This window comes from Nipponia nippon, unplaced genomic scaffold (genome assembly GCF_047370975.1).
Source record: "Nipponia nippon isolate SJK-2023a ecotype South Korea unplaced genomic scaffold, ASM4737097v1 scaffold_31, whole genome shotgun sequence".
NCBI classification, from domain to species: Eukaryota; Metazoa; Chordata; class Aves; order Pelecaniformes; family Threskiornithidae; genus Nipponia; species Nipponia nippon.
Window position 1 is genome coordinate 5,932,965 of NW_028262349.1, and position 275,170 is coordinate 6,208,134.

At 50.5% G+C, this 275,170-nt stretch overlaps 13 protein-coding genes and 2 long non-coding RNA genes across 51 annotated transcripts; 9 read left to right on the forward strand and 6 right to left on the reverse strand.

Annotated features, from left to right (window-relative positions):
* Nucleotides 1-2,538: 2,538 nt before the first annotated feature.
* ANGPTL4 (angiopoietin like 4) lies at nt 2,539-12,011 on the forward strand. Its single transcript, XM_087769241.1, has 7 exons — nt 2,539-3,077; nt 3,707-3,817; nt 4,313-4,445; nt 8,963-9,076; nt 9,163-9,258; nt 9,566-9,841; nt 10,400-12,011. Exons 1-7 carry the CDS (start codon nt 2,553-2,555, stop codon nt 10,579-10,581), a joined length of 1,437 nt encoding a protein of 478 aa, XP_087625367.1. The 5' UTR covers nt 2,539-2,552; the 3' UTR covers nt 10,582-12,011.
* Nucleotides 12,012-18,603: 6,592 nt separating this feature from the next.
* Nucleotides 18,604-39,963, forward strand: RAB11B (RAB11B, member RAS oncogene family). 2 transcript variants are annotated; one of them, XM_087769038.1, is made up of 5 exons: nt 18,604-18,760; nt 25,285-25,480; nt 28,843-29,036; nt 30,622-30,702; nt 35,014-39,963. In XM_087769038.1, exons 1-5 carry the CDS (start codon nt 18,721-18,723, stop codon nt 35,157-35,159), a joined length of 657 nt encoding a protein of 218 aa, XP_087625164.1. In that variant the 5' UTR covers nt 18,604-18,720; the 3' UTR covers nt 35,160-39,963. The 2 variants fall into 2 exon arrangements, 1 of the variants encoding a protein (XP_087625164.1); XR_015707277.1 differs by lacking the exons at nt 18,604-18,760; nt 25,285-25,480; nt 30,622-30,702; nt 35,014-39,963 and adding an exon at nt 25,500-28,219.
* An 838-nt stretch (nt 39,964-40,801) lies between these two features.
* Nucleotides 40,802-79,610, forward strand: MARCHF2 (membrane associated ring-CH-type finger 2). Of its 8 annotated transcripts, XR_015707381.1 has the most exons (7): nt 49,582-49,604; nt 55,296-55,502; nt 59,907-60,102; nt 73,890-74,099; nt 77,210-77,635; nt 78,112-78,152; nt 78,243-79,610. XR_015707381.1 is itself a non-coding variant. In XM_087769715.1 (6 exons), the coding sequence occupies exons 3-6, from the start codon at nt 55,327-55,329 to the stop codon at nt 77,366-77,368; spliced, it is 741 nt and encodes a 246-aa protein (XP_087625841.1). In that variant the 5' UTR covers nt 40,812-40,889; nt 48,587-48,802; nt 55,296-55,326; the 3' UTR covers nt 77,369-79,610. The 8 variants fall into 8 exon arrangements, 5 of the variants coding, with proteins under 5 accessions (XP_087625843.1, XP_087625841.1, XP_087625842.1 ...); XM_087769715.1 differs by lacking the exon at nt 49,582-49,604 and adding exons at nt 40,812-40,889; nt 48,587-48,802 and having other exon boundaries at nt 77,210-79,610; XM_087769716.1 differs by lacking the exon at nt 49,582-49,604 and adding exons at nt 41,395-41,849; nt 48,587-48,802 and having other exon boundaries at nt 77,210-79,610.
* Nucleotides 62,398-73,887, reverse strand: LOC148054369 (uncharacterized). Of its 2 annotated transcripts, none has more exons than XR_015707386.1 (3): nt 73,769-73,887; nt 68,766-72,998; nt 62,398-67,296 (listed from the first exon to the last, which is right to left on the reverse strand). It is a non-coding gene; the product is annotated as an uncharacterized LOC148054369 (long non-coding RNA). The 2 variants fall into 2 exon arrangements; XR_015707385.1 differs by having other exon boundaries at nt 62,398-67,370.
* A 2,746-nt stretch (nt 79,611-82,356) lies between the features above and the next one.
* On the forward strand, nt 82,357-91,081 carry LOC104019640 (zinc finger protein RFP). 2 transcript variants are annotated; one of them, XM_087769711.1, is made up of 7 exons: nt 82,357-84,791; nt 86,003-86,098; nt 86,333-86,557; nt 86,767-86,789; nt 87,419-87,534; nt 88,463-88,522; nt 88,775-91,081. In XM_087769711.1, exons 1-7 carry the CDS (start codon nt 84,537-84,539, stop codon nt 89,296-89,298), a joined length of 1,299 nt encoding a protein of 432 aa, XP_087625837.1. In that variant the 5' UTR covers nt 82,357-84,536; the 3' UTR covers nt 89,299-91,081. The 2 variants fall into 2 exon arrangements, with proteins under 2 accessions (XP_087625837.1, XP_087625839.1); XM_087769713.1 differs by lacking the exon at nt 86,767-86,789 and having other exon boundaries at nt 87,419-88,847.
* Nucleotides 88,938-109,149, forward strand: LOC104022918 (butyrophilin subfamily 1 member A1). 7 transcript variants are annotated; one of them, XM_087769705.1, is made up of 12 exons: nt 88,938-88,956; nt 96,901-96,997; nt 97,671-97,775; nt 98,869-99,216; nt 103,401-103,682; nt 104,721-104,825; nt 105,423-105,443; nt 106,108-106,128; nt 106,744-106,764; nt 107,240-107,260; nt 107,735-107,767; nt 108,235-109,149. In XM_087769705.1, the coding sequence occupies exons 3-12, from the start codon at nt 97,691-97,693 to the stop codon at nt 108,750-108,752; spliced, it is 1,455 nt and encodes a 484-aa protein (XP_087625831.1). In that variant the 5' UTR covers nt 88,938-88,956; nt 96,901-96,997; nt 97,671-97,690; the 3' UTR covers nt 108,753-109,149. The 7 variants fall into 7 exon arrangements, with proteins under 7 accessions (XP_087625831.1, XP_087625832.1, XP_087625836.1 ...); XM_087769706.1 differs by lacking the exon at nt 88,938-88,956 and adding an exon at nt 94,325-94,343; XM_087769704.1 differs by lacking the exon at nt 88,938-88,956 and having other exon boundaries at nt 96,573-96,997.
* LOC104019641 (E3 ubiquitin-protein ligase TRIM7) lies at nt 91,947-94,213 on the reverse strand. Its single transcript, XM_087769719.1, has 3 exons — nt 93,750-94,213; nt 93,529-93,638; nt 91,947-92,902 (listed from the first exon to the last, which is right to left on the reverse strand). Exons 2-3 carry the CDS (start codon nt 93,599-93,601, stop codon nt 92,382-92,384), a joined length of 594 nt encoding a protein of 197 aa, XP_087625845.1. The 5' UTR covers nt 93,602-93,638; nt 93,750-94,213; the 3' UTR covers nt 91,947-92,381.
* Nucleotides 109,150-109,295: 146 nt separating the features above from the next.
* Nucleotides 109,296-115,481, forward strand: GP1BA (glycoprotein Ib platelet subunit alpha). 3 transcript variants are annotated; one of them, XM_087769698.1, is made up of 3 exons: nt 109,296-110,736; nt 111,820-111,901; nt 112,998-115,481. In XM_087769698.1, the coding sequence occupies exons 1-3, from the start codon at nt 110,684-110,686 to the stop codon at nt 115,134-115,136; spliced, it is 2,274 nt and encodes a 757-aa protein (XP_087625824.1). In that variant the 5' UTR covers nt 109,296-110,683; the 3' UTR covers nt 115,137-115,481. The 3 variants fall into 3 exon arrangements, with proteins under 3 accessions (XP_087625824.1, XP_009474947.2, XP_087625823.1); XM_009476672.2 differs by lacking the exon at nt 109,296-110,736 and having other exon boundaries at nt 110,817-111,901; XM_087769697.1 differs by lacking the exons at nt 109,296-110,736; nt 111,820-111,901 and adding an exon at nt 111,912-112,398.
* Nucleotides 115,482-117,771: 2,290 nt separating this feature from the next.
* On the reverse strand, nt 117,772-128,126 carry KLHL33 (kelch like family member 33). 4 transcript variants are annotated; one of them, XM_087769696.1, is made up of 5 exons: nt 127,985-128,126; nt 120,989-121,516; nt 119,817-120,750; nt 119,233-119,403; nt 117,772-118,651 (listed from the first exon to the last, which is right to left on the reverse strand). In XM_087769696.1, the coding sequence occupies exons 2-5, from the start codon at nt 121,509-121,511 to the stop codon at nt 118,075-118,077; spliced, it is 2,205 nt and encodes a 734-aa protein (XP_087625822.1). In that variant the 5' UTR covers nt 121,512-121,516; nt 127,985-128,126; the 3' UTR covers nt 117,772-118,074. The 4 variants fall into 4 exon arrangements, with proteins under 4 accessions (XP_087625822.1, XP_087625821.1, XP_087625820.1 ...); XM_087769695.1 differs by lacking the exon at nt 127,985-128,126 and adding an exon at nt 122,407-123,042; XM_087769694.1 differs by lacking the exon at nt 127,985-128,126 and adding an exon at nt 122,037-122,400.
* On the reverse strand, nt 124,140-128,770 carry NDUFA11 (NADH:ubiquinone oxidoreductase subunit A11). The gene is made up of 4 exons (XM_087769721.1): nt 128,611-128,770; nt 128,340-128,432; nt 125,182-125,304; nt 124,140-124,333 (listed from the first exon to the last, which is right to left on the reverse strand). The coding sequence occupies exons 1-4, from the start codon at nt 128,690-128,692 to the stop codon at nt 124,221-124,223; spliced, it is 411 nt and encodes a 136-aa protein (XP_087625847.1). The 5' UTR covers nt 128,693-128,770; the 3' UTR covers nt 124,140-124,220.
* A 141-nt stretch (nt 128,771-128,911) lies between these two features.
* Nucleotides 128,912-136,062, forward strand: LOC148054371 (uncharacterized). Of its 3 annotated transcripts, XR_015707384.1 has the most exons (3): nt 128,912-129,045; nt 129,665-131,197; nt 131,378-136,062. It is a non-coding gene; the product is annotated as an uncharacterized LOC148054371 (long non-coding RNA). The 3 variants fall into 3 exon arrangements; XR_015707382.1 differs by having other exon boundaries at nt 128,912-131,197; XR_015707383.1 differs by having other exon boundaries at nt 128,912-131,023.
* RANBP3 (RAN binding protein 3) lies at nt 133,991-188,958 on the reverse strand. 4 transcript variants are annotated; one of them, XM_087769700.1, is made up of 18 exons: nt 188,821-188,958; nt 177,780-177,835; nt 168,138-168,341; nt 162,500-162,536; nt 162,324-162,410; nt 159,549-159,620; nt 156,728-156,793; nt 155,142-155,234; nt 153,917-154,020; nt 147,448-147,567; nt 146,692-146,795; nt 144,249-144,327; nt 143,241-143,343; nt 142,220-142,329; nt 140,131-140,251; nt 139,327-139,469; nt 137,168-137,348; nt 133,991-136,232 (listed from the first exon to the last, which is right to left on the reverse strand). In XM_087769700.1, exons 1-18 carry the CDS (start codon nt 188,840-188,842, stop codon nt 136,189-136,191), a joined length of 1,746 nt encoding a protein of 581 aa, XP_087625826.1. In that variant the 5' UTR covers nt 188,843-188,958; the 3' UTR covers nt 133,991-136,188. The 4 variants fall into 4 exon arrangements, with proteins under 4 accessions (XP_087625826.1, XP_087625825.1, XP_087625829.1 ...); XM_087769699.1 differs by having other exon boundaries at nt 142,220-142,344; XM_087769703.1 differs by lacking the exon at nt 168,138-168,341.
* Nucleotides 188,959-201,064: 12,106 nt separating this feature from the next.
* On the forward strand, nt 201,065-242,123 carry SLC1A6 (solute carrier family 1 member 6). Of its 9 annotated transcripts, XM_087769786.1 has the most exons (13): nt 201,067-201,403; nt 212,747-212,911; nt 227,672-227,929; nt 228,768-228,905; nt 230,805-231,009; nt 231,855-231,897; nt 232,503-232,843; nt 235,141-235,374; nt 236,439-236,633; nt 237,088-237,222; nt 238,653-238,756; nt 241,105-241,132; nt 241,797-242,123. In XM_087769786.1, the coding sequence occupies exons 3-12, from the start codon at nt 227,716-227,718 to the stop codon at nt 241,107-241,109; spliced, it is 1,614 nt and encodes a 537-aa protein (XP_087625912.1). In that variant the 5' UTR covers nt 201,067-201,403; nt 212,747-212,911; nt 227,672-227,715; the 3' UTR covers nt 241,110-241,132; nt 241,797-242,123. The 9 variants fall into 9 exon arrangements, with proteins under 9 accessions (XP_087625905.1, XP_087625911.1, XP_087625903.1 ...); XM_087769785.1 differs by lacking the exon at nt 241,105-241,132 and having other exon boundaries at nt 201,066-201,403; XM_087769779.1 differs by lacking the exons at nt 241,105-241,132; nt 241,797-242,123 and having other exon boundaries at nt 201,065-201,403; nt 227,677-227,929; nt 238,653-239,304.
* Nucleotides 242,124-245,914: 3,791 nt separating this feature from the next.
* LONP1 (lon peptidase 1, mitochondrial) lies at nt 245,915-270,238 on the forward strand. Of its 3 annotated transcripts, XM_087769774.1 has the most exons (18): nt 245,916-246,319; nt 248,362-248,450; nt 248,869-248,988; nt 252,180-252,408; nt 252,979-253,040; nt 253,632-253,761; nt 254,160-254,243; nt 255,938-256,158; nt 257,755-257,893; nt 260,010-260,188; nt 261,752-261,839; nt 263,265-263,387; nt 264,159-264,275; nt 264,562-264,702; nt 264,788-264,953; nt 265,947-266,155; nt 268,176-268,340; nt 269,857-270,238. In XM_087769774.1, exons 1-18 carry the CDS (start codon nt 245,939-245,941, stop codon nt 270,019-270,021), a joined length of 2,808 nt encoding a protein of 935 aa, XP_087625900.1. In that variant the 5' UTR covers nt 245,916-245,938; the 3' UTR covers nt 270,022-270,238. The 3 variants fall into 3 exon arrangements, with proteins under 3 accessions (XP_087625901.1, XP_087625900.1, XP_087625902.1); XM_087769775.1 differs by lacking the exon at nt 268,176-268,340 and having other exon boundaries at nt 245,915-246,319; XM_087769776.1 differs by lacking the exon at nt 248,362-248,450 and having other exon boundaries at nt 246,178-246,319.
* Nucleotides 270,239-271,395: 1,157 nt separating this feature from the next.
* On the reverse strand, nt 271,396-273,704 carry RPL36 (ribosomal protein L36). The gene is made up of 3 exons (XM_087769787.1): nt 273,507-273,704; nt 272,126-272,260; nt 271,396-271,530 (listed from the first exon to the last, which is right to left on the reverse strand). Exons 1-3 carry the CDS (start codon nt 273,597-273,599, stop codon nt 271,441-271,443), a joined length of 318 nt encoding a protein of 105 aa, XP_087625913.1. The 5' UTR covers nt 273,600-273,704; the 3' UTR covers nt 271,396-271,440.
* Between the last annotated feature and the right edge of the window lie 1,466 nt (nt 273,705-275,170).

A 275,170-nucleotide genomic window follows, 5' to 3' on the forward strand; every position in this document is an offset into this window, starting at 1 on the left:
TGGAAAAAGCAAAGAGCACAATTCACAGTTTTTTGTTGTTTCTTTTTCCCCTGCAGTGTTTCCTACCTAGATTTTTTTCCTTCTTTTTCTTTTTCCTCACTTGAAAAATTCCTTCTGACCATGAAATAAAGGCGAAAGCACCCGCTGGCGGGGGGGCCCAGGGGCTCTCTGGACTCTGCCTGCTGAGATTTCCCAAATTCCTCCTTCCCCAGCTCCTACCTCTGTGACTCCTCCCTGCGCCGTTGCTGCTGGGTGCTTGCCCTGAGGCCTCTCACTCACCCTTTCCACGAGCAGCAGCCTGGGAAATGCTTGGAGACGGCTCAGGGCCAGAAGAACAAGAAACTGGCGGCTGCTATTGATTCCTGCAGGAGCCTCCTACACCTCGGTACATAAACACCCCTCCACCAGCGAGGTGCTTCGCTCCCAACAACGAGGAGTTTGTCCCCACTAAGGGAAAAGATGGGAAACCCTGAATATTAGTTGCCTGCTTGGGCACAGGAAAATAAGTTTGGCTGATGGAAGTCTTGGGCGCACACGTCGTCGCTTCGGCAAGGCTGAGTGCCACAGGAGAGGCTGGGCTTAAAAGGCAGCTCTGCAAAACCGCAGTTAAATGGAGTGGCAGATCTCAAATGCAGCAAAAAAATCCTCAGGGGAGAGGTGTGCAGGGCGGGAAAGCTGCTCCCGATGGCCACTGCCGTGGGCAAGCTCCCGTGCCACCACCCTGCCTGCACCCCAGGTGACACGGAGACTCCTGGAAGGGGAAATCCTGCTGCCGGGAGGTTTTGGACAAGACGAGAAGGCTTCTCCCCCGGGAGCGGCGGCAGTGGCAGCGCTGGGGTGGAGGCAGAAGCTGGGGGCTTCTGTGGGGCTGAGCAGAGGGGAGCTCGGCACGAGCCCCCGCTGCGGCCCTAGTACCACCGGGCCTCACCACCAGCCCGACGCACGGGCAGCGTCCAGCAAGTGGGGGGAAGTGGGGATTCAGCCCCTAAAGACAGCGCGGCTGGGAACGCAGCTCCCTGCTCGGGGATGCGCTTTGTAGAGGAGGGACCGAGCGCTGGGCGGCGGGAGGAAACCCCCGGCGGGGCGGGGGCGGAGGGGCTCCATCTGCTCCGATCTGAGAAGAGCCCAGAGTGGCTCCATCACAGAGTGTGAAATCCTTCATGGGGAGGAAAAGCAGAGACTGGAAATACCTTTAAGCCAGCAGAAAAAGGCGGGACAAGAGGGAAGAGCCGGTAACCGGAGTCCGAGACACTCGCAAATGAAATAAGATGCACATTTTTCACAGGGGGATGACTGAAGCCTTAGAGGGGGGAGGAATTCATCCCTGGCACTCTCGGAGACCAGAGCATTTAGAGGAGAGGACGTCCTGCTCCCCCAGGTGTGCAGAGGAGCTGACCCCAAGGCGCACCCTCCCCAGGGCTGGCAGCACCCCGTGGGGCATCGCCCGGGAGCCCTGCACCTGCAGCGGGCACCCGCGCCAGGACCAGAGCCACCTGGCAGAGCCCTGCACCCACGGCGGGCACCCATTCTGGGGCCCCCAGCACCCATTAGGGCATGGCCTGGGAGCCCTGCACCTGCGGCATGCACCCACCCCGAGGCCAGCAGCTCCCAGCGGGGCAGGGCCTGGGGAGAGGACACGGGTGCAGGCGCATGGGGGGGCAGCACCCATGGCTGGGGGCTCCGCGGGGCAGGGCTTGGTGGGGACGGGGCTCCACAGGGCAGGGTGAGGGGCAGGGCAGCCAGCAGGGATGGGATGGGATGGGATGGGACGGGATGGGACAGGATGCGGACGGGATGGGATGGGACGGGACGGGATGGGGACGGGAATGGGATGGGAATGGGGATGGGGATGGAATGGAATGGAATGGAATGGAATGGAATGGGATGGAATGGGATGGAATGGGATGGAATGGGATGGGGACGGGGATGAGGATGGGGACAGGGATGGAATGGGATGGGGACGGGGATGGGGACAGGGATGGGATGGGATGGGATGGGAATGGCGATGGGGATGGGGTTGGGATGGGATGGAAGGAGATGGGATGGCATGGGATGGGATGGGACAGGATGGGGACAGGAATGGGATGGGATGGGAATGGGGACGGGGATGGGGACAGGGATGGGATGGGGATGGGGATGGGGATGGGATGGGATGGGATGGGATGGGATGGGATGGGATGGGATGGGATGGGAATGGGGATGGGGACGGGATGGGATGGGGATGGGGATGGGGTGGGATGGGATGGGATGGGGACAGGGATGGGCTGGGGCTGGGGCCAGGGTGCGAGGAGGGGTGTGGGCAGGGCTCAGCGGCGAGGGACCGAGGCAGCCCCGGGCGGGGGGGGGCGGCCAGGGCTGGGAGCCGGGGCTGCCGCGGGCGGCGGGTGCGGGGCGGCCCGGGCCCGGGGCGGGCGGGGAGGGCGAACAAAGCGGCGGGGCCGGGCGGGCGGGGAGGGGCCGGGCCCGGGGCCCTCCCCGCCGCGGTGCGCGGGCGGCCATAAAACCGGGGGCGCGGCGACGGCGGGGCGAGCGCTGGGAGGCAGCTGGGAGCCATGCAGCTCGCCGGGGCAGCGATGCTGCTGTGCGCCACCGCGGTGGCCGCGGGACCCGGACCCGCACCCGGAGCGGGGCGGCCCGGGGCCGAGCGGCGGGCGGTGGCGGGGGGCGGCAAGGAGCGGCGGGCGCAGTTCGCCTCCTGGGACGAGGTGAACGTGATCGCCCACGGGCTACTACAGCTCGGCCACGGCCTGAAGGAGCACGTGGACCGCACCAAGGGGCAGATGCGGGAGCTCGGCAGCCGCCTGAGCGCCCACAACAGCTCCATGGGGCGGCTGCTGCGGCAGGCGCGGGAGGCGCAGGAGCGGGGCGAGCGGCTGCGGGCCAGCGTGCGGGAGCTGGAGGGCCGCGGCCGGCAGCTCCTCAACCTCTCCGAGGCTCTGCGGCAGCGCCTGGAGGAGGTGGCGGCCGACAAAGCCGAGATCCAGGGGCGGCTGGAGCAGCTGGAGGGGCGCGTTCGGCAGGCGCTGCAGGCGCGGCCGGCCGGGAACCAGAGCGCCAGGGACCTGGGAGCGCTGCAGGTGAGCAGCGCCCGGGGGGAGCCGCCCCGGTACCGGCAGCGCCCGGGGGGGAGCCGACCCGCCCGGGGGTACCGGGAGCCGCCTGGGGGGAGGCGGGAGGGGTCCCCGCCTTCCCGGGAGCGGCCGCGGGGAGGGCGCTGAACGTCCCGCTCCCCCCGGGGGTGCGGAGGAGCGGGCCCCAAGCGCGCACCCTCCCCGGGGCCGGCAGCACCCTGCGGGGCATCGCCCGGGAGCCGCTGGGGGGAGGCGGGAGGGGTCCCCGCCTTCCCGGGAGCGGCCGCGGGGAGGGCGATGGGGACCGCGACCCTCCCGGGGCAACGGGAGCGGCTGGAGGGGGTAGCTGTGGGGAGCAGCGCTCCCGGGACACGGGGGGCAGCGCGGAGGGGTGGGGGGGGGCCGACCCTCCCGGGACACGGGGAGCAGCGGGTGGGGATCGGCCTCAGGAGAGCGGGGGGGACGGACCTGGTGGTCCTGGGGGCACCGGGAGCAGCCGTGGGGACCTGAAGGCACCGGGAGCAGCCGTGGGGACAGCCCCGCCGGGGGACTGGCCCACCTGGCTCCGTGGGGTACGTGCAGCACAGCCGGATCTCCCCGGAGCCGCGGGGTTCACCTGGCTCTTCCCCCTGCAGTCCCTGATGGATGCGCAGAACTTGCGGATCGAGGAGCTCTTGCAGAAGATCAAGCAGCAGCAGTACAAGCTGGACAAGCAGAATCTGCAGATTAAAAGCCTGCAGAGCAAGGTGAGCCCCCATCCCGCTCTGCGGCCAGGGGACCGCAGCCCGGCCCTGCACACTGCAGGGACCCCGGCAGCCCGGCTGGCACAGCGCTGTGGTGACAGGGGTGTCACCGTGCCTGTGCCACTGCTCCCTGGCTTTTGAGACCCTACTGAGGCCCCGGTCCTTGTGCTGCAGGGCTGGTGCAAGGGTAGCAAACTGCAAGCTTCCCGAGGATTCGCACGGAGCAGTAAGAGGAATTGGTGTGTGGATGCAGAGCCTCTCTGGGCCCTTCCTTTGAGTTTATCTGCACAATAAATTTGTTAGCATGGGTACAAAACCCCACAATTGTTTCTGGCTTTGCCAGCCTCGGGTATCTCTTGTTCCTCAATGTTTCTGGGCAAGTTCAGCCCCAGCGCTGTCACAGGGGAGCGGCTGGCGCCTCGGCTGATCAGCTCCCCCGAGTCCTAGTGTTGAAAATGAGCTGAGATAAAATCATTCTGACTTGTGCCTTTCTTTTAGGTCAATCTACTGATCCCCTTACACCTGAAGGACAACAAAACGCAGTCTCCAAAGTGGAAGATGAACCTGAAGAAGAGCCTCAGCCTCACCAACCAGAGCCAGAACACTAGCGGGGAGCCCGTGCTGACGCAGAGTGAGTATCCGCCTGTGCCGCCCCATTCCTCCGCGCCGGAGCAAACCTGCCGCAGTTGCAACTGTTTGGAAACAAAAGGTTCGGTTGTCCTGAGTCAGGATGTGAGATTTGCTTGTAAAACCAGAGCTTGGGAGTTTGGCCAGACTGGGGGGATCTGGAGCACGGGCAGGATCCTAGCGTTCTGGATCGGTATTAGCCCAGCAGGAATTTAAGGATTTAAGAGGAATTTTTCTGCCTGATATTAAGAGTACATCAGGGAGAGGAGAAATGCCGCTAGCAGGTATTTGTCAAAGAGGATTGGGGGGGTGTGTGTGAATGCAGGCAGGAACGGAGGATCTCTGCTCCTCACAGTTAACTCTTGGTCCCCCTGCTCTCCCTTTGCCAGGCAGGGTCTGCTTCTCCGCCTGTCTGCTGGTGGAGGGGAGCTTAGAGAGCCCTGGACCATGAGAGGAGAGCTGGATCTGTGTGCGTCCGTCTCCCTTGGCTCGTATTTAGGGCTCATATATGAAAGATAAATGCCTCAGCTAGCGCTATCCTTAGTGGAAGGCGCTGAGCTGCAGCGAACACCCAGGCAGTGAAAGCACTGGCCACGCAGCCCTGGAAGCGTGTACCGGAGCCGGCAAGGGGATGCTGCATCCAGAGCTCCTGGCTCTGCCTGGGGCATCCTCTCTGCCGGCACGGGGGCCGGAGGAGCTCCGGCAGAGCGAAGGGCAGCAGGGCAGGCGTCCCCAGCTGCGCTGCGTCCTGCAGCCTCTCTCCCGGAGAGGAACCGGTGTCCCTGCAGGGTTTGGCCAGGAGCAGCTGCTCTCGTGTTGTCAGCTAAATCACGGTGCTGGCTCCGTCCCTGCAGCTGTCTGGGGATGGCCAGGGTGAGCCAAAGAGAAAGCAGGCAGGGCGAGGATGCACGGGGAAATCCTGCCCAGGGCTTAACACAGGGATAGCTATAGGAAAACACACGGTAAGTTGTATGTGGAACCCGAAGCTGGCACCGGTGCGCCTGAAAGCTGGGTGGGCAGAACAAAGAGCCGCGGAATCGACACGGACGAGGAGAGAGATGGGATGCAGGGCTCCAAACTCCTCGGGGTGCTCGGCGCGGTGGGGCTACGTGAGGTCTCCCTAGGTCAGAGCAGCACAGAAAACTGTCTCAAAACCTCTTTCCCCCCTGTGTTTTCCCAGCTCCGCTTGGTGACTTGCCCTCAGTAGTGGGTGTCACGGAGTCCTGGAATTGTTTGGGTTGGAAGGGACCTTTACAGGTCACCTGGTCCAACCAACCGGTCCGACCACCCGGCTCCGTGCTCAGGTTATGCTGATAGGGGCGTGCAGGGAGATGGGTTCGGGTCTTTGCCACTTACCGGTGGCAGAGGTGGGCTGTGCTGGCGGCTCTGCGCTGGCCGATGGGTGCTGGGTGCAGCAGCCCTTGTGGAGCACGGTGGGAGACAGCGAGGGCCCGCAGCCCCCAGAGGTGCGAGAGCTCAGCACCTTCTTGTGCCACACTCTCCCCAATGGGGAGACCCTGGGCATCCCGATGCCCTCCACCCAGCCCAGCTGCGAGCTCCCCCTTCTCGCCTAATCCCTGATGTTGATACCACTGACAGAAAACAAATTGGCTTCCTCTCATTAGCAAGTCGAGTGAGTTTTCTGGCAAATCTCAAAGCACACAATATCTGGCAGGCCAGCCCCATGCCCTCTGCCTGGGGAGGCTTGTGGCTGCTGTTAGAGCAGGCAAGCGTCGGGAAGGCTTGTGCCGGCGGCTCCCTGCCTATTGTCAGGCAGAGCCGCAGTGCCGGCACGGCCCTGGGGAACAGCGATGCACTCCACCAGCAGCCCTTTCAGAAAGACCCTTTTATTTGCATCCAGCGAGGGTGAGGTTTTTTCAGACCAGAGATGGCACGGGGCCAAGCATGTGAAAGTTGAAGGCTTGAAGCAGCCTGGAGAGGGAAAGGTTTAATCGCTTGCAGAAAGAGGATCATGTCTTTAGGCAGAGCCTGCGCTCCCTGGCAGCCGGCCGAGTAGGGGAAAGGTAGAGCCCCGCTCGCTCCCTCCCCGCGGCGCTGGGACTCCAAAATAATCGGGTTGGGTTGGGGAGGGTGAGGGGGAGGCGATGCAAACAGCTCCAGGCATGCCTTGCCATCTGCAAGAAAGGGTGTTTATCCCAGGTTGGTGACCTCCTGTCATGCCTGGAGATCCTGGGGGGTAAATAGGGTGCCATGCCCGGGGCGGCTCCAGCCAGCCTTGTGGATTCTTCTGTCTTGTTTGGCTAAATAAAGAGGGAGGGAAAGGAAAACATCCAGAGCAGCCAGGAGGTCTTGTTGTTCTGCTGGTGCCATACGGATGTGCAACATGAACTGGAACTAACGAGCGTGTTCCTCAAACAAAAAGACTGAGCTGAGGCTGTTCAAGCAGCTGCCTCTCATTCAGCTGCGTGGAAGTCCCCGTTGCACCAGGAAAACAGGAGAGATGCGACTGCAGCGAGTGTGGCCAGGGCCCAGGAAAAAAATCAGACAGGGATAGAGTTGACTTTGGCGTACTGGGGCCGCTGAGCATCCCCCGGGCACCGTCCTGTCGATGCTGGGAGATCTGGTGGGAGGGGAGGCAAGGAGCTCTGCGAGGCCGAGCGAGCCCAGCAGCCTCCGGCACCTCCCTGCTGCCACCCTTGTGAGCTGGGGTCCCGCGGCCGTGGGGTCAGGTTGTGGGTTTTCCTTCCCCTGAGCCTCGTTTGGCTTCCCTGGCTGCATTCGCCTAGAAAGCGGGATGCTGGGGATGCACTCGGCCTCCCCGCAGCGCTGGGCGGCTTTGTGTGGGTTTGATCTTTCGTGTAAAAAGCTTGCCCTTGATCCATGCGTGTACGGCCTTGGGGGAGGGCTCGGGGCTGCACGCTTGTCCCATGGGGGCACCGATGGGCTTGGTGGCACCAGTGTGGCGCTGGCATTGGCCTGGGGGTGCGAGGTTCGCTGCCGGCAGCGCGAGTCCAGCCGCGCTGGCTGCGGGGCTGTCCCGCTGCGGGCGGTGGGAGAGGGGCTGCCTGTGCCACGGAGGTGAAAGTTCACTGGGGGGGTCCGGTGTGGGGTGAAATGGGTGAAAGGTGGTGGCAGGTGTCACACTGCCGTCCCCTGGGTCCCCCCTCCAGTGACCTCTTCTCTAGCTGGGGCTCTGCTCTTTGCCCCAACACAACACTGGGGCTCCCCGGGCACCCAGCGAGGAGGAGGGCAGCGGGTGATGCCCCGTGGGGGCTGCTCTTGCCCTCGGCCGCTCAAAGGCCCCATTTTCCCCCTTCTGCCCCACACCAAGCCCTGTGGCCGTGGGGGAGGCCCCTCTCCCCACCGCTGCCCTGGAGCAGGGTGCCAGCCCCGACCCTGGGGGCAGCTACTGCAAGGGGGACCCCGCAGGGGGGCTGTGGGGGCGGTCAGCACCCGGGCACAGCCCGGGGCTTGTCTTTAGGTTTCTTAACCCGTCTGTCTTGGGGTCATGCTGGCAGCAGCTGTGAGCCACCACAATCCATCCCACCCTCACGTGGGGAGAACAGACCCCCTTTGTCTGGGGGTGACGGGGGCACCTGTCCCGGCTGACAAAGAGCCCCTTGACTGCACCGACAGCCCAGAGGCTGAAGTCCCCGCACATCCTCCTGCGGCCTTTTGACTCGGGTTTTGTAACAGGTTTCTCCCCCGCCTCTCTCCCCGAGCGCTGCGGGTGGTGGTTCCTGGATGGACTTTTATCGGCGCTGTTGAAACGGTGCTTTGCTGGCAGCTCTGGGCAAAGTCCCCGCAGGGGTGGAAGGAGAGGTGGGAGCCCAGCTGGCGTGAGGATGGAGGGGGGCAAGCTGGGGGGTGGCCTCACCCGGGGGAATCCACTTGTGCAATGAGCTGGGGCTCCCTGCGGTCCACCCACCCCTTCCCTGCCCCGGTCCGTGTGTCTTGGGCAAAAGGGTCGCCCCAGCCTGGCCCTGTGCCTGCTGGTGGCAGGTCGCCCAGTGGGATGTCTGGCTGGGGCCACCACGGTGGCTGGGAGCAAGAGGTCGTGTGCTGGATGCTCAGGTGCCTTCCTGATGTCAGGACTTGGGGTTTCTTTCTGCCCCTGAGGCCCTTTGAGACCACCTCACCTCGGGGTGGGACGGGGATGCTTGGCCCTGCTTTGCCTCTGGCATCACCCCACCCCAAATGGGCTGCTCCTGCCCGCCGCAGGCGCGGAGGGAGCTGGGAAGCTCCACGGGTCTCTCCTCAATGGGGAGCCGTGCTCTCCAGCCTCGGTCACCCCAGCCTGGCCCAACGCCTGGCTTCTGCCTTGGACGGAAGCCCAAGAAGCGTGTTTGGATAAATGGGAAGATACGGGGTCACAGCGTTTAAAGACGCTGAAGTCAGGGGCCATCGTCTCCAGCGCGTGTCCGGAGCTGCGGCCACCGCTGTGCACAGCTGGCTGGGCTCGTGGCCAGGGCTGCAAGTGCCGGGGCCGTGGTAGGAGCAACCTGCTGAGGAAATGGGACTCAGGGCCATCTTCTCAATGGCCGTTTCCTTCCCCCGCAGAGCTCCCGGAGGATTGCCACCAGCTCTTCCTGGCTGGGCAGCAAAGCAGCGGCGTTTTCCAGGTGCAGCCTGCAGGGTCTCAGCCCTTCAAAGTCTACTGTGACATGACCGCAGGTAAAGGAGCGGGGATGTCCTGTGGCCCTTTGCGCGGTGGTCTTGCAAATGGTAACCCCAAATGACCACGTTTTCCCGGCCCGCAGAAGGTGGCTGGACAGTGATCCAGAGGCGCACAGATGGCTCTGTGGACTTTGACCAGCTCTGGGATGCCTACAAGAATGGCTTTGGAGACCTTCGTGGTAGGTGGATGATGGCATCTGTCGTCTTATTGTGGGATAAGTGATATCTTAGCACAAGTTATTCCCCGTTGCTGACCCCTGGAGATCTCTCTGTGCTGGAGCACAGCGTTGGGCTGGGGGTGGGGGGAGGCACTTGCTTGCAGAGCAAGAGTCCTTGGTCTTCTTGACTTGTCCTGCAGGTGCCAGACAGCGATTCAAATGCTGTGGTGCCCTGGGCTGTCCCTGTTTGCTTCTGGAGCCTGTGCACGTGTCTGCTTTGCACGACATGTTTGTGTCCCTGCAGCCCATGCAATGTGTCTTGTTTCAGGTGACTTCTGGCTGGGCCTGGAGAAGATGCATCACCTTGTCCAAGAGGGAAGATATGATCTCCTGATTGAGCTGGAAGACTGGGAGGGAAATTCCCAGGTGGTTCAGTTTGTCTTCAGCCTTGGTGGTGAGAGCACAGCCTACACACTCAACCTGCTGGGACCTCTGTCTGGAGAGCTGGAAAACGCCATTGGGGACTTCAGGCAGCTGCCCTTCTCCACTCGGGATCGCGACCACGACCTCAAAGCTGACACAAACTGTGCTAAACATCTCTCAGGTCAGTACGAGCTTGTCCGTCCCAATGGCGTCCGCTTTCCCTTCAGCCCTCCGCTGTCTGGTGGCTGTGAGTGGGACAGTGACCCTGCGGGACTGGGCCCCTTCGGTGTTGAGCCTGGCTTGTCCCCTGCTTCCCCGGCAAAGCTGTGTCCTCGGGAGGAGCTGTGTAGGGAACCAGGAGGGAAGCTGAAACCGGGGGGGGTTCATGATTCAGGTCTTGGCCTGTCTCTGTAACAGCTTTGCTGGCTGCCACCTCGCTTGGAAACCTTTCAAGCAAAGCAGAGGCCAGTCCCCAGGCCTGAGATGGGGCTGCTGAAGGGTTTGAGGGGGTTTTGCATGCCAGAAAGAGCAGCAGGGATTTGCAGATGCATCCTGAAGTCACATAGGATCTGTGCGAAGGCTTCCCGGTGCGTGGGACTCCTCAAGTGTGGAGGTGGTCTTGTAACGTCCTGAAGCCCTGGAAAGTAGGGAAAAAGGGGGCAGCGGCTGCCTTGACCCTGGGTTTGTTTTCTGTCTGGAAGTGCTGTGGGTTAAAGCTGCCTCTGCGTTGCCTTGGTAGGTGGCTGGTGGTTCAGCACCTGTGGCCATGCCAACCTCAACGGGAAGTACTTCCGCTCCATCCCCCGCCAGAGGCACGAGCGCAAGCAGGGCATCTTCTGGAAGACATGGAAAGGCAGGTACTACCCGCTGAAGTCAACCACCATGAAAATTCAACCCGCAGCACTGGAAGCAGAGCCCTAAAGCTGCCACTTGAGACTTGACCTCTGCGGAGCACAGACCTGAGCTCCATCACTTGGTGTTTACAGAAAACAAACCCACCCTCCCTGGGAAGTCCCCCAAGGAACACTTCTCTTGGTTAGCAGCCCTTTAGTGGCACGGCACAGCCCCTCGCTAGGAGTAAAACAGCTCCATGTTGCTGAAATCCCTGGATGGGAGCTCCCAAACCAGAGGAGGAGCCACCAGCAGGGAGATCCACATCCAGAGCATGCACAAGGGTCTTCCAACCTGCCACGTGCTGCTGCGGCAAGTTCAAGTTGTCTGGTGCTTTCTGTCCTGTCTGAACACTTCTGTGCTGGTTTTGATGAGCTGGGGCGGGGGGAAGGGGAGCACGTGAAGGGTTTTGCTAGCTTGGACCCAAGTGTTGGGTACGGAGCCTCGCTGTGTCCTGTCTCTCACTGCTGTTCCCAAATAATGTCCTATGTACCCTCCTGTGAAAGCCTGGAGCCTCCTTCCCCGGCTGGTGCCATGGGGCAGTGAGCCTCGGGCAGCTCCATCTGCGCAGCCCCTGCTCTGGTGACTTCAGCCCACGGAGAACATGGGTTTTGATGGGAAGGCTGAAGGGCACCCTGTGCAGAAGGGGACCTCAGGCTCACTTGGCTTCCCTGGCCTGCACAGCTTCGAAGCCTGGTATTTCTGGCTGTGCTGGAATTTGCCGGGAGCTGGGGAAACGGCTTCCAGCTCCAGGAGATGATGGGTGGGATCCTGCAGGCAGTTGCACGAGGGCCAGATCCTGGAGGGCTGAGTCTTAAGCTCTGCCTGGAGCCTACCGGTGTTGCTGGGGGTGGTTAGGACAAGCACTAGGACAGCACATGTACAGAGCAGTGAGTGTCCCCAGGCAGGACCAGCCCTGCTGTCAGCTGTAAACCCCCCTGAAGGGCTGCCTTCTCCCAACAGACTCCCCGTACTTTGCAGAGCGAATAGCACCGTCCCACGTGCGTGCCCCAAAACTTGCTCTAGAGGGCCAGGGGACAACGGGGTTTCTCTGCAAGAGCTGCACCGCCCTGTTGGGTGCCTACCTTGACGTACAGCCTCTGCCTTTGGGGTGGGTGTCTGGGGAGAGGTGGGCAAACCAGGTCCCCAAAAGCTGTTACGGGCCCAGCTGCCGTCTTGGGGCTTCCCAAGCATCCCACCCTATTGAAGTCATATTGACTACTGTGCTAGAGCTCCTAGCTGCTAAACATTGTAAATAGTCGTTTGTAGGATGTTGGATCTTCCCGATGAATTCCCTGTCTTAATTTGTTTCCATATTTAAATGCGGTTTTAATAACAATGTGGTGTAATTTATAAATGTTGATATTGGGAAAAAAAAAGGCAACGGTAGCTTGTGTATTTTAAACTTTTTTTTTGTACTAAAATATCTTTTCTGAAGATGTCTTTTATTAAAAACAAGCCTGTAACTCTCTTGCCTGGATTATTTACCCAATGGTTTACCAGTGAAGGTGTGTGGGAGCTATGCGAGGGCTCTGGATTCAGAGACTTCACTTGTTGGGAGTTTGACCTGAGCACTACCCTTCCTTCTGGCCTCGGTTTTCAGCTGTAGCCTCATGGAGCTCTCCGAGAGAAACCCTTCCTGTAGCCCCCAGCGGTAGTTCTTACTCTGTCTGAAGTTTGTGGCCTTCTAAATTTCTTTTTTGCTCTGGAAATCAGGCCCTGGGGCAGCAAGTTTACAAGCGACGATGAGCTGGCTCTTCGTATTCCCTGATGGCAGACCTTTGCACCAGGAGTTATTCCTTGTGGCTGGCTGGAAAAACCTCTGCCACCTCCTTGAACAGGAGCAGAGGCTGAGGTCTGAATTATCGGGATGGATTAAAGTCAGAGCTGATCAGGACAAGCCCCGATAAGTAGTAGCCTCTTACCTGCTCATACCATACCTGCATAGCCATCTCCAAAAGCATTTATTGCAGCTTCTGGGGAGCAATTACATAGGTAGGAATGAAAGGAGCTGGGGATGGAGTGGGAGCCTTGAAGATGATGGGGATAAACTCCAAGTGTGCTCCTGATCCCAGACGTGTGGCCTGATACTGGAGCTGGAGAAAAGAGCAAGCGCTTCTTTAGCTCGCCAAGGAAGGGGGACAAAAATTGCTCATTGCGGAAGGAAGAGATGAGAGCCTGCGCTAGTCCCCTGGAGCAGCTGTATAAATACCTGATCTACCTAAACGTGGCCCCAGCTCCCGTGTCTGACCTCCTTCCCTGGGGAAAAACCTGGGGTTAATGATAGCCCCCAGCACAATTGCATAAACAGCCCATTATACCCAGCTCTGCGCTATCTGTCTGCTTACTCTTGCATTCAGAAATACATTTTTAATGTGCCATTTGCTTAATTCAAAGCTTGTTTAGTCCCTGGGTGCACCAGCGGATACTGGAGTGCTGCGTCTGGATGCTAAAGTGATTAGACTAAGGTGGGGGGTTTTACGCATTAAATAGAAACGGGTGAAGGAGCTATGCTGTATTTACCCATTGCCAGGGTTTTTTTTGGCAGATCTGGGGTTTGCTCCCTAGTGGTGCTTTTGCTCTTCAGCATCTACAGGAGGTGCCTGGAGGACAACGCCAGCCGGTACCGAACGCCGGCTGGGGGAAGGCTGAATGCCCCAAATCCTGCCTGGCCCAGGAACTACGGCTGCTGCTTTCTTTTGCATTTCGGTCTTGTCCTGTTCGGCCGTACAAATCTCCACGTCCCATCAGCATCAAAGCCACCCCATGCCCCCAGACCATAGGTCCCACACCGGAGCGTGTGGCATCTCAGGGCCCTTCTGCAGAAGAAGCCAGTCCTGGGTCTGTGTTTTCATCTGAAATCCCCCTGGAATCCTCCAGTGCCTTCATTTTTAACAACTACTTGAGCTGCAGCTTGTCGTAACATCTGGGAGCCCAATGAAGGATGGGGCAGCTCCCTCCAGCGACAGCGAGAGAAATGGTACCGAGCGCTGCCGCAGCACAAATATCCTTCGGGTTACGAAATGCCGCTGCTCCCCAGAAACAGGCCTGTGGTGCTTTCACCCCAGCCAGCAGCCAAGCCCACCCAGCCGCTCGCTCGCTCCCCCTCCCCCGTGGGATGGGGGAGAGAATCGGAAGGGTAAAAGGGAGAAAACTCGTGGGCTGAGATAAGAACAGTTTAATAATTGAAGTAAAGTAAAATAGAATAGTAGTAGTAATAATAATAATAATATGCAAAGCAAGTGATGCACAATGCACTTGCTCACCACCCACTGACCGATGCCCAGCCCATTCCCAAGCAGCGATCGCTGCCCCCCAGCCAACTCCCCCAGTTTCTATACTGGGCATGACGCCACAGGGTATGGAATAGCCCTGGGGCCAGGCGGGGGCAGCCCCCCTGGCTGTGCCCCCTCCCAGCTCCTCGGGCACCGGGCAGAGCAGGGGAAGCTGAAAAGCCCTTGACCAGTGTGAGCACTGCTCAGCAACAACTGAAACATCGGTGTGGTGTCAACATGATTCTCACCCTAAATCCAAACACAGCACCGTACCAGCTACTAGGAAGAAAATTAACTCTATCCCAGCCAAAACCAGGACAAGGCCATCGCTCCCGTCCAGGCCGTGATGTGCTGTGCCAGCCTGTGACCCCACTGCAGCTCCTGACATGATGGTCTGCCCAGGGCTTCCAGTCCTCCCAGCAAAACCTCACCGAGCAGCTGGAAAGAAGGGCTGCTGCTGGTTTTGCATGCTTGGAAGGGCTGGGCTGAAGGCAGTGATGGGGTCCGAGCTCAGCACAGGCCAGGTGGTTAAAGGCTGCGGGGTCTGGACATGGTGGGACAGGGCTTGTCGGGGCCAGAAGTGCTGTGGGACAGCCAGGGGCTGGCACATGCCTCCACGTGGAGCTCAGACTCATCAGTAGAAGCAGACTGAACCGCAACTGCTTTGGACCTGGGGGTTCTCGCAGAGCATCATTAGGTCAAGGAGCTGTTGTACATCAGGTACTGACGTCCCGACCCAGCTGCGTTTGGTGGCCCCAGAAAGCGAGGAGAGCCCCAGCCTGCTGCACGGAGCCCCCTCCAAATCCAGCCTGCGTCTGAACGGCAGAAACAACCGCCGGGAGATCCGACAGTGGGGTCTCAAGCCCTTTTTTATACAACAGCGGAATCCAAATCGCTCTTTGCAAAGTTTGGCAAAAAGGGAAGGTGTTTGTGCCTACCTAGAGCTGCCCCGGCTTGGGTGGCCGGGCTGAGACCCCTGCACTGGTGGCACCAAGACACTGGAGGGGGGAAGCCAAAGGCATCGTCCCGAGCCCCCCACCGCCAGTGTGGCCATCGCAGAGCACCGCAACAAAACAAAAAAGGCAAATTGGCAAACCCCTGCTGGAATCTGAAACCCGGTGCAAAGCCAAGAACCAGCAAATTAACACCACGAGGTGAGTTCTCCACCCAGCGACGCTCCCCAGGCACCCCCGGCCTCGCCAGCAAGGGTCACGCTTTCGAAGCGGTGCCTCGCTCCAAGTGCCTCGGGGTGCCTGGCAGACACTGGGGCATCAGGACTCTCCCAGTCCTCCCAGTAACTTCAGCTCTTCTACTGGAGCTCAGCAGCAGTGAGCACAAATTGAGTTTCCCGTGGATGTGTCTGGCGTGGCTTTGCAAGCACCTGCACCCCTACCAGGGACACCGCCCAGGCGGAGTATTCTGGGGTGGCTGCCTTCAGGGTGCTCACAGACACCCAGAGGACCAGATCCCCCTAAGAGGGTGGGAAGGGGAGCTCCTGGCTCAAGCATCCCAGGCAGGCAGCTACGCCCCAGGGCGCCGCAGGGGCTGAGGCACCCAGGTCAAGAGGCAGCATCTTGGGTGACCATGTGAGCAAGTTTTTATCATGTAAAAAAAGAAGCAGATGGCATGGGCCTGTCTGCTTTTAAGGGTGTGTGCCCCAGCGTAGTTTAGGAAAATATTTGGGGGTTGTAGGACCTCTGCTGCCTGAGGCTTGATGGCCTGCGACCAATTCGAGAACCCACGTGGGATTTCCAGAAAGGGTCTGCAAATGCACTGCCCAGTCAGCGACCAGTGACACGCGGCTGGTTTTGGTGACGCGACACCGCTTCTCCAATGCAAAACATATCACGAGCACGGGGGACTCCTGAGGCCGAACAACGTGGGGACCCTGGGCTCATGCTTCGCCCCGCATCGCCCCGGGGCAGCATCCCTCCTCTGACACCATCCTCATCTTCACCCCCCGCAGCCCGTGTGTCATTGTTTGACCCCAGCCAGCAACTGAGTCCCACCCAGCCGCTCGCTCACTGCCCGCCGCTGGGATGGGGAGAGAATCGGAAGAGTAAAAGTGAGAAAACTCGTGGGCTGAGATAAAGGCAGTTTAATAGGGAAAGGAAAAGCCGCGCACGCAAGCAAAGCAAAGCAAGGAATTCATTCCCTCCTTCCCATGGGCAGGCAGGTGCTCAGCCATCCCCAGGGAAGCAGGGCTGCATCACGCGTAACGGGGACTTGGGAAGACAAACGCCATCACCCCGAACGTCCCCCCTTCCTTCTTCTTCCCCCAGTTTCTATACTGGGCATGGCACCACAGGGTATGGAATAGCCCTGGGGCCAGGCGGGGGCAGCCCCCCTGGCTGTGCCCCCTCCCAGCTCCTCGGGCACCGGGCAGAGCAGGGGAAGCTGAAAAGCCCTTGACCAGTGTGAGCACTGCTCAGCAACAACTGAAACATCGGTGTGGTGTCAACATGATTCTCATCCTAAATCCAAACACAGCACCGTACCAGCTACTAGGAAGAAAATTAACTCTATCCCAGCCGAAACCAGGTCACCGTGTTAAAGCCAGAGGATTTCGGAGCTGGATGGCACTCATGAGAACACCTCTGTTGTATAGTGCTCTTTAAAACTTACGGCAACAATTCCCAGGCATTGGAAGAAGAAAAGAAGAAAGTGATTTCCATCCAAACTGATAAAAAAAAAAGCTTTGGGTTTTTTTTTTACCCCCCCCCCCCGCATACCCAACACTCAGTTCAGAACCAATTAAGCTACTTGCGATAATGAAAATAAGATGTTTCACTTCCACTGTGCCCATTTTAACCAGAACAAAGTGAGCGAAGCAAAGGCCTCATTTGCACGATCAGCAAGGAGCCACCCTCCTCTTCCTCCCTCCACCCAGCCGCTGCCTGCGTGCGGCATTATCAGGTGGGGGAAACTCTTCATGGGGTAATTCCCCTTCCCAGGAGATTCGGCATCCAACATGCTCCAGCCTTGCTCCTCCTGATGCTCCTTAGCTACTGATTGCCTGGATGCCTGGCATCCCTGGGCGTGCTCTGCTCAGCAGGGCCACGGACAGCAGCAACAGGAGAAAGCGCTAACGCCTTCCTGCGGACCCTGGTTGTTAAAGCTCCCTTCGGCATGGGAAGGTTTAAAAGGCCAGTGCCCACGGTGAGCACCGAAACTGCAAGGAAAAGGTGAAAAGAAAGATTTGCTCCCTGCTTCTCCAGCAATCGCTGCCTGTCGGAGAGGAGCAAGTGGCCTGCCCCATCGCTAGGTCGGAGCTGGCGTCTTCCCCAGACCCCCGGTCCTGTGAATTTTTGGCTTTCCTTCCCAGCGGCTTCCCAGTACGCAACGGGGAGGCCCAGGCGCGGTTTCCCACACGGCAGCGGGATCGCAAGGTGTTTGCAGCATGCTCTGTTTCTCACCCCCATTTTCAGAGCCTGGTTCATAAAAAGAGCGATTTTTCGCTGAGCAGGAGCTGGATGCCCCCGCCGACAGATGGCTGTTGGGGTGCTGCCTCTTCGCAGCGTCCCACACGTTTATTAGCACTTAGACTTGGGAAAAGGGAGCCCTCCGGAGCCACGATCCCGCCTGCCCAGGGTGTTCAGGTGGCTGCGGGAAGTCGAGGGCAGCTCAGCACCCGGAGGCTCCGAACCACCGTCTCCCCTTTCCCCGACCCCGCTCGCGCTGGGCATCTCCCAAGGCTGGCAAAAACAAGTCCAAAGCCATCATTTTCCTCCCAGCCTCGCTCCCGTGTGATACTGGAGGCCCACTAATCCTTTAGCCGGCTAAAGACTCCTCCGGGGAAAGTAGGGCAGCCGAGCGGCGATGAACGCAGCCCAGGAAAGCGAGAAACCCGTTTAATGAGCAGAGCGAGCTTCCCTGCGCATCACGGAGGGCGAAGGGAGGGAGCCGCCGTCTTCCCCGTCGGGGTTCGTCGCAACCACAAATCAAACGCATCAAACCAGCAGCCACGACGCCGGCGCTGGGGCACGTTGTCGCGTAGGGCGAAGGCTGGAAGGGAGGTCACCGGCGCAGCGGGGACGTCCCGGGGCTTTCCCAGCGGCTCTCGGAGGCTGGCCCGGTGGCTCGGGCCGCGCTGGCGGGACGGATTGCCGCAGCTCTGCCGTCGGGAAGGCGAAGGGCGTCCTGCTCGGAGCCAACGCAGCCGCCGGCGCTCCCTGAGTGGCAAAACGGCCTTTTGCTGTTATCGCTGACTCAGGAAATTGCCTCAAGCCGTGCCAGGAAAGAAAAGGGGAAATGTTTTCCTAGAACAAGTTGTGTCGCGGTGCGGGGCTTTTTTTGCCAGAGCAGCTTTTTCGGCTGATGTTTAGCACAGGAAGGTGAGGCCCTGAGCGCTGTGTGGGGCAGGATCCGTCCCAGCCTGGGAACAGCCTGGAGAGGAGAGCAAAGCCCGGGCGTGCAGGCTGCCCAGCGCCGCCTGGGGAGGTTTTTGGGGACCCCCCCCGCCTTCCGCCCCCCGGCTGCTCGCTGCGCCGAGGCCGGGGCCGGGCCGGGCCCCCCGCACCGGGGCGAACCCCGCCGCCGCGCCCCGAGGCCGGGCGGTGCTCGGCGCTGCGCACCCCGCCCAGGCCCCGCCCCTCCGCCAACCCCCGCCCCCCTCCCCAGGCCCCGCCCCACCCCGCGTCCCGGCCCCGCCTCGTCTCTCAGGTCCCTGCTCAGGCACCCCAGCATCGCCCCTCCCCAGCTGCCCTCCTTCGATTGGACAGCGCCGCCCGCCAGTCAGAGGCGCGCCCGCCGCCTATTGGGTGCGGTTGATGGGTCTGGCGCGCCGCCCGCCTCTTGCGGGCTCTGGCGGCCGCTGATAGGCGGCGGCGGGAGCGGCCCCCCCGGCTGGGCCGCGGTCGGTGCCTGGCAGCAGAGGGTCGGCGCCGCCATCGCCATGGGCACCCGCGACGACGAGTACGACTACCTCTTCAAAGGTACCGCCGCCGCCCGCACCGCACCGCGCCGCACCGCGCCCCCCGGCGGGGCCCCGGCGGCGCTGGGCCCGGCCCGGCCCGGCCCGTCAGACCGCGCTGCCCCGGGCCCGGGGCGGCCGCCGCGGCCTTTGTGCGCGGGGCGGCCTGGCGGGCAGCGCCCGCCGCCGCGGGGCCCGGCTGGGCCTGGCGCCGGGCTCGCTGCCGGGCTGCGGCGGGGGAGCGGCGGAGCCCCGCAGCGGGGGAGCCCCGCGGGCCTTCCCCGCCCCGCCGCGGCGCGGGCTGCGCGCTGGCAGCCGGGCGGCTGCGATCCCCGGCGGCCGCGCTGGGGTGGGGGAGAGGTTCAGGGCTTGGGCCGGGGCCCGGAGCGGGGGGGGGGGTGGGGTGGGGTGGGGTGGGGTGGGCTCCCAGCCGGGGGCTGTGCCCGGCGCGGGGGCCGCTGGGCTGGGTCGCCCGCGAGGTCGCCCCCGGTGTCGAGCCGGGGCTGAAAAAACTTGGGCTTCAGTGGAGAGCTGCTGGCCCGGCTGGCGGCTGGGCGCTGGCGGCTGGAGCCAGGGAGCTCAGCAGCGTGAATCTGGCTTTGCCCGGGGTCGTTTTAACGCTTCTGTCCCCACGCTTGTGCAATTTGGGGTTGTCCAGCAGCTGCGTGCAGGGGTTGTGTGAGAAAACAGGTAACTGCCGGGTGGGTTTAGTGCTGCTCCTCTTGTGCTGGCCCAGGGGGCTTTTATTGTCGTTGATGTCCTGTGTGTGTGTAAAGATGCTCGGGCTGACCTTTCCTCCCACAGCTCTGCCTTTGAGGCCGAAGGAGTAGCGTGGATGGGTGTAAGACATTCACCTTTGTGTTTCCCAACCTGTTTTATGCTTGGTCTCCTGCGGTGGCACAGCTGAAACCCTCCGATTCATCCGAAGAGTTCACTCTCGCCAAAGGCGAGGCCAACGTTGCCGTCCGTGGGTGCTCGGGTGGTCTGGGAGGCCGTGGGTGTGCGCTTGCTGCCATGAAAATCTCCCCGGAGTTCGATGTCGGGGCCCGCTGTACGGACCTGGCCCCGAACCAGGGCAGCAGCGACTCCGCACTTGCTCATTGATGAAAGGAAAGAGCGATTACTCATCTGTTGGAAATATTTTATGGATGTATTTGCCTGTTTGGTGTATTTGTTTTGCAGTCTTCAAGACAGTGGGGGGGGAAAACCCCTTATTTCTTCTCTGCCTATAAAGCAGAAGACTAGCCTCCAAAAATATGCTAAACTGTCTGGGTCTAAACCAGTTCCCTTCTGAAGTCATTCCACCCTCTGTTTCCCAAGTGGTTTAATAGCCAGGAACTTGAAAGCCTAAAAATTGTATTTCTTTTTTTCTTTCTGTGAATAGTCAATTAAGTAGGCAAAACTGCATTCATCTTTAAAAATACTTACGTCCCTTTGAAATGTGTTTTTAATTTTATCTGGAGTGAAACTTAACCTAAAGCTATTTGGTCACGAACCACGCTGTTGCGTTGGTACCGCACAGTAACTTGGCATACTTCGTAGTACTTCACTTAATGAAAAATCGGGGACAGAACTGTCCTTTTCTGTGCGTCCTTTGGGTAGGGGTAGTTGTGTGGATGTTTTTTTTTTTTTTAAATAAGCAAATCCACAAAAAAACCCTTCCCTATCTACTCATGTCTTCCTTCCTTCCAGGCTTTTTGGCACTAGGCAAGAAATAATGAATGTAAATGGGACCAAGGGGGATGAGGTCGCTGCTGTAGGACCAACTCCCCTTCCTTTCCCTTCTGCCCCCTCCAATAATGGAATTAAATATCAAGGGGAATTGACATAATGAAACAAATAACGTCCAGGGGTTTGATTGACTTCTGGTTTAGACCCTTCTTAGCTACACAGAATTGAGTTCAAAAGCCATCATCCATCAGGCACATGTAGTGGTCAGAGGCAGAAATAATGGTGAAGGGTTGCGGTCTGGGAAAGATTATTTTTATTAAATTTCAGGTTTGACCATTTCCCCCCCCACCTATTTCCAAAGGGAGTTTGGTTGGACTCTGATTTTAGCTTTTACAGTTGCGCTCGCTAAGAAATTTGCGTCCTTGCATTGTGGTATTATTTTGGATGACTCCAATTGAAGGCAGTGTTGCTTTAAAGTCACAATTTTTACTTTTTTATGTAGTAGAAGATCTGGAACTGCTTGTATAGGAATTTCTGTCATTTAGCATAGATTATATTAATCAGCTTTATGAAAAGTTTAAAAGGTAAAGAGCCTCATTTATCGTTAGTCTCTTTCATGTGAAATACTGCCTATAAAACAGTTGTTCAGGGGTGAAGATGGCCCAGGAGTTTGTGACAGCAGCGTCCGTGCGTAGCTGGCTCGCTGTTCGTGGTGTTCCTTCGCGCACGAGAAGGACCGCTCGCGTCGTCGGCCAGCTTGTGCTTCGGGACCGGCCATTTCAACAGGGCTGCGGGAGAGACGAGCGGTATTGGCTTATCGGGGCTAGCACGCAGTAGGCGAAAACTAATTTAAGGTTTGGTGGCACTCTGGGATGCGAGTGTGGTTATAGTCAAAGCTGCTCTGCTAAACTAGCGCCTCTTTATCTTTATTCCCAATTTCCCTTTCTTCTGCGTGCATCCCGGCAGGCAGAACTGCTTATTTTATTGATCACAACAAAATGTTGTTTGTTAACAAAATGACGGAGCCAACCTTTGGGAGAACAAGCTGAATTCTGTACGCAGCGTGCAGAATAAGGCGGCTGTGAGGACCCCGTTGTAGCTGCATTTCGGTGACGTAACCCGAGCGAAGCCAGCGGTTCAGGGCTCTGTTCCCAATTAGTTTTGTAGCTGGGATGATTAAAAAGCAGGAACTTTTCATGATGAGCTTTGAATGGGTTGGATCTGGAATTGAATTCATGACCTTTTAATAGTTGTTAAAATATTGGAAGCCTTGTACCTATTAAAATGTGATCGGCACATTAATTTTCCTCTTAAGAAGATTAGCTGTTATCAGTGTTTATTTTAAAAATTAAATCTGAGGTTGTGCAGACGTATGCTGGCTCGTGAAAAGGAAGGAAAAAACACAGGTAGAAAAAAGAGCTTTCTTTTACCTTGGTGGGAATTTAGACTGCTCTGATTAGAGCTTAAGCCTAACAAAGGCTGTGCTTATTAAAAACAAATGCGTGTCATATTAGTCATTAATATCTGGCAACCTTGTGTACTTCATATTTATAATGAACTCTGCTTATGTGGTCTCTGCTAGAGAGAGTCTTAATCTTCTTGATTGTTCAAAAGAATATATTTTTGCCAGACAATAAACTGGTGTATTTAAAATTCTATCATAAGCTTGATCTTTTTTGTTTTCTTACCAGCAACGTATTGGCCTGGATTTTTAATTCTGTCTCTCCCTTGCTTTGTATCGGGATCCTGAGGATGAAGCGGGTGTGTGGGTGGTGGGGTTGTGCTCTGTGGGGGCGGCTGTAGGTCTGAGGGTTGTGAGGGCTGACAAGACGCGGGAAGAAGAGCGATGATGGTGACCGGGATCGGAATGCTTTGCCGTTGACGGACGTGGGGAACGGTGACGCGCAGACGGGCATGGTGCGGTGGAGGAGAGAGAAAATCGGGAAAGACTGAAGGAGCGGTGCCACGACTCGGGGTGGAAACGGGGCACTGAGCATGGCTTGCTTGGGTGCTTAGGGCCATCTGGTGACGACTGGTGCTGGTTGTTAGTTCAGGTCACTTCCAAGTTCAAACCAGTGCCTCTTTCCATGACCAGTGTGGCCCTAAAGGCCGTTTAGGGAGCGTGACTTCATCAGTTCTGGTGAGATGTGTTTAGGGAGTATTCAGGCTCTTAGATCTGATTTGGAACTTTCTTTTCTACTCTGTTGAGACTTCTGCGTTTGAACGGGCAATGCTGTCTGGTGGCCTGTTCCCAAATTTAGGAGCTTTCCCAAGATCTAATCGCTTAGGCCAGAATCTTGAAGGTATCGTCTTGCTCAATTCCCATAGCAAATAAAAGTTTCTGGGTTCTGTCTGCATGTGGGCCTCCAGTCTTTGCATCTTTCTCCTGGAAGTGAAAATGCTTATTTAATGCTCGAGATTGGGTATTAACAAGAAGCACTTGGAGACTGTGAGGTAGAGAGAACATTATTCACTGAGTTGGGATCTGGTTGCCTTCCTTTGTTACTTCTGCATCCAGTAACTTCTCGAAAATGCGCTCTCACAAGCTGTGCTAGAACGTGGAGCAGCCTGGTAAAGGGGAGCCTGGTGCTTTGCTGCCAGATTGCAGCAGAGGCGAGTAACCAGCTAAAGTAGTGCAGGACCCCCTGAATTTTCTTCCCGCGACAGATGGAGTTAATGACCTGAGAGCCGTTTGCACGGTTTATGCACAAAGCTGATAATTTTAAAATGCCAGAGGACAGGAGGTGGCCAGAACCTGGGGAGACAGCTGTGCTTTCTCCAGCTGCAGATTCATGAGACGGTGACTCCCTTCGGAAACAGTTGGAAGCTTCAGGGTTTTTCGAAGCTGGTCTAGCTTGTGTGGTGGGTGTTCTTACCTCCTTCTGGTTATGGTCAGGGCTTTGCTGTAGGGTACAGCCCACTCCAAGCCAGTAGATCGCTGTGCAAGATGGGTGACCTTAGGCCTGTTCTTGGAACGCCCCGTGGAATTAGTGATGAAAAACTGTTTGTCTGGAAAAGAAAGCTAACAAAATCCTACAGTTAAAACTCGTAATATTTTTTTTTTTTTATATATCTGTTCTCAAACCCTAAAAAATGGCTTAGGCTGTTTGCCAGCGAAGGCAGAGCGCTGCGAGGAGCTGATTTAAGCTATCCCGGGTGGGGAGTTGTGGCGCCTTGCCACCATCCACTGGCTGCCTGTTCCTGCCTCTGTTGTGTTTTGACTGTTCAGCTGCGCTAGCACAATTGTCCGTCTATCTGCGCTGTCAGGCGGATGAAACGCTGGGGGGGGGGAGTCCGGAGCGTTTCAGCAATCTCCCCGTGCAGCTCGGGAGCTGTCGCAGCGGAGTAACAGAGGGCTATGGCAGAAGTTTGGGAATGTGCTAGCGGAGGTGGGGAGGTGCGCGAAGTGGAGCGGCGTGCTGCCGGAGCCGTGTCCTGACACAACGGCCTGAGCAGAGAAAAGCTGTAATAACGCTAAAAGACGAGTGCGATCCTTGGCCCTGGGAGAATGCTGGTGAGCTCATTCTGGAAGTGTGTAACGAGAAGAGTCTTGTGTAATTTGTTTGTGGAGGGGTCAGGAATGTTTTCTGCCCACGTCTGCTTTTCTATAGGAAAAACAGATCATATGAATGAGGAAGATCAACAAATCTGTACTTTGAACCGAAGTAGGAGATATTCCCAAGGTTGAAGAAGCCTCACGGAGACCGCCTTTCTTCCTTCTGCTGAAGCCAGGAGACTGTTAGCTTGAATGCCAACGTCATCTACGATACCGTACTTGCTGAGGCTAAGGGAGGATGGCTTAGTTGCTTTTATTCTCATTTCCCTTTAGGTATTTCTTGCTCCAGTCAGTTACACAGGGATTTAACAAAATGCGTGTAGTTGCATTAGCTGCATAGTGAAGAACCTCGCAGGACAGATCTTCTCTTTGGGGTCGATGATGAGAAGGTCTCGTGGAGAGCCCGGGGCGGCGCGGCTGGGTGTGAAGCAGCAGCCTGCTGGGGCAGAGCTGTGCCTCTGGATCGGCAGGGAGCTTCAGCCCCGGCGGAGGGGGAAACTCCTACTACAAGATGTACCTTTTATTTTCACAATTCCTCGCAGTAAAGCTGGGTTCTGTGTGCTAAAGATCTCTCTGCACTAACGTTTTTCTGTTAACATGGCAACACCTCGTGTGGAGGCAGAGATTTTTAGCTCATCTTTTACTCCTCATGCGATCTACTGGAACTCGTTTTGCTGGGTGAAGTTCTGCTTTGCGTTGTGTCTTGTTCGTAGTATCAAATGTCTCCTATTTTGCCCTTTTTGTGGTGAACATATTTACGAATTAAATTATGGAAATAAAACACCCTGTATGGCCCCAACAGGGACTGCAAGTAACTGTTTACTTACCATGTTGTTCTTTTTTTTAAAAAATAAAAATAGAGTAGGCTAATGCTGCACACAGGCTTTTTGTCAGGCATACAGGTAGCCTGTTGCCATGTTCTTGACCGTAGCATTTCTTAAAACGTGGGTTGCAGCCTCCCTCTACAAAAAGTCGAGGATGCAAGGGCCATATAATTACCTCTCATTACTGGCGGTGGCTTGGGGCCGCCGAAGCAACGTTTAGCTGTTGACAGTCGCTGTAGCAATTTCTCATTTCCATCTCTGAGGAACTGAGCAGCTGCTGGCAACAAAAAGGCTTGGGGCTGTTTTGGGGCTGGGGAAGCAAACTGTGAGTAGTGAAGTCTGAGGTGTTGTCGCCATGACTTTCTCCTGTGTTTCTCTGGCTGTGCAACGCCTCTGGGTCCTGCCTGCAAGGCGGCATAGCAGCCGGGTAGCACCGCTGCACCGTGTAATGCTGGTATGAAGAATTAATTGTGAAAATAATGTCTTTTCTTTCAGTTGTGTTGATTGGAGACTCTGGAGTTGGGAAGAGTAATCTTCTGTCCCGTTTCACACGCAATGAGTTCAATCTGGAGAGCAAGAGCACCATTGGGGTGGAATTTGCCACCAGGAGCATCCAGGTGGATGGGAAGACGATAAAAGCACAGATCTGGGATACCGCAGGACAGGAGCGATACCGTGCCATTACCTCAGCGTGAGTACTATGTCTTTGCTCAGGCTAACAGCAGAATTCTAGCAGAGATGGTACAGATAAATTTATGGGTAGAGAATTAGTGAAACGTCGTTGGGACACATGACAAAATCATTCTGACAGACTTCAGCGTAGATCCAAGTCATAAGATAGCAAATACCTTTGTGTTCCTTGATTAATATAATGAAAGTAATTTTTAGATTGTAATGATACTATTATAGAAAAAAATGACAGGTTAAATCAGAAGTGTGGGAAGCTCTGTTTGAGTCTTGTGATTTGGGGTTTTTGCCTGCCCTGGATGTGCTATCTTCATCCCCTGGAGCGAGTGTCATTTCTGATGGGAGCTGGGTACTGTTTGGCAGCAGGTTTTGGTCCAGGCACGGTAGCTTACCATAATGCCAGTGGCTTCTGGCCTTCATTGCCCCCTCAATCTTGAGATTGAGGGTATTTTTAGGACAGTCTGCAGCCACAAACTCCCTTGAAATCTCAATGACTTTGAGTTAGTCACAGTCCTGAAAATTAGGTCCAAGAGTGCATGCTGAGTAACCGGTAAGTAGGAAGGCAACTCCGATAATGCTGACTCTGCAGCATTAGGCACATCCCTGTTTAGAACAGTGGTGCTGAGAAGCTTTCACATATGGCACCTTGTTAATCCAGACAGTGTCTTAAGATGTTTTTAAAAAGGGTAGAAAGGAGGACCCTGGGAACTACTGACCTGTCAGCCTTACCTCTCTGCCCGGGAAGATCATGGAACAGATCCTCCTGGAATCCATGCTAAGGCCCATGGAGGACAGGGAGGTGATTTGGGACAGCCAGCACGGCTTCACCAAGGGCAAGTCCTGCCTGACCAACCTAGTGGCCTTCTGTGATGGAGTAACTACAGATGTCATCTATCTGGACTTCTGTAAGGCCTTTGGCACGATCCCCCACAATATCCTCCTCTCTAAATTGGAAGGATACAGATTTGATGGGCGGACTGTTCGGTGGATAAGGAATTGGCTGGATGGTCTCATCCAGAGGGTAACGGTCAATGGCTTGGTGTCCCGATGGAGACCAGTGACGAGCGGTGTCCCTCAGGGGTCCGTACTGGGGCCAGTGCTGTTCAATATCTTCATCAGCGACACAGCCAGCGGGATCGAGTGCACCCTCAGCAAGTTTGCAGATGACACCAGGCTGAGGGGTGCAGCAGACACGCCCGAGGGACGGGATGGCATCCAGAGGGACCTGGGCAGGCTGGAGAGGGGGGCCCGTGTGAACCTCAGGGGGTTCAACAAGGCCAAGGGCAGGGTCCTGCACCTGGGTGGGGGCGATCCCCGGTGTCAGCACAGGCTGGGGGATGGAGGGGTGGAGAGCAGCCCTGAGGAGAGGGACTTGGGGGTGCTGGGGGATGAAAAGCCGGCCATGAGCCGGCAACGTGCGCTCACAGCCCAGAAAGCCAAGCGTCTCCTGGGCCGCATCCCCCGCAGCGTGGGCAGCAGGGTGAGGGAGGGGATTCTGCCCCTCTGCCCCGCTCTGGGGAGACCCCCTGGAGCCCTGCGTCCAGCTCGGGGGTCCTCAGCACGGGAAGGACATGGAGCTGTTGGAGCGGGGCCAGGGGAGGCCACCAAAATGGTCAGAGGCTGGAACAGCTCTGCTGTGGGGACAGGCTGAGAGCTGGGGGTGCTCAGCCTGGAGAGGAGGAGGCTGCGGGGAGACCTGATTGCGGCCTTTCAGTACTTAAAGGGGGCCTACAGGAAAGATGGGGACAGACTTTTTAGCAGGGCCAGTAGTGACAGGACAAGGGGTGATGGTTTTAAACTAAAGGAGGGTATTTTTAGACTGAACACAAGGAAGAAATTTTTCACGATGAGGGTGGTGAAACACTGGAAGGGGTTGCCCGGAGAGGTGGTAGATGCCCCATCCTTGGAAACACTCAAGGCCAGGCTGGATGGGGCTCTGAGCCACCTGGTCTGGTTGAAGATGTCCCTGCCCGTGGGAGGGGGTTGGACTGGATGGGCTTTAAAGGTCCCTTCCATCCCAAAGCGTTCTGTGATCCTATGTAACCTCTGGGTGTATCTGTTTCTATGCAGGTAGTAAGCAAAAGTGTCTTTCAGAGGAAAAAAAAGAAAACCCTATTGGCAGGCCTAGTCATCCAGGGCATATTCTGATCAGCGAGTTGGAAGTTTTTAGTGTTACAGACGTATATCAGTTTTTAAAGGTACAAACTTGCTTCTGAATCATGCACAGATCGAGCCATTTGTATTAAACTCAAGGTAAGGGGAATTTTTTTCATTGAGGTGAAATAGGGTAGTGCAGAATAGATGGGACAAAACTAGAAGAGCATGGAGCCCAAAGGGAATAATCTATAGGGAAGGAACGCAAAACCAAAGTAATGCAGAAGCAGATGTAAATGGCGATTTCAAATTGCATTTTTTCCATATTGTTAGCGTGTTTTTCAGAATTTTTTTTTTTGTGACCCATAAATTGTTCTTACCGCTGGAAAAGCGTAGCAGAAAAACTGCTGGCTGAGTCTGGTTCCACCACAGACGTGGCTGATGGGAATCCGTGCATCTGTAGTCCTGTGATCCTGCCTCTCCTCTGTGCTGGCATCAGCTCTGGCCTGACAGATCGCTAGGCCAGTTCAGCTTGCTAAGCCAGCAGAACGCCAACCAGCAGTAAAAAGTGAATGTTTTCTGCTGACTTGGTGCCCTGAATCAGTGCAACGACGTGTCGGACCGGTGCTGGTGGAGCAGAGGAGAAATGGTAGGGCTGTCTGGAAGAGATACGGACGTTACAGTATTGCTGATGTAGGTGGGCTTGCGCTGTCCTGAGCCCTTGGCTTGAGTTGAAATGGGCCCGAAGCTGCACTGAGGCAGCAAACTCCGCTCTCGGATTACGGGCTTCTGAGTACGTGTCAATATAGCCCAGAGTCCCCCTCTTTAATTTTTAAGAGGGACAGGAGGTATTTGAAAGATCAGCAAGAAATACTGACCTTTTACTAAGGACTATTTTCCGGGTAGAAAGATAAGTTACAACTTCACAAAAACCACCGAGCAGTACTGATTCTGAAATGCGTTGTGAGTTTTCTTGCACTGTTTTAGCAGACTAAAAATGTCACGGCTTCCGCAGCCTCTTCAGCATTTTGTTACATACATTGGAATTTTTTAGGAATGCCATTAAAAAAACCCAGCATTTGGAACTTGGTTTTAGGCTTTAAAAAAAAAAAAAAAACCAACAACAGGATTTGCATCAGTGCAACTTTTTCCAAAGGGGGGGGGAATGTTTTTAACTTTTTAGCAGTAATGAGTACAGAAGAGCGGGATACCAGCTTCGTTGGTGTAACTCGGACAGAGCTCTCCGTAAAGGAATGTGCCTTATGGTTTCAGATATTACCGCGGTGCTGTTGGGGCTCTTCTCGTCTATGACATTGCCAAACATCTCACCTATGAGAATGTGGAGCGCTGGCTAAAGGAGCTTCGAGATCACGCAGACAACAATATCGTCATCATGCTGGTGGGTAACAAGAGCGACCTCCGTCATCTGAGAGCTGTGCCCACTGACGAGGCCCGGGCTTTTGCAGGTTTGTAGACTGGGGTGGCTGCTTTCCGAACTTGATGGTGTTGGTGCAAGCTGTAATCATGCTATTGTTGTCTAGTACTGAACTTTCACTTCAAGTTTTATTTTTGACCTTAAAAAAGGCATTTAAGGTTGTTTTTTTTAAGGTGAAAATATCTCGGCTTATTAAATAGTGTGTGTGGTTGGTTTGTTGTTGTGTTTTTTGTTTTTTTTTTTTTTTTTTTAAATCTAGTGGTAGTACCTGTTTTTGAAACACTGTCCTTGAGCTGCCTGATAGCTGAAGATTAAACACTTCCTCTAGCAAGGCTAGAAACAGTCAGCAACCTTTAGATGGGAAAATGTCACGATATAAATATAAAATATCACAACAGAAAATGTCTTTCCTTCCTTCCTAGAGGCCTGGTTCTACTGAGTATGTATCAACACGGACAGCTGCAAATGAATGCCGAACCTTCTCTTAGATGGTGCAGTTTCTGCTCCAGAGCACTGATGCATATAGGAGTGCCGTCTAGTTTCGTTTAAATGCAGGGATCATCAGACTTGGAGATTATCAATTGTTGGGAGGAATCAAGTGGGTTACGAGGGCTGCTGCCACTGCATGAGCTCTCTCTGTGCCTTACCTTGCAGAGCCCCGGTCAAATACGCTTTTGCCCTTATAGGCCCAGGGACATTCAGCTTAGTTTTGTGTGGCTATCAAGCTTGGAGGTGGAATTGGAATGTATAGCCTTTAAAATCCTTCTAGGACTATTACTAGGGCTTGCATAAATGCGTTTTCTGAAGTTTGCTAGTAAGCAAGTACCCTGTGGTTAGTAAAACCACTTCAAATTTTCAGATGGATGAGAAGTGAAGCCGATAAAAGAGAAGCAAAACAAATTAGCAGGCAGCGTAGATAGTGCATTACTTGTTTACTTGGTTCAGTGTCTTATTTTTGCCCCTGACTTCCTACAAAGGCTGTTTTAAATAGCTAGTGATGGTACAGCTGGTGCCATTTAAGCTCTATGACTAAAATTTGCCTATTTCTGGGCAGGTGGTACAGTACCGTTCTATAGGTGTGATGTTTGGGTGTTAATCACAATCTTGTTGTTGTTGTTGTTTTTTAATAAAAAACCATATCTTTTGCATTGTAAGAGGAAAGAAGAAAATAGACTGTATTACTAGGGGTTTTATTGTACTTTGGAGGTGGGGTCTGATGAGGAAAATTCACCTTTTTGGGGTTGCAGAGGAGAATTGTGACTCCTGTTGCAGCTGACATGCTTTTGCCTGAGCTCTTGCTCAAGGTGAGCTCTTGCTCCTTGCCAGGAGTGAGCTGGAGCCAGATGAGAATAATACTGTATTGCTTGACCGAACAAGGGCTGCAGTGAGGAAAATACTCTCACGCTATGGAAAGGCCATGGTCAAAGGTGATGCTGCTGAAACGCTAGCAGCTAAATAAATGGTGCACCAAGTTGTTCCTAGTGTAACGGGAAAAAAAAATAAAACAGACTGTGCCCTGGCTGCTTTGGCCTAAAAATAAAGGTGAAAACCTCAAAGTAAAGGTGAAATAAAGTGCTGTTAAAGTTTTTAACTGAACCACTTGTTATTTATTACAGAAAAAAATAACTTATCTTTTATTGAAACTTCTGCTCTGGATTCAACAAATGTAGAAGAAGCCTTCAAGAACATCCTCACAGGTATGGTTTGTTGTGGCTTCAGGGGACCTCCCGAGGTAGCAGATCTTCTGCATGGGCATGTTTTGCAGTTACCTAGAATGTTTGGGAAATGAATGCTGGGAACGATGGTTAGTTTGCAGGCCTTCTACTCTTACCTTTTTGTTCTGCCTCCCACCCCACACATACCTTTCTGCCCAAGAATCTGGAGGTTTCTAGTTTCCTGATGTTCCATAAATTCACGCTATTGCAATAGCACTGTTATAAGGGCACGAGTAGTTCTGTGCCTGCACAAAATCTAGGTAGTGAAGCCACAACCATGCTAGGAAGTTAAATGTTCCAGTGTGTTCTCTTGCACCAAAGCAGACTGGTACGTCAGATTTTTGTCCAGACTGCAGAGATCTTGTTCTCAGCTGATGGCAGGGGTTGTAGGCGACTGCGCCAACGGCGTAGCTGCAGGCAGGCTGCCTTCTGGGAACGGCCCTGAAGAGTCCCAGGAATTGTCTAAGCACGTGGTAGTGGTCACAGGCCAAAATGGGGCCAGGGCTTATGATTTCCACTGCCCAAGAATGTTCCTCAACATGTGTAACTGCTGTAGATGTGGCTACTGAGTGCACAGTGTCCAGTTGCAGCTTCAGACTTGCTGTATGTGTGGGAATGCTGCGTGGCTCAGGCAGTAGGTCCACTGCATGTGGTATCAGGGCTGTTCCGGGTAGTAGTACTCTACTTGCTTTTTTCCTCTTTCAGACTGGGGCTTAGAATTTCCATTCCTTAAGATCAAGCTGTTGCCTGCATGTGTTTTCTTGGTCCCGGAGTAAGGGAGCTCCCTACTGCACATGAGGCCTAGGGTTCACCAGTAAAGCTTTATTGCTGTAGGTACACCAGCACGTCCTCCTTACTGTGCTAAGCCATGGCCAGAGCACGTTTGTTGGTAGGCTCACAGGGATTTCCAGCTGGCGTTTTGCAAATTTGAGCTTGAGTGCTCATTTGGCCTCTGGAAGAGTGCAGCTCTGTCCTAGGCTACATGCAGCACATGGGGAACTTGCTGATTTCCTTCAAAGTGAGGTTGGCTGAGAAGTGTGAGGTGTACGGTCATGAGGTAGGAGAAGGAGGACGAACAGGGTTGAGGTGGTAGGGATATGTGCTGGGAGATACGTAGCCTACAGGCAGCAGAAGTGAGAAGCACACGGAGCAAGGGACGTGCTTAAAATAAGCGCTGCTCATCTCTGTGTTGTTACTTCAGTTGCGGTGGGTAACTTTTCCCGAACTTGGGATTTGGCCTAACCTTACTCTAATTCTAGTTAGACTTTAGTGTGTACAAGTGTGTCAGCACTCTGTGCTTTAGCACTTTGTGTTCCAGAGGATGTGTTATTCTGGCACCAGTCTGAGGTGACTCTGCATTTGGGTAGCTCTGTGCCCGAGCTAATCCTCGGAAGCAGAGTCCTGGGGAGCACGGTGCTGTCACAGCCGAGGGTGTCTGCAGGAAACCAGCACGGGCCTGTAGGACTGCTGAACTGGAGCTAACAAACCCTGATAAACTCGAGCATCTCTGCTTTCAGAGACTCTGCCTTCCACTCGGTGTTCTGCAGTCGTCATACCTCAAAATACTGTTTGAGGTGACAGGGAAGTTAATATTTCAAAGCATAGTCTCCCACTCATAAAATGAAGTAATTGGTAGTTGGCAAAGAACCCTTAAGAATCCTATCTAAATAGGAAGAGGGCTGTCAAACAGGTATTGGATTACTGTTCTACCTCTGGCTGCCGCATGAGATCTGAATCTTGTCCTAAAGAGGGGAAAATGCCATATAATTGTCAGTGTGTGTGTTCTGTCTCTTGAAAAGTTCTTTAAGATCCATGCCGTGAACACAAAGAATTGGCAAGATCCAATTCCTGACTATTGCTTACCATAGCTGAATTCTAGACCGATAAACCGTCGCTACAGTCTCACCCCTGTATGCTGTTCTGTGAAGTTGTGCCTGATTTACACGTCCCACAGCATCTCAAGATGAGCATTTTCTGAGCTTTATTGTGACCAGATACTGATTTCAGTTAAACAAGAACGGGCCTTTGTTCTGGTTCTACTTGATTATCAGGATGTCTGGTGTGTGTTGCTTATGGGATGTTGATCAAAGAATTGGCTTTGTATTATTGTTTCTTGATTATATATGAAGGAGAGCCTATTACTAGGAAAAAAGCCAAATTTTAATATGGTGAATTCTGTAAGGCAGGCTTTTTTAGGTTTCTTTTGCAGAGGTGTGCAGGGAAGCAGTACGAAGTGTTGGGATCGCTAGGTCTGGTGCTGACCAACCCTGTTGGTACCAGAAATGTGTTACAATTAGAGGAAGATGACCAAAAAGAGGCAGGCAGGAGAAAAAGGATAGCCAAGCTGCTCCTGTAAGTAAAAAGCCTGACAGACTTATATTATTTGCGTTATATTTGCTGCCTAGCAAGATTTTTGTTGAGTTATTAGAGCTACTGGTGAGGCAACTGGAGAACATTGCTGTTGCGATGAAGCCGTCGAGAAGACCGCCCGGTGCCTGAGCTGGGACTGTCTCCTGCGCAGGGCAGCCTTACGGCAGATTCGCTGCTTATCTGTGACGCTTGGCTGGACCTGAGGCAACTTGCCTGGCGCTTTGAGATGGTAGCCGTGATTTTCGTGCTCTAGGCGTCACCATCCGTCCTGTCTTCCCTTGCAGTGTTGTCCTGAGACTGAGCCTTGGTGGAGAAGATGGCCTAAGGTTGCCCTAGGAGAGAGCCCCAGTACAGTCTGCTACAGCAGATAAGATGCTTAGGGAGCCAGAACTCGAGCTGAGGTCAGGCCTGGGCAAACTAAACTCAAAACACGATCTCTTTGCAGCATCCTGGGCTCCCAAAAGTGTTCAGATTGTCCAGGTACAGTGGGGATGTGGCCAGTAAGACTGGGTAGTCCTGAAAAGGCTATTCCTAATGTGATTACCTGGGGGAGAATCATCCTTCGAAGGGAGGAGGGGAAATCTGGGAAAATGTGCTGTGTCGAGCAGTGAGTTGGGAGCAACCGCAGCGGACTTGGAGGAGGGAAGAGGGTCGGAGCAGCAAGACAGGAGTCTCCTTACTGGCCACCAGTCTGAGGGATCACTAAAGACTCGGGGAGGGGGAACAACACCCCAAACAGATGCTGCCCCAAAGAAAAGAGGGCTTGGCAGTGGCTCTGAACAGCTAGTGTTGAAATACACCACTGAGCACGACCGAAGGGGGATGTGACAATCTCTGCAGAGCTCTCCTCATCCCTTTCAGCAAGAAGAGCTGAAGGTAGCCAGTGGCAAGGAGATCAGTCCTGGGTTCAAGGTTTCCATTTTGAACAATGTAAATATGTGCAGCTTCTTTTAAAACAAAACCAAACCAACCCAAAACATAAAGCCCTCCATGATTTTTAATCCTTGCTAAAGACTTTGGGTGTTGCTGCTTTGAGGCTGTGGCTGGATGAATGTGACCATAATATTTACCACAGACTTCCAGGGAGGTACTTGCCCTTTTCCTGTCTCACAATAGAGGGAAGTTGGAACAAGGGCTTATAGTCAGTGAAATAAGTAATTTAAAAATCTTTCAACTTCAATTATTTTTACTAACTGTGCACTTGAAATGGTTTGTTTCGGAAAGCTTTTAACCTGGCAGCCTCTCTTCAGCGGTTACAGCTTTGTGGATCTGTGTGCTTTCAGGCATAAATTAATTTGAGTCAAATAAGTTAATTCTCTCAGGAAAAGCATTTTCGGATCAATATGGGGCTTTATGGAACCATGTGGCTTTTTACTGTCATAGGTGGGAAAACTGATTGTTGCGGAGAGGAGGAGGCGGCATTTCTGTCATTTGGTAGTAGCAGCTTGCCAGAAGCTGAAGTGCGAACTAGATAACGGGCATTGCTGCTGCGCAATGACGTTTTGCAAGCATCCTGTTGATTGGTGTTTCTAGATTGTTGCCCATTTTTTAATCAAAAATAAGATGATTCCCTGTTTCAGAAATGAGCGTTCCTGCTCCTTTCTCATTCAAAAAGCCTTTTAATAATACCCGTGTTCACGGAGTCAAAAAGAACGTGATAGGAAGCGCTGTTGTGGAAGACAGTACGGGATCTTGTCTGAATAACTTTTCCAGGCAGAGCTGGCATATCCACACAGAGCCGGAAAGCTAGCCAGATGTTACATGCCACAGCTGGTCAGACTAGGTTCCCTTTCACAGCTCTCAAGTTAAAATCTTCTCGTTCTTGGGTTCTAGCATCTTCTTTGACAGCTTGCCCTGACATGCGCACGCGCTCTGTCGGAGGCAGCGTCCTTCTGGGCCCTAACAACTCTGTTCTCATTTCAGAAATCTACCGCATTGTTTCGCAGAAGCAGATTGCAGATCGGTCTGCACACGATGAGTCTCCTGGCAACAACGTAGTCGACATCAGTGTCCCACCAACGACCGACGGACAGAAATCCAACAAACTCCAGTGCTGTCAGAATCTGTGACCTCCTGTAGATGACTCTTGTGTCCTTCACTTCGTCTGTGCTTCATTTAGAAACTTGTGTGCACTTCTTATCTCCTGTGATTCAGTGACTCCCTCTTCCCTCCTTTACCCCGTTCCCAAGTCCTCCCTTCCGTCTTAGAGCTTTACTTGTAGGGCTAACATTCCCCTGCCTCTGAAATCCCCTTCAGTGTGGTGACTTTTGGGCTTGAAATGTAGGCATTGATCTGATAAACCTGTTTGTGTTGGAACATCTGCTGCTGGATATTACCCCATGAAACGCTCTCCTCAGATGGTTTTGGTTTTTTTTTTTTTTCTGAGAGAGAAACCATGGGGGCGTGACTATAACAGTTGAAGAAATAACTACATTTAGGTGACAAGGTTTTTTCCTCCCATAGTCAGATTTTTTTTTTTTTTCCTTGTGTTTCTGTAAACACGGGGGGGAAATTAAAAGAAAATAGCTATCCTACCAAATGCTCTGTTTTCTGTCCTGATAAAGTCTCACAGTGAGGTTTTTAGTGGCTGCACACACATAAGAAAGCTGTTGAAAATAACATGACTTATTATGTAATTACCCCTAATACAGTTAGTCTGGCTGTGTAGTTTACTGTTTCCTGCTTGGGAAATCTTTCTCTCTTCTTATTTGGGAACAATGAAGTATGTCTGCATTGCTTTCTCTGCCACCGTGAATGCCTGCGCCGCTTGTGCAGGCTTTATGAAGTGGCTTAATATTTATTCATGGCTTATGTTAATCAGTTAACATTATTGTACAGTAAGTGCCAGCATATTGATTTCAGAAACCTTTTGCAACTGTACAAGTAGGCTTATTTTGTACTGTAGGTCAGTGTCTGAAAGCAGGATCTTCTGTAGTTCCAGGATTTTTTTGCATGCTGCTTTTTCTCTAGATCTCTCCTACCCCTGTTTGAGTGAGTGAAGCAATATTTTCATGTCATGTATATACCTGCACTTGTAAGGGTTTTGGTTGTTGTAGAGAAACACAATACTTTATACATTTTGTAAAACTTCTGCAGAACCATAGCATCCTGAACTTTCTCTTCTTGATCTTTCACTATTGACCTTGTGCATAATCTTCTTGACCTCTACTAAAACGCATAATATTAAGATTTCACATAATAAGTACTAACCTGTTGGTTTCTTCTTATTCTGTTTTACTGAATTGCAGACTGTAATTCTCAAATGATTGTACTTCACCTGATGTAACAGATTGTCATCAGCAGGGCTAACTACTAGAATACTTTGTTTTGCTGAATGGGAAGAATGTTACCACAACTTCGCGTAGTCAGTCTCTTGCTAGCTTGTGAAAATCTTCTATGACGGCTTTTCAGCATTCACTAGCTCTTGCCCACTTGCATCCCCTCCGGTATACGCTGAATGCTATGATGAGGCAAATACTGGGTGAAACTGTCTCAAGGAAGAGTTGGAGACCATCTGCTGCTCTCCGAAGGCTAGTGAAGCAATTTGCAGTGAATTTTTGCTCTGTATTCTGAGACTGTACCTCACTTGATGAATCCTACCTGCCTATTAGTGAGTTGATTTTTCTTTTCTGATACAAAGCAAATATGAAACTGTGAATTGTGCTTGAAGGGGAAATCTGACATTCCAGTCTCAACTGTTCTGTCTGGTTATGTAATAAAATTAAGGGCGGTTAACTCTGATGGCTTTTCTTTTATAAGATTTCCAGACCAATGCCTTTAATTTTGTACTGTATGCACCTGGAGGGCTATAGTTCACAGCGAAGGGTGCAGGTGGTGCCTCGCACTTCCACTTTCAGCTTTGTTTAGAGGATACATTCAAGGTGAAGGGGTGCACGCTTGCAGCCTAATCCCATTGAATGAGGGTATGAATTCCTTTTTAGGCATCGCGGTGCTCTGTCCTAAGGGCGTCCCAGTTCGGGCAGCACTTTCAACACGTGGTATTTACTTTAATAGCATCCAGTTGAGAGAAGGTGCAGCCGGTGGGAACTGGAGACGTCTCCTTTTTGGTGGTCCTGGACCAGAATGTGATGCGCAGTCAGTGTTTAGAAGGCTGGCGGATGAGCGCAGCATCAGAGAGAACGGAAAATTCTGAGATACTGAAAATGTTTCATTCAAGAACGGGTAGGCACTAGTGGAGCTGGGCTCCTTAATTTTGAGCAAAACTTTTTATAAAGAAATGAGTTGAATAGCATGAGGAAGAATCATGCTGTTAAGAAGACTTGTTAGTTCAGGGTGATGTATTAACGTGTTCACGCTGCAAATCCTGTTCTTAACATGAAGTTTCTCGAATCAATCTGGCCTGGTACGAGAAGCTGAGAAGCAGTTTAGTCACTTCCTTGTCTCTTAAAAGAGATTTTCTTTAGTCTTTGACTTTGTGGAAGGCTCTAAACTTTGCCTCAGAGTCCCAACAAAAGCTTCATGTCTAGGGCTTAAGTGCTGTTATGTGGGTATTGAAGAGACCTCGTACAACTTCGTTGTGTGTTGACCGAAGCCCCCTCCGAGCCGGTGGATCGGGGACCCGTGCTGTTCATGCCAGGGGGGCTGGGTTGGTTTTGAGATCTGTTGTGTGACGTGGGAAGGCCTACCGCCTTTTGCTGCAGGACTGTTGGGTGTACCCGGGACGTGGGAAGTGTGTGCACACACACGGCTTCTGTGAGCGCTGTCCACTAAGCGGTGGCTTTATCTGCTGTGGTCGTGCAGTCCATTAGACTAGGTATGGACTCCTTCCCCGATGGCTGTGCTGCTCTCCGGGCAGTGAAGAGACGCAGCCCTTCTGTGGGTTTGAGATGCTTTTGCCTAGACTCAGCACAGGGCCATTAGTGCCAAGAGAAAAAGGACAGTGGACCAGTTCTGCCCAGTAAAACCATCTTCCTGTGCATAGACAGGAAAATGCTTTTGATTTTGAGCACCCTGGTGTCCTGCCGAAAGCAGTGTGCACTCCTCGGAAACTATAGCTACAACCCAAGCCACTGTTGGTGATGGCTACTGACATTGCAGAGGGGAAGACTTGGAGGAATCCTGGGGAAGCTTGAACCGTTGAAGAGCGCTCAGACGTTCAAGGAAGCTCCCCAGTAGGCCAGACTCCTTACCCATGCCTTCCTGATGTGAAAATAACAGTTAAATGTAACCTCACCTGGACTGCTTTCATACTGCAACTTCGCTGGCTCTGTGTCTCTCTATTACTGTCAGGAGAGTAGAAAAGGTTCCAGCTGTCTTCCGTCTGCCGTAAGAGGTTTGAGGGCAGAATTTGGCTTACGTAAAACTCCCGATGACAGGAAGGCTGCCTGTGAAGGAAGGAACACGTGCTATCCTTGCTTTACATGGATGTTGAGGATGACTTTCATTTAACTATTGAAAAATAACACTAAAAAGCACTGGGTGCTTACCACCCGGTGTCAGTAATGTAAACCGCAGTTGAAGGCTCCTGCTGATATTTAGACCAGGCCCTCCAATGCAGAATTTGACGGGAGTCTTTTCTGCTAACTACCCTGTTAATTATGGGGAGAGTAAAGGCCAAAATTCACACATAAAAGTGATTTGGTGGTGAGCACAGAAAGGGGTAATTGGTAAAATAAATTCATTGAGTAAACCGCCTCAATCTAACTTCTTTTCTTCCTCTTGAGTCAGATGCTTGCAGCCTAGGTGAGTTAAAGTCTGGGATCTCCACCAAGAGTTTGTCTGTAGCCTGCACAGGACAAGAAAGTTTGGTTCCTAGGGAAGTTTTAAAGCTCTATACTTGTACAAATGTCAAAATCCAGTTGATGAGTGACTGCTTGCTGCTTTGTTAAAAAGCGTGTGCTGCGGAGACCGTCAGAATTTGGGGGAAGGAAAAGACGCTGTGATCCCTTCTTCCCCTGTGGCTGCTTCTCAGCACTTGTGGCAGGTTAGAGGCAGCAGAAAGACTGCTGCATCCTAGAGATCCCCCCGGGCTGGGTGCTGTTCTGTTGGATCGCTTGTAGTGACCCCACAGTACGTGGAAAGGCTGGTAACAGGGCATTCTTGTGCGAACAGGGGACAGCGCTCTCAGCTGGACGTGCCAGGATGGTGAGGATTGGTCTGTGCCTTTTATTTGAGTAGGTCGCTTACCAAAAGCCGCTTGGAAAAGTGTACAGTAGGTCTTTTTGCTTCCTGATGCTTTGATTCCTGCATGCTGTACTGTTCCAGAAGTTGTGGATGTGATCTGCTTGTGGGCTGTTAGTGGCTGAGTCTTAGCTGTGCTTGGTGATCGTTTCCCTTCCAAGCATGAAGGAAGAGCTCGCTTAGAGGTTCTGGTCTCTGTAGAAGAAAAAAGATCCTAATGAAGTGACTCAGTCACTTAGGGAGGCCTTTTTCCTTCATAAAAAAACTAGGAAAAACAGTATTAAAGGTAGGGGCCTGAATTTCAAATAAGAAAAGAAAAACCAGGCGATTAGAGGTGAAGACTAACTGTCCTTCAGGTAAAATACAGTGAGTCAGGGCTGAGGTTGGAGTCTCTTGACTTGCAGACTCTTAATAGCGTCGTAATAGATAATACAGTCGGAATGGTGATTAATGGAATGATTCCATGAAATGAGTGTCTCCGGGGCCGCGCTGTTTCAATGAATAACAGTAATTCTTATTTTAAACTGGTCAGATAATGCACAGTAGTGTTGTCTGTCAGGCTTTGTAGGCTATAAATAGCACTGGACCTTTATGCAACCCAGAAGAGAGGTTCCTTTCATTTACTTTTATTCCTGGTTCCTGTGTTAAGTGCAATTCACTTTGTAAATATACGCATCACTTGATTTTTGTGCATGGTTATGATGTATTGTGGATATAAAGATTGCCAAATCACGCTGTGTGTGTAAAGTTCTGTTCCAAACACGACTGTGGAATAAGGTGGGAACGTAATTTTGGACCTCGCCGGCTCCAGCGCCGCTGTGGCTGATGCCAGCGCGGGTCCCCCTGCCAGGGCCAAGGGGGGTGTGCTGGGGGCACAGCCCCTGGGGGTGCAGCAGCCCTGAGCCAGGGGTTAGTTACCCTCGGTATCCGCCGCACCGGGGCAGGGGTTCTTGAGGGGGCTCCTCCCAGCGCTTCAGGACGCTGCGGGCGGCTCCGGAGCGGCTCCTGGCGCCCGGTCACTGCCCGCTCTGGTCACGGCTGCCGGGGAGCCACGGCCCCGGGAGGTGGATGCGCGCCCCCGTGCCCTGGGGGTCCTGGGCGGAGGAGCGCGGTCCGGGGGCTCAGCCTGCCGCTCCGTAACACCTACTCCGGGTAAGGCGGCTGTGAGGCCGGCCGAGACCCGCGGCGCGGGGCTGCGGCAGCGGAGGGAGGCCCGAGGCCGCGCCGGCTCCTCCCTTGGCGGGGGGGGGCCTTCCCGCTGCGGTGCCGCCTCCCCGCGCGCTCCCCGCCCGCTCCCCGCCGGCTCCCGCAGCCCCGGGTGGGGGCGAGGGGGCGCAGCCGCCCCTGAGGAGGGGAGGCCCTGAGGCGGCGGGGGCGGGGCGGGGCCGGGCCGGCGTGGGGCGGGGCGCGGCCGCCCTGCCGCGGCACCATTGGCCGGCGGCTGTTGCCAGCGGGGTCGCGTTGCGACGCCGGCCGGGTTCCGCGCAGCTCATTGGGTGGGCCGGCACCGGCGTCAGCGCGGTGCGGCGCGGGGATTGGCGGGCGGCGGCGCCGCCGTGAGGGCGGGCGGCTGTGGGTGGGCGGTGCCCGGCGGCCGCAGGAGCCGGCGATGGGGCGGCGCGCGCCGCGCTGAGGGGCCGCGGGCGCCGGGACCGCAGGTACCGGTACCGGGCGGGGCGGGGCGACGCCTGCGGGCGCCGGGGACAGCGGCCGCCGCCGCCGACCGGGCTCGACCCAGCGCCCCGCTCCCGGCCGGGTCGGGCCGCCCTCCGGTGCGGGGCTGCGGCGGCGGGAGCGGCGTCCCGGGCGGGCCGAGGCGGCCGGGCCGCGGTTGAGGCCGCCCCGGGGGTGGGGACCCGAGAGCCCTGACAGCCCTCCCGGTCCCCCAGCCCGCTTCGGGGCGGCGGTCCCCGCCGCGGGGGTGTCCTCAGCGCCCCGGTGCCTGGCAGCCTCCCGCCGCCCCTGCTGGGCTGCCGGAGCCGCGGGGTCCCGGGGGGACACGGCCGCGCCCGCCGCGCTCTCCGCAGCCGCCCTCCCTGGAGCAGCGGGGCCTCTCCCGCAGGAGCAGCTGGCGCCGGCCCCGCTGCCCGCTCCTGCCGGCCCCGGGCCGCTGCCGGGCGGCCGTGTGGAGCGCGGGGTCCCGGGCGAGGCTGGGAGCGGGGCCTGGCGGGGCCCCGCCGCCGGCTGCAGGCAGAGCTGCGGGCCTGCGGCCCTTGCCGGCGGACGGAGCGGGCTGGCACCCGTCCCCTGCGGGAAGAGCGGGGGGTTTGCCTAGACACTCGGCCTGGGAGGAGAATGTCGGAGGCCCGGAGGTCTGGAGCAGCAGCTTTTCTTACCTGCTCATCAGACTTTATTTCCAGGGGTATAAGTGGTTACTAGGAAAGGATTTCTTTGCGAGTGGACTCCTATGCCTGCTTTTTCTCCTCTTTTGGAGTGCTGCTGGCTCCGGTTCTCATGCATATTTGTGACCTGCTGAGCGCTGTGTGGCGTGGCAGGGAAGGCACCGGCTTGCAGAGCTCGTTACAGAGGTTTCCCAAGAGGCCGAGTTCAGTGTCACAGCAAAGCTGAAGAACTTGCTAGAGTTGTGCGCTGGAGCACCGGCTGCCTTCCTCTGTGGCGTAAGCTTCGAGTTTGTGATTGACTTTTCTTAAACTAGGACCTATAGATCTCTCTTATCTCATTTATGCCAGTTTTCTTGAGACAACTTAACTGCTAGCGACAGAGACCCAAACTGCTCGTTTGTGGGATTCATCCGAGGGGCGAGCCTGTGGCTCGCCTACAGGAAGGTGATTGTGACATTGGAGGTACTTTTCTCACAGTCTCAAACGTTTGCCCTTGTCATATGAGCGTGTTCTCTCTCTGATGGGGAGACCAAGATTAAAACCCGAAAAGCCGTGCGATGGCCTTGGACCGAGACTTCTTGCTTATCTGTGCGATTGCCTGCGCTGTTAGTACCCGCAGAAATGGTGCTCACCTAAACGTGGGGTGACGCGGCTGCGCCGTACGATGCTACTGCCCCGATGAGAGCTCGGGCTGTTGCGTGACTTGGCCTCTCGGAGGAAGCTGTGCACAGCTCGGATTTTACAAGCAGGCAGGCGGGGTGTCTCTCCAGTCAGTGTTGATGACGACTGACTGGGAATGCCAGGGTTAGCCAGAGCAGCTCTGCCTTTTCATCAGGCTTGTTTGTATTCAGCGCGCCGTCCCCGCGGTGTCCGGAGATGAGGCCGTCCTGCCCTGATGTGTGTGTGATGAAGATCTGTCGGTGGGGATGTGCTTCTCATCCCACCCCGTGCTCTTTATTTGCTCATGCAAAAGGGACTGTTCGTCTCCCCCTCTCAACCCTCCCTCTTACCAGCCCTCATTTTCCTTGGGACTCTCAATTCTCTTGCTCCACTCTCCTTCCAGCAAGCATTTATCTCTGTGTCTTTCCCTTCTGATACAGTTTCTAGTGCTTTCTCGACCTTTTTCCAGTTTCTTGTCAAGAACGCCTGTGATGCCGCTGCGGTAGGTCAGCTCCGATGGCCATGGCCAGTCATGCTCATGGGGACCGACAGCCCTGCACAGCTGCCAAGCTTGCACATGCACAGAATAATCCTTTTAACAGCTGGATGTTAGCCTTGTCTTTCCAAGGCTTAAGTGTTTGAATACTTCTTTGCATCTCCAAAGGATTATGGAGGCAGCTGCAGGGGAGAGTGTCTGGAGGGCTGGAAGAGCCCTGGTTTTCCAGGTGCATTTGAAACTGTGATGGTATGTCACCCGTCGGAAACGGAGGCTTGAAGGGAAAGGAGCTGGGACTGGAAAATCCCTTTGTCACGTGCACTGTAACAGTGAATTTAATAACTCCAGTTAAGGATGCGAGGTCTAACTCCCGCCCAAGCATGCGCAGTGGAGCATTTGGAAGGATATGGATTTGATGGGCGGACTGTTTGGTGGATAAGGAATTGGCTGGATGGTCGCATCCAGAGGGTAACGGTCAATGGCTTGGTGTCCCGATGGAGACCAGTGACGAGCGGTGTCCCTCAGGGGTCCGTACTGGGGCCAGTGCTGTTCAATATCTTCATCAGCGACACAGCCAGCGGGATCGAGTGCACCCTCAGCAAGTTTGCAGATGACACCAGGCTGAGGGGTGCAGCAGACACGCCCGAGGGACGGGATGGCATCCAGAGGGACCTGGGCAGGCTGGAGAGGGGGGCCCGTGTGAACCTCAGGGGGTTCAACAAGGCCAAGGGCAGGGTCCTGCACCTGGGTGGGGGCGATCCCCGGTGTCAGCACAGGCTGGGGGATGGAGGGGTGGAGAGCAGCCCTGAGGAGAGGGACTTGGGGGTGCTGGGGGATGAAAAGCCGGCCATGAGCCGGCAACGTGCGCTCACAGCCCAGAAAGCCAAGCGTCTCCTGGGCCGCATCCCCCGCAGCGTGGGCAGCAGGGTGAGGGAGGGGATTCTGCCCCTCTGCCCCGCTCTGGGGAGACCCCCTGGAGCCCTGCGTCCAGCTCGGGGGTCCTCAGCACGGGAAGGACATGGAGCTGTTGGAGCGGGGCCAGGGGAGGCCACCAAAATGGTCAGAGGCTGGAACAGCTCTGCTGTGGGGACAGGCTGAGAGCTGGGGGTGCTCAGCCTGGAGAGGAGGAGGCTGCGGGGAGACCTGATTGCGGCCTTTCAGTACTTAAAGGGGGCCTACAGGAAAGATGGGGACAGACTTTTTAGCAGGGCCAGTAGTGACAGGACAAGGGGTGATGGTTTTAAACTAAAGGAGGGTATTTTTAGACTGAACACAAGGAAGAAATTTTTCACGATGAGGGTGGTGAAACACTGGAAGGGGTTGCCCGGAGAGGTGGGAGATGCCCCATCCCTGGAAACACTCAAGGCCAGGCTGGATGGGGCTCTGAGGAAGCTGATCTGGTTGTAGATGTCCCTGCCCATGGCAGGGGGATGGACTGGATGGGCTTTAAAGGTCCCTTCCATCCCAAAGCGTTCTGTGATTCTGTGATTACAGGCAGCCTCCATCAGTAAGGAAGTCTTAACTCGGCCAGGCGGGGACCAGGTGGCACAGGAAAGAGCCAAGTGTGAGTGCAGTGTGTATGCCATGGACATTAAATACCGGCTGTAAAGCCTGGACTGCCTGTGTGTGGTTAGCTAATTAACACCGCTGGCAGTCTTAAGTGGAAACAGGAAAAAAAGCACTGGAATTAATGGTTTCTTGTTTCTGGTGTGTTTGCCCTTTTTTTGCTGTGGAATTGCACTGGAGCTGCAGAGTGAGGTCACCCCACGCTGGACGCCAAGGAGACCATGCAGATGAGCAGTATTACAAATGTACTAATTGTAAACAGCTTCGGACAGAGTTCCTGCCTTCATAGATGCTGGAAGAGGGGCTTTCCCATTCTCGGTTATTGATGCTGGCCTGGATCAAGCAAGTGCAGGACGTGATGTTTCCCCGGGAGGAAGTTAGCATAGATTCCTTGAAACAGCATGACCAAAATCAACCCAAAACGCATCCAGCACCAGCTGGGCAAGTTGAGGCTGGATGTGGGCTCTGAGACTCTTGTTAGCCCTGAGGGACTGCTGCAGGTCCTCAGGATGGGATTTCGTAGTAGTTCTGCAGGCAGAGATACAAAGTAAAATGTGCATTTAGGATCTTTTTTCGCTATTGTTTAAAGTATCTTGGCTTTTTACACTAAAAAGCACAGAACCTTTTCTTAGAAGAGGAAGAGAGGAATCAGGGATCCTGAACTATAAACTACAGGATGAGTTTATTTTTCCCCCACTTGACTTTGACTCAGCTTTGGATATTTGAAGATTTCAGAGTTTCCGTTTTCTAAACTGTTTTTTTTTCCCCTCCAGATTAAAGTTCATAACTCGTGCATCTTTTCTGTCCCCCAGTCTTATTTACTCTGGTTAACTTATGCTTCTGCATGCTCTTAGCTCTACCCCTTCCCATGAAAGAGGAGTGATCTCTGTTGGTCCCTTTGAAAGCACGCTAGCCACTTGTAAGTTAGTAAGAAACGGGCACACAGTCTCTGTGATGTGAAAGACAAGCCATATGAAAAATAAAGCCGTGGGTCACATTTATGTGAAGGAAATGAGGACAGCACCAAATCAACGAGAAGGGTAGGCAAGCAGTTTCCATGAAGTTTGCGTAAAATAGCTTTTTCTGGTGCTAAACCAGATTAATCTGTGCTGAGGCAGAGTTTGTGGCTCACTGAGACAGCTAATGTCATGCACGTGAACAGCAGGTTCTCCACCCCTCCGCGTCTGGTTTCGTTGTCTCCCCAGCTCCGCCTGCAGCCGTGCTGTTCCCCGGGGAGGACGCAGTCACGCTCGCTCCGTCGTCTTTACACCGTGCTTGCCGTCGTTAGACCAGGTCGGCTCTAGCTCATCAGCATCGCAGCACCAAACGCAGCTCTGCTGGGAGAGGTGGTTACCCACTTGTTGAGCGTCTGGGAGAGCGCTCGGCTGTTTATCCCGCTGTTTAAAAGCGAGGAAGGCGCTACCGGGCTTCTTACGGTTTTGGCCACCTTTCCTGGGGGTGGAATATGTCTCTATAGCTGTGACGGTTACAGGTTGTGAGAGCTCTAAGCGCCGATGGTAGAATGCAGAATAGCAAAATCCTGCAGGCATGGACGGACAAAGTGTCTCGGGGGAGGGACCGAACCCTTTGTATCCCCTCGGGAAGCGAACAGCCCGACGGGAGCCGTACGGACCTGCAGCTCTTCCTACCCGTCGGCCGTGCAAATGCATTCCCTGCCCCAGACCTCTCTAGGACAAGCAGTGTTACAGTTTGGAATCTGTAATTTGTCCCCTTTTTCAATCAAAATAGGCATCTGTAAGTTTTCTTCCAGATTTTATGTAGCAATTCTAACTAAACTTTTCAGTTCCTGATATAACACCAGATGATTATGTGTGGCTAACCTCAAGGGCAGGCACGCTGGAGCTGCTCTTGCAATTTTAATCAGTTGTGATGAAGTCAGTGATAGACTGAAGGAAACATTCTCCTGCTGTTCCCAAAAAGAGGGAACAAGGGGCAGGGAGCAGTACTGGCTTGGCAAATATGAGGACAAACAAATCAAACCTAGTTTCCAAAGCACTCCTCTGCAAGCAGGGGAATGCACCAAGCTCTTGAAGTCTTGCCTTTAACGCCTATTTCTTTGTTTGAAGCTTTGAGAGCTTTAGTCCTGTTTCAGCTGAAAGCTGGTTTTAGATTTGAGAGTGGTGGGAGGGAAAAGGCAAACTACAATTCTGGACTGTTCTCAACTTCTTTTTCCTCCCTGTTTTATTGTACTTCCCTGTAGACAAATCAGTCGAGGCCTGTGTCTCCAGAAGAACTAGAAATGCAGCCTGAGCAAAACATGGCAAACTTAATTGGGAGAGAGAGACTGGGATTTTGCAGCACTGGTATCAATTGCGAAGTTTCCCTTCAGGATTGAAGAGGGTATTTGTGGTGGTAAGGAGTGGGCAGAAGGGAGACAGCGGTGACATTGGGTAGGATCAGCTAAGCCTCCGCTTTGGCTGACCATGGAGAAGGAGGATGCGCTCAGCTGGTGCCCGCTTTGGAGCTCTTCAGATGCAGATGGGTGGTGGGGTCGAAGGCGGTGGTGGTGCTTTGCTGGAAAGCTCTTTGAAAACTGAGTGTGCTAAGGAGATTTGTACGGTGAAATAGCTAGGTTGAAAAATATAAATCGGCAAGTTAAAGTCCAGATCAAATACCTGTTCGAAGATCAGCAGGCTGCCTGGTTTTGAGCAGTGGTTGCATGCAGGCCGTGCGCTGCTCGGAGCAGTTGGAGCGAGCAGGGATGCTGCGTGCTGGCAGAAGGTTTGTTCCAGCTCCGGTTTGTCTCCCAGCAAAGCGTTATTATTTGTATAACAGTGTAAATGGTGCTTTATAAACCAAGGAGGAGAATGCTGAGGAGAATGCAAGTTCTTCCTGGCATGGGATTCCTGATCCTGAAATCATGTTTTGCATCCTTCTGAGTAATGCCCTTTGAGGGACTGACTGGTCCAACATTGTGCGGGCGCTTCTGTGTTGATCTGGTGCGTGCATTACCGCTACGCTAAAATTGTTTTGGTTTTTTTCTGATATATTACCCAGAGCTGAAAAATCCATTTGTTCTGAATAAACTGAAACTGCCTGGCAAGCGACTGCATAGGACTGGGGAGCCCCTGAGCTCTGGCATCGCTGCCTCTCTTTAAAGGGGAGCTCCTGAAGCGAGAGGGCTGGGAAGCAGAAGAATTCTTGCGTTGTTGCTGCTGTTATTTTGGTAGAGGACGCGGGTGCAAAGAGAAGCGAGAGGCCACGTGGCTCTGGTGGCTTCAGGAGGCAGCGCTGCAGGGATGTGCTTGCGGGCGGTGGGATGGTTGGTTTCCCTGCTGATGGGTAGGTAGCGCTCCTGCAAGCCTTGCTTTGTGGGCATGATAACCCATAGTTTTCACCCTGGTACATGATTTCAATAACACTTTCAAGTCTTACTAACGCATTTCTCTTTCCCTGCAGAAGGAGAGTGCTGAGAGGCAGAGGGAGGTGGGCAGAGGGTCTGTACAGTTGCGTTATGTAGTGAATTGTGTCGCTGCTCACCTCTAAAACCTGATGTCTTTTGAATACGCGGAGGAGCAGCAGGTGTTTCTCATGTCCCAGCTGGTTTTCAGTTGTCTCCTTATGAAACTTGTTATTAAAATGGCTGATTTTTGGTTGGAGATACTCTCTGCAAAGAATTTTCTCCTGATGTTGCAATTCGTTTTTCCAGATGTTGGTAATTAAAGTGCAGTGAACTTTCCTTTCATATGATCTTGGGGCAGATAACAAGTCTCAGAAGATCTGAGATAACTTTGTTCATTTTGGCACTCCAGCTGTAACGCAGGGCCTGATCTTTCCCAAGTACAGCTTGCAGCAAGAGAAAAATCATCCTTTAGGCTTCTCGGTTTTATACTGATCTTCTTCTCAACATGTAAACTTGAGCCTTTTGCTCCTTTTTGAATATTGAGTAATATATTGTTATATATTAGGCAATGCTCTTAGAAAGTTTGATTGAAAAACGGGGTGAACGACATGATATACCCCGAAATCTGGGGGAACGGGAGCCCTGCCGTGTCGCAGCTCTGCCGTGTTCGCACGAGGCCCATCCCCATGGCCTTGTTGGAAACTGAGGGGTCGCTGCCGGGGGGAGCCCACCGAGGGCCGCAGGGCGCCTGCCCCGTGGGTTTCATCCTTGCCGGTGCCGCAAGACACGGCGATGAAGTGCAGCTACTGCAGAGGTTGATCAAATATGCTGAAAGTTCTGGAGAGGAGGGATGCGTGTGGATGCAGGCTTTGGAAAACAACAGTATATTGATCACGAAGGCTCACTGCGGTGTTTTTTTACCAACAGGGAATAGAAGTCAGATCCTGGCAATGTGTCTGCTTGGAAAAAAATGAATAAATCACATTCTGTGGAAGACTCTCTCTTCATCTGTGTCTGGAAAACAAACTCATGTGCCATCAAACCATAGTCTAAATAACCAAGACTTCAGAGAGCTTCTAAAATATGCCTAAACAGTGGCTTGGTATAGAGAAGTTTTGATCATTTGCCCCCCGCAGGAGCCTGGTAAGTGAAGGCTTGCGTTACTGTCTCACTGCTGCTGAGTTGTGTTACTGGAATAGCCGAAAGGCAGCGGAGCGGAGTGCCTGGCAGTGGTAGATAATGTACAAACAGGACAAAAACAGGAGGCCAAAAAGGCTGCTTCCTGGAAGCGTCTGACCTCCTCCTGGGTGTTATGTGGTTAAACTTGGAGCATCTTATACAGGTTTGAAATTCAGCCCTAGGGATGAGGCAGGTACGCCTCTGTGGGCAGCAGTGGTGCTTCATGGTATCTCAGCCTGTATGTTTTGCTGTTAAAGGTGGAGGAGGAGGAGGTTCCTGGTGTGAAGCTTTATTAGAAGGTTCATGAGCTCCCAGGACGTTGTCCCTTGATTTTTTTTTTTTTTTTTCTGTTTTCCCCCTTGCTTTTTGGGATTTGTTTTGAGCCTAGGGTCAGGTCTGTCCCATGCTCACAGCATTGCTCCACGGGCACTGTCTGAAGAGCAAGTTAACGCTGAAGTTTTTACAGCACCTCCTTTAGCTGCGACTGTCAACCAAATGTTGCAAGCAAGGCAGGAAATTGAGAAGCTGCCTGGGGAGCAAAATGCTTTCCTGTGTGTTGTCTACCAAATTTTAAAATGCTTTAAAAGCTGTTGTGTGGCATCAGATCTTACTTCGAGTGTTGGGGTGTATGTCATAAAATGCTGTGTCCCTTTTCTCACTAGACAGGGCTCGTTGCAGCCTGACTTGCAGGACCGTTGCATTCAGAGGACTTCTGAGCATGCGACTCAAGGTTTCTTCCCAAGTCCTGGGCGATGCGAGAGTTGCGGTGAGGTCTCGGCAGAGCTCCCTCCCCTGTGCCTGAGGGCACGTCTTGTGAAGCCTTAGAGCTGTCTTCAGCTGATGGATCGAGTGTGGGCAGGCCTGTTGCTGGCTTTTCGGGTGCTTTTAGGGTGTTACGCAGCAGACCTGCAGGGTAACTTTTGGGAGTCGGATAGCTGACGTACAAAATCATGTACTTTTTTTAAACAACAAAATAATGCTGCGGTCTTCAAGCCTCAGGAGAGAGTATGTTTAAACAAACAAAACTGAAAAACGAAGCCCTGCAGCAGTTTGGGACCAGTTCTCGGTGTTTTTTTTTTGTTGTTTTTTGGTTTTTTTCTTTAGATTAAACTACTTATGAAACCTTTTACCAGTAGCAGGGAGCACTTCAGGCCACTCATCGTATCCTGCCCGTGCATATCTTTGGTGGCGGTATCTCAGGGTGCGGAATCACTGTGGGTGCGAGGGTCTGGAGGCCAGAGCTTGCCCTCCGTGATGTACGGGAGGTGGGGTACCCTGCCAGTCGCCCCGAGCACAGGTACACCAGTTAGGCACTGCAGCCACCTGCAGTAGGCAGAGCTGCGTGCTGAAAGACACGTTGCAGGCCTGGGATTGGACTTGGGCCGTGGAAAGACGTGCATTAGCTGGGTGAGACAGGGTGTGTGAGAGCAGGCGCTTGGATGTGGTGGAAGAAGCAATTCTTTTACTTGTCTCCCTCAAGAAGTTTGTGTTCAGATGATCTTAGGGCCCCAGGATTTGGGCAGTCCAGTTCTCATGGTGAAAAGGAAAGCACTGATGTTTGGAAATGCCCTTTAGCAACTGAAAACCTTCAGTTCACTGATGACGTTTGCAGGATCCTATGATTAGAAAACGCAGTGTCTGCATATCCAAGTTAGCTAAAATGGATTTGGAAAGCAGGCTGGGTGGCCTTGCTCCTGGGTGTTAAACGTCAGCGTGCGTGAGCAGCAGCTGGAGCTTTGGTGATTTGCACACAGGGAGTGGGTTACTAGCTAAATTTAGGAAAAAAAAAAAGGTGCTTACGTGCAGATGGATGGGTTATGTTGGCTACACAGCTTGGTTATCTCCTGGCAGCACTGTAGTGAGGTGCCAGGTCTTGGTTATGGTAATCAGGGAAATGGGTTGCTCAGTGAGAGGAACAGACTTAGCTGCTGGCAGCCTTGCCAGGAGGTGGGGTTTTTTTCTTGGTGGAGATGTTCCAGGGAAGCTAATCTGTACAGAAGCTGGTGCATATGAACTGCACCCAAAGAAGGTGGAGCTGGTTCTAGTTCCAGTTTGCTCTGGATCCTATCAAAGCCTCAGAATTGCTTCAGGGGTTTACGCCAGTTGAGATATTCATCATGTCAACAGGCCACGGGCAGCCCAGAGGAGCCATGACCTGCACCTGACAATTCCCCTTTACTGTGGTTATTTGGCCTGAGCCTTTCCTCTTGTTGTCTTTCTCATCTCGACTGTGGCTTTTCATTTGTGGCTTTGATCAAGGTATTCATCTGGCCTGCTGTGGTTTCTCTGTCTGGGAGAAATAACTGTCTTATCGGGCTGCAAAGTCTAAATATGCAGAACTGAGCTGGGGAACCCTTTAGCTCCTTGTCGTCTGCTTGTTCCTGCTGGGCATGTCTTCTGGATGGAGAGCAGTGGTCCAGCCTGATCTGTTCAGTCATTTGAGGGAGTTTTGAAACCCCTGTTGCCCTTTGGATGATAGAAACTGGATCACACACCTCGTTGCAATGCCTGAAGACTGACGAGGGGGATATTTTGCTGGTGTGTTTTCCATAAGCCGCGTAGCAGGCAGGATCCCGCACCAGCACCGTGGTCTCTGCCTTGGTGCAGCAAAGAAGCACTAGCTGCTGCTCGAGGAACCGGCTCGACTCGCTGCATCTGTTTGAGTTTTGGAGTCCTAGTGCATAACTCGCTCTTCTGAGCCAACTTTCCACAAACAGGATTTGTTTTTCTTCAATTTGAGTAATCTCTACAAACTCAGCCCTGTATATCCTGGGTCTGCTCAGAAGCTGAGGATACAAAATGTTGCTGAGAAGAGACTTCTGATTTATTTGCTCATGTCTAACTGCAGCAGCAGAGGGGATATTGTAATAAACCTAATGTCTCAGAGACCCTTTTTATTTTTAAATGGGGAATGTATCCCCAAGGAATGGGCTCAGAAATCACAGCTGCCCAGGAAAAAAAACCAGTGTGTGGTTCAAACCAGCTCTTTGGGTCTTGATTCCGACTCTGAGATGTTGGTGTTTCTGCTGTAACATGGGGTGTGGGTTCGAGGAGCTGCTGACAGTTGTGAGAGAAGGCTGCGTGTTGAGGAGCTGAGCCTTTAGGGAGCCAGGAAAGGGGCTGGCTTGGCTGTGCGCTGCGGTTCATGTTCAGCTAGGTATGAAATTGGAACGGGAGTGCGCTGCAGATGTTATCTTTGGATTTCAGTTACTTCCTCACTAACTGTATCCATGAAAATCTTGCTGCTTTTCCTTTGTGTTGGCTGAATGGCATGAGTCAGATATTAAAGCAGTGACTTCAGGTTCCACCCTGGGATGGACCCCGACAAGGAAACGCCAAATGACTTGTAACAGAAACCCGCGCGTCTCCTGATGGACGGCAGGGTGGCGATTCCCTTTCAGCCCTGAGTCGGGCTGCCAGGGCAGGGACACGGTGCTGCCTGTATCTGTCAGATGTGGAGCACAAAGAGCCTCAGTATAAATACTCCCAGGACACAGGGAGTGAGGGCAGTTTTATTCCAATACGCAAAATGGACCTTTTTCCTCTGGACTTAAAAATAAACAACATTTTGGCTGAACAAATGGAACCGACCTTTTTATTAAAAGCATATATCTTCTCATGCCTGGTTCAGTAAGAGGCTTTTAAAATTGAAAGAACTCTTTAACTTGCAAAACAGCTGACTTAAGTCATTCCTATCACATTTATCATCTTACTTTTTGCTCCTTAAAGTTGGAGAGCTTGTAACCTTTTTTTTTTTTTTTTAAAAAAAAAGGAGAGCAATAAGAAAAGTGGCTCCAACCTTGTGTGCTCTTTGCACAGGTGGAGAGAGCGGCTGAGTCAAGGCAAGGCTGAGCCTGTTAAGTTCATTTTTAAGTTGATGGGAAGATTCCCATTTGTTTCGATGGGGATTGACCTGCTCACAAGCTCAAGCCTATTCCTGCTCAGATGCGGAGGAAGGATTACAGATAGTTACCAAGAGCAGCTTTAATAAAGAGATTGGAAACTTTTCTACTGGAAATTAGGAAATATTCAGTCACTTGAGGGGATGCTGCCGAAGCTGGCATCTGGTGGTGAATCATAGAATCATAGAATAGAATCGTTAAGGTTGGAAAAGACCCTTAAGATCATCAAGTCCAACCATTAACCCAGCACTGCCAAGTCCATCACTATACCATGTCCTCGAGCACCACGTCTATCCATTCTTTAAATCCCTCCAGGGATGGAGACTCAACCACTTCCCTGGGCAGCCTGTGCCAATGCTTGACCACCCTTTCGGTGACGAAATTTTTCCTAATAGCCAACCTAAACCTGCCCTGGCGCCGCTTGAGGCCGTTCCCTCTCGTCCCATCGCTTGTTCCTGGGGAGAAGAGACCGACCCCCCCCCCGGCTCCAGCCTCCTTTCAGGCCGTTGCAGAGAGCGATGAGGGCTCCCCTCAGCCTCCTCTTCTCCAGACTGAGCCCCCCCAGCTCCCCCAGCCGCTCCTCCCCAGCCTTGGGCTCCAGCCCCTGCCCCAGCCTCGCTGCCCTGCTCTGGCCACGCTCCAGCCCCTCCGTGTCCTTCGTGGGGTGAGGGGCCCAGCGCTGAGCACAGTACTCGAGGTGCGGCCTCACCAGCGCCGAGTGAATGAGGCATCAGTGAAGGGCTCTCTCCCTCTTGAACACGTTCACCACCAAGGGAGCCATCCTGGCAGGTGGAGCCCTTGCTTGTGTAAGAGTTGCTTAGTTTCCAAGACACGAAAGAACACTTGTGCTTACCCAAATCAGCGTTTTCAGGGCTTCGATGATCGCCTTCTCATACTGGCTTGTTATCTTCCTCTGTAGTCTGGCCAAGCCTCCAACCAGGAACAAGCCCTTATTTTCTTTAGCTATTTTAGTTTGATTTAGGCTTAGCTGAACCTGAGGAAACTGCAGTTTCATGGGAATGTTTGACTCCTGTTGTGCACAGAGATCTCGAAACAAAAAAGCATTTCCTTGGATGGGAAGGTTTGTTTGCCTGCCTCTACCTCAGCAGACGGAGATTGAAGATTCCCCCCCACACCCCCTTAATTAAGCAAACCTCATTATTTTCATGTTTCTTCTTTGGTAAGTTTTGGGGTTGGGGTTATTTTTGGTGGTGGTTCCCCCCTTGACCTTTTATCCTTTTCATTGCTTTCATTTGAACTTCTTTTATGGGTTTGTTCCTCTCTTGAAATCCAGCCACCAGGACGAGACACCGTTCCAGCTACGATCCCAGCAGTCCTGGTGCACAGGGATTACCGTCCATGCCTTACATAAGGCGGTCCTGTTTACAGGCACCAGGATTTTGGTCTTTACCAGCAGTACAATGTTGTTGGCTTGTGTTCAGCTTGTGACTAATTGTAACCCCAGCACTTTATTTCTGCACAGCAGCCTCTTAGGGACCAGGCTAAAGGAGACTGGGAAAAATTGGATTTTTCTGACTCTGCAAAGCATGCCTGTCTTTGGGGTTGAGATAGTCCCTGCCAGGGAGGAACACGGCTGTTGCTGGCAGCTTGGCCGAGCTGCTGCCCTCCCTCAAAGGCAGAGAGCTCTCCTGTCTGCACGTGGCTCATCTGAGCTGGCTCCTGGTTTGTCACGTTAGGCTTTTTCTCTGCATCTTCTCCCCGATTCTTGCATTTGCTGCTTGTTCCTTGTGCTCTCTTTGCTGGGTAAATCGCAGAGGTGCCGAAAACATGATGGTGTGCTTTGCTCTTTGCACATGGCTGTTATAAAAATGACGATCGGTCTGAGCTGTTGAAAGGGAAAGGAGGAAAACTGGCCCGCTGCCCCTTCTGTGGAGCTCTGGGAGGATTTTCAATGCTTTTTGGGTGGTTAATACCCGCACGTTCGCAGTTGGACGTACCACATGGGATGTGGAAATGGAAGCGTGTAAAGAAATAAAAAAATGGAAAATCAGAGATGGCGGGAAGCCGTTTGAGTTTGGTGGACAGGCTTTAAAGAGCTCAGAAAGCACCTGGACGCAGCTGAGAGAAAGGCCCCCCTGAGCTGAGCCACGCGAAGTGGCTCAAGTGCTGTGTTCAGGGGAAACTTTGCAGCTTTTACATAGGGTATGAATGTAAGTTTTCAGGACGGCTCTGGCCAGAACAACACGGCCCCTGGGGCTTCTGGTTGCCTTCCCCATCTCTGCATCGGCACAGCATGTCGGGTTCGAAAGGCTTCATCGGGTTAAAGGGTGCGTACCAGGCATTCTCTCTGGGAAAGGCAAATTTGCAATTCTGACACTAAATTATGTAAGTAGGACACGTGGAGCCTTAATTTTATGGTAAGGCAGCCTCGCAAAGCCTATTAAAGGGGATAGAAGACTAGCAAAACCTGTGGTTGTTGGGGCCCTGGGGTGCTGCCAGCCCCCGTGGGGGTGGAGGAGGGTGGCGAGGGGGAGCCCGCGCCCTGGCCGGGCGGTTGGGGATACCCGGCTCTCACCGCGCTGCCGTTTCCCCAGGTCTCCGTGCCGCTGGGGGCCCGGAGCTGCCATGACGACGGGCGACTGCTGCCATCTCCCCGGCTCCCTGTGCGACTGCCCGGGAAGCGCCGCCCTCTCCAAGTCGGTGGAGGACTCCGACATCGGTCGCCCGCAGTACGTCACGCAGGTCACCGCCAAGGATGGACGGCTCCTCTCGACGGTGATCAAGGCGCTGGGCGCACAGAGGTAAGGCTGCTTCAGGGAGGGCGCTTGGGGTGACTGCATCTGGGCTTTTTTTCCCCTTTTTTTTGTGGCTCTAGGGGTAGAGGGAGACAACAAAGTCTTGTTTGTGAAGGAGTTCGCCAGGGCGCTAACATTGAGTGCGAATCCTCATTAGCCAGATGCTTCCCAGGCCTGCGCTCTCTTTGCGGGAGCTCACGCCGGTCACATGTGCTGGGGGACTGGGACTCGTGTTCCTCAAACCCCCCAGGCCTGCGGCCGCTCCAGTGCGAGGCGACCTCTTGCCAAGTCCTTGCTGAGCAGCAGCGGAGGTGGGACGCCATGCTAGCCAGGGCAGCGTGCTGTTCATCGAGATGACTGAAGGGCTGAAAATGGAGCACGGCCCCTGTTCCAAGACGGTCGCAGAGTGAAGGCGTGGTGTTGATTTGCAGCCCCAGGGAGGGGAGGGTGGTTGTGTTGCGGGAGCTGCAGTGTGCAGCTATTGCTGGGGGAACTGGTGGCAGCTTTACTTGTTCGAGCTCTTCCTGATGTGACTTCTCATCCTGTATTTTGAGCAGCTTCCAGAGCAGAGGACACTTGGCAGCACTGTTCAGTCCAGCTAGTGAGACCAGTCCCATTTTGTGTTCAGATCCTGTCTGAACAGCTGTTGTTTTTTGGGGTTTTTTTTTTTCAGTGAATTTGGCCAAACATTGATGAGGTGTGAAAGCGGTGACTGCAAACATGGGGGAGGAAAGCAGGAAAGCTAGATGAGAACTGAGGCAAACGTAATTGCTGTATCTAGTGAACTTGGAGCAGGTCAATAAAAATGCGAGGGGAACTGAGCTTGCTTTCTGACAACAGCTAGGCTGGGCGAGAAGTTGTGCAACCCCTTAAAACTTGTGGAGGTGTAAAAATTGGGTGGGGAAACTGCCTGGGATTACAGGTTAAAAAACCCCAACAGGATTCCTCATGTGAGTGTCTTCATGGGACACCAGTTTGTTCGTTGTGGTGGTGGTGGGTTTCAGTCTCTTCCTTGTCACCAGCACTTAGCAAAGTGAAGCCAGGAGCAGTGGGACTGTACTGGAGGGTTGAATTAGTGATATGGTCTCTACAGCCTGCTGGAAAACTGTGTTTGAGGGTGTATCGTGTGGGAGTGTGAGCAGGCCCCCTCCCCCTCCCGATAGGAAGGAAGGAAAATGGAGTCTGATACGAAATTTTTTTTTTTTTTTTCTCGGACTGTCAGCAAATTTTTTCCTTCTGGATTGTTTATTGGTAGCCGAGGTTATATTAATGCGCTGGAAGTATGAAACTTCTCAAACAGGAAGAGAACGGATGAAATATCTTACAGATGCTTTTCTTGGGAAATAACAGATGCATGAGAGCACTGGAGGCTTGGGGTTTTTTTTGGTCTGTCCCTGGCACTAAGGCTGTGGGAGCGGACTGTAATTTTGTCATTCTGGTACAGCACTGAGCTTTGTGGCAATAAAGGTTACGGAATCATCAAATAATTCAGATTGGAAGGGAATTCTGGAGGTCATCTTCTCCAGCCTCCTTTCAGAGCAAGGCCAACTTCAAAGTTGGATCAGACCGCTCAGAGCCTTGTCCGATGCCGTTTTCAGTGTCTCCGAGGGTGGAGTTTCCACCATGTCTCCAGACTCCCGTCGCAGGGACTGTCCTGGCTGAAAAAGTCCCCTAAATAAAAGCCACGTGAAAATGAGGAGAGAACAAGGGTCGGTGATTCACCAGTGATGTTTAGCAGAGAGAAGGGGATGGTGCAGTGGGTATACGTTGCTTCACAGCCTTAAATAAGTCCAGTTGGGATGAAACCTGCTAAATATTGAGTTGAAAGTGGTAGAGATGGCCTGTGGTGCCCCAGGAGAGGAGTCTTGCTTCTCCTTTAGTGAGGTGATGTGCACTTTCTTCCTGGCTCTTCTCTTCCCTCCACGTCCCACCAACGTTTTTCCCCGGTACGTTCCTTTTCCTTGCACTGTTTCCATGTCTTGCTCTTGCTTTCTGTTTTGTCCGGTTGTGCAAACTAATGGAAGTAGCACTACTGCTTTTGAAGATTGCAAATTGCTCGTTCTGACTGTTGTGTTGCAATCCCACAAACTTCTTTTGCAGTCAGGTGGGTTTTTTTCCAAAGTCAGAATAGCAGTGGAGTATAAACTGTGAGATGGGATCAGTGCGGCTTTTGTACTGTCAGCAATATGTGGAAAAAGGTGATAGCTGATACAGCTCACCTGGATCTCAAGAGGGCGTGCAACAGGATCTTTGAAATAAAGATATTCCTTTCTCACCCTCCCTCCCACCCCCAAATCTGTGCATCTATGGACTTAAGAGAATGGTTGCCGTGTGAAAGAAATGGCTGGTTGGAAGGTGGGGAAGAAGCGAGATACTGGCGAGTGGCTCGTTTTCGTGGTCCAGGGAGGGCAGCCCTCCCCTGGGCCTCTGCTGTCCAGCATTTTATTCCAAACTGATCTCGATGAATGGCAAACACTGAAGAGATGCACTGAATTGCTGAGAATGGCAGACTTCGGTGTCTAGAGACATTTGAGGTTTCCCAGGGAGCCCGAGCCATCCTCATTATGGGGCTGGCAGATGAGACACAGGGCCTCTAGGAAACCCGTGCCTTTGGATGCCAGCTGGGATGCTCGGACCTCAAATGGCACGAGACACCTGAGTTCAGGGAGCTGAACGTTATTGGAAATGACTGGAGGCTAAAATACTGGTTGCAGTTCAGTGTGCAGTTGGTAAAGAACAATTGCCCGGGATTTCATACGTGTTCACGGGTTTGGAGGAAGGAGATCTTGGGCATCTGGCAGTTACGTGCAGCAGTAACCAAAAGGCAAATAAGATGCTGAGATTTAGGAAAGCAACGAAGAGCAGAACACAGTCACTGCAAATATCCTTGGAGTGCCCGCATCTTGAAAACTGTAGCTCTGGTCCCTGCAGCTCTAAAAGGATGTTTTAGAAATGCAGGAGGTAGAGGGGAGCGTGGTGAAGGTGATCAGCAAGGTGGATGTGTTTCTGTCTAAGGCATGACTGAATAGGCTAGGACTCTTCTGCTCATGAGAGAGGTGACTGAGCAGGCTATGATGGAGGTCTGTAAATCGGGGGTGTGTGGAAAACATTGTCTTTTACAGGACAAGAATTAGGGGATAGTACGCAAAACAAGCAAATGAGAGGTTTCAAGTGAAAAGGACTTAGTCCTTTGTGCAGCTAGAGAAAGTCCTCGCTGTAGGAGGACGCTGGATGCTCTGACTTTACGTGGGTGCAAAAAAAAAAAAAAAGGCTTTAGTCTGTGATGGAAATTTGTTGCATGAATATCATCTGATACACCTGACCTAACGGTTGCTGGGTGTTGGAGCAGTAGCACTAATAGTCCACAGCCAGTGGCGCCAGTTAGGCGTGAGGGAACAGCTTGGGAACAAAGGGGTGGTTCGAGTGCGATGGGCAGTGCGGGCCTCCCATGGGGAAGGTCGCAAGTGTCTCCGAAAGCTTTCGATACTTCCCTTGATAAGCATCTCTGGTTCTGGGAGGTCCCAAGAGAGCACATCTTGAACATGATCAAAGAGATTTGATTCCGTAGTTGAAACTTCTAGCCAAGGAAGGGGTGAGAAGTGATTGTTGTGGAAGCACCAAGGCATTTCTGCAGCTGCTTAAAGGCCTGAACGCTGCAGAACGGTTCTCTGCGTGGCGATGTGCAGGTAGGATGCTGAGTGAGTTACTGCACTGTGATGGGCAGAGGGTTCGTATGCTGAGAACTTAGTCTGGGTGACTGCTCGCCATGAAATATGTTGTGTCCTTGGAGAGCTGAGCTTCCAGGGTCAATGCAGTTGTGTCTTTAGATACCGCTGTTCCTTACGCAGTTGCTGCTAAACCCAGGATGCAGAGCAGAGGTGGGGTGAGAGTGGGTGGGTGATCTGATAATTGCGACTGTGATTGCAAACCTCTTGAGTGGCTCCGGGCTGGGGGCATGCTGTGACTAGTGTGGATCATCCAGCTTCGCTTTGGGCTTCTGGATTTGCATCCGTGCTTCAGGGTTGGTTTCGGGTCCGGTGTCAGCCTCTCTGCCCACCGTGAGCGGAGCTGGAGACTGTGGGACACGTGTGCTGCGGTCCCTTCTGTGGCCAGCTGAGCTGACCAGCCTGCCGTGCCAGCTTCTCTTGGGTGTTGTGGTGCTCGTCAACACAGCGTCCAGATTTTACTGACCTAAAATGTCCCAGGCGCTTCCACGCACCCCTGAGACTGGTTTCTTGCTGCAGCAGGCTGCTTTGGAGAGACGCAGCGCACCGGGCATGCTCTGCCACGCACTGCCCGCTGTGTGCGCGCCCTTCTGGGGCTCGGTGGGATCGGACCCCCTTCTCCAATGTGGCTGTATCGTTCTGCCTGCTCTGACCGTGATTTCATTCTGTTTGTCTGCCTCTGTAGTGATGGTCCCATCTGTCGAATCTGTCATGAAGGTGGAAATGGGGAGGGACTGCTTTCCCCGTGTGACTGCACAGGAACACTGGGCACCGTGCACAAGAGCTGCCTGGAAAAATGGTTATCGTCCTCCAACACAAGTTACTGTGAGCTCTGCCACACAGAATTTGTTGTAGAGAGAAGACCGAGACCTTTGACAGAGGTACCGCTTTCTTCCTGCTTCACTTTTATTTCCTTACCATTTGAGAGAAAATGACTGATTTGCCCTGCTGTCCTTGTGGTTCTTGCTGTCTCCTCCTCCTCCCAGCACCTTAGCGCTCACAAAGAACAATTTGTTTAGAGAGATCAAGTCTCTTATCAGACCAAGTGACATAGTTGCAAAAACACAGCAGCGATGTTAGGGGCAACTCTTACCTGTGAACCCCCCACGCGCTACCGACCAGTGGCAGGCTGTAGGACTCCAGAAAACATTGCACTTGTAGATACACTTTAATGCCTGAGCATCAAAATGCAGAGGTCACCGCACGACCGACTGAATTACGAAACTCTCAGAAATATTCTTTTTTCCTGTTAATCTTATCCCCCAGTGTTGCATTAGTACAGCTCTCTTGCATGTGACTTCCTTGTCATGTTCTGCTCTGAAAAGTGAGATGTGGCGATTGCTGATACCATTCATAAAAGGCCCGTCCTCCCTTGACGAATATTGATGTGTGCGTCAAAGCCTTTGGGTCTTGCTCCTTCCTGCTGAGCTGTGTTCCCCCAGGCGAAGGAGGAAGCAGGACGTGGCTCAGCTGGTCCTTACGTTCGTGTTTGCCTTGACCGTAGCGGGACCAGGTTCCTGATGGGTCCATTGGCCTCCCAGAGTTGGAAGGTACAATCCAGGCTCTGGTTGCTGGATTGGTTTGGTTTGATTTGTTTGGTTTTTTTTTTATCCCAAGGCTCTCTTCATTCCCCTGTTTAGGCGGTCTGCTGCGCTCGCATTTCAGACTTCCTTTGGCCCCCAAAGTTCATAGCAGCTGCCTGTAATGGAGCCCTTTACATGTGGGGAACAAGGGCAGCTTGGGCTAGGCCGTCTTCTGACCTCAGAATTCAAGTGTACATCCCCGAAGAGGAATAAGTAAATCAGTGAGTTACAGTACAAAAGGCTGTAACAGTTTGGTTTAGAAGACAGTTTAATCTGTCTAAATATGTGAGAGTTGTGTTGGCAGGTGAGCAGGCGATGTTGGTATGGCTGCTGTTTCTGGTGGTGGTGCAGGACCACGTTGGAGGGTGTTGCTGGCACACTTGAGGTCCAACCTGGAAGATCAGCCTGGGGTTGTTTAGTCTGGAGGAGAGGAGGCTGAGGGGAGCCCTCATCGCTCTCTGCAACGGCCTGAAAGGAGGCTGGAGCCAGGGGGGGTCGGTCTCTTCTCCCCAGGAACAAGCGATGGGACGAGAGGGAACGGCCTCAAGCTGCGCCAGGGCAGCTTTGGGTTGGGTATTGGGAAAAACTTGTTCCCCGAAAGGGCTGTCAGGCCCTGGCCCAGGCTGCCCAGGGCAGGGGCTGAGTCCCCATCCCTGGGGGGATTTAAAAGCTGGGTAGACGTGGTGCTTGGGGACATGGTTTGGTGGTGGCCTTGGCAGTGCTGGGTTAGCAGTTGTACTCGATGATCTTGCAGGTCTTTTCCAACCTTAATGATTCTATGGTCAAAGCAAGGTCCTGCAGCCCTTTGCTGCCCGCACCCCATTCAGATCCCATTCACTGCCTGTGAAGTGCAGGCAGGCTCTTCCCTGTGTCAGCTTGCTGCTAGATTGAGTGTTCATTCCACACCATGCGCAACCGCAGAGGAGCATCGGTCTGCAGGTGAGGATGTACAGTTAACAGTTTTGGGAGCCCCTCCGTCCTGCAGCCGTCGGCAATGAGAGAAGTGGGAAAGCATCACCTGGAGCCGCCACTGCACATCCCCTGTCCCTGCATGGTTTTTCATCGCGTGCCTCCCTGGCTGTGTTTGGACTGTGGCCCATAGCTCTGGGTTTTGTTTCAGAAGTTACTTTTCCTGTTGATAGCCTTTCAAACCACTGCAAAGCAGTGCTGCTGCTGCTGCGCTGTCATCAGCGAGGCTGCAGAAGGGGGCCTGTGGGCTGATTCTTAACGACAGACTCGCGTTACCTGCCAGCTGTCGGAGGTTTGTCCGTGCCTGCCACCAGCAGTATATGTGTGGGGAGGCAGGGGTTAATTCTGGTTTGTAACTGCCTGCTCTTGTCTGCTCTCTCCTTCCCCTTGCTCCATCAGTTAGATTAAAACCCAGTCACAACTGGAATTCTAAGTTGCTTTTCCCACCTCTGTTTCCATTCCCATCAGTTCTAGAAGTTATTTTCTTTCCCTTCCCACCTCCCTCTGGAAACGACACCTTCCCCCTCCTCCTCCCCACATTCCCGTCTCCTCCGGGTGCCCAGCGAGCCTTGGCGGGGAAAAGAGCCCCCCAACTGGGGAAGGATTCAAGCTTCAGTTTGCAAAATTCGTATTCAATTTTAAGGATTGTTTAATTTACAACTGCCATTGACTTGTCAGCCCCAGACGGGAGAAGGCTTTAGACTACAGTGCTAAACCAAACCATGTATTTAGCAAAGCAATTTGTAGAAGAGCGTTACATCAGTGGTTAGTGCTGTCTGGGTCTTATCACTTTTCTCCCAGCTGCTAAAAGATACGAAATGGCTCTTTGACCAAAAACTCTCAAACGGTTGTTTCAGAGGCTGAAAACCACTGCTTTAAAACATTTGGGAAGGGCTGTATCTTGGCTTTGAGGACACAGTGCAGGCAAGCCCAGTAACAGGGAGCTTGCTAGGGCTTACGCAGGCCAAAATTTTGAGTGCAGGTTTCAGATGTTTTAACTTAAGAGCTAGTAAAATATTCATGCCCAGAAACAAACATGTGGAAGTGCGTTTAGCCATAGTTCACAGATGCTGTAGCACCTCGTAATAAGTACAGGCTTAGAAAACTACATACTTGAAGAAAAGCTCAAAGACCAGGGTACGCCGGAGGAGTCTCTCCTCTGACGCCGAGGTCTGTGCCTCCGGCAGGCAAGGGGGGCTCGCTGGGACAGTGCGACAGCGAAGTCTGGGCCCTCTGCGCGCCTTCGTGTCTGCGCTCCGGGGTGGGTGAGTGAGCAGCCCGGGACAATCAGATCTTAATTCCTGTTGAAATCTGTGAAGAGCCGCTCTGAACTGGGGCCTGTGAGGGTATGGTGCCCAACAAGCCATCTGCGAGCGTTGAGAGGTGGTGGGTGAGCAGCATTTAGTGAGCCTCAAACGCGAGAGAAATGCCACTGTGTTTTCAGAGAGGAGCAGACCCCTCAAGCCATTGCTGATAACTGTTAAAGGCTTTGGGATGTGAATTATTTGTTACTTCTCCTGTTTGGGGACTGTCTGAGAGCGCAGCGAAGGGGACGATCTGCCCTGCTGTGGCGTCTCCCGTGCGTGCCAGGGGAGCCGCTTGCACAAAGCGCCGTTAGTGCCTTGTGAGTTTGGAGGCCGGTGAGCACTTGATGAAAAGTCACCAGTTAGCCGCTGAGAGTGATCCCCGCTGCAGAGCAGGGTCTAACGCGCAGCTCGCCATCACCATACAGCCCGAGAGCAATTCCCTTGTCTGCAGTTCATTGGCAGCAAGCTTTTTCCCTGGCTCGAGGAGCAGCCTGTAGCCTGGTTTAATAAATGCCATGGTAGCAGCCTGCTCTTGCTCTTTCCCAGGGGCCAGCAGCGCTTCCCCGCCACGCGATGAGTGGTGCGAGGCCGGTACGAGCCGCGCTGAGCAGCGCACGTGCTGCGGCTGAGGTACGCGGGTCTGCCGCATCTCCGTACGGCGCGGTTCGTACTGCGTACCTGGCATGTTACGAGTGGGGGGCTCCTGCTAGAGCAAAATGGCTCACCTGGCTGGAATGACCGCCTGGTTTTGTTGTACTGCTTCCACCACGCTGTAAAATGCTCTGATCCCTGCCTGGAGTCTGGGCAAAACATCCTGGAATTCAGTTTCTCGTTTTCCTTGGGAATTGTTACAACCGCTCCGAGCTTCTGCACCACCGAAACCGATGCTGGTCAGAAGAGTGACAATGAGTGTGCTTCGCCGTGTGAGGTTTTCTTCGGCTTTTTGTTCACTTAGAGGCCAACTTACAGACCCCGGCCGCTCTCAGAAGCGTTCCTGCTGTTAGCAGAGGCTGTGCCCTTGGTGCAGAGCCCTTCTGAGAGAGCTGACGACCACTGCGCCAACTTGCTGGCGCTCTCCGTGAATACCCTCTGTCTGCAGTCTGGTGTAATCTCATCCCCACGCCAGACTGGGCCAAAACTCTTCACCATCTGCTTTTGGGAAGTGTCATCCCCAAGTTGTTCATCTGTTTCTGAGAAGAGGGCTGGGGAAGGAGGCTGCTTAGTCATTTAAAAATGACATGGTTCCCTCAGCCTTCTTATCTGAGAAATTCTCCGCTCCTTTGTTGCGGGGAGGGGTGGGCAGCGTTTTGAAACTTCTGGGGAAGTGATGCTCGTGTGTGAGTGTGCTGTTGAGCGGCTCTGAAAAAAATTCGCTGTTCACCAAGGAAAACTGGGAAGTCAAAATAGAAATTAGGGAGCAGAGGAGGATAAACGGGATGGAGACTAGGACTGGGGACGACGCGGGAGCATGCCTTATGGGAGCGGTGTTGATAAAAGGGTCTGTCCCGGGTGGGAAAGGCTATCCAGGCATCCTGGCTCTCTTCTGCTGTCGCGTGGCCACCGTGAAACCCATAAGAGAATTAGGTGACATGCTACCTGCTGATGTTGGTCCTCACCGGAGAACGCAGCTACCTGTTGCTGTTTGCTCTGCTGCGTCCTACCTTGCCAGGCTGGGGAGACGAGAGCTGCTCGTAGTGGCTGCGATGGTCCCCGGTCAGCACAGCCGATCTCCGTGGGAGTGGGCCATCAGCCCCACGAAAAACCAGCGCTGTCTACGTGTGTTTGAAGAGCCTTCGGAAGGAGAGGGGCTGAGAGCTGACGGGACTGGAGGAGGCGTTTTGGCGAGCGCTGTGGGGAAGCTGCATGGCCAAGTTGAAACGCTTCTGCAGAAGCTGCAGAAAGTTCTTGAAAGTCGGGAAATGCCACAACCAAAATTGCCTTAGTTTTTACTGCAGTCCTCTCCTATATCTGCATTACAGTGTGGTCTCTACGTGGTCACAGACCGCGTTTTCCAGGATCGGTGCACGGGTGAACGATGCCCAGTAGCTAACTTTGTCCCGCTGGGTTGTGTGGCTGTGTGCTCTTGCATCCCTGCTCACAAGACAAAATTATTTATTTTCCCATGGGCTTCTTCTCTGGGTACTTATGGCGGTGGTATCCGAGCGCTTCACAAACAGTAATTTAATTTTGCAGTCCCCTTTAGGGAGGGAAGACAGCAGCCTTGTTCAGCAAGAATTAAAGAGAATTTTTTAATAGAATTGGATTTTTATTTTCTTCAAGCAGCCATTTATTTATGCTGTGGTCTATTCAATGTAAAAATAGTAACAGCGTTCGCTGCCAGCGTGCCTGATCTCTGAACCGGGAGTGGGGGACTTTGTCTGAGCCCGGAGCCAGCTCTGGCAGCCACGGGCTGGCCCATGGCTGTGGGGAGGATATCTCCTGCAGTTCAGCCTAATTCAGTTATTTTTTTAACTAAGAAGCTGGTCAAAAGCTGAAAAAAACCCCACGAAAGGCTTTTGCTGACTTTTAGGCTGTGAGAGTGATGGGCTGGGTGCTTTTGTGGGGGCATGTTCACTGCAGGTGAAGGCAGAGAGCTGAGCTGCAGCCCCGGGAGCCCGGGGAGGGTCTGTAGCAGAGGCGCAGGATGCTGCCGCGCCGGTGCCTGTGCTGTGAAAGGCCAGAGCGGCTTCTGCTTGGCTCTCTGCAAGGGGCTCCAGCACAAGAGGGCTGTGGACGGAGCTCTCGAGTGAGGAGCGTGTCCCCAACAGAGAACAAGATGGCCAAGCCTTGGAGAGCGATGGTTTTCCAGTACCTGACTTTCCTACGTCAATGTTTAATGTGCATCCATATGTTTACAGGGAAGTGATCTGAATCCATGAGACTCTAGCCAGCATGGCTGGCATAGTTGAAAACTGCAAAATACGTTTCTGTGTTACCTGTAAGACTTCAGCAGCAGATATTTAGGTGAAGCGTTCAAACCACAAGTTGCAGTGCATACAGCTTTCCTGGAACAGGTAGTTTCTTCTTTGTTCCAATAACGTGAAGCACAGAAGATGCTCAGTTACTGCCTAGGATTCATCTCCAGCAAACATCCGTGTCTTTGCTGCCCAGAGCATTGTAGAAGAAGGAGCGCAGGCCTTTGGAAATGAAGCCTTTCTTCAGTCTAGGCAGCTCTTTCTCCCAGGCCACGGATGGTCACGCCGTTCTCTAGGCAGGGTTGGGTTTATTTGCCCTAACTTTTTACACCTTAAATTTGCCTCAGCCAAACCCTGTTCTTTAGAGCCCTGGAGTCTATGGAGAAAAGGAAATGCTCTTGTGATAATTAATTCCTGCCTCCTTAGAAACCTGAGTTAGGATGGGCCAACTTGTCTGGAGGTGCCTGCCTTTTTCTGGCTGTAGGAGACCCAAGGTAAGCGCTGCTACAGGCAGCTCGTTGTACGAGCCTAAATATCCCCCCCTCTTCGTGGTCTCCCTTCCACGTAAGCTCCTTTCTTTGGTCTGCGGCTAAATCCATCACAAACCTATTTTCTCTTACAAAGTGCTCTCCCTGCTGAAGATGCTTTGTCCTCTGGGATTTCCAGCAAAACTGCATGGCTTGAGACATTTGGTGCCGCCCTGGATGCGTCGTGCATTTCTGAAAGCGTTATCGAGGGTGATGCTGGGGCTTTGCTTCTACAGCCACAAGCAAGCACGGCCCTTCTGCACGGCTCCTGGTCTCCTCCCTGGCTGCAGCCCGCTGCCCGCAAAGTGGGGTGGGAGCACGGGTCAGTCCGCGTTTTCTGTGCCTGAGCCCGCTCCTGCCCGTTTGCCCTCTCGGCTTTCCCAGGTTACCCGCAAAAGTATCTCCTTTCCATGGCCGCCTTGTTTTGTGTGTTTTGCTGTGGCCCTCACCCTCTCACTTCTCTTTTCGATTCATTAACTGCTTGTAAAGTGTTTTAACTTTAACCTGTTGTTAATTTTGTCCCGAGTGTTTCTAAATGGGAAACGCCACCTCCACCCCCCAGAGGCTCCCGTTCCGGGCCATTTGCCTGTGCTGCGCGGCAGCTTTGGTTTCCCATCTCCTTCGGCCTGCCCTGCCCATCGGACAGGCGCTGCCTGCTCGGCCTGGCGCAATCCTGGCGTTGGGCAATCGGCACCGCCGGTCCCCGCCGAGCAGCCGAGGTCTCTGCGCGGAAATGTCCTGGGCTGGCAGCTCGGGCGGGCGTCAGAGCGGCAGCTGTTTAATCCCAGCGAAATGTCAGTCCGTGTTAAAGAGGAAGGATGTGTTTTTGTCCGCACATCATGTAAATCCTAGAGAGAGGAACCTAGGGGTTACAGCACTCAGCTCTGAGAGTGGGCTTGAATTTCTGGTGCCGAGGCCAAGGCTCTGGCTTTGCTAAAATTACCAGGATATCGAAAGCCAACGTATCCTGGTGGTAAACGCTAATGAGCGTTATGCACGACTTGTTCGTAATGCTTCCCTAAGCATTTAATACCTTTGCTAAAGCAAACCTCATTTGAGACAGCTCACTAATTCCAAACCAGATTTCTCTGGTGAATCAGTCACCGCTGGAGCCCTTTAGCCACACCCTTTGTTCCCGTTTTTCTGTCCTGGCAAGCAGGTCTCATGATGGAGCCCCAAGAAAACTCTTGCTTCCGTGCCTTCGCTGCTGGGGCTTTCCTGCAATATGTGTGTTAACCTGCTTTGTTTAGAAATGGCAGCTTTAGTAATAGCGGCATGTCCCTATGCCTCTGCAAAACGGCTCCTTCCACCGGCCGTATGCAGCACAGGAGACTGCCGGTTTTTTGCTCCTACTGTTTTTCTTTGTGTTTTATTACGCAATTTTGATTAAAAGATGGGTTTTTTCCACTGACTGCTAATACCTTTGGTTCACTGAAGCTGGATATTTTCTATAGGTCAGTGTTTTGGTTTTTTGTTTTGTTTTGTTTTGTTTTTTGTCTCATAAGAGAAGTACGACTTCCAAACACAACTGCCACCTGCAGCAAAGCGCGTTTGAAATTCTCGGAGGTGTTTGCCTGGCTGTTTGGGTCTGGAGCACGGGAGGGCTCCTGTGGGTCTGCCACGTGCCGTCTTTCTGCCCCGGCTCACTAGTCTCCCGTACCTCCGTAGCTGCGGGAGGTGCTGCTGGGGTGTCTCCGGTACGAGCAAAGTGAGGTTTGCAGGGAGCAATACTGATATTGTTATTACTCCTGCTTATGTTATTAGGAAAAGAAATTTTGCCTCTGGGCGCAGCACCGGGTGCAGCGATTGCTGCCTCCCCTCTGGTTGAGAGAACTGAGCCGTGACGTAAACTCTCCCCACCCTTCCTCCAGCCTCATCTTCCTTGCAGCCAGCCTTTTGCCTTTGCTTTCCTTGAACTCTTCTGCTGAACTCACTGCACCGTTCTCTGTCTCCTCTACCCCCATCCCCGGCTTCTCGCTCTCCTTCCTCAGTGCAAGCCTATGTTAGGCTCCTGCGTCTAGTGAAAACCAAATCGCTCTTGGCTCCAGCTGAGTCCCATGCCTCCCTCATCTTTTCCTTTCTGTCTTTGCTTGCATTTGCTGTCTGGAGATGTTCTTCTCAGATCCCACCCTGGATCCTCGTGGTATCTCTCTGTGCAGTCCTTGGCACTGCTCTGCAAACCTGGAACGGCCTCTTTGGGGCCAAAACTAGAACTACTTCATCCCCACATCCTTGGCACTTACCAGTGCTAGTCTCTTCCTTACATGTCCATCTTCACCACTTTGTCCAGCCTTGTCTGTGCCCTGAGGAGCTGGAGGACCTGCTGCCAGGGGGGTTTCTCTGGGGTGCAGCTGCTGGTGGTGCCGTGATCTCATATATATGTGCATGTGGTGGCACGGCATTTCCCGTGGTGACACCAACCACAGAAGCACCTGCTGCTGTGTAGGAAAGCGTCCTGGTGACCTGCAGCGCTGCTTGGGTCGGTTCCTCTCCTGTCCACCATTTCTAGCGCTCCTGCAGCTCTTGCTCTCCTTGGTCAGCCTGGTGCCCTGTGCTTCCCAGTGGCTGGAGCTGGGCTGAGTGCATCGGGAAGGTGCTTGTGCCCCTACAAGGAGAGATTCAGCTTGTTGAGGTTTGTGGAGCATCGATGGCAGGCAGTTGTGCAGTGGGGAAAGGAGGATGGGATGGGGCAACTGTGCTCTGCAGCATTTAACTACTCTACTTGCAGGGCTAGGGGCATTTCTGGGTCTTGGCTTCCTGAACTCTGGGTGCTCCGTCAGAAAACATCCCTCCCCACCTTGGTAAAGGAAACAGGACTGTCCTGCTGGGGCTGCCCATGGAGCTCGGTGGCCTGCAAGGAGGTTTTGGTGGATGCCCAGAGAAGGGATGGGACAGTCCCTCTTTTGAAGCTGCGTTTTTTGATTCGAGATGTTTCTCAGGGCAGGGACAGGGCTAACTGTGGTGCTGTGAATCAAGGTCATGTTTTTCTTTCTGGCTTACATAGCCAGGCACCAGGTCAGCAGCGAAAAGAAAATCAACAGGCGCCTGAGCAGCCACAGACTACCTATTTGGTGGACAGAAAGGACACGGGATGTTTTGTAATGCGGCTGGCTTTACACAGCCAAATACTCCTGTCGTTGCTGTGGCTTGTGTCATACCGTAGCCGTGAAGCACGTGGGGACCTTTGTGGCGGGGTCAGCTGGTGAGACTGGCAGGGCACGCTGGTCCTGAGCAGTGCTCACCAGAGCGGGTGGTCCAGCTGGGAGACACCGGAGCACGTGCTGGCCAGAGACTACTGGTCCTGCCAGCGCTGGTCCCGCACTGCGCTGGTCCCGCTTGGCATGGGACTGCCATCAGCTGGCATGTGCATGCTGCATGCAATGTGTTTTATGAAACAGAGGCTAATAGCTCCCAGCCACGTACACTTTGCAACACAAGGTGAGTGAGCTGTGAAAATCAATGAAAGCTTATTCTAAACCACCCATTTATAACCCCCAGAAAGACTGCAAGGTGCTGAGCGCTGCTGGGACACTCCCTCATCAGTCCGGTCCCCTTGGTCCCACCTGGCAGAATGCAGCCAAGCTCTGAGACACGCGGAGTAGCGGGTGCTGGGATGGACTGTCTGGGAGACTGCTCTGTTATACTTCGTGCTCTGCTCTTAGCTTCCAGAGGAGCTGATGATGTCCTGGTGTCTCTGTCTGCATGCCCTTCTCCTGCCTTCCATCACCTGGGGCTCACCCTGGGCAGTTTTGTGGGCATTGCAACACCCAAAGATCAGATACTCGTCATCCCGTAGCCCTGCCGTGGGTCCAAGAAATGAGCTCCCTTCCACAACCCTGCTGATCCCAGTAGAAAGAACATCTGGAAAAGCCTCAGGATCATGCTGGAGGACAAATATGGTTGTACCTGGAATAATAACTTGTCACACAGGCAGAGAGGTTGTTTACAGCAGGGCAGCCTGGACCCGGCTCACAGCTGAAGTCGCAGCAAGCAGCCAGCTCTACCTCTTTCCCTTTAGTCTCACACGTGATTGCAGCATGGAAGCAATTGTTTTTGGACTTGGCCTGGAAGGAGACCAAGTTGTGCTTTTGTTGCTTTCCCATGTTTACTTGATAGTTTTCCCTACAAAAATTGTTTAATCTGACTGACCACTTTTTGGATTGTTTGCAAGGTTTATTTTAAGTCCGGTATGCACTAATGTGCTGCTGTGCCAGAAACCCTGCGCCCTTAGGGTGGCTTATTGTATTCTTTTTTTACTGTGTCAGTGCATATTGGCAACGTAAATCAACTACTTCAAAAGGAAATTAATTTGCTTCCTGCCTTTACATGTTTGGCTCCCATCTTGGGGAGGAAGAAGGAGTTTCAAAGTTCACAAGGAATATAAATAGAATAAGATGCAGTAAAATACCTATCTGCCTTCAGTCCCTGAGATTCTTATTGTATGAGGGTCAAAAGTGACCCAAGTTGTCCTCTTACAGGGGACGGGGTGCTCTGGGATTGCTGCTAGAGGGGCGTTGGCCCAGTCGGGGCAATTCAGCGTTCACCTGGGTGCTGTGTGGCCGGGGCAGCCCTGGGCTGGTTGGGGCAGGGAAAGCCAGCCGCGCAGCTGGGGCTTTGGATGATGGGGCTGCCCGTGCACTGTTTGTCAGAGCAGCTTTTCTGCGTAGAGGAGTTGCTGTCCACCCTCGCTTCCTCCTGGGGTTCCTCAGGACTGCGTGTGTGGTCCTTATCTTCCCCACGCAGCTCATCACCACTAATCTCCTCTGCAGAGCCACACAAGGGGTGACTTGCAGGTCTGCCTCCCTTCTCCCAGCTCCTCCTGTCCAAACCACAGTTGTGGCTGCTCTGAAATTTCCTTCTGGCTGGCTGGCCATCAAGTTGTGCTCAGAATGGCTTTAAAAATGCTTCTAACTTGTCCTCTGTTATTGCAGGAGCATTACTTGGTCCCCACATCTGTCTGTGCTCTTCAGGTCCCAGCTTGCTCTCTAGCTTTGCTTGTCCTTGCTCTGTTTGGGTCTCTCAGATGCTTCAGGTCACATCTCTCAAATATCTTCCTTGTCGGTCCTCCCAGCTGAAATTCCTGGCCAGGCTTTTGTCTGTTGCTGCAGCATCCTCTCCTCCGTTCTGGGCCAGCTCGGTGTCTCATCGCAGGTGTCTGCAGAGCATGCTGCTGCCATGGCTCTGACCACCCCAGCCACGCTCCTGTTCCTTGCCTGGATTTGCCATCTCCCCTTTCTCTTTCCCATTTCAACAAGAGTTGTCTGCGCTTCTCATCCTCTCCTCACCCCTCTGCTGTGTCTCGCTGCACATCCCTCACGTTCGACTCTCTCCGTAGTTAAATCTGCACTAACTTGTGTGCGCCGTTCCTGGGCCAACACCTTCTGCTTGTCCTGGCCAGCCACCTTCTCAGGTTACCTGTGCTCTGTTTTGACCGGTATGGTCTCATTAATTTCTTGCATACCTGATACCACCCTTTCTGTATTGCTATTTAAACTGTGTAGGGAAGGAGCTTTGTGTGCATAGTTCTCGGACGCGTCCCTTTTCATGCTGCCTGTTCAAAAGTGGGCACCCTACCCCAGGTCTGGCAGTAGGACGTGCCTGCCTGGCCCTGGCTGCCTTGGGGATATTCCCCTCCCTGCTCTGACTGTGCCTTTTCGATCATGTTCTCCATTTTTTTTTTTTTTTGAGAAAAAAAACCCATCCTAAATGAGACCAATCATCCTCATGCGGGAAAGAAGGAAGGATCTGGCAGCCCAGCATACAGAACTCCCAGTAAAAATGGTCTGTAACAACTCTGGGTATTGGTAGGAACCACAGCTGCTTGCTATTCTAAAAAAGGAAAGGAAAGGCTGAAAATAGCATAATCCCAGGAAAACTAGAACAATTGCTGTTGTCAAAGTCAAGTATTTAAAATGAACCCACACTGGAAGGCAGTCGGGACTCCGAAAAGTGGTGAACATTTAGAGATTGCCTGTTGAGGGAAACCTGCCTGCAACAGAGCCCCATTCGTTCTGCAACCTGCTGATTTTTGAGAGCTGCAAGAGGAGCGCTTGCAAAGCCTGTTGGTAAGGCAGAGCAAAGTGCAGTGACCCCCGCTGAGGGATCACACGCTGCCTGGGAGGCGAGAAAGCGAGCCTGGAAATGGAAGGAATACACCAGAATCGGCTCTGCCCTGGTCCTGGCAGGTTTCTTCTGCCTGTTACGTGGTGGCCAGCGGATGGCCGCCAGCAGTGGAGGGGTCTTTGGGATTTTGCAGTCAGGAAGGTGGAGTTTTCAGCAGCTGTGTCTGTGTGATCGTGCCTTGTCCCCTCACGGTCACTTGTGATCCGCTGAGATCTGGGAGAAAGCAATGGGGGATCCTCCCCCAGCCGGCTGAGCTCCGTGTCCCTCCTCACCGGGCAGTCGTGCTGCTTTCTCTTCAGAAATGGTCAAAGGCTTTCTCTGGGAGAAAGATGCAGATCTGGGCACAGGTGGTTCTGTAAAAGAAAATGAGTTTGTGTTCCCTTCCTTTGCCGGGGCCAGCCCAACACCGAGGCCCCTTGGCTGCTGTTTGTCTGCTGAGGTGCAAAGCTTTCTGCCAGTTACTCACTTTCTTTTTGCTTTTCCATATTTTTTTCCCTTGTTGGTTGTTAAAAGTATACCTGATCATTCCCCTGTGCTGGGCACTGGGGAGGCCGCCCCTCGAATGCTGTGCTCAGCGCTGGGCCCCTCACCCCACGAAGGACACGGAGGGGCTGGAGCGTGGCCAGAGCAGGGCAGCGAGGCTGGGGCAGGGGCTGGAGCCCAAGGCTGGGGAGGAGCGGCTGGGGGAGCTGGGGGGGCTCAGCCTGGAGAAGAGGAGGCTGAGGGGAGCCCTCATCGCTCTCTGCAACGGCCTGAAAGGAGGCTGGAGCCGGGGGGGTCGGTCTCTTCTCCCCAGGAACAAGCGATGGGACGAGAGGGAACGGCCTCAAGCTGCGCCAGGGCAGCTTTGGGTTGGGTATTGGGAAAAACTTCTTCCCCAAAGGGCTGTCAGGCCCTGGCCCAGGCTGCCCAGGGCAGGGGCTGAGTCCCCATGCCTGGGGGGATTTAAAAGCCGGGGAGATGTGGTGCTTGGGGACATGGTTTGGTGGTGGCCCTGGCAGTGCTGGGTTAGTGGTTGGACTTGGTGATCTTAAAGAACTTTTCCAACCTAAACGGTTCTGTGATGCTATGACACTCTCTAGCTCTATTTTTGTGAAGGCTTATGTGAGTTAAGTGTACGCACCAGGTATGTACGGAGCGCAGAGAGCGTGTGAGAGCCTCCCCGCGTAAGCAGTCCTGTTTTGCTAGCATGCTGTGTGCTCTGCATGCTGCTGACTGATGCCCTTCTCCCTTCCTTCCTGCAGTGGCTGAAGGATCCCGGTCCCCGCAATGAGAAGAGGACCCTTTTCTGCGACATGGTGTGTTTCCTCTTCATTACTCCCCTGGCGGCGATCTCCGGCTGGCTGTGTCTGCGCGGAGCCCAGGATCATTTGCAGTTCAACAGCCGACTGGAGGCCATCGGACTCATAGCACTAACTATAGCACTTTTCACAATCTACGTCCTTTGGACGCTGGTAAGTGCCTGCTGCCCAGGGCCTTGTTTCCACTCAAAAGGGAGACCGAAGTGCTGGCTTGCACCGTGTCGGTGCAGCCAGCCGTTTCTGCCTCCCCTTGTGAGAAAACCTCGGGCTCTTTCTCTTGAACGTCCATTTAATTATCTTCAAATGGGAGCTGCTAAAGTTGTTGCTGAGAATGAGAAACCACTTCCTGATCATCTGCTTTCCAGATTGACACGGGAGCTGTGTTCCCCGGGGTGCCGTGTACCCGGGCGCAGCCGTGGCTGGGGCTGGGTGGGGAGGCCCGGAGGTGGGGGCAGGCAGTGGTCCAGCTGCTGTTCCTGTTCCTATTTTCGAGAAGAAACAAACTTATTACCTGGGTGGTTTAGGGGAAGAATAAAATCTGGAAAATGTTTGACCCCTAAATAACCTGCCATCGTGCCCCTCCGTGCTTTGTGCTGCCCAGCACAGGTTGGCCGGGCCCAAAAGAGGTGCAGACTGGCCGTTGGGGGTCTCTGTGGCCCACAACTAAACAAACTCCTACACAAGATTTTTAAGAGGTGAGTAGCACAGAAGGGTGTGTGCAAGGAGCACTCTGGCCCTGGGGAGGCCTCTGACTTCCCCGTACTGGGCTTTTGGACTCGAGCCCTAGCCAAGGGCGGGTAGCCAGCCTGCCCTGACCACTGCTGCGGCTTTACACCTGCGCTGTCAGGGTTGGAGGCACTGGGGATTAGTGGGATCCTGCACTTGATGCTGGGTGTTGAACTGATCCGTGCTGGGAAAGGGCTTCCTGCAGATGCCTCGCTTTGCATCTTTGTGGACATGCTGAATTAGGCAGCCAGGAGCTTGCAGCTTGGGGCGAGTCCAGAAGAGCAGGAAAGCAAATGTGAATTTGCTGTGTAGCCCATCTGTGAGCGCTCCCAGCTGAGAGCCGAGAGGAGCAGCCGGGCTGGGGGGCCGCTCCCTGCCCTGCCGCTCCCCGAGCCCTCGCGGCTCCCCTGGCCCCGCTCTCTCCGGGGGCTCCCAGGCCAGCGACTTCCCCTGTTTCCCATTCAGTTCTTGTCATGTTCTGTTCCTAGGTGGGTTGCTGGGTTTGGATCTTCATTTTGGCTCTCCTGTTCAAAGCCCTAGGTGTACTCGTGCCCTGTCGATACCCTTTTTCCAGCTGCTTGCTGGGAAACACCATTTTGGGAAGGAAAGAAGTGCAGTTGCTGGAGCAGAAGTAGTGGGACCCCAAAAAGCTGGCAGTTCTGCAGGCAGTGGAAGTGCCACAGCCCATTTCCCTGCCATTTATGCTCTGGTCTGTCAGAGTAACAGCTTTCCCTGGGGTGAGGACGTTCCTTGCAGCTCTCCCAGGCGGACTCAGGTGCCAGGGGAGGGTGAGTCGGTGCCACAGCCTTTGCTCTGGGGGTGCCTGCAGCGAGAGTGCCTGAGCAGTGCTGCTGTCAAAACATGCAGCCATCGCGGCGCACGGGGAGCTGCTGAGGAGAGCCTACGCTGCTGCATGTGCATGCTGCATGAGGTTCATTTCTGTAGAAAGCCGAGCTAAAATTGGAAACCTTAAGAGGAATTGCTTCCGTCTTCTCTATCCCAGGACTGGTCTGGAGGAGCTGGAAATCTGGAGGAAATGGAAAAATGTTTTGGGGTTTTTTTGTGTTGTGTTTTTTTTTTTTTTTGCGAAATAATGAGTCCTGACTAAAATGGCTCTAGTTCTGCTGTGCTTCACATTTCCTCGAACAGAGAAGGACATTAAGTGAAGCCCCATTATTCACATTTACCGTATTCAGCTGCAATTCTTCCACGCCGCCGTGGGCTGTGCAGCACGAAGGGCCGTTACGTGGGTGGGTGGCGATGGCTGTAATCGGTGTGAGGGTTGCGAGCGAGGCCACGGCCGAGGTGGCAGCTCCTTCCCGTGGAGCAGGAGCTTTTCTCGAGGTTTGCGTCATTGGCTCCCCGTCCACACGCTGTCTCTGAAGGCGGCGAGATGCATTTGCTTCTTGTTTATCAGCAAACAACCTTATTCCAACAGTTGTCCCTCTACAACGGGGAAAAGGGGAGTGCACAGATCGGTAAGCTAAATGACCTCAATGCGGTGGCACAGCTCCGTTTCTCATAGCAGATGGCTGAGACCTATCCAGAAGTAATAGGAATACTGACTTTTCCATGTCAGATGTACCTACTGGTGCTTCCTACTTGCCAGCTAAACGTTTCCTCTGCTTCTACAAAGTACGAAAGCTTGGTTTTGATGAGTGGCTGACTGGATACAGTATTTCATTTTCTTGCTCACAATTTCTAGGAAGATAAATAGGAGGGAAATACATGCTGGTTTTATTCCTTCCTCAAGCAATTATAGAAAAGTTTAATTTCAAAACTAAGGAATCAGCAGGAGCTGTGAGGAAATGTGGTGTTAATCGTTGCAAAAGGCCGCAGCAAGGAGCCCAGCCCGCTGGGGAAGCCCAGCTCCAAGCTCCCCCTCGCAGGGCTGCTCTGGAACTGCAGGGCCAGCTCCTGCCTCTGGGCCAGGCTGGCTCGGGTCCCCTCCAGCCTTCCCACCCTCTCCTGTCTCCCTCCGGCTGGACAAGTCTCCCACGCCACAGCATTGTCAGAAAAAATGAGTCCAACCGATGTCCTGTTGGTGCAGACCAAGGAGAGAAGGCTTTCGCAAAGGGCAGAGAAGATCCACCAGGATCTGAGATGGGAGGCGGCTGGTTGGGTTTAGCCGCTTGAGGCTGGTCCTGTTGAGATCCCCTTGTTTTGCCCAGACGAGGTGCTTGCCTCGGCCCGTGGCTAGCGTGGTTCCTCCCCGCCACTTCCCACCGGCCTGGTACCCAAACCCAGCTGAGCAAACTCTGTCCCTCTGTGCTGGTGCTGCCCAGAAAGCCGCTTTGGCTGTGGCACGCTCAGCCTGGTGCTACCAGGAATTAGTTGATTCCTTGTCAAAGGCTTGGGACATGGAGTGCCCCAAACCGTTTCAGGGGCAGGGCTGTCTCCCCTGGTGGGGGGGTGCTGGTGGATTGACAACGAATATGCAGAGGGCGGATGGGTGGCTGTGTCTCACCGGCCCTCTGTGGGCTCCGGCACTTGCGACGGGGGTTTGGTAACCAGACCTGTGCGTTATCACCTGCCAGGTTTCGTTCCGCTACCACTGCCAGCTGTACTCGGAGTGGCGAAGGACCAACCAGAAAGTCCGCTTGATGATCCCAACCTCGCGGAGCCCTCACCCCGTGTCCCACTCCCTCCTCTCTGCCAAGCTCATGAAGAAGACCGCGGATGAAACCACCGTCTGAGCCATCCCTCGGCCGCTACGCCACGCGGCTGCTGGGGCGAGGACAGAAGCAAAGAGGGTCGGGTGTCCCCGTGTGCGCAGGAAACGCGGCGACTGTGGAGGCACTAGAAGGCAATCATCCCACCCGGAGGGACTTGCAGTCAGCACGTGCTTTATACTATGGGAATCAGACGGATAATCAACGTCTGTCATGTGAAATGGCCCAAAAGAGCCAGATGGCAGAACATGCCTGTCTGCAGGGACGCTTTCCTATAACTAAATACCATAGGTGAAAAATATCTCCCTCTCTCTATATATATCTATATCTATATCTATATATAATATTATTTTTTAATGGCCATGCATATTGTGTTTCAGTCCTTTTGTGTTGATGTTCTAAGCTTCAGTATAGAAGCTGGCAGCCTGATCTCATTCAGAGGTTAAATCTATGCCTTTTCTCCAAAAGAACACTTTTCATTGACCGTTCTTGAAAGTCCCCTTCTCCTTTGCACTAAATTGGTTTTGATAATACTGCAGCAGCCTTTCCCATTACTCTTTGGTCTCTCTCGTGGTGTTTCTGTCCTTTCTAGAAAGTTGTGTGTTTTTAATAATTATTATAATCCCAGAAGGAGTAAAATGACATAATACTGAGTGGAGACATTTTGTATTGTAAAGTACTGTAATTTTGAGAATTTCAAAATACGTTTCAAAATGAGGAAGTCTTTTCCTGTGCAGACGTGATCTCACAAAATGCTTTCCTTGCAGATCCTGGCTCATCCCCAGGACTCGGATACACTCAGCTCTTGGTATGTCTGGCAAAGGTAGATGGAGGATCTGAGGGTGGGAAGCGATGGCTCGTACTAGCTAAACCCACCATGGCCTTTTGCTTTTAAAAGATTCAGAAAGGAGCTTTCCTGACCCCAAAAGGTGAGAGTTGGAGTCTCTGTTTGCTGATGTCCTTTCACCATCTTGAGGCTGGACCTCTCGTGGTGCCGGTTACACACGTTACCTTACGGGACAGGCCGTGCTCTGCAGCCGCTCGGCAGGACGCAGGTGGTCTCGGCTGTCTCTGTGCGCTTTGTTTGCACATTCCTTGGCAGCAGCCGGAGGAGCTGCTGTGATTTGGCTCATCTCTGAAAACATTGCCTGCCTGTTACGTGTCCTCTAGTGAAGCACCCCAAGTTCACTGGTTCCCAGAGAGCAGGCTCTGGGTCCCTTCTGCAGGACCAGTGTTCCTCCGCCTCCTTCATCCACCTGCATTTCCAGCACATCCAGCTAACGAACCCCTCTGTCGTGGAGTGCCCAATCTGCCAAGGGTCTCCCCGAGTTTGGCTTTAGTCCTTGCCTCTCTGCCGCCTCCCCACCCTGCCAGACGATGCCTGTGCTTGGTGCTGTGCTTTCCTCAGCCCTGTAAGTGGAGCGGGCCGTAAGGACGCCGGTGCTGGCGCTGCCCTGCGGGGTGCTCCAGAGGTGCGTGCAGCTGCTTGGCGTGGGCCTTGGCTCTGGCTCCCACGATGGTGAGGGTAGATAGCAGAGAGGAGGCAGGCTCCGAGGTGCCCGTGTCCCTGCGGTGGGTGGTGGTGGTCACGCGCTGTGTCCCTCCGCTCCTGCGCAGCAGTAGCAGCCTGCTTCAAATCGGCTTGTGCAGTGGAGCTGCCATGCAGGCGCTGCCTCCCTCTGCACCCCCCTTCCCTTGGCAGTGAGCGCTGCAGCACTGCTCCGTGCCTTGTCCTGGGTGCCCCTTCCTTCAGCCCCTCCCCAACAAACCCCGTGTCACCAGGACATTCCCAGTGAAGAAAAATTTGGGGGTTTAGTTTAACCTTCGAGCCCTGGCTGCCTCCCAGGAGCTTGGTCTTGCGACGCATCTGATTGTGGCAGGTGACGAAGGATGTGCACTCCCACACCACGTTCCCCTAGTAAGGACGTACCGGAGCCAGCGTTTCAGTTAGGAAACCCACTGTCCATCCAAATATGCAACTGTGAAAGCCAGAAGTCCCTGGCTGGGGGCAGCTGGGGCCTGGCCCTGCGCTGCTGCACGACCACGGCTTCACTCTCAGCTTCGTTGTCTTTATTGTAGTTGCCAATAATTGGAGTTGTTGCATGTGCCCCTGCAAAACCCAACAGCGACTCTCTGAGTCTTCTCCTCCTTCCCAGAGGAGATGTTCGGCTCATGGATGTGGGAAATCGGTGTCTCCGACCTGCCACGTTCCAGTGTCATGGGGAAACGGGCTGTGCAATCGTGTAAATAAAAGTGAGACAAACTTTGGGCTGTTGCGTTGTTACTGGAGGAGATGGGAGGGCCTGAGGAGCCCAAGCTGTCTCCCTGATAGCGAGCCCGGTGTGCTGGCTTCCCGGGCGGCCGTGGGCAGCTTTCCTGACCTGCCCCCAGGAGAGCTGGCAGGAGGTTTCATATTTGAGCCAAAGCTGGACAAAACCCGGGGCTTTTAGTCATTTATGGGCAGGTTTCTCTTGTCTGCATGCAGAAACCTCCCTGGTGTGGGCCGAGCAAGGAGGTGATGTTTGGGCCAAGGGAGTCCCTTTGGCCTCTCCAGAGGGTGGGCGGGGGCTGCATGGAGCAATCCCGGTGCTCCCTGTGGTGCATCCCTGCAGAGGCTCCCGCTGCTGGCGCTGCCCCAGTGAATCCCCTGACCAGAGTCGGCCCCGCTGCCGGCTGGTCCGGCCCAGCCCTTCGCTCCAGGGCACTGGGAGACGCTGGACCTGTCTGCCAGGCCGTGCTCTTGTCCGAGCCCTGGTGGGGCCTTGGGCGGCTGTGTCTGATGCTGCAGTGTGTGAGAGCTGCCGGTGGCTGCGGGGCAGGAGAGGCTGCTCCGAGAGCCATCCGGGGCCAGCGTCCCGGCAGGGGCGGCGTGGGGCAGGGCGCCTGCCCAGGGCTGGGGCTGGCTCCTCGGGGCAGAGACCCAGGCAGCCGTCGGTCCCCTTTCCGTGGTGCGATGAGGAGCCCCAGCACCTCCTGCAGTCCCGGCCCTGCCCTTAGCCCCTGGCCGCGGGGTGGGCATTGGACCTGCGTTGCCAAGCCTGGTTAGAAAGGCTGTGCCACGTTGGAAGAGGGGAGGGTGGAAATTGGTAAGCTGCATATTAAAAGTGCCACTCAAGACGCGGCAAAAACAACGTTCGAACATGTTTCCAAGGCCCTGGACAGGGCCTTGGGCAAGACCTTGGACGAGACCCATGTTTCCTGGACAAGTTGGCAAATCAAGAGGGCTCTGGGCTTGTTTATATTAAATGCAGAAAAGTTTTAAAAGAGGGAGTGCCATGTTCCTGGGGAGAAGGCTCACCCCAGCCTTTAAAATAAAACTGTGCTGCAACACAGCAATCTGCCCAGGACGAGGAGAAGTACCGTGCTCAGCGCTGGGCCCCTCACCCCAAGAAGGACACGGAGGGGCTGGAGCGTGGCCAGAGCAGGGCAGCAAGGCTGGGGCAGGGGCTGGAGCCCAAGGCTGGGGAGGAGCGGCTGGGGGAGCTGGGGGGGCTCAGCCTGGAGAAGAGGAGGCTGAGGGGAGCCCTCATCGCTCTCTGCAACGGCCTGAAAGGAGGCTGGAGCCGGGGGGGTCGGTCTCTTCTCCCCAGGAACAAGCGATGGGACGAGAGGGAACGGCCTCAAGCTGCGCCAGGGCAGCTTTGGGTTGGGTATTGGGAAAAACTTCTTCCCCAAAGGGCTGTCAGGCCCTGGCCCAGGCTGCCCAGGGCAGGGGCTGAGTCCCCATCCCTGGGGGGATTTAAAAGCCGGGGAGATGTGGTGCTTGGGGACATGGTTTGGTGGTGGCCTTGGCAGTGCTGGGTTAGCGGTTGGACTTGATGATCTTAAAGAACTTTTCCAACCTAAACAATTTTATGATTTTATGATTCTAAAAAGCAGCAGCAGCAGCAGCCAGGACAGTGTAAAAGAAACAGAAAACCCAGAGAAAGAGGGCTTACTGTTAGAGAAGGAGACGCATTTTAACAGGGAGGGCTTTCATTCACAGCTGCTCAGAAGAACGTACCAAATCTGAGCAGGATTTGTTTGAAGCATCTCTGACACAGACCAGCATTGAGAAAAACCTGTTTATTGTCCACTGCCTGTCGCTGCAGCCTTTTCCCCTGGGAAGAGGGAGGATCACATAGGTCTGCCCGGCACCCCGCTCCACCTCTGCAGCCAGGACAGGCCCCACCTGGCTGCCATCAGGACCGTGGGCTTCACGAGTTACCCGCTGGCCCCCACGCACGCCACCGACCGAGGAGGCAGCGCATCGACTGCTGGCCCCGCGCCTTCGCTCGGTCGCAGCCGTGACGCGCCGACCACGCAGGCTCTGGGTACAGGACAAAAGCTCCTGGCGCAGGCTGTGTCCCCGAAACGCCCCTTGGAGGACCCATGTTGGCCCAGCCTTGCTTTTCAAGGGCCTCTGTGTTCCTGAAGACCTCCCACCCGCGGTGGCAGCAGAATGCAGAGGTACCTCTTGCACAAGAGAGCTGAATTGAAACTCCCGTGAGTCTTCGTGGTGCAATCCTACAGGAAATTATATTTCTCACCAAAATGCTGCAATTACGCAACTCAGCTGCCAAAGAGTTGATTTTTAAAATTTATTTGGAGGGGGGCACAGCAAAAAGGAACCCATTAAACCTTTTCTCACCCTCCAAAACAGAATTCCAGTGAAGAAATCCAGGGCACCAATCTGTTGCGAAACCCAGCTTTCCTCCGGTCTCGGCCTGCCTGCGTCGGGGGGAGGAAGCTGGCTTTCGGAAAGCAATTGCCTTCTCTGGGCTGAGGAAGGCGTTCCTCGCCACACAGGACAAGGCCGTTGGGGTGTTTCCCATGACAAGGAGGGTGCTCTGGGCTTCCAAGAGGTCCCTCGCCTTTCAGGATTGGTTTGGGACTCTGCGGGTGTGTGCTGCTGGCTGGGATCTCTCCGCGGGCCCCGGGGCCCCGCCGGCTGCCGCACAACTCGGACGCCTCCTTGCCCGTTCTCCCCAGAGATGCGAGGAGCAGGCCCCGTGGCGAGGCTGGCACTGAAAGAAAAACTGGGCTAAGCTATGCGTGTTTTCAACACCTGAGATTGACTCTCAGATTCCAGAAACCACAGCAATGAGGAACTGCAATTATTTTGCACGGGGCAAATGAGAAGAATAAGCTTTTCCATCTTATTCCAAGCCAGTATCAAGCTAAGAGACAGTCTTTATATTTCAGGATCACATGTGCTTCTCGGTTTCTTGTCTTAAACAGAGAAGGACAATAGTGAGAGGGAAAAAAACCCCTTGAAATAGGGCGCAATCTCCAGCCGCAGTGTTACCTACCACCTCCGCATAATCCTACAGAAAGAATAGAAATGCCCAAGTCTGCTCAGTTCTGGGGTGCTTCTGCCCTGGACCCTCTTGGGTAAAAAACCCAAAGCAAACAGGCAGCGGTGTCCCGGCTGGCACCAGACTCTCCTTCCTAAAAGTCGCAAGCAGCTTCACTGTCGGGAGCAGCCCCTGCCATCCAGCGTGTCGATACTTCATTTTTAAGAGCTTTCTCTCCTGAAGTCTGCAGACGCAGGCTGCGAACCTGTCGCCTTCCGTTCCAGCTGGGCGTCTTCGTTTCTGATGCCGTTTCAAACCAAGCAGGTGAAATTCCCCATCAGAGAGCCGGGCGGCCGAAGGTCTCGAATCCGCACAGCCCTGGGGGACGCAGCGCCTCAGCAGCTCCGTCCCGCCTCAGCACCCTGGCGTCTGCACCCCGTCCCCATCCTTCCCCTCACGAGCGACAACTGCGGCATCCGGAGCCAGGTCACCCCCAAGGACCAAGCACTCGTCCCCGGGGAAAGGCAGCAGGGCCGCCCCGCTCCGTCGGTGAGGACGGGGGGATCAGACCCCGGCACTGCAAACCCAGCTGGGGAACAGGACCGGAGGGGACGAAGAGGAGGAGAGAGAAATGTTTAATTAGAAGCAAACCTCCAAAGCAGCTGGGGGCAGGTGCATGCAATTTCTTTCCGCAGATGCAAACCATGAGCTACGAGGAGGAACAGGAGGAGATGACAGAGAGCGCAGGGCTGGACCCGGACCCTAGCGAGGAGGCACTGGCAGCTATGGATGCAAGAGGGGCCTGCAGTGAAGTCCCTCGCTGAGGGAGCCTGTGCCACCTCCTGCACCATCTCAGCAGGGTTTTGCTCCTTTGTGGTTGTCCAGGGACACACCAGGGCTCTGGCCACCACGCCGTTATGGGTTAATACAAAGAGCTCAGTCTCTGACACGGAAAATATTTGCTTTGGGTGACACTGGGTGAGCGTTGCTCGTGTGCATGCCCTGCCTTTAACGGCGAGGTGATAAACCCTTCCAGTGAAGGGCTTTTGGCTCAGTGATTCACTCACCCGCCTGGTCTGCTGGGAGACCAGAGCGTGCTGCCAAGTGCTCCGTGCATCCGGGTGGCAGGGGAAGGAGCAGACTAAAGAGGCAAGGAAATCTGTCTAAATATCTTTAAATCCCTACAAAATGGCTATCGATGACATGCGTGCTGATTCATGCAAACGCTCTCAGCACTGCTGAGACTTAAATGCATCCAACCAGCTGCCTGAGCTCAAAATAAACGGGGGGGGGGGGTGGAACAAGACACCCAAAAGCAATAATCCTGGGGTTAATCTGGGCTGAGAGCAATCGCTCCCTAGGACCATGAGCCACTGCTGAAAGATGCAGCTGATCTGAAATGAGCTGCGAGCATCGTGGTGGAGAGTCCTGCCTGCCTCTGGCTTGTGAACATGCAGCGTCGTGAAGTGCATAATGAAGCAAGAGAAAAATGGAAGAAACATCACCTTTGCAACAGTGCGACCTACGAAGGAGGACAAGGCAAGGAGGGAAAAAACCCAAACCACTGTGGGCAATGCAGATGGAGGAGGAACAAGAAAAAGGGGAGCTGGTCTGCAGAAAGGGGGTTTGAAGGGTGTGAGCTGGGTGACTGACGGAGGAAAATCCTGCTAAGAACAGCAGGGCTCCTTCTGGGTTAAAGTCAACCAGGTCTAAACACCAGACCCCCCCTTAATTTAAACAAGGGCGGGATGGAAGGAGCGCTGGGGGCTGTGTTCCCCTTCCTCCGGCCATGCCGTGCCACCGGGGCTCCCAGAGCTGCCCGGCGGGCCCAGACTCCTCGCGGGTCCCAGCCCCCGCACTCGCTCCCTTCCCGATACCGAAAGTGAAAGAGCCCGAGCGCCTCCACCCCGAACGCCATGGCGGCAGCCGAGGAGCTCCAGGAGGAAGCGATTTGCTCCATTTGCCTGGATTTTTTCTGCGCTCCGGTGATGCTGGACTGCGGACACAACTTCTGCCGAGCCTGCATCTCCCTGTGCTGGGCGCGGGCAGCCGCCCCCTCCTGCCCCCAGTGCCGGCAGCCCTTCCCCGGCAGCAGCGGCCTCCGGCCCAACCGCCCGCTGGGCAACATCGCCGAGCGGCTGAGGCGGCTGGGCCAGCCCGGCGCGGCCGAGGTGAGGCTGCCGGCCGCCTCCCTGCCCCTTTCTCGGCCGTTTCCTCACGTTGATGAGGGAAGGCCGCCTTCTCCACGCTAATTACCTCCCCTACCGAGGCGCTTTGCCGTGACGCGCGAGGGCGGGGGGTTGCTCTGCGCTGCGTAGCTTTTTACATCGGTCTGCTTGCTGCTTTCTAAGGCGTTCTGTGCAAACGCGATGTTTATAGATACCTGTTGGAAAGCTTTCCAGTCTGGGGTTTGCAAAAGCGCACGCTCTCTGCAAGGAGCCAGCAACTGCACCCTCTATGCTTTTTGTTTGTTTGTTTTTTAACCGATGGCTCCCTGTTGCTGCAGTTTCCCTTTTCCGTGCTTTGGGGCTTGATATAACGTTTGCCAAGTTTGCAGAAGGGTAACGGGAGTCTGTCCTCAGTACCCTGCTGCGCATTTCCATGTATGACATTATAATCTCCTGCCCCGGTGGCCCCCCGGCGTCCCTTGGCACGGTGCTTGTCTGCCGGACCAGGGTGGCGATAGGGATTGTAATCGCTCTTTAATACTATTTTGATTTTTGGCATCTGACTCCATAGGGATTCTATGCAGGGACTGGGCTGTGGTTCCACTCCAGCTGCCAGTGCTGAGCTCCTCGCTCACATCACTCACACCAGTCCCCCCCAGTAGCTGGTTTTGGGGACACAGCCCTCTCCCAGACACCGTGGCTGGCGTTCGGGACCCCAAGCTGCTCCAGCAGCTGCACTGAGACCCACGGACTCCAGGAGCTGCGACCGCAGCCCCGGGGCTCCTGCACCCCCGTCCGACTGCAGCAGCTGCCCCACGTCCATGCGCGCTGGTCCCCCCAGGAACCGGCACTGTGTCCTTGCAGCACGCACACCCATGGGATACGGACAGATCGTGCAAAAAGGTGGTTAGGAAAGGATTTAATGAGAAGGCAGGACAGACTGCGGGGACCAGGCGCAGGGCTGGGTCAGACAGGCGCAGTGACCAGTCCCTTTTATAGCCCTTTCTGCCTGTTCCTCCCCGGTTCCTCCCCAGTCCTCTTCCCCTGCGTGTTCCCTCATCGCTTTTGGGTCACACCGACCCTCGCGAGCATCCTGGACCCACAGGCCCAGAGATGGCCACCTGTGCCAGAGACTGCTGATGCCCAACCAGGGAACAGACACAAAGCACACACGTGGGTGGTGGGGAGCTCCTAAAGGACGTCTCCTCTTCCAGGAGCAAATGCAGTCACAGCTGGAGAGCCTCCGGAGAGAGAAAGGAGAACTGGAGAAACGGGAAAGGAAGGAGCGATGGATCTGCCAGGACTATCTGGTAGGAGCACAGTGCTACCGGGAAGAAGTTTGTTTGGGGAGGGTGAAGAAACGTTGATTCTTGGCCTTTGGAGCTGGGAGATTGAATCGTTGTGTCCAGCTGTTGGTGCACAATAAGCGCCCCAGGAATCCCAGTCATGCTCCACACCAGAAAGTAAAAGCTGTGGATGCTTTTAATTGCTGCCTCTTCCCATGGTCCTGCCCTCCCTTGAGAGGATTGCTTCTGCTTGTACAGGAAAAAGTGAAGGCGGAGAGGCAGAAGATTGCGCCTGAATTTAAGCAGCTGAGACAGTACCTGGAGGAGCAAGAGTGCCTGCTGCTGGCTCGGCTGGGAGAGCTGGAGAAGCAGCTTAAAACAAGATTGAAAGAAAATGCTGCTAAATTCTCCAAGAAGATTAGTTATCTGGATGGCCTGATCAAGGAGAAGGAGTGCCAGCTGTCAGGACATGAGTCCCTGCAGGTGAGGTCTGCTGAAGCACCAGCGCTGTCTTGGCACACAGCACGTGAGGCACCAGCAAATGGGAAGCACGCGACGGGCTAATCTTACCTTGATTGTCTTACTTATTAACCTTACCTCGCTGGTGTGGCCGTTCCCTGCGTAAGGGGAACGTCAGGAATGTGTGTGCAGGATAAGTAGCACTGAGCTGCTTTTCTCTTTCTCCCGTCTAGGATGCTGGTGATGTTTTGAGCAGGTATGTGTTGCTTTCTCCTTTACAGCACACTTCTGCTTTGGGTTGCAAAGATTCCTGCTCCAGAACAAAGCTGGGTGCCTCAAATACCAGGGATGCCCCGCTGATGTTTATATTTCAGTTTTCCAGAGGCTGATGAACCAGTGTGACTCTACCAAGAAAGTCTGTCCCTGGGGAAATATTCGAGGAAATTTCATTTCTAAGGTCTCTGGTTGCAAGCCTGGTTGGCTCCTCCATGACCGCTGCAGAGCGACACTAAGGCGCAGAGACCAGGGCGCGGGGCCCTTGGCTCAGGCTTCAGCACTTGCTTGTGACACAAGTTTGCTCTGAAGGGACAGGGGGACTGGGGGCACCAGGACCATCACTCATAATAGAAATTTAATTGGCAATAAGAGCATCAGGGCAGAGCAGTGACCCAGCCAGTGAGACCTGCTGTCTCTTTTCTCACTGATGCTCTTGTGTTAAAAATAAATAAATAAATGAATAAATAAATAAATAAATAAATAAATAAATAAATAGAATGAACATTCTGGAGGGTGTTGATCCAGCTGGAAAGTGGCCTCTAGCAACTGGCACTAACAGGAAACTGAGTTAAAGGAGGAATATAAATACTGTGGCTTGTACGACTCCAGGTGCGAGAGGGGAAATCTCCAGCAAAAGGAGCAGATGAAGCACAAGCTGAAGAAGGAGCCCGGCGTCTGCTCAGAAGCAGCTCCCACGCCAGAGGAGGTAGCAAGAAACCCCCCAGGTACAAAGCAGGGATCTCAGAGGAGAACAGAGAGGCATCCCGGGGGTGGAAAGAATGGGGTGGTCAATGCGTCAAGGCCCTGCAGAAGGGAGAAAAAGCTGAATATCCTTGTGTAGCATGTTCTGCCCTGGGGACGCATTGGAGAGGTGTCACAGCGAAAGTGGGAGGGTGTTCCCTTTCCCCCCTGCGCCCCCCGCTCTCTCTTCATCTCCCTTTGCTTTTATTTTTCCCCAAAAGAATAGTCAACGTTATTGCTGATTCACATCATCAGCCGTGCAGCCCACTGATAAATTGCTGTGCATGTGAACCTGTTCCAGCACCCTTTGTGCAACACCTGGCTTGGATGCTGCCACAGCTCTTTCTGCTCTCGATCTGTGCTCCAGACCTGCTCCGTGGTTGGAAGTGGGTCAAGGTTGTGAACAAGTCCCAGATGGCCCAGTATGCCCGAATGATTCTCAGCTCGTGCTCTCCTAACGAGGAGACTCACGCCCAAAGAAGTGATTGAGAGGGCTGTCAGGCAGAGCCTGGCGTTGTGCAGAGTCAGTTAGGCTGGAAAGGACCTCTGGAGGTCACCTAGTCCAAACCTCTGCTCAAAGCAGGTACCGCTAGGTGGGAATGCTCTGGGTTTTCTCCAGTTGAGTTCTGAATATCTCTGAAGACAAAGATCCCACAACTCCTCAAACCATCTTGGTGACCCACCAGACAGGCTGCAGTATGTCCATGTCCATCTCCTGCTAGGTAGCCCCAAATTCTTTTCTGCTCCTGCTGCTTTAGGTTTTGTCCTTCCTGCTTCAACTGGAGAAGCCGGCAGGCGCAGCAAGCAGCGTGTGCGCTGGGGAAGGCAGGGTGCAGTGTCTCTGCCCACTGCCTCCCAGTGCTGGTGGTGTTATCAATCAGAGGTGACCTCTGGGCTCCATCTCTCTTTCAGAGGCCTTGACAACTGACACAGGGGAGGGAGTGGAGGAACCCCAGGGACCGTACACCAAGGGTGAGTTCTGCTGGGGAGCCTCCTCCCGTTAACTCTGGTGGCGAGGGACGCGACACGTGTTTTGGGGGACGGTGAATCTTCACATGCCTTGGCTCAGGGCACAGAGCTGCTCCCCATTTTGAGCTAACCACCTTCTGGAAGTATTGCCAGGTTTTCTCCCAAGCCAGGACCAAACATGGACCCAGCATGGTGAAACTCTTCCCAGGACTGATCTCTACCGCCTCGTTCTCTGACCCATCTTCTCTCTTGCAGTGGACGTGACTCTGGATCCAGACACAGCTCAGTCCTGGCTCATCTTGTCGGAAGATCAGAGAAGTGTGATGCAGGGAGCCACACAGCAGAGCCGGCTTGACAACCCGGAGCGATTTGACCCGTGGCCTTGTGTTCTGGGCTGCGAGGGATTCAACTCGGGGCGACCATGCTGGGAGGTGGAGGTGGGCTATGGGTCCTGCTGGGCGGTGGGAGTGGCCCTGGAGTCCGTGAAGAGAAAGGGACCAATTGACATCAGCCCCGTGGGGGGGATCTGGGCGGTGGGGCAGTATAAGGAGAAGTTCCAGGCTCTCACTTCCCCATCTCCCACCCCTGTCCTCCCTAGCATGGTCCCCCAGAGGGTGCGGGTCTGTCTGGACCATGCAGGGGGGCAGGTGATGTTTGTCAACGTGGACAGCGAGGCTGTGATTTTCACTTTCCCGCGAGCCACGTTTGCGAGGGAGCGAATCCACCCCTGGTTCTGGGTGGGTAAGGGGTCCCAGCTCAGACTGTGTCCTGAGACCTGAGGAGGGGTGTCCCTCCGAGGAGGCTCTGCTGTGGCCACCCTGCCCTCCTGCATCCCCATCTGGCTAGTCCTTGGGGACTCCCATCTGCTTACAGATCTTCTGCCATCTCCATCTCCAAACCTTCTGCTGTGAGCCTCAGGGCTGTTGAACTCCACTCTGCCTGCCCACGGAGAGTAGGAATTGCCTCCCTGGGAGAAGAGATCCATGGGCTTCCCCAGCCTTGATCCTACCACAGTGGAAGAGGCTTAGAGCAGGGCTCTGGGTGAAGAATGGCCATTTCTGGGGACGTACTTTATTTACGGGAGCCGTGAGGGGGACTGAGGGGGATAGCAGGGGCACTGGAGTGCCTGGTGATGGTATGGTTTTACCTGAGGAAATAGGCAGGTGGGTCAGGAGGACGAAGCCTTGCTCAGCAGCCCAGCTGGCCGTGGGGCGACGCTCTGTAGCCCTGCGGCCTGGGCAGCCTCCATGTGTTAGTCCCTGTGGTTGGCCTGATTTGATTCTTCTGTTAGCTCAAGAAAACAAAAGTAAATATTTGTCTTTTTGGGAGGTGCTAGGAGGATTTGCATCTCCAAAGAATTTTGTGGGTGGAGTTATAATCACTGCTTTTTAACAAATCAGTGCACCCCATAATTCTTCAATGTTTGACTATTCAATTTGTTTCTCTGGTTGTGATGAGGCTCTTGGAAAGAAAATTTAGAGGTTTAGATCTTCTCCAGCCAAAGAGCTAATACCAGGAATTCGCTGAAGTTTAGGAAGAGGCTGTAGGAATTGGTGGTTTGAGACTTGCTGATTTGTAGAACTGCCAGGATTTGTGGCATTGCATTGTAGGAGCAAAAAATACGAATAACCAAAGTAATATGAATAAACAAATTTATATAAATAATCAAAGTTCAAATGCTGGTCAAACAAATGTGAAACTAAATTCTATCCCACAAGACCTTGCTGACAGATAAGAAGGGCTTTAAACACATTGGCTCCATCTACTTCTGTTGAAAAAGCAGAAAGGGAGGCTGGGGGCTGGAGCAGAGGGAATTCAAAGACCGGTGAAGAGAAACAATGCTCCAAACACAAACTCTGCCTCGGATGCTTAATGCAATCGCTGGAAAGGGGGGGGTGTGAAAAAGCATCTGTGAAAGTCATAGCTTGAGCAAGGGTTCACCCCTTTCTCCTTGCTCTGTGGCCAGAAGCCCAGGGTGACCTGCTGGGTTTGGCTGTGGTGCTGCTGCAGGGTTTGATTCCAGCTCTTCCCAGACACGAACCCAGCTGCCTTTGTGCTCTGGCTGTGGGACCTTGCCTTCCTCCCAGTGTGCTCGTGGAAATGCAGAGCCCCGGCCCCGGCAGGGGTAAGCTGTCCCTCCTCCTGCACGGCACACTGTCAGCTTTGGCACCAGGAGCTGAGGACGTGCTGGCACCAAGGTGTGGGCAGCCACTTGGAGACCTCATCCATTCCTACCAGGATTTGCCCCTCTTCTGTGCTCGTCAGGAGCATGAGTCTGGGGATTGGCTCCTTGGATGGTCCCCTGGGCTGCTTTGTTGGATTGCTGGTCCCACGGATGTGCAGAGCCCAGGTACAACGGGATGTCACCTGTCCCTGGACAGTGCCGGAGGGATTGGTGAGCCCGTCCCCTAGTGCCAGGGCAGGATATCTGTGCCTGACCTGGGGCTGCAACTCTTTCCAGCTACTGGAGTAGACCAGGGAGACGAAGGCTGTTGCCTGTGCCCAGCTGCCATCACAAAGGTGACAACTGAGTTGGCACTAAGAGGGTCCAGCCAGCAATGTGGCTGGAGAAGATGAAATCTAGGCTGCACCCAGGCAATGTTCCCCTTTGCCTACATTCACCTTTTCGTCTCCCAAGAGCAGGAGTTAGCAGGAGAGGACAAAGCAAGGTCCCGGGGAGCAGGGACCCACGCACCTTTTCCAGGTCTAGCGAGTCCTTTGAATGTCATTCCCCCAAAATGCTAGTTCTCTGGAGCAGATCTCTGTCTGGAAGGCACGTCCTCTGAGGAGCGGCTGAGCACTCTGAGTTTGTCTCGTTTGGAGAAAAGGAGGCTGAGGGGCGACCTCATGGCTGTCTGCAGCTTCCCGAGGAGAGGACGTGGAGAGGGAGGTGCTGCTCTCCTCAACCTGGGATCCAGTCACAGGATGCATGGGAGTGGTTCAAAGCTGCGCCAGGGGAGGTTCAGATGTGACATCAGGAAGGATTTCTTTACCGAGAGGGTGGTCAAACACTGGAACAGGCTTCCTCGAGAAGTGGTCGATGCCCCACGCCAGTCAGTGTTTGAGAGACATTTGGACAATGCCCTTAATAACACGTTTTAACTTTTGGTCAGCCCTGGAGTGGTTGGCAGCTGGACGAGGTGATCGTTGTAGGTCCCTTCTGCCTGAACTAGTCCAGTCTATTGTGTGTGAGGCAAAGGAGACCTTGATGGGGGAGATCAGAGACCAGCACGTCTGTGGGAACTGGCTCGCCTGTGGACTTCAGACACTCCTCAATTTCTTGCTTACCTTCCTTGGCTGTCCCTACAGCTTTTACTACTGCTCTGCTGTAAGAAATGTGCTTAATGCACATGTCTGAGAACTGGAAATAAGGCAATGAGAGGCTTTGGATGTATGGAGAAGATAAGCGTTATCATGAGCCCCAGCATCCAGCTATGTTTGTTTTTTTTTTTAATTTAATGATTAAGCTTAATTGAAAAAAGCCAGAGACACTACTCCAGCACCTTTTAAGGAGTTTGAACCTGCTGTATTTGTCATGGCTTTGTACAGAGCAGCTCTGCAATGCCCCAGCACTCAGTGCCACTTCTCTGCCCTGGGGCCACTGGGCACCAAGCTCCTCCATGCACCGAATCTCTGTGCTCCCCATTGTCTCTGCAGTCCCAGCTGCGGGGTGGAGGGGGTGAAGGAGACTCTTCGGGGGTGTCCATCTCCAGGACCTGCGAGTCCTCCCACTTGGTGGCCAGAGGAACCATGTGAGGAGAAGCCAGCAGGACACAGGACCCTCCCAGTTCCCAGCACCAAGACCCAAGATGATGGCGTTCGCCTTTCCAGTCTCCCCCCTGCCACCCACGCTCCCTCTGTGTCAGGGGCACAGCTTGAGCCACGACTCCATCCCCACCCAGAGCCACGGGCGTAGCCTCTCCCTGGGACATGAAGCCAGGCAGAAAGCAAAGATCAGGGCTTTCTTTTCAGCGTCAGCAAATGCCACCTGCCTCTCTGTAAAGTCCAGGCAGACCTGGATGGCCCTGGGGAGGCAGGCAAGGTGCAGGGGAGTCCAGTCAGGGTCGGTGAAAGCGTAGTATTGTCCAAACCACTGCCCCACGGCCCAGATCCCTTCCTGGGGGGTAAAACTGAGGACCCCCTTCCTCCTGACCGACTCCTGGGCCACCCCCACAGCCCACCAGTCCCCCGCCTCGGCCACCTCCACCTCCCAGCAGTGCCTCCCCACGGCAAAGCCCTGGCTGCCCAGCACGCATGGCTCCGTGTCGAACCGCTCGGGGTTGTTGGGCAGCGAGGTCCACTCGTCCCCCCGTCCCACGCCTCTCTGGTCGCCAGCCAGGATGAGGAAGGGGTTGGCGGTGTCTGGGTCCAGGGCCATGTCGGCTGGGGACAGAGGAGGAGAAGCTGCTCAGGACAGGCAGCCCCAGGAGTGTGTTGGGGCTGCATCCACCCCAGCAAGAGAAAGGACAGGGCAATTTCCTTGCCCCTGCCCAGAGATGTCCAATGTGGGGTGGGAAACCCCCTCGTGCTGGACTGCCCCAGCCTCAATGCTGCCCTGATCCTGTCCCTGCTCCGGATCCAGGAGCTTCTATGCAATCCCTGGCCAAGGAGACCCCATGTCCTGGAGGAGGATGCACCCGAGTGGATGGGTGCAGACACCTGGACCTGAGCCTGGGTGTCTCTAGTGCTGCAGGAGTGAAACAGGAACGCCTAGGCACAAACTAGTGCAACAGACATTACCCCAAGGCCCCAGATTCCTGTTTCTTTCTGTGGGCCATGGAGGGAGCCAAGCATGGCAGCTCAGGTGTCTTTGGTGTTGGTGGTGGGTCTACAGCACGAGGAATTCAGCTGGGGGTGTTGCAGCCACCAAGCCTCAACCCCATGACAAGCCCGGGCTGGGACAAGCCGCAGGTGCTTTGACCCAAAATAGCTCTTCCACAGCAGAAGCAAGATGCATTTTCTCCTCAACAGAGTACAGTTCCCTCTCCTCTTCCCTTCTAAAAACTCACCTCCTCCACTCATCTCCTCCACCTCACTGGCCAGGGTCTCCCTCTCTTCCCTCTCCATCCTGGATACCAGCATGTGTGCAGAAAATCAACAGGAGGGGAGGCAGGATTCCCTGTTGAAAGTGGAAATTGCAAGACTCAGAGACCACCTAAAGGTGATAAAGAAGCAGGAGGTATGATGGAAGTCACCACATTCAGGCACTTTTTAGACAGCCAGCACCCACCTGCAGGCTGACTCCAGGAAAGGAGGTTTTGGATAGGTCTGGAGTTCCTCAGTCTGCTCTCCACTCCCCTGACCATCAGCTCATGGCTGGGCTGGGCTTGCACAGCATTTCCAGCTTGTTCGAGGGAGCAGATCCAAGTCCAGAGGGGCTGGACGGCCCGGAGAGCACAGCTGGGAGCCCGGCACCTTCGCCTCTCTGTGGGGGACCAGACCATGCAGCTTCCACCTCCCTCCTCTTGGCGACCGCCTCCCATGCTCTGAAGCTGCTGGCAGACGTGTGACCTCATCTAACCCTTGAATTTGGGAGTTCCCCGCCGACGTTCCTGCAGTGCCCTCGTCCTGTTTGCATCACAGGATCTGCTGCGTCTCCCCTCCCTTCAGCCAGCTGCGGGTGGGTGATAAGAGCCCGCTGCACCGCTGGAAGGGGCTGTATCTTCCTGCGTCAGGATGCTCAGAGCCCTCCGGGGTCAGTGGCACCACGTGCACCTCCGGCCCGGTGCGATGTCGCTTGGACACCAGCCACAGACCAGTGGCCATGCTCTGGGTGTGTGCAGGCTCTGTCCGGTGATGAGGGAAGAGGTCTGGCTCCTCACAGGTGCTGCTTGCCCAGATTTGTCACGCTGCCAGCAGGTTTCAGGGTGGAGATGTTTGCAGGGCATGTGGTACTTCGATTGCTCCACTGGTGAATGGGGAACAGCCGGTGCTGGACTTTGCGTCCCACCTCTCTGTTCTCCAGGCAGCTTTTCATGTGCCCAGGGGCGATGGCCTCACCCTCGCTTGGCGGGAACTGGTGGCACCCACGCTGCTTTGTCACACCACTCTGAAAGCCACCACTTGTACACAAAATAGAGTGCAAGGAGACCTGCTGCCAGATGGCTCTGCTGCCTGGCGCTGGGACGGGGGCCTGGGAAGGCAGAGCTGGGGACAGACTGGCTCAGCAGGGACTGTTCAGTCAGGGACTGCTGTCGCATGGTGGCATGGTGGGGGCTGCTGCAGGGTTAAACTTGCACCCACCCACCCCCTGGGTCACAGCCTGCCGCAGGCAAGGCGCTGCCTTCAACAGCACCCACCTGCAGGACCCAGGCCACCCACCAGCACAGGCAGCTGCGTCCCCTCCGCCTGCGGGGCTGGCAGAGGCAGGCGGTCACTATGCAGGCACGGATGTGACGCTGTCTGGGTTCACATGCATGTTTGCAGACCCTCAAGGAGCAGCAAGGCCCCTCTGTCCACCCAGTGCCCCTGCCCAGGCCCTGGGCCCTCTGACCCCCCACGGGTCCCCTGCTCGCCAGCTGGTCCGGCCTGGTGCTCACTGCAAACACGCAGCGCTCGCACCCTCGTCCCACGGGCTTCCCGCACTCCTGGGCCCCCCAGGCACCAGCATGGACCCTCCGCCTGCCTGACCCCCCTGCCTGGCCCTGGAGGCTCCAGCTCACCAGCCAGCCAAGCGCACGGACCGGCGCTGTTTCACCCGCGGCCGGGCCCTTTCATACCCCTTTCTGCCTGTCCCCCACCTTGCCCTCCCTGATTCCCTTCCGCTGCGCACGCCGTTAGCTGCTCGCATACTTCCACTGACACCCCCCGCTATCTGGGACCCCCCAGCTTCGCATCCTTACGGTTGCAAAAGCCAGGCTGGCCCTCCCTGAGGTCATGCCTGCAGATCTGTGATAGTCCAGCGATTCGCGTAAGTGATGAGGTTCGTTTATTATACTTATCTCCGCTGCCATTTGTTGGCCAGGTCTGTGTCTCTGTGTGCTGCATTTATTGCCTCCCGCTTTTCCTTGTCAGCCTGTCGTGGTTTGACCCCAGCCAGCACCTCAGCCCCACGCAGCCGCTCGCTCACTCCCCACCAGTGGGATGGGGGAGAGAATCGGAAGGGTAAAAGGGAGAAAATGCGTGGGGTGAGATAAGAACAGTTTAATAATTGAAGTCAAATAAATTAGAACAGTTTAATAGGCAAAGCCAAAGCTGCGCACGCAAGCAAAGCAAAGCAAGGAATTCATTCCCTCCTTCCCATGGGCAGGCGGGTGCTCAGCCATCCCCAGGGAAGCAGGGCTGCATCACGCGTAACGGGGACTTGGGAAGACAAACGCCATCACCCCGAACGTCCCCCCTTCCTCCTTCTTCCCCCAGTTTCTGTACTGGGCATGGCACCACAGGGTACGGAATAGCCCTGGGGCCAGGCGGGGGCAGCCCCCCTGGCTGTGCCCCCTCCCAGCTCCTCGGGCACCGGGCAGAGCAGGGGAAGCTGAAAAGCCCTTGACCAGTGTGAGCACTGCTCAGCAACGATTTAGCAATAGCTTAGCACTGCCCAGCAAGGACCAAAGCATCAGTGTATCAGCGACATTGTTCTCATCCTAAACCCAAAACACAGCCCCATACCGGCCCCCAAGAAGAAAATTAACTCTATCCCAGCCGGAACCAGGCCACATGCCTTTTGGCAAGGTCCCTGGTCGGCTCCCTTCACCGGAGCAGATGCTCTCACCCCCGTGAGCCCCCGCGCTCCCGGCGGGGGACGGGAGGGCGCCGGAGGCGGCTGGGCTGGGCACCCGGTGGGGCCGCTGTCGAGACACATCCCAGGGCGGCAGCTTTCCCTGAACAAACCCCCCTCAATGGCCTTGCCTCCTGGCTGGGGGGGAATTACTTTTAAGCAATTTTTAAGCTAGTGCTGGGCTTAGCTCCCAGCCCCGCGCTGCCTCGGGGCGTGAATCACAGCTCTGCCACCTCCCTCCTTCTCGCTGCCGCCGCCGGGCTTTTCCCCGGGGACGTGCAAACCCCTGCCGGCCTCCCCGCCCTCCCGGTGCGGGCCCCGCCGGCCTCCCCGCCCTCCCGGTGCGGGCCCCGCCGGCCCCCCCGCCCTCCCGGTGCGGGCCCCGCCGGCCCCCCTGCCCTCCCGGTGCGGGCCCCGCCGGCCCCCCTGCCCTCCCGAGCCCAAGCGCGGGGCGGGCGGTGGGAGGCGGCTGCGGTAGCAGCCGTGGAAGGCGGCCGTGGCAGGGTCGGGCCTGGGGACGTTGCCAGAACATTTCCGGAGCAAAAGCATTGCCAAAAAACCCCCAAATTACTCAGCAACTTTCATTTTGGAGCAGAAGCGACGCAGGAGGAAACGGGTGGCAGGCTGGGACGGAGTGTGACGGTTTTGTTTCGTTCTGATGCAGGGAAATGCTTAGCTCGGCTCGGGGTGGCCCTGCAGATGCACCGGGTGATTGATGAGCAGCTCCTGCCCCAGCCCATGACAGCGCTCGGGGCCCCCAGGTAAGCGGCATCTCGCAGAAAGCTGCAGATTGAAATCGCTTTCTGCCGTCTGCCAACATCGGTCACGGGTTTCACCTCTCGTTAACAAAGCCGGGACTCAGTCAGTGAGTGGTAAGAGGCTTTGGGGGGGCTCAGAGCAGGGCCAGGTCCCGTTTTGACTGGGTGTTGAATTAGTGTTTTGGTTATTCTGCTTTCCCTGGTCTGGGACCCCCGTGCCCTCGGTGCGGTGGCAGGGGCTGCGCCACTGAGGCCCAGCTCTGTCCCGGAGGAGGAGCGCGCAGCCCCAGCTCCGCGTGCTTTCAGCCTGGGTTTCTCCTTTTGGTCCTGTGCCTTTCCATCTCGTTCTTAGGGATGGATAAGAAAAGCAAGGGCTCCGTATTAAACCAACTGCCACTTTTTCATGGAATTGGAGGAGATGTCGCAGCTTGTCCTTTGTTTCCCCGTGGGAAATTCCTACAACTTTTTGTTGGGTACTTTGTATGTAAAGCACCAAGCAAAGTCAGGCTGATGATGGAAAATTGATTTCAACCTTGGCAGCTGAGGCTCTTCCCTAGACATTACAAAAAGGGGCTGCAATCAGCAATAAACCCCTGTAAAAGTGAATTCTGCCTTTTTTTTGTATTCCGTTGTTTCTCCTCCCCTTTGCCCTTTCCCTCTCCTTCCCCATCTCCAGGTTGTGCAGTAGCGAAGAGGATGCTCTCCGGTTCCCGCCTCCACTGCTCTCTGCTGGCTTTTCTCATTTCTGGTTTAGTTTTCCAAGTTCACGAGCTGCGGTCAGGTAGGGATCCCCACGGTCCTTGCTGATCCCTGTGGCATTGCTTTGAGCCTGAATATCTTCCCGGCTGCCAGTGCAGCTACTCCCCGTGAACGGCAAAGCCCAGAGCGGGGTCAGGACCTTTGCCATAAACCTTGTCCACTTCTGAGAGCGCCAGCATCCCTCTGGATCCTGGTTTATTCCACTGGCCATGTCAGCACAGGCATTCGCGTGGAGATTAGATGATGCCAATGAGTTGATTATAGTTTGCTGCCATTTCCATCCCCACTTTCCTTGTTCCCAGCATGTCCCCAGCATGTCCCCAGCATGTCATTGCTTTACTGGGCTGTGTCCGGGGTGCGCTGAACCCTCGCAGAACCCATTCAATAAAGGGAAAAACCAACAACAAAAGATCTTTTAAAAAATATTCTGGGCTCTTTTTCTGTTAGATGGCTGCCCTGACGCGGCTTCTTCAGGGCAGCCCTGGCAAAAGCATGCAGCACAACAGTTGACTTGAACGTTACCTTGCCAAAAAAAAGTTGATTTGCTTTTGTTTTCCTACAACCAGAAACCACTTTCTCCGTGAGTTGAGTGGCCGGCTTATTAATAAGACTTTTTTTTTTAAATTGCCAAAGATGCCCAGAGCACCTGAGACGTTTTTATTTTCTCTTGTAATAGGTGCGAATAGCTGAGGATATTTGAGTTTTATTTGTACCCAAGTTGTCTGCTTAGTCCAGCCAACCACCCGGAAACCTTCCAGCCACTTCCTTCCTTTTTTATCCCGCTTTCTCCCCACCCTGAGCAGCACGGGCAGCGCTTGTCCCCTTGAGAACAAATAATCTTTTAGGGATTTGAAGAACTTTCCCAGTAGTGTAGGACGGGGAAGCAGAGAAACGGGCAGTGGCCTGGCCCCAGCCCACTCCCCGTGCTGCATGGCAGGGGTCCCTCTCCCAACCCTCCCCTCAATGCTTCGTCTCCCCGGTGTGATTACGCTCCCAACGCGATGCCACGGCCCAGCAGCGTACAAACCACGCGGAGCAGCATCTGCTGGTTTTCCGAGCTCAATCGCCACAGCAAAATCACGGTTGTTTCTTCTTCCTCCGGGTGTTTCTCCCAGCTCCCTTCAATGTGACGGGACCACTTAGCCCCATCACCGTGCCCATGGGTGAGGATGTGGTGTTGCCCTGTCGCTTCTCCCCAGAGCGGAGCACGCAGGACACAGAGGTGATCTGGTTTCGGGAACGCGTCTCGCCCTTTGTGCATCGCTACAAGGAGGGCCAGGACCAGTATGGGGAGCAGATGCTTCAATACCAAGGGCGCACCGAGCTGCTGAAGGATGGCCTCACCAAGGGCAGCGTGGAATTGAAAATTTTCCATGTCCAACTGTCTGACAGAGGGAATTACACCTGCTTTGTTCGCTGTGACTTCGATTACGACGAGGCTGTGGTGGAGCTGAAGGTGACAGGTCTGTAGTCCGTGTCGCTGGTGAATAGAATAGAATAGAATAGAATAGAATAGAATAGAATAGAATAGAATAGAATAGAATAGAATAGAATAGAATAGAATAGAATAGAATAGTTTGGGTTGGAAAAGACCCTTAAGATCATTGAGTCCAACTGCTAACCCAGCACTGCCAAGGCCACCACTAAACCATGTCCCCAAGCACCACATCTCCCCGGCTTTTAAATCCCCCCAGGGATGGGGACTCAGCCCCTGCCCTGGGCAGCCTGGGCCAGGGCCTGACAGCCCTTTCGGGGAAGAAGTTTTTCCCAATATCCAACCCAAAGCTGCCCTGGCGCAGCTTGAGGCCGTTCCCTCTCGTCCCATCGCTTGTTCCTGGGGAGAAGAGACCGACCCCCCCGGCTCCAGCCTCCTTTCAGGCCGTTGCAGAGAGCGATGAGGGCTCCCCTCAGCCTCCTCTTCTCCAGGCTGAGCCCCCCCAGCTCCCCCAGCTGCTCCTCCCCACGCCTGCAGCGTTGCCTGGGGTTGTTGTTCCCCAAGTGCAGGACCCGGCCCTGAGCCTTGTTGACCCTCACCCAGTGGCCTTGGCCCATCAACCCAGCCTGTCCGGATCTCTCTGCAGAGCCTCCCTGCCCTCCAGCAGACCAACACTCCCACCCAACTTGGTGTCCTCTGCAAACTGACTGAGGGTGCCCTCGATCCCCTTGTCCACATCATTGATAAAGATGTTAAACAGAACCGGCCTCAGTACTGAGCCCTGGGGAACACCACTGGTGACCGGCCGCCAACTGGATTTAACTCCATTCACCACCACTCTCTGGGCCCAGCCATCCAGCCAGGCTTTTACCCAGTGACGAGTACGCCCGTCCAAGCCATGAGCAACCAGTTTCTCCAGGAGAATGCTGTGGGAAATGGTGTCAAAGGCCTTACTAAAGGCCAGGTAGACAGCATCCACAGCCTCTCCCTCATCCGCTAAGCGGGTCACCTTGTCATAGAAGGAGATCAGGTTGGTCAAGCAGGACCTGCCTTCCATAAAGCCATGCTGACTGGGCCCGATCCCCTGGTTGTCCCGTACGTGCCGCGTGATGGCACTCAGGATGATCTGCTCCATGACCTTCCCCGGCACCGAGGTCAGGCTGACAGGCCCGTAGTTCCCCAGATCCTCCTTCCAGCCCTTCTTTTAGATGGGCGTCACATTTGCTAACCTCCAGTCATCTGGGACCTCCCCGGTGAGCCAGGACTGCTGATAGATGATGGAAAGTGGCTTGGTGAGCACCTCCGCCAGCTCCCTCAGTGCCCTTGGGTGGATCCCATCCGGCCCCATAGACCTGTGTGTGTCCAGGTGGTGCAGCAGGTCGCTGACCATTTCCCCTTGGATTATGGGGGCTTCATTCTGCTCCCCGTCTCTGTCTTCCAGCTCAAGGTGCTGGGTAACCCCAGAACAACGGGTCTGACTGTTAAAGGCTGAGGCAAAGAAGGCGCTAAGTACCTCAGCCTTGTCCTCAGGCTCTGTCACTCTGTTTCTCCTTGTATCCAATAAAGGATGGAGATTCTCCTTAGCCCTCCTTTTGTTGCTAATGTACTTATGGAAACATTTTTTATTGTCTTTTATGGCAGTAGCCAGATTAAGTTCCAGCTGGGCTTTGGCCCTTCTGGTTTTCTCCCTGCATAACCTCACAACACCCTTGTAGTCCTCCTGAGTCGCCTGCCCCTTCTTACAAAGATTGTAAACTCTCCTTTTCTCCCTGAGTTCCAGCCAAAGCTCTCTGGTCAGCCAGGGCAGTCTTCTCCCCCACCGGCTCGTCGTTCGGCACATGGGGACAGCCTGCTCCTGCGCCTGTAAGGTTTCCTTCTTGAAGACTGTCCAGCCTTCCTGGGCTCCTTTGCCCTTCAGGGCTGCCTCCCAAGGGACTCTGTCAGCCAGGCTCCTGAACAGGCCAAAGTCTGCTCTCTGGAAGTCCAAGGTGGCCGTTCTGCTGGTCCCCCTCCTTACCTCTCTGAGAACTGAAAACTATCATTTCATGATCACTGTGCCCAAGATGGCCTCCAACCATCGCATCACCCACCAGGCCTTCTCTGTTCACAAACAAGAGGTCCAGCGGGCGCCGTCCCTAGCTGGCTCCCTCACCAGCTGTGTCTTCCACACACTCCAGGAACCTGCTGGACTGTCTCCTCTCTGCTGTGTTGTATTTCCAGCAGACATCTGGTAAGTTGACGTCCCCCATGAGAACAAGGGCTACTGATCGTCAGACTTCTTCCAGCTTCTTATAGAATATTTCATCTGTCTCTTTGTCCTGGTTGGGTGGTCTGTAGCAGACTCCCACCATGATATCTGCCTTGTTGGCCTTCCCCCCGATTCTCACCCATGAACACTCAACCCTATCGTCACCATCGTTAAGCTCTAGAGAGTCAAAATGCTCCCTAACATAAAGGGCTACCCCACCGCTGCTGCTTCCTTGCCTGTCCCTTCTGAAGAGTTTACAGCCGTCCATCCCAGCGCTCCAGTTGTGCGAGTCATCCCACCCTGTTTCCATGATGGCAACTATGTCATAGTTTTCGGGCTGCACAGTGGCTTCCAGCTCCTCCTGTTTGTCGCCCATGCTGTGTGCATTGGCGTAGCTGTGCTTCAGTTGGGCTGTTGTTCCTGCCACCTTTCTGGGGGAAGAAGCCCTGATTCCTACGTGACCGTTCTCAGGTGCTTCCATGGTTTCTAACACATCCATAGCCCTTGCATCTTTTTTTCTTTGTGGAAGCTGTTTTGATGCAGGGCGTAGGCCGACTTAACCTTGGTGACACCTCCAAGCTAGATGAACCATCGTCCTCATCATTGTTCAGTTCCACTTGCAGAGCCTCGTACCTGTTTTGCAAGGGCACCTGGGAGGGTGGGGCAGTCACAGAGGAGACGCGCCTGCTGCGCCGGGCAGGAGCGTGTCGCCATTGCCCCCTATCCCTTGAGTCACTGTTCAGCCAGGCGGAGAGAATAGGGAGTCTTCTGTGCCATGGCTCCTGTCCGCCTGTTGGGCCTGAGGGATGGCAGGGTGCGATTCCAGTAATCTGTGTCTCTCTCGCACTCCCTGATGCTCGTCGACACGCTCACCTCCTCCCGGAGCTCTGTTGCTGAGCGGAGGAGCTCCTCTCCCTGGGCGCAGCTCGCACAGGGGTGCTCACCTCCCACAGGGGTGCTCACCGCTGCCGTCCAGCACTGGCCTAAGAGCAGGGCACACCCTGCAGCCTGATGCTTCGGTGGCAGCGTGTTCCCGCCGGCGCATTGTCTGGGCAGCTGCGTCAGTCGTGGTGGGTGCAGAGCTTGGTGAGTCCACGGCTTTCTACTGGGTGGAGACCATTGCTCCCTGGTCGATCTTCAGTGCCCTTCCTGCACTCCCTTCCGTGCAAACTGCCGCACCATGCCCTTACTGTTTGCCCGCCCTGGTTGCTTGCACTCCCTAAGGGCTACTTTTATATGTGTTGGGGGGCTTGGCCGCTGTTGCTCCTGACCCTGCCCAGGTCTCATCAGGCGATGTCCCATGAGCTGTGGACTCCTGGGGCTCCTCGTGGCTCTCTTGGCTCCCCTGAGGCTCCCCAGGATCGGGAGGCCCCGCCGTGCACGGTGCTAGAGCACTCCGCTGCCGATCCTGCCGGCTCCGGAGCTGCTCACCTTGGCAACTGGTACCTCTAATTTACTTGCTCATAGCCAGCACTCTTCCCTGTCCTTCTTCCCAGCAGCAATTTCAGGTGGTTGCTTTGGAAATAGGGTTTTATTAAGTACCGTGGTTGAAAATACAGAGAATGTCTCAGGTAAAATTGCCTGCCAAGCGGCTGTAAGGAGCTTGTGAGATATGCTACCTACTTCCAGAAGTGTTCTTGATATGGTTTTCTTCATATAAGTGGGTGTAAGAAAAAATTTGGCATTGGGTGGTATAATAAGAATGTCTTGGTTCCTGCTTTTATATTTTGGTATCGAGGCCTGCAGATTATTTTGCTCTAGCCTCCAGAGTAGATCTTTGAGTTGCGTGAAAAAAACTCCAAGAAATGTCCTGACTCCCGGTGACAGTCGTCTTAAAAAAAGCCCTGGGATTTGTCTATGTCGAAGTTCATCCCTTCTTGTCAGGGAGAGGAGCAGCCAGGCCACCTTTTTCCCCGATACCCGGCATCTTGCAGGATCACCCAGGGGTCTCTGTTCTCCCGCAGCCAGCGGCTCTGCCCCGCTCATCACGCTGGAGCGCTACCAGGACGGGGGGATCCAGGTGGCCTGCCGCTCGGCCGGCTGGTACCCGCAGCCCCAGGTGCTGTGGCAAGATCCCCGCGGGCGGCATCTCCCATCCCTCTTGGAAAGCGTTACCCAGGACGAGAGCGGCCTCTTTGCAGTGGAAAGCAGCATAATCCTCACCAGGGGCGCGAACCAGAAACTCTTCTGCTCGGTCCGACATGCCCTGCACAGCCAAGAGCAGCGATCGGCATTTTACGTATCAGGTGAGCAGAGGCCGAGGCATCGCCCTGTTAACGTTCCCGATGGAGCTGCGCTCGGAACGCGCCACCAGCAGAAAATCTCAGGCGCATTTTGCAAGCTGGGCGTTCAGTGCATCGCGTGTATTTTGCACGCTGCGTGTGCAAACGGCCGCGGCTTTGGGCAGCGTTCGTGCAGGTGTGCTGCCAAAATTCACCGGTTCCCTTTTGAAGTGCGGATTTAGGGGGGAAACAAGACAACCCTCATTGTAGCAGGGTTTCTATAGACACCTGGGTTAAATTCAAACATTCATAACACTGGAACCAAACAAAAAAGGAGAAACCAACCCATGCCCTTAGTCCCACCTGCTGTGAAATCCTGTTCTGCTGGTTTGGGATGAGAAATAAATGGTCATGTCTCATTTTAGCATCTGCATATATCGAATATATTTTTATTTTTCCCTTGTCACACAGAAAAGCTCCTTTTTTACTGGAAGATAGATTTGGGGTGGGGAATATATCAGGACAGAGATGCAATGGTGAGCTGGACTAACCAAACACCAAACGGCACCGCGGTATCACGTGCCTTCCAGCCGCCTCCTGTTCCGTCTTCACTTTGGGAATGAACAATTTTGGGAGACTTTATTTCCCTGGGGGGCCCATACCTTTCTCCTGGTGACACTGCTCTGCACTGGAGTGTTGCTGTTGATGCATACATTACCCTGTTTCTCATCCTGTGTTGCCTAATGAAATATAAAATGTTTTTTTCCAAAGGAGAAGAAAGCATGATTTAACTGGAAACAGTTTGGTTAGAAATCCATTTTCCCTTTAAAAATCCCTCACAACATATGCAGACAAAACACCATCAGCCTCAGACAAGTGCTAAATTGCCAAAATGGATTTTTTTTTTAACGTTATTTTTTGTCGGTTTGTGGAGTAGAGTCAGGAGCTGATTTTCGCCCTCGATGGGATTCAGACCTGCTTGGGACGAGCTTGTATGAAATAATCTACTTTCCATTGCTGCTTGCAGTGTAACCTAACCCCTCTGGGGATTTTCTTTTTCAGATCCCTTTTTCCAAAACGCCCATCCTTGGATGACCGCCCTGGGCGTGGTCCTGGTTGCTGTGGTCGCTCTCCTTGTTATCGCTGTTTATCTCTTTAAACTGAAAGGTATCATCCTGGCGCAGGGGTTGGGGAAGGGGGCTGGGTGCCCGTCCTATTCAGCCGCCTCCGGTTTTGATGGACAAGTGGGTTTGAGAACTGCTGGGATGGTCCCAGAATTTTGTCTCAGTGCTTGGACACACGTACGGTGCCAGGGAACTTAAAGACCCAGGGATTTAATTTCTGGCAAGAAAATAAAGGTTGTTTCTCCAACAAAAAGGCTAGCAAAGAAGGAAGCGGGCGTTAAAGCAGCGTGAGCCAGCCGTTCCTCTGCCCCGGCCAAGGGTGGATTCTGCCCGCAGAAATGGAGCAATAATTTGCCTGGCCCTGCAAAAACACCCTGGCACTTTTGGGGGCCTGGCAGGGCTCCCTTTCCTTCTGAAAGCCCCCTCTGGGGGTAAATAATGCAGAGGAAAAAGGAAACTGAAATCCTCTATTTCTTTCCAAAAGGAGATGGAGCCGGTGGGTCGTGCGGCACTGCAGCACCTCCAGGCCCCGCGGCCTCTCTGCCTTGCAAGCGGCTGTAACGCCCACTCTAGTTTAATCAGTGCTCTTTGGAAGGGATGATTTTTTAAAATTATTTACATTTCTTTCTTTCCTTCGTAGGAAAGCATGAGAAAAAAATAGGTAAGCTTTACTTTCCCTTTTCCAGAAACTGGAGAATTCCCTCAAACAGAAGAATTCATGGGGCACGTTTCTTGGGGCTATGGGGGAGGGAAATAGTTTGGCTAGTGGCTGTTTGAAATTGTGAAATTAATTTATGAAATGATGAAATTATGAAGTCCTGTTGTAATTTTACAGAAAGTCATTGCAGAACCAAAGAAAGTGTGAACAGACATCGTACAACAGTGAACTTTGCTTTTCAAAGGGCTCTCGAGGTTCTTCCCCAAGCTGGAGGAAGCTTTGGGGTAGCACATTTCATCTTGCAGGGGCCTCAGCTTTGTCTCAGCACTGAAAAAACATAGGGGCAGGATGGATAGGTAGCACTGACGGTGAAATTTAACCCCATGCTCCTCCCTTGTCAGTGCAAACCTGCCCCTTGGCTGCTGCCCTGGAGCTGGAGCCCTTCCTCAGGTCTCCAGCAACGCAGCGCTGGCCTCTGCCCGAGGTGGATTCAGGGAGGGTGGGCGAGATCTCCAAAAGCCTTGAGAAGAAAGGGCTTGAGGAGCTCCTGGGCTGAAGCTTTTCCATTGTGAGCAATTTCAGCCTCCTCCCCACCCCAACAAGCGTATCATCGGGGGAAAAGGAATCGGCTTTGGTGGTGATGCTCTGTTCTCGTTTTGCTTTTCAGCGACGCAAGAGGCAGCACTGCGTAAGTCTGGCTCCCGTCTTCCTGGTGAAATCCTCTGTGGAAACTTTCAGACTTTTTTATGCATCCTCTCATTCTGTCTGAATGTCCCTTTTAGGCAGATACTTTACTTCCCCTTCCCCGTAATAATGTGAAAATTCAGTCTGAAAAGTCATTAGGATTTTTTTCCCTGAGTGGCTGTCAATGCTTTTTAACAGTCTCATTTTAATTTAAGTAGTGAAATAGTACTGAAAAGTTACTGATTTTTAGGGGAAGATTACAGAAACCTAAGCTGTTGAGAAGTTTCTTATAAAAACGTAGATTGTTTGATTACCAAGAAATTAAAAATAAACAAAAGCACTTGAAGAGGGCATATATTTTTGTTTGCTTGCTTGCTTGTAGCTTGTAGAATTGCCAAGAAATAGTCCTTTGGCTATTAAAAATGAGCTCTTGCTAAATTGGTGCCAATGCAGGGGGAAATAAATGATGGGGAAAATAAATAGTCAGCTCACTCAGGAATCATGAGCATCCTTGCAATCAGAGTATGGATCAGTGCATCTGCCACCTTCATCGCAGCCTCTCCTCAGGGAAGGGACGGTGTCAAATAGTAACGCGTGTGTGTTTCTGTTTGTTGTTCAGGGGACCGTGATGCAGAAATCGGTGAGTCTCCTTCTCTTCCTTACAAAGGATTTTTTACAGAGTCTGTGTAGGGTGGTGTGGTTTGTTTTGGGTTTTTTTTTCACTTTTAAAGTGTGAAGTGAACCAAAAAGTGATTGGGGGATAGGGGTGAAAGGAGGGAGTGAATTTGAGAATGAAAAAATTAAACATCGTTGAGGACGGTGTCTGGGATTGGGGACGGATGACCGCAGCGGTGGCGCAGGTGAGGTGCGAGTGCCCTAGGACAGGTCCCTTGTAGGTGAGGCACCTCCCAGAGACGTTTTCCTGCCCCAGATTTGAGCAGGCCAACCTGCACCATCACCTGAAGAGCAGACCTCCAGGCTGGGGCAGGAGAGGGCTTTGCATTGCCAAGCGTTGGCAGAAACCTGCCCTCCTGCATGTGCAGGCAGTTATGGGAGAGGTTATATCCAAATCCACATCCCACAACCCATTTGTGCTGATCTATCTTCTTTTTCAGAGAAGCAAGCTGAAGAACTTGGTGAGTAGCGTTCCCCTTCCTACATGGGAGACTTCAATTGGGCCATTTTCTCCTCTGGGTTTTGCACGTACGCCCTGGTTTTGATTTTCCTTTTGGGAAAGGAAGAGGTAGCAAATACTGAACTCCTTTCAGAAACATTATTTTCCTTTATGTGTTTTTAAGCTATTCCCTGTAACCCTTCTATACGAAGAAGAGAATTCGTTCAGTTTTCAAAGAAAGTACAAACAGACCATAAATATATGTCTGAATCAGGACATGGTTATATTTGTAGAAAATGGATGGAGCCCTTTCCTGTAGCTAGACATTGAAGGTTTGAAGCTACACGCTGTGAGATGACTTTCACAAATATAGCAACAATTCAGGAAATGTGCAACTACGCTGGCATATCGTTATCCTGAGCTAATCCAGTACAAGTGTGTTCAGATTACCTCTCACCTCTGTCTTCTTTTTTTTTTTTTTTTTTTAAAAAAAAAGCATGGAGAAGATATGCTGTGCCTATAGAAGAAGGTAATTAAAGTTTGATCTTTCAGGGTGCTGGATCACCTTCCCTGCTCTAATCTCCCTTCCCTGTAGTTCCCGTCCTGCAGTGATGCTGGTGGGAACAGGGATGCTTCTGCTGACCCTCACTTTACGGGAGGAAGTGTAACACTCAGACCCCTTGTTCGTTTGGTGCATGCCCAAGTTTCAGGCAAATCTGGAGTCCTGGTCCTCAGTGAGCAGTGCTGGCCGTGTTTTAGAGACGTGGGGACTTCTTGAGCCTGGAGGTCTGCTGACGATCCTCTTCCCTCTTTGCAAAATGTCATCTCTGCTTCATTTTCTGTTCCTTGCACTAATATCGTTACCTTGCGCAGCTCCCCATGCCGCAGTCTGCCAGCTATCGTGTGCACCCATTTTCTTCTTCCTTATGCAGCCCCAGCAAAGATCTCTCCTGGGGTGAGCTCTGCCCTGATGCGTTGGCTCCATCTCTCCTGCAGTGAAGGTGGTTCTGGATCCAGACACAGCCCACTGCGACCTTGTCCTGTCTGATGACTGCAAAAGCGTGAAACGCGAAGACACGCGGCAGGACATCCCCGACATCCCCGAGAGATTTAACCCGTGGCGCTGCGTTCTGGGCTGTGAAGGCTTCACCTCGGGGAGACGCTACTGGGAGGTGGAGGCGGTGGATGGAGGAGGATGGACTGTGGGAGTCTCTAGAGAAGACGTGAAAAGGAAGGGCGAGATTGAGTTTAAACCGGAGGAGGGCATCTGGGCAGTGGGGCAGTGGGCAGGGCACTTCCAAGCTCTCACGTCCCCTAATCGCACTCTCCTTCCTGAAATCCAGACTCCCAAGCGGATCCGGGTCTCTCTGGATTATGAAGAGGGACGGGTGGCATTTTTCAGTGTTGATGAGGAGATTCCCATCTTCACATTTCCACTGGTATCATTTGAGGGGAAAAGAGTTCACCCTTGGGTCTGGCTGGGTCCTGGGACGTGGCTCAAAATGTGGCCCTGATGAAGGGGGGGATTAAGAGAAGGCTTTTTTAGGGCACCTCAGGAGTTCAGGCTCGGAAGGATTTAGGTTGGAAGGAATTTGTGGAGGTTTCTGTTGCAACCACAGCAGGGCTGACCTCAAAGCTGCCTTAGGTGTCTTTGGACCTTGTTCAGCTGGATTATGTAGGATCTCCAAGGGTGGACATCCCGTTACCTCTCTGGACCTCTGTCCTGGTGCTGCACCTCTCTCAAGGGGAAGAATTAACCCTTTACGTTTGGTCAGAGCTTCCCCAATTGCAACTCGTGACCGTCACCTGTCACCCTCGTTCCCTACCTGTTGAAAAACACTTCAACTGAAAAGACACTCCCCCAACAGGGATCACTTGTTAAATGTACAGAATAAAGTTACTTCAGCCGGATTTGTCTGTACGTGTGTCAGCACCAAACGTCTGTGTCTGAGGCATTGCCTCCACCTGCCTGTAGGGAGTTGCAGGCACTTTTGAGAAAATGGTTCACCGCGTCCTGCAGGAGACGACGAAGGCATGTCAGTGGGATTGGTCCATGGCTGTGCTTGTCCCCGCGCCTGCCTGCCGCACAAGCCCAGGTGACGAGCTCACCTGTGAGCTGGAGACATCTAACACTGTGAGATGGATCTCACCTTTGGTCACTCATTCTGCGGGAGGAAAAGGTGCTTTTGCTTACAGTGCTGAGGAGCGTGGAGCAGGCTCAGAATGTCCCATGTGGGCTGAAATGAAGCTGGAGAAACCAAAAATTCAGATGAAGAAGGGCATCTCATATTGAGGCGTGTTTTGGGGCAACTCCAGATTATTTTGCTGTAGTGGAAACTGCCACCTGCAAGAGGACAATAGAAGTATGTGCTTTCTCTGAGGCCAGACATGGTTTCGCACCAGATCCTCCATTCAACAGATGTCCAGCAAGCATGGACCTTCCCAAGGGAAGGCTTCACCATTACTGCTGAATTCATGAGCTTCTCGGAAATGAAAGAGGATGCACTTGCATGTGTGCCAGGGTAGGTCTGTTCATGCTCAGCCAAGGGCAGCTCCGTCCTCCCGCCATGGAGGAGCTTGAAGGGAACGGCTCAGAGATGCTATTAGGGCTTTCACCTTTCTCTCCAGGCCTGCCCGGCCCCCAAGAGTGATGCTCCCAGAGGCTGGTGGTCGTGTCTCTGCTTTGTTCCTTGCTGTACACAAGCCCACACAAAGCAGCAGATGCCAAATCAGCTGTGAGGTCTGCAGTAGCCGGGGGCTCGTCAAAGGACCCAGTGACAGAGTGCTCCAAGGCCCCCTGTGAACAGTGTCACAAGTCTACAGGGACAGGCAGCATGAGGGTGGCCCTTGCTGCCAGGGCCTGAAGGGTGCTTAGATGTCCGTGTCCCTAAAGAAGGCTGGTGGGAACATGAAGATACAGACCCCGCTTTCTGCGCTGGAGAAGGAGCACCGTGCTCCTCAAGCCAGGGGTGATGCCGTTGCATGTTTCTGTGACCCTTGGGCACCGTCAGCTCATGATCTGCTTCCTATTTCCCAGAGTCACATGTGGTGCTGGTGAGGTGCTAAAGAAAATGGGAAACAACCTGGGTCACCTTGTTCCTTCCAAACACCCACTGGAAACAGTCTGTGGGTGAAATCAAGGTTGGGCAACAGTCTCATGGGAGATCAACCCCCAGAGTGTGAGAACAGGCTCTGGACCAGGGGAGGAAGCTGATGGGCTGGACAAAATGTGAACCTGGGACAGAAATGAAAGAGTGGACTGCAAACGTGGGGCAAAAGCACCATCACTGCAGGATGGCTGATGTAACCCTCATCTTCCTCTTGCCTTCACCTGAGGGAAGCAGGTTCAGCAAGGAGACACCGTCCCTGCTCCTTTACTCTCCCCACCTGGATGTCAGGACCCCAGGATCTCTCCTGGCCTCCTCCTCACTGCTTGTAACCAGCCATGGGAAGAGTGTGCCTGCAGATGACTCCTGGCCTGTGCACCCCCTTCCTCCCGTACAGCGTGCCCCTTCCCCTTCAGCAAGGCTTGTCACAGTGGACTTCTTGGGTCTTCTGCTCCTTCTCCTTCAGGGAGTGAAGCAGGTGGGGTGAAGGACCTTTTGAAGGTTCAAGGTGTCCTGGAAAAGGGAGACAGAGAGGCAGAAGCAATGATAAGGGCTGTGGGTTGGGAATGTGGGGCCGTGGCATGGAAGACTGTGGTGTCACGGAGGATGCCTCACCCTGGGGTGAGGGTAAGAGTACTGCTGTGGAGGAGGGGAAACCACATGCAGGCTTAATCCCTGGGATCCCATGAGAAGGCCAGGGTTACATTTGCCCTCTTCCTTCTTAACCCCTGCTTTCTGTTGGAAACTGCTGATGCAGAGCCAAAAAAACAGACCCTCGAGTTCTGCCTCTGCTTCTGCCTCCAGCCCTCTTGCTCCAAGCTGAACTAAAATGCCTCGGCAGCAAGTGGGCTGGGGGTGAGAGAGAGGCTGGGTGAGGACGCAGAAGGGACGGCTGACCCCAGTGGACCAGAGGGATATTCCATACCATGTAGCATCATGCTCAGCAATAAAACTTGGGGAGGGGAAATTTTTCCAAGGTGCCATTGCTTGAGAACTGGTGGGGCATCGATCTGCTGGTGGGAGGTGGTGACTGAATGCTTTTGCATCACTTCTTTTCTCTCTCTCTTTCCTTCACTCATTAAACTGTCTTTATCTTGACCCACAAAAGTTTTTTTTCTCACTTTTGCTTTTCCAGTTCTCTCCCCCATCCCTCTATAGAGGCAGTGGGTGAGTGGCTGGTGGGTGTTGAGCTGCTGGCCAGGGTTGACCCACCACTATCCACAAAAAGGAAAACCAGTAGAAAACCAGTATCGCCCCTCCTCTGTAACATCTGCCCTTGCAGCTTTTGGGTGACCCTCCAGCCCTGCAGCCCAAGATGCTCTGCAGTGACCTATGGGCCGGGGAAGTGGAGACAGCTTGGCTGCAGAAACAGACAGCAGGAGGAACTGCAAAACTGAGCTCCTTCCTCTGCCTCTAATCTCCTTGCCTGGTCTGTGCTGCGGCTTCTCCCACAAATGTTGAAGCTGCCTCTCAGCTCCCCAGAAGAGCCATCCTCGTTTTTCCTGGCAAGCCAGAAAGAAAGGATCCCTGGCCTACACCACAAGAAACGAGCTGAGGTAACGTGCAGAAACTGTTTCTCACTGTTATGCCAACTAGGCTGCGGTCCCCAGGTTGAGGTGCCTCAAGGATCGAAGCCCAGAGCGTGCTGAGCAAGAGCTGCCTTGAAGCAGAGGAAGGGGCAGACATTTGTGCAAGGGATCCTCTTCCAGGGATGTAAAAAGGTGCGGCCTGGGGGGCAGGGGGCATGCAAGGGCTCCTCCCCTGTGCAGCCCTCCCTCCTTTACTGTGTAGAAGCAAGACATTATGGAGCTGCTCTCTGGCTGAGACTTTTCCAAGGAGAGGGTGGTGTGGCAGCACAGTTAAAGCGAGGGCTGCGCGGAAGGACGGGAGATGGGTTTGGCTACTCAGGAAGCCGCAGCTCCCTTCCCACAGCTGGGTGTGCTGATAGAGGGCCTGGGCAGCCCCGCCACCAGCGCTGCTGCCAGAGCAGCGCCCGGTCCTTGGGCAGGAGGGAGGCGAAGCAGCAGGAGAGCAAATGCTGGAGGGTCCACGGGTGAGTCCCAAGGAAGCGATGTCCATCAGGGGCCGGGCACTCGGAGTAGCCACATCTGTGGGTGGGAAGCTCTTTTTACATGATTCATGCCCCTACCTTGTGAAGCCTTGTGAACCCTCAAGCAGAGGGCTCAGCTGGTGCTGGGTAAGAGCATATTTAGGGAGCGTCTTCCAGCACATGGCTTGTCTGAGCTGGGGTTGGTGTGGGTATGCGGGGACGTGAACACCATGGAGCCACTGCTTTTGCAGTGCTGAGGGCAGCAATGCCACCCCGGTGGAGGAGGCACCGCCATGAGGAGGTGCGTGAATTGGGTTCTCCCTCCCATGGAGGAGGATGAGGCGAGCAAAAGGGCAGAGGTGGTTTCTCCTTGCTGAGCCTGCTGCCCACCAAGGATGAGATGATGGGGTGTGTGCTGGCAATAGGTGTGGGACTCATCTCTCCCTTCCATCCTCCCAGGGAGGAGCTGCAGGGCTCAGAGGGCTCCCAGAGGGTCTGGCGGGGGATGCCAGCTCTGCTGTGGAACGGTGCTTGCGCGGGAAGAAAGGTGACGTGTAGGTGCATGCCTGCCTGTGCCCATACCTCTTGGCTTTCCCCTCCAGACCATGCAGGTCCTTGCTCTGCTCCCGCTCGTCCTCCTGGCCCTGCTGCCCACAGCCGGCACTACCAACCCAGGCCAGTCCTGCCCGTCAGAGATTAACAAGGTCAAGGACCTCCTGGAGGTGAACTGCACAGGGCAGGCTCTCAGTGTGGTGCCCCCAGACCTGCCCGCGGACACGGGCATCCTGCTGCTCAGCACCAACCAGCTGGTGTCCCTCTCCACCGCTGCCTTCCTGCCCCTCACCCAGCTGCAGGACCTCGACCTGACCGACAACAGGCTGGTGGATCTGCACACCGGGCCCCTGCTGCTGTCCCTGAGGGAGCTGATCCTCTCCCACAACATGCTGAGGACCCTGCCCACCCTGCATGGCCTGCCTGAGCTCACCCACCTGGCCGTGGCCCACAACAACCTGGTGACACTGGCCCCGGGGGCTTTCCTCACTGTGCCATTGCTGCAGGACCTGGACCTGCGAGGGAACCAGCTGCAGACACTGCCCCGGGAGGCCTTTGTGGGGCTGAGGGAACTGAAGTACTTGGACCTCTCAGACAACCTCCTGGCGGAGCTCCCTGAGGAGCTGCTGCAGGATCTGCAAAAGCTGGAGACCCTCTGGCTCTCAGGGAACCGCCTGCAGACCCTGCCCACCAACTTCTTCCCTGAGGGGCACTTCTTTGCATACGTCTTCCTCACTGAGAACCCCTGGCATTGCAGCTGCGACCTGCACTACCTGCGGACCTGGATCCGGGAGAACTATGGCAGTGTCTACCAGCCGGAGCGGGGCCTGGAGAATACAAAGGTGGAGGTTGCCCCTGAGAAGGTGCTGTGCCACAGCCCCCCTGAGCATTTGGGGAAGCCCATCATCTACTTCAAGTCCAACTGCCACAACATAGGGGATGCAGTTGAGGAGGAGCAGGATGACTACTATGAGGGGGAAGAAACGATGGAGAAAACTACCAGGATCACCACCTTCCCCTCACATCCATCCATCCCCAAAGAGCACACTACCATGCCCCATGCTGTTACCTGGCCTCCCCTCGCTACCACAAGACCTCCCCTCAGCACCCTCGCCCCAAGCACTTTGCTTGCAATGACCACAAGCACCAGAGCTCCCAGCACCACCGGTCCTGCGCCAGCCAGTCCCACTGTCACACCCACACAGGCCCCCAGCACTGCCGCCACCCTCATTGCTGCTCCTGCCAGCACCCTCCACAGATCCACCACCCTCGCTTCCACCACCTCACTGCCGACCACCATGATCACCAGACTTCCCAGCACCAGCAGCCATCCCCAAACCACCCTCACCACCAGCACTACCAACACCTATCCCACTCTCATGGTGTCCACTAGCACATTTCCCACCACCTCCACGGCAGTGCCTCCTACTACCCTGCTAGAGACCTCTTCCACTGTCAGATCTTCATCTCCTCTGATGTCAGCCACACCAGTGGTCTCTACCACCGTGCTTTCCACTCATGCCCCCACACTGCCAGCTCCCCTGGGCACCACACGCTTCACCCCGCCTGCACCTTCCCCTCCACCTCCTCCCCTCTGCCCGTGCTCCACCCCAGGACCAGCCGTGCTGCGCTCGTGGGCAGGTGGGGAGGGTCCACAGTGGGGGCAGGGAGTGCTGAGGCATTGCTGCCTATTGCACTGGGTGCTCTACCTGGCCTGCTTGGTTCTGCTGGTCCTGACCGTGCTGGCTCTAGCGGGCTTGCTGGCGTGGATGTGTCTGGTGGGACTGCCCTCCTGGCACAAGCCCCTGCAGACCCAGGAGGTGCAGTATCCGCTGAGGAGGTGGAGGGAGTCGACAGAAAGCCCTGTGATGCATCTCAGCAGCTTCAAAAGCCCCCTCCAGCGCCCCATGTTCTGTACCATCAAGGAAGTAGAGTTGTGCCCTGAGGTCACTTACTGCACGATTAAAGACCTGGGGACACAGCGCAGTCCTCCTGCAAGTTCCTCTTTCTGCACCACAAAGGAGTTGTGGGTCCACCACAGTCCTCTGAATGCCTCATTCGAGTCGTTCTCCAGGAAGCTGATGGTCACAAACCTCAGCTCCCTGAGGACCCCTTCTGCTTACAGCCTGGACAGGGGTGTCAAGGCCATCGGTGATGTCAGAGTGAAATATGCTGGCAACACCTTGTAAATGCTTCTGTACATTCAGAGAAAGAGATGGAGGGTCGTGGCTCTGCTTCGTGTACCCTTGTTTTACAAGGGAAAGTTCTGCTTGCCCGGGGGGAAGCCATCCAGCTCCTTCCCTCACACACTGAAATAATTACTTGGGTACTTGGCAGAGGGAGAAGATGTCCGAAACCAGTTCGTGATAGTTTGGGGCTGACACCGCCTGCTTTCGGGGTGAGCTTACTTTGTACTCCGGGTCCCAACTGCTTCTGTTCCAATGAGGCACATAAAGCTGCGCTATGCTTTCAACTCAGTGCTGGGTTGTTAATCACAGAATAAATATTCTCTTTGCCTGAATTTCAAGTGGGTGCTACTTTCATTTCATTGGACCTCCCATAGTCCTGGCAGGATACAGCGAATGACAAAATTGTCTTAAATACTTGGAATAGTGAAGATGATAGAGAGGAAAAGTCTGCTTACACCCAGCTTCCTGACTTTTGCCCCAAATGTATGGCCCTTCACTGTGGGATTGAATCACGAGGGAAAAGCATCCCACTGTCACGTAATAAGTTCAGGAAACGGTTGGTGTCGATGCCTCTGCATCATCCGTCATGGGATGGCTGGAACTGGGGGAGGAGGGCGGAAGGCTTCAGAGGGCAATGGATGTGCCTTGTAAGGGATCACACCGGGACAAAATGTCCAGGGGCTGGCCAAACTTTGTCACCGCCTGTGCAGAAGTCACCAAAACATTTTGGGAGGTGTGAGAAGGAGACAGAGGTTGTTGTTGGCAGGGGTCAAACGCCAGGCACCAGCGCTGGTGCACAAATGCAGTGACGAGATCACGTGAATCACTTGTGCAGTCTGAACCGTTCCAGTTCTAACTGTCCCAACCGTACCGTCCAGCTACGGCGGGTCAGCAGGCCTTCTGCCAGATTTACTCCTTGGTCCACAGAGGGGTACGTGTGCCTGTGCTTGGCCAGCTGGGGTGAGCATCCTTCTATTGCAAGTGCGTCTGCTAGTCAAGCTCACGCGTGCTAGCGCGCCTGTAGACACACCAGCTCCACGGTTGTCTGTGTGTTGGTGCTGTCCTCTGACCCCACCATACTCTCTCCCTCTTTGCTGGGACAACAGGAACAGCCCCAGAGACCTCAAATTTGACCCAGAACAACTCTAGCGATGACTGCAACAGCCCAAGAGACCTCGGACACCCTCAGAGCATCCAAGGGACACATGGGTGGCCTTGGGGAGACCCCAGAGAGCCCCAGTACTTCAGTTTGAATTGTTTCTTTACATTGATTTTTTTTTTCCTTTAACAGATACTTTTACTACATCTTGGGATATTTTTCAGCCCCTTCTGGTCTTACATAGCAATGTCGGTGATTAAGGATGCCTTTTCTAGTTTTGTAATGGTGCTGTTTCTCACATTCTTGTGCTTGGGCTCTGTGGTGGGGCAGCACGCGTCAGCTCTCGCCTCTCCAGGAGCTTTGACCTCCTTTTGACACTTCTCCCCCAATGTCATGGCACCCAAGTTAGGCCATCAAGCTCTGAATGGCTGGAGAATTGGACAGGTAAAAAGCGGTGTGAAAGTCGGCACCAGTTAATGGATCATACTCCACTTGGATGCTGGTAACATGTGGGGCTGCACTGGAAACTCTTCTGTTTAACCTCTTTATCGATGACATGGAAGAGGTGACCGAGCATGCTTTTATCGTGTTGGCAGATGACACCACGTTGGGAGGGATCAGTTGGTATGCTTCCAACAGGTCTACCATTCAGGGAGCACCATTCACCCTGGAGAAATGGGTTGACAGAAACCTGATGAAAGTCAGCAAGGACAAATGCAAAGCCCTGTGCCTCGGAAGGAAGACCACAAAAGTGCCGGTGGGGGGCAGAGTGGCTGGGGAGCAGAGCTACGGAAAAGGACTTGCCTGTCTTGGTTGGCAGAAAGGTGGACAAGATCCAGCAGTGCACCCTGGCAGCAAAGAGAGCAACTGAAGCCTGGGCTGGGTTAACAGGAGCATAGCCAGTAGACCAAGGGAAGCGATTATCCCCCTCTACTCAGCACTCATTAGATCACATCTAAAATACTGTTTTGGGGAGCCAGGAGAACTTGAACCCCCCCCTTACACATCCCAGGACCCTCAACTCCCTCGCCAAAGATACCACTGGTACCCCAATATCTCCCAGAATCCCCATTACCTCTGCCTCTCCGTGCAAGTCCTCCCTAGGATTCTCCCAGCTCTCCACACGACAAGCACTCCAGGTCACTCCAGGAAGCCAAGACCTCCCAGAACCACCTAGGAACCCCAAAGTCCCCAGGATCCCCCAATGCCCCCCACCTACCCTGCCATCTGCCCCAAAACCCTGGCACCCCCAGGACTCTCCTGTTCCCTCAGGATCCCCCATGCACCCCAAGATGCCTCTCAATCCCGAGACACACGCACACCCTCCCCCATGCCCAATGAACGCAGGCACCCAGAGCCCCAGTGCCCTCCGCCCACCGCTCCCCAGGGGACCCAGGCATCCAGGCAAGCCTGGTCCCCACCACCACCCATCCAGGACAATCAGGCCGTTGGTCTCCTGCTCTCCTCCTGTTCCTTGCGAGAAGCACCTGGAGGTCTGGGCTCCCCAGCAGAAACAACAAGACCCAGATGGGCAGTTCAGGAGCCACTTTTATTCAACCCAAGTGCAGGGGGAAATTGGGGGATCCCCAGCTCCCAGTGAAGGGGTCAGGGCAGGGGAACGAGTGTTCCTGGAGGCACGTGGTTTCAGTGTGGGGAGTCTTTGTGTCCCATGGGGTCCCCACAGTCTAGGGCATGTATCCTGGGGGTGGGGGGGGTGTGCTGGAAACCACAGGAGGAACCCATTGTGGGGAAGGGATCTGGGGGTGATTTTGTCCCATAGAGGTGCCCATGGATGCTACCTGGGGATCCCAGTATGGGCTGCAGAGCTTTTAAGCCCCTCTAAGTGTTATTGGGGGTGTCAGGAGATCTCAAGGGGACCTCAGGGCCGTTGGGGCCACGCAAGGCGGAGGGTACAGTGAGGACACAAGCCTGGAGGTCAGTATAGGCATGGGGCAAGGTGCCCCGGGTGATCCAGCGCCGGGCGCCCGGCTGGTAGGCGTGGATCAAGTGGGTGTCCCGGTAGGTCTCATGACTGTACCCTCCCAGTACGAGCAGCTCCCCCCCCAGCACAGCTGCGCCCCCACCTACATGGGCATGGGGCAGGGGGCTGAGGAGGACCCAGATGTCCAGCTTGGGGCTGTAGACCTCAAAGGCCAGCTGGTCCCTGTAGCCAGGCTGTCCATCCCGCTGGCACAGCCCTCCGGCCACATAGAGCTGCCCCCCCGCCTCCTCCATGATGTGCCCAGCTCGCTGGCCATTCATGGGGGCCAGGAGCGTGGCAGGCGCACCCGGGATGTAGCGCAGCATGGCTGCCTGGCACTGGCACGCCTCATCACACCCCCCTGACACGTAGAGGGCACCATCCAGGGCACATGCCGCGTGCCCGCACAGAGCCATCGGCAGGGGCTGGCACCTCCTGGGCAAAGAGAGAGGGAGGGGGTGAAGGGCGGGTTAAGCAGGGCTGCCCCATGGTGACTGCCTGCCCAGGAGTTCCCCAGGGAGCCATGGCTCCATTGACCGCTCAGTGCTCAACGCTGGCCAACACCCAGCGAGCCCCGGTGGGCAGCATCAGCTAACACATAATGGATGCCCAAGGGCCATCACTGTTCAACACTTTGTAGACCCCAAAAGACACCATTGGTCAGCCCACAGTGGACTCCCTAATGGACAATATTGGCCAACACCCAACAGAGCACCCAATGAACATAGCTGGAAGATGTTTAAATGATTCGTCTCACTGGCAGGTGGCCAACAGACCCTCAGTGAATACTATTGGCCAAAAACTCATTCACCACCCAATAGGCATCACTGGTCAACACCCAACGACCTCCAAGGGGCCCGGTTGCTCAACACCAGGTAGACCTCTCCCAAAGGCCGCTGGAGGCTCCTTTTCCATTGGAGGCTCAGTGGCCCAAAGACCACTCAGTGGGCACCACTGGCCAAAGCAAGGGGCTGCGAGGGCAGAGGAAAGCAGGTGTCCATGTGGAGCGGTCTCACCTCCAGGTGTCGTTGGCCAGGTCATAGCACTCCACGGTGTCTGTGCAGTAGAGGTCCCCCGAGGTGCCCCCCAGGGCATAGATGAAATCCCCAAGTGCCACAGCGGCAAAGCAGCTCCGCCCACAGGTCATGCTGGCCAGGCGCTCCCAGGAATCGTCCGTAGGCTGATACCTGGGTTTGAGAGGTGAAGGGGCAAGAGGCTACCTGTTACCTACAATGCCATGAGGTGATGTTGCCACCGCTGAGGGCAACAACCCAGCTACAACCAGCCAATCCCATAATGCCTTGGGGCCACGTGGTCCCCTCACATGGGAATATCGCCTCCTTCTGGGCAATACCAAACCCATAATGCCCTGAGGCATCTCCAGATAGGAGCCTCCCTGCCCTACCCCCAAAAAGCCTGTAACATCCCAGAGTAGAAGGGCACCTCCCAGTCCTACACCCAACCAATCCCAGAATGCCTTGGGGCCACTTGCCCAACTGCAATGCCACAATGCCTTGGGTCCATGGGGCAGCTCTAGCTCCACCAACACCTCCTCTGTCCTGGTGCCACATGGCACCTCTAGGTCCTCTGTAGCCCTCACCTGTAGACACTGGCCAGGGTGTCATGGACCCCATAGTAGCACTTTCCACCCAGGACGTAGAGGATGTTGCCCACCACAGCTACAGCATGGCGGAAGCGTGGGCCATCAGGAAATTGCCCCAGTGCCCGCCACTCCACCTGCTTCACCAGCCCCACAGCGCTGAGGTAGCGGTGGGCAAACCAGAGGTCTCTGCTGGGCTTTCGGGCAGCCAGGTTGGCCGTCAGTTTGTCTCCACCAGAAACCACCAGCACCTCTTGCAAGGAACGCACCCGGCATGGCAGCTGGGCCATGGGGGCCAAACTTGCTACCACAAGCTCGCGGAGGACCTTTGGGTCAGCTACCCCTGCAGTCACTGATGGGACCTTCTTCAGCTCCTGGCCAGACATGAGGGCAAAGCGAACAGATGACAGGACTTCCTTGGCTAGATCCTCTTGGCCATCTCCATTGGCCATAAGCCACCGGGATGCTGCTTCCAAAGCCTCCAGTTCATGGAGGACGTTGAGCCCGTCGGAGCGGAGGAGGCGGATGAGAACGTGTGCGGGAAGATCCAGGAAGGCCGGTGTGGCCACCACGCTGGGGAAGGTGGCCAAGATGTAGTCCTCTGCTACACGGCCCACCTGGGCCAGCCCGTAAGCCACAGCAAAGGCCAGCACGTCCAGGCCAGTTTCTGGTGTCAGGCCACGGGTGAAAACATCCAGGCAGAGGGTGAGGAGCCCCCAGGCCTGGTAGCGCAGGGAGGTCTCGGCTGCCTCCAGGACCGCGGGCCACGGCCCTGCCACAGCCCCTGTGTAGGCAAAGGAGAGGAGGAGACGCAGCTCGGCTGGGGACAGCCCTGTGGCCAGTGGGGCGGCGGGGTCGTGGGTGGCCTCCCGCATGGGGCAAGTGAAGAGGGCCCGGAAGAAGTCACAGGAGCAGCTCAGGGCCAGGCGCTGAACTAGGGGGAAGGAGGAAGAATGGTGGGGGCAGCAGGGTACCCTTGCACCATGCAGCCCTGTGGGAGCCCAGGTGCCCACCCCCCAACCCCCCCCACCCCCCCAGCTCTCCCGAGCAGACCAGCCCCATGGGCACCTCGACCTCCTCAGCCCCCAGCATCCCTGCCAGGGGACCCCGCTGTCCCAGCGTACCCTGCCCCCTCCCCAGCCCCTCCCAGGGGACCCCCACCCCCCGCTCACCTGGGATGACCTCGTCCCCTGCCCGGAGCTGGAGGTCACAGCCCAGGCCGCTGGTGTGGAGTCGCTCCATGGCTCTTAGCGTTTCCCACTGCTCCTCCAGGGGCTTGGGACACCCCTCCTGGGAGTCACTCTCCAGCTGCGGGGCACAGGCGGCCACTACCCTGGGGGCCCCCAGGGCCTGGGCAGCCTCCTCTACCTCCTTCTCCCGGCCGTGGGGCACAGTTCCCCCATAGGCGAAGGCCAGCACGGCCCGCCAGCCCCATAGCGTGGCCCCAGGTGGCAGGGGGACATGGGGCGGGGGGCCCTGGCGCAGCTCTCTGGTCCTGCCCTCCAGGAAACGGAGGAAGAAGGAGCTGATGGAGGCCAGGACCACGGCATGGGCCACATCGCCCTCCGGGCCCACGGCCACGTCCACCAGCTGTCCTGCGGTGCGGAGATGGTCAGCCGCGGCCAGGAAGTGTCCGGCGTGGGCCCCGTCCCGCAGGCTCCACTGGGCTGGAGCTGGCCCCTCTGCAACCCACATCTTGCCTGTGGGGACACACGGAGTGGGGGGTCAGGGGGCTGTCTCCATAGCCAGAGCCTCTGGCCCACGGCAGGAGCCCCGGCTGGGAACACGGGGTCCCGCTACTGCCGCTGCCCCACAGTGAAAGCCACTGGATCCATCGCCAAAGCCTCTGCCCCAGAGCCGAGGCCACCAGGATCCGCTGCTGCCCCACAGCTGAATTTAATGCCCCTGGGCAAAACTGCAGCCCAGTAGGTGAAACCAAGGGGCCACGTTGCTGCCCCACAGCTGAGGCTGATGTCCCTCATCCACCTCATTGCTGAACCCTCAGGATGTAGCTGCTGACCCACAGCCAACGCTGCTGCCCCAGCTGAAAGCCACAGCCCCATAGCTCCATCCACCGTCCCCCATCAAACCCTCCGCCCTGTGGCAGAACCCGCCAAGCCCTTCCCCAACCATTGCCCCACAGTCGAAACTACTGGTGCTCCAACAGTGGCAAAGCCGCTGGTCCCTGGAACAGCTCTGCGGCGAAGCCGCCCATCCCACCTGTTTGGTGTGCGGCAGCGACGGCTGTGCGCTGCCTGTCGCGTGGTGCGCTGCCTGTTGCGTGTTGCAATGCATGGCACTGCGAGTCGCGCGTGACGTCGCGTGTTGTGCGCCCTCTTGCACTGCTTACTGTCGGGGCGTGCCGATCCTCGTGCGGCACGCTGTGTCACACCGCGGTGCACTGCATGCTGTCGCCCCCCCGCCCCGTCACGAGTGGCATCTCACGTTGCTCACTGTGTTTGCCCGGTGTCGCGTGTCCTTGCTCGGGCCACAGGCTTTGCAGCCCGGCGTGGTGCATGCCGTATGCTGTTTCCTGCACTGCCGCGCGGCATGCCACGCTGTGCCGTGCCACGCACTCGTCCCCCCTTACCGCCTGCTGCCGCTCCGGGAAGCTCCTGTGACCCCCCAGGAATGTGCCCGGGTAATTATAGCCCAGACGGGACACGTGGCCACGGCTGGGAGCTGGGAGAGGCCGAGGCGGAGGGAGGTCCGAGGCCCTGGAGCCCCGGGACAGGGCGATGGGGACACCTGGGTGCCCTGAGGACAGGCAGTGGGGCGGTGGAAGCTGCCGGGTGTGTTTTCCCCTCTCAGGCAGTGGGAAGGCGCTGTAAACCCCGGGTTACCCTGGGCAGGTCCTGTTGGGGGTCTCTGGCCCATCAGCCCCCCCAGACCTTGCTCACCTCCAGAGCCCAGGGTGAAGCTGCTTCAAAAGCCCTTGGGTGGAGGGAAGCAAATCCCCCGCTCTCCCAGCCCCGTGGGGGGCGACCCCCCGCCCGTTGTGCCCCTGAACTGGAGCCCAGCCCCACTGAGCCCTGCGCCACAGAGCCAGGGGTCCCCCCGCCCCGGCGCCAGGAGCACATGGGGACTCCGGCCCCTCGGCCCAGCCCCAAGCGCCCCCAGCACCATCCTGTGCCCCCAGGACCTCCGCCTGCCCAGAGAGCCCACGGCAGGGATCAGCACAGCCTGCCATGGCTGTGACTGTGTGTCCCCTGTTGCTGTCCCCTCCTCTCCTGTCCTTGGGCCCCCCAACCTCCTTGTCTCTGGTTCCCTACCTCCTGTCCCCTCCCCTCGCACTCCCTGCATTCCCCTGCCCCACATCCCTGCTTCCCCTGCTGCCCACATTCCCCGCTCTATTCACTCCTATCCCGTCCCCAAACGCCGTCCCTCTACCCTCCCATTCCCGTGTCTCCGGTTGAATCGTGTGTCCCCAAAGACGACAATGTCACAGCCTTTCCAAGTCCATTTTCCAGCACTTATCTATGCCAACTGTGAGATTTTTTTCCCCTTCTCTCTAGTTAGAATTTCCCTTTCTGCAACTTGTGCTTGTTACTTCTCGGCCTTTACCGAGCACCTGAGCCCGCCTTTTCTGTAACCATCAAGTTGTGAAGAAGATGGTATTACATCAGCCCCGACCTTCTTTTCTCCAGGCTGAATGCTGCAGTTCATGTGCTGCATTCAATGCTGCAGTTCATGCATTCAACGCCCGCCTCCTCGGGCATCCCGCGCCTCAACCCTCCACCCCTCCTTGGTGGCTCTGCCGGACGCGCTTCAGCTTGCACACAGAAAATACAGCTGGACGCAGCCCCGAGCAACCTGCTCCAGCTCTGAGCAGGAAGATCTCCAGGGGTCCCTTCCAACCTCAGCTACTCCCCACTTCTAACCCTGAGGCTGTGGGCTCTAAACCTCCTTAAATGCTTATCAGAGAGGCCCCAGGCTCCCCAACACCATGTGGGCAATCGACACCTCCTTCCCCCACCCCAAATTCCTAATCCTCAACCTAGAGCCAAGCGCCTCTTCAGAAGTTTTGACTCCAAGCCCCTGCTGATGGTCTCGGTGCAGCGCAAGCCCAATCCTTGCCAAAAAATCCTGCAGGACCCACTCGAAACGACAAGAACAACCCCTGAAAGACCGGACCGCAGACGGTAACTGTACCCCTCAAGCGCACGCACTGCAGAGCCACGGCGGCAAAGTGACTTGTGCCTGAAAAAGAAATCTTGGCAGGAGCAGCAGATCGACGCTTCCTCTCCAACGGCTCCAGCTTTTTTGCGGCCCAGCCCCAACACCGTGAACAGCCGGACGATGTCAAAATTTTGTGAAAACAGCTGATTTGACAGTAACTTTATTACACAACGTCTTATTACATACAGCGTTCAAGAGACAGCTTGCAGGGCGGAAAGGCTACATTTACAGCTTGGGAGGTCCCGTCAGCCTCCAGCCCTCCTTGTTACCTATCTTCATTAGAGCCGCGGTAATTCCAAAGCCCAAACATGAGATGGTACCCGTCATGTAACTGTGAGCTGGAAGAAACAAACCAAACCACAAGAGATCTATTAGGGCACAAGTACTATACAGTAGATCTTGACAGACTCTGCAATTTTTCCGTGAGCTACTCACAGGCCCTTGACCATCAGTAACGTTGCTTGCCGAGAGAAATCAGAAAAGTGGTATTTTTTAAAATTAAGTTTTCACATGCTTTTAGCTTGTGGTTTGATGTATCAATTTCCGTAATCCACTCCCCCATCTCCTTACCTAAGCAATCTTAAATTGCTTATTTCAGTGACAAAAATAACAATCCCTGCTTCAAACTCTCATCAGCTCAGCAACTAGGAAAAGTAAAGATAAATTCTATTTCACCACAATTACAACTTAAATAAATCCCTCACATCTTTAACACTGAGTCTGAAAATGCCTAGAGCAAACAGGGCTGTATAAATATCTGCAGGAGCTAATCTAGCCCGACGAGATGCAACAGCAGCAAGATGCAGCTTGTCCCTCGGAGCGCATGAAGAACTCGCAGGGCAGATATTAGATTATATTTTCCGTGTAAAATAAATCACATTTGTTGCCAAGAAAACACGGATTTCCACAATTACATCTTTCATAGCCTGCAATTTCAAGTTATAATTGGTAGTTACAACTGGCAGTACTGGCTCGGCTCTCCCTCTGGTCTCCCTTTGCAGCAGGATTATTTTAGCAGACCTGTACAACGGAGCATCAACGGAACTGGCATGAGAGGGAATTCACGTGCTGAGATGAATCTTTACCAAATAAGCCTAACATCAACATTATTTTACATTTCTCCCTAATAGCAAGGTTTCTAAAAACAGAGAGGGCTCATCTCATTACGGGCACTATCCACATTTACCTCTTGCACCTAAGACGGCTCCCGTTGCACAGCCTCCTATGAAATAATTCAAGGGATCCTCTGGTTCCTCTCGGACTTGGGCACTGAGGCAGGTAGTTAAGCCAAACACAGCTCCTAGCGTAGCTGTAAACGAGGTAAAAAAACAAGACAAAACCCCTCAAGGAACAGAGAATTACATATGTACCAAGCACGTTTTTGAGACGCGGGGTGCTGCACAACAGCTCCTCTGGGAGAAAAGAGGAAAACGAAGCAAGATCTGCTTTGGATTCCCCAGGGGCATTGCATCCTAGCCGCTATGGCGAGACGCAGCATTGCACAAGCCCCTGCCGGTTCCTTCTGGTACCTCCTGCGTTCCAGCCACGCAGCCACCTCTGCGCCACGCAGGGCCCGGGCCCGCGGGTCCAGCTGCATCGCCAGGAGCCCCGCTGGGCGCCAGCGCACTCGGCAGGCGCGTTCGGATGGCTACAAACGCCACCGCATCCCGCGTGGTTATTACCTCAGACTTAGCAAGAGCCCCTCCAGATGTGGCAATGGGGCAGCCCCAAACAGCCAGGGGTACGGGAAGAGAAGCGGGTTTCTCTGCAGCGCATTCCCCTGGGGTGCAGGAGATAGCAGAGCTCTGTGCTGAAACTCAGCTCACGAGTCCCCGTGAATCCAGCCTCACAGGGCTTCGGGCAGAGAAACGCAGACAGCTCTGCTCTCCTTAAGGTCCGTTTGTCCTGGCCCTTTACTCCTCTGCCTGCCTGCGGCTTGCAAGGGTTTTTGGATAGTAGAAAAGCAAATTGAGTTTGTAAATTATTCTTTTTGTACACTGATTTTGATTTTGTAAATTCATTTCATATATTGAATTAAGAAATTGCAAAGCAGCGTTGTCCTGTCCACTGAATTACGTACCTCAGCCCATCAGACCCTACATCCCTGTAACTGAAAAGCTGGCAAATAGCTGTGTCGCGCAAATACACCAAAAGGTTTTCTTTGTTTGTAATACAGGTTCTTGATCATGAAATGTGAACTGGCTACCAGGCACCATCTGCAGATTTCAATTCATCTTTCTTGGGAACAACAAAAATGTCCGGGATAAGAATTTTCAATCTCTATGGTAAACCAGCAAAACCACAAGCTCATGTTACAAACCTCTGCAGTTTTTCAGCAGAAAATGCCATTATGCTGATCCTAAAATCAACTGAAAAGAGCACTGAAGAAACAAAACCCACAGACCAAGGACTGTATCTCAGCTTCCCCGCTTTGGACCAAGGAGTCTGTAGGTAAAACAACACAGCTTCTCGCCTTGTAACAGTGGGCAGGACAAGCCCTTCCTCCGGTGCGAGAACTGGTGAGAGGACTCAATATGCTGGTTTAGGATTATGGGATTTATCGAAATCATAAGTAGTTACATCACCCTGCCCATTATAATGACCTTTTATGGCTCAACTCCTTACAGGAGATTCCAGCTCCTGTTCCAGAGCTGAACAACTCAAAAACGCAGATCTGGACTGCTTGTGAACCAGCTTCCAGTCCAGAGCACCGGTGCACGGGGGAGACAGGGGTGACATAAGCCATTAAATTAGAGTGAAAACCAAGATGAGTTTGGTGAGAAGAAAACCGTGCGCTTGCCAGGGGGCTGGGGGAGCTCCAGCCCGGCGGATCTGCACCTGCATCTGGAATAGCCCCTCAGTCCCCTGCTTATCTCTTCAGCGACCGCCTTCTCTTGCAAAACACAGACAATTCAAGACAACTAAGTGGTTTCTTCTTGGCTATACCGCATGATGGGAAAAAAACACACGTACTTTCCTTTTGCTATCAAAACACTGCGTTTGCTCTTCAAGTGTGATTTATTAAGTGCAATGCCTAAATATATGAAGTAAATGAGTAAGATAAGTTTGCTTCCACTACACTTTTGTGCAGAACCTAGCTGTTTTGCAAACACTGAAAATATGTACCTTTTACTCTAGATTGCACAAAATGCATTACCTAGACTTTAAATAAAGACCATGGCTTTAAATAGAGAAGAACGTGGGAGGCAGGGACTGTCTCAGATGCATCTTCAGCCTGAGCTGACACGGCCGGTCTTCTGTCTCATGCACCAATCCAGCAGTTTCTTTTGCCATCACCCATATGATGCCTGGGATTACATTATCCGGCGGAAAATATTATCCACGTGTGAATAACTATTCTGTTCTGATTTGACGTGTAAGTAGTGTGTTAGAGGAAATACAGCAAAAGGAAACACCAACTGTAAAGCCTTGCACTTCCTTCAAGTCATTTTCATAGAATCATAGAATCACAGCATCCCAGGTTGGAAGGGACCTCAAGGATCAGCGGGTCCAACCTTTCTAGGCGAGAGCACAGTCCAGATGAGATGCGTAGCGGATGACTCCGCGTAGCGGAGTCAACCCCTTCCCTGGGGAGATTATTCCAGTGGTTGACTGTTCTCATTGTGAAAAATTCACCTCTCGTGTCCAATCGGCATCTCCCTGGGAGTAACTTGTACCCGTTACCCCTCGTCCTCACCATGGGACTCCTTGTGAGAAGGGAGTCTCCATCTTCCTCGGAGCTCCCTTTAAGTACTGATACATGGTGATGAGATCACCTCTAAGCCTCCTTTTCTCAAGACTGAATGAGCCCAGCTCTCAGCCTGTCCCCACACGGCAGCCTGCCCAGACCCTGGATCACCTTGGTGGCCCTTCTCTGGACCCCTCCAGCCTGCCCACAGCTTTTTTGTACAGTGGGGACCAGAACTGTGCACAGTGTTCCAGGTGTGGCCTGACAAGCACCGAGTAGAGTGGGATAACGACTTCTTTACCTCTGCTGGTGATGCCCTTGTCGAAGCAACCCCGCGCTCCGTTGGCCGCCGTGGCGGCAGCAGCACCCTGCGCACTCGTGCTGAGCCTCCTGCCCGCCAGCACCCCCAGCTCCCGGTCCACAGAGCTGCCCGCCGGCCAGGGGCGTCCCCGTCGCTTCGGCTCTTGGCTTCCACCCTCACAACAACCTTTGAGCAGCAGGGGGAAAACCAACCGACAGCGAGCACCGAGCCAAAGGCAAGGGGGGAGGCTGCAGCAGGAGGCGCCGCCGGGGGCTGCCCGCGCCAGGGCGGCCCGGGGCAGCGACCGCTCGGGAAGCCGCCGCCGGCCGGGGGGAGGGAGGCCCCGGGCCCTTACCCATGGTGACGCTGTCCGCGGCTGCCGTCTGCAAGGCGGCCAGGGCCGAGCTGGGCTGCAGCAGTATGATGCGGTACGCCGTCCCGACCAAGCCTGCAACACAGCACGGCGTCAGTCAGCGCGGCCCCGCCGCCGGTGCCAGGCCTCCCGCCGCCAAGCCCGAGCCGGGCCGCCGCCTCCCGTCGGTACCGCGTCGGTACCGCGTCGGTACCGCCCGGGCCCCCGCTTCGCCCCCGGCCCCCTCGGCCCCCGCTTCGCCCCCGGCCCTCACCCGCGGCGGCGCCGACGCGAGTGGTCAGCCAGGTGCGGCGCGCGCAGTCCTCGCCCTCGGGGCCATCCCAGTAGCCCGCCATGGCGCCGCAAGGGCACGGCCGGCACCGGCCCGCTCTCGCGAGAGGACGGCGCGGCCCCGCCCCGCCCCGGCCGCCCTCAGCGCCTGCGGGGCCGGGGTCTGCGCGGGCCGGGGCCGGGGCCGGGGCCGGGGCCGGGGCCGGGGCCGGGGCCGGGGCTTCCTCCGGCGGGGAACCGGCCCCTGGCAGGCGCCGGACGAAGGCAGCTCTGAGCTGAGCTGCCGCCGAAAACGCCGTTGTCGCCTCAGCGCGGCGCCGTCCCCGGGCCGGGCGCCTCCTCCCGCCGTTTCCCGCCGGCTCTGCCGCGGCCCTCGCTGGCAGCTGCCTGATCCAGCCCTTGGGAATCCTTTACCAAAGTAGTCGTACTTCGTGTTTCCTGCTCGCTCCCAATCCGTGGCTCTTTAGGTGCTTTCAGATCGGGCACCTCTGCGTCTAAGCGTAGCCAGCACGCGCTTCTGGCAGCTCTGATCCTTTAATTTTTCAATGCTGGCTGTTTTGTGGTGGTTTGGGTTGGTTTTTTTTGGGGGGAGGGGGTGTTTTTTGTGTAGGGGCTATAGTTATAACTAAATAGTACTTGGATTTTTTTTAATGGATTTTCAAGGACCGTATTCTGATTCTCTGGCTGTCTCTGTGTGCTGTTACACTTGTATCTCCATTTTTTCCTTCTGAAATAATGAAGATGTTTTGACACGCTGGAGCCACACCGTATTGTAGGCCGTCCTGTACGTATTTTCCAGTTGTTCTCAGGTTGCCAGCAGAAGCATGCAGTGACTGGCTACCATGCTGTCCCAGCGGTGTTCCTTCAAGCCAAGCTCCTCCAGTTCTGTTCTCCCCACCACTGAAATAACCCCAGCAGCTGCGTGGCAGAAGTCCATAACCGGGTTGAGGCATAGCTCAAGCTTTCTCTCACCTGTCTACTTCTCTTTCCCCTTTATGTGAAAAGGGCATTAAAGACTTTATTTGTGCGTTTCCCAGTTCACAGAATCACAGAATGCCCTGAGTTGGAAGGGACCCCCGAGGATCATCGAGTCCAACTCCCGTCCCTGCGTAGGACAACCCCAAAATTCACCCCATGTGTCTGAGGGCGTTGTCCAAATGCTACTTGAATGTCGTCAGGCTCGGTGCCGTGACCGCCTCCCGGGGGAGCCCGTTCCAGCGCTCCACCACCCTCTGGGCGAGGAACCTTTGCCCAACGTCCACCCTAACCCCCGCTGGCAGATCTCCCTGCCCTTCCCTCGGGTCCTGTCCTGGGTCGCCAGGGAGAAGAGATCAGCGCCTGCCCCTCCTCTTCCCTGTGAGGAAGCCGTAGGCCGCGATGAGGCCTCCCTCAGTCTCCCCTTCCCCAGGCTGAACAGACCAAGTGCCTTCAGCCGCTCCCCATAGGGCTTCCCCTCCAGACCCTTCCCCATCTTCGTGGCTCTCCTCTGGACGCTCTCCAGTAGCTTTGTGTCCTTTTTGTGCTGTGGCCCCCAGAGCCGCACACAGTGCTCACGGTGAGGCCGCACCAGCGCAGAGCAGAGCGGGATTACGCTGGAGCATAGAGCAATTGCGCTGGAGCCGCCCAGCACCCTTCTCTGGGAGAGGAGCTCAGAGCAGCCGGAGCTGTACGCGAGCGACCCCTCCCCGCGTTATCCCAAGAGATAATGGTCCCATTACGACCAGCTTCGCTGCGGTGCGTGCACGGCGGGGCAGACGAGTCACCCTCAGTCCAGAGCTGTCTCAAGCGTCCATTTTAGAAGGGGGTGGGGTGTGGTAATGGCCGAGGGAGTCTCAGTCCGGTCTCACACTGTCCCTTGTATCCAGCAGCAGCAGCAGGGCCACCGCACTGCTCCCACTGTGCCCAAAAAGGTGGCTGTCCTTACAAACACAAAAGAAAACGTAACAGTCAAGTACTCACTGGCAGTTTATTAAAGGAAGCAGTTTAGAGGGCAGCTTTATTCCTCCTGCTAAGTCCTTTCTAAGCACGTCTAACGAAGGGCTGCGTGACAGCGATGGAGAGCAGGACTGGAAACCCCGTGGCTGCATGGTGGCACCCGGTGCAAATGCTCTTTCCCCAGTACGAAGGTACCGCAGTCGCTAAGCCTCGCATAGGGTAAGACTCTGCCCCACTAAGGAGCGACCGGCATCCTAGGCCTTAAGCAGCTGTTAAAGCCGTTCTGTCCTGAGCGGGTGTTACGTGCAGTGGGTTCACACGGCTCCTTCCAGCGACGGGCGAGGTGGGACCGAGACCCTTCCCGACTTCGCACCTACAGCAGGCACAGAGCCTGTGGCCGCAAGGCAGCCGGCGTGCGCAGCTGCCAACCTGCCGTCCCTGCAGAGCGCAGTTAACCGCAGGTACTGGCACGCTGCGGCTGTGGTTGATTTTTCAGAGGCCTGTCAGGCTCCTGAACGCTGTAACGCGCTTCCTAGGCAATTAGTGCTCGTTGGACAGCTCTTACAGTGAGATGTAACTGTGATCTTACTAGGAACAGGAAAGTTCCAGGGAAAGCAACATATAAATCGACCTAGGTAAGTAACATTACTCTTAAAACATCTAACTTCAAATAATTGATGGTTAACTGTGGCTACAAACCAGTCAGCTAATACAGAGTATTCCTTCCCTTAGCTGTTAGATGGGGGGGGTGAGTTGCCATCGTACTACAAGCTGCAAATAACTTGGTTTCTTTCTACCTCTGAAACTTTTTTCAGACACGAGGACAGACCCACCCACCAGCAGGTGACACGGAAAAACATTTGCCCATCTTCCCCTCTTCACAGCATCCCAGGTTGGAAGGGACCTCAAGGATCAGTGGGTCCAACCTTTCTAGGCGAGAGCACAGTCCAGACGAGGTGGCCCAGCACCACGTCCAGCTGAGTCTGAAACGTGTTCAGCGTAGCGGAGTCAACCCCTTCCCTGGGGAGATTATTCCAGTGGTTGACTGTTCTCATTGTGAAAAATTCACCTCTCGTGTCCAATCGGCATCTCCCTGGGAGTAACTTGTACCCGTTACCCCTCGTCCTCACCATGGGACTCCTTGTGAGAAGGGAGTCTCCATCTTCCTCAGAGCTCCCTTTAAGTACTTCGGGGAGCTTTTTGTGTGGCCCTATTCAACAGACCTCCTACCTGCAGCTAAACTCGCGCTCTGAACTCTCCAGACCAGGAATTGCATCTGGCCCGCCAAACCGCCTACAATTAGGGAGCTACTTTCCAGCGGTCAGTATGAAAAGCATCTCCCATGTGTGCAATTAGCACGGACGGAGGCCTCACACGGACCGCTCAGATGAGCGTCACCAGCAGCGGGGGGCTTCACTGATCCCTCCTGCTCCCTTCAGCAGGAGGAGGACATCAGATACGACATCACTACTTTGCTTTTCCGACGTTTCATTAGAAGCTGAAGGTGAGCTACCAGAATTCGACCGGGGTGGCTCGTTTAAAATACACCCCACGTTCAGTTCACAGGTATCCTTAGGGAAGGCGTTCACTGCCCTCCTCCAGCAACAGAATTACCAGCGTTCTTGATGACCAATTCAGCTTTCTTATCTTTAAGCCCTCGAAATGAGGTAGTCGAAGGGGAACTCTGAATCCTATCTTTAAACGAGAGACTTTTATTTACAGAAATTATCTTTGAGCATTTCTTTGCAAGATACCTGTACCATAACCTAGGAGACGGGAGTTAAGGCTGACTCAAAGAGTCTAGTTTAGCAATTCTCTCTTAGCACCTCTGTTGCTCTGTGCTCATCTTCACAGGGGGAAAAAAAATGACGCTGGAAAATTAAAATGCCTTTATAACATTCTGTCTGAATTTATCTGCTACCCACATAATGGACTCGAGTTCAGTTGAAGCAAGTCAGTGCACAGAAAGACCAAAGGACACGGGGAGAAAAGCGCACAGTGAAAAGTCAGTTTAATGAAATCTTGCATGACAAATTATGGCAATTATCATAATTGGAATTCCTAAAACTAGAGAAGGTTATGGGGAAACATGGTAAATTTTCAAATATGTAACATGTTTCTAGAAAGGAAAGAAACCATTTTCTACACTCACCGGGAGAACAAGAGGCCAGCCAAACTGCAGAGGGGGACGCAGCAGCAGCAGCCATTTACCGGCAGCGATACCCAAGCCGTGGAATTGCTCAGTGGCTGGGAACAGGGGGGACTCGTTACAGAGTTGGAGGTTTTTTATTCCTGCAGGCTTCTAACGGTCTGGACATCTGCCCAGCCTGCGTTCAGTGGAAGACTGCTGAGGACCGGAGCTTATTTAGATCTCTCCCTGCCCTGTCTTCTCTGAAGTAGCACATCATGCACTGGGAACGGGACTACAGAAAGATGCTGTGACTCCACGTTTTCTTACCTTAATGTTTCTATTTCCTGCGGGTGTAATCTTATTTTTAATTTTATGGATAAGAGTTCTACTTCTGCTTTTAGTAACACTACCATTCTCGCAACATTTTCCCCATCAGATGTGCTCAACTTTATTACACTTCTCAATATCCTTTTTTCTCCTGGGAAAAACCTGAAGGGCTGTGCCCGCATCAATCAGCAGCCAGAACAAGACACACAGCAACCGCTAACAACATCCCTATGTTAACAACAGACCTAAGAGCAAAGACGCGGTGCAAGGAGAAGGTTGTAAGAAGGCGAACGTGGTCATCGCCAGCCTCCCGCTAACAGCCCTTGCCCAGCACGGGAAACACGCCGCAGGGCTGGGGGCATTCTGTTTGCTTGTTTTCCGGTAAAAGCTTTCGTGTAGTTCCCACATACGTTTTGAGATGACAGCCTTACAGAAATCTTTCACGGGCATGATCTGGTTTTACCTGTCACTAGGTTACTAAGGCTTAAAGCAGAGAGTGAAATAAGTTTTGCTTTGGCCCAACTACATCTTGCTGGGTAGGGCCTGAACTCCATCTGTGGCCAATTCCGTTAGTAGCTCACACTACTATTTGCCTCTTTGCTATAAACATATATGCAAAGCTTCCAGCTGAACTCAAATTTGTATCAGTAAAGAGTTGCCAGATTTTTTTAGAATGCTGTAGGCGATTGTGTACCACCACTAAACCCCATCAAAGCAAGCACGTTTCTTCCATTTTTCTGAGTCTTCACGCGCCATCCATTTCATTTTAGGTAAAGCACCTGAGAGCGAGACTCTGCAGAGGCCCCGTGGCGTCTGGGACCAGGAACAGCACCTGCTTCTCCACAAGTCGGCCCTGCTGACCCAGGCACCGCATTATTTTCTTTATGCTGACAACAAGCAGCTTTATGCTGCAAGGTTGCTTGAGAAGAGTAGTTTAAATCTGAGTATCTCAGTGTAAAAAGATCCAAGATCCAAAATGCAGATCATTTATTTGAAAATACAGAAGTTCCCCAGACCTTGTGATGCAGAAACAATCGTGTGGGTGGGTATTAAGAGAGGCTACGCTTCTGTCAGTGAGCTGCATGAGAAGGGGTGCGTCGATAGGTTTGTGCATGGTTAAAAAACCCCATACTCTAAGGAGGAAAAAAACCCCAAAACGCAAAAAGGCATGAGCAGACAATCCAGAGAAATCACAAATGCAGCGGCACAGCTAATCATCAGCCCTTTTCACTCCCCCGAAAAGTCATCCCAGATGTTCCTTCAGCGGGCTACCTGGTAAAGCCAAGCACCCCCCCGTCCCAACAGCTTCAGTCTCCAACAGCGGTTGACAACGGACAACAGGTAAAAACAGGTTCTTGACTCCCAGTGAAGAAAAGCGTGTTCCGTTCAACAGAGGCAATAAGGACTGTTTTGCTATTTGAATAATTTCAAAGTTGCTTTTGTGCTACAACCTGGGTTTTCATTTCCAATTCAGGCTACATTAAATGCTTCTTCCCCTTTAATTTTCTTTTAAATGGTGCATTTTAGACCTCCTTAACCTACAGGAGAAAGAGCAAGTGAGAAATTATCTATTAGTACACTCTTTATAAAGGCAAGAGAACAGTTTGGGGAATTTACAGGGAAAGTGACCTGGTCACTGTTCTCCGTGACTACCAAATTCCAACTTTGCTGGACAAGAATATACCATATGTTTTAATAACAAAATAAAACTCAACTTTCACACAAAAGGCCCAAATAATTAGAAAACATCCAAAGCAAAGAGTGAGTTATGGTTACAGTAGGAGTACTTCAGAATTACACACAGGAAAACACATTCTGGCTTTTATTTTGGTGGAACAGAATACAATATCCTTCAGCCCAAACTACTCAAAGCTGGCAATATTACCTTTTTCTTCATGCTGCAAGACTTCAGGAAACAGAACAGGGACAGGAAGGGTTAGAAGTTAATTTTCTATTTAAGGCCGTTAATTCAGCAAGATATTTAAAAATGTACTCAACTTTAAGCGTGAATAGTTGCATTGACCTCAGTAAGATTATTCACATGTAGTTAAGTCAGGCAAGTGCTTAAATGGCTTGTTGAATCAAGCCATTAAATGAGAGCTGCTTTATTTTACAGGTTTATTTTAATGGCTGACGGAGCTCATTACATGAGCCTATTTTATTCTTCCAAGGGCTAACAGCTGTTTCCTCATCAACTTTTCCGAAGGTGTAACCTGTATGCCTCCTACACTTTACTGTAGCCACAGAAACATATAATTTTCTAAGAAAAATTGTATGCAACATCTATTATATATAGTGGCTTAGCTCTCCCTTAAATAGTAACAGAAAAGAACAGTACAAAACAATAGTTTCACTTTTTCAACACACAAGAGCATCTTATTGAAAAACTAAAATAAAAAAGTATCACCACAATATAAATCCCCAAATAATAATAATGAAATGGGAAGAAAGAAAAGGAGTTAGCAAAACGTCCTGTGGACTTTGAAGTCTCTTATTACCGCATTAAAAAAGCTTTTCTGGTGAACCACAATGTTTTGTTTCTCTCTGTTTACAAACCCACTAGACAGGGAACAACGGTGTCCACAACCTACGTTGGGATTAAAAGGTAAAAACATAATCTGCCCCATCTGCAGTCCAAAAAGAGAATGAACCCAACAGGGCAGTCAGTGAGCGTAGGAACTGGTGAGGACCCGGTTTCCCTGCAGGTGGCAGAAACTCTTAAGGGGGAGTAGGGGTTACGAAAGCAGAATTCGAGTTGGAACCGTGTCGGAAAGTTCTATCTCGGAGGCCTGCAAGACATGAACTACTGAAGAAACAGTCAAAAGGTCCCAATGAAAAGCTGTGACAAGCTGTAATGTGCCATTTCAATTACAAGGAAGAGGGGAAATGTTTGGTTTTTTTTTTTTTGTTTTGTTTTGTTTTTTTTTTGGCTCATCAATATGATGAGCTTTCACGTCCCAAACCACATTCAGGTAGTTTCCAAGTCTGCTTTTTTTGTGTGGAATCTACTGATCCAGACCAAAAAACCAAACAAACAGAACAGGGATGCACAGTTCTTAAGTCCTGGAGCCTTCAACACTGCCTGAAATAATAGCTGGCCTGGGGTATCCAGAGATGCCTGCAAGATGGTGTTCATAGCAGCCTTGCAAGCAGACCGGCTCACATCTGCTATGTGCTGCCAACGTTCTGCCCGTCACCTTCATCATTAGGACCTGAAACGAAGAAAATAGTTCTTTGTCATAAGAAATACCTGGTTTCTTGCCTTACAATAAGAGACCCTACCCGAGAAGCCTACAGAAGTCTCAGATTTAGGATTTCCATGCCAGATGAGAGCTGCAGAGTTCCCCCTCTCCCTGCCTCACATCTTCCTTCTCCAGATTAAGTTCTGTCCACTGCGGAATTTTATGTTCTTGACTCATCTGGTTCGGAGATCCCACTAGCATCCCAGAGCCTAAAAGCTCAGTTTCCAGCCTCTGCAATCCACCCACTGCTTTTGTTCATATTCATTCTTCCTTTTCTCCCTGCAGTGAATCAGGATGGAGGACCGGTCTCTGTCAAAGGCTGGATGTTCTAAGCAAAAAGCACAGACAACTCCCAAGTCAGGAGTACAGACGGAAGCCTTCCTCAAACTGAAGACTAGTGCTTTTCTTAACTTATGGTCTCCTCCTGTAAAATGAAATGAATTACACTCTTTCTATGCCCCTTTGTAAACCTTCTGCTTTCCATATAGCACTCTACTCAAGGGTCAGTCCGGATCCTGCCTGCTGAAAGTAGCCCAAGAGAGTCACCTCGGGTTTTACGTGCAAGCCTTGGCCATGTGAAGGCAAAGATGAAACTCACAACCACCCCTTAAAAATCCTGTAAACAAAACTAGAACTAATTGAAGCACAGGTAACATCTGCTAAACTACGACACGTAACTCAGAGAGAAGCAGCACAAGGGCCTTTTTAATCAGTTTGAAGAAGTACCAAGAAACAGTTGCGTTCAAAAAGGCAATTCATGCAACGAGTCCTATTCCACAAACACCTGTGAGAAGTAACAGGCCAGACGTACATCTATAATGTACAGTTACAGAGAGGACAGTCTGCCTTCCAGAACAGAGAAGAATGTATGGCAAACAGGACACTCCGTTGTCTTTCTTGCTTACCGCTTCCAACTGATCCTGAAGGCGCAATGACATCATCATCACTGTCTTCCTCATTTGATTGCGTTACCTCTGGCTCTGGCGCTACATTCTTGACTTCTTGCTCTTGTTCCACTCTACTCCGCAAGGCCAAGATCCGATGGTGTAATGCAGCATACAACTGCCCTGTATCTTTAGAGCTTGCCTACATTTTTTTAGTGTTCAGAAACAAGAAAAAGGTGCAAGGAATTATAACAGACTAAACCACTGCTGACGTAATACACCCCAGTCATGCCAAATTTCACAGTCTACTTTTCAGTTTTCTCATGTAGGGTTTTTCACACTAGGTCAGAATGGGCTGTGGCATACATAGCAAGAGGCTAGATATACTAAATTCTGATGGCGAGAGTAAATTCCTCTCTGCTCAGCGCCAACTTTCTCTGGCTAACATAACCGGGACGTATATAACCTTTTATATAAAGGTTGATTTTATATAACCTTCTTCACCTTTTATATAAAGGCTGATTTTATATAACCTTCTTCACCCGCGAGTCACACAGCTTTCCCGACGCCCCCAAAAGCTCACGCCAAAAAGACCTTTAATTAAAAAGTTTGTCTTGCACAGATTTTTCCAGGTTCGTCACTCAACTTCACATATTAGTTACTCATAATCAAGTCACTTAATTGTTTCATGATGCACTGACCTAAAATTTCAACATAAGATATAATGTGCAAACTGAATGGATGTGCAATCAGGCAAGTGATTATTCAAATTTATTTTTTTTTTTTTACACTCTCTTTTATACTGGTCAGCTGTTTTAGAAGGAAGCATTTGTGACAACCTGTCCAAGAATATTTTTTTTTTTTACTCTCAAAGGTTAATGGCGACTTCATGCCTGCAAAAGAATCAAGTTTTAGACCTATTGAACTAAGTAGTTAATGGACATTATTTAAAAGGGAACTCCCTTCTGAATACTATGAAACCCTGTCTTCACTATAGCAATGAAGACCTCATATCAACTACTATTACCGCTACCCCAAGTCAGCTGTCAGGTAATGATCCCACTTCTCAGATTCTTTTCATAAAAAATTGTTTCCATCCTCCTCATCTGTCACTTAAATCTGTCACCTCTCTATCTGCAGAATTCCCCTGCAACGAGCTGTAGTGAATAAGCTATTCCATATACGATACTTTTTATCAATACTAAAATAAATAGTGAACAACTTGTTGACAGACCAACTCAAACTTGTGAAATCTAGAAAAACACTGAGGAAGAGTCATCCATTAGTTTCACTGCTTTTTCTTCATCAGTGGATATTCAGTATCATTAAGTTCCACTCTGGGACTCCAGATCCCAGTCCTGCAAACCCAGTGCCACAGGGGAAGCCGACCGTTTGTTGCTGTTCTCTTAATTTCTGATCCATAAGAACACTTAATTCCTTAGTAACCCCTCGCGTAGAATCAGTGTAAGTCAAAAGAATGTGTTCAGACCTCTCAAAATCTGTGAGCGCTCTCAGCAGACATTAGAGAATGACCTCTCTTTCTTGCTGACTGTATCAAAATCCCCCAAGTGTTTTAGTTATTCTAATTGGGATTCCTGTTTCCCCACTTAGCAAGCACAGAAATCACTTTCACTGTCCTGCTACTGCTTGGAATACTCTGTATTAAAAGAAAATCAAAGTTAAAATGTGTTACCCTTAGCTACTAACACAATGTTCTTGACAGATATGTAGTGTTTCACTTCCAGCGAGCACCTATACATCCACCCACGCTGCAGACAGACAAGGACAACTTTCTCATGCTACAAGTTCCAGCAGATCTAATTTTGGTTAACCTACTACATAGAAATCTATGAAATATCTGTTTCCCTTGATAACAAAAAATGATTAGCGTTACTCTTAAACTACAGTTACAGTCTTAACAGGCGTGGAACAAATCCCATGACACCATGGTCAATGCTTTGGACAATCTGGCTTCCTAGAGCAGCCTTTTATGTGGAATTTCTTCCCAACTAGTAAGGCTTTTCAGACAAGCAAAGTCTGCCAAGCCTCTTGTCTTTGGGAAGGGGGTGGTGGTGAGGAGGCAGGGCGCAAAGAAGAATGGGAATGTTACCTCAGCTACAACTTAAGCAAGCACCAATTTTAGTAGGAAGGTTAAGATGTAAACAAAAAACAGTACTCACTGATATAAGAAAAACTTTAACTCCCTGGTCCTCTGTATCCATGGCGGTGATCCGGATACTCTTCTCACTGGCTTTATCAATCTGCATCTGAGCCCAGAGCTTGGTATTTAAGATTAACCTGAGACTCCCCTGAGTCCTCATCACTAAAGCCAACATACAAATCAGTTAGGTGGAAAAAGACACAACAGGAAGCTCAAAACAGCCCAGATGGCTTTTTATTGCGCGAGTGTTTAAGTCTCTTTACAAAGACTATCAAGGGAAAGCCCTTAAAACAGGAATCTTGTCACAACTGTTAACCAGAAGAACGTAGGCTCTTAAAGATTATCAGTCACGTCTAAAGATATTTAGTCCAAAGTCTTATATGTTAATACGTCAAAGTTCAGTGGTTGGATCTGAGCTGATAATCCCAGGCTAAAGCACATTCCTGCCAGTCTGAACAATCGTGCCCTATTCAAAGAGACGTCCCCCCTCAAGCACCCCATCCCCAAAAAGCAAAGAGCCCAGATCTTAATAACGTTACCCTAAATTTCTAGTCAAATATTCTAGTTGCTAAATACAGCTCACTTTGGGGGGGGGGGGGGGGGTGTGGAAAGTAACTGGAACATTTGCTACAACAGGAGGATAACAAAAGATACTCTCTTTGGAAGAGATGCTCATAAATTGAAGCAAGAGAAAAGGTCCAAACTGCTTTCTGAGTTGCTGTAGCTAATTCATAACCTAAAGTGGATGCTGCTGCATGTCATGGAAGCATCCGACAAGAACAGCACTATCATCCAGGACGTCATTTCCCCTGGCTCCTCTTACCCAGCCGAGACTGTAATGTTCCATCATCTGTTGAGGCCATATCATTGAGTCTCAGAAGTCCTCGACCTCTTTCCACCCAAGACTGAGAGTTTTTATCAAATACAAACAGCTTGCACTGAATCTGTAACAGAAAATATCTCTATAGCATAGTGGTTGATTGAAGTAATAATATATTTCATATTTAGTCACCTACAGCTGGTTAAAAAGCCCTCAGATTTCATACTGGAATTTTAAACCGTTTATAGCTGCGGAAACCAAAGCAGTCGCCCTCTATTTTGCAATAAATTCCTCAAAATACGCTATCTGGTTTCCTAAGGTTTTATTAACAGAATGTAGATATTCTTAAAGAATACCTGTGTTCAAGATAAAACAAGAACAATTTTCAGATAAGGTACAAACTTGCACAGAGGAAACTTGTTGTGATAAGAGACCAGGTAAGAGTCATCTATAGCCTTAAATCAGTCAATTCTTTCAAAAGTCTTAGGTACACTTTGCACCACTGAAGGTGGTATTTGTTGCTGGGATGACCCAGCACAATGAAAGAAAAGCAAAATTCTTCCTGTATTAAGGAAGAAAGGATGAACAAACATGTTAGTTCATTATCCATTCATAAAGCCTGACCCACACAAAGCCATGAATAAACAAGAGGTATTTCTCCTGCCCTCCTGGTTCATCAGTTTGAAAAAGTACACCTCTTGGACTTCCCAAGGGCAGGACTGTTCCTGCTGCCCCTAAAAGCTCCCTTTCTCCTGCCCTGCTTAACATCTCTACTTTATATCCCCCTCTTCATCGTCACTGCCAAGGTTTCGTACTTCAAGCCGTCACCCCTCCAGTTCCCCAGATATCTGCATGCACTAGGTGGAGAACGTATTTCCATTTCTCCTTCCCTCCATTTCTCTCATTTTCTCCAACACAGAACACCTAGCTCTGCATACTCCATTTCTGCAACACTCTCACAGTTCTGTCTGTACAAGTCCCACTCGGGATCCCAGTGCGTTAAATTTCATAGGAAAAAAGAACAGAAGTTGGGTGAGAGGTCTGTTAAGTCACAACATGTTCACACAAATCCATCCTCTATTAAGTATACAACTGCTAAAAGTTGTTGTTTTCCTAAACGAAACAGGACTTTCATCTCTCCAGTGTCTTGTTCGATTACGTGAAGCATCCAGGAGTTTCTGCATTGTATAGAAATAGAAAAAGTACCAGAGCAGATATTTAAAGACTGTTCACGTCTGGTAAAAAGAAGTCTGAGAAGACAAACGTTATAGACTATTATTTTGTAGGATAATACAAGTGTAACTGATCCGCATTAGTTACTGACACAGCGCGTCTCTTTGGTGTCAGAATAGGCCAGCATGTCTGCAGGGACAAAAAGCTAGCATTAAAAAATAATGCAGGTCAAGTTCTGAGAAGCTTACAGGATCTCAAGAAAAAAAACCTATAATTGGAGGATAAAGAGAGGAAGAAAAAAAATATATATGCCACTTAGTTTTACATGAAAACCCTGCCCATTTTTCTTAAGGACATACTGAAGTTAATAAGTGTATTTAAGTTAATGAATAACTACAATGTTAAATAAATCACGATTAGAATCAGGAGTCTAAGTCATGACCGAATGTCCTTCTAAAACGTCACTAATTCAATTAAGTACCTCAAGACAAATTCCTGAGTGCTGTTTTATGGTTTCTGCTACGCAGAAGAAACTAGATTGCTGGCATAATAGTTCATTCTGAGTTTTAAAAAAATCTTCAGTAGCACAATAATTGAAGAACTTAAAAATATTTCGTTCATTTAAATTTTCTTCAAATAGTTGTTTTGTAGGAGGTAGAAACTTTTACGTGATGGATTCCGGAAAGTATGCTTAAGATTTGTCTGGATGGCCCAAACAGTAAAATTTGTTGTTTCTTAATTTTCTCTTTCTGAATAAAGTAAGGATCTGAAAATAAACATCCAAAGTTTGCATTTTAACACAAGAAAGTACATTAGACACATGGAGGATGGCTGAGCTGTAGGGACTCAGGTGGTGTGCACTGGACAGCCACGTGGATCCCCATGAACTCAAAGCTCCTCTGCTTTAGCCGTTTCTTACCTGTAACACGTTGCTTTCAGCCTCCTCCCCAGTAATCACTTCTACCTTCGCTAATAAACACTTCCTTGCTGTTGCTTTAGTATAGGCTGCTGCAGACTCTGCCAGTGATTCTGAAATATTATTAGCTGAACAACATTTTGAAAGTTTGAGAATGATTAGCATATAATTTTGTAAGATTCATAAAGGTCTCACACAAGTATACCAGAATTCGGAGAAAGAAATTACGGAAGACAGACATTAACAGAACATTAGAAATAGGACGGAAATTTAAAGCAGAAGTTAAAGCTTGTCTTTTAAGACTTGTTGTAAAAGCACAAGACGACACAAGGGACAGAAGAGGTAAGTTATTGAAAAATTTTGTCCCCGCAGACAATATTTCAAAACCTTTGCTAACACATGGACACCTGCGTATCTGTAGGTGCTCCAGCAGAACCAATGCTGCTGCCAGCTATGCAGTTGTGCCTACACATGTACAGCACGGTTCGTTTTCCACTTTTCTTTTGGCTTGCAAGCAGTTTGCTGGAGAAAACCCATAGCTCCCAGCATGTCCAGAAAATCTTGCCAATCTGAAGAGTCACAGAAGTCTAGAATCCAGCAAACGGTTCTTGGTTCAAGCAACACATTTGGTGCACCCACTCAATACAATATATGTTTGACTTAGACCTTCAGTCACTGGAAGTACAATACGATTGTTGAAAACCAGCTTGCCACATTTCTTCTACACTCTGTAGGTCCAAGTACCTGCTCTGTTCATTCCCTCTACTTTCATTCTGCTGAAGATACTCCCAGTACCACAGAGGACAGACATGTAGCCTATACATGTTTAATATTAAAGACAAAAGGACAAGAGAATCTATAGCATCCAGCACATCACCTCCCACCCCAAGCCTGTATCTTCGGTTACAGCAGACAGTAAAGGCAACCTAAAAATGTTGGTTTTATAAAGTAACAGGATATTGAAAAATGCAATTATTTAAACAAGGATTATCTACCGTTCCAAAAATAATATTGTGTTTTTCACCTTTCTCTGGTGTGGCTTCCTGAGAAGATGATTCAGACCCAGACTCTGTAGCAGCGTTCTCCTTATTACTCTCTGTACTGCCTTCATTTGATTTTGGTGGACTCTATCGCAAAAAGAAGAGGAAGTAAACAGAAGAGAGGTAGCATACACTAAATTTTGCAGAACAAGACTAGTGATCAATCACTGAGGGAAGCCCTAGTGTTTATAAACCATGCGGCAAAAGAAGAATCCCACAGATTACATGCTTTCACAGTAAAAGCTCTCCTACTACCCTGGCCATGGAACTGAATGGAGCATGACCCGAAAACAAGTTCAAATTAATTTCCCCTGAACTGAAACCAATTTTCAACCCTTATTTTGAAGTTATGTTCAACAAAGCAAACCAATTTCAGCTACAGTTCAACCCAAGGCATACCTGACTGAACTCCCTGCTCAGCGGCGAGACAGGTATGAATGGAGAGCATTAAGTGTTTCCCTTTTGTACCAGCGTAGCAATAAAAACAACAGCAGGGAACAGCGAGGCACTAGAAGTTACAGCTTACGCAATAACCAGAATTTCCTGAATCACACCTCGGTACCGGGGCGGCTGCCTTACTGCTGAGCTTGGAGTCCCATCACTGGGGGAGCCCGGTAACTGGCCTTTGCTCAATTTGGAGGACAGCAAACATAAAACACCCTCAAATACTTATATGGAAGAAGCCATTTAAAGAAGCAAGCTGTGCCATAAATTGCGTGGAATTGCGAACCACACGCACTCCAGAGAAGGCACCCTCCTTACACCAGCAGAGCTTGGCAGGGAAATCCTGGAGAGCAACTGCTGTTGCAGACAATAGCTCACAATTAAACCCCCACGCTGCACTCAAAATAAGTTACCTACAAGGGAAACCACCGAAAGCAAGCCATGCTCCAGTGACAAGGACAATTAAAGGGTCTCAAAATTCCTGAGTGAGAATCCATAACGCGAACTACTCACAAAATTACAGCATTTCATACGCAGTGGATACTCACTAGGACTCGCTCACTCATGTTCTGTCCAAACACAAACTTGTTGCTAGATGCATCTGCACTGTTTGTAGAGTTCTCTACACTGAAAAAAAGAAAAAACCCAAACCAAAACAGGTTTTGTAAGTCAGAAAAATATCTGTTTATCTTCTACTGACAAAATTCCTCAGAAAGCGAGCGATTGGCACTGGCTTTAAAAACTAAGCACTGGTTGACACAGAAACATAAGCAAAAATTAATTCGACTTAGTAACATGTGAGCATATGCTGGTTTTACAGAGTGAGAATTCTCCCAGAACGATGGCAGATGATTTTGTCACTGTAAGTATCTTCCCTTTGTAGATCTAATTACATATTAAGCCATGCTAACTGCTAAGTGAGGGCTTACTGTTTAATCATATAACATACTTTTTTTTTAACAGTATTCTACATGCACAAACTTGAACCACTACATATTTTTAGGTCAATTTTCTAAGAAAGGGAAAGAATTGAAACAAAACCACTTGCAATATCATAACTGAAGCAGAGACAGCAGGGACAAGTAATACCTTTTATGAGTCTGGCTGCAATGCTCCAGCCTCCCCAAGAAGTTTCACGATCAGATCTCAGCCCTCACATCTTCCTTACAGAACAAGCATCCTCCTCCCACGTGGCATTTTTAGGAACAGATTTTAAATCCCATTTAGGAAGGACAATAGTTCTACTATTTTACAGACTCAAGTCATTGTTCACCTGCCTTCCCGTCCGGCATACCGCTCGAAGACATCAACACGCTTACTAAGCCAACGTGCAGAATGCAGACCATTTGAAATCAAGCCTACGTGCATTCACTAAGTCTGGAACATGGGGGCACACATGTCACTACACTATTCAAGCGGAACCAAACCTTTAAATCCTGCATGTAGAGTTGCTACTTCTGATTAAGGAGATTCAAAGAACAGAGGAAATCCTCAGGGGAAGAAAAGTTTTGCCTACTAAGGGAATTAAACACCACAGTTCTGAGCTCCAAATGCCAACTGGGAGCTCAGTATGATCTACCGGTATCTGCCACGTGACCGAGTACATTTACAATTTTTAGAGGACTGGCAGCGTGTTACACAAAGGGAGCAGTTTTCCTTTTACAAGTCAACTGCCATAATGTCTTGCCATCTCAGACAGCTAAAAACCAGAGCCACCTCCGCTTAGAGATGCTTATTTTTTTTTAAAGGCAAACCCAAAAGTAGGTTTCTGGCAACTGACCTGCCATGAATAAATCCTCCCAAAGTGAAGACTCAATCGAAATATGGCAGTAGCTGTCATACGGGTTGAAAGATATAAACAAATACTCCAGTATTTGAAGCCCACATATTAGAAGTTATTCTCTGCCAAATCTGATTTAAAAAATCCAACAGAGTCTCTGGAAAGGCATCAACCTGGCATCCACCGTCACTCCGGGGTGTTCTCTGCTTCTCCAGTGCATCATCTGAAAACCTCAATGTCATAAGGGATTAAGACTGCAAAACTGCCTAGTGCCTGCTTTGTGGTGAAGGCCGTGCAGGTGAACAACAGGGTCTTAAAAATGCAGACTATAAGGACAAGGCAAGCACACACTGGTGCTTTTCCTACAACTATTTCATGGCCTCAAACAATCTGCAGCTCAGGTTCTTCCAGGAGCAGAGATGTCGCGCTACTCTGTTGCTCTCGGTGGCATTTTCGCCCCATGCTTTTCCAGTTATTACTGGAATTCACAGCTCTGTGTACTAAGAAATTCTCTTCTGTTTTCTGCTCTCTGTAACACTACTTGATTTTTTTGACCACTACTGCGCTAACATTTTCATAAAGCAGTATCGACATCTTAGCCTCAGAAGGCTGTCAGTTCAGAGCTCACCACTGCATATATAGAATTAGCACAGTCTTCGCCTGGCTGCCTCACTTTATGTGTACCTACACCACATTTCTTCTGATGCTATTGCCTCACCTGAAATTCTCTCAAATCCCTCCCACAGTTAGGTTCCTGCTTGTTCATACAGGCCCTCTATACTGCTCTGAAAAGCTTATCATCATGAACAAATAACCTTTTTTTTAAACTATTCTTTCCTTTATCCTTATCATATATGAAACATATCGAACAACACAAATACAGCACAGATCTCTACAGCTTTCTACTGGTAGCTCCTATTTATTCCATCACTGTTTCTTTCTAATTGTTCATGAGAAGACTTCTCTCATCTTATGCTTGTTAGTTGTTTTCTGAAGAGGCTTTGGTGAAGACCTGGTCAAGTAAATGGTGTCAAGTGCACCTCCCTTGACATGAGGATTCCCTCACATCGGAAGTTTGCCACCTCATCCTCCAGAAGCCTGGGTTCCCACCGACCCAGTATGAACCCTGCATCCAATAAAGAGCAGAATCACAAGCAATTTTGAACACAGAAATAAGGAAAACTGCCCTATAGGTTTCCCTGTAGTCTCACCTGGAGCTGATGTACTGTAGAAAATAATTTGTTGCAGAAGGTACGTCTGATGTAGGAAGGCCAGCATTCTGCACATCGGCAGTTTCATCGCCTTCATCTCCTAGCTGTAAAAAGAACACGTACATATTGGCAGTTTTAACTACTGGCCACAAAATTTTCAGCTCGTTCTTTCCCAAGACAAAGTTCCATCCACAAACACTTTCTACAACAAAACAATACAAGCCTACGTCCCAGTGTTACACTTTCTTTTGTTATGCTGGGAAACCTGCGCAAAACCTGTCTTCAACAGGAGGTACTAACAATGCAACCCAACTGCTCCACGCACAGGTTTGAACCCAGGCTGCCCTGTGTTTCTTCTCTCACCTTTTCTGTGAAATCTTGGTGGCATGAGAGCATCTTAGGAACACATTTCAACTTAATTCTGACCCAAAAGGTAAGAGAAAACATTACATCTCGCTGAGCTTTAGATGTTACCTATGATGGCAGTAGATGTGTTTATTTTTGAAAAAGCTTCTTATGCTACTGAAGAGTAGTATTTATTAGATGTCTGGAGGACCAGTTTTACTAAACAGCGAACTGAACTGTGTTCACAGCTTCTAATTTTGCATATATAAATGGAAGTTTTAACCCTGTTACACAGTGGCTTCAAAGTACTTCATAAACAGCGTGTAATGCTCACGCCAACAAACGATCTGTTCCGCTGCTTCTTATCCTCAACACATCAACTCTTAGTCAAGATAACGAACACGTGCTTACCTTAACTCTGTCCCTTAAGTTTTGCCCAAATACAAATGCTTGCTGTGCATTTAGTTCCACCTTCTCACAGTTGTCATCATCTGAAGTATTGTTGGACTCTTTTTTCTGACATTCTCCTGCCTAAAGAAAAGAAATTGAAAGCTTTAGCCTAGGTAGTCGAGTTTCTTTAAACAAAAACCACACGTTATGACATGGAGAGTCACACAGTCATTTACAGTGACAAGCCAATAACATCTCCAGAGCTACCAGGCAAATTTTACATTTAAAGAAATCCTCTGTTGTTGTTTAGAGCATCTTTCTTAACGAATCACAGAATAGTTAAGGTTCAAGGAGATCTCTAACAATCATTTTGTCCAAAGCGTGCTCAAAGCAGCATCAACTTCAAAATTACGCTAGGCTACCTGTGACCTCATACAGTCAAGTTTCAAAAAATTCAAGGATGGCAGTTTTAGTTTGCGTAGCCTGGTTCAGGGTTCGACTACACAGAATATGACAGTTTGGTCCCAATACCCAACTGGAATCCCCCTTCCCCACACTCGCAGCCTCTCATTTGTTTGGTAGGCACTTCCAAGTCTCATTCTATCTCGCTACAGCCCACCACCAGACAGTTGAGGAGAACAACGCAATTCCCTCCCCTCAGCCAAGCAGAACATTCTCAGCTTTTTCACTCTCTCATCAGACATCCCGTGCTCCAGCCACTAGTCACCTTGGTGCTTTGTAACTATCTTCCACGTACTGGCAAGCCCCAAACTATACACAGTACTCCTGATGCCACCCCCCAGTGGCAACTAAAGGGGAATAATCACTTTTCTGAACCTAATGGCTGCAGTCTTAGTAAAGCAGCCCAATACATTGTCTTAATCAGTAAAAGGATGCACGGCTCATTCATGTTCAACTTGTTCATCACTGTTGCGCAGGACCTCAAGGTTCCTGAACCTTTTGCCATGCTAAGGACCTTCTACTGCACCTCTGCAGCCTGCTTTCCATTAGCGGCTCTGTAACCTTTCACTGCAGCTGCCATGGCAGTATTTTCTCCTATTATTCTTATACTACAGTTCTCATCCCATTACACTCACAGCCTTGCACCTGCAAACCCCTATAGTGGTGTTGGGAAGCAACTGCAACCAGCATGGGAATCGTCCCCTCTCCTGATTTCCTACCCTGTAGCTTTTGATTTTCGTTAGGAGACCCAACGATACGCATGCGCAAAACCTAACAACTCGTCAGCACACAGCAGCAGCCCCTCAGAGCAAGCTCCCATCAGCATTAACAGCATCATAGGCAGAAAAAACCCCAGCAGGAAGTCTGAGGATATCCTGATGAAAACTATGTAGTTACTATAGGAAGAGTATTATGGGGTGCCACCTGCTCCACTGGAGAGGACGCCCAGGGGAAGATGCCTGTCTGGGGAACCCGTCACTTGTCTTCTTGGCTGGCCCATGGGAAGTTTTCCCTTTTCTTTCCCCTTTTGCTCTCCTCCAAAATAAAATAACTGTCACCCTTAGAAGTAGTACTATCACCTCTAGACCCTGCTAATAAATTCTGTACAGAAGAACTTGTCTCAACACCCTTCATGCAACAGCAGGATCTCCAAGCACTTGTCTGCACAGCTGCTCTCTAGGCAGCCACTCTCCAGTCCTTATGGCACGTGGGTTACCTCACCCCCGGTACAGGACTTTGCATTTGTTGACTGTCGGTTGGTTCCTTTTGGCTCATTTTTCCAGCCTGCTGAGATCCCTCTGAACGGCCCTGCCTTCCAACATATTGACCGTTTTCCCCTTCCCTCAGTTTACTGGCATCCACAAACTTAACGAGATTCACTCCACCTTGCCAGGTTGTTTATGCAAACATTAAATAGTACTGACCTCAATATCAGCCCTAAAGGAATGCCTCTAGTAACTGCCTGCCCATCAGACTTTGAACCACTGACTGCTACCCTCGAAGCTGACTGGGTCAGCTAATCTTCCACCCCCTTTAAATTCCACCCAACCAGTACGTCTCTCCAATTTGGCTATGACGATGATACTGTCATGCCAAAGACCTTGCTGAAGTCAAAATCAACAAGTATTGCTCTCTGCACAGCCAATCGCCTCAGAGGGGAAAAAAAAAATCAGGTTGGTCACCATGTTTTATCCGTGCTGGCTGTTCTCAGTCACTTTAAGGTGCTTCATATCTTAGGACTCCTTCACTAGGAAGGGAGAGGAAGGGGCTGAGCAGTTTCTACTTTCCTGGATCCTCTTTCTTGCCCTTCTTGAAAATGTGTGCCATGTTCTCTTCTTCCTCAGTAACAGGGACCTCCCACAGTACCACAACACTTTGGTAACAGGCAGTGGTCTCACAGTAACACCAGTCAGGTCCCTCAGCACCCACGGATGCATCCTATCTGGTCCCATGGACTTGTACGTGTCAAACTGTCTTAGATGGTCCTCAGGCGAATTTACTGTAATAAATCACTCCCCCAAACTTCCCCTAGGAAACGAGACCTGGCAGACCTGACAGCAGGCCTCTCCAGTAAAAACCAAGGCACAGGCATTGACTCCCTCAGATTTTTTTCATGTCCTTCATCACTAGGTTTCCTCCAACATTTGGCAGCAGGCCTAAATTTTTCCTTCATCTTGCCTTTGCTGCTAATGTACCAGTAGAAGTCCTTCTTGCAGCCCTTTCATCCCTGGTCATTTCCAACTCCAGCTAAGCTTTGGCTTTCCCAGTTCTCTCCCCACACATCCAGGCAATCCTTTTGTATACCTCTTGGGCACCTCAACTTCTTTCCCAACTTATGCACGCTCCCTTTCTGGATGTAAGGAGCTCCCAGTTCATCCATGCTGGCCTCCTGCCACACTTGCACAATTTCCAGCACATTGGGATAAACTACTCATTCTCTGAGGTGGTTGACCATAAAGATAGCAAGCTCTCCTGACCCCTTCTGTCCTTCAGGATCCTACCAACAAGCTCGATGAACAAGCTGAAGTCTTCTCTCCTGAAGTTTGGGTCTTTATTCTGCTACTTATCTTCCCTGCTTCCCTCAGGATCTCAAACTCCATCTCATAGCTGCTGCAACCACAGCTACTCTCAACCGTTGTATTTCTAAGCAGTTCTTTGCTGTGAACACCAGGTCCAGCTGAATACCTTCCTGGTCAACTTATCCAGCACCTGCATCAAGAAAACTGTCCTCAACTTACTCCTAAAATCTCCAAGAGTATTTCTACCAGGATATTTTATCAGGTGCCAAAGTACTTGAAGTTCCCCTATAGAACCAAGGTCTGCAATTGTAAAGCTTCTAGTTCTCCAAGGGCTTTAGCTACTTTCTCTTCCTGATCGGTCCAACTCTAGTGAAGGTTCACCTTAAATCTCCTCCTTGTTGGCTTCTCCTCTGATCTTAACCTATAAAGCCTTGACCAACTCAGCACCTTTCCCAAACCAAAGCCTCTGCATTCAAGCAGCTTCTCTGAGCACAGCAGAACCCATCCCCTTCTTGTCTTTCCTGCTTTATTTCCTAAAAAGCCCATATGTACCCAATGCAGTACTCCAGTTGTCCAAGTGAACTTCCTGTATCTGCGATCCCAGTAAGGTTACAGAACTGCCACTGCACACAGATCTCCAGTTCCTCCTGTTAGCTTCTCAGGCAGGGTGGTGCTGTCTACAGGTGCTTCAGATGGGCTGCCAGCCACGGCACTTTCCACACACATTGCACAGGGGAAAGAGCAGTGGGACAGCAACACCGGACTGGGTCCAAAGGAGTTTTGCAAATCTCATTTTATGTTTAAGGGACATAACCTTTGCATAACCTAGCCGTATCATCTGCCTTCAGATTCTAATTCTGGCATTTCAAAGACATCCTTTTTCTGCTGGTAGTCAGAAATGGGCCAGTGTTGCCTGCTGGGAGTAGTCCTCCACCACTGAATGGTGTAGACAGGGTAAAGGAGCATTCTGTTGAACAAAAGGAAAAATCATTAGCCTAGGATCTCCTTAACAGCTCATCCTCCTTCTGGATAAGGATCAGTACCTCCCTGCTGCCAGAAAGGCCAAGGGCTGCATGGCAGGCTCCAACAGCAGCCAGTCAAGCTTCCCTGCACATCTGATGACTTTCAGCCACCAGACTCTCCCACCGGTCAAGGGAGGTTGAGCAGAAGGCTGTAGCCTGTACCCATCTAAGGACTATGTTGCTCAGGGCTCCTGCAGTTTCCTGGGGATTTTCAAGACAGAGACAGAGCCTAGCCCAAATAGGTGCAGGTCACCACAGAGATGCTCAGCGTAGGACAACCACCAGATAGAGAACATTCCCACTCTGCTACCTTGTATAAGAACAAGACAGAGACCTCAAAGAAAAATCTTTTCTGCCAGCAAAATAAGACCATGACTCACATCTGCTCTAACAAGGGAAGATCAGGCTCATACATAACTGCAAAATACCACGTGCTCGCCCTCGCCAGGAAGCTTTCCCTCTGCGGTACCTTAAGTCTATGCCACAGATCTGCACATACAATTACTAATATGAAACAATTCCAGAAGTAACCATTCACTCTTATCAAGCAATCTAATACTCTGCAGAGAGACTCCAGCATTTAACACAACTACTGTATGAACTCCCATTACTTATCGCTGTTCTAGAAAGCTTCAGGCAGATGGTCCATCCTGACTACAAATGCCAAGACAATGAAGACTATCCCACCACACTCCTTGGTAAAATTGCAAATGTTCAGTTATGAAGCTTTATACCATTTAATATTTAGCTTTCAGCGATCCTTAACATCTAGATTTAAGAGCTTTCTTCTATCAGAAAACTTCCTCCCAGGTCAGTATTTCTGGACTTTGATAAAAAAAAAGTCAAGAGGACTTCTGGATGTTAAAAATGTAGAGAGGGTCTCTCTAATGACATACAGAGGTAACAAGCATGTCCCACAAAAACTTCACACTGATCCATGCAATGCATTTATTTATTGCTACTTAATTTTGGCTGTAGTCTTTCACTAAACCTTAAAAAGCCATTCAACACTTGAAGTCTTTCTGCTCAGATATTCAGATTTCAAAATTAATTGATACTTGAATTTCAAGTAAACCATTGCATACTCTCGCATTGTTAACAACACTACTTCTATGCTCAACACGGCATCAAAAAGCAACCCACTGTCTAATGAAGCTACCAAAAAAACCAAACCTAAAAAGCCACCCAAACCCCACAAAGCCTCAAAATCCCCAAACATCCTCCTCATGCTCTCAGTCAACGTATCTCAAGACACGAACAGTTAGCTCAATACCTGCAGGAAGGAAAGGACTGGATACACTTTGCACAGAACAGAGAAGGAACTATTTCATTACTTTCCTTTCAAGATACCAAATAAACAACTTTTCATGCACTTAGGTGCCTCTTCCTCTAGCTGAAGCTTTTCACCCCTTGTTACCTGCACTCTCCCTCCACCACTTCCTGTAGGGAATTTATTTGCTGCCTCTGGGTTTTCACCCACTATCAGCTCCTGTGTCTAAGCTTCTTTATGTGTTACTTATTCGCTTCAGTTGCCCGTATGCTTTCCATCCTTACATTTCCCAACATCATCCACATTCAACTGTTAGAAAACAAGACAACAACAGTAAAGCCACTATTCATAGGCAGGGAATCGCTTTCTGCTAGGCAGTCTGAGAAGGAAGACTGAACACGTGCAACATGGGCAGCTCCCAGCCGCTCCTCCCCACGCCTGCAGCGGTGCCTGGGGTTGTGGTGCCCCAAGTGCAGGACCCAGCCCTGAGCCTTGTTGACCCTCACCCAGTTGGCCTTGGCCCATCGACCCAGCCTGGCCAAGTCCCTCTGTAGGGCCTTCCTACCCTCCAGCAGACCAACACTCCCACCCAACTTGGTGTCATCTGCAAACTGACTGAGGGTGCCCTCGATCCCCTCATCCAGATCATCAATGAAGATATTGAACAGGACCGGCCCCAACACTGAGCCCTGGGGAACACCACTGGTGACCGGCCGCCAACTGGATTTGACTCCATTCACCACCATTCACTCCATTCTGGGCTCAGCCGTCCAGCCAGTTTTTAACCCAGCGCAGAGTGCACTTATCCAAGCCGTGAGCAGCCAGCTTCCTAGTCTCTGACCTGACAGCAGCAGTAAGACTTTACAGCAAGACTAGAAATAAAGCTAGAGGGACTAAGAGGAACCAATGAGAGCAGAAGCAGAATTGAGCAATTTTTTTATATTTTGTGTGGGAAAATAGGTCTGAAAAACCATCCTAAACTGTGGGTTCAGTAAATCTTTGTTACAGTTCTCAAGTTAGCAAAGATAAACATAGCATACTATTAGGACAGTATAAAACCTACTACTACAGCTAAACTGCACTACCACAGCATGGATAGATAAGGGGGCTATCACTGATGAACTGCACTCACGTTACTAAACAAATAGACTCTGTTCAGAGAATACTATTTTAAAGTCTGTCACCTTGCATGTCCTCCCAGTCCTTCTCCAACTCACCTTCTCTTCAGAGTCGGAACTTTTCAGCGTTGCATTACTTAGTGATTCTGATGTGGCTGCAGAATCTGGTGGGATATTTACACCATTGGTGCCACTGCTGAGAACTGCAATAAGGAAGGAGAAAATGACAGCAATTCTCTAGATATTTAGATTGTCCTAAAAGTAGTAAGTTTTCCATAGCAAACTGCATGCTGTTTTCTTATTTAAGTCCACAAAACATTGCAATGTAAAATACAGAGTTCCCATAGCATTTTGCAAGAGCCAGGAGGACCAGAATTCAGTAATTCTTAGCAGAATCAAAATTCCAAATGCAGAAAACCAAGTCAGCAAAAAGTCACTTAATCTACACGAACGCTGCAGGGACTTCAACACATACAAATTCAAGCAACCGCCCTGCTCCAATCTAATACTGTTCACAGCCAGCAGGGCTCCTCTTTGGACTCATCTAGCTTCTTACTTACTGAACTCCCACTGAAAATTTGTACCCCAAGATTAAGTCCTCTGTAGAGTCCAATCTGTGCCAACAGGCATGCCAAGAAATCGAGCTAGAAACGTTTGGTTCTACGCCAGATTCAGCATTAACTGAATTTACTTCTGTTTCAGTTCAACTGAACTTCCAAATAACAAAGGCAGGGGGCTGGGAAAACACAGGAGTTTAGGAGACATGGACACCTGGAACAGTTTTTTTGCTTTAACTTCCAGTTTTCAATCATGCCTATTTCTATTAGCTATATCAAATTCCGTAGCAATACAATAAGCATAATACACATGACCAAACTAAGAATTAGAAGCGTATCTCAAAGTCCCAACTCCAACGTGGTCCCCAAGCCTGGAGGCACCTCTGAGTGATTCAGGCATTTTACATCACCGTGCAGGTAGCTGAAGTCTATCACTACTGTTCGACTGATACGCAGTAGTTTATTACACCATGGTCAACGCTGCCACCATTAAAAGTCTTTTTATTCCAAAAACCAAGCGTGGACTAGGCCAAAGTTAGAGGCTTGGCAATGTCAGACAGTCGTCCTACACAAAAACTGAAGGTTCCACTGTGTTATCCCTTATGCAACAGATATGCTATACTTAACATTTAAGATGTTTCTTTTCTGAAAAGAGAAACCTAGCAAAACAAAGGTGGATACTGAGTAAAAACAAACCGCTACACTAAATAGACTTTGTATTTTTCTTCTCCCTCTGCGGTATTCTAGAAAGCAAAAGCATTATTTACCCATCTGCGAGAAAGCTTTGGGCTGTGGTGCCTGTAATACTGCTGGACGTAGCACACTTCGCTGCTGTTCCTTCGGTTTCTGGCTAGGGAGACCTGCAATTACAAAGTTTTTTCAGGAGCGATAAAGCTTTAAAGTTGAAAAATTCAACTCCATCTAATCCTCTCTGTAACTGCTTCCAACAGAACATACAGTGGAAAACCAGACATTTAAAAAGCTTCCACCCCCTTCTTTCCCATCCCTCACTCAGCCTCAAAATAGAACCAGCCCCAAATAGAGAAGACAAATTCCTAGCCTTAAAAGACACTTTAAAATATATTCTCTGCTTTATCCAGGAAAGCACAGAAGGAGAGTTTATGATTCAGAAATAAAAGTCAAAATGTAAGAGACATGAACAGCACACAAGCAATCCTATTTATTCACTGACATATTACTCAACTACACATTCTAAGTCTTCTTTTCTCCTTCCAAGGAAGTTATTTCCAGACACTGGTAAATGATTTTATTTTTTTTTCCTTCATACAATCAAGTGTATTGTTAGTGTAATAATCTTACACGTTGTCTCATTTAACAACTTTTTGGCTTTTTGAATTAATGTGGCCTCTGGTTTGCTCTAGTAAGATACATGGCACTACAACTCTTTAATTCTGCTCTGATTCAAAAAGCCAACTGACCTTAAACAACCTAATAAAAAAAAAAATCTTCACATCAACTCTAGAATGTTATGGCAATCCCAGAAGCTCCAGTTTTCTTCACTGAACAAAACAAAGATGAACTCTTGATCCAATGAAATATGGCAACAGAAGTTACTCATAGCAACTCAGCTGAATATTCTGCAAGTAGCTCCATATTCAAAGGACATGACAACACCCGAAATAACAACTATCCTAAGTTCAAACATTCATATGTCAGCTCAAAAACCTTGTTCTTTTTTTAAGTTTACTACTCTTCCTGCAAACAAAATAAACAGTTTCCATATATATATATAAAAATAAATAAAAACTCCCATTGCCAAAATAGTTTTGTTTTGTTCTCTGAAACTCCTAAGAAGCTGTAATGTTAATGTCTTTCGCATACTGGCTAGGTCTACATCAGCAAACAGGACACCCAGTAAGAGCCAGACTGTACAGCAGGACAGGCAGGATCACGGACCTGACATCCCCGCTGCCTTCAAAAGCCGGGGAGAGGAGGAAGCGGGAGCGAACGGCATTTCAGACTTGGCTCTAGCCTGGTCCCAGACCGCGTGCCCATCGACGGCTGGAACGCGCTCAGTGCGCTCCTGGAGCACCCCTTTTGCTCCAGTTTGCTACCAAAGGAATGGAGATCGTGGAGCCCAGGAGTACTCCAAGAATTGAATCGAGGCATGCTAAGCAGAGACAACTGGGAGCTACCTTTCAGAAATGCGTAACTGATCCAGGTCATTACACAGTGGATATGGGCGTAACCACTCTGGAGAATACAAGATTGTTTTTCTGCATAAACACAGGTATTGCCACCTTCCAGCTACAACGGCAGTTTCAGGAAACTCCCAAATAAATAAAATGCTTGAACTGGTTTCTTTGTACTGGTGCAAAAAACAAGAACTCACCTGCACTAGGTGCCTGACCATGGATAAGTATTGGTGGCTTCAGCCGGAATCCACTGCTCTTTTCCTCTAGAGGCAAAATACAAATTACAAGGACAGAGCTGTAACATACTACATACGTTCAATCAGTCAAAATTTCTCATGCTTTTCCCATTGTAACAACCCACGAGTTTTATAAATATCCAAAGTCAGAAGGAGATTCCCAAACAACAAATGCCCTTCTTCCAAAAGAAGCCTAAATTTTCAGGGATCATCACACCACACATACATCACAAAGACAGAAAGACAAGTTGTTGCAAGAAAAAAATTCAAAATTGTTTTTCAGGAGAAACACGAAACAGACCATTTTCAGAAGAGAAATGGAGTTCCTTCTGTGAAGGACTTAACAGCAGTTTAACAGAGGTACTTAACAGAGGTTTTAAGTGAGACTCAAAATAAAGGACGGACGACCAAAAAGTATGACTGACCATGACAGTTGCTAACAAGCACCCAACTCCTAATTATCATAAATTAAGTTAAACTTCATTGCTTAGTATTAGTTTCTTGTAATTCCATTAGCTTTTACCATATGTTTTATAGTATGAATGTAAAAAATTCCTTTGCTCGTACTCATTACAGTTAAGGCTTTTATGTAAAATATAAAAATCTCAAAAAAATAATATTTATAAATCCACAGCTGTTACAAAGTGAGTTCCTAAGCACTTACAAGGTATAGTTATAAAATGTTTCCTTTTAGGGGCATAATGACTGTGCCCAGAATGAAGCCCCCATAATCCAAGGGGAAATGGTCAGCGACCTGCTGCACCACCTGGACACACACAGGTCTATGGGGCCGGATGGGATCCACCCAAGGGCACTGAGGGAGCTGGCGGAGGTGCTCACCAAGCCACTTTCCATCATCTATCAGCAGTCCTGGCTCACCGGGGAGGTCCCAGATGACTGGAGGTTAGCAAATGTGACGCCCATCTACAAGAAGGGCTGGAAGGAGGATCTGGGGAACTACGGGCCTGTCAGCCTGACCTCGGTGCCGGGGAAGGTCATGGAGCAGATCATCCTGAGTGCCATCACGCGGCACGTACGGGACAACCAGGGGATCGGGCCCAGTCAGCATGGCTTTATGGAAGGCAGGTCCTGCTTGACCAACCTGATCTCCTTCTATGACAAGGTGGCCCGCTTAGCGGATGAGGGAAAGGCTGTGGATGCTGTCTACCTGGCCTTTAGTAAGGCCTTTGACACCATTTCCCACAGCATTCTCCTGGAGAAACTGGTTGCTCATGGCTTGGACGGGCATACTCGTCACTGGGTAAAAGCCTGGCTGGATGGCTGGGCCCAGAGAGTGGTGGTGAATGGAGTTAAATCCAGTTGGCGGCCGGTCACCAGTGGTGTTCCCCAGGGCTCAGTACTGAGGCCGGTTCTGTTTAACATCTTTATCAATGATGTGGACAAGGGGATCGAGGGCACCCTCAGTCAGTTTGCAGAGGACACCAAGTTGGGTGGGAGTGTTGATCTGCTGGAGGGCAGGGAGGCTCTGCAGAGGGACCTGGCCAGGCTGGGTCGATGGGCCAAGGCCAACTGGGTGAGGGTCAACAAGGCTCAGGGCCGGGTCCTGCACTTGGGGCACCACAACCCCAGGCAACGCTGCAGGCGTGGGGAGGAGCGGCTGGGAGCTGCCCGGCAGGAAAGGACCTGGGGGTGTTGGTTGACAGCAGCCTGAACATGAGCCAGCAGTGTGCCCAGGTGGCCAAGAGGGCCAATGGCATCCTGGCTTGTATCAGGGATAGTGTGGCCAGCAGGACCAAGGCGGGGATCATCCCCCTGTGCTGGGCACTGGGGAGGCCGCCCCTCGAATCCTGTGCTCAGCGCTGGGCCCCTCACCCCAAGAAGGACACGGAGGGGCTGGAGCGTGTCGAAAGAAGGGCAATGAAGTTGGTGAAGGGTCTAGAGAACAAGTCTTACGAGGAGCGGCTGAAGGAACAGGGGTTGTTTAGTCTGGAGGAGTCTGAGGGGAGACCTTATTGCTCTCTGCAACTGCCTGAAAGGAGGCTGGAGCCGGGGGGGTCGGTCTCTTCTCCCCAGGAACAAGCGATGGGACGAGAGGGAACGGCCTCAAGCTGCGCCAGGGCAGCTTTGGGTTGGGTATTGGGAAAAACTTCTTCCCCAAAGGGCTGTCAGGCCCTGGCCCAGGCTGCCCAGGGCAGGGGCTGAGTCCCCATTCCTGGGGGGATTTAAAAGCCGGGGAGATGTGGTGCTTAGGGAGATGGGTTAGTGGTGGCCTTGGCAGTGCTGGGTTAATGGCTGGACTTGATGATCTTAAAGGTCTTTTCCAACCTAAACTATTTTATGATTGTATGATTATTCTCATGCCATTTAAGCATAAGATAACAATGTGCTATACACCAAACAGCAGAACAACAGTGATTAACAAAATAAGCGATAGTATGAATATATGAATATATGAACATCATCATGACCATAGATTATGGTTGATTTGATTTTCAAAATCAAAAAACCAGTATCCGAAGTAGATAAATGACAATTTCCCGTTAGTTTTATCTTGAGGCTAACAGGTGGGCATAGAGTCATATCGCAGTCTTCCACCACCACTCCCCAAAGCATTTAAGAATTTTCATATTTGTTATTTTAATCACCTCCAGTAAGCATGAAATCAAGCAACAAAATGAGGAAGAGAACAGCTGTAAGATCAGAACCATCACCACTTCCATTCTCCCAGATAGGGTCTTGCTTCGGAAGTATCAGAGTACGTTGGATCGTGGCAGCCTGACAGCACTTTGCTGAGAAAAAGCAGAAAAATGAGGAAGCTCACCTGGTTCTGAGTCAGAATTGCCTGTAGAGGGTTCACAGAAGCTTGATGGCATAAAGACGTTGTTCTTTGTTACTGCAGTCAAGGAAAAAGAAAAATAAAGAGAAGTTGTGTATGTTGTTCTTAATTACAAACTCCATTCCCAGACGTATCAAGGCTGCAAATTGAAAACGATTTTTTCTAGTCACTTTTGTTTATTTTAGGTTTTTCCTTCTTCTAAACTAAAACAGTATTACAGCCACGGAAGTAAACAGGTCATTGTCCACAAAATCCCCTTAGTTTCTCCTGAAAGAGAGACAGAGCAGATTTCATTTATTCAGGAGGAAAGATAAACACAGGATTCCCAGTCTGAATCGTATCTGAACTAGAAATTAAAACCAATGTTAGACTGTATAATACCACTATAAAATATGTATAACATTTCAAAATGCCTCTGCAGAGAGGGTAGAAAGGAGTGTAATGCCTGCTAACCAGTGGAAGCTAACACCTGGGCTCCTCAAAAGGCTTAAGAGCAAGAGCATGGTTTGCACTAAGAGCGAGGCAACTTAGGTTTGAACTGTCCTGCAAGGACAAAAATTCTGCAGAAACAGAGGAGAGTACATCGGAGTATTTCCAGATGTCACACTTCAGCAGCATAACAGCCAACAAAAAAGCAAAAAATGTGTGAAAGGAACAGGCAAAGGAGAGTGTTTCTTTTCTACCCTTTGCTGGGACCTAGAGAAGCGAGCAATGAGGAGTTTGGTGGGGGCCCTGTTCAGCAGTCGAAGTACTTTTGGTGTTGTACAAAATATCACAGACAATGCAGTTTATGAAATGCAATGATCAGAGCAGGAGGTAGATGCATCAAGCGTCACAAGACAACAGTAGCAGGCTGAGGGTTTTGTCTCTGAAGGATGATCTCGCATGAGGTAAAGTAAGACAATATTTATCAGCTCTTTCAGCTTTTTGAGGCTGTGGAAGCAGATTAAGTATGCTGAAAAGAGAAAGGTAACTCATCTCTGAACACAGTTATACTAAAAGATGCAGCACTTGCCTTTTGTATTTAAGTTTTAGATTTTTTTTTTCCCAATTTTGCTTCTTTCCTTTAATTCCGTCTTCTCTCTCTTTATTATGGCCTGCCTTAAGCTTAAACACAATGCAGGTTCCATATAAGCAAAATTTCCCTACCCTGAGAGAAACAAAGCCACACAAAAATTTTAAGAGGTTTGGAAAGTAAAGATTTGCTGTAAAACAAGGCCATTAAATAATGTCAGCAATATTCAAAGAAGCCGTTATGGAAGTTGCAATTCTAATCAAAGTTGTCACTGCTTGACACCACCACACATCAGGAGAGAACAAGGGAGTCAAACAGGGCCTAACGACCATACCCAAAGCGCACTAGCCAAGCAGGGGCTGAGGAAGTGTACTGGACCCCTGAAACATCCAGTATTTAACCATGAAGAGTCAAATTGTTTTCCTCCACTTCTTAACAAATGTTAGCGTTAACCAAAATCTGAGATTTTAGAGATTCTAGTCTCAAAAGATAAAGGCACTACAGACTAGAAGAGTTAGTGATTATAGGATTATAGTGATGATAGGGAATATAAGGTCCAATAAATAAGGAAGCTCCTAACAGGCTAGACACATTCTGTTATCCTAAAAGAAAAATCTACGGGCACAAAAAATCCTATTCATTATTCTTGTGCATGCAGTGTTCTTTTACTAAGCGATCAGCCAGCAGACAGCAGCGACGCTGGTCCCCTGAGCTGTACTCAAGCAACAGGGCTGCACCTTGAAACCCGCTAAGCTGCAAGCCAGAAAATCCAGATCTTAATCCCCTGCCTAGCACTGGTGGTATGAAACGAGAGTACCGTGCCCATAAAATATCAGCAACTACATTTTAAATTCCATAGTCACTTATTTCTTTAAAATTAAAAGCAAAATAACTAGGTTTTCATGTTTTAGTCACACTTCCCAAATGTGCTGTATGTTAAAGGAATATTTTTTACTGCTCTCTCCTTTACTGTTTTTCTCATCTCCTTTATTTCAACTAAGATGATGGAAACAAAGTAGCTAAGTCTCCAAACCGCGAAGCCAAGCACTGACATTTCTTAACAAAAATAATTCTCAACCAAAGCTAAAAACTTCTCATTGTCTATAAAGAGAGAAGGCATGAACTTGAAAGACCAATCCTGTGGGTGAACAGAAATATCAACCGTGACCATTCCCTTGTATGTGAATCGCAAGAATTTACCGGCCTTCCCAGCGGTTCTGCTGCCTTGGCTGCCTACACAACCAGGCAGCGGTCGCTCTCTCTTGCCTTGGCCAGGTGAGGACGTTGCTGAAGTGCACCGAGTCCTTTCCACTTTAAAAGGAACGGGAGGAAAGGAAAGGACTAAAACAACTTAAGCACGACCTGAGACTTGGAAGATGTGCCTGGCAGGAGAGTAACTAAGAAAAAGGTAGCATTTATATAAATTTGCTAAGAAGCGATGTGATCACAGCAAATAAAAAAAGATTTCTGGTAAATTCTTCAATTTAACAGTGGAAGATTAAAAGCTGAAACTACAAATATATATAAACTTACAGATAGAAAATATTTTAACACACACATCTATCAACTCTTTCGGGCTTCACTAAATTTGCTAACACAGACCCTAGAAAAAGTCAGAGTACATGGTTGCTGTGGTCTTAAACCAAAGCACAGCAGACAGTAATAAGATTGCTGACATGACTGGGGAAAAAAAAAAAGTATAAGAAGGAAACCCACCTCATATATAATATCGTAACAACATTTACCTGACTGAGAAGGAGGGAACTGAGTTAAGGATGAAGTTCTCTCACGCTTTACAGGTGGACAGTAGCTCCCATCCTCTCGATCGGATTCTGTAGAAAAAAAAGCAGTTAGAGAAAACGCACAAAATCCTGGGGAGACATGTACTTGTGGTTTTTAACCTTACAATCAAATCTCTTACCATCTCCATCTTCTGGACTTGATCCATCTGCTGATCTCTGAAATCAGATGAGAGCGATAAAACAAAAATCACATACTGAACACTTCAATCTCTTTGGATACATCCACATGTTGTAATCATCAGTTTGGAGATTTTTTTCCTTTACTGTCAATGATATACCCTCAAGGCAAAGCATTATTTTTATGACTTACATGTAGGCATATTGAGTTTCACCCAGATGCTATTAAATAAGATTGATACAAAATATTTCATTTACAAATAAGACACCCGAAAATTCATATCCAAGCACTAACATCCTTAGAGACTATGCAACAATTATTACAGTTACAATTTTCTATATATTGGAAATCTGAAAATGACAATTTTTTAACTTGGTTTGATTTAAAAAATATGATAGAAGTTGCAAGCTCATCATGAACATACCCATTATTTGGGAGTTCATTCCAAAGCACTTTTCCTAATTAATGTAACTGCCATCAGTTCCTTCAACAAAGGGACGGCGTTGGAGGAATGCCTTTCAAAGCACGCTCTATAAACGAGTACCATGATATTTTGACAGGAATTAACAACAGTCTCCTAGCATCTTCTACAGTACCAGGAACAAAACAGGAACCATCACGGGCTACCAACTATCACAATATTCAAAAAGTCTTTCAACAGAAGTTTCACATCTTTTCTGAGGATTTCTAGGTCTCTCTCCTCTACTTGCTCTACCAGTTCCTCAGCTGATCTAATTTCCCTTGTTCCTGCAAAACATAATCCCATGATGGATTCCTTTCACTACGCAAGGTGACCAGGGCAGCATGAGCACCTCCATCTCATTACAAAACCTCCCGATGTACTGGACCCACACTACCCCGTTCGTCCCACTCCTGCCCCAGGATGCAGAGACGAACACGCCGCCTCCACAGCCCCACTTCAGAGCTTGCCTGACTTGGGGAGGACGTAGCCCACCGCAGCCCCAGGGCTCGTCCTTCCCCGCTGCAGCTAGCCACACAGTGGCATGGAGAACAGGCAGACACACCAGGACTGGGCAACACACGGCAGGACTGGTTAAGGCTGCACAGCACTATCATCTGAAAGACATGCCTCGGATATAAGAATACCAGAAAGTACACAACTTTCTATTTAGCACTGCATATATTTAGAATCTAGATACTACTCTACTATTTCATTTGATGCTAATAAAAACCCATTTACACTGCATTTTGCCTATGCAATTAAGTTAAAGGGGTTTTCTGTTTTGTTTTACATTAATAGAAAAGTATAGCTGCTTCGCTAGCGTTCCAGTCAAGTACTTTTGAAACCTTTAGCATAGGGAATGAGAAGCTATTGACAGTTCTGGAACACCCCCCCATCCACACATATCTGCCCAGTCGCATTAACGCTGTATTTGATGATCCGCGCTCTTCCTACACGGTTGGTCAAGTACTCCACCCTCATTAGGCATCTCCCTTGCCAACATACACTAGTTTCCCAAAAGATAAGGCTAAAGTGGGAAACCATGTCATCTGTTTCAGCAATCAGCATCTGAAGTCAGGGGAAAAAAAAAAAAAAAATATCTATTTTGCACAGAAAGTGTTCTCACATACACCGGCAATTCATTTCAATTTTTAGCAAAAATCCTGAAAGCAAAAGGAAACCATTTGGTAAAAAATTTGCATGAATGGAACTGCAGATCTCTATGTGCAAAAATCCTTAAAAATCAATAAGTGATTTCCTCCTGAACTTCAAAAACTTCAGCTGTTCCTACTATGTGCTGTATTCTCAATGCTCGAGTAAAACAGATAAAAAGAAAGTCAAACCTGTAGGGCACAAGCTTCAAATTATCACATCATTGTCATTTCATTAACTGATGCAAGCACAACTAAAATACACCATCACCACCTTCAGTGGGCAAGGAGCATCAGCGTCCAAATCCAACCCTGTAACCTACCGAGGGCAAAGCAGAGCTAGGCATCTGCTCTCCCCGAACGATCTCCATGCTCCCTGCTCCAAGAGTCGTAGGAGACTAAAGGACACCTGACAAGCGTTACAGCCGTTACGGACATTGCCAACCCCAGGCAAAGCAGATGCTCCACAGAAGTAAAAAAGGACTCTGTTTCTCTCAAATGTATTTTTTCCTACGTAAGCATCTAAACACCTAGATCATTTGGTATGTTCCCTCCCATCCTTGTCCATTCACACACTGCTCACGCTGTCAATTCTGGGACAGACCTTGCAAATAGCTCCCACCAGATTTAAATCTTTCATGGACTCAGGAATTTAAAGGCCAGGGAAGAAGTCATAACCCCCGAGGTTGAACCCCAAGCACAGAGAGGCCAAAGAACCCCGTTTACGTCTACCTCAGTACTGAAACTCCTGCCTGAGCATTTAAGACATTCAGGTCTGATCTGTTTTCAAATGAATGAGGCTATGCACAAGTTGCCCCGCTGCAGTTACCCACACTACCAGCAGCTGTTTTTTTTTTAAAATTTTGTTATACTCGGCATCCAGTCAAAGACACACGCTATTCTGTTTCCTTGCTTTTATTAAAAAACTTGCTGTCAATATTTGCTCCCCATTACTTGGGCATTCACCTATCAGGTCTCCTCAACCTTGGATACATCTCAAGTTTTCTTGCTATAATAATGCTTTCACCAATGACCAATTCGCTCTTACAGATCTTGAAAAATATTCCTAAATCCTTCATCATTAGAAGAAAGGCTTTCAAGAAAATAAAGCCGTACGCACACATCTAACGAACCCTGATCTCCCACGGGTCCTACCTAGACGACAAGCAACGTGGAATAACCTGCAGCGAGAAGCCAAGTGCTTGAGGCAGCACGATGTCCCTCCTCTCCAGTCTGCCTCTACCCCCAGACCACAGACGAGTCCAGGGCCAAGATCTCCAACCCTCTCAGCATCTTTGGTCAAACCTGACAGAGTCAAAGGCACAGGACACGGAGGGGTGGGGTACACCAATGCGCTGTATTGGCATACGCTTCATTTTCTTATGAAGCCATACTATCAAGTAAGTTCCCACCACAGCCAGAAGTTGCTCACCAGTGTTGCTTATTTGGGAGATACTGGGGAGACTAGACAAAACAGTTTACTCCACAGACTGGAAAAACCATCAGATTCCAACTAGTGATAACTGTAAGCAGCCCAGCCTTTCCCTTCCAGGCCTCTCTTTCCAGGCTACTCAATCTGTACTCTACAGCAATAGGTGTTTTACACAAGCGTACTCCACAACAGAAATGAAGGCCAGGGCCATCTCATCCTATAAGCAGCCATTAAGGTGACTCAACTTCTCTCCATTCGGTTCTTTGAAATTAGAAGCTGAAGAGACACTTAAACCAGTAACATCAAAACCCAACCTACAATTGACTCCTCATTTAAGAACAGAAGCCACCTTTCACTTACTCCCTCCTCCCCTTACTTTTAGAAACCCAGCTATAGAAAAGTTACAATTATTTCTAAACGGAGGCTCCTACAATTCTGACTCGTTGCTCATTAACCAAATTACCTTTTTAAAGGCTACCAACTGCTTTTTAAAAGTGCAAATGAAAGTAATTCATCATTCCATACTGAAGTACAAATACTGCTGCTTTACACCCAGTACTTCCTCACACAGCTGTTACAACAAACTAACAGAAGGACTTACACAAACTTCAACAAATTTGTCAGGTTTTGTTTATTCACAAGAACGAGCAGAAACAGGGAAGGCAAGGGAGAACTCAGGTAAAGCAAAAAAAGGACAACATAATTAGGTGAAATCTCTAAGAGTACACTTACAGCGTTTATCTTTGAAAAATACATTTAAGATGCAAAAAGTCCTACATAAAAGGACTTCAGAGCATGGTACAGCAAGTCTGCGACCCAGACGCTCTGCACCTTGCTAAGCATGGCTGCTGCTTAGGAGCTGTAGCAGAACTCGTACAGAACGGAGCGCGGCCAGCGCGGCTCCACGCTGCTGGAGGCTGCTGGGTCAGACGGCCCAGAGCCAAGACAGCAGCAGCAGCTCCGCAGGAGGCCGTTATCTCTGGCCACACCACCTTAATGTCTTCGCAAAAATACCCGCCTGTGCCTGTACAAGCAACACCGAGCAAATAAGAGACACGAAGTGTCTCTTCTTCAGAACTCAGTCTTAATTCATCTATCTTCCCAAGGTCCTGGGAAGATGACGTGAAACCTTCTGCTCCAGCAAACCAGTAGGAGCACTCTGAAGATGCATCCACCTTCTGGGTATGTCAAGGTAAGTGACAGTTTTACCCTAAGAAACTGGGATAATCTGAAGAATGCTTGCCAGTGCACATGAAGGCCAGTTACACGCCTATACTGAGCACTGTACTATTCCATAAATTTAAGTGAATGGAGTGAAGTTCAAGGGTGCATAGATATATCTGCTGCGTACAGCCAAGAATTCCTGCATACATTCCCCAACAGCATTTTTGGTTCTTAAATTTCTTTCAGACCTGGGTTAACTGGGGTCAGATTTTCTGCTCTTTAGGAACAAGCCTAAGATAACGACCACTTGCTGCAGTTTTCCTGAAAGTCTGGTTAATACAGTTCTCTTGGCCAGTTCCAGTAACACAGCAATTTCAAATGATAGAAAACTGACATAAAAGTCTGTGACTACGTTTACCAGCTATATTTTAAAATATTAACCCTTGAAAACTTTAACCTTCAAAAAAAATTGAAATAGAAAGATTTCTGCAGCAGGTCCTCAAGCAACACCTGACAGTCTGGACACCGAAAGGTGCTTAACCTCCAGCTGTTTGTACCTTGTCGTGACAATCCATTTGGCACGGAGTTTACTTGAAACGGCCCATTCTTGGAAAAAAAAAATAAATACTAGTGCAAGAAAAGTGTGCAGGTACCGCGTGGAGCAGCCTTAACAGGCAAAGGTCTGTCAGAGTACGCGTCTCCTGTGTGTGGTCACAATGGGCAGTGACACCCACCTGCACCAAGAACACACGATCCGCCAACCAGAAGGATTATGAACACTTAAAACTGCTCTGAAAGACTGTATGGTAGCAGTCTTTTAGTCACCTAATCTTTAACAAAATATTTGCATCGGTAGAAAAATCTCAAATTAACAGCACTTCCAGCTTTTCCTACCTCAAGGTACTGATTCTTTTTTTCCAAGTACCTACATTCAAAATTCTGCTTTAGCATCTTTCTTGCTGCTTTTAATCTGTTAGGCACACCACAGGCTGGCACGACAAGCTCCTGTTGATGTGCAGTGGAAACAGCATCAGCTGCTCGCTTTGTCAAGCCGCAGCATTACGGCTCAGAGGGAATACGCGATCCTCCTCTGCCTGCCTGGAGCAAATCCCTCATACGTATCTCTCTCCCCGCTTCCTCACTCATTTAGAAGAGCTCTTATCCTTAGCAAACACACAGTTTACACCCTAAATGTTAAAAGGAATACTTGACGTGTCTTCTATAATTACACCCACCAGGGAGTCCCAAACAAATTTCATTTCTACTCATTGAAACAACAGCTTAGAGGGGACTAACGCTTGAGATCAGAGAACCAGGCGGATAGTGAGCTGCCCTACCTAAAGTTAACAGTAACAGAGTCCTCCTAGTAGAAGGGACTTTTTTCTTTCATCCCCTCAGCAGCAGAAGTACTTGGTAGGATCACACTTACCCCTGCCAGTTCTTGTTGAATAGGAGCAAGCTGGGCTTCAGAAGCGGGACTCAGGGTAGCACTGACTGAGGCAACAGCGGGAGCAGGGTGCTCAGAGTCGCGCTCGCCAGCTGATTCTTTGTGACCCAGACCATGGTGGGGGGGCTCAACCTCTCCCTGGGAGTCCTCGCCTGAATCCGACAAACCTTTTTGCTCTGCAGGGGACTGGGAGCAAAAAAGACAACGTCCCTTCAGTGCAAGGCTGCAACACGAGAGCGGTGCCCTAGTGAGAGGATCTGCTAATCCCTTCTCAAATTCCACTGACTTCACAGGATGGCAGAAGGCATTGCTCGCTGCTGAGACACCCATTAAAATACGCACACACCAGGTACCAGAACCTGCTCGCTGAATTAGCTTCCCCTCCCCACAAAAACCATTGGATCAAATGCACTTTTTTGAAAGTTAGCTAAAAATGTCAGTGTCCCCAGCAAAAGAGCATTTTTGCCAGCCACGGCATTGCTGGGGTTTAACTCCTCCTTCTCTCAAGGCCGAAAGGACAGCTAATTGCTTTTACCCCCACATTCAGACATAAGAATTAGACAATTACTGTAAATAACTGTCCTTCACTGCTTCTTCAGACCCCGTTTGAGGGAGGTGGCGTTGATTATCAAATTCTCCACAGAAATTCATTATTATAACAGTCACACAAGACACAATCCTTTCATATTCATGTGATGGTGAATTACCTGAAAAGCAACACCAATGTTTTCTTTTGTAAATCAACAAGTTTGCAGGTCTGTTTGAAGGAGTGGGGCGATAGGACAGCTAGTGCACACTAACGGGGTTTGATATTCGCTGAACTTCTGCCACAGACTCTTTACATTTCTTCAGATCATTTAATGCTGCAGGTCCCCACTTGTAGAACAAAAATTAAGCATTACCATATCCTGCACATGTCTGAAGAATGAAAAAGTTATTTGAGCCTGAACAACTGTATTGTGATAAAGGACTAAATTATAGTCCAGGGATAATACGCAGGCCAAGGACGTTCTCCCAGCCGCGGTCTGTGGGCCAAGCCTCCTGTGTCTTATGGTGAAGTATCTGGGAATCAAGCCGTTCGGCAAACATGTCACTAAGAAGCACACAACCTTGGCTTGCTCTCCGAAAGCATTCAGCAGAATGAAGAGAGATTAAAAATGCTCATCGTTTCCCAGGTCCATGCAAAAGAGTAAACAGCAACCTCAAAAATAAACAGCAGCTTTTAAATCTTAAGGGCCCAAAGCTCTTCAGCTATGACTTGGCCTGTCCTCAAAGAGAAGCAATTCTTAAAAGACAGCAATACACCCAACTGTCTCAGCAGGTTCATTTCAGTTCGATGAAGTTACTCAAAGTTTTAAATTTTTGCAAGAAATGACTATCATTAAGGCTCAAAATAGTCAAAATATATTCAGTGGGGATAACAATGTCAGATAAAGCTGGGGATGCTGTATTTTTGTATTTTCAAAGTTTTCTGGTTTTAATATGAAGCTTTTACTAACAGACCCAATCACTAACTTAAAACCCCACAGAACGAGAGAGAAGAGCTAAAGAAACGTTTTTGTTTGTCGCCAAAAGTTAAACGAAGCCTAGCACTCCGCTATTCTTACCTCTTTGGCTCAGAAGGACAGCACGAAAAGGCTATCTGGAACTGGCCACAGCTCTTACAACCTATGTGTGTTATTCATACGTAAAGACAAGGGGTAAACACCTCAGTCCTCCACTCGACCTTTTATACCCATTGCTCCTAGTCCCTTTTTTATGCTAAGCCTCACTTCCAAAATTAACAGCATTCCAAACGTCACTCAAACTGTTTTCTTCCCCTTCAAGGGGAGACAGACATAAAAAAAGCACAAGAATTAAGTCACAAGTTACCGGCATCACACTAACCACAAAAGCAATTATGCAAGCAGCCGCACTGAAGATCTGATTTCTCTCATGGCTTACGTTGCACGTGTCCTCTGGTCCTCTCGCTCCGCTACCCCAAACCCTCCCCACGTACCTCACGGCACAGTCCTCTCCCCCACACCTCTTCAAACCTCGGCCATCCCCGGGCCAGAGGCAGCTCCCCTGCGCCGAGCAGAGACGCAGGGCCGCGCATTCAGCAGCGGCTCTCCCTCGGCACGGGAGGTAAGTTGGGTCTCGCTGATCCAGCCAGGTTTCCAGTTTTCAGGAAACATTCAGAAAGGTTTTAACATTTTAAACTCTATCGCCTCGTCAACAGTTATCAGAATTGGCAAGCTTTCGGCTTGGTGATCAGAAGAGAGCTGCCAGCATAACCAGCTTTGCTCAGCTTCCCGCTCCTCCGGAGGTCGGGCTCTCCACACCACCTCAGAAGAGGTGACTGCAGTAGGACTGAACAGATCACAGACCCCGTCCGTCGCAGTACAGGCGATGGAGACAACCCCACCGTTACTCACACGGCCTCTGAAGAACCCTGGGGGGAAGGGGAGGGACGGGACCCTAAAAACCACGGTGGGAAAAACGCTGAAAGCTATAACCAGAAGGGTACTAGGGAACGGGGACGGGGGAGACCATCCTTGTCACCAGCCAGAATGAACCTCGGGATGAGCTAGCCATCCCCGGGCATCTGCAAGCAACAGGGAATGACTGGGAAACTGTAGACAGACAGACTCTGGGGCTGAAGATGACTAAGAAGATTCAGTGTCCATAAGAAGCAAAATAATGCATAGGAAGAGGGTACATAAGTGTTTCCACATAAAAATAGCTGAATACCTTATTATTCCTCAGCCATAACGCACAGAATTTGGAGGGAAAAGGAGCAGGAATATAACTATGAAATCATGAGTGGCGTAGAGGAGGGCAATGCAGTGACTCCCACAGAGCGAGAGCTGGAAGGCATCAAATTAAACCAGTCTATAACAGGTTCAAAAAAACCAACACGAAACTAAAGGAACAAAAAGCCCATCCTGCTGAACCCCTTCTCAGGGGATCACGCGGATGGTAGGAGCTCACGTGCTTGGTTCAGCAAGCAACTGGAGAAATTCAAAGAAAAAACAAAAGGAGCCTTACCAGTAATTTACGCTGACTTCTAGCTACAGATCATAAAATTGCTCATAATGCAAGAAGAGGCAAGAACATTCAACGCACACTTGTGCTATATACTTAAAAGTGGAAATGACAATAAATTATTTGGCAAGTAATTCGTATCAATACAGTTTAGAGCATTTCAAAGTAGGCTAAGTAAACTTGCATCAGATTTTAGTAATTCTTGTAATACATGACAAGTATTTTAAAAAGGGCAATAAGCAAGGTAACCTTCCGGCATAAATCTGATTTCCGTCCTAAGCAAAACTGGAATATGTGCTCCAAGACTCAGAAAAGAAACAAACCAAAAATAATAATTATTTCCACTCACCACTTCTATGCAGAAAAATCTGACGCCAAGATGAGAATTTCTTGGACAGGTCAATGCATAAAATTATTTTTTTTTTTAAAAAATCAATATATTAAATGGATCCAAAATTACTGGAAGTTTCAGAATTTTGTGAATAGCAAGCGGTTTAAGACATGGAAGACAAAACCAACAAAGGCCTCAAGGATTTGTCAAACCAAAACTGCTCCAGACAGAAGTTTGTACAGCTGTTCTCAAAAAAGCACATCCAAGGGAAACCGCAAGCTCTTAAAATTCATTTTAGCCTTCAGTCATGCTTACTATTGAAAGTGTCTTCTAATCTCTTAACTTCACAAATTCTGATCTAAGTTCTTGTTCAAAGTTCTTTGGAGCTGGTGAAGAACAGTTCGTTCTCTTCCTTTTTGCTGCAATGTTTTATGGCTGTGTTGGCCGGTGTCGCTCCTTGAGCCTCCTCCTCTCCAGAGGAAACATTCCTTACAAGTACAGCTCCAGGGAGAACCTGGCAGAAATCTGTTCCTGTCTCCTAAATACTAAGGCAAAGATCAGTGGAGAGATTAGGAAGCCACCTACACAAACTCACCTTGCTCAGCCAGATCAAACAACATCTGTTTTATTAAAACACAAAAATAACACACCTACACTAAATACATAAAAGTCTACTTGGAGAGTCGGCTTCCTCTGCATTGCAGGAAATAAGGAGAGTCATGAAGAAATACATAAAAGCTAAGACTACCATGATGCTAAAACCACCAAATATAGGCAAGGAAATAATATTCCTTTTTTACAGACTGGCACAAACACTCTTGGTTTTTCCTCCCGATTCTAAGTTGTGCTATTTATGCCTCCTTTCCTCATTTTCCCCAAACTAGCACCCATACCCAAAGGACTCTGTGTATCTTCTCACAACCTTCACCTGCTCAGAGCTGAGGACAACTCTTGTTGGTATTCTCAGTAGCCTCAGACATTACCAGCCTCTCCGTATTCCTCTAAGCTTTGCCTTGCACGACCGTCCTCTCCAAATACGTTTACAATTGTTCTGCTAAGTGCAGCAGTGTAGCAATATATTTACAATTATGAACTCTTAAGCGATAATTTGAACTCCTTAAGTATACTATTGACTCGTAACACAGTTCAACCAGGTCTCCCTAACAAAACCCCCCGGCAGCTGTGCTAACGATGCTAAGAGAGCTTGGAAGAGGAGATATTGTTACCTCTCCCTACACAAGTTGCTTCCTCCACAGTTCTCTCTCTGCCACCATCCTAACCCTACAAGTCATGCCCATGGCACAAACAACATTTTCTAATCGCCCACCTCCTCAAACCACCAAAACCCAGGCACTTCCAAATCACACAACATCAAACCAGGACTTCAACCAATCCCTACTTTTATGTGTTGTCTAATACAACTTTCTCTTTTCTCAATTCAATCTTGCTCTCCAGACTACATGGGAATGCCATCTTCCTAATCACTTAAATCACTTTTACAACTCCACATCTATTTTTAAAGCTCCACAGTTAAGACCATGATGACAGATCTAACAACTTAAGGGCGTCAATCCGTGTTCACTCCAGAACTACCCCTTTACCTTTCCCACCCAGGTGCCAGTTACCCCTTAAACCCTTTGCATCATTTTGCAGCACCACTTAGGTATGGGACATGACCCAAACATCACATAACTTATCTTCCCTCAGAGCCATCCTTAAAGCTCACCGCTACCAATTCACCTATAGAAAGCAGTACACCGACCAAAACTAGTTCTACAACAAGCAAGAAATAAAGCGTTCGTTTCTATATTCTACCATTCCCCCCGAACCCAGGCTGGCGGAGGGAAGAGGACAAGGTGCAAGCTACGCAACAGACAATGGCTCGTTTTAAACTGCAAAAATATTTTTTAAATCCGAGTTGAGATCTACCTTTTGTACTACTGGTGACTAGGGAGTCATGATGATCCTAGTACTGTCAGAGTCAATAATGACTGGAAGACGACCACGACTCACACTTGCAAACCAAAGGACACTACTTTATAAGCATTTTTGGACAAATTGTTTCTTTACAACACCGCTGGTTAAATTTGTTTGAGCTATTATACCTACTTAACAACATGTAAATGCAAGAAAGACTTCAGAATGCTTCGACCTCAAAAATGCATGTTAAAATTTAACTTCATAACATGACTTCAGGTAACCTATGGCCAGAAACTGTCATGAAACGGTTTTATGGCCAAAGTTAAAATGAGTTTCAGAGCAGAAACACAAGTCTAACAAGTGACAAAAATCAATCATAGAAAACGTTGTCTCTATCAATAGAAATCTTTCATTCCCAAAGCGCTATGAAAAGCACAGTATAGCTCATGTATAAGTTATCGGGACAGATAATGGAGTAACAGTAATATTCCATGCTTAGCACAGCAAGGTTAGGAGTTCATGTTGCTTTCAGATCTTAACAGCTATGAGTCTTCCTAAGCTGATGCAGTTTTCCAACGAATCTCAGCAGTAGAAGCTCTTGTCAGAAAAATGAATAGCAGTGTATAAACAAGGGGGATATTTGGATGCTATCATTCAGGTGTTTGCAAGAACTCTCTATTTCACACATTCTAAAAATGGTTCTCAAAGAGTTAGGGAGATATGAAAATAATGAAAATGGAGACTCACTCAACAGGTGTGGAAGCAGCCAACTTTACATCCACCATTAATTGATATCTATAATGAAAATCAGAACAGATACACTAATCCTGTCTTTTTAACTGCAAAAGAAAACCAGAACCTCCGTACTAAAAGTAAAATTAAAGAGGCATCATTCTGAACACCATGCAGTTTTTGTCCCCTCCAAACAAACATGACAAACTGCAGGTTCTGGTCTTTTACTAAACTGTGTACAACCTTAGCTGGAACGACCAGTTAAAAACGCAGTTTCCAGACTAGTATACATTTTGTCCTGCAACACGCTGAATATTTTCCAGCTTCTAATGGAGAAATAGATGTCTGACACCTCACAAGCACAAACTTAAGTAGAGATATCTAGAAAAATGATGTTCTTTAACTTAATAGTAGACAGAGTTTGGTCCAGAAAAGTCAGTTAAGACCCCTGAACAGTATCAACCCGGCCCTAACAGCGAGAGGGCCTGTAGCCACTGCAGCAAAATAATTCTGCTCAGGATGCGCTGCTGGATGCGGAAGAGCACCAGGCAAACACCCGAACGGTCATCACGGAGAGCCCATCGAATGCACAACGCCATGCCTCCTCCCCACTCTCCCCGTGCTGTCGGACTGCTGGGTTGGCACTGAAAAGCCTCCATGGACACTTTGCTTACGGCTCCAGAAGAAAGCCAACTTGACTAGACAGACATTTTGCTAAATTAAAATTGTAATTTACATAGAGAAATTACATAGTTCAGAAGTGTGTTGCTTGTCAACTGTTTCGAAGTTACTTTTGCATTTTCTTCAAAACGTTGCTCTAGGAAAAACTCCTGTTAATAGATTTTCCTTGTTAACTTTAATAAGGATAACCTTTTGTGGCAGGCAATGCACTTACCCAGACGCCTTGTAGGGAAACAGTAATGGAGTTAACCGTTAACTGTAACGCTTGGCTGTTAGTCTTTCCAAAAATACAGTGAAAGGTCCCCACCAGTGCGTAACCTCGGTCACCCTTTCTGGAGTAAGCTGATCAAGGGGACGCTCGGCTGGCCTGAATGCCAGGTTCTGATACATACACACGTATGAAGCGGCTGTTACTTTGGCTGACAGCACCGCAGTCTGACTCTATTCCTGTTGTATCAACGCTCCAAAAACCAGCTAGTGGCACAAGCAACAAGCAGGCTTTGGCTCTTTATTTGATAAAACGGCAAAAAGCACAGCACCACTTCTCTCACTCTTTTTCTCTGGTCTCAAATACACACAGTGTAAGCTACTAAAATTATTATTAACCAACCCTGTCCCCCTTTTTAAGAAAATCGCACATCTCCACCCATTACACACTTTAAGATAAGCATTTATGTGTGTTACTAGACCTCTTACACTTTGGAAATTGGCAACCGAGTGACAGATGCCACTGGTAGACTCTTCATGATCTGCTTCAAGGAACAAGCCCCGTTCCCCAGCCACGCTAGACCTATTCCGCACCCGTTCTGACCGTGCCCAGCCCCCTCTTGAGCACCGCCACCACTTAGTATTTAGATCAATTCCTAACTCATTTCTAACCCCTCTGCCCTCAAGATGCTTGGCTCACCCACAGGCCTCGTCGCACGCGGTCCCTCCAGCCCACCCTACCAGACAGGCTTTCTGGCTGTGCCTCAGCAGAGGCTGTCCTACACACAGCTACCTGTGCAGCATCACCATAGTCCTCAGCATCCTCCGAGGCAGCTGGGAAGACTAAATCACAGATCCCTCTCCCTGGAACCCTGGATCCTCTCTGCCAGCCCAAAGAGACATCAAGCCTTTAGTTAAGATTTTTTACAAATATTTTCTTGAGGCATACCAGAGTGCAACGGATCTGTCCCACAGCCCAACGCAGGCGCTTGCACAGCCTAACACTGAAGGCATGGACTGTGTGCAGGCCACTGGAGGTATGCGCTCTGTGCAGACGCAGAAGGTACAACGTGAAGGAGCTTGAGAGCACGAGGCCTCCCAGCTTAGCCCTGAAGGACCAGGCCAGCAAAGGACACAGGACCACATCGCTCTGCCTGGGTTGCACCTTGCTATGATCACTGCTTCCAGACTAACTGTGGAAGCACTGCCAGGTTAAAGGATACCTGGGGAGAAAACTCACCATGGTGCAACCCAGAAGGGACTTCAGGAACAGCCTAAGCAACAGCGGGTGATTGGGAGCTGTCTCCTAGAAGGAAACGACGTGATGCAAACTGATAGCACAAACGCTAGCACTCTCTTCATTCCAAAGTACCTGTAAACGGTTACTGTAAAAAATGTAATTGGAAGGAACGTCTCTGAAGTATTTTCTCTAAGATACATTTAATTTGATTAGCTAATATTAGAAGAATGACAGATTTAAATCCTTTCCAAGCTGACAAAAGATTTCAAGCTCCTGCTGAGGAATATGCCTACCAAACCCGTGAGAAAGCTTGAGTCTGGTACTTGTTCCAAACCAAAGAAAAGCTACCAACGCCAAAATGGTTCAGTATTTCTATTCAAACATTTAAGAAGATTTTCTGATACACAGATAATACAACAATCCAGTGACTCAACAACAAGTGAATCGTGTACATGAGTACACTTCTCTTGGTTCCCACCAGCTTCAGCTGAAACAAGGGTACCCTTGACTTTTTTTTCCCCCCAAAAAATGTTAACAGCTTTTACTATTAACCAGGCAGAATTAAATACCACAATATATTGAGATTCTTATCAATTTCTTTTACTAAAAATATTTTTACAGTATAAGAAACTGCCAGGCTTACATTTTGGAAAAAAAAAGTACAGAAAACTACACCCTAGCACTCATCCATAGCATTTTGAGTGTCCCTTTCAAAGTGAAAAGGAATGCCAACTATCCTGCACTCAGTCCACATGGCCATGGTTTTCCATTACATCTATTTCAATTCAATAGCAGTTTCTGCTAAAGGGAAGGTCCTCCTCCTTCCTTCAACTCTAATTTCTCTCCTGAGCTCTACTCCTTCTGCAGTCACAGGGTGAGTGGTATCAGCCTCTTGGTTCAACACAAGCTCACCCAACGAACACCTTCCAGGTTACGGCACAGCTCCAACTCACCTCAACACTGTGTGAGCCCTACCGCAGACCCCACGGCAGGGGACGGGAACACATGGCAGGGGTAGAGGGACGGGTGAGGGAACAGGATCACCTTTTTCCAAGGTAATTAGACACTTCACAGCTTACTAACCAAAGATGTGACAGACATTTAAATATACTGAGGTGTAAAGCAATCATCTAGACCATGGTTTGCTTTGCTTTGTCTTAACTCTATTATCAGAAAAAGAAATTTTGTAGTTTTCTCATGCAACTGCAACTGTCAGCACTCCTCTGCCACCTGTTCCTTTCAAGATACAGCTTTGAAGATAGTTTTTCTCACAGATTTGGTCCATCTTCTATTTGAAGAGCTACCCATTTCATGCCACCACCATTAGCCCTCCAGCACCTCTTCACCCTATGCCCATTAATAATGTTAATGCTCTGTTATCCATCTTCAACTTCAAAACAATATAGACAAACGGCTGCTCACCATGGAATGCGTCAGGGCTACAAAACAAACAGACAAACAAACAAACAAATCAACATCTCCTTACCTTCTGTGCTTTATCCTTCTGAAATACAAAGACTGGTGGAGCAATGGCAGGTTTTTCTGTAAAAAGAGAAATCATTGGGTTTTTTCCAACCACATTCATTATTGACTAATACGAAAATATTACATTCTGCGATGCTTCTACCAACAACGAATCCCTAAACCAGTTATATCTCAGTTACACAAACTGTTTCCACCGGCTCCTGGTAACATATAATTATAAGGACTTGATCTTCAAAAGGAAAAAGGAGTGTTTTAAGAACTACAATGCAACGGATATCTGAAAGCTATTTGTCTTCTCCCTCCAGATCTATTTCAAACCATACTTTTACCATACTTAGGTACATCAGGAGGAAAAGGCCCTTTGCTGCAGTAGTTTACTTTTTGAACACATGTAAGTTTTGCAGGCAAAGGCTTTTCCTTCCCCATAGTAATGCATTAACGCAAAGGGAGTTTTGCTGTACACACCCACACACCCCTTTCCCAAAGGTCACCTACCTCTGACACTTGATTATACTTGTATTTCATCATCATTGAAACATTTAGAAAGGTCCTAAAACTTCAACATTTGCAGGTGCACAATTTAAACGAAATATTCCGTGCATATTATTACAGAGGGACCAGTCTTTTCTGTGTAATTTAAGAGCACGTTTGCTTTCAACTTGAAGTTCTGATTCAAATATTAGCAGGACGCTATTTTCTAAATAAGCACATCAACATTTAGCCTTCAAGAACAGAGTGAATTTCTAGAATGAGTGTATGTTGTCCTTAACGCCCTCAAAACCACCTCAATGTCCTTAATGACAAAAAAAAGGGGGGGGGGGGGGGGCGGAGGGGATAAAGCAGAAGTGAGCTTTCCTGAGAGCTTAAACAAACTGATACACCACGTGCGTGACTTATATTTGAAGAGAAACTGCACATACACCACGCAGGCAGCAACCCTCCTATAGGTTTGCAGGGCTAAAGATGAGTACAGCCTTGAAGTCTGTCTTCAGAATGAGACTGCTGTGGAACAACGGGATTCAGGGAAAGCGGTATTTTGGCTAATTTCTTCGCAAAAGTTCCACCTTTGCAGTTATTCAATTTTACAAACAAGCCCAGACATTTAAGAAAATTAGAATTCTTAAAACTTTTAGAACTTGAAAGGCTACCATAAAAAAGAAATATAAAGCCATCAAGAACAATTACCTTGTACTTAAAAAAAGACAGTATCACAAAACCCTCCATAAATCAGCTGCAGCATCAGTAAAGCGCTTGGGTCTGCACATAAGGAAAAGGGGATGAGATTGTCCGTTTGGGAACTGCTAGCTACTACATCAGTTTAGCTGAAAAAGTGAAACTTCACCTGACAAACACATTAAAAAATATGAAAATTATTTCAAGAACTCTGCATTTATTTGTGAGGGTGGAAAAGCCTCTTTCCGCTCTGCTGTGGGTCTAACTCAGAGGGATAACCCGGCAAAAACACTGCAAGACTGATTTTGCAAGACTGGCATAACTTGTTCTACAAAAGGTAAAATTAATCCTGAAATAAAGCTCCTTACTACAGCATTTTGCCTGCTCTTTTTCCCCTTTGTTTTCTAAGTTCTTCATCAAATACTGATGAATCTTAAAAATGCTTATGAGAACAATGCAGACAATTACTTCAGAAATGTAAAATAATCTACTAACTAAGGTCACCAACAAAAACTTAACCGCTATACCTGTCCCAAAAACCAGAGTTTGCTGAAAGAAGCCAGGGATCCCTTCCGATTCCCTTGGCCGCAGCAGAACCTGCCGGTGGGAGGCTCCGCTGGTAAAAGGTCCAAGCTTTTAACCTTTTACTCCAAAGTGATGCTCATTTCTTTAGACCACGTTTGGGATACTTCGGTATTCATTAATGCTGTAATTAACAGCAACAAGTAGCGTGCATTCTACCAAACTACTTTTATCCAAGACTGCCAAAACAGTCAATAAAATGCTGTATTAGTGCCCTTCCCTTTTGGAGATCTGCCCGAAAGCGGGACTTGACTGTGTAATGCACAACATACAAGAGACTCCTGTACCAAATTCCACAGATACCAAAGAGGACTGAACAGAAAAGAACTACTTGTCCATTTAGTGCTTAATAAAGGACTGAAGTACTGAGAGAGAAAAAAAGCAAACAATAAAAAAAGCAGATCCAACAGCAATGCGAAGTGCAGGGGAAACACGGGATGGCTGCAAAAGACCAGAATGGGGAGCCAAAGGAGCTGATGTAAAGGAACAGGAGAAAATAGGAGACGAATTCAGACAGAAAACTGAGTACTCCGAAAAAAAGAACAGGGATGCCAGGAACAGTAGAAAGCTCACAGAAAAAAAGAAATTATTGGATGGAAGAACCAAAGAAGAAAATGGAGTGAAAAAAATAAAATATTTGAGACTGTGTCCAGCTACAGCAAATGAGACTGGGAAAAGCAGCTAGTAAAACCAACTCTGACCAGTCCTGTTAGTTAAGGTGGAAAAGATAACACTCTTGTGCAACATATCTGCCCCTCCGCTCTGGGGAGACCCCCTGGGGCCCTGCGTCCAGCTCGGGGGTCCTCAGCACGGGAAGGACATGGAGCTGTTGGAGCGGGGCCAGAGGCGGCCACCAAAATGGTCAGAGGCTGGAACAGCTCTGCTGTGGGGACAGGCCGAGAGCTGGGGGTGCTCAGCCTGGAGAGGAGGAGGCTGCGGGGAGACCTGATTGTGGCCTTTCAGTACTTAAAGGGGGCCTACAGGAAAGATGGGGGCAGACTTTTTAGCAGGGCCAGTAGCGATAGCACAAGGGGTGATGGTTCTAAACTAAAAGACGGCAGATTCAGACTGGATTCAGATCTCTAGGAAGAGATTTTTCACAACGAGGGTGGTGAAACACTGGAAGGGGTTGCCCAGAGAGGTGGGAGATGCCCCATCCCTGGAAACACTCAAGGCCAGCTGGACGGGGCTCTGAGCAACCTGATCTGGTTGAAGATGTCCCTGCCCGTGGCAGGGGGTTGGACTGGATGGGCTTTAAAGGTCTCTTCCATCCCAAAGCGTTCTGTGATCCTATGATACAAGAGTTTCTATCCGCTGAAGGAACACAGTCCTGCAGTACTCAAGATCTAGGAATCTCGCTGTTCCTCTTGCTGGCTGCAAGACCAACTGACATGGTGGCATCCGCCAGGAACGACCACGAGACAGCAGGCGCTCACGGCTACCAACTACACCAGTGCTTGGTCAGGCACGTTCTTTACAGGGGAACGCTTGTTCACCACGTCCTTTCTAAAGCCTGCAACAAGACCACAATGCTGGACATGTTTCCCTAATTCCAGCCCAAGGCAAGAAGGGATCACCAGATTGTCTAACCTGACCGCCTTCATTAAACACTGCATATTTTTCTGAGCCTTATTGTTTTGGGGAAACATCTTCAGCAAAGACATCAATTATTGAAGACATTAAAAGCGAAGTATTATTGCCCTTGATCATCCATTACCTCATTTGGTAAAAAGCTCCAGTGCCAAATTTCCCATTCAAATGTCTGGCTTCAGCTTTCAGTTCTGATTCCTAGTTATGTTTTTTGCATGCATTTACGTACTAGATAAAGAGCTCTCTAGTATTTAATGTCTTTCCTACGAAAGCACTTACACAAACCATGTTTTCCTATGAACTGAAGAACCACAACAGGTTTTATTTTTGTAGAACAGAAATGCATACGTTAGGTAGTTGTTGGGTTTTTTTCCCCCCACGTGGTGAGCATGGTAGCTTATTAAGTGCTACTCCAAAATGAGAACTGCACTGTCATTTGCACTAGCCAACATCAGAGGTGGACGGTCATTGTTCTCACTTAGCGAGCATGCTTCCATTCCACCAAGGTGTCTGAAGGATGACCTACAGTAAAATGTATCTGTAGGGTCCACAGAACTGTCACCAAGTTAAAGGGAAAATAAAGCAGGATAAAGGAAGGAAAAAAAAAAACCCAACCTTCAGACTTCAGGTACAATACATGTAAAGAACATAAGATCTTCTTCATCTAAGAGATGGATGGACACAGCACATAGTTCTTAAAAACTGTGGAACGCACTTGGTTTTTCTCCAGACAAGCAGACAGAAACAAGGCAAAACAAGAAGCTGGAGATACAGAAACAATGTCAATTTTCTAACCAAGTCTCAGTAAAAGTGTTCTGAGAAAGCCCAAGCATGTAAGAAGGAAAGCAGACCTTCAGTAATTACTGTCTTAGAGACGGTAAGTCCTCAATCTGAAGATCTGGAACTCGTACAAACCACTTAGTTTCTTCTGAATGGTGGTAGGCAGTCAAACCAGTCTGAAAAATTACTGAATCCACAGAACTCCTTCCTGCAGTTTATTCATAAGTTTCAGACATTTCAACCTGCATGAATAATTACAAAAACCTCAAGAGCTGGCTTTCACAGGCTAAATTTCTTTAACATATTTCACTGTCGAGTCATTAACTATCAATATATGCCCTATGTGCTGTCAGAAAAATGTATGTGCTATTGAATCTCGCTTAGCAAGCCTTGGAAACCAAAACACAGAAACAGAAAATACTATCTCAATGGCTCAGGCCGAGGTGTCATCTTCAAGTCATATATATTATTTAATGTGAGATTTTCAACTCAGATACATGACCATCTGTAGCTGTACCAAATTCCGATGTCAACTGTATTTCCTGCATCTAGACAAACCATGGCCTCGTTTTACCTCTCCACCCCTTCACACCAGTGCAACCACAGCAGCTGGTGGCATCTCTAGCAGCCACAATAGTTATTTTGGCAATACAAAGTTTTAAACCTTCACCGCAGCATGAAATGACCCATTACTGAAAAATCCAACAGGTATTTTGAGGGTATCGATGCAAAACGCACGTCCCTTTTGAAACCACATTTGAAGCGCACATGAGTGAAAAGAAAAGACAAGGTAAAACTGCACAAAATGGAGAGAAAAAACCCTGCTATACTGCAGAGGCCATTTGTCTGTACAGTTACCAGGCCCACAGAGTGAATCCCACAGCAGAGCAGTGGCAAAGGCCAAGAAAGCATTCTTCTCCTTTATCACCGAGACCATTGCGTCTCTACCGTAAGAGCACAGGATAATTCAGGTTGGAGGGGGCCACAAGAGGTCTCTGGTCCAACCTCCTGCTCCAGGTAAGGTCAACTATGAAGTCAAACCAGGTTAATCAGGTCATCCAGTCTGGTCTTAACTTCCAAGGATGGAGGCTGAGCAGCCTCCCACGGTGATCTCTTCTACTGCTTGACTGTCCTTACAGTGAGAAAAAACCCACCCAAAACTTTTCCCTATATCCAGTCTGAACATCTCGTTCCACCTCTCACCTTTTGTGTTTTGTCCTTCCAACACACACCACGGTGATGAGCCTGGCTCTGTCTTTCTAATGACCTCTTCAGACCCCAGAAAGCTCCAAACGTGCCCCTCTGAAGCCGTCTCTTCTCTAGGCTGAACAAGCCCAGCTCCTTCAGCCTCTCCTCCCAGGTCACGCAACCCAGACCACCAACCATCGCGGTGACTTAAATTAATCTTTAGATGTTAGAAGGAACCCAGGCCCCATGTCATGAAAATAACTCTCAAGTCCTCACTGGACCTGCTGTAGCCAGGTTCTTACAGGGTGAATTTATTTTTAAAGCTAGAAATAAACATTTACACTGTTTCAAACATTTTCTATTTACATTTATTCCAAATTACATTTAAAAGTGCAATAGTGCCTGACTACATGGAAACCTATGAGAGGCAGAAAAAAAAACACTGAGAAGCTTCCAGGCAAGCAAGTCCTTGCTTGGATCTGAAGAAGCAATCTTCAACACTAAAAGCATACAAATTGAGAAGAACTGCTCTGACTTTAACTCATTATAATACATCACCTGAGAGAAAAAGTAGATCATACCTGCGAACACGGAAGAGTGTTAAAAAGGAGAACAGCAATTAGGTTGTCAACTCACCAAAAATATTCAGAGTGGTAATTTATTGCCTGTGAAAGGCTTATCTGAGGGTCAAGAAAAATTTAAGTTCAAAGTTAAGTTTAGTTATGCTTATTTGAACAGCTCAGGCCGCAAAAATGTTTTTTCACCGTAATACTATTTAAGTTATAAAGAGCAGAATAATCATGCTAAAGAAACATATTAAGAGATACACGCAATTTGCAGCATTATAAAATGCTAAAGGTGTTGGTAACAAAATCAGACTCTTTTCTCTTCCAACAGCTAGGAATAGACTGAAAGCAATGAGCAAGCTACCACACCAACAGCTGACCTCCAAAAAAGATCCCACAAGCGAAGTCCAATCACACTTCATGTCAGAAAGTACAAGAAACACGTCTGGATCCTTTACAGCCAGACTTCACAAGTGATGTCACGATGAATCTAACTGACATCAGGAAAAAAGATACTTCTGCCTCCTTTTCAAAACTTTGAGAAGTTGCTTTTTATGAAGCAAAACATCTGATGTTCTCATTCACCATCAAACCCTTTATCTTTGTCTCCTATAGCATGAGTAAGCAGGCTACTTCCAGGCAGTACTTCCACAGCTGGCACAGGAAGGCAGAATGCCTTTTACATATTTAAGATGAAATAAAAATCCCATACACCATATTTAAAGCACAAACTTTTTCTGTTTGCAGAGCACGTGTTACTGCATTTCCCAAGCCCTTGTGGCATTAATAGAAATAAGGTACCCTCTGCATTAGGTAATTTTACTACCTCAGCTGAGGTACTTCACATAAAGCAAATGTAACAAGTCAGAAATGAAAAAAAGTAGCATATTTTCACATGACAGGAAGAAGAAAATCATGAGGCAGCCCAACTACTTTGCAATGTAGATAAAATATTTATAAAGAACTCCAAAAAACATTAACAAAAAATTATTGAAGTATTTAGACAGTTTTATCTTGTAAATTAAATAGTACTTTATGGCACTTGGGGGTGTGAATTATTAGGGCATCTCAAAAAAAAAAACCCAAACCAAATCACTCAGGCTATCTTTGCATCCACTAGTTTACCAGAAGTAAATCACCATGGAGAAAAAGATCTTGTTTATAGGGCCTACAAACATCAGGGACAGTGGTGCACGCCAGCGTGTCCCCTCAAAGGAAGAACAGACCTTCCTCTCTCCAAAAGCTACTGTAAGGCAAGTAGAATGGCAGCATCAGGGCAAAAAAAACCCAGAAACAGGACAGAAGCAATGTCAGCATCAGACGAGTCTGGCAAAGGAATGATACTTCTCCTCTGAAAGGAACTGCTTTGATTCTCTCATCTTCTGCATGTTTAAGGCAGTTACACACAATAAACTTGTTACAATCATGAACTGTGTGCTTGGCAATGTCGTAAAGCAAAATAAATCGTGTTTGGCATCCAAGGAGAGAGTTTGCCAACAGAGGTGGTGCAGGCACCTCCTGAAAGGGAACGTGAAGAAAGCCATCAAGTTTTAGCCCTGAGAAAAACTTGTACCTTTTCAATGACTGAAAGGTGATAAAGTAATTCATTCACAAGGAGATCCTATCACCTAAAGAGCTGCTTCAGCAGCAAGTTACATACAAACAAATTACTAGTTGTGTATTAACAGCAAGTTAATGAGAAAACCGTTCGGGTTTACACGAATACGTGCCTGACGGGAAGCTGTCTAGTTCTCCATGATACTTCACTGCCACATGTGTGAAGTGTCAGTTCTAAGACGTGATCCAGCTAGAACACCAACAAAGAACATACCAAAGACTTCAGAGAAAATTTCTAATGCCATTCAGTAACTACTTTATACAATACTAACAATACCAATTGTGCCTACCATTCCAAAATCCTGGTTTTCAATGATCAAACTTCTCACAACGCCAGTCCCCAAAGCCTTTATCACAATATCACTAAATCTTTGTGACGAAGTCAATCAAACTTCATACGGCCAGGGAGAAGTTACTCTCTCCTCCTCTTCATTAGCTCCGCACTTACCAGCTCATCTCCTCTCATGATGACGGGCAATGCCAAGACCAGGACCCCTTCCTAGGAAACTTCCCAGTACAAACTTCTTTGGAAAGTGGCACTGGGACCACCTCATCCTTCACCCCCCTTCTCTGTAGCAGAGGACCCCCTTAATCCAACAACCTTCTTCTGCCATGATACAGCTTGCCATCAAGCCACTACAAAGAGGCAGGTGTACAGTTTCACCAGCTCGCTAGAGAAAAAGGAAAGACAAGTGAATGGAAAAAATTCAAGGAACAATTAGAATGATGAAAAGGAAGTCGTTATGAGAATATCAGAGGGAATGCTTGTAGCTTTGAAGAAATGCATCACAGAAAGATCATCCATTAAAATAGTTTGAAGGCTTAAAGATGTTGGCAGAATGGTTACTGGAGGCAGCATTGACATCTCAGTGGTGATTTAAGACAGACAATAGACTAAGAGGGACATCAGAATCTAGATATATACACTGCTGGAAAAGGAAAAAACAATGAATGAATTGAAACAAAGGGGTGCCGTGGTAAAAATGACAGGTTAAAAGAGCTTTGCATTGGTAAGATGAAAGGACAGAAGCAGAACAAACAGCACTTTTCAAGGCCAGAAGGTTTGCTGCGGTAATCAAACGGGTAAGAGTCTAAGCAAGTTTGCGTGAACAGACAAGAAAAGCTAACACGCTAAGCAAAAACAATCTGCAAGAATGACTGAAACCTCTTTCTAGGTACTTGTGTCTACTGCGTGTCAAAGAATAACTAGCTTCACACCTCACAATGAAGTATTTTCGAGACAACACTGTTGTAGAGATCAATCAAGATTAAGGAATATTAAGAGCTTTGTTTTAACCACGCTTGGTTTGTGAACATGAACATTTAGCTATCAAATACTTCAAATAAGAGAAGATGGACATGAAGCAGAAGATCAAAGAATTATTAGTACCAAAATAGTCCCTTCATATATTTGAATGAAAATACCTGGGCACAAGGAAATAAAACATTCACCTACAGTACTAGAAAAATAAACCAGATTGATGTGTTTAAGAATGAGGAGAAAACAATCAAAGTCACCTGAGAACACCATTGCCATGTCAGAGACGGCAAACAAGGCAAGGAGAAAGACTACGGAATCCACCGACTTTCAGCAGAAGGATGCCAATTGCAGAAAGTACGTGTATTTGCACTGGTACACAAAAACCAGAAGCCTCAAAAATGGAACCGGAGGAAAGAAAACTACCACCAGGCAGTGCAGCCAACGATACCAGAATGAGCAGAAGCGACAATAGTTCAGAAGAAGCTGATCTTGCTTAATCTTACGAAAGATTGTATCATGGTCTTATTGCGAGAAGAAAGAGAACGGTAAAGGGTGAAGATGACAAATCTGGAAGGAGATGCGAGCACAAACTAGAGATTAGCAGGTGAGGGAAATCACTGGAGTCAGGAAAGGGTCTGAAGAGGAAAAAAAGAAAGAAAAAGGAAGATCAGATGAAAAAGTAAGGATGGCACCACACTTTTTTCTTTTCTCCCCACAGACAGTCTACACAATTCTGCAGAAATAGAGAGGTAGGGGTAGAAACACGTGACAAGTCAGCATCAAACGATGTAATAAACAGCGGTAACTTGGACTTCACCGTTGAGCTTGATGTTTCCCACTAGAAGGGGGAAGTGAGGGGCTTGCATGACTTAAGAAAGCCATTCCCAAACTTCTGGTTCTAAAAGAACACAATAAACAATCAAAATTTATTAGAAGGTCATTATAATGACAGTATGCAAATTAGTTTCTCACAAATAGTCATTATGCATTTGACTATTTACTGCCATTCTTGAGACCACTCATCATGCCTCGCTGGGCACTGACAGCTCATCCTGAGTTTGGGAGCCAACAGCCCAAGACATGCTGCATCACAGGATCTGTCAACTAACTTAAGTGTAATTATGTGGTTTGCTGCTTGTAGGCTTCATTTTCAAAAGCTACCCCTACAACAGATATTTGCTTCCTGTTGTTTAGCGTTAACATCAGGACTGTAATTGCCACTGGTACAGAGTTCAAATGTAAGAAGCAATCATTGAAAGAAGGGGCCTCACACACTTTCATTCGCCTCCTCCCAGGCATCTCCCCCTCTTTCATCAGCTGAGAAGAATGACGAGAAAAAACAGAGACAGCGGGGGCAAACTTGGTTTTGCAGAGACTTTGAGGGAAGTCAGTCATTCCCAAAGGCAAACTGTTGATGCCCGCTGTCACCTAAACAACACTGTACACACCTTGACACAGAATACCCAAATCCTACAGCAGTGCAGCCCACGTCTTCCTAACCCTCTTCAGAGAAAAATGAAACCACTATTTCTTTACCTCAGAGGTTTTCGGCTTAAAAGATAATATAGATATTATTATACCTCACCTAGTTTTACATAACCGCCTCTATTACTCCCTTAGCTGGAGGGAGGATTAACACGAGTGGGAATTAAGGATTTACAACAGTCCTGAAGTTGTGGACAACGACCCCAGAAAGCAGCCGGACAGGGAGGGACACGGAGCGGCTGGGAACTCCCGGGGGGCCGCGCCGCGCTCCGGCAGCGGCGGGGCTCGCCCGGGGCGCGCCGGCAGCAGGGACCCGCCGGCAGCAGGGACCCGCCGGCAGCAGGGACCCGCCGGCAGCAGGGACCCGCCGGCAGCAGGGACCCGCCGGCAGCAGGGACCCGCCGGCAGCAGGGACCCGCCGGCAGCAGGGACCCGCCGGCAGCAGGGACCCGCCGGCAGCCGCCGCGCCGCAAGCCCGGTGCCACGGCCCGGCGGGAGCCGCCTGCCAGCGCGGCCCCAGGCCGCTGCCCGCCGCCAGCCCCGGCCCCGGCCCGGCCCGCGGGGCAGAGCGGGGCCGGCGGGGAGCGCGGCGGCCCGGCCGGGCGCTCCCTTTGTCCGGCCGCTCGCCCCGGAGGGGCCGGGGCACGGAGAGGCGGCGCTGCCGAGGGCGGGCCCGCGCCCGGGCGCGCCTCTGAGAGCGGATCGCAGGGCCGGGCTCGGGCCGGGGCGGCGGCGGCGCAGGGCCGGGGCGGCGGCGGGCCCGCGGCCGGCACCGCTGCGCACCGCCAGCGCCCGCCTACCTTCGTTCGCGAGGTCCGCCATTTTACTTCCTCAATCGCGCCCACAATGCATCGCGCAGCCGGACGCCTTCCACTGACCGCGGGCCCCGCCGGGCCGCGCGTGCGCCGCTTCACGGCCGCTCCGTGGCGGCACCGCGCATGCGCGGGCGCGGGCGGGGGCGGGGGCGCGGGCGCGGGCGCGGGCGCGAGGGGGGGGGGCCGGGCCGCGGGCGGGGCCGGGGCTCGGCTGCCTGGGGCGGGCGGGGGGCGGCCCTCGGGGGGCGGCCGGGCTGCGGTGCCCCTGAGGCGATGGGAGCCCGGCCGCCCCGCGCAGGCCCCCGGCACCTGCGGCCGGCAGAGTGGGGCCTGGGACAGCGGCCGCCCCTCGGCCTCGCCGTTCCCGGCTTGGCCCTGCCCTCGGCCCTGCCGCCGCAGCCTACCGTGGCTGCAGGGCCCAGAAGTTCGCTCCATGCGTTAACCGGCTCCTTGGTTCCCGCTTACGGCTTTCGCTAGTGCCTCGCAGTAGCAGTCCTGCGGGGTTTACTGCACAGTAATCCTCCATTCGGCTAACCACTCCCTGACTGTGTAAGCCTTGACCCTATCTTTCCTAGCCTTTTCTCCAGACTGAAGAATTCAAACCCCTTTGGTTTATGGAAGGCTGCTGCTCCATCCCAAAGACCGGTATTTTCCATTCTCTGTGACTTGTAACTCTGCCATCTCCAGAACTGCACACGCTGCTCAATACGTAGGTGCACCAAGGCTTCACGTGGCCACGAAATGATACTGGGCAGCGTATGCAGTATAGAGACAGTATAGTCCATAGCCACACTGGTGCTCTCGTCGTTCTCCTGATGGTGCCCCGTGCTGTGTTGGCTGCTGTGGTCAGTGCCCCTCAGCTCCCCTGGCTGCATCCACTGGGTCTCTACTCATTAGCAAGGGAGCCAACAGCAGCTAGCTCGGAGTGAGACACCGAGAGGCACACGGCTTTAGTCTTAGCCCTAATGATTGCTTCGAGGCGGTGGCACAGCGTAAGAACAGCATGCATAGTGCCTGATCACGTGAGTACATCCCTCGCGAGACGTCACACTAATGCAGAGCAGAACCCGAGAGCCAGGCTCCTGATGCCTCTTGCAAGTACCATGGATCTAAACCATCTGGTTTACCTGCTAGGAGAAATTTCCATCAGGAATACAACAGCAGGACTGGCAAAAGTTAGTAAGAATAAATGAATGGCACTGATTTAGAAAAAATACAGGATACCTACCTTTAAATCAATGTCCGTTGTCAGCATTTGGTAGAACTTTTCTGTAGATCAAACAATACTGTTTGGAGCTGTATGATTACTAGCACAAGCTGCATTATCTGTTGCATGAGCAACACAGTGGGCACACGAAATCCAGGTGGTTTCTAAAGGGTGTTAGGGACAAATCCTTACCACACTTGCTGGAAGGGCCATCTAGTTCAGCTGGACGCCCTCCTGGTCCTGGTACTCGTGACCAAGGAAGGACTGCTTGGGGGTGTGATAATCAATGGCAGTGTTGGCTGTAGCAACCATGAAGTTGTGGCGTTAAAGATCCTGAGGGGAGTGAGAAAGGCAAATGGCAGACTACAGTCCCTTCAGGAGAATTGGCTTTGGGTTATTCAGGAATAGGTGAGCTGAGATTCTGTGGGAGGCAGCTCTGAAAGACAAAGAAGCTCAAGAGAGTTGGCAGCTCCTTAAGGGCATCTTACTCCTAGCACAAGAGCAGACTGTCCCAGCAATCAGGGAAATAAGTAGATATGTTGGGAGACAAACTCAACTAAACACAGAACTTGTGAATGAACAAAAGAATATGTATACAGGAGACGGAAGCAAGGACAGACTACTAAAGAGAAATATAGAAATACTTCTTCACCGTGCAGGGATGGTGTTAGGAAAGCCAAAGCTCCACTAGAGTTAAAACTGGGAAGGGACATCGAATGCTGTCTCTGTCTCCACCGAGGAGGTCTCCCAGGCCTCTGTGCTTAGAGACAGGGTTCAGACAGAGACGGGATCAAGCAAGAATCTCTTGAGAACTCTCAGCCCACACAAGTCCATGGGAACCAGTGGGCTGTGTCAGAGGGGGCTGAAAGCTGGCTGCTGTCACTGAGCAGACACGCTCCATCATCTTTAAAAGGTCGTGGAGATCAGGGAAGGCCACATCCACATTCAAGGGGGCACTTTAAGCAACAGAAGACTCCTTAACCTCTCACTCAGCAGGCTACCAAGGCAGAAGAAAAATACCATTAAGAACATTGCTTTTCACCCAAGATGGGTCCTGCCACCCTTCCCTGGCTTAAATAAGCTTGCCACTATTCGACGTGCTACGCGGTCCTGAGCAAGTCGTCCCCAGGGTCTCTGAGGGCAGGGCTCTGGCCGTGGTATCCTCAGATACCTGGAGGACACATAGCAACGCTTCAGAAACGTTTGGGTTAGGCCTGAGCAGGAACCTCTCCTTTCTGGAGCTAAGAATGGGAAAGAGATGTGGAAAATTATTGTTTGTCTAGAAAAAGTCCCAGATCCACAAGGCTGTTGAACTCATTGACTTCCGTGGGGATTAAGCATCTAAATTCTGGAGAGGATCCAAGACTTAAAATAAAAGGGACATGGCAGAGAAAATCATTCAAGGAAATTAATAATAATTAATATTAATTAATTATTGTGTGTTTGGTGCAGAGTCTGAATACAAAGTATTTGAATGCAAAGCCTGATGCATGATGCCTGTAAGGAGGCTAAAAGGCAGGTTGGACAGTTAACTCTTCAGTGAGCACCGCTGCTCCCCGAAGAGGAAAAAACCAGGAATTTCATCATGGTGGGTAAAGCTGCAGCTGCACTCAGAGACTCAATACAACTTTTCAGAGACTAGATGCAACTTTCGACAGCTAACAACAGCCAAGAAAATATCCCGCAAGCACCTAAGAGAACAGGAGGGTGGATGGTCCGAGACCACATACCGACAGTGCAGGTACTGGCATCTGAGATCGGGCAGAGCCGAAAGCAAGGAGAAGGCAGCTGGCAGACAGGCCTTTAGGTCAGGTCTTTGAATACCTGTTGTCACAGGGAGCTGGCGAAGAACACCAGCACTGCTAAATCAGAATTAGCCCCGGGCAATATTACTGAAACTCTGGTCATTAGGCTGCAGCATTTTTTATTTGATCCCAGCTGACTTAAAGCTGATTTTGTCATCTCCTCTGATCGTGGGCTTAGACTTTGAAGAGCTTTGTAAGATTTTTTCGTTTCGTGCATGTCCATTGGCAGCTTCCAGGGCTCCGATGGCCGTGCTGGCAGCTGTGTGATGTCCAAATGGCAGCCTGAGGGTATGTGTGGGTCTAGACCTTGTCTGTGCCTCTTCCCTGGAGAAATGGATCACATTTGGTGCAGACAATTTGCAGAGTATTTAGCTGAAAACTAATGTGTCTCTAACCACACGAGAACCATAATTTTCAGGGATATGCGATGTGGCTGACTTAGCACCAGTTTTTATGGAATTAAGTTCCTGTCCCAGAGCAGACGTGTCCTACAAACTGAGCCAAACACTAACACTGAAAAGGTGTGAGAGTAATTACCCATTATGTGAGTATCTAAAAAACAATAATTACATTTAGAATTTAAGCCCTTATTCTGATACAGATATCCATTACGGAAACTTTCACTTCAGAGCGTTAAAGCCTGTTAAACCTATAGGAAACTGTGAACATGCTTTTATCATGGAAATGTCGGGCAACTTTAATTATAGGAATTACTGTACAGTGCTTCTCTAATGAATACGTGGTACTAGCATAGTGGGTGGTGTGACCTAGTTAAGGGAAGTGATTTAGCAAGAACGTACCTCAGAAAGTTACACTCGCTAGACCTTAAGAGCCAGCAGGTCACAGTGTGTTCTCTATTCATGTTCTAATTAGAGCCCATACTTTCCCAGCATCATTAACATAAGAGAGGAAAAGAAACAGTTTTATCCTAACAGAGTTTGGAGGCCAGATTCTGATTTAATTTACTTTCAAGTAAGTCTATAATAATACCAGGGTAAATGTGATTCTGGCACTTTATTATTTCAATAAAAAGTAAACTCCACCCACATCAACTTTACAGTTCCTGTGACTTTTAGAAATTAATTACAAGAGTTATCTGTACCCTGTGAGCTTGTCAACTTGCTGATATAACTAGAATCTATTTTGGGTGCATGCCATTAAGATACTATAAATGCCATACTTTCTGATTAGTACTATTGTTAGGTCAGCATTTCTAAAGGGACATGGCCTAAAAGTCACTATGACTTTGACAAATTAAATATTTTTCCATGGCTGAGCTCTCAGAAAAAAAAAAAAAAAAAACAACCCACCCTGTTTGAAGGCTTTCTGCTTTTGAGACTTTGTAATTTGGATGAGCTCAGACCCTGAAGGATTTACAGTGTTGTGTTCCGTAGCATGACAGTAATACCGTCGCTTGGCGTTTTGATCCATAGGTGTAAGCATTCATCAGCAGGGAAAGAAACACAGGCTCTGGAGTGAAGACAGCACCACAGGTAATCATCATCTCATTTCCAACTCTATCGCTCTACAGGTGTCCTGGACAAGAAGGTAGTCACTAGACATTCACACCATGTTGGTCAGTGGATATACCGCCTTGTCTGCTGGTGGTGGTGGACCTGGCTCAAGCAGAAAGTTGTACCAGAGGCTTCCAGAGGTCCCCTCTACCAGCACTTCTATGATTTTCAGTGATACAGTGACCATTATGAATTGGGAAGCGTATCCAGGACTCTGTGTAAGTCAGGTTCTGCTGGAATTGATCCAGTTGAAAACCTCTTTTTTTAACTTGTCTCTGCGCTGATGGGGTTATTTCTCAGAGGAGTCATTCCTTACGGCAGAAGGGAGCTGGCAGGGACAAGCGGCCTCAGGAAGGATAGGGCTTCCTTTTTCAAGAGCAGTATGGGCTTATGCCAGACTCAGTTGACCAATGTCACAGGCCTTCCCAGCTGCCCGACCATTTCTGTGGGGCTTCCAGACCCACTTCAGAATGATGTTTTGTTAGAATCGTGGTCCTTCTTGTGATTGCTGAGACCTCCTGTGGCATCATGACCCTCAGCCAGAAACTGCTGTGTTAATGACACTGGGTTATTGAACAGCTGCCAAGCCACAGATTTACAAACATTTGCTTGCTGGAAATTACAATAATAAAGAAAGCGCATTTGTTGGCTGGATTTCAAGGCACATACAACTGTGAAGGCAGTGGTTCATCACTGGAAACTAAGAGTTGCGCATAAGCTGTTGTGAGGGTCTTTCACAACATGACAGTGATGTTGGTTACCACCATTAATGTTTTCAGAGGTTCTAACTCAGCAGGTGATTTCTAATGAAACATTTATTTCCCACTTAGGGGGGACTGAGCCGTAGGTTTTTCCCTGAGGAAGGAAAGCCATCAGTCTTTCTCCAGCTGTAAGGAAAGAGTTCATCTCCTGACAGTTTTGAGGAAGCCCATGTGAGGAACCAAGGACCTACACAGCCTACACCTTGTCTTTTCTCTGGCATCTGGTACAGTTTCAGAAGGCTTTCAGGCTGTTATTAACTTCAGTTCCTTCTAATATCCTCATGTGCAAGGATTCACAATTTTTTCAGTGGGAAAATCTGCAAGGTTAAATACTTGCTACGGTGAAAGGATCAATAGGTCCTATCGGTGGATTGATTCATGAGTGAAGCTACTCACATGCTCAACACACTGCAGAACTGAACCTGGCTTATAAAAATAAGGGAATATTATGGGGCTTACTCAGCATTTCCAGGAACTGTATGCAAGTTAAACTGCAGACCCTGTAACAGCATGGGGCGATGCACCACTGACACGAAGGGGAATGTGTTTGTGTTTGCATGTATCAAGCAGCCCAGCTGAGTGAAACTCTGGAATTTAAATGACTTTCTGCTGGCGCACAGCCCTGCTCATCCGGGCATCGCTTTTGGGTCAGCTCAGAAGAGCAGTGTGGTCTCCACGGGTCATCGCATAGCCTTCTCCCACGGCTGTGGTGCGATCACCAGCACGCACTAGGTGGTGGTCTAGGATAACAAGAAGGAGGTTTCCTAGGCCCTGAGAGCAGAGGGCCAAGTGTTGCTTGCCATGAGGGGCTGAAGGGGTGTGCCAAAACACAGGACCTGTGGGTGCAGTCCTAAAAACGCCACGGTGGGGATCATTGAAGCCACCTTCCTGGAAAAGCTGTTTTCTCTCAGAGGAAGCAAGCTGGGTCACTCCAAGTTGTGGCTCGCTTCCAGCAAAGTGCATGTGTGCAAGAGCAACTAAGCCCCCTCACAAACACAAAGAAATGCCTTAGAAGCGTTCATAGTCTGTAGTTTACATCTCTAATTCACTTGAAACGTGAATGCTGCTCCCGAGCTTTGACCCTCCAGGCACACTGGTCCAGGACTCGAGTCAATGCGCTGGTGGTCCTCATAGCTCTGTATGGGTTCTACATGACGATGGAGCCTGAAAGTGTGAGCAAGGCTTTCAGTAACTGGGGCTCTTCAGGGGCTGAACGAAAAGGCTTAGAAATCTCACTCACCTCCCTGCATTGCTGGGAGAGCCTGGCAGTTTGGGCCTGTGTTTGGCACAAGCTAAGAGCTGAAGCGCGAACAGCATTCCCTCTGCAGCCAGCACAGTGTGCACGCACAAAGGGAGTTTTACAGCCGTTCTCTGACAAGACTGGAGAGCATTTTTTTTCTAGGACTTTGTTTTCTTGAAGTGTTTTCCCAAGGCGGTGGAGCAGTACTGGCATATGGGCCAGTGGGGTGGTGAATCTCCATCCTTGGAGAGTTTCAAATTCAACTGGACCAAATTCAACTGAAGAACCTGATGTAACTTTGAAGCCAGCCTTGCTTCAAGCAGCAAGGTAAAGTACAAATTCTCCTGCCCTACCTATATCTTTCTATGAATCTGTGATATATTTGATCTCTTCCATTCTTAAAAGACTGTCTGAAATGAGCTGTGCAGGTAGAAGAGGAAGAGGACGTGGACAGCCACAACTGCAACTGCCTGTCCATCTGAATAGGATCAACGTGCAAAAACATGTAAGACCACATTTGTGGTGTTTGAGCCCAGAGTTCACTCCCAAGGGTGCATGCACACAGCCCCAGCCTCCAGAGACCAGCAGCTGATTTTTACCGGAGCATTCTTCCTTCTGAACATAACCACTAGATGGGGAAGCAAGCACTGGATTTTTCACAATTTCTTACTGAAAAATTTCACTTCCTCGCTTTTGGCTATGCTTATACAATTTGCTGTGCTCTTGCCTCTCTGTTTAGCATCTCTCAATGGCTACCTGCTCTGGTACCCTGTGCTGTAGTGCCAGACCGCAGGATGTCAGCCCATCTAAGTGTAGAGGCGTTGCACCAGACCACAAAAGAAAGGCCGTAAATCTGGAGGTGTATAGTGCACGGGTTCAGTCTGCAAAGGCTGTATAGCAGGAGGGTGGCTTTTCCAGGGAAACGATTTAACAGAAAAGTTTGCAGATGCACCTGCAAACAGTCAATACCTTTGGTCTCTTCTGTCTTCTTTACCTCCATGACATTTTAAAGATTCTCTAGCAGTCTGGAACACTTTTGCCTGTAACAAAAGCAGTCGAGGCCTGTCTTGGCTTCAAAACTTAGCACTGAAAAGATATCATCAAAAACAATTGGGAAAATTAGAAATATAGACTGTGGACATTCAAAGCTGTAGCGTATATTAAGGAGGAAATGAAAGCTTTGGGGTGTGGTGCCGATGTGTCTCATCATCAGCGTCTGTCCCTAAGGATGTCGCTAGTTGGGGTTATCAGCCACCGTGACTTTCGCCATGACAATTTTGTGATTAGGCAGCTAGAACGCTTTCTTGGGAAATCACTGGTTATGCAAATTTCAATTTTTATTCTAAACGGCACCTTCCTAGACTTGAGATGTCAGGGAAGAAGCTGAAGTAAGCAGAGCATGAGGTGCACAGATAAAGGCATCTGGCTAAGGACCTCTCCAGAGGGGCCCCGCGTGTTCAGCTCTGACTCCAGCTCAGGATGAGTATCTGGTCCCCTGGCCGTGCTGAGCAGAGCACTGTACCTTTGTTAACCAGGGCACCATACCGACGTTAACCACCAACTGCAGCAACCCTGACCCCTCTCAGGACCCCTCCTGCGCAGCTGCAAGTCAGCACTGGCTTCCCATGTGTTTCTGCCTTCCCAGTGTTAACACACTCCTCCCTGGTTAGCACCGCTATGCAGTTTAGCTCCTGGGAGGCATTAGGTATGGACACAGCAACTTTCTGCTCAGCCAAAGTGGATGTGCTGGGCACGTGCTCTCACACCAGAGAGCGTGAAGGGCCAGGGCACTGGAGGTGCTGAGGGCAGGGTGTGGGGAAGATCCCAAGGTACCGGGATGGCAGCACGCCTGCCGTCATTTCTCAAATCGATGTTCTTTATGGCCACAGGAGAGGGCAGGTGCAGAGGGGCCAACTTGTCAGAAGTCTCCCTCGACATCGCTCCTGCCACCGCTTACACCAGCACATCTTACCTCCAGGAGGATTATAGGAGGCACTGCCCAAGAGACATCACACTGGAGAAGTTATGGGAAAACATCAGCGTACCGGAGCTGTGCAGGAAAAGGAGATGGTCAATAATGCTAGATTCCTGCAGCGACACGTGATGAGCAACAAACTCCTACCTCACTGACAAGCTGGGACTCTCTCTGTCATCCTACCCCTAAAACTTGACTCTGGGCGCAATAAGGGGCATAGCAGCAACACATCACCTGGGATAATGCAGGCACCTCACATTGACCAGGGTGGATGACGCCAAATATTCCTGGTCAAAACACACCCTGTGCTCCTGGGCTGGGCAGTGGAAACTTAAGAAACCAGTGACACTGCATTTGCCAGCTCTGTGGCGGCAAAAAAACCAAAAATCCCCAAAAACCAGCGCTGTTCAGGGAGCTGAACTGGCCGGATCTCTGCAACCTGCCCCTGCGAGACTGTAAGCATAGGGGTCATTGCAGAGAGACCCCGAGCACCAAAGAGGACCTCAGCTCTACCAGAGCTTTCTAAAAGGCTTTAAAAGATGGAATAGGCTTCCCTAGAGGATGGCAGGGTTAGACCCCAGCAGCTGCTTGCACCTGAGTGCAAGCACAGCTTTTTGCACTCCTGTCTGGGACCCAGAGCAAGGAGAGTGTTTGTAACTGCAGGGACTGATTCTGGAGCAAAGATGCCCTTATCTCAGCAGCTCAGTAAATATCACAGCTACCCACATTATTAAAGTGACACGCTTTACATATCAGTGCCCATAGCTGCAGCCCTCCTTCCTCCCAAAGCCACACGTGCAGACGGGTGTCACTTCACATGCTGGAGATGCTGTCTCGCCTGTTTATCTGAGTCTGTTTTCTTCGGCATCACATCTGCTGGGTGCCATCTCGGATTGAAGGAAGGTCGCTCACCCTTTTTCCAAGCTAAGCGCTACCATGCAGACTCTCGCTGATGAAGCGCCAGGGTGGATGACACACGTGTTCAGTTGCGAGGTTTATGTGGGGGAGGCAACTGCCTCTGTACAAGAAAAAGTTTCCTGAAAAGTGAAAACATGGATTTTGATGTAAACGAACCCAAAGAGAATACACTTTTGCTCATCTTTTTTAATGAAAAGCTTTCAGAACTTTTAAAGTTCGGTATAAACATGACCAAAGTGTACTATCAGCCTCCTTCCTCAGTCTTGCAAAACAACCTTACACTGAGTTTCACAGTAATATTCTGTACAAATCCAGTATCAGCCTCCAGTAGTCAAACTTTTCTTGTTTTAAACCAGTAGAAGTGAGTATCGTTTACAAAGGGTCTTCAGATCATTGCTGCCATTCTGCTGATGAGGACGGTGAGGGACAAATGGGTCCTTCAGGGTCCCAGCAGATCAGAGCCACACCAAGTGTGTTTATGAACGCCGATGCAGAGCTGGTCCATGCTACTGGTGCGTGTTTAACTCTAGAGCCAGAAAGGAAACGACTCAAGGAAAATCAGGCGTGTGAGACGCAGGGCAATGGTGGGCCTTGCCCAGTACTGTTCTTCTCTGCGAAGCAGCATTGCTGACTGCCTTACACCTCACTGGCCTCAAAAAATTAGAAGTACAAAGCTGCCGAATAACCGAGCCATCCCTTCCTCGCTAATAGTGTGTCCCTGATGGAGGTAGGAGGGCTGTAACGAAGGCAGGCTATGAAAAGTGCAGAGTAACGGTGGCAGGTCGCCTTACCGGCTTTCACCCAGCGGAGGTCAGGTCTGTGGAAACTGGTTCCTGCAAATTAGCTGAGAAGCAATGAAGATTGGTGATCTCCCACCACCTCTCTAGAGTTACAACAAATTCATTCCACCCGCCCTTCACAGCCGCCTTTTTCCTGCTGCCTCTGTGATACAAAGTGTAGTAAAAGTCAGACAAATTCGTGTATAAGGGATACCAAAAATTCCTGGCGTTCTTTACGTGTCCCGCTGAGAGTACTGCAGGAGATTTTGAGAATTAGCGCATTCCTGTGTCTTGCTGGTTTATTACAGGATCGTCACTGTGGTCTGTAAGAGGCACTACTGCAAAAAAAGGATCCTAAGGAGATCGGAAATGCTGCCAGTAAGCAAACTAAAGCAAGATTTCAGTTCTAATCGCCGGTCCTAAGAGGCTTTGCTTTGAGTACTGCATCCCCATTTGGATGCTACGGACTTCAGAAAAGACATGGAACAACTGGAGAGTCCAGAGAAGGCAAGAGCTGGAAAACATCACCCACGAGGAAAGGCAGAAGAATTTTGAATTGTTCAGTCAAACTGGGATGGTCTCAGTGGCTTCCCCAGTAGTAAGTCCGTAGTGTACAAATCTGTGATTGCATTTCTTCTTGTGCTTGTTCGGTGTTGCTGAATCTGCGCTGTGTCCTGCAGGCACCTGCCAGCCCTGCCTCAGTTTTCTCTTCTGGCTCTTCTTCACCACATAGTGTTTACACAAACTGGATTGGACCCAACAAGGGACCCAGAGCATTCACCACGTGGAATAGCCTGTTAGACAGATCATACCTCTAAAACACGGCTTTCAACCCCGCCAAGATGGAGCAGAGATCTGAATCCAGATCTTCTATAGCTCTTGTGAATGCATTCATTGCAGGGTGAGTGGGCACTTCCAAACTTTGCTTTGTATGAAGTAGATTTATAACTGCCTATGAACAAAACAGTAAGATATTCATGATTTTGGCAGGGAAAAAGAGAAAAATCATTTCTCTATAAAGTTGTTTCTCAAAAGCATATTACAATAAAGGTGATTTCTCTCTTGAAACAGTGCTGGCATCTTAGACTATTCTTGCATTTTTCCAAGGCGACCATTCACTGTAGATACAGAAATGGTAATTCTTACTCAAGGAGAAAAGAAACATTTGCTGAAAAGCATTTATGCGTGCAGCACCCTGTGATACTGTGCATGGGAGTTTGTGCTGCGGCTGCTGGCTGCAGAGCCCATGTTTGCGGTGCTGTACCGGACGCTCAGCTGGAGGCCAGATGTGCTGTCTGTCTCCACTCATGACCTGCTGGACAGCAAGACCTTTCTAGAAGGATCCCACCATAGCCTGCATTGAGGCCCTTGTGGTGCCCAGGCAGCCTGAGCTCAGGGAAGCGGTCAATCTCTTGAAAGAAAAATAAGCACCACCTCATACATTGGTATGTGGGAGATATGCACCACGCAATGTCACATCACCCAGGCGGTCCAGGAGTGCATTCCCCGTGAGGCAGTGCATCTGCAGGAAGCCACACGGTACCATGCAAGAGCAACCACATGGTGAGCAGCTCTGCAGCTGGATCAGCCTGGGCCAGCAGGCATGGTAGCAAGCACAGCATCAGCACCACCCCTGTGCTGCAAGTCACAACTGTAGCGTTCAGGGCTCGGGACAGAGCTGGTTTAGCCGTTCCTGGAGACCCCAGTGCACGATTGTCTGCTCTGAGAAGGTCCTCCTGTGTTTTGACTTTGCAAATCATTCATTATTAATAGCAGAGAGCATTATCAGTTGTAGTCAATTTTATCCGCAGGGCAAGCTCTGCCTCCCTCAGCTCTCAGCATTGTAAGACCTGACTTCAGGCCTCCTGGCTCCGTTCTGCTTCTCCCCTCCAGCAGCTCCTGCTGCCATCAGCCGCCGTTGCCCAGCATCTCCCAGCAGCAAGTGGACGGGGTCTGAGCCCTGCCAACCGTCTGCTCTCGCTGTGCCACTATCTGTGCGTAGCGCTGGGCCAGGAGATATCCATGCACCACCGCCGCTTCTCCTGGCCCTGGCTCCCAGCCCGGCCCCGGGCAGCGGCCGGGCTCTGCAGGGGTGGCAGCGGGGCCTCGCACACGGGGGCCAGCAGAAGTCACAGGCACAAGAAGAAATAAGGAGCAAGCCGTGGATGGGATGCTTGTGGCTAACTGCTCCTCTCCAAAGGATTTTTTTCCATCTTCAAAAGCTTGGTGCCTGGCTTTACTCTGCAGTTGTGATTTTGCAGATGCTGTCGTTCAACTTGAGCAGGCAGAGTTTGGTTCCTGAGCAAACCTGGGCTCCTCTCTGCCTCCCAAGCCCTCCACAGGCTTTCCTCCAGGTCTACAGCATGAAGGTATGGTGAGAACCCTGTAAAGGTAATACTCAGATTGCTGCTCAATTTTGCCTGAAAACTTTGTTATTCATACAGGAGATCCCAAATGTGGGCAGGACTCCTGGTCCGGGGAAGCATTAAAGGTGCTAAAGGACTTGCAAGCACCCGGACATACTCTTTCTTATTTCTGGTTTTCAGAGATTTTGTGCCATTTCCCATTGTCACAGGAACAGGTGATGAGGGTATGGGATATCTCTAATATAATTTGTTCTTACAAATTTTACGCAAATCCGGGTTTTGTGAACAGAAGCTCACGCACTTCTGACCTTCAAGAAGCAGCTTTGCTTTTGGGCTTCATGTAAGTAAAGGCAGGACACGGACTGTGTCTCTTCACTCAGTCTAGTCTGTCACATTTTCTACGATGGCTATGCAAGATACACATTTTAACCACAACTCCAGAAGTAATTTTTGTGCTAGACCCCTGGAAATGTTGGTTAGACTGAGCAAGCATCACTTCTTTAAATTTCAGTCCCTCTTCTGATACCGTATTTTAAAGTAGCTGACCTGGAAAGTGCTAACAGACCTCGCCCTTCAACTCTTTTTTTGAGGCAATGTTTTAAACATGTGGATGAAACTTCTATATGCATCTAAAAACCTGTCTAAGGGGAAGCATATCATGGAATTGAAGCCTTATTAAATAACCTTGGTACTGAGTACCTAAGTCAAATCCTTCAGCGAGCGCTCCGTGCCTGTGCCTCGCTCCCCTTCTTTCAGCGCCCAGAGCGCGGTACTGCTGCAAGGTGGACGTTCGGCCCCTGGGAGAATTGCGGAGCCGCTTGCTCTGCATTGCCTTGTGCTTCCCGTGATCAGAAGCAGCGGGGTGCCTTGTGGCCATTAGAGAGCGAGACACTCCATATTCAGGAGAAAGCCTGAATAATGTTTATTTCTTGATTTGCTGCTTTAATCCAAAGGTTTCTGTATTATTTCATTGCATAGCATTGCAAGGAAACCAGCAACAGTACATTCAAAGCTTGAGGCATAGTGCCCAGGATTTACAGCTGCCTAATTCCCATGGGATTTATTCCCATTGGTGTATGCTGGTGACCTGAGTGACATTGTAGCATGAGGCTTTCTGCCCAGACACTCGCAGGCTTTTCTCACGTCCTAACAGGGGCTTAAACAAACCTACAGCGATCGCAGCTGCAAACTCAGAAGGTAAGAGCGTGCGCGTGGGTGGGAACGTGCCAAGAAGGGGGAAAAATGTGCACGAATAAGGCAGAGAGAGAGACAGGAGCCGGGAGCGCATGAACGCTTTCAGACCCCCAGCCAGTCGGGATTCCTTCGGTGTCGAAAGGCTAGCATTTATTAGTATTACTTTATCATTCCTGGTTTGATAGTCTTTAAGTAAGAAGAGACCGTTGTAAGTTGTTTGACCAATTTTACACAAGTTACCAGGCTTTGAGTTAATCTGGGGCGAGGAAAGGTTGTCTAGAGCTGACCGCTTAGCAGAGGTGCAAGGAGTGAAAGCATCAGCGGAACCGGTTTCTTGTGCTCAGCTTGGCCAGAGCTGGAGGAGAGGTCAGTTCTGCTGGCATCCCTGTTCTGGAGCCTCACCCGTCACGTCTCTCTGTATTGACTGTCAGCAGTGCTAAAAAAAAATATTATAAAGCAGAGCAAAGGAGGCAGGACGCTGTTCCAGAGCTACTTCTTATCGCAGTGCTAAATGAGGGCTGAGCAGATAGTGCAGCTCTCCTGGCAAATGTGGCACAATTCATGGGAGCAAAGCAGAGCAGCAGCCCAGCGCGCAGATAAACACACCGCTGGCAGGGTTTGCTTCCCAAGCGCTTCGGCATGGTCTGCTGCGATGAAAAGGAGTGGAATTTTCCAGCTGGTTAGTCAGACTGCGTGCGCCACGCTCCCGGCTCCCCACCGTGGCTGCTTGCGGATGCCCGTTTAGCTGCAGGCTATGAACTGTGAGATTTCTCAGGGGCTTCTCCTAGGTCAGGAACAATCACTGGAAAAGTAGATCAGAGCTCACAGCGGAGGTGGCCTGATAAGCTGGGAACGTGCCTTCCCTTTGGCTCAGTTTCTGTAATGAGCTGTGAGAGAGTTTGCATTGCCTCTGTTGACAGCGTGCAGCCAGCACCACTCCAAGCTTCTCTCTGCAAGGATTTGGGCCCTGCGTGCCTGCCTGAGCTCAGCCTGACACCCACAGGCATGTGGGGCCACTGCTTCGCCCATCTGCTTTATGATCCGTGATACGGGATGGGAAGAAAACTCCCTGTCGGGAACTCAGCAAGGATGCTGGGTTAGAGGCAGAAGGGATGCCGTACGGTGTGACTGCCCTTACACGGGTGTGCTGCGTGCTGGCAGGGGACAGCCAGCTCGGAGCACCCTCCACGCATGCGGAGACCTGAATCACGGCCCGGTATTGTGTGTGCACGCTGCCTGCGTGTGCCAGGGAGACCCAGGCACCGAATCCGTGCCGTCCTGGTGGGTGAAGGGTGCCTAGCAGACCCTTCTGTGGCACCGAACGGGGCAAAACTATGACTGAGACACCAGCTCTGGAGAGCTGTTTGAAGGGAAGGCCATACTTTCCCCTGAAATACTTCAAAGTGATCAAAGACGTAAAAGGAGGGGAAAAGCTTATGAAGCTCAACCTGTTCAGCTGTTAATGTGAAAGCTGGTTTATTGACTTAACCTGCCTTAATGTACTTACACCTATAAAAGAGTGATCTGGCAGAGATCTTGCTGACTGGACAAGATCCAAAGATAGGCAGATAGCTAAATGCGACTTTGATACGAGATACCGTTCTCTCCCTACAAAGGCAGACGGGCAAGGAGATGCATTTAATATCACCTGCAGTCCTTCAGAGGAGATTCTGTATCTTTCTGAGACAGCTTCCAGGAGATGCTCCACATTGGGAAGATGTGAAGGTTTCCTGCTGGATCCGAGAACCTTTGAGTTCCCCACTTGGGGAGCTTACGGCAAGGCGCTACCCCAAGGTGAACAGATGTTTTGTCAAAATTAGGAGCCTAAGAAACATGACAAAAGGGTGTCATAAAAAGAGTGAAATAAAGTCTCTCAAGAAGAGAATCATAGAATCATAGAATCGTTAAGGTTGGAAAAGACCTCTGAGGTCATCGAGTCCAACCGTTAACCTAACTGCCAGGTCCACCTCTAAACCATGTCCCCAAGCACCACATCCACATGTTTTTTGAATACTTCCAGGGACCGTGATTGTACCACTTCCCTGGGCAGCCTGTGCCAATGCCTGACCACTCTCTCCATGAAGAAATTTTTCCTAATATCTAATCTAAACCTGCCCTGGCGCAGCTTGAGGCCGTTCCCTCTCGTCCCATCGCTTGTTCCTGGGGAGAAGAGACCGACCCCCCCGGCTCCAGCCTCCTTTCAGGCCGTTGCAGAGAGCGATGAGGGCTCCCCTCAGCCTCCTCTTCTCCAGGCTGAGCCCCCCCAGCTCCCCCAGCCGCTCCTCCCCAGCCTTGGGCTCCAGCCCCTGCCCCAGCCTCGCTGCCCTGCTCTGGCCACGCTCCAGCCCCTCCGTGTCCTTCTTGGGGTGAGGGGCCCAGCGCTGAGCACAGGATTCGAGGGGCGGCCTCCCCAGTGCCCAGCACAGGGACACAATCACCTCCCTGCTCCTGCTGGCCACACTATTCCTGATACAAGCCAGGATGCCATTGGCCCTCTTGGCCACCTGAGCACACCTGAGAGAGGCAGAGCATGCTTTTCCAAGAGAGAACTTGAGAGAATGAAAGACAAAGTCCACCAGGAGTGGCTGAAAGCAGCTGGTTTTAGGGGATTCTGCAATTCAGTGAAGGAAAGCCAAAGGTGTAGATTTCCTCTAGAGCTCTGCTTTCTCTGAAGTCCTGTAGTTTTGAATTCTCCTTCCAGAAAGCCAGTGAATAACTGGATAGGCTCCCAATGGAAAGCAAATTGCAAAATCAGACCCCAGAAGTCAACACGACACTTGGGTCTGTAGTCTAAGATCTCCCTTGGGAGGAGAAGAGGAGGAACCACATGAATCTACACTGAGGGAAGTGATGATTTGAGGGGGCATCTGGAAGAAACTTGGAGGTGCTGCTGTCCCAGTGACTGCTGCAGGATCATCCACCTTGGCTAAGCTTTTCATACATCAGATCTCATTTGCGTTTTAGCCTCTAAGGCTGTGTCTGCAGGTGCTGTGTGCATGGGTGTTTGCATATCCACATTGATTAAGCTACAGCCTCTTGGTGTGTCAATGTCCATGTTACCGTTATGCATCAGTAAGTTCAGTTCGGCTCCTCTACAGCAGCAGCTGACTGCTTCTTCCTAATTATCATGCATAATTTCCAGGGTCAGGTAGACCCAGGCTTATATAATTTGCCTGGAATTGTGGTGAATTCATCACTGCCAGAAGAGAGTAATGCAGGTTCAGAAATTTTTCTAAATAGTATATTCTACTTAAAAGAAAATTAATTAACACAGGGCTATTCCTGTCCTGAAAAAGGAGGTCAGACTAGATGATCACAATTGCTCCCTTTTGTCCTTGTAATACATATACACATATCCAGCGTTGGGAGCTGTTGGAGAAGAGCACAATGCCAATGGTAATACCACACGGAGAATGCCAAAGAAAATGGGCCAAGTTAAATTTGGACAAATATATCATCAGAACAGCAGAAGTAAAGCATTTCCATCCTGTTTTCCCAGCGCAGAGAAGGCAGACTTAGCCTGTAGTAGTATCAGACGAACCTACTTGAAACAACAGTACGGCTTTTTGACTTTCTCCAGTTTGTACAACTCACTAATACAGGATGCCCAAAAGAAAATGGCATGCTGTTGTTAGAAAGCCATGCAAGCTATTCCCCCGAAGGAATTAATTGCCAGTTCAGACATTTCAGGTTATTAATATGGAGGAGGGTGTACATGAAGGTGCTGTATCGCAGTGTCTCATCTGCAGAAACAAACCATGCTCGGAACAAATAATAATTGTGTCCACTAGTGTTCAGAGGACTGCTACTGCTGCCAAGAAATATTGTTTACTATTTTTGTATTGCTTGGCTACATAAAGTTTGCAGTCAAACATGATGGTGTACCCTACATGCAGCTCTGCAGCTTCCACGGCTGTCCTATGGGATGCCACCACCCTGCACTGGAGATTAAACTTCCCCCTCCATGGCTTCCCAGGGACCTGCTAACATCACTTGAGCCAGAGGCCGTTCCAGAGTGGTTGCTTCCAACCTAATAACCTGTGTTTCCTGAGACCCCAGCTCTTATTCTGAAATTGGGTGGGATTCCCTTCTCCCCGGCCATTCCTGGTTGCCCCATCATCACCCAGCTGTGGCAGCAGGGAGCCGGGGAAGAGCAGCTGGAGAGGGAGCAACGCAGAGAAAGGGCAAAGTGAGCAAAACTCCGTAAGGGTGAATATCCCCAGAAAAGACCCCGGACCCTGGAAGAAACCACCTCAGATTTGAGCCTCGCTATTTGAAAAGCATCACTCAGAAGGAATGGAGTGAGATCAGGAGATGAAGAGACAAGAACAGATCACATTCATTTCACTCTGCCATGGGCACTCAGCTAACCTGCCAGGCTGGGTTGCCTCCCGCTGGGCAGATAGTGGTTTTCAGAAATACGGGTGTGGAGAAAGGGGCAGGGAAAGGCCCAGCCATCATATCTGCCCTGGCTTCTCCCTCCTCCCAGGGCAGCTGTGGCAAGGCGCATCCATCTTGTGCTGTATGGAACACCACCCTGCTCCACAGCAGGAAATATTCTCGCTGAATGAATTTGCGTATGAGAGTTTCAATAAGAAAGAATAACTTTGTAAGGGCAGTCCCTGGGAGCGGTGCTGTCCCTCATTCCGGCAGGATGCGATTCATAGTGCTTCAGGCGGTGCGTGGGCCCTGGGAAATGCTGTGAATGCACCGGCGAGGTTGCAGTGCACATCTGTCCCCAGAGCAGCCAGAGCGATTGGGCACATCTGGAATTCAGCTGTCAAAACTTTTGAGTCAGTGACTCAGAGAGAACTGCCTGGTGCAAAAAGCAGCATCTCATAGTATGTGGGAAGAGTTGGTTAAGAGCTAAAATGCCAGTGGAGCACAGAAGAGGCAGTTCTGGCACTTTGCTTTTTATGACTGATCTGCTGCAGAAGCAGAAAGTGATTTTCCAGCCATCTTAACAAAGGCCGCAAACTCTGTGCTAACACACAGCCAGGCTGTTAGCCTCCGTGCTGAAGCCCTGCTGCACACAGAAACCGCAACGGTGAAGAGGGAGAGAGCTGCAAAACCTGGGAGGGTGAGAACGGGGGAAGCTGTTTGTGCCGTACAAAACACAGCCAAGCACCGACTGCAGGAGGCAGAGCGGTGGTGGGAAAGAAGGATAGATGCGGTCTGCTCATGGAAGAAAAGAAATGAAAAAGCAGTGCCACATGGGCATTAGAACTGTCTCTGTGCCGCACAAGCCGTGGAAGGAAGCTGCGTCCCCAGGCCATGGGTAAAATATAAAGTAGGGTAGAGTTAAATGTGCCAATACAATAAGGCAAGGCAAAAAAAGGTCTTTAGAAAGAACTTGTTTATGGCATGAAACCTAAATCAAGCCTCTTTCAAACACACTGGGCAGAACACCTGCTAGGCAGTTTGTGGTGCCAGGAGAAAAGCATGGGGCTGGGGGCAGGTCGGAGGGCGGACAGGGCAGGGAAGAAAAGCTGAAGGCTCCCGGCACCTATCGTCGTGCCAGGGGAATCCGGGTGAGTTTCCAGCAGGCAGCCTTTAGGGGAGGGAGCTGGGGATTCATTCTCCAGTGGAAGTGCCAGTGAAGTTTGTTAAACAGTTGGACAAAATGGTGTTTTTAAGACTTCAGGCATCACCAGAGCAACCCCCTTAGGGATCCGCAGTTCGCACTGTAGTGCATATAGTGACATACAGCGATTTCTAAAAAAAGGGTACAAAACAAATGGCACAAACTCCCGAAGCAGACCTCCCCCGAGAAGCGTGCGGCACAGGTTCCCGATGCACCTGGGAGAAGCAGGGAGCGTGAGCTGGGATTCAAAATAGCTGAAATGTCTCAATCACATACACTCTCAGCAGAACCAAGGAGAAAACGAGGGCACTTGTGAATGACAGAAACTTCAGGAGCTCACAAAAGTTTGTCTCACTCATCAGTTGAAACTACCCAGTCAAAAATTTGGGGTAATAATTTTTGTCATACCGTTTTTTAACTATCACTTTCTTTGTTTCCTTGTCCCATCAGGGATTCTAACCAAAATGTCCTGGCAGGTGCTGTCAGTGAGCATCGCATCGCGTGCTCTTTCTGTTTTAGCCCTCCTGGCCCCGTTCCCTTTGGCCTTTGCTCACCCCCGAGGCTGCACCAAGGGTGCTCAGCTACAGGGGGACACTGCAGGGTGTCATGAGAGCTGCGGTCTATCCAACGAGGTAAAAAAATTACCATGAGAGGCACTCACATGAAGAAATATTACAGCTCAGGTGGGAGCAGATTTACATCAGTCTGATCCAAACCAAACATTTCTTTACATTTCTGAATTTTCCTGAACTTCACGTGTTGCAAGAGTTGAAATTTTGACTTTTTGTTCCAAAATAGGGCAAAAACAAATGTTGAAATATTGGCATTTCCCATAGGAAGGAAATTCCATTATTTGAGCAGCTCTGTGAAACACAAAGGAGGCTCATTTGCAGAAACTCTGCTAACTTGGAATGAAGGTCACAGCTGCATAATTGGACTCTGCTCCCTGGGCTAAGTGAGCAGTGCAGGATATAAAATTAATCCCAACCCCCAAATTAAGGTTACTGTAACAAGGAGAACAAGACCACAGAATTGCAAAATCCAGGGAAGGAAGGGCTGAAGGATTGCTTAACATACAAGAAAATCACATCTTTCCCTACGACAATTAGCAACTGGGAATATCCCAGTGGCTTTCTACGCAGAAAACATCCGTGTTCCTAGGACAGGTCTAGGTAAGGAAGGCTCGCATACATCCTCGGGTCATCTGCGTGTTCAGGTAACAGGGCTGCGCACGCGCGCGCCTGCGATTCATTACCGCATCCTCCTTAATGGGATTTTTTTTCAGCAGTTCAGACAAATTGAGCCCTTTCAAAAGGCTAACGCACTAAGTGCTTGTTGGAAGACAGTGAAACCTCGGGACGGTGGACACAGCCACCTGCAGCCTCAGTGCCTCATCCAGGTTGTGTATAGCAAACTGAATTTGCCGTAACTGCGTGCTAGCAGAGATTCATGTGTGGGTTTTTTTCCTTATCGTTACATTATGAATGAACACTTAGCCCATCTTTAGGCGTTTTGCTTTTTAAAGATCCAACAGATAATCAATGTCTTAAAAAACAAAGAGATGCTAAAGAAGTAATTGTTCTACTGGAGCTGCAAACCTCTCTTTTAGACACACAAACCCTCTGTAAAAATCTGTCTCAAGAGTCCTTCGCCCAGAACTTCGCTTATTTAGGACCGAGGTCTTTCCAAGTCGGGCACAGGTACAGACTGAGGGTGTGTTTACAGCGGGCGTGGGTGCAAAACAAGCTGCCCTGTCCCTACGTAACATTTTTAGTCTACTTGTGAGATTAGCGTAAATCATTTTGAAAGGTGCTTTGTGGAGAAAATCACCAGGGAATTTCCCTGATTTGGGAAAGCTGTTCCAGGCTGTTTCCCAACAAGCCCGCCCTTTATCTTCAAACGGCTATGCAAGGACAGCATCAGAAGACCCTTTATAAGGTGACTAAGTGACGTGAGGCGCCGTTGCCATGCCTTTTCTCATTGCCTCTCACGAGGGTGACGTTGTGCGGTTCCTTTTCACCCGTTGTTGATAACTTCCAGTATCGCGTGGCCTCTGTGCAATGTGGATGAGCAAGGGTGCCTGGCAGCAGTGGAAAGAGGAGCGGCTCGGTGGGGTTAGCTCACCGTGTGGTTTGGTCCCAAGGACTGCTCCACCCTGGAAAGGCTCTGCCTGGGCATCAGGCACCTCCATCCCAAGGGAGCAGAGCTCTTCACCTCCTCCATAGCTTCAGACTGCTGCTCCGTGTCCTATTTAATAACTCAAAGGTGTCTGGAAATTGCCACAGGTGCAAGTTGAAATGAAACATGGAAAAAGTTGCTGAAGGAGAAGGTTTAAGGCATTCGTCACTGTGAGTTTATAGCTAAAAAAGGCTTACAGGTATTAACCTGGGGATTAAAAAAACTGGGTAGGACTTAGTACAGATTCTAGGAGCCAAGCTGAACTTCAGGCATAGGAAGTGGAAAAGGACAGTTATTCTCTGCTAGCCAACCATGTCTCCCTGAGGCAGATTCAGGGAGAAACGCGCAGCAGTTGAGGGATGGCCAAGTGCGCGGCAGCTCTGCCCCTCTCTGGGTAGCGTCAGAAATGCACTTGTCCAGGCAAAGAGCGCTCTCTGCTCCTCACCGGAGCCTCCAGCAGACAGCCAACAGCGAAGCCGGGTACCCTTCTGTAGGAAAAGCTGCTGGCTCAGCCACTGAGAGAAGCAAGGGCACAAGGAATAAGAGAGGTCCTTTCTATGGGACTGCCCCACCAGCAGCCGATGTTGCGGACCCAGCAGAAGGAGCAAAGGAGATCAGCCGTGTACCAGGCTGCGCTGCCCCGATTCGCCTCCTTTTCCTTCTGTGGCTGGGCTGGCTCTCAGCCACATTTCTTCAGGGGTGTTTTGGGTGCACGGTGCAGGCAGAGCGCTGGAGCCCGTTCCCCGTAACCACAGACATTCATTTTGGAATAAAGTTATCTTCTTGTGTAGCCCATTCCAATACGCGCTTTGCTGAGAAGGTGACTGAAGCTCTGCAGGGTATAGGGCTTGGGCTTCCGTCCCCGGCTGACACTTGCGTGACCTGAGACCTCACTGAACTTGTGCAGCCTTCAATAGGAAGATTATGCCATTTCCTCCATTTACACCTGAGCAACTGAGTCGCGTGAAGACCAAGCAATTTGTCAGGTGCAGACAGTGTGTCCTTGTCTCCTGATGCAGCAATGGCCTGTGTCCGTGCTGATTTGGCAGATGGAGCAAGTTAAAACAAGGGAGAATGACAGAGGTAGTCAAGACCCCAGGCTCCAAATGGCCTGTGCAGTGAAGTCCCATCTAATCACTGTCCTGATTTACGGCTGGACTCAATGATCTTAAAGGTCTTTTCCAACCTAAATGATTCTATGATTCTATGATTAATATCTGCAAAAAGCCAGCTGGTGTTGGGAGCTGCTCCTTGTAACCTGGGCTGACGAGGTCTAGCTCTCCTCTCCCCACAGAGTCTGATGGGGACACAGGGCTGGGGATGATTGCAGTTGCAGGACTCTCTGTCAGGTGAGCCTGACACTTTGGCTTTGACTTCGCTGGATGAGTTCAAGCTCTGTGGCAGGTTCTAGCTGCAGACACAACGCACCGTTGCTGGTATGCTGAAGCTGGGGCACACAGCCAAGCCCCTGCACCGGTGCCAGCTGAGTTAAGGAGAGGGCTACTGTCGGGAAACAACTGATGTGTCCCCTGTGAGTCACGTATCTGGTAGGAACAGAAACAGAGGTGCTATTGTAACCTTGGTGCTGGGGCTTGGGTTTTGGACATAATTTTCCACGCTGCCCTATTCAGAGGCCGGCACTGGCTGTGTGGTGCTCACACCTGCAACCTGCCTTGTGTTTTTGGCATAGTGCATTAATGGAAATTTTGAAATGCGGGACTTCTATCAAAGAAACTGCAGCAGGAATCAATATTTAAGAGATCAATGAGTAAAGGCAGTGGAAGTTTTGCCCACTTCCTTGAAAGCAGAGCCTGGCTCCCTGCCGGACCGTAGCGCTGACATATTGCCTTTGCACGCTCAATGAATTGATTCCCCGTGTGACTTGCCTAACACTCCGATGGGAAACGACAGCAATTCGGCTGCGGCACAGACACATGTCCACCCCCTCAGGCTGGTCTGGACAAACCGCAGGGGTGTCTGGATCTCTGAGGTCCTGCTTACACAGACGGGACTGGTGAAAGTCCTGCCCATGCAGGGTATCCAGCTGTTGCTGCTGGATGGATTTCGGCATGCGGCCACCCGCGTGGAAGGAAGAGACCGAGGGGCAGGAGTGGGATGGGGATGAGATCTGGTTCTCATTTAACAGCTTGCCCTGCTGCGTTACTGCTAACTCTCTTTGCAGCTCGTGTGAGGAGGCGGAAGAAAGTGCAAACACACGAGTAGCGTTCAATCCAGTATGGACTGTATGCAGCGCCATGGTGACAGGTGCTTTCTGTCCTCTGGTCTCCTGCAATCATCGAAGATTTTTTCAGTCTCCTCCTACATGCCACTCCCCCACCCCCTGCTGCCATGTATCCTGAGCATATTACAGTCTTCCTTTCCTCTCTCAGGAGGTACTGCTCAGAGCTCTCTGCTAACGCTGCACCTTTCTAAGGAGAAAATCCTGCATCCTGCCTTTGAGCTTAAAGAATTAAAGAACACAACAACTCAGAATAACCCCCCAAGACAAAAAAGACCCGCTGCCCTTCCTGCTTGATGACCGGCACTTGTTCCAGGTGAGTGGTTTTGTCAGCAAATCTGAATGCATGAATGAAAGTGGTGCCAGTTCCAGGGGCTGAAGCAGAACAGGAGGATGGCAGGAGTTTTCCTGGGGCATATGCATGAGAGAGCAGCAGGGATAGCTCTCGCCCTGCTTTAGGACAGGGGAGTGCTTCAAAAGTGGGACTGTGTGTTCTGGGCTGGGGTGAAATGCCTGGTGGGCAGCTAGAGAGAGACAACCTTATCACAGGACCTTAGCATGAGTAGGGAGCAACGGGGAGAACAGCACTTGTCCTCCCAGTATTGAACTTAGGCCCCAGCTCATCACTTTGTCACTGTAGAGCTTAGCTGGGCTGAAATTCCTGCCCGTTGCAGATTCCCCTCCCCGCAGCCGGTGCTCTCTCACAGAGGTGGGTCAGTGGCTGGACCCTGGGCAGATCCGTCCTCCTCCCGGGTCCATTGGCGTGGTAGGAGTTGGCTGGGAGGGAGCTGGCTGCCAGGTAGCGAGTGGAAAATGGAGATGCCCTGACACTTCACTGAGCAGAAAGCCCTGCCAGGGGCTGCTATAGCAACACAAAGATGGCTGAGTTCACCCCAGTTGGGCTTGTGAATGGAAATTTTCAGCATAGGCACTTTGGCTGCGTTGCTTTCAGCTTGTACTGCCCTTCCCAAGGGCAAGCAATGGGCCAGGCTGCGAAGGATCCAACAGCATGAGGAGTCAGGATGCCTCAGCCAGCGGGTCTGTGAGCCCTCTCTATTCTGGTCCTCAGGACTGAAAAAACCCCAGCTAATAGCACAGTGGCTGGATTCAGTGCTCCTGACCCCAGGCACTGAGCTACTGATAGGGGACAGGGAGGTGGGAGCGGAGACACCCGCTCCTCCTTTGCCAGCCTTGCAAAGGCGATCCCTGCAAAGCACCTCTCGTGCTCAGCGGGTGGTGGAGGGACTGCAGCTTCCTACTCTGGAGTGCCAATGATCTGCCCAAAAGCGAGCAGGACTTGATAGCTGCTAACTGCAATTGTCAGGCCACCGAGCAGAGTCCTGAGGGCGAAGCGTGGCCCTGCCTGCCTTCCCTTGAACAGCCTGGCACATCCCTTCCTCGCCAGCAGAGCCTCCCCTCCCGCCACACAGGGATGGGCTCTTTAACTTCTGCCCTCTCGCTGGTGACCCAGCACCAGCAGCTGCCCACCTTGGAACGCCTAGGCCAGCTTGCTCAGCCACCCCTTGCCTTGCCCCTCTGTACCTGCCTGCCTTCTGCAAAGCTCCCAACCCTCTCCTCCTGCAGAGATTCCTCCCTCTTCTCCTCCCCCTTAGGGTGCTTCCCTGCTGCTACCTGTGGAGACTTCCCTCCTTGAAAATCCTGCTGGTTTGGATGTTGAACATAATAGCAGAGTTTCCTTGGAGACAAGAGAAACAGTGGGCTCAAAAGTGCTGATTATTGCACAGTCTCTGGCTGGCTTTCAGCAACGGAAAAAAAGGAGAGTTGCATTCGCAGAGGGAAGAAAGAGCCTGGGGCAGCCCTCGGAGGGGGGACGCCTGACTGACAACGTGCTTGGCCACTGTCACCCCTGGAGCAGCAAGGCTTGCCTGAGCACAACGCTGCTCCGCGCCCCGGGCAGCGGTGTGACAGCACACGCTGTGCTAAACACCACTGCTTTGGGATTGTATTGCCGCTCTCCCCCCAGTCCCTGGAGGCTGGTAAACCTGGGAGAGGCTTTGCAGCGGGCATTTCTAATTTGGCTGATTGCTGCCAGTCCCAAGAGTAAAACTGAGTAATTAGATTAACCCCTTGTGTGTTCTTCTACTCAGACATTAGCAATAGTGGGACGATGACGTAAAGCACCAGCATTTCAATCGTTGTCTCCCATCCCTTTGTTCTGAGTAGTGGCAACTGGGTTTGTCCCAGCCGAGGGCTTGAACCCTCTGGAGACTGGAGCTCTCCTCTGCTTTATTGGCCACACAGTTTTTTGCCTTCCTTGGGGTTGGTACGTGGTATTTGGCTGACATCTCTTGGACACGTTAACAGTCAGAAAGCCGTGCCAGCGGGCGATACGTAGGCAGAGGGAGCCAGGCGCGGGCTGACTGCTGATGCTCTGCCTCAGGAGAGAACAAAGTGCGGTGCAAGAAGGCAGATGAAGTCTTCACTTGAACTTTGCGTTTACTTTCTCCATCCCCACACACCATGGCAAGAGTGCCCTGTGAGGCCGTATCCTGCCAGTGGCCAGCACCTTCCTTGTCCAGAGGAGGGTCTCACAGAGGACCCACTTGACTGATGGCTCCCCCTCTGCTGAGCCCCCTGGCGTCCCCGTGATCTGTCCTACAGCCACAAATGGCACTTGGCCACTTCCATGAAGTAGCATTTTCTTGTTTATCTTTCAGTGTGGTGCAAGAGTGCTGTGCAGGGGTTAGAGGGGGAGAGAAGAGTGGGGAACCAGGCCGTGGCCCTGTACTAATTATAGATGTAAATCAGCTCCAGGACACTGCCAGGGACGGGGTGCCTCAGTACTGTCTGAAAAGTCCTGTAAAGCCTTGTCTCACAGCACATCAGCAGAAGATGGAGGGATCACCGCATGGCTGAGGTTGGCAGGGACCTCTGGAGGTCATCTAGTCCAACCCCCCCTGCTCAAAGCAGAGTCAACCACAGTCGGTTGCTCGGGACCATGCCCAGTCAGCTTTTGAATATCTCCAAGGATGGAGACCCCACAACCTCTCTGGGCAATCTGCTCCAGTGTTCAGTCTGCCTTACAGTTAAAAAGCCTTTCCTTATGCTTAAGAAGAATTTCCTCGTACTTCATGTCCACCACCTCTCATCTGGTCACTGGGCAACACTGAGAAGGGTCTGGCACTGTCTTCTTTACACCCTCCCTTCAGGTATACATTGATAAGATCCCCCTGAGCCTTCTCTCCTCCAGGCTGAACAGTCCAGCTCTCTCAGCCTTTCCTCATCAGAGATACTCCAGCCCCTTCATCATCTTCGTGGCCCGCCCTTGGACTCTCTCCAGTGTGTCCATGTCTCTCTTCTACTGAGGAGCCCAGAACTGGACGCCGCACGCCAGGTGTGGCCTCACCAGTGCTGAGCAGAGGGAAGGATCACCTCCCTCCACCTGCGGGCACAAAGGCAGCAGAGTTTCTGGACCCTGGTGCTCGTCCCACCTGGGACCTCCAGAGAGCTCTGGGGTCCCAGGGGTGATGTATTGGACGGAGGCCCTAAGAAAAGGCTGCACTATTGTTAGTGGTCTGCAAACATTTAGTTTCATCTGGACCATGGAAAGCAGTCAAATGCATTTCCTCTTCACCCAGCACAGCCTAACCCTGGCCGTTGCCTGGACAAAACCAGACCAAAGATCTTCTGCAGTTTCCCCTCGTGCCCAGAAAGCTCACAGCCCCGTGACCCCAGAGGCCGTTGCATGTGACTGGAGCGAGGGCAGAGCCGTGCGCAGGCACGGAGTAGATTTAATTCCCCTAGGCTTAAATGTAGTTTCTGTTCCTGTTCGGAAGGAGCGCTAAGGCATGCCAGGCTCTGCTTGGACACTGAGTTTCCCCCACTGGTTATAAACCTAACAGTGAAATGGGTTCTCTGCGGGCGGCACAAACTCTGTCTGTCCCCCTGGCCAGCACCGCTGCCCTGACCTCTTGGGATCTGTTTTCCACGTGGAACTGGGCTGTCTCTTAGCTGTGTAGCCCTGCATGTGCAGATGCAGCCCATCTCCTCCAGCTCCTGCCCTCAGACGCAGCCCTACGGATGCACAGCGCTGGGCACTACACTTCACCAAACCCTCCCCAGTTTCAGACACCATTCCCGTCGGGCTCTGCAGGGCTCCCCCACACACCACGGAACGGGGAGACCGAGAGCCTACGTGCCTGTCCAGCGCACAGAGCAGCCTCCTGGCCCATGCATTCCTGCGGAAAGGCTCCCCTCAGCCCCCGCCGACAGTCCCCCGCCTGCACCGCTCAGGAGGAACTCGCTTGTGGGCGCCCATGAATGCGAACCGCCTCAGTACAGAAGTGCAAAATCTTTCGCCGTGTGAAAAAAACACTTAAGAAACACTTACAGCCTGCTTCTTGATGCTGCTCTTTGAATGACTGAGTGCAGGAACATTTCAGTGATGGCAGCTTTATAAAAGCCAAACATTGGTTGGTTTTTTTCTGAAGCTCAGTCTGCATCAAAAACAAAGTAAGAAGTTGAAGGCTTTCGCAGTTGCTTGCTTAGAATCTGAGTTAAATGCAAAATTCCTTCAGCAAATGACTTAAAATTTGCCCCAATAATTTCATTTTTTTCTGTTATTGTGACATAGCAGATGTGCATGTGGATTTGAGTACTAAAAAAATCCAATTTTGAGCATTTAATGGTTTTGAGCATTTAATGTTGCAACATAAAAGCTGTATTATTCCCCACAAGCGTAATTCCTGCTCTGGCACTTTCACTTTATCGCAAGACAAAGTCTGAAATGTCAATGCTATACCCTCAGGGACCAACTCCAAATACCTGGCCTCCAAGCAAGCCTTGGCAGGGAGCTGCGGGGGCTTGGAGCTCCCAAAGGGAGTGGGAGCGGAGCACAGGCAGACGGCCGGCAGGGAGAGGTCTGCACGGCAAAGCCGTAGGCACGTGGTGCCAGAGCAAGTCAAGCAGGGCAGGCCTGGGGATGGCACCCGTCCGCTCAGAGACAGTGCGCTCTGTATTTGTAGGTGTCGTGGTTTAACCCCAGTTGGCAACCAAGCCCCACCCAGCCGCTCGCTCACCACCCTTCCCCGGTGGGACGGGGAAGAGAATCGGAAGGGCAAAAGTAAGAAAACTCATGGGTTGAGATAAGAACAGTTTAATAATTGAAATATAATAATAATAATAATAATAATAATAATAATAATAATAATAATAATAATAATAATAATAATAATAATAATTTGTCGTTAAAAGGAAAACAACAAAAGAGAGAGAGGACCAACACCCACGAAAAACAAGTGATGCAACTGCTCACTACCTGCCAACCAATGCCCAGCCCATCCCCGAGCAGCAATCGCTGCCCCCCAGCCAGCTCCCCCAGTTTCTCTACTGGGCATGACGCCACAGGGTACGGAATAGCCCTGGGGCCAGGCGGGGGCAGCCCCCCTGGCTGTGCCCCCTCCCAGCTCCTCGGGCACCGGGCAGAGCAGGGGAAGCTGAAAAGCCCTTGACCAGTGTGAGCACTGCTCAGCAACAACTGAAACATCGGTGTGGTGTCAACATGATTCTCATCCTAAATCCAAACCACAGCACCGTACCAGCTACTAGGAAAAAAATTAACTCTATCCCAGCCCAAACCAGGGCAGTATCAACCCCTTATTCTATACCATCTATGTGATGGCCAGGTCCTACACTTTCCAATACATTCCAGTTAATCACCACCACTTTTCCTGTCTTTTGATATATACAGACAGATATCATTCCCTTAGTCCCTGGACCATCCCTCTAAAGTGTCTGTTGAGTTCATTTAGTCCATGACTTTGGGCTCCATCTGTCATAACAGCCCTTCAGAGCAGGAGGGACGGTGTGTGGTGTTGGGCTGTTGCATGCTGAAGCCAGTTCTGGTGCCATTATCGCTGCGCTTGTCTGGTTCGATCATCGCTGCACTTCGGTTTCATCAAAGTTCGTTCTTCATTAATCTGGGTGATTCTTACTGTAATACCGCTGATAGGGCATACAGCCACCACAGAAGTGATTATATAGCAATTAACATCATACAATTTAATTCCTTGGCTATTCTCACCCAAAATCAAATCCCCTTGAGGTACACATTGGACTTCCCCATCCCTCACCAAGTGCACCCAGGTCCTTGAGCAAAAGCAATACCACAAATGGGTTTGCCTTTGCCCAGGGCAGGAATAACCCAGACTGTCTTCCCCAGCATATTTTTATGTGCACTACAGGGACTTTACCCCTTCTACAGTACGTAAGAGTTTTGACTGGGCAGGGCCAGCTCGATTGGCAGATTCCCTAGTGTTGAATAACCAGGTGGCCTTTGCTAAATGTGCATCCCCGTGTTTGAACATCCCAGCACCCATTACTCTCAGGGTAGTCTTTAACAGTCCATTGTATCGTTCGATTTTCCCGGAGGCTGGTGCTTGGCAGGGGATGGGATATACCCACTCAGTGCCATGCTCTTTGGCCCAGGGGTCTATGAGGTTGTTTCGGAAATGAGTCCCGTTGTCTGACTCAGTTCTTTCTGGGGTGCCGTGTCACCATAGGAGTCGCTTTTCAGGGCCCAGGATAGTGTTCCGGGCCGTGGCATGGAGCATGGGATATGTTTCCAGCCATCTGGCGGTTGCTTCCCTCATTGTAAGCACATGGCGCTTGCCTTGGTGGGTTTGTGGGAGTGTGATATCATCAGTCTGCCAGGCCTCCCCATATTGATATTTCAGTCATCATCCTCCATGCCAGAGAGGCTTGAACCGCTTGGCTTGCTTGATTTTAGTGCATGTTTCACATTCATGGATAATCTGTACAATGGTGTCCACGGTCAAGTCCACCCCTTGGTCATGAGCCCATCTATACAATCTGCCAAAGGGATTGAGAAGAACTCATTAGCGATATCAGTGGTGGCACACCACGTGGCTGCCTTTGACTCCAATTCATATTGAAGTTCTAGCATGTCCAGCATGGCAGCGCGCAGCGGCGGCGCGACTTCATTCAGGCCACAACAGTCTACTGTTAGCCTCCACTCTCCGTTAGACTTTCCCACTGGCCATATGGGACTGTGAAAGGGTGAGCGAGTCTTGCTGATCACTCCTTGGCTCTCCAGTCGATGAATCAGCTTATGGATGGGAATCAGGGAGTCTCTGTTGGTGCGATATTGCCACCGGTGCACTGTTGTGGTGGTGATTGGCATCCATTGTTCTTTGACCTTCAGCAACCCCACAACAGAAGGGTCCTTTGAGAGACTGGGCAGGGTGGACAGCTGTTTAATTTCCTCCATCTCCAAGGCAGCTATACCAAAAGCCCCCCGGTACCCTTTTGGGTCCTTGAAATACCCTCTCCAGAGGTAGTCTATGCCAAGGATGCATGGAGCCTCTGGGCCAGCCACAATGGGGTGCTTCTGCCACTCCTTCCCAGTTAGGCTCACTTCGGCCTCCAATACAGTCAGCTGTTGGGATCCCCCCGTCACTCCAGAAATACAGATGGGTTCTGCCCCTTCATAGCTTGATGGCATGAGGGTACACTGTGCACTGGTGTCCGCTAAAGCCTTATACTCCTGTGGGGCTGATGTGCCAGGCCATCGAATCCACACAGTCCAGTAAACCTGGCTGTCCCTTTCCTCCACCTGGCTGGAGGCAGGGCCCCTCTAGTCCTGGTCATGATATTCGTACTCAATTCTTGTAAATGCAAATCAGAAGTCCCTTTATTAAGATCGGAAGTAAAAATCAGCCCCTCTACTCTGTCTGGGGAACTGCTCACTGGAAACTGGAGCAGCGATTTTCCTGGAAGAACTGCCTTGCAACTTACGTACCTGGGCCTCTAGGGTCAAGGTAGATTTTCCATCCCACTTCCTCATGTCCTCGTCATGGTCACGCAGGTAAAACCATAGGGTGGCCCATGGTGTGTATCCGCTATATCCTCTCTTGAGCAGAGGAATGCTTACTCCTAATAGCTGAGATACTGGTCCATATGGGTTGGGAGTAGGACATATCCTCTTCAAGCCGCTGGACCTTCCAGGACCAGTTTCTCCACAGCCAAGACAAGGGAGGAAGAGAGACTTTCTTCGTGTTGCCAGAGTTGGCCAGCCAGTTCATCCACCAGTGGTTCCTCTCCATCCTTCCAGGTCATTACTGCCAATGAGGTTGCATGCGACAATGGTGCGCGCCATCTGCCACGTGGGTCGTGTGCACCTGACTTCATCTGGATCTTTGGATAACTGCTCGTTGTTCAGGTCATCATAAATCGCCTCCAGTACGACTAATTCCCTCAGATACTGGGTACCTCTCTCCGTGGTGGCCCACTTGCCTGGGTGACATATAACATCTTCCTTGAAGGGATACCTTTCCTTCACGCCTGACAGGAGTCACCTCCAGAGGCTGAGTGCTTGTGCCCCTTTTCCAATCACTTTGTCAACGCTCCCTTCCCTAGAAAGGAATCCCAGATGCTTGGCTTCCCTACCCTGTAATTCCAGGCTACTGGCCCCGTTATCCCAGCATCGGAGCAGCCAGGTGACGATGTGCTCACCTGGACGATGACTCAAATCTTCTCACATATCTCGCAGCTCACTCAGGGACAGGGATCGGGTGGTTACCATCTCATTTATGGGTTCTGCCTCTTCCTCCTCCTGTTCTCGTGATGGCCCTGGTTCATCTTCATCCCTTACTAAATGAGCTGATTTTCTTGTGTATTTTTTCTTGTGTATAGGGATGACTGATACCGGCATGGGTTGGTTCTCTGGTTCAGCCGCAGTGCCGGTCGTGGGGGTTGGAGTAGCCGCAGTGCCTGTCATTTTGTCATCAGATCCAGAGACCTTCTCTTCCCCTTGCAGGTTCTGAATAGTGTTGAACAGGGCTCGGTAGGCGTGGGCCAGGCCCCAGCACGTTGCAGTGATTTGTGTCTCTCTGGAATTGCCAGGGTGACAACATATACTTTTTCCAAATACTTTACTGGTTTTTCAGGATTCTGCACTTGTTCAGGGGTGAAGTACCAGAACCCTGGAGGTGCCCACCGTCCTAGGCACTTGCCCATACTGTCCCACATACCCTGCCACTCTTAACTGTCCAGCCTTGGGGATGATGTTCTTAAACTGGTTATTAACCTTAGAGAAAACCGAATCAATATTCCCAAGAAATACCAATAGAAGTATCTTAACTACCCAAGGATGTTCAAGATACCGAAAAGTTGTTGTAATGAAGGAGGAAACATCAGAGAAGAAGGTGGCGAAGGTGCCATTCTGATTTTCCTCCATAAAAAACCTCTCAGAGGAAGAGGTATCATAGCTAATTGTGTCCATGAGGTGGTACCCGAAGTACAGTAATGGCTTCACTACAGAACCCAAATACCAGATAACGCCCAAGGCCAGTGTTTTAATAACAAATCTCCCAGGCAAAACACCACCAATCACTGCAGAGCACAGCAAACTGCAGAAACCAACACCAATCTTTAACATGTACAGCAAAAAAAGGAGCATGGTGCAGATCAGATCAACTAATATCAAGAACAGATTAATCAATATTCTGACTGGCAACTGTTAACAGATATAAATTCCTTAATACGCTCTGGTTAATCTGTTATTATCTCAGATGCTTAGTGCCCCACGTTGGGCGCCAGAAAGGACTCGTGGTTTAACCCCAGCCAGCAACTAAGCCCCACCCAGCCGCTCGCTCACTGCCCCTCCCGGTGGGATGGGGGGCAGAATCACAAGAGTAAAAGTGAGAAAACTCATGGGTTGAGATAAGAACAGTTTAATAATTGAAATAAAATAAAGTAAAAAAAAAAAGTAAAAGAATACACAAAGCAAGTGATGCACAATGCAATTGCTCACCACCTGCAGACCGATGCCCAGCCCGTCCCCGAGCAGCAATCGCTGCCCCCCAGCCAACTCCCCCAGTTTCTATACTGGGCATGATGCCATAGGGTATGGAATAGCCCTGGGGCCAGGCGGGGGCAGCCCCCCTGGCTGTGCCCCCTCCCAGCTCCTCGGGCACCGGGCAGAGCAGGGGAAGCTGAAAAGCCCTTGACCAGTGTGAGCACTGCTCAGCAACAACTGAAACGTCAGTGTGGTGTCAACATGATTCTCATCCTAAATCCAAACCACAGCACCGTACCAGCTACTAGGAAGAAAATTAACTCTACCCCAGCCGAAACCAGGGCAGATGGCTAGCTCCTCTTTCCCTTCAGCCAGGAAACCTTCTGTCTTTAAAACGTGCTCATGGGAAGGTGCTGCACACTGGATGGTTCCAGCTTTTCTGCTGTTGGCTGCTTCAGCAGAGACAAGGCGTAAAGAGGAGGGGTGTTCTTCAATGTACAGTACAAGCTGGAAACGATGCATCTCAGTTGATTCAAAGATTTCCTGTTTTCTAGCTCTTTATAGGTCCTTAAGCACTATTGCCCTCCTCCCCCCATGTTGGAAATCTTCTCCCTGGGTAGATGGGAAGATAACCACACAAAAATCTGCAAGGAGCAGGACAAAAAAATGTCGTGCAAAAGTCTTCCTTCCCCATTTTTTACTTTCACCATCTTCTGACTGATGTCCCTAAAATAGCCACAATTCCACTGTTTATGCGAAACCTCATTGCCAGGAACTAGGCATTAGTTTTGCAACACTGAACTTTCTTGCAAAATACCCTGTGCTTCCTGGTTCTGGCCTTGAAGTTACCTCCAAAAATGCTCTCTCAAATATCGCAGTGCTTCTGGCAGAGTGGAGCCTGAAGAAGCAGCCGTGAATAGGAGAACCTCCACCAAGACGGCAAAGCCACCTTCTTCCTCACAAGAAGGAAAATCCAAGCCGTTGACAGACCGTTAATCTGCAAGAGTATTTTGATGACTTACTGCAGCAGTCTGAGAACTTCCATCTGATGCAATAGGGAATATTTACACAATTTCAGGCCAGTGATGCAGAAGGAATGTGCTGTGGAGGGGGCTGCTGTATTGCAAAATATGCAGATGGAGAAAGGGAGCAAGTCAGCAAGAGGGTGGGGACATCAGAGGAGCAAGTTCTGCTGGTGAGTTCCTTCTGTGCGCTAAGTTCTGCTCTGAGAAGGCTGCTGAACATATGGTGGAACGGGGATCAAATGATTAATCCTGAATTTTCCCATATCCAAGTAGAAATTTCATTTTGTTTGCACAAAAATACGTTTTCCAGTGCATGTGGATGGGGAGACATCTGGAGAAAAGAGCAGGTTAGTCCCTTCATATGCGTGGGTTCTGCTCCCACCTTCCCTGTACGGGAATTTGTGCCGTTGCTGTGGTATGGTCCAACTCTAAGAAAAGCAAGGTTTGGAGGAGAGGTGAGTCTGTGTTTCTGTACTCCCGGTTCAGCGTGGGTCTCCTCAGGTCACCATGGTGAACGGGAAGCCTGGTTTGTGTGTAGCAAGCCCATGATGGGTGATTTCAGAGCCGTCAGCGTGACTGTCTTCACTTCACTAAGGAGATGGGAGCTTTGCATGTCAAAGTAAGGTAGCCCTTCACCTTACCAAGGTGTGCTGGGTTGTTTGATGATGGGTGAGTGGTGTGGGAGTAAGAAAGAGAGTTTTGGGGGGCTGAAACTTTCTTTGCTGGCTCTGCTTTTGGAAGTGATTGCCTTAGGTGGTAATCCATTCTGCTGTAGGCAGTTGTGCTGCATCCCTGCTGACTGGAAGCTAGCCAACGTTATTCCAATCTACAAAAAGCATGAGAGGGAAGACCCAGCAAACAACAGACTTGTGAGTCTAACCTCAGCACCTGGAAAAATTACGGAGAAGATTATACTGAGTGCTACTGAAAGGCAGTTAAAGAATAATGCAATCATCAGGCACAGTCAACATGGGTTCACAAAGGGAAAGTCCTGTAACTAATTTGATATCCTTCTATGATAACGTCACCCGTCTTGTGGATCAAGGGAAGGTGGTGGATGTAGTTCTTCTGGATTTTAGTAAGGCTTTTGATACTGTCCCTCACAGCATCCTTCTGGACAAGTTGTCCAGCTGTGGGATGAGTGGGTTCATGGTGCACTGGGTGAAGAAGTGGCTGAAGGGCAGAGCTCAAAGGGTTGTAGTGAGTGGGGCTACATCTGGCTGGCAACTGGTCACCAGCGGTGTTCCTCAGGGTTCAAGCCTAGGGCCAGTCCTGTTCAATGTATTTATCAACGATCTGGATGCAGGAGTTGAATGCCTCATTAGCAAGTTTGCTGATGACACCAAACTGGGAGGTGCTGTTGACTCTCTTGAGGGACAAGAGGCCTTGCAGAGGGATCTAGATAGACTGGAGCATTGGGCAATCATCAGTGGCATGAAATTGAGCCAGTCCAAGTGCTGGATTCTGCACCTGGGATGGCGTATCGCTGGGCACAAGTCTAAACTGGGAGAGGAGTGACTGGAGAGCAGCCCTGCAGAAAAGGACCTGGGGGTGCTGGTTGGCAGCAGGCTCAACAGCAGTCAACAGTGTGCCCTGGCAGCTGAGAGGGCAAACCACATCCTGGGGTGCATCAAACACAGCAAAACCAGCTGGTCAGGAGAGGGGATTATCCTGCTGTATTCAGCGTTCGTGCAGCCTCATCTGGAGTACTGTGTGCAGTGCTGGGCCCCACCATTTGAGAAGGATGTGAAGGTTGTTGAATGCGCCCAGAGGAGGGCAACAAAGCTGGTGCCAGGGCTGGAAGGCATGGCCTCTGAGGAGCGGCTGAGCACTCTGAGTTTGTGTTGTTTGGAGAAAAGGAGGCTGAGGGGCGACCTCATGGCTCTCTGCAGCTTCCCGAGGAGAGGACGTGGAGAGGGAGGTGCTGCTCTCCTCTCCCTGGGATCCAAGGACAGGACGTGTGGGAATGGTTCAAAGCTGCACCAGAGGAGGTTCAGACTTGACATCAGGAAGCATTTCTTTACTGAGAGAGTGTTCAAACACTGCAACAGGCTTCCTAGGGAGGTGGTTGATCCCCAAGCCTGTCAGTGTTTAAGAAGCATTTGGACAATGCCCTTAATAACATGCTTTAACTTTTGGTCAGCCCCGAAGCGGTCAGGCAGTTGCACTAGATGATCGCTGTAGGTCCCTTCCACCTGAAAGAGTCAATTCTCTTCTGTTCTATCCCCCCAGCCGCTGACAGTGCAGGCAATTACTTTTCTCACCATAAGGGCAGTAAGCTCTGGGACAGACTTCTGGAAATTCCGCAGACAAAAGATGATAGATGGATCACAAAAGGGATTATTGAGTGAGTCTGTGGTGGCAAAGGGTGAGATCTGAGAGGTGTCCTCTTCCTTGGAGGGCCAGTGATGCCAGTAACTGGCAAGACAGGAGGATACAAGATGTGTGAAAGTCCTGGCTTATTGGAACCTGACAGCTAATAATTTTGTTTGTCCAACCTCATATCTGGGAGGCTACTAAATAAATACTGCAGGTCTATTCTAGGGCACAGGGGACTGAATCCATAGTTTCTTAACCTCCTGTGGAGTTCAGGAGGCACAAACTCAATGAACTGAAGTAACATGTACTTCACAGTTTCTTTCTCTCATGCATGGCTATGAGAAGTAGGATGACTGGCAGTGAAAAGGAGGAAGACAGGCAAAGTTTTCACCCGGTCTGATGTATATTGGCTCCATCAACAGATAAAAGCAGGGTGGTGTAATAAGGAAGTGAATGCGTGATCAAGCTGGAATCAGTGGACCAAAATCCACAGAATGCTGTTTGCTAAGCCAAAAGCCTGGGTGACCACAGCAGCACTGCAAGGTCCCTGCAGCAAAAGCCCAGAATCTTTGCCAGTGGCCTTCACACAGCTTAGCCTCGGGAGGGCTTAGAGTGACACGGCTGGGCCACCTCAGGTGTCTCTCCACTGCTCTGAACCTCATGAAGGCATTAGCATCTGTGGAAACAAATCTTCTGTCAGAACGGGGGTTTTCCTCCATCTGTCTGTTGGAAATGACCTTGCAATGTGGTACTATGAACCAATTGCTCCTTAATGTGATGTCTTCAATTCATGACAGGCATTTATCTGGGTCCAAATGGCAGACACTAGATGTGTGTTTTATAGAGAATGTAATCCCAGTTGTGGTGGTTTCTTTGGCTTAAATTTAGGATTGCAAATGGAGTAGCTCTTATTTGACTTGCAACACCAACGAAAGGTCTTTCAGCACCCGCTGATGTCCTAAGGTGACTTTGTTCTTCTTTGGTTTCATCTAGTCTTGTATTTTCTTCGCAAACTCCTGGGAACAAGAATCATTTTCAGACCTTGTATCTGTCAAGGCACAGTGACAGTAGGAAAATGGCACCTGCACAGTCAGGCAGTGATCCCCCTAATGGTAAGAACTGTTGGACTGCTGGTGCCTTCTAGCACTCCAGAGTGGACTGGTATGGCTGTGTAGCCCCCTTGTTCTTTTGTTCTGAGGAATATGTGAATAAGAGTAAAAAATAAACAGTTAAAGAACCATAGACTGCTCCAGGCCTTGCAGCCAGTAGGTAATGGAGCAGAACTGGTCCTTTATTTACCTCTTTGGAGTAGGTTTGATCACGATCTTAGTATTTGTGAAGACAGGACAACCGGTTAACCCCACCAGTGGAGTTTGACAAGAGATACTACTTGAAAGTCCTGTTGTGCTTCAAAGGAAAGTCAGTAAAGCATTATCCTCAGGCTCCATGGAAGGCAAAGGGATTATGTTCCCTTCTGCAGAAACAGCCAGTGCTGCTCGCTGTCATGGGAAAAGGTGTTCTGGTAGGGGCCTGTCCATCTAGCAGGTATGTCAGAAACGTTGTTTGCTGCTTGGTCTTCTTTGGAACAGTTTGTGTACAGGAACTGGTTTTATTGCCAGGTGATAAAAATTCATTCCTGTCCAAACTGATGAAACTCCTAAGAACAAGCCGAGGTGGCTGCGGAGGCCTTTCAGGCTGCCCTGGCCACCGCTAGCCACTCCTCAGTGCAGGCTGGGTGCTACAGAGGCCAGAGCTTCTCCAGAGACACCAGAGCAGTTGTGACAAGACCCTGGCAGCCCTTTAGGTGCCTTTCCCCGGGGTCTGCTCCTTGCAGAGGAGCTCATTAATCAACTCTAAATAAACCTGCTCAGGGTCCCAGGCAAATGACAAAAATGAAGGGCAGGTGTCGGGTGATGCAGCTTATGCTTTCCCTCCTCTGCTTCTCCCTGCCCAGCGTAGGCAGAGCCGTGTCCTGGGGACTGAGCAGCCGTGCTGACCATGAGCGAGCAGAGTCACGTCAACAGCCTGTTCCTCAACGAGGACGCGGCCAAGCGGCTCAATGCCGAGGGCCGGGTGCAGCGCTTCCGGCAGGCGGTGCAGAAGCGGGCGGCGCGGGCCAAGAAGCGGATGCACAGCATCACTGCTGACAGTGCTAAAAGCTTCTTCAGGAGAAATGCCTTCGTCCTCTTCACCATCGCTGCAGTCTTACTAGGTATGGAGCTGGTGGCAACACTGGGCACCATTTATAATGTGGCAAAAAGTTTATTCTACAAAGATTTTTATTTTATCATAACGATTTGTCTGGGGAGGTGAAGCTGATGAGCTGACAGCTCAAAATGCTGTCCAAATCAGAAGCACCTTTGTGTGCAAGGGAGGGGGGTGTGAGGGAGTCCTTGTTGATCCTTTCTGGCTGCAGCTTAGGAACAGTCTACAACAGAAAGGGTTTGATGATCCATCTACCAACCCTCATAAAAAAACATCCAGGTTTGTTCAGAGGCTTCTTGTGAGTGCAGCTACAGGCACAGGGGCTCTTCAGATTCATCCCACAGCTTGAGCCTGGCAGTACCAGAAGGGGGAACTGATGCAAAGGGCTGTGATACAATGCAAACTAAATCTGCCCAGCAGACAGTGGATTGTCCCTAGCTTTTGATCCAGGCTATATGTCTGTAACTCACTAGCTGAACTCAGCTTTAAGAGGTGGGTGGACAAAGTCTCTGAACTGTGAGGTCGCACTTAGGTTAGGCTGGGAGGTCATATCTCTGGTCACAGCATTTTACGTTCATGAGCTTCCTGGGAACAGACGCCAGAGCAACAAGGAGACCCGTGGTTTAGCATGAGGCTCCTGTGCATATAAATATGTCAGAGGGAGAGAGAGAGCATACAGGAAAAACTGGATCATAGCCTTTTAGAAAAAGAAAGAGCATTTGCTCCCTTGGGGACAAGAGGAGCTGAAAGGAGATGAGAAAGAGAAAAGCCACGCTGTAGGACTGAGGGACAGACCGCTGGATCACACTGTCCCATTTCCATTCTCATCCCTTGCTAATCCACAGGGATCATCCTGGCATTCTCCCTCCGGCCCTACCAGCTGACCTATCGCCAGATCAAGTATTTCTCCTTCCCCGGTGAGCTGCTGATGCGTATGCTCCAGATGTTGGTTCTTCCTCTCATTGTCTCCAGCTTGATTACAGGTGAGAAGTGCTTTCTGCTGCTTTCAGCCAAAGCAATAATCAGCAAAGACGGGTGCTAGCTGTTGTTGGAGTACGCCTCTGTGCCCCAGCTGGAGCTGCTTGGATTAGCTTGGCTAACAGTGACAAGCCTGAACCTACAGTTGTAGTAAACGTGATTCACACTCATACCCCTGCTGGCTCAGTAGTGGGGAAGAGAAGCAGGCGGCCTTGTGCTTTCTCAGAAGACAAGGGAGGACACAATGTGGTGTTTCCGATGCCCAACACTTGAGCACTAACAAGGATTTCATCCTATGTAACCTCAAATGTCAAGAAGTTTGTCGCCCAAGTCAGCTTCAGGTTTCCTCCAGCCTAGGGAAGGTTAATTGGTGCCAGTACAAAAGAGCTGGAGCTGGTCACTGGCTGGAGAGCTTGTTTCATCCAGGTCCTCATAGAAGTGTCATGATTTAACCCCAGATGGCAACTAAGCCCCACCCAGCCGCTCGCTCACTCCCCCTGCCTCCGGTGGGATGGGGAGAGAATCGGAAGAGTAAAAGTGAGAAAACTCGTGGGCTGAGATAAAGGCAGTTTAATAGGGAAAGCAAAAGCCGCGCATGCAAGCAAAGCAAATCAAGGAATTCATTCACTACGTCCCATGGGCAGGCAGGTGCTCAGCCATCCCCAGGGAAGCAGGGCTCCATCACGCGCAATGGTTACTTGGGAAGACAAACACCATCACTCCGAACATCCTCCCCCTTCCTTCTTCTTCCCCCAGCTTTATATGCTGAGCATGATGTCATATGGTGTGGAATATCCCTTTGGTCAGTTGGGATCAGCTGTCCCGGCTGTGTCCCCTCCCAGCTTCTTGTGCACCCCCAGCCTCCTCGCTGGTGGGGTGAGGAGCAGAAAAGGCCTTGACTCTGTGTAAGCGCTGCTCAGCAATAACTAAAACATCCCCTTATTATCAACACTGTTTGCAGCACAAATCCAAAACATAGCCTCATAATAGCTACTGTGGAGAAAATTAACTCTATCCCAGCCAAAACCAGCACATTCTCCACTCCTTATTCCATACCATTTACATCACGCTCAGGTACCACGCTATCCAGTACAACCTCATTAACACCACTCTCCTTCCCATCCTTTGATATAATACACAACTATCATTCCCTTAGTCTATGGACCACCCCTGTAAAATGTCCATAAAATGCCCATAACATGTCCACAAATGTCCACAAAATGTCCATTGAGTTCATTTAGTCCATGACTTTGGGCTCCATCTCTGATGGTGGTCACTCAGGACAGGAGCGGTGGTGTGTTGCATGGAGTTATTGGGCACCAAAGCCAGCTCCGGTCAGGTCACTGCTGTGCTTGCAAGGCTTGTCCTCCACTGGTTTGGGTGGTTCCTGCTACAGTAATTCCTGTAACATGCAACTCAGATCATGGGTTACAACAATTTAAAGGTATTTCCATTACAATCCCCACCCCTGGTCCCTTTGGACCAGACCATAGGGTTTAACACTGCAATGAACTCCTCCCCTTGCCCCTGCCAAGCTTTCAGACAGCAGAAGGGACTGCAAGACATTCCACCTGCTGAAACATCCCACCATTAGGGACTTAAAGGCCCGATATACTGGGAGGGGCGTATTTCCCTTCTGAGAGCTTTAGGAGGACATTGCTACATTCCCAAATGGAGCCTAAGACCCACCGGTGCTATGCTTCTTCATAAGCACAAGCCACATTCTCCCATATAACATCACTTTGGAGCTCCAAAGTCTGCCCCCGTATGCTGTGCTTCCTAGAGATCCCTGCTTCCCGTCCAGCTCACGCATGTGCCCTGCACACTTTGAATCTTCCTCGGGCTTCCCCCTTCCCTGTAAGACAATAGACCTTCCCACCTTGTCTCTCTGTGTGACTCCCCAGGAATGGCCTCGCTGGATGGCAGAGCCTCAGGGAAGATGGGGATGCGGGCTGTCGTCTACTACATGGTGACCACAATCATAGCAGTCTTCATTGGCATCCTCATGGTGATCATCATCCACCCAGGAAAAGGATCTAAGGACAAGCTTCACCGAGAGGGCAGAATTGAGCAGGTGCAGACCACAGATGCCTTCATGGACTTGGTGAGGTAGGTGAACACGATGGTCTCATGTTGAGACCGTATCAGTGAGATTACATTCCTCCACGGAATGTCCTTTTGAAGTGTCACAGCTTTAGGCACACACTCCTAGGGAAAGAGGTTTATGGCTGTCTTGCCCAGCCTACTACTTCTAGCTCAGTCCAGCTAACTGACTTTGCCACTCTGAGATTGAATGCTTGGCCTGGAGCTCTGGCATCCAGCCCTTCTGTTAGAGGTATTAATGCAAGAAGCCAAGGTGTGCTCAGCAAAACGAGTAATGGAACTATCAATGACTGCATACCCTTCAGAAATTCACCCAGCAAAGGCTACTCCGAATATCCATCTTCACAGACCCAAGACCAAGCCGTGGTTCCCAAGACGTTGTCTCTCCCTCCCTTGCTGTGACCTTCCACAGTGAATTGCAAAGCTGTACCATCTCAAGTGGTATGAAGCTATGTTTCTAAGGTACAAGATAACAGAGAGCTCAAATGACAGCTGTAGAGATGAGGCTGAGAGCAAGGCCATATATTAAAAATTGTAATATGGCGTTGTTTCAAGGTTCAGCTGGGTTTGATGATGCTTTTACAATGGACCCATATCCCAGTGCTGTATGTGTGTAGTCTCTTTCCACACACCTGAAATAAAATCTTCTGGAGGGTGCCTGGCTCCAGGTCAGCATATTCCTATCTTCTGTCAGTCAGACAGAAAGGGCCCGTCTGCTCTGTAGCCTGAGCTGGCATTGTGAGAGTTGTGACTCGAGACACTGCTCCAGGACAGACGTGTTGGCCAGGAAGCCCATGTTTTCTTGCTAGTCAAACAGAGCAATAACTCTTTCCTTGTTTTATCTACTGCAGGAATATGTTCCCGCCCAACCTGGTAGAAGCCTGCTTCAAACAGGTATGACATCCCACCTGCCCTATCACTTCCCTTGGCGCCCTGTGCCCTAGACCCTGGTCCAACCTACTTCGCTGAGGGATGGAATAGCAATTGCTCTATCCTGCCTTCACGCTTCCCCACGTCTGACTGCTCCAGAAGGCACTGCAATTGTTAGTCTGTATTATAGCAGCCCCCACACAAGCTTTTGAAGCTGTCTGTAGATGGGGGCTTCAACCTCACACTCAGAGTCAGGAAGGGTTTGTGTAATCTCAGGTAGCGGACTTGGATGGGCAGTGAAATGGGAGCAGATTCTCCAAGGATTTGTCTCTTCTGTAGTGCTAGTGCCCTTGGAAGCAGTATAAAGGGTTATCAGAGAAACCAGAATATCTCGGTCCTAGGGATATGAGATGTTCCAATGGTCTTTTTTAACCTTCAACGCTGTGAACTTTTTGGTGAAAGTACTAAGCTAGGGAGCTTGAGAACAGGCAAGGCAAGTTTCCCACACAGGTCAGCAGTGAACTTGCGGTTCTCTCCTTTCTGTAGGAAGGGATGCAAGAGCCTAGCATGTTGTCCTGAGCTCCTGAACCAGGGCCTGGGAGTGCATCTGATAATCTGTGTCTTTTCAGTACAAGACGCAGTACAGCACCAGGGTCTTCACCAGAACCGTCCTCCACAGCAGCAATGTCACAGCAGGTGTGACAGCCACTCAGATCCCTGTGCCTGAGAACTTCACCGGCATCCTGGAGAACGTCACTCATGCCCTGGGGACCGTCTCCGAGGTGCTGACCTTTGAAGAAGTCATTCCCATCCCGGGCTCAGCCAATGGGGTGAACGCGCTGGGGCTGGTAGTGTTCTCCATGTGCTTCGGTTTGGTGATCGGCAGCATGAAGCAGAAGGGACGGGCCCTGCGGGAGTTCTTTAACTGCCTCAACGAAGCCATCATGAGGCTGGTGGCCATTATCATCTGGTGAGGAGCACGGCTGGTTGGAGCAGGAGGTCTGCAGGTGCAGTTTCCACTGACCTGATGAGAAGTGGGATAGCTTTAAGGATGACATGCACAGGAAAAGCAGATGGGCACAGCTCTCCTTTGGCTCCATCAGGCTGGAGGGAAAAGTCTGGATGGGATGTTTGTTCACATTTCATTTCCTGTTTTTTGTTTTTACCTTAGAAATATCAGGTACACCAGGACTTGCTTTCCTTGAGGCTGCTGGAAACATCCTTGGAAGACCAGAGAGCTGGAGTGGAAGATCTCTTAGCCTTACCAACAGGGGTAGGGTGTGAGGCTTTCCCACCAAAAGCTTTCCTTCCAGCTATGTTCCAGGAGTCTGAGCTACGAATCACAATAACCTGTTGCCACTTTCCTGCTACTCAGGGTGGCATCTGTATGCATTAGGTCTGAGAGCTGAGCTGGGTTGACAAGGTCAACTCAAAGTTTCTGCCTTTCAATTTGAGGTCTCCCAGATCCCAACTCCTCTAAAGCTCAGCTGCTTGTTGCTTTCTGTGTAAGGCTGCCTGTGCTACATGGTCCAGGTAAGCGAGGCACTGCTGAGACGAGTCTTCTCTAGAAGGCAGCATTTTTACCAAATCTTGTTATTTTAAGCTCTTTACTCATCTGGGCCTCAATGTCTAAATAGGAGTTTGTGGTAGATACCGTGAGACAGGAGAGATGCGGGGCTGGCAGAATACGTGGAAATGTCTGACGGGGAGAGGATCTGTCAGCCCCACGCCCTCTCCTGTTCTAGATCACTCCAGCTTTCATTCCCTGGTCTAGTTACAGTCTTTCATCTCAGAGCAACACCCTGGGCCCAGGGGGACAGGCCTTACACAGAAAGACACAAAGGGGAAGAACAACCCTGAGCTCATAGCAGAGCACTGGGGAGCCCCAGCCCCTCCGGGATCTTTTCCTCCCCAGATGAGCCAGAACTTGAGGTCCTGCTTCCCTAAGAAGAGATAAGAGTTGCCCACGGGCACAGAAGGGAGAGCACAAGCACAGCGGAACAAACAGACGTGCACACTGCTCCCAGAGACAATTTCAAGGTGCCTTCAACACCCCCTCCTTCAGCTCCCCCTCACAGTGAAGGAAGGCAGGGTGTTGAGGTATAGCACATGGGTTACACTCAGAAACTGCCTGTGCGCGTACAGTAGGTAGTGTCTGGAGAGACCTCCTGACTTAAAAAATCCTGCTGGCATAGGAGGCAGGGCCGTCAGCTGCAGCCCAGCACTCCTTCCTGAAGCCACAGTCTGCAGAGCATCTCCCAGGAGCTTGTTTTCACTGGGGAGATCTGGTCACTAGCCGCAGCCAAGAATGTCTTCTAAGAGGAAGGTCAGAGGAAATGAAATATTTGTGAAATCCTTTCCTGAAACTTTTCCAAACCTCCCAGGCTAAGTTGGAGTTTGGCATGTGGAGCTCTGAGCCTTGTGCATGAATTGCATGTGAGCTCTTGAGCTGTAGAGGCCAAGCCCTGAGAGGTGTGGCCGTGGAGCTGAGATTTTCTTTGGTCCAGTTATTTGTCAATGTTTAGTTTAGTGCCCATGATATTCTCCATGTCTATGTTATGGCTTCCATTCTGTGGAGCCTCACTGCTGCTCATGAGAGGCATTGTTATGGAGGGGGAAAAAAGCCATAAGGAATGGAAAGGGTAGCAGCGTACCTCAAAATGGGTTTTTATATAAGCTACGGCTTTCACAGGTGATGGTGTTCCCAGTCCTTGCTACACCAGATATGGATTCCCTGTATGTTCCTGTTCTCTAACTGTGAACATCTAACATCTGAAGAGAGCAAGGCTGATGTCTCAGCGCCTATGGGACACTATTGCTTTTACTCCCCGATTCCCTGTTTCTCCTGTACTTCCCTGTGCCTCTCAGTAAAAAAAAACACTCTCCGCCTAAGCTCTGTTAGGAAAGGAAGGGACTCTGAAGACTCCTCTAGATAATCTCCCCTATCAATTCTAGAAGGAGTGTTGTGGAAACATGTAGGGAACCCAGAAGGAGGAGGAAACCTCCACCAGTGCCCAAGCTGTGCGCACAACAGAGCGCTGGGGTCCCCGACAGTGCAACAAGTGCTGGTTTTTGACCATATGGTGAACAAGTCCCAGCTCTCTCCAGGTTTCTGGAAAAGAATCCAGCAGTATTATCCAACAATTAGGCTCAGTGAGCACTTCTGGTGTGCTGCCTTTTTGGGGATTTGTCCAGACAGCATGCATTAAAGCTGGTGTGAAAGTGTGGGTGCCAGTTCTGAGCGTCGGCCTTGTATTTCTGCCACAGGTATGCTCCAGTTGGGATCATGTTTTTAATTGCTGGCAAAATCCTGGAGATGGATGACCTAGCAGTGATGGGAGGCCAGCTGGGGATGTACACGCTCACCGTCATCGTTGGACTCCTCATTCATGCCCTCTGCATCCTACCACTGCTCTACTTCATCGTCACTCACAGAAACCCCTGGGTATTCATTGCAGGGCTTCTGCAGGCCCTCATCACAGCCCTGGGCACCTCCTCAAGGTACGATGGCTACACAGGCGTAGGGTTGGGGCTGGTGTGGATACTCTGGGGCTGCTTCTCAGCGCTCCATTGCCCTCAGTGCAGTACTGTGGTCTCACGAGTTCTAGCACTAGCAGCTTTTTGCACTGGTCCAGCCAAGCTCATTTGAGAGTGGAAAGATTCCCACTCCCCTGCTCAGGAGCCCTAATCGTGGCCATCTCTAACCATCAGTGCATGACCCATATTCCTCCGTAGCAACCACGGTGGTGACTCTGCTTGCAGCACTGAAATGCTGAGCTCAGGACAAATATTAAATCCCATAAATTGCAGCATTAGTCCCCATGCACATAACCTCTCGCACACATGTACTCGCGCACATTTGCACGTTTCTCTCTCCCAGGCACACATACTGTATGCAGCTGGCATTAAGCTCACAGGAGGCCTGGGCGAAGGCATAAACACCCGTACGTTCAATGACTCCCACTGCCATGCAACACAGCCGAAGCAAGGGATCGTAGGTAGCTGTTGTTTCACTAAGTGCCGTGTTTCTTGCTATGCTCATTTCCTGGCAAGCACGCAACGGTGTCTCCCACGTGCGTTCTCACACTGAAACACACTGCATTTTTCCTGCTCATGTTCTCTTTCAGAAACAATTCTCTGCTTTCTTGGCAAGATATATTCTCATACATGGGTCATTCTTGTCTTATGCACTGAGGGGGGTGAGAAAGGGCTCAAATATTTGTAATAGCTGGAAAAGGAGTTCTGGACTTGAGGCTCTGTCCTATGTACACTGAATCCTCCAGCATCACCTTCTTTTGGTGTTATACCAGCATCACCAGCCTCAGGGCTACACAGCCCCTGTCCCAGCCCCCTGAGGAAAGCCATGTCCGAATGTGCAACTGCAGCGTGCACCATATCTGAGGAAGCCTTGCTTAGACTGTTCTTTCTCCTAGCAGCTTCTGGCCTCTGGCTCACATGGCAGGGTGAAAAAGCAGGTGGGTAAGGTCATAAACCAGGCAGAGGCTTAGTCCCTCTTCCAAAGTCAGCATATACCCAATTCATGTTGTTTTGTGAATTCCTTTCAGCTCAGCGACTCTGCCCATCACCTTCAGGTGCCTGGAAGAAAACAATGGTGTGGACAGGCGCATCACGAGGTTTGTTCTGCCTGTGGGAGCTACAATTAACATGGATGGCACTGCTCTGTACGAGGCCCTTGCGGCCATCTTCATTGCACAAGTCAACAACTATGAACTTGACTTCGGGCAGATCATCACAATAAGGTGACTTTTGAAAGAGTTACGGCAGTACAGGAAGGGCTTCAGCTTTGTCGGTTTATCTGAGCTGTGGTCTGGTTCCTCTTTTGCTCAGAAGATACAATGAGAAAAAAAAAAGTATGGAAAAGAAGGGTGTACTACACCTCCAGCTGTAGAAGCACATATGATTTGGGCACCACGTCTTTGAGGCTCCACTTGAGCCCTTATTGCACTTCCAGGTCTGGGCCATCCCTTAGCTAGAGCTGCAGTGTGCAGTCTGTTGTGGACGGCGCCCTGGCAGGGGGGAGCCTGGCTGCTATGTTGATGTCCCATGTGTCACCATCCTGCTCGGTGACCAGGGCAGAAAGGCTGCCAAGGTGTTTTGTAGATGATGAGTTTCAGCTGCTTCCTGACATTTTTGCAAATGCGACTACCTCTTTTCTTCCCTTTGCTGATAGCTGTGCTTTCCTGTTCCCTCCAGCATCACTGCCACAGCAGCCAGCATTGGAGCCGCAGGTATTCCCCAGGCAGGACTGGTGACAATGGTTATAGTGTTGACATCAGTGGGGCTGCCTACTGAAGACATTACGCTGATCATCGCTGTGGACTGGTTTCTGTAAGTCCCCTGCTCAGCAGCATGCACTGCTCTGTGCTCCCTGCCAGTGCTTACAGAGTTCGTCTGTACTCCTAACGTCTCTGCTACGAGCAGTCTCAGTAACCTGTATCATTAAGCTTAAAACACACCTGTATCCATGAGACCTTTGCACAGTAGCCCTCTCTGCCCATGCTGGAGTCTTCACCATGTACTTCAGTGACCCAAGGCATCAGAGGTCACTCGCAGATCAGCCTGGTCACCAAGCAGAATGTCCTTAGTTTGCTTTATCTTAAAAGGCACCCAGAAACTATCTCCAGACCGATAGGGACAGGTTGTGCCAATAATAAGCAAATTCCCACTGCAGAGTGATGGTTCTGCACTACCAAACACGGAAAGTGGGATGAGTCTGGGCTGTACGAAGTTGAGGAGTGTTTAGATGGGTGCAGCTAGTCAGCTACATTGCTCCATTTCACCTTTCTTTTCCTTTTAAACCTTGGGACAAGTGATTTCACAGGAGCGCTCTTAGGAACTAGATTGGAGAATGCATTTGTGCACAGTCCTCGCTCTCTCAGTTTTCTCAAACACAAGAAAATCCCGACTCAGGGATACACTGTCAGTGTTCCCTCTGTTCTTCTGTATCTTGTATTGCTGGTTTGTAGCCAAAGCAGCCAAAGTCTGCTCCCAGCCATGGCTGAGCAGTTGGAAACAGTCTTGCCCAACACCTCCACTTCTCCTGTGAACTGTGCATAAGAACAGACTTGGCTGGAAAAGGCCCTGCCTCCTAAGACGCCAGGTTACCTCTTGTACTTACCCAGAAAGGTTGGTTTCAATCAGGTACCAAAAGTCTTATCTGTTACCACTGAAGGATGGGTTGCTGGGCTGGTGGTAGCTTCAGCTCTTGCACACAGTTGTGGTTATGGAGAATACCTCCTTGCAAAGGGTGTTTCAGATTTGCCATTTTGCACGAAGGATCTGGGGCCTTGCCTTAGTGTATGCTGTCCTCGCTGAGGAAATCTGGCTCCACAGCAGCATTAAGTCATAGGTTTGCACCAGAATTTCTGCACTTCTTGTAAAACAAAATGTAACAGATTTGGCGAGTGTAACAGATGTGGCCAGGCTCACCTGAGTCTGCAGAAAGGCCTTAGCAGGCCTTTGGAAAGGAAACTGTCCATGTGGACCACAACAAAGTTTCCCTGGTTCTGTGGTGAGTCCAAAACTTTTCAGTGAGAAACTGGGAGTGCAATAGGGCAGGAATGAATGGGAAGCCTGTGCTCAGGGCTGTCAATCCAGGAAGGCTCTCTGGGAGTAATCTGCTGTCAGTGTTGAAGTGTCAATTATTGGAGTGACTTGAAAAGTAGAAAAAGTTTCATTGCAGATGCTTCTTGAAAGAGTCTTCATCCCCTTAGCTGTTACTGAGAAGCTATATTTCATTTTTCTCTCTGATTTTTCAGGGACCGCCTTCGAACGACCACCAATGTCCTGGGGGATTCTCTGGGGGCTGGCATTGTGGAGCATCTCTCCCGGCATGAGCTGGATGCGCAGGACTGCGAACTTGGTAATCCTGTGATAGAGGAGAAAGAGCAGCTCTCCCACCTGGTTTGCCCACAGAATGACACCCACAGGCAGCCCAGGAGTGAGACAGTGCTGTGAACTCGGGCAGCAGAGTGCAGATTAATGCTTTAAAAAGACAAGACTTGACACAGAAGTCCGTAGTGGAGGACAGAGAAAGATCCACTCTCCAGGATGCACCCTTTTCTCCCCCCTCTGCCACACGCAGTCTTCCCTGATCCCGTTTCTCCCCCATGTCTTTCTGACTGGCATCAAAAAGGAGAAAATTAAACTGCAAAGAAAGTTTTATTCCACAAAAGCCTGATTTAGTCATTCTTATGGGGTCCAAGAGTTAGACCTGACTAAAGAAGACTCAGTGAATGAGCTGGCCTAGAAGCTCCTTCGTTTCTAAGCTAAAGTATGAGCACAGCTAAGTGGCAAGGTGGGTCGGGGACACCACCACCTCTGGACTGGCACCAAAATGTTGCCATGATGACTCCACCCTGCAGGATACAACTGCAAAGCCTTCACTTGGTCAGTGTCTTCCCCCAGGCACGTAAAGCTTTTAGCATTGGCCATTTGGAGATCTCTGGAGAGCCCCAGCACTCCCGTTCAGCTCTTCACTGGCAAGAGTGTTTATGATAAACACGGTGTCCTCTTTGCTCGCAGTCCTGGTGTTTGCACAGATACGCAGATGATGCTTCCTGAGAGCTGCTCACTCCTCCGGCAGCTCTTCTGGCTGCAGATACGAGAGTCACCCAGCTCCTGAAGGAATGTGGGACCATACAGCAGGGACAGGGCTTACAGTGCTGGCTGGTAGCACAAATAGGGGTCAATAGGCTTCTCATTAGTGGAAGCTGCTGAAGGATTGTGGAAGCAGCAAACAGTTAAATAATTTATTATATCCATTATTTAGCCTCTGAAACAGCTCTCCCCTCTACCAAGCTCTGCCAAACACCAGTTAACCTCATTTCTCTTAGCAAGCTGTTCTCCTCTTGGTGAAACCAGAAGGGGAAACGCAAAGTTTAAGAACAGTTTGTCACCCTGAGCAGCTGGGTGGTACCTCCATGCCAGGAATGACTCCCTGCCACCCCAGATTTGCTCAGAAAAGAGTTTCACTCCTCATCATAAGACTCCTAAGGCAACTGTTCCTTTGCTCATCTTTGGCTATTTTCAGAAGTTACTTCCCTTCAGTCACATTGCTCCAGAATGTCCTTCAAAATATCTCTGTCTTTCTACAGCACCTTATCTTTCAAAGGCAGTACTCAGTCACTTCCCAGCACTTGTACAAGTTTACCAGACCCCAAAAGTTATAAATGCAGGATAAATTTCTCAGTTCCTACCAAATGGAGCTCAGCTTCTGTTTAACACGCTTGGACATAAGCCCACACGACATCCAAAATATCTCAGAGGCTCAAGCAAGAAGTAGGGACCTGCTTCATCCATGCTCTATCCCCGTTCCCTGGCGTGGCCAGGATCACAGCCTGTATCTCTCACTCCAGTGAACAGGACCAGCAGGGCTTGCTCCATAATATCCAGGTCCATGAACATCCAAAAAATGAATGTCTAGACACAACCAGGAAGATGGAAAGGATCCACAGTTTGGGGGCTACTACAGTGTAGCTGTTCTGCTTTAGAAATGGCTAAGCCCAGAAACAGCACCAAACGGCCTTCTATTGCACAGCCAAACTATCTAACCTGGGCAGCTTTTGCTTGACGTCTACTCAGTATTCCAAACCCAGTACATCACTTACTTAAACCCCTCTGCCCTGCCTTTCCACTCTGATCCTTGTCATCCAGAAGCCCTGGCCTTACACTCAGAGGTGCACCTACGTGGACCTCGGGAAGGAAGACCTCTGAGGCATCAGCTAGAGTCAACTTTGCCAACCACACCCACACAACTGCCCATGCTTAATTCCCCAGCGCTAACAAAGCTTCCTAAAACACATTTCTTGAGATGTCCAAAGCCAGATCCTGAGGCTCTTTTTGGTCCTTCAGGAACTGCAGGATTATATATTGGTGCTGCCACATTCCACATCCAGAGTATTCTATTTTTATGGGCTGGATGATTGCTGGGAATCTGAGATAAATGGACAAATGCATCTCTTTCACCTAAAAGTGGATAACAGAGCAGGGTAAATAGAAGTGTACTGTAGCTCCATTTAGTAGTGGCTGGCCCCAGACCCTAAGGCAGCAGGCTGCTTCCTGACTGTGGGAGGCAGGTTGCTTATTCTGACAAGAGATCTGCTCTAGCAGGGGGCAAGTGAGCAGGATAACAAATTATTATCCTCCTCTTTGCAGCATTTTTTTATCTTGTATGAATACTATTATAATGTCTGCTCTTCTCCTTTCTAGACTAAACAGACCCAGTATACCCTCACAGGTAATAATCATTCACGTTCCTCTCCTCTGGACTTTTTCCTCGCTGTTCCACATCTTTCTTAAAGCGGAGTAACCAAAATTTGACGCAACAATCCAACTAAAGGTTTATTAATGCCGAGCACTGAGGAAAGAATATTTCGTGTACACTACGATTTAGATCTTAGACTCAAGTTACCGTAGTTTAACAGCGTGCTATGCATCAGCTGGTCAGGATAACCGTCCATGATGCATACAGACAGCAAATTCGAGTCTGTTCATCTTATCTTAAATCTCAGTGAGGTTAGACTCTTACTTTGATGAGATGGCTGTTTCTAAAGACTGGACCTTAATCAAAGAGTTTTAAGATACACTGCATTAGCTTGTATCTACAGTGGGCTAAGACAGCACTAGCTTATCATTAACACAGCTCAGCTGACATGAGTCTAAACCTTCATAAAGAACAGACCTGCTTATAAAACCCAGTAAAGCGCTTTATTTTTTCACAACAGCATGATAGCATTGACTGCACTCCAGTGGTAATACATGACAATTCCTACATCATTTTAAGCAGAACTGCTGCCTCGCTAGTAATTTCCCAGCCTGTGTTTGTGCAGTTGATTATCGTTACCTTAGTAATTTATATTTGTCCATATTGAACTGCATCTTGGTTTTCTTTTCTTTTTCAGACTATTTGTCCAACTTTTCAAGAAAGCATTGAATTCTAATCCTGAAGAGACTTCCTGTATGTAAAGGACAAACTGACGGATGAATTGGAAGAAAAGATCGTTGGATGGGACTCTAGCTCAAATGGGAATTAATTCTGGGAAGTCCTATGGCCTGGGTTATACAGAGAGTCAAACCTGATGATCATAAGGGTCCCTTCTGGCTTTATAATATATGCACGTGCTTTCTGGTTTAGAGATATTGCAAAGGGTCCTTCCAGCCCCATCATTTTTAAAAGCTATCTGGAAGGATCCTAATGATACTTTAATAAAAACTCAGCAGGAGTCTAACCTGTTTTCAGTTGCTGTTAGCAGACATGTAAACATATCACAAAAGGGGCTCTCCATACCACATCGCATCAACGTGATCTCGGACGTTCCCACAAAGCAGCACGCTCCCAGCCTTGCCGTTTGTGATTTCCTGCTTTCCACACAAGATTAACGGAGCACAAACGAGTAGAGACCTCATTTTCAAATACTGCAAACCAGTCTCCCACGGGAATTTCAGAATTCAGCTGGTAGTTTTTAGCTCTGGTGTTTACCCATGTTGTTAACCAGTTTATGATCGGGATTATCTATCTGTTTACAGTACCCAAACAGTAAAGTATTGTCAGGAATTTGCACATATATATATACACGCTCACCTCTATATATATATGAAAGGGGTGCACATGCACAAACATACATATACACAGAGTTAATTTTTTTGTTGCTAATCCAAGAAGGAAAGGCAATACTAAACTCTCACTCTGTCAAGATGCATACTTCATTTTGATGCCCACCTTGATTTATCCAACTAATCCCATCCTTAAAACAACAGAGGCTATTTTACTTCATTCCAGTAACGAGTCTTCCAAAGCAAAGTTTACCAGACGGAGCTCAATGCATGCTGATTTTGCGTCGTACCTGCCGGTGACGTAACGAGAACTTCTCGATGTATAGAGAAAGTTCTCCACTTCGTCTTTGACTTCCCTGCGCATATCCCAAGGACCCACACCCCCACTGCATCTGACTTGGCAAGGAGGCAGGCTTTAAGAACTCAGCCAAGAAGACAAAAGTGTTTGTACTCCTTCCAAACCCAACACTGACCTTGTACTAACTCAGCCTTCGAAACTGGATGACTGAAAGTATTAAATAATTTTATCAACTGCTCTTTTAAATTATCAGATATTTGAGAGTTTATGCAGTCTTTTCTTTACTGCAGTCCTGCTGCTTCTACTTGCAGAAACTTTCTGAGTTTCTCCTATTTGCAAACAGATTTATTCCTAATGATTAGATGGGCAACATTTGGGATGAAACAGAGAGCTATTGCAATGCATACATACATGAGGAGCTCTTGCATTAGGACACATCTCTTCAAAATTAAGAGAGAAAATCCATGGAGAATATGGATTTTCAGATGATAGGCCATGTGTCACATTATGTACGTGATACGTGCACATTGTTTCAGGAGTCAGATCTGCCCATGAAAACTGCCCTGAAATTGTACGGCCTTCTTTTGCTCTGCCCAAGGAAGAAAGAGAGAACTGGAAATCAGTGCTGTGCGGCGTGTTCATAGCATTCTGGCAGTTTTACCATGTTAATTCCTGAGGGCTTTTTCTTCATGCTGTGAGTTTCAGTGTTAATAAAGATAGTATGCGTATTTGAAAAATAAAGGGAAATTTTTCCACAATGCTTTTCCATGATGTTTTTTTCCTACTATTTTTCCTCAGGACCATGACCTTACAAAGTCAGGGATGTTACTTTTAGCATTATGTATTACACTTCCTTATCTCCATGTGCCTATGATGTCATGGGTCAAATACGAAATTCAGATTTTTACAAGGCCTTTCCCCGAAGCTTTTTCTTTGGTGCCATCTTTTGCATATGCCCATGAACTGGCAAAGCTGCACGAGGCTTACTTCCCAGCACACAAGCACATACTTCCATCTAGGAAACCCACCCCAAACAAAGGTTATGTGGAAGAGGTGTCTGAGGCTTAAACAATAATGAGTTTACATTACTCGCTGAAATGTTGCATTAACAGCATGGTATTCGAGCAAAGTGAAAGCTGCTAGTTCTTCTCCCCTTGATATCCTTTTTTCTTGTCTTCTCTTCCCTAAGGGACAGGAGCCGAGGTGAATAACACAGCTGATGGGTCAAGGGCATCACCAGTCAGGACGCAGTTCCACAGTACCCAAGAAAGGCAAGCAGCACAAACTCAGAGAGGATGGCCAGGTCCGGCAGAGTCCAGACCATAAGACAATAGCATGGTGACGAAGCAGGTCTGCGGTCAGGCCAGGTCTGGTGATTGCTGGGCAGGCACGCAGTGACGGGGCAAGGCTGAGGTCAAGCTCTGAAAAGTTAGTCCAGGGATTGGGGTTCATATCAACAGGGTCCACAGCCAGGCATGGTCACAGCCGTTGCTGAACTAGAGGCCTGTACTCCTCCAGTGATACAGCTCAGCCTACGAAGGCCCAGGGCTGAGCTTAGAGCTCCTGGGCTCAGGTGAGGCTGCCCAGGGCCATTACGGCCTATTGGTGTACTTGGGGCGCACATGCAGACAAGTCCACACCTCCTGCCCTCCCAGCCATGCAGACCCTCCTGCGTGGTACAGGTGGTTTGGCTGAGGGATCTCTGGAGATCATCCGTAGTCAAACCCCTCTGCTCAAAGCAGGGTCAACTAGAGCAGGTTGCTCAGCACTTCATCCCGTTGGATTTTGAACATCTCCAGGGATGTAGGTTCCACAGCCTCTCTGGGCAACCTGTGCCAGCGTTCAACCACCCTCACAGTAAAAAAGCTTTTTCTTTCTTTAAATAGAACCTCTTGTATTTCAATTTGTGCCCGTTGCCTCTTGTCCTTTCACTGGATACCACTGAGACAAGTCTCAAGGCTCCCTTGAATCTTTAAATTTCATTTAATCTTTCAACAGGCTGGAGAAATGGGATGACAGGAACTTCATGAAGCTCAACAAAGAGAAATGCAAAGTCCTGCACTTGGGGAGGAATAACTCCATGCACCAGTACATGCTGGGGGCCACACAGCTGGAAAGCAGCTTTGCAGAAAAGGACCCGGAGGTCCTGGCGGACACCGAGTTGAACAGGAGACAGCAGTCTGCCCTTCCTGCGAAGGCGGCTGATGGGGGCTGCGTCAGGAGGAGCCTTGGCAGCAGGCTGAGGGAGGCGATCCTTCCCCTCTGCCCCGCTCCGGTGAGGCCACAGCTGGCGTGCGGCGTCCAGTTCTGGGCTCCTGAATACAAGAGGGCACACCGGAGAGCCCAGGGAAGGGCCCGGAAGATGAAGGGACTGGAGCATCTCCCATGAGGAAAGGCGGAGAGAGCTGGGACCGTTCAACCTGGAGGAGAGAAGGTTCAGGGGGATCTTACCCACGTACACCAATACCTGAAGGGCGGCTGTAAGGAAGATGGAGCCAGACGCTTCTCAGCAGTGCCCAGCGACAGGACAAGAGGCAAAGGGCACAGACCGAAACACGGGAGGTTCCTTCTTAACACAAGGAAACACTTTTTTACTGTGAGGGCGACTGCGCACTGGCACAGGGTGCCCAGAGAGGCTGGGGGGCCTCCACACATGGAGATACTCAACAGCTGTCCGGGCACGGTCCTGGGCAACTGGTCCTGGTGACCGCCGAGGTCCTGGCCTGCTGAGGGTGAGGTCGGGGCAGTGGCCAAAGGGACATTCACGGGAGCCCGAGCCCATTTTTTGGCCACGCACCCCCTTCCCCCAACATCTCTCCGCTCGTTTCCCCGGGCCCGTTTGCCTCCTGCGCACCCGCCACCCCCGCCCGCGAAGCGGCGAGGCTCGGCAGCGGCCGGGCTGCCGCAAGGGCGGCGGGGCGGAGCCCCCTCAGGGGAGCGCGGAAACCCGGCCGCCGCCCGTCCCCTCAGAAATCCCCGCCGGCGCCCGCCGCACTCCCGCCCGCAAGGGGCGCTCGGCCCGGGCCGGGGCCGGAGCCGGGGCCGGGGCGCGAACCCGCGACCCCGGGCGGGCTCGGACGTGCGCGCCGCCACGCGCCCCTCGGCAGGACGGGGCCCGGCGCTCGCGGCGCCTGCGCGCCGCGGCGGGGCGGGGCGGACGGCGGAAGTGGCGTAGGGGCGCGCGCCGGTAGCATGGCGGCCGCCCGCTGCTTGCGGCTCTGCGGGCGCTGGCGGCCGGCGCTGCTGGGGCCCGCGCGGCGCCGCCTCTTGGCGGCCGCCTCCTCCGCGGCCCCCCCGGCCCCGCGGGGCTCCGCGCCGCCGGCCCGCGCCGCCTTCAGCACCGGCCCGCGCTGGCACCAGCGGAGCCCCGGCGGCCTGGCGGGGGGCGACGCGCTGGAGGGCGGCGGCGGCGAGGACGGTAGCGGCGGCGGCGGCGGCGGGGCGGACGCTGGCGGAGCCGGGCCGGTGATGACGGCGCTGACGCCGCTGCTCGTCCCGGAGCATTTCCCCAACGTCCCTCTCATCGCCGTGACGCGCAACCCCGTCTTCCCGCGCTTCATCAAGATCATCGAGGTGAGGGGCCGCCGAGCCCGGCCCAGCTCGGCCCGGCCCAGCCCGGCGGGGCGGTCCCGGGGCCGGGGGCTCGCCCTCGCCGCCCCAGCCGGCTCGGCTGGAGGGGGCTCGCTGACCGCCGCCGAGCCCAGCCCGGGGCCGCGGGGCGGGCGATGGCTCCGGGGCGGTGTTGCCCCGGCTGCCGAGCGGGGCTTTGCCTGGCCTTGGCCCGGAGCCCTTAAGGGGGCCGGCAGCCTTTCGGCCCGGGCTTTCTGGTGGGCGGCGTGGCCGCGGGCCCGGGTGCCGGAGCTTGCCGCCCAGCCTCTGGCAATGGCGGGGCGCTCTTCTCCTCGAAGCCATACTCCTTGTCTCTCCCGGTGTCTTTTAATCGTAGAGTACAGGGGCGGGTAGCAAGGTGTGTAACGCTCTACAGCCTTCTGCTTCTTAGTGCTTATTTCTAACTATGTACCCTGACCATATTGGAATAGCGGTTTCTTTTGGGGCAGTTACGGGCTTCACGTTTCACAAGTATTGCATCAGAGTCAGTAGCGCTGCTTCTAACAGGGAAGGTCAGTGATTCACACAGAAACTCTTTCCGAGTCTGCTGTCTCCTCCGTGTTCTTTTTCTGAAGGTTAAGCAAATGTGTCCTTGGTTTAGCTTCGCGGGTTTGTGTCATAGCACCAAGAACAATATTTGTGAAGGCAGTAAACTGCGAGCTGCAAGAAGAAAGCATGAATTCAGTGTAGAGCAACACTGCTATGGTGGGAGAGGGTGCTGAGAGATGGGGATGGTAACCTCAACATTTCAGAGTGTGATCTTTCCCCTCTGCACCTCTATGTGTATTTTTAAGAGCCGTAAATTTGATCTTTGATATGTGACTTGAGCTCACAGGCCAGAAACACTTTTTCCTCCTGAACTGCAACCATTTTGGAACAAGTACTTGTGTTTTTGCTCCTCACTAATATTTTACCAATCTGATTTTGGAGTAGATGTAACAAGAACTGAATCAATAGTTTCCTGCTCCTGTGGTCTTGTTTATCATAATGTTATTTCTACTATAGTATTTTTTGCATGTCCAAATCTAATATGTGCAACTTTTAGTGTCTTTCTAGATGTGCTGGGGGAAGGAGAAGGTTATGTATTATTATAGTCTTTAGGCACCATATGACACTTCTATGCGTAAGTCATTAATTTCAGTGCATAGGTCAACAGTGTCTTACATCAGGATAATTGTTCAATTAAATTAAAATAGATGTACCAAGATTAGAATAGGCCAACAACGGTGGTATCGGTCACGCTGCTCTGTCAAGACCATGCTGTTTATTGTCAAAAGCGTTGAGCAATGCAGCTTACGTCCATCGCTTTGAAAGAACGCTCGGTGGTCGGCAGTGTGACTTCATGCAGCAGCAGAATTCACAAGGAGGTATTTTCTTGGTCACTGAGGGTTCAGCCTGCTGTGATAACAGTTACAGCGGTGCCAGGGACAGATGTGTGGCACCCAGGGAGCGGAGGGGAGTACGAAGGTAAAGCAGGAAGAAATGCTGGCTGGGACTCAAAGCAGGGACTCGGGTAGGCTGGTGGGTGTCGGAGAGCAGTTGAACAGAGGGGGCTTTGGAGAAGAGGATTTAAACTAGGCTGGGTGGGCAGAATTCAGGCAATCGGTGGGGAAGATTGGACTAGCTCCCCAGTGGGAGTGGAGAGCTGGGACGTGCAGGTACGGAAGGGGAAGGGAGCAATGATGGCAACAGAAGCTCTTATAAAGTGTTGTTCAAGTGACTGAGAGGTTTCTTGCTTCTAAGACTTGTACAGGTTAGGCCTAGTTTCCCCCCCCCCCACCTTCGAGCTTGTCTTATGTACTCAGTGGCTTGTTTTAAATACTCAAAGTTCATGTTTCTCTAATATTCTTCCACATTACTGTCCCCTAATGAGGGCAAGGCTAGAAAAAAAAGGATGTTAGACTTCATAATGCAGTCATAGGGTTTCACCATGCCTGGCCTTACATGCTGAGGGTGCAAAGCTTACGGAAAATCCGCCTCTGACTTCATACCTGTTGTTGTCCTAGGTAAAAAATAAGAAGCTGGTTGAGCTGCTGAGGAGGAAAGTTCGTCTTGCCCAGCCTTATGCTGGTGTTTTTCTTAAAAAGGATGATAAGTAAGTTGTTTCTCTTGATCTTTTTCAAAATTTAAAAATAAGCTATTTTCCTGACTAGGCTGCATTTACACTAAAAGCTATGATCTGAAATTCCCTGCCTTGGATAGTATTACAGAAATTGCATATAGGCTTGGACCATCCTCTCACTGTGACAGTTTTCATTGCCACCACCAGCACTGCTAGGAGCTTGAGTCTTGCTTTAGGAAAGGCTGTTATTATTTGGGAGGGAGATGAACCGTCCAGGTCGTTGGGTGATTTGGAACGGGGCTACGTGGTGGTAGCAGTGGGGATAAGGTGAGGTGTCTCTGCTCCTGAGTCCAGTTTCAAGTTCTGCAACCAGTGACTGTTTCTGTCTTTTTTTAATCTTACTTGCTTTCTCAAGATTCTGAACAGCTACTCCAATTTTTTTCCTCCATAGCAACGAATCTGATGTGGTGGAGGATCTGAATGAGATCTACCAGATGGGAACTTTTGTACAGATTCATGAAATGCAGGACCTTGGAGACAAGCTGCGGATGATAGTCATGGGACACCGAAGGTAATTACTTGTACTTCTGCTGCATCTCACCAGACTTCTTTATAAACAGATATATCCCTTTATTGTTTTCACTATGTGTGTGCATTTTCATACACAACTCGTGTATGGCAAGCTTTTGCTTTGTTACCTGATAGTGCTCTGGTGCTCCAGCCCCGATATTCTGTGTGCTCCTACAATGCGTCAGGTTAGCCCCAAAAAGGAAGAGCTGGTGCATGTCATTCTCATATAAACTGTACTGTGATGCAAGCAAGCATTCATTAAGCTGAAGTTTAGCAGTTTCTTTGACAAGTACAGCAACGTTTAGTAATGGTGAAAGACATTCTCTGAAACTAATTCAAGGCAGTGTTTTTGCTTTAAAAAAAAAAAAAAAAAAGTGGTCCAGAACTGTAATTATGTCTTGTCTGCATAATCTTGTCCCAGAACTGAATTGAAGTAGACTATTGTTGGGAATATAGGTTTAGCTATTTGTGCACCAGAACTGAATTGAAGTAGACTATTGTTGGGAATATAGGTTTAGCTATTTGTGCAAAGTACTTTGAGCTAAGACAATATAAAATTGTGGTTTTAAAAGCATCAAATAATTAATTTCCATTAGAAGGAAAAATACAAGGAGAGAACCATGGTGGGGGAGACAGATTCAGGGTGGGCTTTGCTTCGAAGCATTGTTTTTTTCCTCCCACTCACTTTGCTTCGGTTGCATTTGTTCTGGACAGCAAAGAATGGGCAGTACTTCTCAAAGCTGAATTTGCATAGTTTGCAAGTCAGCTCCTTTCCAAATGAAGTCTTAGATGTCCTGCTGCATTATCAAAGCACAACCTTGTTTGATTAGATTTTGGAAATAGGCAGCTATTGGGTTTGGTTTGCTTGGAAGGTGTGGGGAATTGGGCTTTATTTATTTGCTTGAGACACAGGGCACTGGTCAGTCATGTCCACAGGAACCGCACTGGATATCAGATCTGAGGACCATGCTGTATTTGCAGGGAAGAATATAGAAAAGGAAACTGTTGTATCAGCAGCCAAAATAATGAAATGTTGTGTCCTGCAAGCGTGGGTCCTCTCATTTCTAAATCCCTCCCTTAGCTCTCCCCATACACCTTCTAGCACGCCTTCTGGGTCAGGGCAGCAGGTTCTGTAGTCAATCCAGAGATATTTGCATGCTCACTGGCCAGCTGGCTGCTGCCAGGCTCCTTTCCGGTTGCCCTGCGAGGGGATGTTCTTCTACCCAGCAACTGATTTCCACCACCAGCAGCCCCACCCTCCAGAAAATGTTTTTGGACATCATTGTCTGTGACTCTATTCTGTTAACAAGAGTAGTCAAAATTTGCTAGTGGCAGATAGTCAGAGTAGTTGAGGAGGTCTTATTTTTTTGAAGGAGATCGCATGGAAAATGAGACTGTGAGAGCTCACTGACAGCTCACTCAATCCTGTGAGCTGGTGTCCTGGTTTCAGCTGGGATAGAGTTGATTTTTTCTTCCTAGTAGCTGGTACGGTGCTGTGGTTTGGATTTAGGGTGAGAATCATGTTGACACCACACCGATGTTTCAGTTGTTGCTGAGCAGTGCTCACACTGGTCAAGGGCTTTTCAGCTTCCCCTGCTCTGCCCGGTGCCCGAGGAGCTGGGAGGGGGCACAGCCAGGGGGGCTGCCCCCGCCTGGCCCCAGGGCTATTCCATACCCTGTGGCGTCATGCCCAGTATAGAAACTGGGGGAGTTGGCTGGGGGGCAGCGATCGCTGCTTGGGAACGGGCTGGGCATTGGTTGGCAGGTGGTGAGCAATTGTATCATGTATCACTTGCTTTGTATATTATTATTATTATTACTACTACTACTATTCTATTTCATTTTACTTCAATTATTAAACTGTTTTTATCTCAACCCACGAGTTTTCTGACTTTCACCCTTCCAGTTCTCTCCCCCATCCTGCTGGGGTGGGGGCAGTGAGCGAGCGGCTGCGTGGTGCTTAGTTGCTGGCTGGGGTTAAGCCGCGACAGCTGGGAGGCTGCTGCCCCACAAGGTTTTTTGGCCTCCATATTCACAGCCTAGTGAGACAGCTTTGTTGAAGGCTATTGCAGTTCCTGAGTGGTTGTCTAGCACTCGTCTTTAGTGGGGTAACCTTTGAAGCGAGTGGAGAGGGCAAGATTTTGATCCCTTTCTGGAGAACTGTAGGTCATAATCTGTCTTGACAAGGTCTGACGTGAGGCTGTATGCACAGCAGGCAAAATTCAGAGACGTTTAAAAACAGTAACAGGGAAACTTTTTTTGGAAGGTGATTATGCTGTGTGATCTAGCCTGTCCCTTTTAAGGGACTCAATTAATTGTTGTGGAATATATTGTGGGTTTGATCTCTTTCAAAATCATAATCTAGGAAATCTCTTTGTGTAATAGAGCAAAATTTCAAATGTCTCGCTATGGAATGACTTCAAGGTCTGTTCTACACATGGTATGTAATATTTAGTATTACAGTAGATAATGTAGCAGACGTAGTTTAAAGCAGAGAGATTGATTGCTGAGAATCAGAAAACTGAAGAAGCAGAACATTATATTCAGAATTGAAGTGAAACAGCGAACTTGCTTTTCAGGAGAGACAAGAAGAGGGTATCAGTCCACATCCGAGTTGTTGGCTCATGGAGCTGGAGAAACTAGCTCCTGAGCAGACATACTAACAACGATGCCTTACTAATCGTTCTGTTCATGTGCTGCAACTTGTCGCTGAGAAGTCAGTCAGTCTGTGATATTGAGCTTTGTGTGCATGTGTGTGTTCACCGACATTATTTAGATTATTTTTCTTTTAATCGTTAGAAATCTGTTTTTGTAGTTCTGCAGCTGGTTTAACCTAACACAGTCTATGATAAAGGTGCTGTCAGCTGCCGTTGGCCTCTCATTCACGCACCAATAGGCTGATTCAGTGGTCAGTTAACTTTTATGTATGGCGACTTACTTATAAATTTACTTAGTAAGTCCTGTCGGTATCTACCACTTGATTATTACGGTTTTACTAAATCAAGCCTTATTTTGACAAAATGAAGCAAAAGCTAAATCTTGTCAAAACACGTACAATCAGTCACCAGTGTTAAAGTTTGAAATTTTAGTTTACTCAAAATACAACTTAGCCTCTTTCCTTTTCATGCTGAAGAGCTGAAATCACATATAATGGAAGGGAATTGGTTGTAGCTGGTCTCTTTTGGCTTTCAGAATTCGTATAAACAGGCAACTAGAGGTTGAGCCTGAGGAGCCCGAGAACAAACAAAAAGTCAGAAGGAAGCAGAAGCGCTCTAAGAAGGAGGCTGAAGAGGAGCCTGGAGCAAAGGACCAAGCTGTGGAAGTGGTACTAGATCCTGTAGCTGCTTCCTCGCAGGAAGTTCTCATGGTAGAAGTAGAGAATGTGGTTCATGAAGATTTTCAGATCACAGAAGAGGTTAAAGTGAGTGAATTAATCATGCAAGCCTGGACTTGTCCTGTAGAGTTGCACCTATATTTCTGGCTTAAAAGGAAGAGCTCTAAAATGAGGCTCTAATTTCAGGCCTCAGAAACCAGTTCCTCCTTCTCACAGTCACTACGTGAGGGGGTTATATAAAAATAATGATTTTTCATTACAACAGCTCAATTCCTTAGAACTGGTCACTTCAAAAAGTTGCTGAATGAAGAATTTGGGCTGTCCTTAAATCTGTGTAATATCCTCTGTCAAGCTGAGTCTTTGCTCTAAGGTGGCTTGAATGGTCAACCTGATGATACCTTCTGGCCAAGAAGCTGTTAAATTTTGTGCGTGCAGGAAGACCGCCTAGAGTCCTTCTTGCCTTTCTGTGTCTCCCAGGAGGGACAGCTGCCCCGCCACCTAGTACCACTACGGCGCAGCGTTGCAGATGGGGGGCCAGGGGCTGGCTGGCTGTGCTCCCGTGCTGGAGAGGTTGGGGAATGTCATGTTTGTACTTGTACAGGCCTTGTCTGCCCTTTTCCAGTCTTCTTGTTGATGACATCTTTGTTTTGTTTATAGGCACTTACTGCAGAAATTGTCAAAACAATCCGGGACATCATTGCCTTGAACCCCTTGTACAGGTATGTGTTTCCCATGCTGCCCTGCTTTGGGAACAGCGTGTTCTCAGGCTGGAATATGCTGAGATTTTCTATTCCACTTGTTCTTTTGCTGTAATGAGGAAGAGATATTTGCTGAGTCGTCACCTAGAATTTTGGTTTGGGATGCAAGCTTTATCATCCATTGTTGGAAACGGGAAGTTTTGAAAACCTCATGTGAAACTTAAATCCGAGGTAGGACGATAAGTCCTATGGCAGGTGATCTGGGTCTAAGTGAAGCTCACTGCAATAAGTATCGTGGTCTGATCCATGTAATATGAGCATAGTAAGAGCGTGAGCGTACTGGCACACAAAACTTTTACATAACTGTTAAGAGAGCATTTCATATATTTAGTTCTATTTATCATCGATCATTCCTTTCATCAAGTGATTTATGTGTTTATTACTGAGTATTGGCTTAGTCAAATTTTTAAAAAAATGAGTTATTTTTGCTATCAAACTGAGCTGTGTTTCATTTCTTTACTCTGTCATAACAAGTAAATAACTCTATAAGGATACTCCCTTATGAATGTAAAAGTTTACTGAGCATTTGGGGTTTTATTACCATTTTTTCAGAGAGTCTGTACTTCAGATGATGCAGGCTGGACAACGTGTGGTAGATAACCCTATCTACCTGAGCGACATGGGTGCAGCACTAACGGGGGCAGAGTCGCAAGAACTTCAAGACATCTTGGAAGAAACCAGTGTAAGATGAAGCTTTTAACTAAGGCTATGCTAACTGAATCAGAAGTATGTCTGCTATACGGCATGGTTTCTTTACCAGCCTCAGTACAGAGGGGACTTCAGTACTGTGTTTGATGATACGTTAATATCGGTGATTAGGTTCCTGTTGGGGGATATAGTAAGTCATTAATAACTTGCCTTAAGGGAAAGGCTGGATGCTCTGCATCGTTGGTGGCAAATAATTGTCTTTCACACATTGGTTGCATGCTGTGGGATTGCCACACGGTTCATCTTTTTACATTTGCAGGTGCTGGAGAGTTCTCCCAGACAACCGGCTGGGAGCTTTTTATTCTCCCTTTCTCACGGGGAGTTGCCAAGAGTACAGTGTCTCAAAAGTCATTTTGTGTCTGTCTTTTCCAGATTCCCAAACGGCTTTACAAAGCCCTTTCCCTTCTAAAGAAGGAATATGAGCTGAGCAAACTTCAGCAGCGTCTTGGAAGGGAGGTAAGTTTTGTCAAGTGACACATACCTTCTATGTATTGATATCATGTCTGCCGCTGTGATGCTTAGCATGGCCGGTGAAGAATTTTAAAGCAAGACAGGTACACACTCTAAAGGGAGGTTATTTTGGAGTTAAAATTTGATATTACTCTTCTGTTAGAAGAACGCATGCATGTTTTAAAAGTAACAAGACGTGAGGCTACGGCATCTGCTGTTAAAATGTGTCCAAGCTGTAATTTCATGCAAGCAGGTAAATCCTAGAGGACTGCAGTTTACCAAGCATCTGTGTAAAAATATACAGCATAATACTGTATGTAGCACAGAATAGTGTAAATAGCACAATGTTATTTTAAAAGACCCTCTGCTAACCACTCTGAACTGAGCAGTTCCTGACTGTTGTAAGTTTTAATCAGAATACAATAACTGCATCAAAATGGTAGCTAAGTATATGAAATGCAAAGATTTGTGTATACTGAGTCAAAAGTTCCTGGGTTTATTAACTCCCAATAATTGGGGCTTTTAAAATTCATGCTACGTGCAAAATGCTTTTGGACCAGGGTGTAGGAATCATGGGAGACTTCTTAAGCAAATTGGACACATGCAGTCTGTGGGACCAGATGGGATGCATCCAAGGATGCTGAGAGGGCTTATCACTGTCATTGTTTTGTTGTCTCAATCATCTTTAAAACACTGTGGTGATTGGAGAGGTTCCTGGTGAGTGGAAAAATTTAAATGCCATGCCCGTCCTCAAGAAAGAGAATTGGGGAGACTACAGACACGTCAGTCTGCCCTCAGCCCCTGGGAAAATTATGGGGAAAACCCTTCTGGAAGCCCTCTACAGGCAAATGAAGGAGGACATGATTTGGAAGAGCCAGAAGGGATTTTCCAAGAGCAAACTGTGCCTCATCAACCTGATTGCCTTCTCTGATAAGAAGGCCTAGAGCATAAAGGGAGAACAGTGATTGTTGTATACCTTGACATTAGCAAGGCCTTTGTTATGGTCAGCCATAGTATTCTTGTGACCAAATTGGGATGTTACAGACTGGAAGGATGTAGTACAAAGTGGGTGAAAAAATTGGCTAGACTACTGGGCAGAAAGGGTTGTGATCAACAGAGTAAAGTCTGACTGCAGCTAGCTACTAGTGGTGTCCCTCAGAGTCGGTAAGAACCTCCTCAAGTTCAGCAAAGAACAATTCGTAGTCCCACACCTGGGTTGGAATAACCCTGTGCAACAGGACAGGCTGGGTGCCAACTGGGTAGAAAATAGCTTTGCAGAAAAGGACTTTGAGGCCCTGCTATGCAGGAAGCTGACCATGAATTAGCAGCCTGTCCTTGTGGCAAGGAAGGCCAACTGCATACTGGGCTCTGTTTGCAGTTGTATAGACAGCAGGTCGAGAGAAGTGGTTATTCCCCTCTATTTGGCACTAGGGAGATCACATCTGGCTTGCTCTGCCCAGCTTTTGGTCTTCCCAGCATAAACAAAACGCTGAAGTACTGAATCATGGCCAGTGGAGGCCACCGAGATGTGGAGGGAGCTGGAGTATGTCACAGAGTCACTTTTTACATTGGAACATGCTGCAAATGATTTCCGAGTAGTATTTTCAGTTACTGAGAAGGTCATAACTGAGAAGTATATGGAAGCATTTGATGGGTTGTACCAGGAACAGAATAATTACTGTATTTGCTGCTGTGTCTAGGTTGAGGAGAAGATCAAGCAAACACATCGCAAATATCTTCTCCAAGAGCAACTGAAGATCATTAAGAAAGAGCTAGGTCTGGAAAAAGAGGACAAGGATGCTATAGAAGAGAAATTCCGTGAGCGACTAAAGGAGCTGGTTGTGCCAAAACATGTCATGGATGTGATTGATGAAGAGTTGAACAAGTTGGGCTTGCTGGATAATCACTCCTCAGAATTCAAGTGAGTGCATGGCTGTGTCCTCTGCTCTCAGGGTTAGTTGGGAGAATGAGAGAAATCAATACAATTCTGTGAAGCTCTTACCTTACGACTTTCTTTTCTTTTTTTGTCATAGTTGTTTTCCCTGACTGTAGCATGTGATCACATCCTAGCTATAGGATTGTTCTCCAAATCTCCTATGTTTTACTGTAATTTACCTCTTTTGATCATTTTAGGTCTTCTCTTGCAGCCTAATGCTGTGGATAAGAACTGTGCCTTTCCTTACCCCTCGTGAAATGTGCAGTGATTCCTCCCGCCCTTAATTTTGGCTATCCTCCCTTGTAATTAGGTGTTTTCCTTAGATGCGGAGAAGAGAAGCTAGTTACATGACACTGGCGAAGCTACCTGAGGTGGTCCCTGAAGTGGTGGGGCAGGGTTGGCATTGCAAAGGAGTGAATAGCTTTTACCACATAATCCATGACACGGATCGTCAGAAACTGAGCTTGCTTGGAACATTGCTTGCCTGTTGAGGCGTGTGTGCTATACAATGCAGCGGTCAGCGTACTCATCAGCACTTTAATGTCCTGGATCTTTCCTTCTAAAACAAAGTATCTTTTATGGAGTAAACGACTGTGTTTGAGGGCAGACGTGTCATTTGGATGAGAAACGTCTTGATAATCATAGACTAGGAGGAGGAGGGAGGAGGCTAGGAAAGACACACTGGGCTTCCCAGCCAGCACAGCGCCGTTCCCCTTCCCTCAGAGCAGTAACAGTGGTGGCAAGTTGGCAAAGGAAGCACTTGGGAGAGAAAAGCCAAAGCTGTGTTGGCGTGGCGATTGCGGTAGAGCGAACCCTGGGACCAGCCAGCCAAGCGTGGGAAGGCTGTGCTTCTCCGTGTTCCTGACTGCACACTATTTACTGTTTGCTGCGTCTTGCAGCCCTCCCTGGACATTTGAATCCCTGATCTGAGTGTGCAGAGTTTTAGAACAGATGAGTTCTGCTTTTACGCGCTTGTTTTCTCCTCAGTCACAGTCTGTTTAAACTGATTATCTCTACCGTTAGCTTCCACACTAACATCCTTATCTCCCAGCCTTAAATCTTTCTCTGTTGTGTTGTACATCCAGCTGTTTTTCCTTGCTTCTGAGCCAGGAATCTTTCTTCTTTACATTGTCTTGGTCCACTGGGGAAACAGAGAAAACTGGGTTGCTGTCTTTAACTTTCATGACCTGATCCAAACAGTTGACAGTAGTGCAGAGCTTACAAACAATCCTGCTTGTCTTTAGGCAGGACCCAGCCCCACACCAAAAAATCAAACGGGGAGTTTGTGTGCAGAAATCTAGGTCTTTGCATGATACGTTGGGGGCTCTTCGTCTCAGGAAAGCAAAAGCTGTGGGGAAAAAAAGCTTTGATTTTTTGGGGGGGGGGGTGGGGACGACAAGGGAATGAAGACCATAATGAAAGGTTAGCAATGACTGCCCAGATAATGATGTCCTTTTCATAGCCTCCCTTCCATGAGTGGTTTATATCCCACTTGTTCTGGCTGAGGTTATTTTGGGAGGCAGTGGAGGATGGCGTGAGCTGGTTGTTGTCAAATCGCTCTCATTTGTGTGTTTCTGTCAGTGTTACACGGAACTACTTGGACTGGCTGACATCCATCCCGTGGGGAAAGTGTAGTGAGGAGAACCTGGAGCTGAGCAGAGCCCAAGCAGTTCTGGAGGAGGATCATTATGGAATGGATGACGTCAAGAAGCGAATTCTGGTAAGGCAGGAATAGGCAGTGTGTCCCATTTCGCGCTCTGCTTGGCATCAGGCATTTTGGTTGTGTTTCAGATTGCAGCTCTCCATTGAATTTGTGTTAATTCATGGATCAAACAGAAAGCTGAAGCAAAGAACAGAATGTTCTGGTGATCAGTTAATGTGTTTAATTACTTATGGCAATGAATGTCATATTTTGATTTTGAACAGCAATATACTGTTTTGCTCTTTACTGCTGAGCAAGTGAATAAGTGTCCAAGGGAAATAGTCTTTGGATTTTAATCAGTTCATTCAGAGACTTATTAAAATGGTTCCGCTTGACTGGCAAAGTTACTGCCTTTCCAAAACACACAGAACCTCTACTCATACCTCTAAAATTAAGAGGGGGGGAAGTCAGCGAAGATGCATGTTTGCCTCACAACCTTTGCCTATCCCCAGAGTTGTGTTGGAGGCTGAAGGGTTTATAGGCAGTGCAATACAGCCCTCACGTAAGCAGACAGGGTAGTTTTCAGTGTTGCCTTGTTCTGCAACTTCTGTCACTGGCCTGAGGACGTCCCGCCTGTGCTTGCTGTGGTTAGGGAAGCTGTTTTAGATGAGAGTGGATACTTGCAACAGGTTGCAACAACTTCGGCAGCTTGCTGTGGGAACGGCCTTCCTTTCCAGGGGACAGGAATAGGCTCCTCCTTGTACCCGCCCAACGTGTTCAAGCAGTAAAAGACAATCCCAGTCTGGCAGCATTTGTATCATACTGGGCAAGTGCATGAAAGTGCCCCGCGGAGGGGAGGCGGGTGCAGATACTGACTTTGCATTGACAAATCGTGGTGAGAGCTTAGTGGATTTGGTGAAGCCGTTGAGTGTAGCTAGCCTTCAACTTAGCCATTGCCTTCCAGAGAGGGCAGTAAGGCAGTTTCTCTGATGGTTCCCACGTGCTGTATATAGCAGAGCTTTGTGTTGCCTTGGGGACAGCACTGAGGCCACCTCAGTAATTGTTGTGCATAGAAACATATAGGCATCTCCTAAGCTAACAGTACGATGCCATTATACATAATGAATAGTAAATTCTTAGACATCCTGGGATTTTGGTTTTCTTGAATTGCTTTGTTCCAGTCTCTTCTAGAAAAAAGATAAAGGTTGTGAAGTACCTCCTCGCTGACAGCCAAAGGGGGCTTCTTTCCCTAGTAGTGCCCAAGTCTTGTGACTAAATCTCACTATCTGATTTATTATTTTGAATGTTTTATGGTAAGCCTGTTGCATGCTTGCAAGCAGATAACCTCTTTTAAGTATCAGTCTCTTGTGTTGCTTGTCAACGCTATTCATGCTGACTAGGCCCAGCCTTTATACAGAAATAGATTGAGTCGCATCATACAGGTCTGTGCCTTTGATTATTGATGTGATTAATTCCACGCAGAGGAGATTCTCCAGTTGTAGCAATGCAAGCGAGGTTGATGATTTTAAGGTACTGAGAAATATCTACACAGGTTTGAGCCTTAATTAGATTGGTGCTATTGTTCTCGTGCAGTATTGCTGTGGAGTTCAGTGCTGTAGGTGGAAGAGCTCAGGGCTCATCTTTACTAAATAACCGGCTTGTTACAGGGGAGCCGCATCTCTCTGTCCACTTGCACAGTGATTTCTCCACTATAAACATATGAGCAGGTGAGACTTCAGTTCTGAACTGTGATCTTTTGATTTCTCAACTGCTGAGTGTTATTTGAGGGTTGCCTAGCATAGGAGTGTGAAAAGATGCAAGTTCAACGTAGCAAAGAAGAAGTGGTACAGTAGGAGATGCTCAGTTGTAGTTTGAGAGACTCAGGTGAGAACGTGGGAAGCTGGGAGAACTAGAAGTCTGTCTTCCAACTCTAAGACAGTGGAGGGAGAGAGACTGCTTCTCCCGGTGAGATGAGTCCAGAGCACGCAGCCCAGGGACAACCAAGTGTGTAAATAACCAGAAGGAAGAGAGGTGCGCAGAACTCTTACTTAGCTTCTCCCCTGGCCCTCCCCAGTTCCTTTGAGTTTTGTTTATGATGCTCATTTTGTAATTGTTGCTTGACCTGATAACAAATATGTTTTGGTGTTGCTGCAGTTGCCATCTGTTCACTACTGGTGCTTCCTCTGTTCTGCAGGAGTTTATAGCAGTCAGCCAGCTGCGAGGATCCACCCAGGGGAAGATCCTCTGTTTTTATGGCCCCCCTGGCGTTGGCAAAACCAGCATTGCCCGCTCCATCGCCAGGGCCCTGAACAGAGAGTACTTCCGCTTCAGTGTTGGAGGGATGACTGACGTAGCAGAAATAAAAGGACACAGGTCAGTGTAACTTGAGCAGTTTCTCTATCCAGCAATTTTTACTAATGTCCAACTTCAGTTAGGTTCCTGTTTTGACACTGTGTGTACTTTCCTTCTCTGTTCTGCCAACCTTTGCTGACAGGAGTTGGGATATAGGGAGAGGTGAAATGGATAGCAAAGGGCGGAGTTCAGAACATAATCGTATTCTGGTCTCTAAGTGCAGTTGCTCCCTGCTTCTTGTGAGGGCTTATGGGAGATCTTTGAAAAGCTGTGTGAGCTACCCAAAAGCATTGGACCGATGCCAGATGCTAATTCGTGTCTGTCTATAAATGCCAGCGCTAGAGGACGGTGACGGTTTGAGCAGGGTCATTCACGTGTTCAGGTGTGACTGAGACTCGGTTTCCGAATAATCAGGAGGGAGGTGCTGCATGAGGAAAACTTAGGAACAAGAGTATTCATGGGGAGAACAAGAAGGTGTGAATACAAAAATGAGTAAATCTGACCCTGCCACGGGTTTATTTTCCTTCCACATACACCTGAAAACAAAACTAGCACTGTTTTCAAACTAGTAAGAGTAGCAGTTCTGCAGTGTGAATTGAACCTGCGAGGTTCTGCCCTATATGATAGGGTTCTTCTGGGGTTGTTTAGTCTGGAGAAGAGGAGGCTGAGGGGAGCCCTCATCGCTCTCTGCAACGGCCTGAAAGGAGGCTGGAGCCGGGGGGGTCGGTCTCTTCTCCCCAGGAACAAGCGATGGGACGAGAGGGAACGGCCTCAAGCTGCGCCAGGGCAGGGTTAGGTTGGATATTAGGGAAAATTCCTTCCCCAAAGGGCTGTCAGGCCCAGGCTGCCCAGGGCAGGGGCTGAGTCCCCATCCCTGGGGGGATTTAGAAGCCGGGGAGATGTGGTGCTTGGGGACATGGTTTAGTGGTGGCCTTGGTAGTGCTGGGTTAACGGTTGGACTTGGTGATCTTAAGGGTCTTTTCCAACCTTAATGATTCTATGATTCTGTGATACAGAAGCAGAGAGAAATATTTTACATACTTGGGATGTTCTCTGCTCTGTGCCTCTTAGCGTTCGCTCTGTTCTTATGCTCTTGCTCTGCTTCTGCACGTTCCTGGATTCCAGTTCCCTCTAGCACAAAGATTGTGTTTTGCTGTTAGCAGTTTGTTCCTCCAGCGTATCTTTTGATTTACACTGATCTTCCTTTTTTGTCCCTACCAAGTGAGGGAATGAAACGTTCCCTTTTCTAATGTTTCTTTACCCAAAAAGCAAGAAGTCACTATTCAAATATCTCTGTTCTCAGCCTTACCTCCTTGCTTACCTCTAATTTAAAAGTGGTTAAAACTAAAGATAAAAACTGCAGTCTGGGAGTGTTCGCCCAAAATTCATGTCTGATCTCTACTAGAAACAGACTAGGTGGGTCTCGGTGCTCAGTATGGTGATGGAGAATGCTTCTGCTAGAGGCAGAACAAATAGAGACTTGTTTCCCAGCAGGATATACCTGTTCCATCAGCTGCATGCTATGTCGTGTGATGTGTGCTGTACTTCACAGCGGTTCCCTAAATACAGTCTCTGGTAAAACAGGAGGACATACGTTGGAGCAATGCCAGGAAAAATCATCCAGTGTCTGAAGAAGACCAAGACAGAGAATCCACTTATACTGATCGATGAGGTGATGTATCTGGTCGTCTTGTTTTTGCTCTTAAAAACATGTATCAATTCTTGACCCCAGTAGGAAAGGTGAAGCAGTAACTCTTAAAAATCCCGGAGGTTTTTTCATTTAAATGAGGCAGGGCTCTCAAGTTCTTTGGGTGACGGTGATACCTTAGACCCTTTGTTTTCTCTTCCTGTAAGAGACTTCAATATTTCAGTTGTGCCCTTCTCATTAAATTGCAGCTATTTGGATCGCGAGGATCCTAATGGAGCTGGCTGGATATTCGGAGACTTCAGTAGCTCTTGTGTTCCCTGCCCAGGTGTGGGTACATCACTGTGCACAAAACCACCATTGCCCATGCGATTACTAGGAAGAGTCACTCTCTCAGCAGGTCTAAAGCAAGACTGTGAGGAATAAGATGCTTACAGTCAATTTGTGGTCTGATTTGAGAATAAATGAGCTGCTGGCCTACTGCTTGGTGGAAAAGCAAGCAAGGACAGGATATAATAGCAGGTGTTCAGAATAGGCTAAAGGTCTCTCTAGCCTCCTTGTGTGCCAGGCCTGGGAAGGACCAACAGCAGATGTCTTGGGAATGGTATGGGGGACCAAGAACCTGGGTAATGAGTTGCAGTGTAACGTAACCAATGGGTATCTTGATTTGAAAGGTAATGAAACCTGTAGGTCATGGCGCTTAAGTGGTGCTGGTGAGGAGACTTGTGTTGGCTGTAGTAGCAAACTGCATTATGTCTATCTAGGTATTGCTACTCTTTAGGGAGAAAAAGCAGTGGAGAGCGGCCCTGTTGTGACCTCTTCTTCTGAGGACATGAACAGCGCTGGAAGAGACAACAACCTTGGGCAGGGTCCTGGGCAGCCGGCTCTAGGTGGCCCTGCTTGAGCAGTGGGGTTGGACAAGATGACCTCGAGAAGTCCCTACCAGCCTCAATCAGTCTATGATTCTGTGCAAGCAACAGAGGTCACTAGCTGAGCTGTGAGGAGTGGCTGCGTGTAGGCACTTGGCACCTTGGGCAGAGTGAGGAGAACGTCTTAGCTTACGTATTGGGGAAATGGTATAAGCTAGCACCCTGTAGTCCTCCCATGGTGGAATAAGTATTCTGGTCTGTGACTGTAGCTTAGCTTAGTGTAACGAGTAGTAACCCACTCATCCATGATAACTCACTTGCTTTTGATTGCATGCACACCCCCTGAGACTTCATGGCGCTTTTCTACAACACTGTTCAAGTCCTGTGTCTTGCCAGGTGTGTCAGGCCCTCACGCGGTAGGACAGTGGGGGCTTGGGTGAATGCACAGAAAACTGATAGACTGGTAGCAGCTGTTTATGAACAAACACATGAAGATTTTCAGATGGAGCCTTTAAAGAATCTTTGCGTGAGAATTTATTGTGGTGAGAAACTTCTTCGAACATTTAAAGGTTTTTTCCCATAGGTGGATAAAATAGGAAGAGGATATCAAGGGGATCCATCCTCAGCCCTTCTAGAGCTGTTGGACCCAGAACAGAACTCTAACTTCTTGGATCATTACCTTGATGTTCCTGTGGATTTATCAAAGGTATTTCTCTCTTCTGCAGAGGCTGTAGAGCTGGAATGTATGAAGGCATATCAATGCAGAGATTTCCTGTCCGTGAAAAGATGCTGACATTTTAGTCAGTTGGAAATTCAGACAGATGGAATTGAGACAGGAGTGGTACAGGGCTGTCTCTGCAGGAGCTGGCTTTAACCCAAGTGTCTGTACGTACTTAAGAGAACACGATTACCAGCCTGTGTCCTATAGCTCTAACTCCCTGTAGAGCTAGGGACACAGAGATGCGTGGTCTCAGCTACAAAAGGCGGGAGTTTTTCTTCTATGTAATGACTGGCAGAGTCGCTATCAAGTGAGGTGGCTTCATGCTGCTGTCAAGCTTTTGAAATTGGTTGTCTCCGCACACTGTTGCGCTTTTTGTGCAGCTTACATTAACTGCAGAACTGATGGATTAGAAATATATATACATAATTTGGTCACTTCTGTGCTAACTTCGTAGAAGGTGGAAATAACTTAGAAGTGTGATCTAGATCTCTCCAGGCAAATAGTTTCCTGGTCCGTATCAGACCATTCCAATTTCCCAGTTTGTGCTGTGTGTATTTCTAAACATTTATTTTGGGGGTAGGAAACATCCTACTACATCGTTCTAAAATCCAAAACTTTTCCTGTGATAAAAACTAGATTCCACAGAGAAGATCATCTTGCTCAGCCCTTCAGATAAACACAGAACTGAGGAACTATCGCTTGGACTACAGCAGCAGGTTAACGAAAATGCTTAATAGGATCTTGTAATATTTCTAGGTACTTTTTATTTGTACTGCCAATGTAACGGAAACCATCCCAGAGCCGCTGCGGGATAGAATGGAAGTGATCAATGTATCAGGATATGTAGCAGAAGAGAAACTTGCAATTGCAGAGGTAAGCGAAACCACTGATGGGCTGTGAATTACATCTGATAAAATGTTTTTGGCAGATTCAGGCTTACATATTTACATCCAACTGTGTGCAAAAAAAATAGGCACGTGGCATTTTGGACAGAGTTCCTCTGATTTGAATGCCCAGTTAAAGTAACTCCGGTGTTCCATAGGCTGTGGACTCCAGAAAATGACATTGAGCTAATTGCAGGATGAAGTTAAGTGAATTGGAACCACCAGGCTTTTGTCACAAATGCTGACAGAAGGATGTGGGGGATGATTTCTTTCAGAGGTACTTGGTCCCTCAAGCACGAGTCCTGTGTGGCTTGGATGAAAACAAAGCCAAAATCACATCGGATGTCCTGACTGTTCTCATCAAGCAGTACTGCAGAGAGAGTGGGGTGAGGAATCTGCAGAAACAAGTAGAAAAGGTGAGGGAAAGTTGTGTGTAACCACGACCGCTGTGCTTCAGCCTTCTCAGCTTTTTCTACAGAAACAAATTACTGTCTCACTCAGGTACTGAGGAAATCTGCCTATAAAATTGTGAGTGGAGAAGCAGAGACGGTCCAAGTAACACCCGAAAACCTGCAGGACTTTGTAGGAAAGCCCATCTTCACCGTGGATCGCATGTATGAAACCACTCCTCCAGGAGTGGTGATGGGTCTGGCCTGGACAGCTATGGGTGAGACAAAACGACTTTTGGGTTAACATCTACATTTCTGTATAATTCTCAAAAATTGAATGTGATAGTCAAACTGAATTTTCCCTACTGAGTCCAGTGAAGTTTACTGGCACCAGTAAAATTAAATTCCTTGGCCTTTTAGATCTGACAACTTTGTCCCCGAGGAAGGGACCCTCTCTTACTCCCTTACCCAAGCTCATTTTAGCTTCAGACCAGCGTGTTTTCTCTTTATGCTCCATATCCCGTAAGAACCGCATACCTTAGGAACAGCAATGACTCAAAGCGTAAGGCTTTTCAGAGAGGACGAGACCTCGTCTGCTTCCTTAAAAGGAGGAGGTGCCATTCTGACTTACGGCACAGCTGAGGCGTGCTGTATCTCTTCAGTGATGCCGCAACACTGACGTGGCTTTCCATGTCAAGGGCAGACAGCGGTATTCTAGCGCTCTGTCGGGGTGGGTGCCTTTGGCTAGTTACCGTGCATTGGATTGCTCCCCTGGTAACTTGGGGGCGTATGTGCACCACAGTGTGGAAATACAGCACGCAGCAAAGGAGGTGACCCCTGCGTACTCTAATTGACCTTGGGTAGAATGGAAGTAGTTGAGAGGGAAGTGGTGGAGAAGGTGAGAGGTGTCTGAGACCGGAAAGCTGAACTGGCTGGAAGTGCGTTACGGTAGGAGCCCATCTTTTTGGCTACGGAGAGCCTGAAACCATTATAAGAACTGAATTATTTCCACTAAATAGGGGTTGCATCTGTATTGGTGGAGTGTGAAGTCCAAAGAAGCGATGGAGACTGTCAGTGCAGTGCTGTTGAGATTTCTAGCTAGCCTTCCCGGAGGGATTTAGAGAGCAGGTTGCAACTGCCCTTTACCCAGAGCTAGTGTCTCATCGGGGCCTCAGTTCCAAATTCCTGACACTGCTTCTGCATCACCAAAACCTTCTGGTTTGATTTTCCTTTAACTTTTCTCAGGATGTTGTTTTTCTTTTCACTCTTAGGAGGTTCCACTCTGTTTGTTGAAACATCCCTGAGGCGACCCAAAGACAAGGAGAACAAGGATGGGTCCCTGGAAGTAACAGGGCAGCTGGGAGATGTAATGAAAGAGAGTGCCAAAATAGCTTACACATTTGCAAGAGCCTTTCTGATGCAGAAGGACCCCAATAACGACTTCCTCATGTCTTCCCATATCCACTTGCATGTGCCAGAGGTAAACTGATGCAGAGTTCAGAGCATGCGTAGCAGCTCGGCTGGTTTGCTCCCCTAGACGTGAAGCTGGAAAGCACTTCATTTGTCCGTACGTTGTGCAGAATGCCCTATTCTAGCAGTAAAACCTAGAAAAGATGACATTTTCCTCAGAATCCCGTGAAAGCATTCTTATGAGCTATGTTTCCATTCCTTTCTGCAGCAAGTGTGTGGCAAGAGTACAGGGGCTTGGATAATGCTGTAAGGAATGGAGTGGCTGGATTGGAGTGGCTGGAGAGCTGTCTGGCGGAAAAGGGCCTGGGGGTGTTGGTTGACGGCTGCCTGAACATGAGTCAGCAGTGTGCCCAGGTGGCCAAGACGGCCAATGGCATCCTGGCTTGTATCAGGAATGGTGTGGCCAGCAGGAGCAGGGAGGCGATCGTGTCCCTGTACTCGGCACTGGGGAGGCCGCCCCTCGAATGCTGTGCTCAGCGCTGGGCCCCTCACCCCAAGAAGGACACGGAGGGGCTGGAGCGTGGCCAGAGCAGGGCAGCGAGGCTGGGGCAGGGGCTGGAGCCCAAGGCTGGGGAGGAGCGGCTGGGGGAGCTGGGGGGGCTCAGCCTGGAGAAGAGGAGGCTGAGGGGAGCCCTCATCGCTCTCTGCAACGGCCTGAAAGGAGGCTGGAGCCGGGGGGGTCGGTCTCTTCTCCCCAGGAACAAGCGATGGGACGAGAGGGAACGGCCTCAAGCTGCGCCAGGGCAGGTTTAGGTTGGGTATTGGGAAAAACTTCTTCACTGAAAGGGCTGTCAAGCATTGGCACAGGCTGCCCAGGGAAGTGGTTGAGTCTCCATCCCTGGAGGTAAAGGACGGATAGACGTGGTGCTCGAGGACATGGTTTAGTGATGGACTTGGCAGTGCTGGGTTAACGGTTGGACTCGATGATCTTAAGGGTCTTTTCCAACCTTAACGATTCTATGATGCTATGAATCCTAGGCTTTTGTTGTAGCTGTTGGCCCTGTCCCGCAGGTGGGGAAGCCACGGCAGAGAGATGAGTGATTTGGATTAAAGCTTGTATGCAGCTACATAGAAATCAAAGTTTAGGTCTCTGTGTTACCAGGCCTTCATAAAGGCTTCAGGTCACTCACACATAGTCGGTAACACTGCTCTTGGTCTCTGTGCCGTGGTTCCAAGTCCATATAATGGCAGCGGTTGCATTTTTCGTGTTTGGGACTGAAAATAAATGCACACGATGCTCGGAGGGGCTCGTACGCTGTGTAACGGGCTTTGGGCACGTGCTTTACTGAAGACAAAGTTTGTGCTATCGCTCTGCCCAAGCTTTGCTTCTGAACTGTTGCGTGCTTTAACCTGGTGCACAGTCTCCTTGTTGCAGCTTGCCCTGTTTGTCGAGGTGCTTGGTTGGTATCTGTGTCTTCGTTTCCTGGAGGATCAGAAAACAGCAGACACTATCTCTGCCTCTACTCCCTCTCAAACATTCATTTCTTCTGCTCTTGCCTCAAAGATCTGTTTGATCTCAGATGAATCCAGACTGTCACTAGTTTAGGCCTGGGTTTTGTTGGGATTTCTAAACTGAGTGATCTTTTCTGCCTTGAGTGGTTTTCAGTATTGTCCCCCACTGTTTTGTGAGGCTTGATGCTCTCTTCCCTTGTGATGCTGACCTGTTACGTGTTTCCATGGTTGGCTTAGGTCAACAAAAAGCTTCAAAGCATTCACGATTTTTGCTCCTGTTGCTTATTCAGAGTCCTGAGCCTGATGAGTATTGTGGTGGCATCAGGCCAGAAACCAAATTGTAGACTGATGGGTTATTCCTCATGAAAAAGATGAGGACCGACATCGCTGTTAAGAGCGATGTTAAGAGCTGCCAATTCAAATAGCAGGATTCCATCAGTGATGCTTTCACAAAAACCTTTGTGAGACCCCCTGAAATCGGGGCCACGTTAAAACAGCAACGACAAAGGTGGTGTCTGGCTTCGCTACTCTTTGAATGAGCTAAAGGCGTGGGGGTTGTGCTTGTTTGTTTTAAACAGGGAGCAACACCAAAGGACGGACCAAGTGCCGGGTGTACTATAGTAACAGCTTTGTTATCGCTGGCCATGAATTGCCCAGTGAGGCAGAACGTGGCCATGACTGGAGAGGTGTCATTAACTGGAAAAATTCTTCCTGTTGGTGGAATCAAGGAGAAGACTATTGCGGTAAGAGCTCGTGTCTTGTCTCTGTGCATCATCTGTGGGAGAGCGCCCTGGGTTTGGCTCAGCGGTGACTGGGACAAGCGGAGTGGGAGAGGCAGGGGTGCAGTGCACACTGGAGAAGCCTGCTGGGGGAACGTGGGAGTCTTCCCTGTGCCTCTGGCTGCGAGGAAGGAGGTGGGACCCCAGGCTTTGTTCCAGGGCGTCTGTGTTGATCTCGTTACTGCACTGGTAGCATTAAGGGTGGAAAGGGTCGTCCGGCTGTTAAAGCTGTCTGTCACAGGCTGGGATGGTGCAATGATCTGTGCTGGGCTGCAGCGCCTGTTTAAGGAGGGCATCCAGCGTAGATCTGACAGTATCCATAAGGTATCGTCCTTAACGCTAAGGCTCTGTTCCCCAGTTCAAGCTTGAATTTGTCTGACTTAAAATTGCGTACAGATATCGCTATGTTTTTCTGGTTTAGATGGAAGGAACTTACTTTTAGTCTCTTGCATTTTCCCCTGCAAGGTTTCTTTCTACACCATAATCAAGTTACTTAATCCTTTTTTTTTTTTTAGTAAGCTATATAGACTGAGTTCTCTGAAGGACTCTTGCAAGCAGTGGATTTATAGCGGTGCTTGCTTTTTTTGTTTCAACCCTTTGCAGTTTTCAGAATTCTTTACCAAGCACTGAATCTCTCTCCGTACTTGGCATCTGCACAGCTCCTGCCTGCCCCAGCCCTGCATCACACGTTTTTCTGTCTCCAAGAACGGCATTCGCTCTGTCGGCAGCCTGCTGAGCTGGGGCTTCGCACCAGTGTTCTGTCCCCAAACCTGTTTGGGCGACAGCCTTGTGCGATGGGATTCCTTTTCCTCATGTGGCTTTAAAACGCGTGATTTCACTTTTTGTTTCGTGACGGTCGTTGCAGAAGGACCAGCACGTGAGAGGGATGTCTGTGGCGCTGAGGCTGGCTGCGCTCGCAGGAGTGCGAGTGGCCAGACAGGGGTGAGCGCAGGATCACCTGTAAAGCGAGGGGGTACAAACCTGCTGCTTGAGCGGGCTCCCTTCTGTGCCCCTGCCGGTGCAGGCGTCCCTAGCAAAAGGTTCTGTAGAATGGGTCACACATACCGATGCAGCGGGTTGCTCTGATAAGCTGTTTCTAATTCTTCCTTTGATTCTAGGGTTTACCCTCACCCAAGTTGGAACAGACTTTTAAAACTCTGTAAAATCGTAGGAATTGGTCTGAACAATCCCCCAGTGTGCTGACATAGCCCTGCTAAACTACCTCCCGCGTCAGCTGTCCCTGCAGCTGAGCAGGGGGGACTGGAGATGTGGGTTTTGGGGGCTTGGGGAGATCTACACCACGATCCAGCCTTCGTTCCTCTCCTATACGGAATGCCCTTGCTGCTCTCCAAAGAACAGAGTAAAGCCAGATCAGGCTCCTAAATAGCTGTTCTTGCTTTCTAAAATGGGAGAGCATGTTTCTAGTAGATGGATGGATTTCTGGGACCCAACAGACTGCATTCGTTTCTTTTCCTGGCAGGCAAAGAGGGCAGGCGTTACCTGTATCATTCTGCCATCAGAGAACAAAAAGGATTATTACGACCTTGCTGGGTTCATTACAGAAGGACTGGAAGTGCATTTTGTTGAGCACTACAAAGAGGTATTTGATATAGCTTTTCCAAAGCTGGACTCTGCTGGAGGATGACGCTCGCCGACCTGGCTGGAAGGTGGTCTGTCCCTTAATGCTCGGCCCCCGCCCAGGGATGGGGCGACCTGGGGCAATCCTGACGTGGGACGTGGAGCTATTGCTGCTGCGCAGCTGCTCGAATGAATTACGGCTTCGGTAGAATAAAGTATTTCTCACTCTTTAATATTGAATTATGATCCATGTTAAGTATTTCCAATAAAATTGTGAAATTTTACCTAAGGAATGTGCATGTTATCAGCCACAGGCAGCGGAGCTAGTCTCGTCTCTTCTAATTAAAGATTTTTTCAGTTACTTCACTGTAATTCTAAATACCTGCTTATGGAAACGTTAACTCTACAAACAGAGCTGGGGCTACGATTCACAGCTGCAGTGTTCCTGAAGTTCAGTAGCTCTCGGAAACCTCTCCCCATCTCCGTGTATGAGCCTGTGCCTGGTCGGAGGGGAAACTGTGCAGTTCTCCTACGACAGCTCAGCAGAGGTAGCGCGTCCAGCCGCAGAGGGACACGGTTCTCCTCCACATTCAGTCACAGGCCAGCCCCACCAGCGACAACTCCAGCCTTACAGAGAGCGCAAACCTGGACAGAAGAGCACAGCGCTCCACCGTGGGCTCTGCCACTGCACCTCCGTGTGTTCACCGAGTTATAAAAAGGAACTAAAATGTCTTAGCGTGACTGTTGTACATCAATAAACACGGGCTTGGGCCAGAGAACTTCAGTACTTCGTCTTATGGCGAATGCTAGAAAAACTGAATTTAAATAGGGGAAGAGCAGTGACATGAAGCTTAGCTGAAATGCACTTCTTTGTGCTGGTCTGCCTGCACAGGGCCTGTCTCACAGCAGGCAGCCCTTAGTGGAGAACAAAGAATCATCCTGCGGAAATTCAGGGAGCTCCTCCTGACCGCAGTTCCCTCTCGTGATGTGATAAACCCTGCAGAGAGCAGGGCGTGAGCGGAGGGCGCGAGGGGCAACGCCTGAGCAGGACGAGCTGCCCAAGGCTGAAGTGCCATGGGAAGGAGTGCAAAGCTGTTACTACTTCCAACAGCAATTTCTGTCTGCTGACTTCTCCTCTCCCACCATCTAGGTCTGGAGACAGACTGGGAGGTGGAAGGTATCGCAGCCCTCACAGGCTTAGCTACTGCAGGGGCTTCCCCGTCCCGAGAAAGGCTAGCTCCGCAAGGTCTGGCGGAGGAGGATTCCCCCTCTAGAACGTAGCACAGGCCAGTACCAGCATCGCCAGCTACAGGCAAAATAAAACAGCAGCGCAGGTTCTGCATTACCGCAGCTCAGGGACTTGTCAGCACCACCCCTCAGCACCCCCTGGAGCACCCTGCTCCTACAGGCTGAAGCAGACGTACCATCAACAGTCGCTGCGCCGGGTTTCTGAGAAAGGACTTTATTGAGTTACAGACTGTACAACTCAATCCTTCTTTGCAGCAGCCTTCCTCATGGCTGCCAGGACGTTACTCAGTTCTTCCCGCTTTCGCTTGGCCCGAATGTGAGTGCCGACCTGCGGGGGAGAGAGCGGCGCAGTCAGCGTTCATCCCGGCAGAGACAGACAGAACTTCTTGGCTGCTCCAGGCGCTCACTGAAGATGCTTTACTCGAAAAGCAGGCGGGATGGTGAAGTTCTGGCAAACGCGGACTCGAACCCCACCCACCTCGACGGGCCAGCCAGCAGCTACTTGCCACCGCATCCCAGCAGTGCTTCCGCTCAGCAATTACCCACGGCGAGGTAGAAGCTGCTTTCGGTTCTCAGGGCTGCCCCCAGTGAACCCCATTTCCAGTCCCCGGTTAACGGTGCCCAGCCTCCACCAGTATTGCTCCTCCTCTTCAGATTTGCAAATAACGCAGAAATAGCAGGCGAGCCTGGGTTACCGTGGCTCAGGGCCTTTCTGGCAAAGTACCTTTATGCCCACCTCCTGCTCTCCCGCCCAACCCAAGGAGCGTTCCCTCCGCTCCCTCGGATTTGCCAGAAACTTCCCAAACAGTTGGAAAAAATAAGAGAATTCATTAAAAAGTGAAGTTTCCCTAGGGAAGTGCAGAGAACAAAGTTAACTGCAGCAGAGGTTTTGCCATTCTCGTTAAGATGTCGGACCGACCTACCCGTTTCTTTATGAACTTCAGCGCACGTTTATCTTTGGAAACTTTCAGCAACTCCATGGCGCGTCTCTCATAGGGTGCAAAGCCACAGACCTCCCGGATCATGTCTCGCACAAACTTGGTGTGTTTGGTCAGGCGCTGTGGGGAGGAAGGGGGGAATGCATGGATCATGGTGAGCGCAGGTGCTTGTTCACCTGGACTGGGCTGCAAAGGGCTGCGGCAAACTCCGGGCTAAGGCCCCCAAAGCCACTTACGCTACTGGCGCGCCTCAAGGAAGCACGGTCTCCTGGCAGGCGCTAAGCAGCGCCGTGATCTCACTAAGACGCGACAGTCCCTTCGTTTTAGCCACAGGGTTGGGCATTTTGCGTATTTACATGCACCAACGTTTTTGGAAAGAGCAGGACCATTAGATACCCAGGGTGTGCGTTACTACGCATCTCAAACACCACAATTAAACAGCATTTAATCAAAGTGGGATAGAAGATGGAAACTGAATCAACGTCTCGTGTCCACACGCACACGTTCGCTGAGGCTGGGCAGCTCCCAGTGTTTGTCGTTACGGGGCGGCTTTGCGGGGGCGCCTGTTGGTGCTACCAGGAGCAGCAGGCAAGGAGGGACTTCGGAAGCCGCCCAGCCCATTTTCTGCTTCGCTGCAAATTCGATTTCAGCGGCGGCTGGAACGCATCTCTCTCATTTCTCCGTTACAGACTGCTCCACGGCCGGTTCTCCCGCAACCAGCGACTTCGCTCCCCGCCCACCCTCGCAGATTTCACGTTTCCAGGATTTAAGCCCCCGCTCCCCGGGGAACGGCACCGGCTTTCTCAACCCTTAAGCGCTGCGCGCCTCCCCCCGAGACCCGCTAAGCACAAACTGCTGCAGCCCACCGGGTACCTTCAGCTCCCCCACGCCCCGCCGCAGCCAGCCGCCCGCCCCGCACTCACCCGCTCCGCGTCTCCGGCTAAGCCCGGGGCTCAGGCGGCAGAGCAGCAGCAGCAGCAGCCGCCCGCCGCGGCTCCGCGCCCTCCCGCCTGCCCCCGCCGCGCCACCCCGAGGCGGGCCGGGCTCCCAGCCTCCCCCTCTCCCCGCCGCAGCCGCAGAGGGAACGGGGGTCCCGAGCCGCGGCTCACCCCGGCTCGCCCCCTTCGCCCGCCCCCCGGGACGGGGAGAGGCGGATGGGAGCGCCGCGGCCCCCGGTTCCCCGCCGGCCCCACGACGACAAAACGAGGCGCGCGGCCCCACAGCAGCAGGGCCCCGCCCGGGCGCTCCGCCGGCCGGGAGGCTCCGGGGGGCAGCAGGCCCCCGCCCGGGCGCCGGCCCCAGCCGAGCCCCGCGGCTGCCGGCGGAGCCTCCCCCGCGGCCCGGCCCTCCCTCGCCTCGTACTCACCCCGCGGCGGCGGCACTGCCTGGGCTTGGACACGTTCTTCGTCACCTTGTAGCCCTTGTTGAGGCCAACGGCCATGGGGTAGCGGATCGCCATGCCTGCGGGGAGAGAGCGGTCAGCGCCGCCGCGGATGGACGCGGATCCCCGGCCCTCACCTGCCGCCCCGCCGATGGCGCCGCACCGGAAGGAGGGGGAGCGCGCGGAACGCTGGGATGGCGCCGCTTCCGGCCCGCCCGCGCGGGGCCGGGGGCGCTCTGGCTCGCGCCGTGACCATAGAGTGCCGGGGGGGGCGGGGGCCGGGGAGCGCGCGCGGTCCGGGGCGGGGAGGGAGGGGCGGGGCTCTGCCCCGGGGCCGAGCGCGCGGGTCCGTCCGGGGCGGGGCCTGCGCTGGGGGCACCGCGGGGTGGGGAGAGCGGCTGGGGGGTGGAGCTGGGGGAGGGGGGTGGTCCGCAGCGGCTGGACGTGAGCCAGCAGCGTGCCCAGGTGGCCAAGAGGGCCAACGGCACCCTGGCTTGTATCAGGAATGGTGTGGCCAGCAGGAGCAGGGCAGGGATCGTCCCCCTGTGCTGGGCACTGGGGAGGCCGCCCCTCGAATCCTGTGCTCAGCGCTGGGCCCCTCACCCCAAGAAGGACACGGAGGGGCTGGAGCGTGGCCAGAGCAGGGCAGCGAGGCTGGGGCAGGGGCTGGAGCCCAAGGCTGGGGAGGAGCGGCTGGGGGAGCTGGGGGGGCTCAGCCTGGAGAAGAGGAGGCTGAGGGGAGCCCTCATCGCTCTCTGCAACGGCCTGAAAGGAGGCTGGAGCCGGGGGGGGGTCGGTCTCTTCTCCCCAGGAACAAGCGATGGGACGAGAGGGAACGGCCTCAAGCTGCGCCAGGGCAGCTTTGGGTTGGATATTGGGAAAAACTTCTTCCCCAAAGGGCTGTCAGGCCCTGGCCCAGGCTGCCCAGGGCAGGGGCTGAGTCCCCACCCCTGGGGGGATTTAAAAGCCGGGGAGATGTGGTGCTTGGGGACATGGTTTGGTGGTGGCCCTGGCAGTGCTGGGTTAGCGGTTGGACTTGGTGATCTTAAAGGTCTCTTCCAACCTAAACAATTCCATAATTCTATGATTCTGTACCAGCGGTGATTTGTGAAGACAGGAAGACAAAACACGTGCAGGAGGAATTAGGTTTTTGCAGGTCCACGAACATGAGGCACACATGAATCCAGGCGTTAGACCTACCCTGCGGCTGGACTTGATGTCTAGACACCAAAACTCGTAAGATGAAAGGATTTTGTTGAAACGAAAGATTGGATTTTTTTGTCTGGACAAATTGTCTGAGAAAGGACTGAGGCAAACATGTTGTTCAACCCAATGAACTGTTTTCTGCTTTCGAAGGCAATTCCATTTAATTTCTTAAAGTTGAAAATACTGAATTGAAAATTAATTTTAATGGAAAATTTGAAAATCTTGAATTTTTAAACAAATTACAGAATTTTACATCTTGCTGTTAGGCACACTACAGAACTAGTCTCCGCAGAACTTGTTCCTGCCGTACCAGGGCAGTTGTCCCAACTAAAACACAAAGTCTCCTTGGCGTCTGTCACCCAGCCACGGCACAAATTCAAGCAGTGAGGAATGTTCGTCCCTTAGATCATGACGGGTCCAGCTCTAATGCTTTTCTCCACAGG

What these genes read in the sequence shown, in the direction of transcription:
- ANGPTL4 (XM_087769241.1), top strand. Translation starts at nt 2,553, where the DNA reads ATGCAGCTCGCCGGGGCAGCGATGCTGCTGTGCGCCACCGCGGTGGCC. An exon ending in TTAAAAGCCTGCAGAGCAAG is followed by an intron (nt 3,818 to 4,312) that starts GTGAGCCCCCAT and finishes CCTTTCTTTTAG; the next exon opens with GTCAATCTACTGATCCCCTT. An exon ending in CTGTGCTAAACATCTCTCAG is followed by an intron (nt 9,842 to 10,399) that starts GTCAGTACGAGC and finishes TTGCCTTGGTAG; the next exon opens with GTGGCTGGTGGTTCAGCACC.
- RAB11B (XM_087769038.1), top strand. Translation starts at nt 18,721, where the DNA reads ATGGGCACCCGCGACGACGAGTACGACTACCTCTTCAAAG. An exon ending in GTACGACTACCTCTTCAAAG is followed by an intron (nt 18,761 to 25,284) that starts GTACCGCCGCCG and finishes CTTTTCTTTCAG; the next exon opens with TTGTGTTGATTGGAGACTCT. An exon ending in TACCGTGCCATTACCTCAGC is followed by an intron (nt 25,481 to 28,842) that starts GTGAGTACTATG and finishes TTATGGTTTCAG; the next exon opens with ATATTACCGCGGTGCTGTTG.
- MARCHF2 (XM_087769714.1), top strand. An exon ending in AAGGCGCTGGGCGCACAGAG is followed by an intron (nt 55,503 to 59,906) that starts GTAAGGCTGCTT and finishes CTGCCTCTGTAG; the next exon opens with TGATGGTCCCATCTGTCGAA. An exon ending in GACCGAGACCTTTGACAGAG is followed by an intron (nt 60,103 to 73,889) that starts GTACCGCTTTCT and finishes TCCTTCCTGCAG; the next exon opens with TGGCTGAAGGATCCCGGTCC.
- LOC104019640 (XM_087769711.1), top strand. Translation starts at nt 84,537, where the DNA reads ATGGCGGCAGCCGAGGAGCTCCAGGAGGAAGCGATTTGCTCCATTTGC. An exon ending in CAGGACATGAGTCCCTGCAG is followed by an intron (nt 86,558 to 86,766) that starts GTGAGGTCTGCT and finishes TCTCCCGTCTAG; the next exon opens with GATGCTGGTGATGTTTTGAG. An exon ending in GCTGGTGATGTTTTGAGCAG is followed by an intron (nt 86,790 to 87,418) that starts GTATGTGTTGCT and finishes GTACGACTCCAG; the next exon opens with GTGCGAGAGGGGAAATCTCC.
- LOC104019641 (XM_087769719.1), bottom strand. Translation starts at nt 93,601, where the DNA reads ATGCTGGTATCCAGGATGGAGAGGGAAGAGAGGGAGACCCTGGCCAGT. An exon ending in GGAGGAGATGAGTGGAGGAG is followed by an intron (nt 92,903 to 93,528) that starts GTGAGTTTTTAG and finishes CTCTGTCCCCAG; the next exon opens with CCGACATGGCCCTGGACCCA.
- LOC104022918 (XM_087769705.1), top strand. Translation starts at nt 97,691, where the DNA reads ATGCTCTCCGGTTCCCGCCTCCACTGCTCTCTGCTGGCTTTTCTCATT. An exon ending in GGTGGAGCTGAAGGTGACAG is followed by an intron (nt 99,217 to 103,400) that starts GTCTGTAGTCCG and finishes GTTCTCCCGCAG; the next exon opens with CCAGCGGCTCTGCCCCGCTC. An exon ending in TTATCTCTTTAAACTGAAAG is followed by an intron (nt 104,826 to 105,422) that starts GTATCATCCTGG and finishes TTTCCTTCGTAG; the next exon opens with GAAAGCATGAGAAAAAAATA.
- GP1BA (XM_087769698.1), top strand. Translation starts at nt 110,684, where the DNA reads ATGGGAAGAGTGTGCCTGCAGATGACTCCTGGCCTGTGCACCCCCTTC. An exon ending in CTGTGCACCCCCTTCCTCCC is followed by an intron (nt 110,737 to 111,819) that starts GTACAGCGTGCC and finishes GCTGCCTCTCAG; the next exon opens with CTCCCCAGAAGAGCCATCCT. An exon ending in ACCACAAGAAACGAGCTGAG is followed by an intron (nt 111,902 to 112,997) that starts GTAACGTGCAGA and finishes TTTCCCCTCCAG; the next exon opens with ACCATGCAGGTCCTTGCTCT.
- KLHL33 (XM_087769692.1), bottom strand. Translation starts at nt 122,334, where the DNA reads ATGCACCACGCCGGGCTGCAAAGCCTGTGGCCCGAGCAAGGACACGCG. An exon ending in CGCGACACCGGGCAAACACA is followed by an intron (nt 121,517 to 122,270) that starts GTGAGCAACGTG and finishes GTGTCCCCACAG; the next exon opens with GCAAGATGTGGGTTGCAGAG. An exon ending in CTGGCCAACGACACCTGGAG is followed by an intron (nt 118,652 to 119,232) that starts GTGAGACCGCTC and finishes CTCTTTGCCCAG; the next exon opens with GAGGTGCCAGCCCCTGCCGA.
- NDUFA11 (XM_087769721.1), bottom strand. Translation starts at nt 128,692, where the DNA reads ATGGCGGGCTACTGGGATGGCCCCGAGGGCGAGGACTGCGCGCGCCGC. An exon ending in CGCGGACAGCGTCACCATGG is followed by an intron (nt 125,305 to 128,339) that starts GTAAGGGCCCGG and finishes CCTCGTTTACAG; the next exon opens with CTACGCTAGGAGCTGTGTTT. An exon ending in AGCCGTCTTAGGTGCAAGAG is followed by an intron (nt 124,334 to 125,181) that starts GTAAATGTGGAT and finishes TGTTTCTTCCAG; the next exon opens with CTCACAGTTACATGACGGGT.
- RANBP3 (XM_087769699.1), bottom strand. Translation starts at nt 188,842, where the DNA reads ATGGCGGACCTCGCGAACGAAG. An exon ending in GTTCCGACTCTGAAGAGAAG is followed by an intron (nt 147,568 to 153,916) that starts GTGAGTTGGAGA and finishes TCTTTTCTTTAG; the next exon opens with GCAGGAGAATGTCAGAAAAA. An exon ending in CTACAGTACATCAGCTCCAG is followed by an intron (nt 144,328 to 146,691) that starts GTGAGACTACAG and finishes TCTTTTTTTCAG; the next exon opens with TGTAGAGAACTCTACAAACA.
- SLC1A6 (XM_087769779.1), top strand. Translation starts at nt 227,716, where the DNA reads ATGAGCGAGCAGAGTCACGTCAACAGCCTGTTCCTCAACGAGGACGCG. An exon ending in GGGCAGATCATCACAATAAG is followed by an intron (nt 236,634 to 237,087) that starts GTGACTTTTGAA and finishes TGTTCCCTCCAG; the next exon opens with CATCACTGCCACAGCAGCCA. An exon ending in ATCGCTGTGGACTGGTTTCT is followed by an intron (nt 237,223 to 238,652) that starts GTAAGTCCCCTG and finishes CTGATTTTTCAG; the next exon opens with GGACCGCCTTCGAACGACCA.
- LONP1 (XM_087769774.1), top strand. Translation starts at nt 245,939, where the DNA reads ATGGCGGCCGCCCGCTGCTTGCGGCTCTGCGGGCGCTGGCGGCCGGCG. An exon ending in ATAGTCATGGGACACCGAAG is followed by an intron (nt 248,989 to 252,179) that starts GTAATTACTTGT and finishes TTTGGCTTTCAG; the next exon opens with AATTCGTATAAACAGGCAAC. An exon ending in AGAAACTTGCAATTGCAGAG is followed by an intron (nt 264,276 to 264,561) that starts GTAAGCGAAACC and finishes GATTTCTTTCAG; the next exon opens with AGGTACTTGGTCCCTCAAGC.
- RPL36 (XM_087769787.1), bottom strand. Translation starts at nt 273,599, where the DNA reads ATGGCGATCCGCTACCCCATGGCCGTTGGCCTCAACAAGGGCTACAAG. An exon ending in GGCAGTGCCGCCGCCGCGGG is followed by an intron (nt 272,261 to 273,506) that starts GTGAGTACGAGG and finishes TCCTCCCCACAG; the next exon opens with CGCCTGACCAAACACACCAA. An exon ending in TGAAGTTCATAAAGAAACGG is followed by an intron (nt 271,531 to 272,125) that starts GTAGGTCGGTCC and finishes TCTCCCCCGCAG; the next exon opens with GTCGGCACTCACATTCGGGC.